Here is a 229,927-nt window from a genome sequence, read left to right as displayed (position 1 = left end):
GTCAAGCTCCTGAAGTTTGCAGATGACACCACACTCATCAGCCTCATTCAGGATGGTGTCGAGTCTGCTTACAGACAGGAGGTTAAAGAGCTGGCTGTCTGGTGCACTCTCAACAACCTGGAGCTTAACACAGTCAAAACAGTGGAGATGATCGTGGACTTCAGGAGAAACCCCCCTGCTCCATCATGAACAGCACTGTGACTGCAGTGGAGTCATTCAGGTCCCTGGGCACCACTATCTCTGAGGACCTGAAGTGGGACATTCACATTGACTCCATTGTGAAAAAGGCCCAGCAGAGGTTGTACTTCCTTCGCCAGCTGATGAAGTTTAACCTGAACAGCAGCTGCTGAAACAGTTCTACTCCACCATCAACTTCAGTAACTGTCTGGTTCAGCTCAGCTTCTAAATCTGACCTCAGAAGACGACAGAGGGTAGTCCGGACTGCTGAGCGAATCATCGGTACAACCCTCCCTTCTATTCAAGAACTGTACTTATCCAGAGTGAGCAAAAGGGCTGGCAAAATCACTCTGGACCCCTCACATCCAGCACACTCCCTCTTTGAACTGTTGCCATCTGGTCGACGCTACAGAGCACTGAGCGCCAGAACGACCAGACACAGGAACAGTTTCTTCCCTCAGGCAATCCATCTTATGAACAGCTGATAAAAACTGTGGAACACACTTCACTATTTATATTTATATACACATACACTTATTTATCTAACACACATACTTAGCGTACACTTAAATTCTTTCTTTTAAATTCTTTTTTGTTCTGTCGCTGTTATATTGCACTGCGGAGCTTCTGTCACGAAAACTGATTCCTCATATGTGTGAACATACCTGGCAATAAAGCTCATTCTGATTCCCCAAGAACACATGATATGTAAAAATTGATTGCCTGAATGCACTGTAAGTCGCTTTGGATAAAAGCGTCTGCTAAATGCATGAATTTAATTTAATTCAAATTTAATAAATTTAACTAAAAAAACTAAAATGACCTGAATCTGCAAAAGAGATCACGTTCCAAGTACAGGAAGTACAGTGAAGAGGAAGTACAGAATGAGAGAGAAAAATAAAAAAGACAGAATGAGTCAATGGAAACGGACATCAACACAAATGTGTCCAGATAATTTTTATTGTAATATCATGATCTGGGGACTGGGAAGAATTTGAGCAGTGTATAAGCTTTATTATGTATTTATGACAAAGGTTGTAAAGACTTACAGTTGGAATCAAATCAGAGATTTGTTTATTTATTTTTAAATATTGTTATAGAATTTGTTGACCTGGTTTTGTACTTGGCTCTTATAAGTGCAGCAACAGTTCCAACCAAACTGATGTGTCAGAAATCTGAATGAATCCTTATCCTAAATGACAAGTAAAAGTTTATAGGTAAAGACTTTTATTTTAATGAAGTTGATCTCAAATGTGTGATTCCTGCCAGTAAGTGTGATTACAAATACACAAATGAGATTTGAGGGCTAGGACTAACTTACATGCTTTAGAAACAAAAAAGTGACTGAAAATAAATTCCAGTAGACAAGAATGAAAAGGAAGTTAAGAGTTAAAATCATACTGAATTTTATAAGTGTATTATAACAATAATTCATGTATAATACATAGCAAACCATGTATTTACAAGAAAAATAGTCACTGAAGTAAATGTAGAAAGATTCTATCGCACATAGATTGAATCCTGTTAGAAAATTCCTTCCACCTCCTCGAATGGAACTGCTGTTGGCCTTTAGTGTCGCAGACTAACATAATATCCCCATGGTGGCAAGGAAATCTGTGCAAAATGGAAAAGACACCTCATATCATCCACCAAAGCACACACACAATCTTCCTGGACTTGAACTCCTGACCCAAAAACTAAATCTCACTATGACCTTTGTTTTAAAAGTCCACCAAAACATCAGTTTGTTTTCTAACTTAAAAGGGTTAGTTCATCCAAAAATAAAAATTATGTAATTAATAACTCACCCTCATGTCGTTCCAAACCCGTGGGACCTCTGTTTATCTTTGGAACACAGTTTAAGATATTTTATATTTAGTCCGAGAGCTCTCAGTCCCTCCATTGAAGCTGTGTGTACGGTATACTGTCCATGTCCAGAAAGGTAAGAAAAACATCATCAAAGTAGTCCATGTGACATCAGAGGGTCAGTTTTTGAAGTTTTTTGAAGCATCGAAAATACATTTTGGTCCAAAAAAAAAAAAAATCACGACTTTATTCAGCATTGTCTTCTCTTCCGGGTCTGTTGTGAGCGCGACTGCTGTGACAGTTGACGTATGACGCTGTTGACGTGTTTTCTGGTGGACCAAATAACAGAGATAACACGTCAGCAGCGTCACTGCAGTGTTGTGAACGCACTCACAACATGAGTTGAACGGAGGTCTTATGGGTTTGGAACAACATGAGCGTGAGTCATTAATGACATACTTTTAATATTTGGGTGAACTAACCCTTTAAAGAGAGGAAAAGAAAGATAGACTCACAAAATGACCGCATTATTTAAAGGGATTGTTCACAGCGGAGCACAAAAGATGTTTAGCAGAATGCTCTGGAATCTTTTACCAATATAGAAAAATATACCAAGTGAAAGGAGACGGGGCTAGTAAGCTAAAAAAAAACCATAGAAGCAACACCAGACAGAAAGATACTGTAGACAGACAGACAGACAGACATACAGATACTGTAGACAGACAGACAGATACTGTAGACAGACAGACAGATACTGTAGACAGACAGAGAGACATACAGATACTGTAGACAGACAGACAGATACTATAGACAGACAGAGAGACATACAGATACTGTAGACAGACAGACAGACAGATACTGTAGACAGACAGATACTGTAGACAGACAGATACTGTAGACAGACAGAGAGACAGACAGATACTGTAGACAGACAGACAGATACTGTAGACAGACAGACAGACAGATACTGTAGACAGACAGATACTGTAGACAGACAGAGAGACAGACAGATACTGTAGACAGACAGACAGATACTGTAGACAGACAGACAGACAGATACTGTAGACAGACAGACAGACAGACAGACAGACAGACAGACATACAGACAGACAGACAGACATACAGACAGACAGACAGATACTGTAGACAGACAGACAGATACTGTAGACAGACAGACAGATACTGTAGACAGACAGAGAGACAGACAGATACTGTAGACAGACAGACAGATACTGTAGACAGACAGACAGATACTGTAGACAGACAGACAGACTGATACTGTAGACAGACAGACAGATACTACAAATAGACAGATACTGTAGACAGACAGACAGATACTGTAGACAGACAGACAGACAGACAGACAGACATACAGACAGATACTGTAGACAGACAGACAGACAGACAGACAGACATACAGACACTGTAGACAGACAGACAGACAGACAGACAGATACTGTAGACAGACAGACAGACAGACAGACAGACAGACAGATACTGTAGACAGACAGACAGATACTACAAATAGACATATACTGTAGACAGACAGAAACTGTAGACAGACAGACAGACAGACAGACAGACAGAAAGAGATACTACAGATATTGTAGACAGACAGACAGACAGATACTACAGAGACAGATACTGTAGACAGACAGACAGAAAGAGATACTACAGATATTGTAGACAGGCAGATACTGTAGACAGACGGACAGACAGACAGATACTACAGACAGACAGATACTGTAGACAGACAGACAGATACTGTAGACAGACAGACAGACAGATACTGAAGACAGAAAGACAGATACTACATATAGACAGATACTGTAGGCAGACTCATAAGAGAGCTATATATTTGTGTTTGTGTGTACACATCTGCCTTTGAATTGTGCTGGATGAAAACATAGATGAAGCACATCTCTGCTCAGATGCTGAACTGACCACAGTATGACCTGGGAAGAACTGCATCTGCAGACCTTAGTGAAGATCATTAAGAAGGGAGAACGGAGGGAGGAGAGAGAGATGGAAAAAGAGCCTTATAGTGGGGTGTAAGGATAATCTGGTATAAAAGTACTGACAGCAGGAAAATTGTCCATAAAGGTGGGAGGGGAGGGAAAGAACCAGAACATTATGAAAGTTATGAAACACAGCGAGACAGAGGAGGGGGACTTCAGCCAGAAGGCTCCCAAGATTCAGATGGGGAGCAGGTTGAAAGAATGCCTCACCACACATAATCTACAGCATTCAACTAGCACAATTTTATTAAATATGCACGACACATTATAAAAAGCTTGATATTTTACATTTTCTGAAAGAAAAAAATGTTTAATCTGTGACACATGGAGGAAAACTGATCGAGGTAGTGCAGTGTGTAAAGAAAATACAGCTAACCATGAGTATGAACAAAGCTTTCATCATCTTAATCACAGAAACACTAGTGTGCCTCTCTGACTCACAGCAATAAAATGTTGACAAAGAGGTTTATCACAAACCACAGAGCATGTGATGAAGTTTTTTTTTTTTTTACATTTTATTTATACAATTTATTTATAAGCTCTATTGCTACATAATCACATTTTGGCCAAATTATGCAACCCTACATAATAATTAGTAGTTAAAAGTAGTAACTTTTAAAAATTATTTTTACTGACATACAGGTGCTTCCCAATAAATTAGAATGTCGAGGAAAAGTTTATTTATTTCAGTAATTCATCTCAAATTGTGAAACTCATGTATTAAATTCAATGCACACAGACTAAAGTAGTCTAAGTCTTTGGTTCTTTTAATTGTGATGATTTTTGCTCACATTTAACAAAAAACCCACCAATTCACTATCTCAAAAAATTAGAATACGGTGACATGCCAATCAGCTAATCAACTGAAAACACCTGCCAAGGTTTCCTGAGCCTTCAAAATGGTCTCTGACAATCATTGACACCCTTCATAAGGAGCGTAAGTCACAAAAATCCATTGCCAATAAGCTGGCTGTTCACAGAGTGCTGTTAACGGAAAGTTGAGTGGAAGGAAAAAAAGTGTGGAAGAAAAAGATGCACAACCAATCGAGAGAACCGCAGCATTATGAGGATTGTCGAGCAAAAGCAATTCAAGAATTTGAGTGAACTTCACAAGGAATTGACTGAGGCTGGGGTCAAGGCATCAAGAGCCACCACACACAGACCTGTCAAGGAATTTGGCTACAGTTGTCGTATTCCTCTAGTTAAACCACTCCTGTACCACAGACAATCTCAGAGGCATCTTATCTGGGCTGAGGAGAAGAAGAACTGGACTGTTGCCCAGTGGTCCTAAGTCCTTTTTTCAGATGAGAACAAGTTTTGTATTTCATTTGGAAACCAAGGTCCTAGAGTCTGGAGGAAGGGTGGAGAAGCTCATAGCCCAAGTGGCTTGAAGTCCAGTGTTAAGTTTCCACAGTCTGTGATGATTTAGGGTGCAATGTCATCTGCTGGTGTTGGTCCATTGTGTTTTTTGAAAACCAAAGTAACTTCACCCGTTTACCAAGGAATCTTGGAGCACTTCATGCTTCTTTCTGCTGACCAGCTTTTTGTAGATGCTGATTTCATTTTCCAGCAGGATTTGGCACCTGCCCACACTGCCAAAAGCACCAAAAGTTGGTTAAATGACCATGGTGTTGGTGTGCTTGACTGACCAGCAAACTCACCAGACCTGAACCCCAGAGAGAATCTATGGAGTATTGTCAAGAGGAAAATGAGAAACAAGAGACCGAACAATGCAGATGAGCTGAAGACCACTGTCAAAGAAACCTGGGCTTCCAGACCACCTCAGCAGTGCCACAAACTGATCCCCTCCATGCCACGCTGAATTAAGGCAGTAATTTAAGCAAAAGGAGCTTCTACCAAGTATTGATACATGTACAGTAAATTAACATACTTTCCAGAAGGCCAACAATACATAAAAAATGTTTTTTAATTTTTTTATTGTTTTTATGAAGTAGTCTAATTTGTTGAGATTGGTGGGTTTTTGTTAAATGTGAGCCAAAATCATCACAATTAAAAGAACCAAAGACTTAAACTAATTCAGTCTGTGTGCATTGAATTTATTTAATACATTAGTTTCACAATTTTAATTGAATTATTGAAATAAATGAACTTTTTCTTGACATTCTAATTTATTGAGAAGCACCAGTATGTTTTACAGAAAAAGGGTTTCACTTTATTTTGATGGCCTCTTTAACAGACCCTGTTATAAGTAACATTGCACCTACATATCTACTAACTCTCATTAGAATGTTAGTAGAGTATAAGTAGACTGGTAGGGTTAGGGTTAGAATAAGTTGACATGGACTTGCAACGTTACTGATTCATAATCAGAATTTTCAGAAAGGATCATCAAAATAAAGTGTTACAGAAAACACTATTTCAGTTTTTCTACTTTAAATGTAAATTTTAAATCAGTGTGTTCATTGAAACTACTAGCAATTCCTCTACCATTTTTTCCCCCAGTGTAAAACCAGCACAGCAAACCTGGATTATTCTTATTTTTTTAATACAATTGCAATTTCTATCAGAAAAATTGCAATTCGATTTTCAAACTGTGGAGCCCTTATGTGAACCAATGTCAAATCTGGCATCATGCTTTGTAAAATGCATTTTTTTAGTGTTTAGTGTTTGTTGTATGAAAAAGAGCAGCCAGGACATTCTGCTGTTCTCTGTTCTAAGCATGTGTCTCCAAGCACAAACTCCTTGGCCACCATTTGTGTCCTTCATCCAGACAGCATGTCATCTGGCATAAGAACTTACTGCAGAGAGCTCCAAGCCAGATTCAAATCAGTAAAGAGACCTACAAGCCAGAACAGCAAGAAATTACAATGTTAAGTCAAGTCACCTTTATGTTTTCAGTACTGTTGAGGATAAATGTAAAACAATTATTTATTGAATCTTGCCGTGAGTTTGTTTTTGTCCTTACCTCTTGGGATGTTATCCTCCCTTATTCTTTGGTACTAACAAAGCAGGCCAGATTTCTGTCCTCTTGAATAAGAAATTTCTGGAAGAATCGCTGGCCCATTTCTACATTGAGCCCTAAAAGAGCAGACTGGATCTGTTACCCTGACTCAGGGACAGAGGGACAGCGTCAGATCCACTGTAAGGATGCCAAAACAGCAGGTTTACATTTGATGTTCTGATCCTTCAGCCAGGGAATTTCAGGCCAAGCTCCTCAGAGAAGCTGTGTGTAGCTGATTATATGCTGGAAAAACCACAAGATTTCATCACAAGAATGCCAAAACAGTCCTAAAAAAATTCAAATTAATTCATGGATAAAGGAGAAAAGGACTTCAAAACAGTGTATTTTAAAAGTCAATATTTAATGTGTTCCAAAGTATTAAAGTCATTTAAAAGGTTCATTTATTAACATTAATGAATGAAATATAATGAACAATCTACATCAATGGTCATTTTATTTAAAATATACTATAATTCAATGTCAATTCATGTTTATGTATAATGCATTAAGAGATTAGTTCACCCAAAAAATGAAAATGTACTCACAACATGCTCTTACATCACTTGTTCACCAATGGATCCTCTGCAGTGAATGGGTGCCGTCAGAATGAGAGTCCAAGCAGCTGATAAAACATCACAATAATCCACAAGTAACCAACACCACTCCAGTCCATCAATTAATCTCCTGTGACATGAATTGCTGTGTGTTTGTAAGAAACAAATCCATCATAAAGCTGTTTTTAATTTCAAGCTGTTGCCGAGTCCTCTATCCATCATATTACTTTCTCCAGTGGAAAAGGTCAGAATCAGGAGAGAAATATGCAAAGATTAAGCAATGTTTACAAGCGAAAAACAGAACAAAATAGTTCTAAACAAATGGATATTAATGTGAGAGGACAACTGGGTAATAAGATGCAATTTAAATTTTTCCTTTCTCTTTGGAGTGTTAAAAGCTCTTGGTGCATAAAGAAGATCTGTAAAGTTACAAAAACCAAAGTCTCAAATCCAAAGAGATATTTTTTTTATCAAAGTTAAGACTCTGCCACACTCCCCTAAAATGGCTCATTCTAACACACCCCCACATCTCTATGACACTATGTGGGAAGATTTGCATAAAGCCACCCAAATGTTCACGCAAAGACAGAAAGTGGTAACTTTTATTTTCTCTGTTGCCACCGCTGCCATGTTGGGGAGTGGCTGTGAAACTACTTGTTTGGCCTTCCAAAAGAGGATACGACTAGAAATCAGTGGTTAAGTTGTGTTTCAACACTGTTCCAGAACAGTCCAACCCAAATATTCAGACGTGTGCTGCACATTTTATGGAGGATGAGGACTGTTTCCTAAACCAGTAGCCTGCAATGCATCTGTGGCACAACAGCCATTTCTATAAAGTTGGGCAGTTCAAACTTTGCGAGGACAGTCTGGTGCTTCTGACTCACAAACAGTTGTGCTGCACAATATTTTTGTGGAAACTGTGATGCATATAGCTCCATATACAAGTCAGAAACTAAGCTTTTTTGCACAGACCTATCTAAAGGGTTAACAATGTAATACTTTTATTCAGAAAGGCTGCATTAAAATGCTAATTAAAATAAAAATGAAATTGTTATATGGCTTAATGTGATTATCAAATCGTAAAGGCTGCAATAAGCATTAAAATGCTCAAAAATGACATTTACAATGTTACAAAAGATTTCTAATTCGAATAAATGCTGTTCTTTTGAACTTTCTATTCATCTGTGAATCCTGAAAATAAAATGCATCTATCTAAAGGATTAATGGTCCCACCTAGTGATCAACTGTAAAAATATCACATTTTACCTCTTCCCAACAGGGAAAACCACCAACCATCAAGATTTGCAATCAAAAAATTTAATTATAATGGAAGTCAATGGGGCCAAAACAGCCACGAACAATAGATGAGGGATAAAAAATTAAAATCTAATGCTGCACAAAAACTAAAAATGCATCAAAGCCAATGTTGTTACTAATGTTTGACCTCTACGTCACGTAACAGCAACAAAAACATGAAAACACACTGAACGATTGTCTTTTTATTAACTAACATTAGCACAGATTAATAAATGTATTGTTCCATGTTCATTTGGGTACCACAGGCAAGGTTTATGTGCTTATCCATGTCTTCTCCGTTTTTAGTGCATCTCTGTGGCAGAATTACTGCGCCACTTGCTGGTCTGGCATGTATACTACATCGTTTAGTGTTTTCGTGTGGACAGGGATATTTCTTGAGACGAGAAAAAAAAAGGAGATCGGATTGGGGTAAGCTCCAGCTTCGTGTGGACGTAGCCTGAGTCTCGTGCTGCTGGCCTGGGAGACGGCATCGTATGTTAAGGGGCATAACATTTCCGTCACAGACTAGAGGCATTCAGCCAATCACAACACACTGGATAGCTGACCAATCAGGGCACACCTCGCTTTTCAGACCTATGAGCCTTGTAAAAATCGATGCATTTCAGAAGGCAAGGCATAGAGGAGAAAAGATAATGTGCATTATATGGAAAAAAATGTGTTTATTGAACCTTAAACTGCATAAACACATTGTATTACACCAAATAATGTTCTTTTTAGCAACATCATATGACCCCTTTAATGAAATGGAGTCATGTGGATTATTGTGATGTTTTTATCAGCTGTATGGACTCTCATTCTAAAGGCACCCATTCACTGCAGAGGATCCATCTGGTGAGCAAGTGATTTTATGCTACATTTTTTCAAATAGGTTCTGATGAAGAAAAAAGCTCACTTACATTGTACATGGTCTGAGGGGGGAGTACATTTTCAGTAGCTTTTTATTTGAGATGAACTATGCCTTTAAAGGGTTAGTTCATCCAAAAATGAAAATTATGTCAGTAATTAATGAGCGTATTCACAACACTGCAGTGACGCTGCTGATGTGTTATCTTTGTTATTGGGCGCACCAGAAAACACGTCAGCAGCGTCGTGAACGCGCTCACAACAGACCCAGAAGAGAAGACAATGCTGAATAAAGTCGTAATTTTTGTTATTTTTGGACCAAAATGTATTTTTGATGCTTCAACAAATTGTCCAAACATGGACTACTTTGAAGATGTTTTCCTTACCTTTCTGGACATGGACAGTAGACCGTACACACAGCTTCAATGGAGGGACAGAGAGCTCTCGGACTAAATCTAAAATATCTTAAACTGTGTTCCGAAGATGAACGGAGGTCTCACGGGTTTGGAACGACATGAGGGTGAGTTATTAATGACATAATTTTCATTTTTGGATGAGCTAACCCTTTTAAGTTAGAAAACAAACTGATGTTTTGGTGGACTTTTAAAACAAAGGTCATAGTGAGATTTAGTTTTTGGGTCAGGAGTTCAAGTCTAGGAAGATTGTGTGTGTGCTTTGGTGGATGATACTTGTTTAATACAATGTTTAAACTTTATTTTATATATAAAACTCTATATTATATAACTGTTATATGTAGAGATTACTCCAAGCTGTGTTCACTGTTAAATAATATTGGCAAAAAAACAAAAACATTCTTTATACACAGGTCCAGAGGAATTTTATGTGGTTTTCAGTGAAGAATCTGTTGAATTCTGTGGAATGGACAATTGATCAAATCAGAGAATATGGAAGGTGAATGTATCGCTCAATTAATTAAAAATAATAAACAAGTAGATGCACAGAAACTGCAGAATAATGGTATTTCCATCAAATCTGTGGAAATCTGTGTTCTACAACACACTGTGTGCAGGACAGCATATGCTAGTCAGATTGCATCAGCTGTTACAGTAGACTGACCTCTGATGGCCATTCCACACTATTAAAATTCTAGAACGATCACTATGATGACCAGTTTAAAATAATTGGTTAAAAAAAAAAATTATTTGCACATGCAAATAATTACAATATGACAAATATTTTTTAAGTTGCATTTATTTATTACTCTTCATACGATACATCACTGTACCACCGCATATATTCTGAAATATATTTTCATTATAAAATAGGGATTCTACAATCAAGTTTCAGATATAATAAAATGCTCTGAAGGATCAAACAGACAATAACGGTGCATCATTCAATGAAGTGCAGGATATTTGTAATTTGATTCAGGGCAACTCAATAAACCAAATTTGACACATGGGTTAGTATTTTCTCCAGAAATACATTTCAGCATTTGTGGGCCAGACAGATGAAGTATCGTGGAATGCTCACTGGGAAAATCAAAACAGAAAGATCCTAACATATAAGGATGGCAAGATCTTTCGTTAAAAGACCTCGAGCTTCAAACCAGCTTCAAACCCACAAATGCTCCTTTTGGTCCAAACAAATATTGTTACATTGTGCCATAGTAGAGTGAATCGTTTTTGACATATTGTAACTGCAAAAATCCATTCACAAAAGCACAGCAAATACCAAAGGCCACAAATCCGTCTGATTTGCTTTGACGTCAAACCATTAAGATTGTTAAAAACATTCTCCAGCGAAGGTTCTGTTGCATTTCAGCGTGTAAGACTACAGTTTTCACAAACATGGGCTATAGAAATATATACTGTAGAAGTCGATATTTTGCAGTGCTGCATTAGTGTACATACATATACATACAGTACATTCCCAAGCTAGGTAGATTACTGCAAGAGACACCACACCATTTTGTGCTACGACATGGGATCATGGCTGTCCTCAATAAAACGTCTGCCCAGAAGAGATTTGCCTGAAGCCTGAGGTATGCATAATATGCCCCGGTAACAATCATACTGTTACAATCATTTGTTATATATATTTATATATATATATACACACACACACACACACTTTAATAGTCATCTCACATACAGACCACCCTCTCCTTTAAAAACAAAACAGCAAAACAACCACTTAGCAACTAATTGTGCACAAATATACACAAAAAGGTGCCAAACCAGGCTAATATCATGGTCAGGGTTATGGATGATTGCTCGATTTGTAAGTATGATTGTTCATAAGCAACTAGTAAACATAACAGAAACACACTTTTGAGAAGTAACTGCACACAACAGCTTAAATTATCCTAAAACAGAAGGAAATAAATGTGTGCTTTCCACCTTGTCTCAGGTAATCTGACACTGAAATCAGCTGACATACTACTATGCAACATCAAAATTCACTCTTTCTTAGTGTTAACGTTGCTTTCAGCAGGTCAATGTGGATCACAAAACACTGGGTATGAAACTTTACATTAATGCTTGCCGTGGAGTTAACAACAGCACTGAACTGCACTGAATTCACTCAGATATATAGATGGACTATGAAAGTGTTGAACCTGCATATCCAAACTAAACACAAACCAGCCAAACTAGTAAATAACCCATGAAAAGGTGATTTGCTTTTGTATTGAAACATTCATTTTCCATCATGCTTTGCTCTTACTCAAGTTTATAAAATACTACTCTGCTTTATATAAAATTAAATTGGCTAAAGTGACAGGACTTCTAATATACATCCACTGAGTATTTATATTAATGTGTCGTTTAGGAAAAATAAAAACTACAAAAGAATAAAATAAGAGGGTAAAATTAAACCTGAAACATACAGAACACACTGTACTCATATTGTACAACAACACTTTGGACTAGGTAACTTAGACGAACATATGCAACCATACGAAGTTAGATTAACAAGCTTTTTCAACAAGGAATTAAAACAACAATTTCCTGGATGCTACATCTCTAGCGCTACCTGACATGCTAACAAGACGAGAGTGCAGAATAGGGTTGCCAAGGGAGAGAAAAGACTTTTCCCATCAAGTTTTTTTCCCCAAATGTACAGTAGGTCACCGTCAATTTAAATGACTGTTGCAACTAGGGTTGCAAAAAGGTGGGAAATGTCCAGGAAATTTCGGAAACATTTCAGAAATTTTGGAAACTTTCCTGGGTTTTTTGGAATATTCCAGGGACTTTTTGAAAGTTTATGAAAATTTTTCCACCCCTTTGCAACCCTCATCTTTATTGGCCCTGGACTAGGGAGAACAAGACGCAAATGACAAAAATACATCAAACTCTCAAAAATTTTCTGCACTGACATGATTTGTCTTGACAGCAAACAAAATATTCTAGGCTAAATCAACAAGTCTCACTGTTAACTTGACTACACTATAAACTGGTCTCACATTTCTATTTGAATGTTATTTGAAAGTTAACAAGAGTGACTTCTTGCCATTTAAGTTTTTAACGTGTCTTGTGCAACTCTGAAGGAAACATTTGTTAGGTTATATATGCCTTAATGTTTAAATGACCTGCAGCTTCCTGGCTAATGTTTTATTTAAGCCATGTCTTGTAGACACAGTTATCCCTAATATGTTTACACACTTTCATTGCTAAAAGTGCTTCTGGGAGCTTTAACAATCTAATCACTTTTCAACAGATTAAAATGCACCATCTATTCTCTCAGGACAAGCTAGTAGACATCTTAAGAATGTGATGTCTTAACAAGTAACCAATAACAATTTTTTAGGACTATTTCTGGCATACCAGGATTCTGAACATAAATCGGGGGCTCGTCCGGGATACCAGGGACCGGTTGCATAAAAGACTTACACTAGTCTTACAAGTTAGTCTTCAATTTTTTTCTTTAAGACTGGTCATATGCATTTAATTCTGTTACATAAAAACTTAGATTTGTCTATGTTGAATCCAAAAAATAAGACAGCTCGGCTAACTGCTAGTTGGTCAGACTAGTCCTTAAGACACCGTCTTAGCAAAGAGGCTAAGTTTATGCAACTGGCCCCCAGAAATGATCCAGCATATTTTTTACATCATCCTCATTCTCGTCCACAACATGTCAACATGTTCACAGTCATGTTATGACCACTTAAAACTGGAATCTACTTGCTATCATTAAAGGAAACATGTAGGATTTGCTTCATGCAGACAATCATAACTACACCTCCAAATATAACATTAAAATTTTGATTACTGCCCTAATTTAAGCTCGAGCAGTTAAATAAATTTAGCTGATAATTCAGTTAATAGCAAAGAGTCTACAAGTGTCAACATTAGACTTGTAACTGAACTGCAAAATAGATATTCAAACATCAATACATTTTTGTCTACTGGTCACTAAAATGCACTTTCCCATTAAAAATATGCCTAGACTTTACAACCTCAGGCTCTTGTTGAAGAGTTCCTGGCAACAGAAACATGTCAAACAGTCTCTGAATCATATTGTGACATTTATCTCTCTAAAAACGTTGGCCTATTGAGGCTAGTTCCATCCAAAGTTTTGATACCTCATTCCATTCCAGAGTAAAGAGCCAACATCAATATAAACTCTGCCAACTTTCTTGAACATGGCCTCCATCACAGTGAACATGTTCGAATGACCACGAGGATCACAAGGCTTTCAATAGACTAGAGTCCATCAAATACATGTCTAAACAGTCAGGCCATCACACACAGGAAGTCACTCTCACTCAATACCACATTAGTGGGTAAGGTGCTGGCTGGCTTCTGCAGCCATCTCCTCTCCAACTGCACACCCTTGAGGCCTGTAAACTGCGTCTCTTTCTTCTTGACAAGTTCAAAACAACTGCTGCCACTGAGGCAGTTAATTTTGAGATTCTCCTTTTCAACTTGGCAACTAAATTTAGTCTTTTTCATAGAAGAGCCAATAGGTACTCTAACAGAAAAAATATAGTTTTATATTTTTAGCAACTACAGTTACAACAGACTTGTCTCTGAGTGTACTTAAGCATGAAAGGACAGAAAAGAAACAAAGAAACAGAGAGAACAACAAACTTAGAGCACAAGAGATAGCTGAGACTGTACAAATCGAATCCCTCTCGGCCTCTCAGATGAGTCTTGCTTCGCCCTCCATCTCAGGTGGCAGCTCACACACTCCGGTGAAGTTCATCTCTTTGTTCTCCTTCCCGCCCTGACTCCCTGCTCGAGACCCAGTGTCACCAGGTGAAGGGTTGCTATGCGATAGTGAGTCAGGTGATGTTCGGTGTCCTGTCCCAACACGTCTCTCCTTCAGGTAACCTTCGAGACGTTTGAGAATCTGCTTGGGGTTCTTCTTAGCGAAGAGCTCAACTTCTGTGCATCACAGAGCAGAAAGAGACAAGGACAGGCTTTTTCATTTATACACTCTAATGTTAAACACAAAGCTTTTAATCCAGTTCATCTACACCAGGGCTGCCCAATCCTGTTCCTGGAGATCTACCTACCAGCAGACTTCAGTTCCAGTCCTGCTCCAAAAACAGCTGTCTGCATTTATCAAGATCTACTGAAGAGATTAATTAGCTGGTTCAAGTGTGGGTTGGAGCTGAACTTTGCAGGATGGTAGATCTCTTAAGGAAAAGATTGGACAACCCGGACCTATACAATTTATGGTATTGAAAAACAAGGCAAGGTGACATCACCATCATGAGGACATTCGCACATGATCACTCACTTTTGCATTTCACCTAAGGGTGCAACAATTAATTTAATTTCTTGATGCACTGATTACAAAATTTGCCAATGCATTGAACTAAAAAAATGGATTTGCTGTATCAGTTAATAATCATTTTAAAATGCAAAAAAGTAATTAACTGCAATTAAGTACCTTTCAATATCTTAAAATATATAAACAATAAATAAGTAACATGCATTAATTAATGGAGACATAGTGAGTCATTAGTTTAATTCATAGAGTGAAGACTAAAGAGTTTAATTTTACAATTGATTATTTAATTTCTGTAGTATTTTTTATACTTGAATAATACTGTTAGAATCTCAACATCTGATACAGTTGCTAAAATGTAATTAAAGAAACAGTTCTTAAAGAAACAGTTTCTTGTTTCATTTTAGGGGTAATTGAGAGCTTGAAATACTTTTTGCTGCAAACCTTTACTAGCATTAATTAAATGGTATTTAAGGGTAAAAAATTTAAGTAAATCATGGCACTTTCAAATGATTTTGACCAAATGAAAGTGTCAATTCAAATCAATGCTGAAAGTCACAAAAAAAAAATACAAAACACTGTAAATTTGTAGCTGAAATGTCACCTTTGAGTACATGGCCGGAGTCAGAGATGGTTTTCTGCTGGCTCTTCCACACCTGATAGAGGTACAGGAACGTTGCAACATAAAAGTCGTTCAGCACTGCCACGACCTGCTGCCTTCGGTTACACTCCCTATATGACATCACAAAGCAGCAAAATGGTTATGAAAGGTTACAGCTGATACCTCAGACTGAGGGCAAATACACCCAAATAATTTCAAAGCTTGACAGTATGTAATCAACACTGTACAAAATAAATGCCTGATAAAGGGGTCATATGATGATGCAAAAAACAAACAAAAAACAAACATTTGGTGTAATGATACGTGTTTATGTGGTTTAAAGTAATAAAAAAAAAAAAAAAAAAAACATGATTTTCCACATACTGTACAATAGTTTTTTCTCCTCTATGCCCCACCTCCTGAAACGCGTAGATTTAAACGCATAAAACCGATGAGACATAAACATAAAACCTATTATAAAAGTGATATAAACATGATTTCTAGTCGTGTCCACTTTTGGAAGGACAAACAAAGTAGTTTTGCTTTCTCAATGAAACAGCGTCACACACCGCGGCCTGGAGTTAGTGAAGTGAGTGGAGGACAGCTTGAGTGAGCAGAGGCGGACGGGTGGGTTTGAGAAACACACAGCGTCTATACGACATGGGGACAGCAGCAGCAACAACACACAACAGGAATAAAAGGTACGGCTTCTTTCTTCACTTGAACATTTGTTCTGTTTTAGGAGGGTGTGGACGAGTCTTAACTTCTATAAAGAATATCTCTTTGGATTTGAGACTTTGCAACTTTACAGATCTTCTTTATGCATCAAAAGCTTGTAACACTCAGAGAAAGGAAAAATTTGTAATTTCATATGATTGTGAAATTACTTACTTGGACAGCACTTCCTCCCTGAGAGCATGCAGGGCAATTCGCGTCATGTTGATTGACATCACACAGAAGGGAAAATTCTGCATGTGTTAAAAATGAAAACAAATGTTATGGTAAATGTTAACAATTTTTTATAAAATGTAGCAAGTATATATCTGACTGTTTTGCATCACCTGGACTGGATGCTGAGAGAGTTTGTAGATTTCTCTAGCAAGTGGTAGAATCTCTGGGTCCATGACGAAGTAGAGCGTGTGCATCAGGCCCAGAAAACCAGTTCCCCTCAGATCTGTAGCAGGGTCTGCACCTGGAAGTATAAAAGACACGCAAAAACAAATATTACAAACGGCTGACTTATATTTCATGGGATCATGAAAATAATCAATTACTGATTATTTTGTTTTGATCTTTAAACTTATTTGAGGTACCTTGAAAGCCCACGTTCTCCCAGTGTGGTCCATAGCGAGGGCAATCAGCTCGAGTGCAGGTCAATTTCCTGTAGATGGTCTGGAGTACACGCATGTGGACTGACTGGCCATTATCCAGAGAACCTACAGAATCACAAAACACAGACATCACACACAAGACATTTAGGCAGTTACTCTGGTAGCCGTCTGAACAACTTAAAGGGGTCCTGAAATTGAAAATCAAGGATGCAAGGACAGCACGATCAAGCAGGTTTGCATTGCAAAACATCAGAGGGATCAAGCCCTTCCTAACGGAACATGCTGCACAACTTCTTGTCCAGGACCTTGTCATTTCTTGACAAAGGGTAACCTCCAGGAATACAATATAAAGATCTAAAAACACATTTTATGCCCTTTTAACTGATTCATCAACACTGAAAAGATATCCATTAGAAGTCTTACTAAAGAGATGAATGTAGCCATTGAAACAAAGCATGTAGCTACTTGACTTGTCAATTCATATGTTTTACTCACACTGTGCGATGGCAAAGACTAAGTCTCTCTCCTCTACAAGGTCTTTGTGTAGCCGTGGAGGACCGAACAGGAAATGGGTGATGGCGGCCAATCCAGTCCTGGGAATGGTGGGCTGAATGTTCTTCTAATAGTGAAGAGAAAGTATCAAGAAAAAAGAAAGTGAGTCAGCCATATTATTCTGCTGTGTGAATGTAGTCATAGTGTAGTTACTTATAATAACTCACAAGCAAGTCTCCAAGATCAGAGGTCTGAAAATGCTGCAAAGCCTCATTGAAGGAGATCAGCGGTGATGGAGTGAGATCCTCTGCAAAAACTACAAGAAAAACAGTTTACTGACAAATTACCAAACAATGCATATTTGCTGAACATGGTTCAGTCTGGAAAATCAGAATACAGCGTTGGTTATTTCAAAATGAAGCTTTTTTGTGTGTGTACTGAAGGCTTGTGAAACTTAACATAATTTCTGACTAGTTGTGTGGAACTGATCCTCTGCTAAGCCCCATTTTCATATTTGCATGTTGCTTACCTGCCTCTGTCAAACACGGAGCAAGACGAGTAAATTACGAGTGCGTAAATTATCTTAAGAAATGTCTGGATTAACCATGTGTTTGCAGTAATTATAAGTCGATGTCAAAAAGGTTTTGAACACCAAAATACTGAAAAGATATAGATAAAACGGTATTTTTGTATTTAAAAAAATATTTGATGGAGTAGATTGCTTCCATCAACACCCCCAATGCTTGCACAGTCCTATAGCGCTTCATGGATTGCCATTTCAATCGGTAACTTTAGGCAGTTTTGATTTAAATGCTGTTTAATGTTTGATGATCGCTTTATTTTGCATATGCATCTGCTTACATATGCAATCGCTTGTTTCTGCTGCTTTTTCACTGTGTTTTGATCCAGACATTCAGTACTCTTTCAGAAGATGTGTAATAGCGCTTCCTGCTGTATAACAGTGAAAACACGGAAAGCCGTGAAAACAGGGAAACAGTTCAAGAAATGTGACCTGCTTCATGCCTGACAAGCTGACTGTTAGCTTTGCAGCATGCTAACTTCAAAATCTATTAGAATCAATTTATAATATCTGGTGTCTGAATAATTTTTGGTTTGATTGTATAAGTCTGAAAGTTCCTGCCAAACATTTTATGTAAAATAGTTTTAGTTTTCCTTCCTTTAAATTAGAGTTTAATTTAGAGATGCACAGATAATACATTTTTTTAGCCAATTATTCAGAATGACATAATGCATCTATCTTAGCCAAAGAGGTGATGCCATCTCTCCAGGGTAGGGGCGTATGCTTAGTCACGGTGACGTAATGTGCTCAGTATCCATGCTGACAGGATGTTGTTTCCATGGTGACAAGGTAATTGGTCTCACCTGGTTGGATGCTCTCCAGGGCATCCCACTCCTCTTGTGCTCGCTCCACCTCCAAGCTCACCTCTAGACAGACAAGAAGACACATACATTGTTGAACTGTTGAACTACTGACATCTTTCTGTGCAACAATGTGTCAGAGTGATGAAGTCTTTACCTTCTGTTTTAGTCTGATTGCCTCCTGCTGCCAGAGACTGTAAAAGTCCATTCTGTTTCAGCGCTGAGATCTACACAACCAAAAATTCACACCATTACCATCGCTATTCAAACCAGGAACACAGAACATCACGTGACTGTTAGTGAAACACCCACTGGGACAGTTTTGAGATAAGGGTTGCCATTCAAGCTGCCATTGTCTTTGATGCCATTAGCTGGAGTCAGTCCATTTAGGATCTATATAAAAAATATGAAAGACATCAACAGGAAGCAACCGTAATGCATGCAGATATTCACAACACCTGGTTTCACTGAATATATGTTAGCAGTGTGTTCTCACAGTTGTGCATTTGAGGTGCCCCTTGGTGAGATCCTCTGTCAGTTTACGTTCTTGTGGATAACCATTCAATCCCTAAAAATAAGAAATCAAAAATACATATATAATACTGTTTCTGCTACATTCATTCTGCCGTGGCGGCGCGCCACACAAAAAAATCATCACCGCCACCATTTCAGCTTCTCAGTAACATCATAGTGACGCCACTCACCATCATTCACAGTCGAGGAATTAGCGGAGGAGACCGAGCAGGGCTTAAATTTAGGCACAGGTATTGCGCATAATTCTGCGTTTATAACGTAAATGACGGACAACATAATGAGCAATGACAACAAATAAGCTTTTAAGTCTTGCACATTTAAACATTCAAGTGACTTTTAGCTAGTGATGGGAGAAACAAACCTTTTTGAACCTTTTGAATGTACTGCATCACATTTGTTCTTATTTTATTATTTACTGTTTACTGTCTTTTTTTAGTTAAAATAAATTCAATTCTGAATTTATTCACATGATTCTCGGGTGGGGAGGTTTAACCACCAAAGGGAGGATGTGAAAAAATCCAAGAGGAAACACTGTAAAATAAATAAATATATATCTCAAAATATTTTTGTTGCTAATATCATTCCTTACCTTATGTTTTTGAAAAGCTACCACAAATGTTTAGAATTAAACTGCATTTGAAACGTAAGACTTAATCTTAAACTAATTCTATTGAAGCACATCCAATTTAAACTGCAAACTGAATTCACAATTAGAGCTGAAACAACGAATCGATTTAATCGATTAAAATCGATTATTAAAATAGTTGTCAACTAATTTAGTCATCGATTCGTTGCTAAATAACTTTTATTTGCCGTAAGCGGCTCATTTCGTGCATATTTCAAATCTGCGGTGACCAAAGTGTGGCAGTAATGAGCCACCGGAGGTTTTACTCAGCCAGTACAACAGGAGAAGTAGCGAATAGCCAATAGCTGGCCTTGTTTTATGTCACGTGCTTCCCGAACAGCGTCTCTGCAGCCATAGACATCATATGATGTCTATGTCTGCAGCATTCAGCGTGATGTGGGAGTACTTTACATTGAGCCTTTAAAAAAAGAAGAGTAACCTGTAAACTCTGCACTACTGCACTGTTTAAGGGGACGTTCACATATCGCGTCTTTTGCGCGCTCAAGTTCGTTATTTCCAACACCGCACCGCATCGAGTTAAAAACATTTCAACTTTTCAGAATGCAGCAACCGCACCGCGGGTCATGTGACAAGAACTAACCAATCAGCTTCATCCTTTCCCGTAACAACGTTAAAAGCTCAGTCAAGATGAAAGGAACAGCTGATCATAGTTGTATATGGATTTCCATTTTGAAATAAGTTTAGTAGCAGAGCTACTGCAAGCGATTTTTTGAGCTGCAAATACATTTATCCTTTGCTGAAATTTCCGCGTCTTCAAGGAGAGAGCAAGGAGGTTGCTTAGCAAAGGCAGACGCCTCAGGGGCGCTTCTGCGCGAGCGCTTTGGAAAGGAGGAGAAAGCGGTGCGCCTAGCGTTTTCCACGCGTTTTTAGGCGCGATTTGTGAATGGCCCCTAAGACTTTCATTTGTGCAGATTCTCCAGTACAATGTTGTTTGCAAATGTTTAGTCGTAAAAGCTGATAACATTGCTTTAACAGTTAACATTTAAAGCTTTACAAACATGTTCTGTGATCAGTTTGTCGTTTACCAGTTCAAAATTCAGTCGTGCAGCCTAATTATGACTGAATGAGAGAGGTAAATGTAGATATTTGAAATGCACTTTTTTTTCTAAGTATTATTCACTGCTCTTTTTCACACAGCAGGTTTTTTGTGTGTGTCCTATTTTTTTTTCTGGACAACCTTCTGATGGATTTTACTTTAAAATGTGAGTTCCATTCTGGTTTCATGCCATTGGCACTTTTTTTGAAGGATTGTTTACAATTTCACAGCAAAAGCTATAAAGCTTTTTCCCAGTATATAATAAAATACAATGCACTGCAATTTTATTCTGTTTTATCCTTATTCTTCGTGAAAATATGTTCTGAAAGATTCCTTAATAAGCTTTGTTCGGGATGTTAAACTACTTTAGGAGCCCTAAGGATTGACATGGTGAAAACATTATTTGAAATCTCCTTGTGAAATTTGCTAGAGTATGGGTCAGTGTTCTGATTGCAGAAGAGTTCGACAAAGGATTACTAACACAATAAAACAACTCCAGGTATATTTTTGATGAGGATATGACAGTGCAAAATGGTTAAAATCTCTTAAATCTATGCTGAATGATAAAGACCATTTATTAATAATTTACTTGGGGAAAAAATTGGAAAAACTAAAATATAAGTACATAAACCGATTAATCGTAAAAATAATCGACAGATTAATCGATTATCAAAATAATCGTTAGTTGCAGCCCTATTCACAATTGTGCACATTTCTTTTAGTGCACACAATTCAAATTTGTGTAAGTGCCGTGTACTTTCATGTATAACAAGGCACCACATCTGCCAAGTTTCAGACAGAAACACTTCAATACTGCACTAACAAACAGGCTAAATTATTTGCAGTGTACAGTGCTTATAATTTAGACTAGATTTCCCTTGTCAGTGTAGTTGCCATGTTGTGAAATTCCCTCTGTGCTCTTTGCTCCCAGGGTAAAACAAAGAGAGGAGGTGTAAAGGATGGTATAGCAGCTGTGTCACACCTGTTAGGTTTAGAACAACTTTTTTGTACAAGTTCAAGTTGAACTGTAATATCGCAATATATCGCAGAATATCGCAATATATTTAAAAATCGCAGTAATATTGTTTCCTGACACAAGTATCGTGATTAGAGGTCAGCCGATATTGGATTTTGCCGATACCGATAACTAGGATGGACCACACTGGCCGATAAAGATTAATTAACCTATAGTTTTTCAAATGGATACAGAACAAAAACTAAAATAGTGCTTTATTTAACTTTTAATTATTGTCTATGATAATATCGTAATTGTTGTTTTAACAATGTGTAAGCTGACTTTTTAAGTATCTCACTCAGTTTGCAAAAAAAAACAAAAAACAAAAGCATTCACTGTGATGAAACTTATTGGAATGCAGTTAGAATGCCTCAATTCAAGGTATTGTAGCGGATGAGCAGTTCAGTGATTCATTGGTTCTGAACTAATGAATCACGGTTCGTTGAATCTAAAACAATGAAAACCCAAAGCTTGTAGATTTTGAACTCAGGCATATAAACCCAACTCTCTCTAAACTAAATGCCTGGCGCCAGCCTGGCTGGATTTAAATTATTTACGACACTCTGGATGATAAATTCCAGTCACGTGAGCAGCCTCAAAGGAGAAACGAACCGACCACACATTCCACAGCGCATTACACACACACACATACAGCACATACACACAAACCTTCCTTAACGTTCTTTACCTTCGTCATCGTATTACTAAGATGTACTGAGTATTGCTTTTTTTGGTGCATTAGATGTTTTCCATAATCACAAATTGGAGTATCTACAATTTTATCGTGTGTTAATCAAACTTTAAATGTGTGTAATTCTGCATATGAATGTAATGTCGTGTTTCTATCAGTTATATATGTTATTTTTGGTATCTGTTTAATCGTCATGCTTTGACGGACTCACTTATATAATATAAAGGAAATTAATGAAAAATGTATTAATCTGGAATTACGAACTTGCTAGAATATCACTGCTGAAATCCGATAAGCCATAACCTATTAGGAGTGGGTGTTTCCCCAGAGACAAAGGAACGTTTTTCCCGCTTCTGATCATGGACGTTCATTGGTTGTTCGCGCAAACAGAGGCGTGAACCAGTCACTCCATAAGTAGAACTGACCCAGGAAGTTCCGTCCTCTCTGGTTCTTGTCGCGCTCTTGGTCCCCACTCTTCTATCGTCTCAGCCGTTCTCATGGCTCCTTTGGGAGCTTTCATCTCCGTTGTTTTTGTTTCTTTTACTTACTAAGTTTATTCACCTATTCCCTATTCGCCTCTCCCCATGAGGGAGACGAACTCTGGATCATTGCGTTTGTTGGACCTTTCAAATATTGCGCGAGTCCGCAGCAGCCCCGGAAGATACGAGAGAACACGCCCAATCACAAAGAGACCACATGCAAGTATCCTCCTCTATGGAGATTTAAATGCTGCTTAAAGTTTGTCTATTACCTTTTCAAGGTCATTTGATTCGTTGCTGTCTTTCAAGGGTTACTGTCTGTGAGTTTGCATAACTGAGCGCGTAATTCTGTGATCGCGCCTATTCACTTACCTCTCTCTCTCATCCTCTCTCTCTCTCTCTCCCTCATTTGGATTCCGTTATGTCTTGTACAAAGTTTACTGTCTGTATTGTCGTATGCGTATTTACTCTGTTTGATTTGTAGTTTGATGTATTATTAGTTCAATTATTAAAAAACAATATATATTCATGATTGCTTCTGTCTAAAACGCTCACATCACGAGTCAATGAAATGTCTGATCTTTAGCTCATCTTTTATTTTTCAGTAACTGAAATTTCATAATGATAGGAGAATGTTTTCATGGCCAGAGAATATTTTTCCTTGAATTATAAGAAGTGATAACTTTATTGAAAGTTGATAAGTTAATCTTACGGCTGCTGGACAAACCACTGTTTGATTTGCGGTAATTCACAGTAAGAGATATCACTATAATTGATATGAAGAATGGAATATTGGCATATTAATGAGTAAATTACAGTGCCTTGTAATGAGTTATTGATATATACAATTGACCTACTTTTCATCTTCAATAATTGTAATGTAACTATCATATGAGATATATATATTAATCATATTCCTGATTAATCATTAAAATTCCCTATATATCATTTGATTTAATTAAAATGTACAACCCAGTGCGGCTACAGTATGAAAGCAAAAATATCCCTGTATGGGTTTCAATATTTATGAGATTCTATAAGAATCTTATAGGCTTCTATAAGAAACAAAAAAAGGTGCCAAATAATTTTTTAGTGCCACAGAATAAACGTGTTTTCTTTTTCTTTTTTCTTTTTTCAAATACCTTAACATTTCAGTCATACAGTCATGCCTTAATGTCTTCCCTCCTTTTACAGCATTTTAATTCATCTTGAAGATGTCCTGGGAACTAAGGTTCACTTAAAGACATTCACTAAATGCCTTTTCCAAATTGAGAACTATTTACAGTCACAAATGATTGTTTATTACACAGAATCTAGACTATTTCAGCATCACTTGGCCCTTGAGTGTAGTTTGGGCTCCTCCTCAATGCATTCTATAAATGCTGGCATTGGTCCTCTACACATCCATCATAAAATTATATAGGAGGTGTTGAATTTTATCTTTAGCTCCATGCATTCTTTCTTATCATTTAGAAAACAGGTTAAGCAAAACTATGAATATGCAATATAGCACATATATTAAGCTAAATGCTCTTCTTGATAGTTATTTTTACTAGCTGAATAATGAGCTTATGGACACCGAATGGTTATTCTGAGGTAAATAAATAAAAGTTTATTGTTGCCAGTTATGTGGTTTACAAGCTTTACACATTTTCCGCAGTTTGAAACACTGAATGAGTGATTACATGAGATATTTCAGTAAGTTGGACAATCTTCTCATATACCTTTTGATGTCCATTCATGTTTATTTTGTCCTATAGTAGTAAAGAGAAAGATATGATGGGTTCACATGCCGCTTGAACTGAGGCGCTAAAACTATTGCTCATGCCACATTTTAAAGCTGATTGCTTTGTTTTTTAAAAGGTAACAGAGCACAAAGCTTATTGCGATTATTGGACAGCAAGTGTGCTCCAAATTAGAGATCGACCGATATGGGATTTCTATAGCCGATGCCGATGTTTAGAGGTCAGGGTCAGCCGATGGCCGATATGTGCTGCCGATTTTTAGGGCCAATATCTTGAAGTTTTCCCCTTCTTTTGCATGCTAAAATGTCACACTAATAATAAGTGGATGCACAACATTTCTAAACTTATCATCATTTATTGAGCACTGACTTGAGCCAAAATGCGCGGGGCGTTCAAGCTCCTCCGTTCCTCCGCTCGCCATGACCACTGAGTGTGGACTGAACATGCGCAACTTTTTTTTTTGTCATAAATCAATCAGATATTGATCAGAACGGATCACGGATCAATGATGATCCGTTGCACCACTACTATAGTTTCATTTGAAAACATTGCAGTTGCGTTTTAAAATACAACAACGAGCACCACGAAACCATTTAAAGAGGCGCATTCAGCGGTCTCCTTGACGGGAAACAGTCAACATAGTAAAATGATCTCAAACGTATTTTTATCTTTAGCTCCTTGCATTCTTTCTTATCATTTAGAAAACAGGTTAAGCAAAACTATGAATATGCAATATAGCACATATATTAAGCTAAATGCTCTTCTTGATAGTTATTTTTACAAGCTGAATAATGAGCTTATGGACACCGAATGGTTATTCTGAGGTAAATAAATAAAAGTTTATTGTTGCCAGTTATGTGGTTTACAAGTTTCTTTAGCTTTAAATGGTTTCGTGGTGCTCATTGTTGTATTTTAAAATGCAACTGCAATGTTTTCAAATGAAACTATAGTAGTGGTGCAACGGATCATCATTGATCCGTTCTGATCAATATCTGATTGATTTATGAAAAAAAAAAAAAAAGTTGCGCATGTTCAGTCCACACTCAGTGGTCATGGCGAGCGGAGGAACGGTTGTTAAAATACAACAACGAGCACCACGAAACCATTTAAAGAGGCGCATTCAGTGGTCTCCTTGACGGGAAACAGTCAACATAGTAAAATGATCTCAAACGTATGGCGCGCTCTTCATTTTATCAAATGATCATAATGACATCTATTAATTTTACAGTCCTGCTACTAGCATTTTATTCAGACTAAAACCCCTTTAATTCGAGTGAGAAAGCTTTTTTCCAAGTGGCTTTTGCACATAATAATACCGCTGCAGATGCATTTTGCAGCATTAAGGTTATTAATTGATCGTTAATTTAAACGACGATCGATCAATATATTGGTCGACCTCTACTACAAATAATATGAACCTCACACATTAACAGTTCACAGCATGTAGACCAGGGGTCGGCAACCTTTTCGGCATGATGTGCCATTTTTTATTTTTCTGGTTAACCACTGTGCAACACACACACACCACTCGCACACAGAGATCTGAGACAAAGTCATTTTAGGCAAGTCATGCCACTCGGCCGACATCTTGGCAATGCCTCCGGGCAGCTATTTCAGACTAACAAGACCAGGCTCCTATCTAAATGAATGGGCATAGAGTCAGAACTGCCCTTTCACTGGTCACCGGGACATAAAAACTGCATGTATAAAAACAGCAGTAAAATATTATAAAAATCGCTGTAAAATTTTGATGCCATTGCCTCAAAATAAGGTTTAAAACGACTTTTTACCCACAGGTTATACTTTTACTACGCATGTGCAAGGGTTCCTCAACTGTGCGCATACGTCAGTGGAACCAGACGATAGGCTTAAATGTTTCCAGGCTTGACTGTTAAAAGCAGATGATTGGCTTTCCAGCGGGAGGGGCGGGACGTGTGCATATAACCGCCATCTTTGCCGTTACGGGTTTTCCTTATATAGTTGTATTGAGGATTGAGGAAGTGGCATGTCTCTTATAAATTGTCTCTGTCTGAGATCTCGCTGTGCGAAAAAGTAACATTCAGAAGCTCATAAACTTGTCAGTGGTGCATTTTATTAGTCGATACTAAATCTCTACATAATATTTCTCAACAACAAGGGGGCAGAATCGCTTCATTATTTGTAGAGAGAGACAGACGCAGACAATTTACACATCTCTCTCTCTCTCAAAATGGCCATATTTGAGAAATTTTTTCATCACTGGATATAGCTGTAGGTCATTTAACATTTCTATTGTAAAATGTATTATTAAAAGTTGACTAATATTAAATGATTTGCAGCTTCATCTTACCTCGCTCTCTTTAACATTAAACTGTAACAGTAAACTCCGCCTACTTTGATTTGATTGGCCATCTCAGTCATTTTGACATTGATGAGCTATGAGTTAGACCGCTGAGGCTTTGATCTGAAGCGCCTAGTATGTGCAGCGTTTGTGCGTTCATCTGTAAACTAGCACAAATTCCCACACTTTAATAGTATTTATAGCTCCTAACAGGCTGTGTGACTATGAGAAGTTATTACCTCTAAATGTAGGGTAGTATGCAGTTTTTCCTATTTCTCGCGTGCCAGTGATTATCTCTCTGCTTGCCACTGTTGGCACATATGCTGTAGGTTGCCGACCCCTGATGGACTAAGAAGCCATATCAGTATCAATTATAAACGAGAATTGTTAACAATAATTTTAATGTCCACAAAGCTGACAGCTTGTATTTTGTTCCAGTTGTACACGAAGTAGCCACTGCTTGTCTGCACTTTTACTTCACATTTCTCTCTTATGCTGCACAACTGGAGCTGCGTTTAGCAGGTGTGAAATCAGTACTGGTGTTTGTTTCATTAAAACTTCGATGTGCATTTTCTCAGTTTATTACATCAACATAACAACAGATGCAATCGCATGCGAAAGGCATTTTACATTTTTACAATTTTAACACGATCATGATTTTTCATGGCCGATTCCAATACCGATTTTTTAAAAAATGATCTTTAAGCAACAAACAAGAAAGAAGGAAAGTGTGCATAAACAAGATGTTTATTTGGTATTTAATAGGCCAAACTGGATTTTGGCAATTGAAAACAATAACCGTAACCATCTGAAATTAACAGCAGTAACTGCACAGTAAGTAGCCTACATTCAATACAAACATAGATGGTACAGACATCAGCATTTAGCTTTTGTTTTTGAATTGGGTTGAAACTACAGAGAACTGGCCTTAAATTAAAAGATTAACTGTAACCATGTGAAATTAAAGGCAACAACTGCATAGTTCTACAATCCAAACAACACACATTCAATAAGATGTTTCTTAATCAGCATTCAGTATTTTAGTTTTTACATTTGCTTTTAAATTAAAAAAAAGGTCTTTAAAAGTATGCTATATAAATAATTGATTCCAAAATGTTAAAATCAAATAATGTTGGTGCGAATAAAACAAAGATGCAAAAAGTATTTCATTTCATTCATTCATCAAAATTAGGGTGATGATTCACATCTATATTTTTTTACTTGAGCCAATGAAAACTAAATAATTTATTGTCTCAAGTAAAAAAATATAGATGTGAATCATTACCCTAAAAATATTTAATTGGATGAATGAAACACTTTTTTGAGTGTGCTACAGCAGGTGATATTTAAATCAAATTAAGTCTATGTAATATCAAGGTAAAATAAAAATAATCATCCTAATGCAGAACTGACGTTTACTTCTGGCTTTTCAAATGTGTATGCAAGTTCTACTTTACAAAAAAAAAAAAAAAAAAAAAAATTTCAGTTTTGTCAGTTTAGTCCGTTTCGTTTCTCATCCAACACGTGAGAAGTTGATCTGAACATCTCTTCACGGTCTACTCGTGTTCAGGGCGCGAACAGGAACAGTATACGCTCACGCAGCTTCAGTGCGCGCAGAAAAGGGACTCTTATTTGTGCGCCAGTACACCAACAGCTGTTCGCTTCCTGCTATCTGTGCCTCAGACATGAAGCTCTGCATTTCCAGTGCTGATCGGCTGCCCGTGTCCTGCGCACAGATTTCGAAATACTTCCACACAAATGTCATAGCGAACCATTACAATGTAGTCTGTGCACGCGAGCGCACTTCCGGAAAAATCGGCCGAAAAAAGACTGGAAAAACCGGCCGGTTCTGATTTATGGCCGGTCAACCGGTGCATCCCTATAAATTTATATAGTCACCAGTAAGGGTGGCACGGTTCGCAGAAAAAAACCCGGAACCGTTCGGTTCACCACACACGGTTCAGCACGGGCTGGGACCACGGTTCAACTTAAATCTGACAAACATCTGTAATATGGTTTGCTATAAATAACACGTAAAACAAACTGGGTTCAGTTAATATATGTTTCTGTTTATGCATGCGCATTCTGGCTTCCCAAACATTATAAAAGCAGTGATGAAAAAAAAAAAAAAACCCTGGAAAAAACAAAAAACTGAACGTAGGCCACTGTGTGCATTCTCTTAAAGTGACAGTCTTTATATTAATCGAACAGCAACAACGAAGAAATCACTCACTGCTCTTGATTCAAAAGCTTTTGTAACTTTAAAGGATCTTCTTTAATTTATACAGTCCAACATGCAATGCTGTTTTACATTTGATTACTTTATTCAATTTCTGTACCTAAACATTTATTCTAGACCTACCTAAAAAAAAACAAAAAAAAAAGTCTTTACTCTATTGTATTTATTTGTGGTGTTGCTTGTAGTTGGATAGAATATTCTTCTTTTTTTAATTTGTTTTATTAGAAAGTATAGTTTTTCCATAAACATAGCACATACCGAACTGTACCAAAACTGTGACTCTAAAACCGTGAAACAAACCGAACCGTGAAAAAGTTGAACAGTGCCACACCTAGTCACCAGTGACGATCTCAGCAAAAATATCACTCGCAAATTCAGAGACGATCCCAGACTTCTGGGAGCCCTCAGCAATGTGGGAAGGAGGGAAAGGGGGAGGGGGGAATTGTTAATAAAAACTATTTGAAAACTTACCAAGACAGACATTTTGACATATACAAAGCGCAAAGTAGCCAATATTTGTCCATTCAATATTTGTCTCGAATTTCACACACGGAAAGCACTTTGGGAAATTGTCTCTTTTGCGGCTCAGTGCGAATTTAACTCATTTTATAGTAGCGAGAAAGAACGGCAAGAGACGGTATATGACAGTCATGTTACATGTTTTGACTGATTTGGATGTTACATAGAAATTGCAACAGTGCAGCGCATTAAGAAAAGGAACATTCGTGTTTTCATAAACGCTGGCCAAAACCAAAACCGAAACTAATATTAAATTAGGGCTGCACGATAAAAGTTAAACTGATAACCCCGATTATTTTGATTAAAATTATAATCACGATTACTAATAATGATTAGTCTATACTGCATAAAAAGAACTGCTAAAACCAGCCTAAATTTAGCTGGTTGTTCCAGCTGGTCTCCCAGCCTGACCAGCAAAGGAAGTGGTCAAAACCCCGCTAAAACCAGCCTTCTGACAAGCAAAGACCGGGCTGGATGAACAACTAAATCAGTCAACCAGCTTAGGCTGGTTTTAGAGGGTTTTTTCATTCAGCAGGGAAATGCAATAACATTTCATGTGTCCATTAACTCAGCGGTCCCCAACCCCCGTGCGTCATTTGGTACCGGGCCGCACAAGAAAGAATAAATAACTTACATTAAAGCTGCAGTCGGTAACTTTTGGCGCTTGCGTCTGGCGGAAGAACATTGTAGCCAGAGCTACTTCTCTCTGTTTACATCTATGGCGAGTCCCGCAGGTACTGTGCTACTCTGCAGCGTTGCCAACCCCAACCAGACTAAAATAGTCAGAATATAAACACTTATTATAAGGGTACTGTAGTGATTAATGAAAAGACAAAAACACGGTTTGGAAAATGGATTCATGATGTACTCGCTCATTATATATATTTTTTACATTTTCGACACAAAACAACACTGTGGCACAGCCCTGCACTGATTGGACCAGTAGAGCCGGGAGCGGTGGATTTTTGCAGTATCTTATATTTTTTAAGGCATGTTTAAATGTCACCATAGCGACCAGAGTCAGTGAGCGTTAGGGGCAGAGAGGATGTTATTCATGTTATGTTGTTGGTGTGATGTTATGAGGACGCTGCTAATAAAGTTGCATACAAATACACAGTGGATTCATGTTTATTATTATATTGACAATATACCACAGTTTTTATGCCAGTCGTATAATTTTATTTTGTTGTATTTTTCCGTCACACCTTAAAGGCCGGTCCGTAAAAATACATTAAACCGGTCCTTGGCGCTAAAAAGGTTGGGGACCGCTGCTTTAACCAACCTCCAATGGTTCAAAATATATGCGTTTTTGGATGTGAGGGAAAGTTTACTGTGTTCAGCTTCCCAAAGAACCTAGCGTTACATGAACAGTGGATGCAGTTTGTTTTTCTGGGGCAGCAACTGGAGTGTATCAAGTGCGTTTGTGTGTTCTGGTCATTTGAGTGATGAATGTTTTATAAACGAGGCCCAAGTCGATGCTGGATTTGCACATCTTTTGCTATTAAAACATCCGAGCCATCCCTGTGATAAAAGACCCCATTCATGTAAGTACAATTACATCCGTATTTTTGCATTGCATTGTATTTTTTTGGAAATCAGCACATAATTGAATATATGTTAATGGAAACAACACGAAACATCAGTATTATAGCTCCGCCCACGGCATGCCTCCAGGAGCTCAGCTTTTTCCGGAAAGAATCGAAAAGCTGTATTTTTCTTTTACAAATATGATAAAACTTAAGACTTTTTGGATATATGAATGTGGGGGTGGTGTTGGCGCAGTGGATAAGACACACGTCTTTGGTGTGAGAGACCCGGGTTCGAATCCACTGTGAGACACCAATGTGTCCCTGAGCAAGACACTTAACCCCTAGCTGCTCCAGAGGCGTGCGACCTCTGACATACATAGCAATTGTAAGTCGCTTTGGATAAAAGCGTCTGCTAAATGAATAAATGTAAATGTAATGTAAATGAAGAATGCAGTACTACTCTTTAGGTACTCAAGATTAACATGAGATTAGGTGAAACTGTCTATGTTATGTAGCTTTTAAATAATCGTTGAGAGCAAGGGCACCCCCTCTAGTTTAAGGGGCCCTACAAAACATGTATACTTTGCGTATAGGGAGGATCAGCTCTGCGCAAATTAATATTTTTGATTGAACTAATCATTTGAATGAATGATTCAATTAATCACTCATTGACAACTCTTGTTGTCTAGTTGAACGGCTGGGATATTGAGCAGATCTAATTTGTGATTTTTTTTTAACCTGTGGGAGTGTAATGCAGTATAAAAGTACTCTAGGTAGGGATGTCATACATACCTCTGAATGTACTGCGACTGCAACAACCCCTTCCATGACATGGGTCCACCGTCTCGCTGTCCCTACTGTCCACCCATCCTGTGGACTAGACCAATTGTAAACAATGCCCACTGGACACTCATGGTTCTTGGCACTTGGAACGCTTTCAGAAGCACCTGCTCTTGGTCCTACAATGGATGGTGGATCAAGACTAAAACAGCAGAAGAGCTTTCAGTAGTGCATTGTTTAACTGTGCCGCTTCTGGAGATTCAGAGAGGGGCTGGTAGAAACAGAGTTGGGGCCAAGGAGCAGAAGCATAATTTGAATAGTAACAGACCTGAGGTTAGTTTCTAGTGGGATCGTGCAGCAAGTTGTGAATCGTGACGGCCTTGTTGGAGATGGATTTCTCAAGTCCGTCGAGTACTAACTGTACAGGGCCTGTGCCAGCTGTAAGTCCACTTATGTGAGACTGGAGCGTTGCAAATGGAGTAGAAATCACAAACAGATTGGGTACAGCAGTGATGAAGCTGTCAGTGCTCTGTTTTGAAGACGAAATCTCTGATGAAATCTCAATGAAAGCAGAACGAAATTCAGACTTGGGAGGACGGGATGGTTATTACAAGGGTCTGTCATTAAAAAGGGAGTCTACTGATGGCTTGGAGGGATAGTAAGCGTCTTTTCATAAACTCTCCGTGGCTTTCCACCGACAACATCTGAATGAGTCTCTGTAGGATAGAAAATCGTAAGTATTAGAGTTATGCAAATGAAATAATAATCTAATTGCAATTACTACTTTAAAATGCATATGCAATACAAACATCAACGAGTGCACAATTTAAAGGCAGGCATGCACTCTCCAGATTTCATTATGGAGCAATGCAACGGAGTGCTGCACAGAAAATCGGCAAGCATCCGAGAAGCATGACGTCACCTGATCAAGACCGCATCCCTTTGAAATCGAAATAAATGGAGACCTGAAATACGATCATCAATCACCACAGATGACATCTCAAACGCTCCCTTTCGTTTTTAATGCCTTTAATGTGCAGCCAGTCTTTATACGACGGATAACTGAATCTAATGCATGCATAAGCAGAGAAAGGCTGGGAGGTGACGTCATCTACATCCTGACTCACGAAACCTGAACTAACTAAACATAATAATAATGATAAACATAAAAGACAGACGATTTAAAAGCCAAAGTATTAATCGATAATTAACGCTGAACTGGATATCAGATATGAAACCTCAGCTCCAGATGCAACACAGTATGAATGTATTATGACAGCATCCAGTGAACTGTCAAACAGCTTTACAAAAGATACATTAAACACTTTATGGAGACACGACAGCGTTCATTTAACGTTACACGTGTTTTACTTAAGCAACCGCGAATCCAGTTGCATGTATTGAACAAAGGAGATTTACCTGACGGCTAATAATGATACAGACCAACAGAAACTGACAAACTTAACGTTACTCACATAATTACAGTTATTTCTGCCGCAAATAAAGGTGTGTTTCAGCCCTCCTCCTCATTCCCTTCAAGTTCAACGAGTGAGTCGAAGAGCTCGCGTTTACCTCTGCACTCAAGACCTGCTGTTACTGTAGTGATTTCTGCTCGAAATATGGTTACTTACTGTCACAGAGCAGTCAGTAAGTGCTGAAGCGTCTGTGCAGCTAAACTGCCTCAATCTTTATATACTCTCGCTTCTAGCTTAGCTAACTTGCCTGTATTGAGTCTTTTACGACACAGAACCCACCAAAACGTGCTATCAGTGTAGCGTTGCTTTCTTAACCGCTAATTACGCAAATGTGTCGCTGCTAGAATGATACGTATTAAAAATGAGTTGTAATTTTTACCTCAGTTTCTCTCCCTCCAATCTCAGTTTCCCTTCCCCCCTTCCACAGTAACTGAAAACCCCGGCGCCTTCTGGGAATTGTGGTTCTTCTACTGTAAATAGACTTCCGGTACTATAGGAGCCCTTCAGTCACTATCCAAAGTTTTTTTTTTAAAATGTATTTATTATATTTGAAAATACAATTTCAGTGACAGCAGTATTTAATTTTAACAACTTTTAATTATTCTATAATTATTACATTTCATGACATTTTTAAGATTGTACATGGAATATATTCCTATTTTAACAACAAACAAACAAACAGAGCTGGGTAGATTACTTGAAAATTGCAGTCTGTTACTGATTCCAAATCACATGACAAAAAATTTTGTTAGTAACGTAATAAATTACATTACAAATTTTAGGTAATATAATCAGACTATTTTCGGATTTGATAACTTTTGACCAAACTCATTCATCACATTGATTTAAATAGCATAATATTTTACCATATATATATATATATATATATATATATATATATATATATATATATATATATATATATATATATATATATAGAGAGAGAGAGAGAGAGAGAGAGAGAGAGATAGAGAGAGAAAATATATTCCATTTTGTTATCATTAACAACATGAAGTGCCCATAAATTGAGAGATACATCAAGGCTTCCGGAACTGGGGCTCGTAGAGGAACTGCAGGATGTATGAGAGTTTACAGGTTTTATTGACATGCCTGCATCATGTAAATAAGAAATAACATGAGTTTGTGCATTTTAATGTGTTTGAAAGACAAAAGCCTCCCAAATGACATGGACATGCACTTTGCAGAAAGCATTTTGGCATCGTTTCTACTGCTTATCTTTTAAGGTTTAACTTCTAAAACCTATTTGCATAGACATTTTCTTACACGCAAGAAGGACCAAGCAGGATAAAATGGAATTGACTAGCAATGAATAAATTGAGCTTGTATAATGGCTGTCTATAGATATAAGGGTGTTAGTGGAGGCCTCTATCAGTGTTCTGATCCAGTCTTGTTAATTAACAAGCTTCAACTGGACCATCGTCTGTGATTTAACAATATCAAACATGTGTCTTTCAGAAATGTCCCAAAACTGTGGACACAGAGGGGTCATGTGCATAACTTCTGCTTTGAAATGTATTTAAAATAATCAGAAATTGCCCACTGCGTCGGAAAATATGAAAAACATCAGAGAGGAGATTGCGGCCAGCCTTTGGCCAGGACATTGGTGTTTACCTCATTTTCTGCTTTGTGCAATGTTGGCTCAGTCAGACCTTCGAGGAGCTGAGAAGTTCCCAAAACACATAATAACCAAACACCTCCTTGCTTTAGCAAACCCGGGCTAATCCACTCCAGACGACAAGACATTTTTATGGACTGAGTTTCTGGCTGTAATACGAGTTACATTCCCTTTCCGGGGGCAGTTTGCTTGAACATCATGAGACATTAATGGGCATAACTGACTCAAAATGTTGTTTATATAACCGGCTGAGTGGCCTGCCAAAGTATGCAGATGAAGCTATTTCCTGTATTTCCTTACTTAATCTGCAGATTGAGGCTTTTGGTAATAATTTGTGCTCCTTCTTGTTTTACCCATGTAGGAAAAAGAACCCAGTGATTGAACAACAAAACAGACTGATACTGTATTTTGTCATTTTAATAGTTTTAATGAATATTTATTTGGCAGACATCTTTTTCCAGAGTGATGCAATAATAATATTAACTTAAAATAAATGCCTCCGTTTTTTTTGTTTTTTTTTCTACAAACATTGTTAAAATAGGAACTAAAAAGCCCAATAATAATAGTCAGTGGTGTTCTGCAGAAGTATACGAGTTAATAAAAGGAAGTTCAAGCCACAAAATCGGGGTGACAGAGGAAGCGGACTGAATTTATCATTAGGTTGAAATCGAAACTTACTAAATCTCTACTGCAATAAATTAGTAACTTCGAGCATCCATTTTTAGTTATTATAGTTTGTGCATGTAAAAAACATTTTAAGTTACGTGGCTTGAACATTGAGCAGCATATTGCTTTGATGGACAATGTAACTTCTATCTGTGGGACATGTTTACAAGTGTAGGCTGAAATGGGTGTGACCGTTTTGGGTGGGATGAGCTTGGCCCTGAAAAAAGTCACCCTTGTAATGTCATCTGTGTTTTAAGGGTATAAATGTGGACATCAGCAGGCAACGGCTGCTTCCAAACCACCATTTGATGCCATTCTTTGCCTGAGATGGTTTGCAAAATCCACCTGGGTTTGCGAAAGTACTCGGTTGATCACAGTTTTTGGGATCCAACCCTGGAGATTATAGAACAGGGATAAACCAGATTAGTATGCTTATTCGGAAGAACAGTGTGATACTGAAGTCTTTACTTATGTAGATCTTCTTCATAATATCATTAAAGCATTATATATTATTTTTCAATCAACATGGGAAAGATATTATGACCAGAAACTGTTTGACTACCCATATTCTTCAAAATATCTTTGTTATGAAACTTAAACAGGTTTGGAACAACATGAGAGTGAGTAAATGATGACAGAATTTCTAATATTTGGGTGAAATATACCTTTAGAGGCAAAGTGTGGATTTTTTAAAGACAAGAATTAACACCCACATACAGGACAATTCACGTACCTTAAGGTCTAAACTGAGCAACCAGGTAAATTTGGTCTTATTGGGATCTTCTCCACTCGGTCGCATCACAATACAGGTGGGTCCATTCTCAGCCCTTAGAAAGAAAGAAATTGTAAATATACATGTATACATTTCAGTCATAAGAAACCTCAGAATGGTTTTAACGTTAATCGATAAGACAGTGCTATTGTATTTGGCCTTGGCTGCTGCTACATGAATAAGCACCATAACAGATCTAGACAGGTGGAGCTGGGGGAGGTGGAGGGTTTCAGAGGAACTCTGATATACAGGAAAGTGTTTCATATTTTCACTTACCTTACAAATCCTTTCTGCTCAGGCATTCCAGGGTGCTGAGTGGACATCCCTGCCAGGAAGCACGTAGATCCCCTCCGCTTGGCACAACGGACACTTACAAAGTCTCGTGGGCCCACCACATTCCCAGCTGTTTCAGCTGAAACCTCATGTGTGATCATAGTATCCTCACCGATCTTCTGAAGAACCTGAAAGGGACCAAAAATGTAGTGAATACTAAAAATCTCTACAGTAGCTGTATGTTACATCATGTATCACGTAAGATGTGAGGAGACAGGAAGTCCTTTAAATGTGTAGACACTATAAATGCACACAGAAGGAAGGAAAGGAAGCTGTCAGTCAACAGATCAGTTGTTTCTACCCACTTTGACTTGTTTGACATTGGGGTTCCACTCCCCCATTTGTTCCATGTTATCCACCAGCTCCTCATATAGATAATCTGTCTTCTGTTCCAGCATCACTTCCAACTTAAATACTTTCCCAATGCCTGGTAGAACTTTACTCATCACCTTATCACCATTGGCCTGAGAGAGAAAAACCCATGCATTTGTAAATAATTATACAGTATATATGAGCAAAAAAGCCCTCTAAAGGCCTGGGATACCAACGTGCTGTATAAAACCATATAATAAAATATGCACAAATACAAGGCATCTATACATGGTCTCATCAGAATGAATGATTAAATCTTATTATTGATGACTCTTACACTCTCGATCTCAGTTTGCCAGCCATCCTGGTCACTGAGGATGCTGATGGACTTCTGCAGAGCTTCCTGTCCCTGCTGCACATAGCACTGCTCGGCTTCACTGTACATCTCCTCTGCAATCCGACTGCCTGTACAAAGAAACATATGAATAAACACAACCCTTTGCATAAACAAATACAAACAAGATTTCAGAAGAAAATTAAGATTTCTGTGAAAATGCTGATTTTTTTGTTTGTTTACCCTTTCTGCAAGTTGCATTGTTACACCAGTAGGTGGCGACATGAGTGAGCCACTGAATCATTCATTCAACCAATTCGTTTAAAAACACTGAATCATTCAGGAACTATACAAGTGAATAACTTCGAGTTACTGGCTAGTAAAGTGTCCATCAGATGCTCACTTTGTAATCTTGGAAAAAGTGGCTTTTAGCTTACTGATTTAAGAATCTGGACATGCCACAGTACAAATGTCATGTATCGCCTGCCATTTAGTATGGAAGTAGGCATATTTGTCGTTATGAGTGAGTCGTTGAATCACCACTGATGAAAAACCACTGATTCATTCAAAAATGAGGGTATATGAGGAAATTCAGGGTCTCACCAGCAATCCTGAAAACTTTCTATTCTGGGGCTATAGAAAGTGTATTGACTCAGTGCATCTCAGTGTGGTATGGGAACAGCTCCAGTCAAGACTGCAAAGCCCTGCAGAGAGTTGTGCGCTTAGCTGAGCGCATCTCAGGGTCTGCTCTCCCCTCTCTACAGGACATCTACCTCAAACGCTGCAGAAGTAGAGCTACTAAAATCATCAAGGACTCCATCCACCCTAGTAACCATATTTTCACTTTGCTGCCATCTGGTAAGCGCTACCGTTGCCTGATGGCAAAAACCGAGAGACTCAGGAGGAGTTTCTTCCCCCAGGCCATCAGGCTCCTAAACTCTTAACCAGCCCCTTAACATCCTTAACATCCTCATGCCTCCACTTAATGTTCACTTTATCTTTTTCACTTTATTCATTCACTACCTCACATAGACACACTGACAGTGTCACAGTATTTGCACATTTGCTTCTTGTACATTCCTGTGTATCTTAATATTTAAGACCACAGTAAAATGCATATATGCACATTGTACATCCCTGTACATCTTAATATTTAAGACTACAGTTTACGTTCATGCACATTATTTTGCGTTCTATATTTAATTCTACAATATACATATTTTTTATATTTTATTCTTATATTTTTATTGTTTACTTTTATTTCATTCTTACATAGCTACATTTATGTATATTTTCATTTGTGTTGTTTTCTTTAATAATTGCACTGTCCATGGAGCGGACCTGACTCACATTTCACTGCTGGTTATGTATGCTATATATAATTTTGTATGTGACGAATAAAAATCTTGAATCTTGAATATGAGTGTGTAACTGAAACATTCACACAACCAATTCGTTCAGGAATGAAAGACGCACAATCTGCTGCGGCTTTGTTATTAACTATTTTAAAAGGTGAGTTAAAAAATAAACATATCAATGCTGTGCCTACTCAACATTAACTTACTCTTCATAAATCTGTTGTAGATAAGCAATATCACATTCTCTAATATTTAAAATAACAACACTTGCTCCAGTAATACAGCATAAATTATATACTGTATATGTAACAGTTAAACCAACTCACAATAAATAGCTATTATGGAGTTGAAGTGGTGTAAAAGGTCTCTTACTGAGTAGGGAGCTCCTTCTCCGGATGTGGTTGATCCAGACACTAGGTCCAGGTCCGGAAAGCTTGTTCAGCTCATGATGGATTGCAATCATTGCATTCTTTCTCAGACCTGATTATAATAATAAAACAAGAGAAATATATACACATAAACCTTAATAAATAGTGGCATACATACAGAAAACTGGATTTCTGAAACAGCACATTACCTGTCATGTTTCTCGTGTGCCTGTAGGAAATGCCAGCACACAGTTTGAACGTTGCAGGCAACATTTTAAAACTTTTCTTAACAGATGAATGAGTGGCTACACGTGAAATGTGGAATCTGAAGAAGAGCTGGCTGCTTCTGCCCCTTTATAGCCCCATCAAGACAAGGCCACATTCTCATCACCTCACAGATAAAACACCACCATCACTCAACGGATGGGGCGACCCTGTATGTCAAGGATGTGCAGCGAACACGACAGTCTATCTGTTAAACACGTTGTTACAGATAACAGCCAGTGCCTGAAGACTACCCACACAGAACACTGCTTAGTACACTTATGTTGCCTACATTTCTCAAAACAAACAGTACAGAGCAGCTAAACTTATCTACAGATTTACTTTAGGATATGACAAGCCAGAAACTCTCAGTATGTCACATATGTCATTCTCTCCAGGTTCCATTACAGCTTTAGGTCAGGAGTTCAAGTTTACAAAGTGACAAATCACCAGCTAAAAATGTCCAGTGTCATCATCATCATCATAACTCCAAGAGGTCAAATTTAAATGACATCATTACTCGGTGACATCTTAAAAAGAGGTAATTAGTGGCTTCTCCAAAAATAAACCACTTGTGTGGAGTTTTATTGGACAAATTGTAGCGTTCAACCTTAAGTTAGTTGACTGAGATGTAAGCTAGGCTGCATTCTGCAAATCCATGTCTCATCTTGGTGCAAGCTGTGCCACACAAATCATATCAAAGCTGCAACAAATCAATTCTCCATCAGCGACAACAATAACAGCCTTGGACTTGGCGCCAATGGAAACTTTTCTAGTCGTATGAAAATATTGGTTTAATGACTAGCTTGACATTAAATCAACTTGTTCAAGAACATTTAAGCTGTAGAAAGTGGCTTTATTAGTAAAAGTACCTTAACCCACAACCCCATGCCCCTCACTTTTTATTAAAAGTTTTATGTTTATTTATCTTTCATGATAATCACGTACGCTATCATAATACAAACACGTTCACGTTTCTAAAAGAACTACACAGTTGAGTACAGGCCAGCACAGGTTTTATTCAGAGGGACTCTTTCAGGTTTGGCTTCACATGCAATCAGCGTAGTACAACACTCTTTAAAACATGTGTGCGTGTGTTTGTGCGTGTACATGTTTACATCACGTGAATTACGGAAGTGACACAAAGTGCAAACCGTATCATGGCCACTAACCTGGACTAGACTACTAAAAAGGAGGCACTTCATTGTTTTTGTTTTTTTCCAGAATGTAATTAAAACTTGCTTCAAGACTTATACAAAAAATATAATAATAATAATAATAATAAAATAATAATATGAATCCAACAGGAGCCATGTCCTCAAAACCTGATGTTCTCCAGTGAGAGATTTCAGTTTTTACTTTCCAAATAAATACCACTTCAGTTTCCTTTTAGTTTGGTCGTTGTATTAAAGGCAAGTTCCCTTTTACACAGCAATTACATAAGTGTCAACACAAGTTCATAATATGACACGTTGTATGGAGGACATAAAGGAAATATACATAAGCAAAGCATTAACTCTCAGACTGAGGAAAGGCTCATCCTTTTTCTAAACTTCACAGATTTTTAATTACTTCAGAGGGACAATGGAGATATATAAACCTGTAAGTTTAACATTTCATACCATCAGGCTCTCAACTTTTGAGTTTGAAAAACACTAATAATGCTAGCTCACTGACTCAAATGTCCTGTCCACTTATGAGTGTTGAAAAGAAACAAAAAGCGCGGTGATTTATGATTCATTAGATCAAATCAACACTTACTTGCCAATATAACATAGTATCAGTTTACATCAGTCCTTCTTCGTGAAAAACTTGTATTATTAATAATGCATTATTATATAAATCTGTGCATACATGGGGAAACGTCTGCTTCAAATTCCCAAAATCAGTAACATGAGACTCAGTTGTCAGAGTTAATCATGTTTTTACTAGCAACTAAGCCACTGTTGTAAGAAGCTTCCTCAATTTGGATACAGAACGGTGTTGCAGAATTACTCTGTAATGGTAAATAAAAAGTACTTCCGAACAAGCTGTTAAAATTGGCTACAATTTTTTTTAAATATGAGAAATGCATTAACACGAATCAGTTCTGAATTTCACCTGAAATTGACCATGAATCATCAGCGAACAACAGCATGGCGCTAGCATACACAGAGATCACCCCCTAAAACCGACACACTGGTCCCGCTCAATGAACAGCTGATTGACTATGCAGTGTGCAGTGCAATTTATGTAACATGTCATGATACAGTGCAGTAATAACCAGTTATTACACTCTTTAAATGAGAAGAAATGGGAAATGTATACACGTGAACCTTCGGAGGACATTTCTAGCAGGGAAAATGAATGGCATAACTGATGCATCGTTTGGTAAACACACATCAGTTTAATGATTGGAAATGACATGGTACTTAGCATACGTACTCGTGAAATAGCTTCAAGTCACTGTTTTAATATACTTGATTTGTCTTGAGATGCGCTAATGAATGCGGAGGCGTATAAAAACCTTGGAATGGTATTGTAAATGCAAGATTATGAGGTTGAGATTCGTTTTCTGTTCCTTCTTGAATCGCACCGTTTGGTTACTGAAAAACTATCCATTCATTAAGAAACACTACAAAACCATCACGTATTCTCTATGGACGGGATGTATGTTTTGGATTCCTGTGATGTCTATACAACTGAAATCCTGCACACTTTTTAAATGAGTAGCTCTACATGCACAGCTGGGAAAGATGGATGAAATGTCTTCCTACCAGCTGGCATCTGATTGGAAACTGTATAAATAAGAGAAAACAGCTGCTGAGGTATGGAAGTGAATGAGTTTGGTGTATTATGGTGCGCGTGTGTAAATGCTGAAGTGAAGTTTTGCCAGTTTCAGTCTAGTAGTGGTTGACATCGGATGAAATGAAGGCATATTTACACACCAAATCTGGAAGAAAAGCGGTTTTGCTGTCCTAAAATGTATAAATGCTCAAATGTGGCGATCCTTCAGTGATTATGATGATTAGGTGGTTCATACCATCTCCTCTTGGAGCTTGCAACAATATAAATTTAACACATTTTAAACTGTTTTACACATCAGCAAAAATCTAAGTAGCTTATGTTTAAGAGTCAATTAATGTCCTCGAATTAACGCCAATTTGCCTATGAAAACTTGAGTAATAAACCGTTTCAGTCCTTCATTTTCTGTAAATTTGTTTAATGATCCACTTATGTATAATGTGATGAGATGAGAAGGACTCCCTGACTGACTTCTTGTGCTGTGATTGGCTATGTATCTGCTGGTAGACAGCCTACCTACCCAAAGGCCACGCCCACTCATATAGCTCCGCCTTTCACCATAGCCCAACAGCCTTTAAGCACAAAGGAAGTGACCATACAGAGATGCTTTTAGCTCATGTTTGTAGACCAAGTTGTGCCTGCCACACAGAGCAGATGAGATTTAAGAAAACAGACTTAGGTCAATCCACCTAAAAATGACCTTTTCTTGTCATCATTTGCATGTCGTTCCAGATCCTGTATCGCTTTCCTTCTCCTAGTGAACATAAAAGAAGATATTTTGAAGAATGTTGGTAACTTAGTTTCGGTTCCCATTAACTGGACAAAAGAAACAATGGAAGTCAATGGGAACCGAAACTGTTTGGTTACCAACATTCTTCAAAATATCTTCTTTTATGTTCACCAGAAAAAGGAAAGTCATACAGGTTCAGACAGAGATGAGGATGTAAACATGACAAAATGTTCATTTTTGGGTGAACTATCCCTTTCGGTGGACTGGAAGAGGCTGAAACTGCCAGAGTGAGTTTGTTTTTCAGTGCTATTACATAATTTGGAAATTAAATAGGGAGGGAACAATGTACAGCTTCACCGAGCTCCTATTTCCTTGTGCTTTTAGGCCTTTCGTCACTCTCTGAAGCGAATTATGGCAACAGCTACTCAAATACGTGTCTTCTTGTTAAAAAGCCCCATCTTTGGCCTGAGAGTATGCAAGGCAATGCACATTTTAGGTTGAGGTTGGAGATGTTATGTGTAGATGGAAAGAAAAGAAAAAATGGGTAGGTAAGTAGGCCTATTATAAGAGGGATGGAGGAGGAAATGAGAGACAGAGTGAGTGTGTGTGTTTGTGAGTGCGTGTGTAGTCTCTTAAGTTCACTATATTAGCTTTCCTTTGCAAAAGAACATTTAAAAAGCCCCCTTCCCGTTCCCTGTGGAGGCCTTTCTTTGTCGATAAAATCCCCTGAATAATATGAGTTAATATTGTGTCATTTGTCAGTGGCTCTTTACTGTTCCAGCAATCCTGAGGGAGCGTGAGGTGAAGGAATAAATGTTCTCCTTTCTGTCACAAAAACGGGAGCTTGTTTCGTCTCCTGTCCTCTCAGCGGGCAGTGGATGGATAATGTGGGCCAAGGCAAGGAAAACACTCTTCCACGTTCTGTCCGGTCTTTAAAGGGCAGGAGGAGTTCCTCACTCTCATTCTTTCCTCTGTTTATCACTCACTTTCTTTTGTTTCCTGTGGTCCCGCAGCAGTCTGTCCACTAGGGGGCAGAGTTTGTCATGGAGTCAACAGAGTTGACACTGGAAGACGAGACCCGGCTTTGAGCGATGGTCACCTCTGGATGCTGAAGGGTGATAGACAACGACAGACAGAAATAGATCATGTTAGTGAAGATGTATAAATGCTCTCTCACATATAAACATGTACAATCAGGGGCCAAACATAACACTTGCCAGACGTGTTGGGGGAAACGTTACATGATCAGATATATCATATCATGATCCGTAAATCTGATCACTGACACGTGGACTCTTGTAGAGACAGATAAAATATTATTAAAAAAAAAAAGCAAAATACAAGCAAATTGTCTTCTGAAAAAAAAAGACTTCTGAACCCCCTTTAGACTTGTGGCTAAGAGTTATTTTTGGCCCCTGTGTAGAAAGCTTCAGCCTGATCGCTGCTGTTCTGCTCTACATGTGTGAGCGTGTGTGTCCTGATGGGGTGTTTGACCTGGTCTGTAGTTAACTATTGTGTTCTCTGGGGTGTTCTTCTGTGGTGGAGGTGGAGGGGATCCTCACATGTCTCCTAAAGATCCTGTCCAGCAGGCTACGCCGAGGAGGCTCGGGAGGCTGGTTCCAATCCAGGTCAGGGGGCCGCGTTCCCTGAGGCCCGAATACATTAAGGTCACTGAAGCACTCCGTCTCGATCATCTGCAGCAGAGAAGAATAAAAAAGGAAGGAAAGAAAAAACAGACACAAAAGAGCAAGAGACATACAGACAGACACAGATAAACAGAGAGAGAGAAAGAGAGATGATGATGAGAAGGTCAACTGATCCTTATTTTTGAACATCTTTAAAGAACGGATTATTATGGTTCTGGATGCTGATTGGTCAAAGGAGCCTTCCAGTCATTCTAATATACACTATTAACACACCTGTGCACCTAGAGGTCAGCAAACATTTTACATTTACTTTTTTTTTTTTTTACCACATGGGATGTTAACAACGATACTGGGTTATATGATCCAGTATGTTAGTATCTGAAAAAAATATATAAATTGGCATATCTCATAACACTGGCAACAGCTGAGTTTCTAGCACAGCTTCATACCTCAGTTTGCCATGGGATAGAGACACTGCCAGTGGCAAACTTGGAGTAGAAATCATTGTCTGTTTGGTCCAGGTTGACACCCTTAACGGTGGAGAACTGCTCAATGTCCAGAACATCTTTACAGTAGACCGCCCTGGGCTATGAAGTAGGCAAAGAGGGGAAACAAAAATGAAAAACAGTAATAATTGAATCTTACAGAAGTTTATTTTTCACCACGGAATAAAACGATACACATAACTGCAAGTAAACTTTTTCTCGCAATTCTGAATTTATATCCTGCAATTCTGAGATGAAAAGTCTTACTGAAAGTTTATAACTTTCTTTTTTATTCCATGAGCTTCCACAGAACTTAACCCTATATAGTCTACTGTCTAATATTTGATACGCACATTGAAACATGATTGAAAAATGTTGAAGCCTGTTGTATAAAGCACATCATCTGGTCACAGGGGTTCCTCAGGGATCAGTTCTTGGACCCCTCCTCTTCTCCATATACTACAACTAGCAAGATTTTGAATAAACCTTTTAGCTTTCATTCAGTAGAATAATGTCACCGGTTTCAGATTTGTGAATGAATGAGTACAAAACAGCATTTCCAAAAACATATATTACTGTTGACTCTGGGCATATGAACATGATCTTAGTTCGTCTGTAAACATGAACATAGTTTGTTACACTTAGATGGAGATTTGTGCTGCATGATATAAATAAAGTAATATAATTCACTGCTGTATAACAGCATATTGCAGTTATAATTCAAGATTTTAGCAATTCAGTTGAAGTAACTTTAGGTTGCATTGAAGTACTATTTCAGGAACAGAAAATATGTATGGCATTTAGTTGAATAAAAATGCAGCACTTTATGGAACAGTTCAGAGAATAAAGTTGAATCGTTATATAAAGTTATAAACATGTTTATTAAAAACAAGTTTTGTAATAATTATTTCTGACCTTTTGACATTGATGAGAATCCAGATTTGGACCTTTAAATATAAACTTTGAGAACCCCTCCTCTACAGCATCATTTCAACATCCAGCTAGGTTCATTATCAATTACCCCATCAAGTTCAGTCAGAAATCTTGGCGTTATCTTTGATGACCAGCTGACTTTCAAAGACCACATTGCGAAAACCGCTCGGTCATGCAGGTTTGCATTGCACAACATCAGAGAGATCAAGCCCTTCCTAATGGAGCATGCTACTCAACTTCTTGTCCAGGCCCTTGTCGTTTCTAGTCTGGACTACTGCAATGCTCTCCTGGCTGGACTTCCATCAAGCACAATTAAACCTCTACAAATGATTAAGAACGCAGCTTCATCAGGCTTCTAAAGAACATTTACTGTATATGTTCATCTCTCAATCATCATTGTATGGCGTTGCATTATATGTTTTGACGCACAATAAAAAGTACAAAGCTTTGATCATAAAACTTTGGAGTATTTATGATATTTAAATGCATTTTATGTAAGTAGACTTACTATAATAGACTACACTGTTATAAAGAGCTCACAGATACACAATATCAGAAAGTCATCTCTCATATCATCAAGTTTCATATGTTTCTTTTCTTATGATATCTGATATAGTATGAACCCCATATTCTCAATGCATCATGTTATATGAGTCATAAAAGCCTGATGTATCAAATATGATACAAAAAAAAAACACATATGCAAACTTTATAGAATTAAAAAAAATATTTGGTCTAAAGCTTCAATAGATTGTTCCATTAAAAAAAATTTAAAAAAAGTTTTTTTCTGACTTATTTCAGGCACACAAGAAGAGGAACTCACATCAGGCACAAAGGAAGGTTCCAGAATGCCGGCTTCTAGCCTCTTGAAGTTGATGTTCTTGAAGAAGGGGTGGGCTTTGACTCCAGCACCCCCGTCCGCCTGGCAGCCAAGCCTCTGCTTGGGATCTTTGGCTAGCAGCTGCGGGACAGAGAGCAGAGACGTTAGGAACACAGGTCTGTACATTCTTTAAGAGTGGAATGTAACCTATTACAGCACAGCCGAAGCTGCTCGATGACAAACACTAGGAAAAAGAGCGTGTGCCTAATGAAGACATTTAAATGGGGCAAACATCCTAAAACTAGGGGCAGCAATCACAAACCAGACATTACAAAAGCACTCACAGGAACGAGTTACATTATATATAAATAATAACTACAATTATTTACTTTAATAATGAATTGCTTCCAAAATTAAATGACAGGCTTTTATATTACCCAAGTACAAAATCTAATGGTTACAATATTAACTGGAACAGATTTACTTTTTATTACGTTGACACTAAGAGTAACACTTTTCCCCTTAAAATACCACATGTACATTTTTACATATTATACCTAATATGCATATTTATTTAACATCTTAAGAGCACACATTATCTTTAAAAGTCCTAAAAACACATTTTGTGAAATATTTCTCTCAACTGATCTTGACAGTGTCTGTCTCTGTTCACGTATACTGTAAAATAAAGTCATATGGGTTTGGAGCAACGTGAGGCTAGAGTCGCATGACACATCCCTAATAAAAGACAACAGAGGTCCTTTACAATAGATTTAGATTATTAAACAATACTGAACTGAGCTGGTCTCAGAGAACTCATTATCAGCTTCTTTCCCAGCAGAAAACATGCACTACCAGCCAGGGAAATGAGCCAAACATTCAGAATGGACTCAACTTTAGCAGCTTTGTGCGTTCAATCAATGGGCTCTAAATCAGCTTCTATGGCGCGTTTGACTGAAGAGATACAAGCTCTTAGTTGTACTCTGCTGCGTCATCTTGGATGTTGGCCAGTGTGTGTGTCTGTGTGTGTGTGTGTGTGTGTGTGTGTGTGTGTGGCCTCACCATCCTGCAGATGCCTTTGGTGTCTTCTGTAAACTTGTCGCTGTACTCCTCCTCTTCCTCCTGCACCCTCTTCTCCACCTCTTCTCTCTTCACTCGTTCTTTGCGAGCGCGGAAAGGCGATCGGCCGGCGGTCATCTCATAGATCAGACAACCCAATCCCCACCAGTCCGGACTCATGCCATAGCGCTCGTTATTGATCACCTCTGGAGCTGTCCATCAATACAGTTTGAGTTCATCAATCAATATACAACGTTTGAATGTTTCATATTGCTATGAATAGATATCTAGCAGGACTGCTCGATGCAGCTAAAAAGTCTTTTTAATTCTTTCAGTAGATGCAATTAACATTTAAAAGATTGGAGTGGTAATACTTTCTATATATATATATATATAAGTATATTATGCTGAACAAGGCAACATTTATTTGATGAAAAATACAGTTAAAGCAGTAATATTGTAATATTATTAAAATTTTAAAATAACTATTAAAAATGTAATTTAGTCGTGTTATTAAAGCTGAAATACTCCAGTCTTCAGTGTCACAGGATCCGTTCATAATTCATTTTAATGTGCTGATTTGCTACTCAAGAAACATTTGTGATTACTATTAATGTGAAAACAGTAGTGCTGCTTCATATTTTTGTGTAAACCATGATACAGTTTTTTTTAAAGAGTTCTCTAATGCACAAGTTATTTTGAAATAGAAATCTTTTGAAACAATTTAAGAGTGTTTGTCACTTTTTATAATAATGCATTCAATAATGCATTCTTTACTGCATGTGTCATTTCTTAAAAAAAAAAACAACAACAACTTTTCAATGGTACTGTAAATCAACAATTAATATTGGTTAATATAATTCCAAAATATACATTAAAAGAAAAATGCTGAATTATTAAAAAATGAGACCATTTCACTTAAATGTTACATTACCAACAGAATCACTGTGAATATACTGTGAATATTCAACTATTCATGTCCCAGCTCCAATATTATACACATGTATAAATCAGTGCAGTTAAAGATCTTTACCCATGTAGCCCACGGTCCCCACTCGGCCACGAATCGGTTCTCCATCAGGCACTTTAATGGCCAGACCCAGGTCTGAGATCCGGATATGTCCTGTAGGGATAAATGCATAATGCAAAATGCATTTATTGTTGCAGTTATTGTTAAAATGTAACTCACTAAACATAAAGGGATAGAAGAAGTATGATCAGTACAAAGCAATCATTTGAAGGACAATTTGATTTGACTTACCATTATCATCTAATAGTATATTCTCTGGTTTTAGATCCCTAGAATGATAGAAAGCAACAAAAATGATCATATAATTCCACTATCAATTTATGATGCTGGATGCATTTGAGGATGTAGAGCCGCACACCTGTAGACGATAGACTCTCTGTGCAGGTGCTCGAGACCGCAGCAGATCTCAGCGGAGTAGAACTGCACACGCTCCTTCTCGAAGCCTGGGGTTCCCATGTTATAGATGTGAAACTTCAGATCACCACCGTTCATTATGGTCAGCACCAGACACAGGGCATCTTTGGTCTCATACGTGTACGCTAAACTAACCTGAGAGCCAGAGAGACGAGTGAAATCAGATGAAAAGCAAATCTCCATTTTGAAATACAAAAGCTATATAGCAATAGAGACAGGAATGCATTGAGGAATATGCATTGTTGACAAACTATTTTACTGTTTAACACTGTAAAGCTGTTTGGACACAATCAGTATCGTATAATGTGCTATATAAATAAAGGTGACTTGATTTGACATTTGAGCCTGTCCTGACTGGCCACTTGTGACTGAATCGCAAAAGATGGATGGATGTTTATACCCGGTGTAAACAGGACCAGAGTAAAGGGAGGAAAACTGATGAAAGATAACAGATAAATGAATGAATCCACTTACCACAAACCTGCTGTTGACCTTCTCCAGAATCTGTTTCTCATTTAGAGCCATGGCCTCCCCCTTCCTCTTCTTTATCCTTTTCTTCTCCAGCTTTTTACAAGCATACATTTTTCCCGTGGCTCTCACCTGGCACGCACACACCTGGGCACAGATGGACAGAATATATTATATCACACACACACACACACACACACACACACACACACACACACACACACACACTGATATAAAGGAACGATACCATCGGGATCACTTTCCAAATGATTTTTTTCCAGGTAAAAATAAAAATAAAAAGCACAGACAGCCAATCAAAAGGTAAAAAGGGTATCCAGCACTAGTTTCGACAACACTGTCTTGCCTTCTTTTAAAGTTACAGTGAAGAGACTTTGTAGTTGTTATTCCACTTCATTGACTATAACCACGTTTACATGGACACTTTTTGTTTCAATTGGAATGAAATCGGAATTCTGATTAATGAATCAGAACATAGATAAATGAAGTGATAGTGTTGATGTGTGCATTTACATGTCACAAGCTTCAAACAGGATTTGAAATTTCAATCGTTTTGGGCATTTTTTATTTCGACTGAGGTGTTTATGAGGAGCATTTTCATTCAGATTGGACGTTTAAACTGATTGTAATCGGAATACAGTGCTCCATGTAAAGGCACCTAATGCTAGCTAAATTCACTGTAATGTATCAGGGTTTCCATGAGACTATGAAGCAGCACGACTGTTTTCATTACTGTAATTGATAAGAAATGTTTCTGGAGCAATAAAACAGCATATTAGAATGATTTCTGAAGTGATTTCTGAATGATTTTGCTTGTCTTTAAGTTTCACTTGTGTTCATGTCGGTCATGCAATTTCGTCACGTTGACCAACAGAAGGCTGTTTGGTTCGAAAATGTGACTTCTGTGAAAGCTGTGCTTCATACATCCCTATACTGTTGACACTTTGGTGAAATTTAACTAATGTGATCACACCTTCCCACACAGCGACTTTGCATGTCACACAAATAACGCTCTTTATTTGACAGGAAACTTGACTCAAAACTGTTTCCAGCGGAGTTTGGTGTTAGCATATTTCTAAGCTAAAAGCGATCAACAATTCTGGTGAATGAGTGAAATACAAGGACATAAAGGCTGTATGATGTCACTGCTTATATTTCAAGCACACTTATGATGTTTAAAAATACAATCTAGGTAGGCAGCTTACTGGGATTTGATAAAGAGCAAATGAGGAAATACTCCGTACACACATATAATTGTTCACAATATCCTCACCTCTCCAAAGCCTCCTTTCCCCAGAACTCTATACTGCCGAAACGTGTCTTTTGTGACGGATTGTCTAGAATGAAACCACAAAATCTGATATCAAACCAGCACAGACAGGAAACTGACATTTTAACATTCAGATCCATTAACAAAACTAGGTGGGGCACAAGTTACCCTTCACAAGAAACACATTTTCCACCTCATTTGTGAAACAAAGGCTTTTTAGAATTGTGTTCACAGGCAAAGTTTTCCATATATAAATGTTAAAGTTTAAATCAGTTTATATCTAGCATAGAAGCTGCAGAGTAACTCCAATGTTTCATGACCAAAACATGGCTGTTTGCTTTCATGTGTTGAGCTGTTAACAATTACACTAACAAATAATTTAAATGGATTAGCGTCCGAACTGCTGTAACAGCTGGATATAATTGATCCAGGACGTCTGTTTTAAGCCGGGCGAGGAACAGCAAACCAAAGAATGAAAGAGTGCACAAATGGTAGAGTAAGTAGATAAAGTAACAAAGTAAAGTTAGATAAATTGTGCAACCAACCTTTCTAGCATTTTCCATTGGAGGAAGCGGTCGAAGTACATGCTGTTCTGATAGTCAGCAAAAGGAGCACCACTTAAGTAGTCATGAAGAGCTCTGTGAGAACAGCATGGAGACCGTTATGCTTAAGATGTGTTTGTTTTTCTTTCTACAGGTTATCTTAAGGGTTCTTCCATGGTTTTAATATAGTTTTAGTATAAAACCTCGCATATTTTTACTTTTTTATTTAAAGAAGAAACCAATACAGTTTATATTTGACATTTGAGGCTTCATACTATAGAAAGTTTTTCAGTTAAGTGTTTTCAGTGTTTATTTTCCATCTAAAAAATTACAAATTGCATGCTGTTGCTTCCAACAATGGTAAACATCATTCCACGTAAATTGTGATAACCGTAGTTAATAATCGCAATTACAATTTCAAGGGGAATAATCGACAACTACGATATTTGTCAGAATTGTAGACTCCTAATACGGTCTTTACATAAAACTGGGTGGGCAAAGTGAAGGGAATAAACACTGCATGTCAAGTTGCCAACAGAAAATACAACACACAGGTTCAATACAAAATACTTCTAAAGCATTGATTAACATTCATTTTAATTTCAACATTTGTATTTTTAAAATTATAGTTCTGTTAACATTAGTACTAACAAAGATAACAACAAAAAGTTGTATTTTTATTACCCAACGAAAAACGAATATAATAAATATTGTATTGAATGTATTGCTCATTGTTAATGCTAGTTCATGCATTAACTAATGTCAACTAAATAAAGTTAATTGTAAAGCATTAGCTTTGCAGATAATTTTATAATTAAGTGTCTTTGTCAGTTCGCGCACATCGACTTGACGACTGCAGAAATGTGCGCAGCTGCAAATTATGCAGTTTGTTGTGGTGAACAGGATCGAGCACGCACAATGTTTACGTTTATTTCCTCAAAGGACGCATCTATTTCGTAAATCAAACACTGTACCGATGCTAATATGATGCTTGAACCACGTTCGGCTCTGAAGTTTCTGATTTATATAAATCCATCAACGCAATTTGTTCGACTGTTCGGATTCAGGGCTAAGACTTCGTTTCAATTGCGATATTCAGTATATACTTTTTAAAAAATTGATCTGATTGATGTTTGTGTCTCTATTTTCAAATTCAACTCCACAAACACTCGTATTTTACCATCATGTCCTTACGTCACAAACATGACATTGTGGGTGGGACTAACAGAAAGACGAATCATAGTTTTGACAAGCGTAAGGTATTCTCATAGGAAGAGGCAAAATAACTCAAATTAACTGACTGTATTGACTGTCTAAATATATAATGTTATAGTGAAATAAGACATTTATTGTTATTATAATTTAATAAATTACATACATTTGGAAAATTATCAACTTCTAATTGGGTGGGCCACAGCTGAAAGTGCCCACCTGTACCCTGGCCACTGCTACATAGTATGCAGTATTAGGATGACAGTGTGCAAATTATTACATGTTGAAAAATAGTATATAAAAGGTGTGAAAAATATTTCTGGTGGATTTTGGGTTATTTTTGCACAAAATTATTGTTGTAGTCTGTCGAAATTTGCACAATGCTTGCTAAATATTACATACACTACCAATCAAATGTTTGGGAACAGTATGTTTATTTATTTATTTTTTAATTTTTTTGTCTTTTTGTGAAAGACATTCATTATTTTATTCAACAAAAACGCATTAAAATTTATCAAAATGAATTGTTACAAAACATTTATTTTTTTAATGCTGTTCTTTTGATCAAAGAATCCTGGAAAAAAATGTATTAGGGTTTCCACAAACATTTGAACTGTTTTCAACATTGATAATTAAAAATGCTTTGGAGCACAAAATCAGCATTAATTATCAGAAAGATTTCTGAAGGATCATGTGACACTGAAGACTGGAGTAATGATGCTGAAAATACAGCTTTGAATCAAGGGAATAAATTACACTTTACTATACATTAAAATGGAAAACAGCCATTTTTAATTGTAATAATATTTCATAATATTTCTGTAGTTTTGATCAAATAAATGCAGCCTTGGTGAGCAAAAGAAACATTCAAAGGCTAGTGTTCTTCCCATCACTAGTGCACTACATATCTTTAGCACAAAGTGTTAGCATGCAAACTCACAATAAACCATCCTAAAAGTATTTGTAATATTTAAATTTTTTAAATTATAAATAGCATTTTAATACAAATCTAAAACACACCATAAGTTATCGACAGTTATAACAAGAAGAGTAGTGGCTAGGGTTAAGGTATCTGAATTAGCTTCGTTTAAGAGCATCAGAGGTCCAGGTGTTTACACGTGTGTTTGCATGTTTCTTACTTGCGACAGTCACTGAAGATCTCCTTGCAGGGGCTCAGTTCTAGATTTTCTCTGCAACTTTCAGCAAGACCTTCAGCTACATCTACACACTCAGAGGACTGTAGGAGAAACAACATGCTCTCTGATTACTGATGCACACTGAGACATTCAAGATCCAAAATGAACACACACACAACAGGAAAGTTAAACCAAGTCACACCTGCTTGGTGAGAAACTTCTTGATGATCTCATCTCCTCGACTCTTCCTCTTCTCATCGGGTGTCACCTCGTAGTCCTCCTAAATGATCCAATACAAACAAATTACTCACAGCTAATTATAAATGAACTTTGAGATGAACAAGCCATAACATAATCCACAATATAAATGATACCTTGTGACATAATGAATCTAATTTAGACGTTAATGAAACAGTAGCCAGCCAGGGAGCAAGACGGATTCATACTGCATTTAAAAATGGCAGAGAGGGAGAGAGGGAGCACGGGTTTTAATCAGTTCATTGAGAATCAAAATTGTGTCTACCAGTTTATAGCCTTTCCCAAGACTTTAAGGTTCATAGCATTGAGATTAAACTGATTTGAACTGAATTATCCACACTTCACTCTCATGGGTATTTCAGATTCATGTGCCCATCATGAAAAAACAAAAAAAACAAAAAACAAAACAAACCTCCATATTATAGATCAGTAAAAAAAGAAAAACTCAGATATTTAGAAAAATGTCTTTCACAACTTTTTTTGTCTATGCAATGAAAGTCAAAGCAGTTCGATGTTTTTGACCCCAGCAACTTTCACAATATGGACAACAACAACTGAAACATTTATTAAAATATCTTCTTTTGTGCTTCAAAAATAGGTACCGTAAGTGTCATGAATTATGACAATTTGAATTATTTGGATGAACTATCCATTTAATTTAGCAATAATATATGAATGCGTGTGGCAATCAGTGTTGTTATTGTTAACGAAAATTTTAACTATTTTAACTATTGTTACATGTTAATTGAATTAAAAGAAATATAATAAGTATAAAATAACTAAAACTAAAATAAACAAATTAAAGCTAAATAGAACAAGTGCCCCTCTATTATGCCATTTTGAATCCTGCCGTTCATGCAGTGTGTAATGTAGCTGTATGTGAATGCAAGTGATCTACAAGGTTGTAAAGCCGAAAGTGCACGATAAATAAAGTTATTGTCTCCCGAAAGAAAGAATCAAGTCTGATCAGCCTAAACGAGTCATCAGTAATTCAAATCCTGCTTCTGTGATGGCTACACATTACTGGGTAATTTGTTCTACGTTAGAACAGCTTGACCCGCCTTCAAACACTGTAGCTTGTTTGTGTGGTAAATTTCAGGTCAAGACGACACTGCGAAAGTAAATCTATTTTATTTTCACTTTTGAAAGATGAGGCTGCAAAGAATCAGTGGTTAAAATATATAATATGGTTTAGTTCACAGTTTATTTGGACCAGCTGGCTCCCCTGAATCACAACCTGTAAGAATCATAAATAACAGATGTTTATATTTTCTGTCAATCGTTCAAAATACGGAACTATGGCAATAGGCATATTGTTTCCGACCCGTGCTGTATGCGGAAGACCAATCATAACAGACTGGGCCATCTGACCAATCAGAGCAGAGTAGGCTCACGGATTTAGAAAGACTGGATCCAAGAGCTGCTTTGAGCGAATCGTTTGAGAATCATTGGAAAATGAGGTGATATTAAATTTATATTTTGAGAAAACGTTTTTTTTTTTGGACCTTGCATGCATGCAAACCAAATGTAGGAGACTCCCAAAACAATATTAGGAACCTTGAAAATGGCATAATAGGGACAAAAACAAAGAACATTACAAAACTACTAAAACTAAAAAAATAAATAAAAGTAAGTTGTATAATAAGTTATATAATCAATAATATTAAAATTAAGTTGGCAATCTAAGCTAAACAAGCTTTATGAGGGTGTAACAACCCAGCTTTTAGGGGGTATGCAGAAATAATAAACCCTGTGCCATTATTTATTTATTTTAAATAAATAGTCTATTATTACAGCATAACCTATTTCAAACCCCACAACATGTAATAACAAAACAACTATTGTTATTCACTTTATAAGCGTTTCTTAAAGCCCAAAATAAGCTGCAACATGGACCAGACTTGTGATAGTCAAAGAACTAGTCATGTGAGGCTAATATGCACTGGAAGTCGCTTTGGATAAAAGCATCTGCTAAATGCATGAATGTAAGTATAATATTGACCAGACCTTGTGCCGATACTCCAAAACCTTGAGACTAATGAAACTGAGACCGAAAGAGAGTATTATGTAAACTCAAATCACTTGTTCAACACAGGAAAACAGAAACTACATCCACTGACTTCATTTCAGTCAGTATCTATTTCTATAAGCTGAATGAGGCAGAAGCATCATGTAATTGAGTCCGTGAGTGATTACACAATGAATGAGCTCCACAGTCTGGCACGTCCTTTCCCTAAGGGCCATAAATGTGCCTGTGTGTGTGTGTTAGGGGGGTAATGCTTGATGACACCCTCATCAACACCCCACCCCCCCCGGACCCTCGCGCTCTGTGGATCCCATTACGCAAGACTCTCCATGACCACCTGCCCCCACTCGGATCCATCCCGAAAGATGTAAACACACACAAGCTCACGCGCCTGCACCAAAGCATATGTACCCACAAATAGGTTTTCGCACAAACCATGTGTCCGCACACGCGTCACACATATGCTTCATGAGCACACACACACGCTTCATGAAGCCCACCATGTGTGTGACTTCAGGTTGCTGGGTAACCAGCCAGTCAACACGGCAGGATTCCATAAGGTCCTGGAGTGCCACAGCACGGCCCAGCAGCGTCACCAAATACACTGAACGTCATTACATAGTGGGGGACTGTGTGCCCGCGCGGGTACAGCGTCTCGACACATACAGCAGCATGATTTCCATTCCTCTTAACACATTTAGCAACTCCTCCAATGGAAGATTTCAAATGAGTGACGAAGGAAGAAAATGTTACAAGGAATGTTCAGAGTTCAATAGAAGACGGTTCTATGGAATTAATTGCAGCTAGTGCCTTATTTAAAGGGAAAGTTCCATTTAACAAAGTTTAAAAGTTCCCATCAATTACTCACCGGGGAAGCTCAAATGTGTGATGTGAAAGAACAAACCTCACTGGTTCTCTCGCATTAATCAAGCACTTTTAAGCCTCACTTACCATATTCGATGTGCTCTACGTATGTGTATTTATATCTTAATAAAAGTCTTAATTGACCCTTCGCTGGAGTTTGATTGACAGGAGAGTAGATTAACGTCGGCGGACATGAACTTGAAAAATGTGTGAGTATTGACGTCTCTCCACTGGTGAAACAAGATACCTTGTGATGTTCATTTATGTTTGTTTTGTGCTATAGTTCATAAAGAAGAGGTGATGTCCGTTTATAGATTTCCTACTGACACAAATTTTTTTTGCTGGATATAAATGTTATTCTAAATTCATGCAGAAATTAATCTCAGTGACATTGAGAAAGGACACGGGGCTTAAATACTGCTCTCTGGAATGGGAAATGATGGAATTTGCAAGGGAATTAGCTTTGCCTGCATGTTAAAGGTCACTCTATGGAAAAAAGCAGAAAATACAAACACACATACACACAGAGAGAGAGAGCTCCAATCATAATAGTGGTTTGAGAACAGACTTACGTCAGAGGCTCTGAATGGTACAGTAGAGCCACCAGGCCAAAACAAATGGCGGGCTGCCTCTGACACAGAGGAACTGGGCCAATCTGATGTGTGCGATAACGTCGGACTACTCCGCCTCCACCGAGATGGAAAAACAAAACCCGGACCAAAAAGGTCAGCGGCATGCACATTTCAATTGTCTTTGTGTACACATAAACCCAAAAAAACGTGTGAAGAGGTCTCTCGCATGAAGTTATCGCGTTTCTTTCCTTGTTTCACACACACACACACACACAGATCTCACACAGAGCAGACACAGACAGCGCTGTCTGACTCGCCACAACAATTGAGATCCTGCTACTCTCTGACGTCAGAGCAGGCCTTAAAAAATCCCCCTGGGCTCTTTCCTTATGGTGACTCGCACAAACATGCATATACGCTCACTGCCTGCACAACATACATACATCAAACATTCTCAATACATCTCTGTGTCATGAAGAGTGCATCTAAATTGGGTGAAATCTCACAAAGTCTGTCAAGAGCATCTCAGGGCCATATTTCATCCCAAAAATCATAAGAAATTGCAAAATCGAGTTTGTTTGTAGAATATCATTATTTGACAAGATCTCACTATAATGCAGTAATGGAAACCATTCTGTTTGCAACCATAAAAATCATAACAGGAGGTTAACAAATACTATTATGAAATATTATTTTAAAAATTTAGATGATACGCACTGTTTGGGGTCGGTAAGATTTTTGTTTTCTGAAAGAAATTAATACTTCAGCATGGATGCATTACATTATATATATATACATATACATATACATAGACACACATATATAAAGAGTCAGCAACTACTGTATGTACAAAACTATATTCCAAATAAATTATTTCTGATTGATCATGTGACTCTGAAGACTGGAGTAATGATGCTGAAAATTCAGCTTTGCATCACAGAAATAAACTACAAATATATACATACAAATATATTAAAATAGAAACCAAAACAAATAAAAGCAGCCTTGGTTAGTATAATACTTTGGAATGATAGTGTATATTATTCTATTACAGATTAATTTTTTTGGCACTACAGTAATAATAATTTTGGGTTCCTATTTTCCAGTGGCTCTTAAATAAGTTTTTTGTTTTTACTTAAAATATAATTTCATTTTCTTGTCTTTTGATTTATGTGTGAAATATGACTTGACAGTCTCTGTTAGATTCTCTCAAAAGTAAATTCTCCAAACAAGGAGCTATAATTATGATTAATTTAGTGGTCCCATGCACCTTTATTGACAGCTGTTCTTCCTAAAATAACACCTAATAAAATCCCAATTAAAAATATCCCATCCTGGCATTTTCCCTTCATTATTTAAAAATCATCTGCTCTTCCTTCATTAGCTGTAACATTGTAACCCAATTTGGTTTTATTTTATTTGACTTTCAGATGACATTTACGTACGTCTCTGAAACACATCAATAAAGCTTCCCTATCCACTTACACAAAGGGTTTTTGTTAAAATGAGAAGGAGAACGTTCCAATACACCATAAACAAGACGAACACCTTTTCCAAGTCCTAAAAAACACAAACACGCAGCCCCATGTTTTATGATGGCGACTTCCTGTCATGGGTTCAGGTTCCCGGGGTTCAGACTGTTTGGGGTCTGTGGGGGTGTTGGAGAGACCAGACAATGGTCTCATTCAGTGACCACATGCCAGTCCTGATATTTTGGGCTTTACTCCATGATAGCCCAGGCTAGTTATGTGGGAGGCATGTTGTCCGGGCCAGTGGAACTCAGACAGAGGGTTACGAGAAACCGGAGAAACTTTGAGTAGGCAAGAGATTTTCAAAGATGAGGAGCTGCTTAAAAGGACCAGCTATAGTGTTTGGACCATCCTAAATAAATTCTGTTTTCATTAGAACATAAATCAGGTGCACTGAGTGCTGCAGACGTGTGTGTATGTGTGCGCAGACGTACCATGGCGTCCAGGAGCTGGATGCATCGCTGCAGCTCTGGTCGCGTCTCACAGTAGAGGCGGAACAGAAGTCCCCCGATGGGCTGCTTGTCACACAGGCTGACATAGTCCCGCTCTGAGACACAATACAAAAGGAAAACTTTACAAAAAATGACTGTGGTGATACAGTGATACTTTATTAAGTACATTTTGCTAGTAGCAAGTTTGACCCCATTTTGCATTCGCATCTGCCTTAATTCTTCATGGCATGGATTCAACAAGGTGTTGATTAGATATTGTGGTCTATACTGACATGATAGCATTACACAGTTGCTGCAGATTTGTGGGCTGATCATCCATGATAACAATCTCCCGTTCCACCACATCCCAAAGCTGCTCTACTGGATTGAGATCTGGTGACTGTGGAGGCCATTTGAGTAAAGTGAACTCATTGTCATGTTCAAGAAACCAGTCGGAGATGATTTGATCTTTGTGACATGACACTTTTCCCTACGAGAAGAAGCCATCAGAAGATACTGACTAAGATACAATTCTCAGGTAGGCTGTGATGTTTACACGATTATCAGTTGGTAATAAAGTGTGCCAAGAAAATATCCCCCACACAGTTACACCACCAGCAGCAGCCTGAACTGTTGAGACAAGGGAGGATGAATGGATCCATGCTTTCATGTCGTTTATGCCAAATTCTGACCATACCACAAATGTAACAGCAGAAATCAGACTCATCAGACCAGGCAACCCTTTCTCTGATCTTCTATTTGGTTGAGAGTTTCCTGAGGCTACAATTCACACGGGTTCTTGGTTGTAACAAGTGATTATTTGAGTTACTGTTGGCCTTCTATCAGCTTGATCTGGCCGTTCTCCTCTGACCTCTGGCATCAACAAGGCACTTTCACCCACAGAAATGCCGCTCGCAAGATGGGTGCATTCTTTTAAAGGAAGAAAACTGAAAAGAAAATGTAAATGTCCATTATTTACTCAACCTCAAGTCTTTACAAAACCTGTATTACTGTATCCTATGGAATAAAAAAAGAAGACACTTTGCCCATACAATGAAAACCTGTTTTGAACACCACTGACTTTTATTATAGGGACGCAGGTGAAAGTGAGTCAAACAGGTTTGGCGTGCTATGAAGGAGAGTAATACACAACTGTTTTAAATATTGATAAGAAGAAGAAATGTTTCTTGAGCATCAAATCAGAAAGATTTCTGAAGGATCATATGACAAAGCTGAAAAATGGAATAAATACGGTTCCAAAAAAAAAAGGGGAAATTACTTTTTACTGTATTTTTGTTTAACTGAATGTTTGGTGAGAATAAGAGACTTCTTTCAGAGATATTAAAAATCCTGTGAACTCTTGGACAGTATATTGGTGCATATTCTATACATTTTAAAATGTAGAAATTGAAGTCTTAGGAAAGTCTTGAATTGGCTGTTATTTTTCAACAGTTGAGAAATGTGAATAACAGTCACTCCTCTTCTGTTGCTCAAGGGATTGTGTGCAATATTAGACCAAACAGCATGCAAGGATGCATACTTTGCAAATCCACTGGGACAAGTATGGCATCCAGGAACCTTTGACACACTACTTTCAACTTACTGTAATTTGGGACGCACTCTTGCATACTATTTCTCAGACTCTAAGCAAATTGGAATTAAGCCGATGGCAATGTAAACTCAGAGACAGCTAAACAATGGCGAACAGCAAAGTTACATCACACTTGGACAGAAGAAAACCACAGCTATCAAGGAGCATGAAAAAGACAGGAAGTGTATAAACAAGACACACTAAGTGTTGATACATTACCGATGGTTTTGCTCAACTCTGTGCACTGACTGATATGAGGGAAACGAAGGATCTCCCTCCATTTTTTACTTCTTCCTTTCCGTTTTCCTCCTCCGCCTAGACAGAGAAAAGACAAAAGTAGCCATTTCAAACTTTTTCTAGACAATATCAACATTTGCATTCTTAATAACAGTGCACGGGAAAAGAAAAATCATTTTAATAATTACAGGACATTGCACTTTCCACAAATCCCAATGGATAAAATACATATTTACAATACAATCCAATGCTGATCTTCCTCAGAAACACATATTATAGAAGTCTAATGCATTGCCAATCGCCAGGATGCTTTATAGGAACCCTAATTAGCTTTGAACCTCATGAAATCTCCTCGTGACTTTGAACATGGGCAGTGTAATAAACCATGTCAGCATCTGGTCTCTCAGCCTGAGAGTAAGCAAGCTGTGGTTAAAACGAGAGTGTCATTTCTGACGTCAGCACAGGTCAAAAATATGCATTCCCTCCCAAAAGAAAGCCGAGCTTTAACAACAAACCGTGTCACGCTCTGCAATAACGGTTTGTCTTATGAAGCATTCAAACTTATGCGGGCCAATAAAACAGAGCTGCTTCTGCTGCACATTTATTAGTTACAAAGGTGCTCTTTATCACTTCTTTCACACCGCTTCTTCTGAATTTGAATTCGAGAAGAATAGAGTCCATGGCGTTCCCACTCTGGAACGGGAACATGGAGCATTTAGCCATTGACCATTCCAGCGTTGTGAATAAAGCTGAATGTCTCCAAACACAAACAATCAGGGTAGTTAAATCCCAAGATTGATTCTTCAAGACATTCATCTCACGTACATGACAGGCCTCGCTAATTAGGAGTCGCCACAAATCAAATCCTTTCCCACCAAACGGCAGGATTGTTAAAGCACTAAACAGATTCAGACGACTTAAATAAATATGAGAGGAATGTTACAGTAAATCGCTCAGACCTGGCACGGGGATTTCTGTGTGTTTGTGTGCATCTAGATTAACAATTTTCAAAAGCACAGAACTATAACATCAAATGCACTACTGGAACATTTCTCCAGTTACTTATTCAACCATTAACTCGTAAAATTTTCCAGTTTACATTCCCTTCAAATATTATTTTTATGCAGGAAATGTTAGTATATGCTTCTGCAAGTCACTGGCCATAAATACCAATCAACTGTGGGATTCTGGGACAGGGCTCTTATTTATCTAGGACACTTTTGGCCCAGGGGACTTCTAGAAAATAATTGTGCATTAAAATACTTTTAACACTGTACAAGACCATTCTGTAATTTTTCTGAAGCACCATATTTCGAAACTATTTCGGTCACATTTGAATTTATTATTATTATTTCAAATAAAATGGGCAAATTTGTCTTGCATATTCTAATTTCATAGCTAGTTCCTTATGCACTCAAAATAAAATAAAATACTTCACATTTTTACGTCATTTGACAGAATAATGGCTCGCTTTGAAATGACAGAAAAAACTTTAAATCGCAGCTGATATTTACATTCAATTTTATTTGTTTTCTTTGTACATAACATGTCTCAAAATTCATTGCAAACTGCTGTCTCCTTAGTAAACCAGCAGATTGAATTAGTGAAATTTCAGCAATTTCGAACAAATAAATTCCATTGTTTATTGTCGACAGTGTAGTGATGTATGAAGCACAGCTCACACAAGTCACTTTCAAACTAAGCAGCTTTCTGTTGGTCAACAGGGCGAATCTGTGTGAACAGCTTGCACCCGATGAAATGTTTCACCCTTAAGAAAAAATTCCAATTGCGTTGGTTCCCATTGAAATGACTAGATTTCACCCACAAAAATCCACTGAGCAATGATAAATGCAACCACACTTAGGCCTGTCACAAAAACAAGTTTTTGTTGTGCGATATGTTGACCCAGAAATAATTGCGATAATTGATATTATTGTCATTTTAAAGAGCATTTTATGCCAAAATCATAATGTAACATCATAAAATGCAATAAGGCCTACAGTCTTCCAAATGACAACAAACTTTACATTTTTGAGAATATTTAGATTGTGGAAATTAAGTATCCAAATATTAGATACCTTAAAAACCTTAAAAAATAGTAAATAAATAATCTTTTTTTTTTTTAAAGTGCCTAGTAATGAGTAGAAACGAGAACTTGTCTGGAGATTTTTCCATCTACAGATTTTCCCGGACCATCTTTTCTCTGTAAATAAAGGGTGCACACTAATGTTGAAAAACAAAAACACTACTCAGCAGTCAGATGTCTGTATGCACAAAGGGACAGAACTCTAAACAAGGCCAAATCTGCAGATGAAACTTTTTTTGTAGAAGTATGTTTTAAATTTGCACAAACTCCTCACGACTACACCACCTTATGTACGAGAAGCTGCAAAAGTGGAACGTACAAAACATGATGAAATACATTTTTAAGTAAATATATTGGGCATTATATTGCGTCACCAAAAATTATTGAGGTCATGTACATATATTGCACGAGAAGTCGATATATTGATTATTGCGACAGGCCTAACCACATGTTACGTTTGTAATTAGCATATAAATGACTGTATGTTGATTTCACAAAGTGTTTGCATGCATCATCATCGTTTTAAAAACATGATTTTTTTATGATGGTTTTTACATATCTAAAAATTGAAAGTCAGAATTTGGGGCTGGGACAAAAGACAATAAAAACTACATAAAAACAAAGACGTGAAAAGTAGCTAAACTAAATGCAGGCAAGGCAAGAAGTTTCCAAGCCAGTTTTAATATGACAATCCCATAACACACATACAAAAAAGTTGGTTAAATTTAATAGAAACCAACCCATGGGCAATAAAAGTGCCAAGAAACTACAATGTTTTTCAGTTTACAAACCTTCAGACTGCAACAGAAACCCAATAAGCTGTGTTGAGGTCTATAGTAGAAAAGGACAGTAAAGATCGCAGGCCATACGCAACAAACACAATTATCTGATCTTGTGAAATGCCAAAACCACTTGCCAAAAACCTGCTGCTTACATAATCCTCGATGCGTGTCGGTTACAGATTTAGGGGAATGTGACTGCAGGAGTAATTGTGACCATATTGCCACAGAAAAAAAAACACCAATCAAAGCAGAGAGGAAAGTTTTCTTTACATCATCCTCCCAGAGGTCTGTTCAAGTCAGAGCATGCATTACAGGCCGACTCGAGTCAATGCATCAAACAACCTAAAACACCTGGAAGAAAGTGGGTCAGAAAATGGAGATCTAATTAACCTCCTTCCTTTCGGTCCACCTCAGAGCCAACTAGAAGAGTCAGATCGACTGTGAAGATCAGAAGGCTCGCCGCTCACTCAACCGAGCAATACAAACAAGAATCAAACTTTCTGAGAATGACATTTAGAAAGCTTGATGGAGCTCTTGCCGATTATTACAGCTGGAAAAGTGAAGATCATGCACCGCCCTTATGACTGCAGCGGGATAGGGATCCGGTCTCATTATTTGGAGAGGTTTAGGTGGATGTGAGGCGTAAGCAGCTTTATGTAAATGTACTGTACATATGCACTCGCTAAAAACAACTCCACCTGAACCTAAAGCCAATAAAAGAGACATCAGACCAGAGCAACTCGAGCACTACTGTGGAAGCTATTGAAGAGAATGTGCAAAATCTGCAGTGTTTCATCCGCTCGCATTCATCAACAACAGAGACTGAGGACACAGATTTCATCATTTACGCTCACTCTACTATAAAGATCAGAAGAAAAAACGACCCTGATTACCTGGTTTTATAAAGGCGATGTTAGGACATTTAAAAAAAAAGACACTTTTCAAGACCAAGTAAAGAAAATTTAAGAAATAAATTGAAATGAAACAATACGTTCTCTAAGTGTAAATGAGTTATATTAGCAACATTTCAAAGTTTGAAAATACAACTTCCAACCAATTTCCATGACCTTTAAATTCATTTTACAAAGTAATAATAATAAAAAAACACGTTATAGCTCTGCTCCCAGCCACGTTTACTGCACATTCTGATCACACTACAAAAAAAGTGATTTCTTCCTCAGTATTTTTTATATTTTCCAGTGCAAATGTCTAAAGATACTTGTAGCAAAATGACATAAGAAGTCTGGTTCTCTTTGAAACTGATCAAGATGAAGTGAGTTATGGTTGAAACGAGAACAAAGATCTGCCAGTGGGCTCAGAAAAATACATTTTATTCAAATGGAGTTTTTTTTTTTTTTTTGCAGTGCATGCAACATTTAATACCATGACTTTGAATTGAAGACTTTCTGCTCTTATAAAAAAAAAATAGTGAAAGGGTGAATCAATATTTTAAGACTTGCAGAAACCCTGAATAACAAACCCAGCAGTTAGTTGAATATTTCATCCTTATCATTAGTGATGAATACAGAACTACTCCTCAAAAGTCAACAGGTCACACACACACACACACACACACACACACACACATATATGAAGGAATCCAGCATTTGGCATTTACGAGTGCTTGGCAAACTCACTGTGTGTCGACACATTTAGTTGTTATCAGTATCAAATCGAGTGAGGATTCAGTCCAGGAATTCATGGCATGAAATACTGTGGACCACAGCACGGTCAGGTGGACACGTGTGTGTGTGTGTGTGTGTGTGTGTGCTCTTGTTTTTGTGACATAGGACACAACTCTGTATAATGACATGGGTATGACACAGGTATTACAAGGAGAGGGTGACTTATGAGGACAAACCCATGTCCCCATTTGTCAAAACCTTCATAAACCATACAGAATGAGTTTTTTTTAGAAAGTAAAAATGCACAAAGTTTCCTGTGAGGGTTAGGGTTAGGTGTAGGGTTGGTGTAGGGCCATAGAATATACAGTTTGTACAGTATAAAAACCATTACGCCTATGGGATGTCCTCACTTTACACAAAAACAAACGTGTGTTTGTGTGTTTGGATGTATGTATGTATCGTCATTTAGGAATGGCAAGCACCCTTTCATATTGTGACTGACATGCCTTTTTCAGTTTCTTAAAACCAAAAGGAAATCAAATATTGTGTGTCTTTGTGTCCTTACACACACACGACTGTGTTACATGTCAGAGACGGGCTTATTATAAAAGAGGCCGAAGAATTAGTAAGCCTGCTTAATTTGTTCCACAAGACTCTGACTACACCCTTTTGTTTCATGTCCGTTTTATGGATGTGACCTAATGTGTACGATATAAAAATCCTCTTGACGGACTGTCGCGCATCTGTCAGTGACCCGGCAGACACACTCCCCGCGTGACGGCAACATCTCGTCATTCACTGCAATGCTCTTTCACTGCTGATGAATGTTTTACTTGGTGATTCAGAGGTTTAAGTCTTTAGAGAGAACATTAACTACAGTTAAAAGCGCTTTATATAACAATTCGAATAATGGGAAGCAGAGTTGTTATAGGAACGACAACTGTAAAATAAAACAATATAATAAATTGAAGAAACGGTGTAAGTAATTACGCTCACTCGTCTGTGACCGTCACATTAAGGATATGTTTATTGACCCCAGTCCACAAACTGAAGCACAACCCATTTTACAACATAATTTTACACCACCTCAGGATGTAAAATCCAGGCTGCTGAAATTTCAGTGTACTTTCAACTTCAAAACATTCACAGACTCTACAGCAGCATTTATAACTGAATAACTCGGTATATTTTAGATAAGGCCAAACAGTCTCGAATGACTCCTCTACTGAGTGATTCTATGGGGTTTCTGCACTTGCCGCACTTCAGCTTCACACATTTTCTTGATCTTGTGGATTCAGTGTCTATCTTCTCTTTATTTAGTGAGAGTGCTGGTGTTTAGTTGGTGGTCTGCTGAGACTATAGCAGGTATTGACTTGACAGACGTGGTGTCATGGAAAAAACGAGTCGCCCAAGTGATTGCATGCGACACCTAGTCGACTTGACAAACAATCCATGTTCAACATCAGTTGAGGGTCTAAAATTAGCAATGACCTGACAATTATAATGAAACCATCTTCATGGCTTGAAATCCTAGCAAAATCCATTCTGAAATAATTCAGCCAAAAATGAAAAAAATGTAAATAAAATAAAGATCTGTAACCATTTACTCGTTCTAATGCTGTTATAAACCCAGGGGGTTTAAATTCACAGTATATTATGTTTGAAAAAATGCTTTGTTTGTGGTTGATCGTATAATTAATATGAATTTGAATTAATAAATAAATAAATAAGACTAGAATCTAGTATTTCTAAGTATTATTTTGCAAAATCTTGTTAGTTACTCAAGATTCCACTAATAATTTTAAAAACATTAGCTAAAAAATGATTAGATAAAAAAATATGTATATATTATATATATTATGCTAACCCTAACCCTTATATAAAAATATATAATATTATAAATATAATACAAATATAATAAAATAAAAATATATAAATTGCAAAATTAAAATACTTTTAATTAAAATACAACACAATTTAATAAAAAAATATAATATAATATATATATATATATATATATATATATATATATATATATATATATATATATATATATATATATATATATATATATATATATATAGAGAGAGTGAAAAAAAATTAATAAACAGCACATGATATTAACAAATGCAATAAATGTTTTTAGAGGATGAAAAATTTTGAGAATTTTTTTTACAATAAAACAATCCTATCATTTTGGATATTATAGAAAAATAAAATGTTTTTTTTATGTAATTATGTGTAAAATGTACTAAAATTAATGTGAAATATTGGCTAGAAATATACAACAAGACAAATTTCAGCAAAAACAAATACCAATATGAAATTGCACAGCATATGTACATCCATTTATATCACAAACACTAAAAGGCTCATGAATGCTTGCAAAACTCACACAAAGTGAATTCAACAACACCTGGCTTTTTTTTTTTAAAGCGTACAAAGCACTTAAAGCGTGTGAATACCAGAGCACACCTTCATCAGGACAGGGTCGGTTAGAAGAGCTGTGATGTCTGATAAGAGAGGAAAAGAAAGAGACCGGCCACAACCCAGTTTCACTTTCTGTGTACATGTGTGTACTATACAGTACCTGTGGCTAAATATACATGTGCAACTGTGTGAACGAAGGAGGAACAAGAGCATGCTTTGATTGACGAGAAATCTGCAGCACTGCTTTTTCCTTGTATGGTTATAGAGTGGATCTGTGGTGAAAGGTTTTTCAATGATGTTTCCTCACGAGTGATTGCTACAGCGGGTATGGTGAGACCAGACAGAAAAATGAATAAGGCGGTGTTCACCCACTAAATAAAAATGTAGTTCTATGATATCTTATTTACTCATATGTATGATATTTCTAAATACAATTATTTTCCTAATTTGTAGGAAATATTTCTATTTTTCCTTTACATATTTAGAAAAATAATTAATCTAAAATAACATTTAATATAATTATACTATAATATTTATATAGCTGCATAATTTTGCACATGCAGTTCAGGATGCACGTGTCTTTATCTCCGACATTTTTTTTTTTTTTTGAGCTGCAGAGCGCGCTTTTGCTGACTGCATTCTCTCACTTAATTGTTCATCCACACACTGACTGTTCACCAGTAAACCACATCCTGAGGAAGGGAACAAATTACATGAAAAAAATAGGGTAGGCCTGTATCAACCAGACAGAGAAAAACAACTGTATGTTCACTGTATTGTTGTAGCAGGTATATTTCTACATCAGGGGCTTTTTCTCTTAGAAGGCAATAGACATCAAATTGATGTAGATGAGAAAATACATGACAGTACAAAAGAGCCATAGGAGATCAATTAGTTGTAAAACATCTTTTTCTATCAAAAGCATCTCTTTTGCTCTACTTTGAAGTCATTGTGTTCTCAGTGAGAACGTGAAGAGAGAAAAACAGGTGCTGTGATTGTTTGCAAATGATCTGCAATCGGCCTGAAGGGTCAAACTGATGGAATAGGGATGGAAAGGCCAGTTTAATGAACTCAATGAACCATGTCCAAAACGATTAACCAGTTAATTTACATCATGCAACTATGAAATGGGAAGTGAGTGAGGTTGTTTGGTGAACGTTCAGCTCTGTTAAAATAAAGCTGACTTCAAAAACAAGCATTTAAAGAGCATCTGATCAATCATAATCAAATGTGTATTTCTTGTTAATAACAGTAAAACAATATTAATAGGGATAGTTCGATTGAAAATTGAATGTGTCATCATTTACTCACCCTCATGTTGATCTAAACCTGTATGTCTGCTGAACACAAAAGAAGATATTTTGAAGGATGTTGGTATTCAAACCATTTCCGGTCCCCATTTTTTTTATTTGTATTTTTTTTTTTTACATACTATGGAAGTCAGTGGGGACCAGCAACTGTAAGTCAACTATCCCTTTAAGAGTGATAAATAAGGGTTTTTATTTTTAAGAATTAAAAAAAAAGCCTTTAAGAAGTATCTTAAAACACTGTACTATCTAGCATCTCCTGTGCTTGCCTGCAAGTCAAACAGGAAACATGCAACTTTCAGACCACAATAATGAATACTCTATATCAGATCAACATAAAAAAAGACGCATATGCAAAACATTGCATGATTCATTTGCATGTACACTGACAGAAAGACAAACACTTGCTCATTAACAAAATGAAAGGTGATATGTACCACCAATTACCAAACGCAGCAGCGAAAGAAAAGAAAAACGACTGCTCTCATGACGAAAACGTCAATTTCTGGAAAGCTATTTGCATTTACGCCACACAGTCAAATGTGCAACATGCAAACATCAGTTGCATGTAATCATGCAAAAGATTAGGGTTTTAATTTGAAGAGCTTGTTTGGATGGCATTCTTTAATTTGCCTCAACCACAACTCAGCTTAAAAACTCAAAGCACCCAAATGCAGACAACATGTTTTTAAGCAAGATAAACCATGATAATGCGGCTTAACAGACATTTCAAGACTTTTTCATTGTCACATGTTGGTTGGATGTGACATAAAGAGCACGTCTTTGCAGTGTGATTTTCATGACTTCTGTTATACAGTAATGTTATCTTTAATTAAATGTGTTTTATAAAAACCCACAGACCAAAATTTTAAGTGCTTTTGAGATATATATATATACACACACACAAAAGCATTTGAATAAGTAGCATATAATAAATAAAGTTAAAATCAAATAGTATGAATAAATATGTGCCCATTTTTAAAGAAGGACCCATATATGTGTATCAAAGGTAATGACAGTGTAGAGATGCTCCATTCAGCCATGTGTGCGGATTCACTTTCACCTTTTAACAACGACACAATACAGTCTTTGAGTTCACAGCTAGCAGACTTGGTTTGCAAAGCATTCACACTCTTGTTCAAGATTAAAAACAGACAAGAGTGCACGCATTAAACCAGCTTTCTATCAATAGAGAGGATCTTCCCAGAAGAAAGTCTTTTTATAGTGGTTTATACTCAAGATAATAGCATGCACAACAAAAAGAGATCGCTGTTTTACTTGGCTGTGGGTGTTTAACTATGCGTGTAGAACTTTTACATTCTAAAAGCCATTACGGTTAGAGGTAAAACATAACATCACTGTATACCACAGTGCTATTTTATAAAAAAAAAAAAAATTGTTTCTAGGTTAGACACTTTTTTGGCAGCAAGGGGTGGTTTGTGAAATGGGTAAGAAACTAACCCTGCATCGGGGCAAATAAGCCCCAGATATATGACATGCGGTGATGAAAATACCCTCGTAGTGAATTTCTTGATTTTACAAAAACCTGATTTACCAAAAAGACAAATACTGCTTTATAGTCACTTTTTAATTCACCTTTTAATTCACAACATTTGAATGTCTAATCAATTTAATTTAGTGTCTTTATGCCATCACATGCTGGTTTGAAGCATCTGGAACAAGTTGAAACAAATAAACTTCATGCAACGTTGAGCAACGTGGCCAATCACAGACATATCTGTTGATTTCTTGAGCACAATGGCCAATCTGAGGTGTTTAAGTTTAAGTGTCCCTTCATCTCTCAAAACACTGGATTTTTGCTCAGTGCTGAGTTAGGCAAGCTCTCCAGTTATCTCATTATAACAAATAAACTGTAGATACTAAGTAAATAATTGAAAAGGAGTAGGAGGATGCTTAGGTAGCTAGCTTGAAGCCAATGGGGCTGTCAATAAGAACAGGTCCAGTCTAGTCACTCTGATGTTAAGGTCTTTATTTTCCTTCCAAATCAGGCATTAGGTATGGGTGTGTATGCAGGGGTGTATGTGTGTGAGCGTGTGGTCTATGGTCAAATACACACACGCAAGAAATAAACAAAGGAAAAAGAACTCAGTCCTCTGCACAGTGCGTCCATGTGCACCAGAATGAAGGTGCTGTGGGCACAGGTTGAGATCAGGGGGGTGGAGCTAGAAGTTTATCGTAAATTAACAAGCCAAGAGGGGTGTGGCACATGCTTGGCACCTTGAAGCTTAAGGACACATAGCTTTTCAACAGCCGCCCCCAAATTTGTCGAGCAAATTTGATCAATCAGGGGAGATCAGGCAGGGCCGGAAAAGGGATGAGGCGGGCAACGGGCCTTGTATATGTCTTGTCCTTGACTTGAACATCAGCAACCCTACAACGGCCATTTTTGCTGGGATGAAGGGAGATGACCTTACCCACTGGCCATTGGGATCTGGGAAGTTGAGGATCTAGTATTAGAACAACAGTGTTAGGTTGTAGGTTAGGATGATCTGTGCGCCACTTCTGTCTGGACTGGAGAAAGGGAAGATAATTTCTAAGGAAATGGGCCCAAAAATGATCAGAAAGGATCTGGCTGTGACGCCATTGACGGCGACTGTGCAGCTCAGACTCTGGATATGTAACCAGAGGAAGGGAAGCATCATGCCGCCCCATCAGCAGCAAGTTAGGGGTTACCGGGTCAGGGTCAGCAATGTCAGAAGACACATAGCCTATGGGTTTAGAATTTAAGATGCCTTCAATTTCAATCATTACTGTGCGTAATACCTCCTCACTGACAATTTGAGCACCTAGGGTAGTCTCCAGAGCGATTTTGATGGAGCGTATTTCACGCTCCCAGGTTCCACCAAAGTGAGGTGCGTATGTAGGATTGAATTTGAAAGAAATCCTCTGCTTAGCTAGAGCTTCCTGAAGGTCAAGGGTCAGGGATTGATAGGCATCTATTAACTCTTTCTTACCGCCAATGAAGTTGGTACCTCTGTCAGAGAGTAGTTCAAAGGGTTTACCTCTGCGAGCAATAAAGCGCCTTAGCGCCATCAGGAAGGAATCTGTATTTATGTGACTGAGTAAATCAAGATGCACGCACCTAGTTGTCAGACATTTGAAAATTATTCCCCACCTTTTTTCAGCTCGTCTGCCAATCTTTACTGTATAGGGCCCAAAACAATCCATCCCAGTGGAATAGAATGGAGGTGTGTTAAGGCGAAGGCGAGCGGGAGGGAGATCTGCCATTTGGGGAACAATAGGCTGTGCACGGAACTGTTGGCATTTTGGGTATATTTTTTTACTGCCTCACTACCCCTTAGGATCCAGTACCGCCTCCTTAACTCAGCGAATAGCCTCTCTCGCCCAGGATGTTGTAAGTGGTCATCACAATCCTTAATTATAAGCGTTGTGATTGGATGGGCAGGGTCCAGGACTACTGGATGAATGGTATCAGGGGGTAGATCACTACATCGCCGTAACCTTCCGCCAACTCGAATGAGCCCTGATGTTGGGTCTAACTCTGGGGCAAGGGAGAGTAAACGGCTTGAAGGAAGAAGGGGCTTTTGGGTTTGAAGGCAGGCCAAATCATCCCGGAAGGAATCCACCTGGGCTTGTCTTAGGATGGCTGTCTCTGAGTCACGGTAGTTTTCTGCTGATGGAGGCTTTGCTGCTCCATGAAGGGATGCAGCCATGCAGTCAAGGAGATCTTGGATGGTGGCAAATTGGCTGGGGTCAGGGATGGAGGGGTATGGACTGAGAGATACAGCACCACAGAAGCTGGGCTTACGGCACTCTTCAGCGTCATCAGATTTATCTATAACAGGGCTGGTGGGCCACAGTTCGGGGGATTGGAACATGAAGGCAGGTCCTTGGTTCCACCTGCAGGGCCTACTAAGTTCAACAAGTAGCTTTCCTCTAGTTAGGTCGTCCGCTGGGTTGTTCTTAGAATCCACATAACACCACTCAAGGCCTTTAGTGAGCTCCTGAATCTCAGCTACCCTTGTTCCAACGAAAACTTTGTAACGGCAAGAATCAGAGGTGAGCCAGTGGAGTACAGTGGTAGAGTCAGTCCACAGAATAGTCTTTCTGATACGGAGGGTGAGCTCTGTTTGGAGGAGACTGAATAGCTGAGCTCCCATGAGGGCAGCACATAATTCAAGTCGTGGAATGGATAGTTGTTTTTTGGGAGCAACGCGGGACCTCGCCATGAGGAAGGACACATTCCCTTGCTGCTGACCATCTTCTGTGCGCATGTAGGCTACTGCACCATAGGATTTCTCTGATGCATCACAGAAGATGTGGAGGTCTTGAGTGACTAAGAAGGTGTCTACTGAATGAGGTATAAGGCAGCGAGGCAAAGTGATGGTGGAGAGGTTAGGGAGTTCATTCTCCCATGAAAGCCAAGCTCCCTCTTCATGAGGGAGATTAGGGTCATCCCATTCTCGTGCCTTTCCCCATAAGTGCTGGACAATGATTTTGGCCCTTGTGGTGTAAGGAAGGATATAGCCAAGAGGATCATACTGGCTAGCAAGAACTCTGTAAATATGACGCATAGTTGGAGTGGTAGATTCAATGGCTCTGTGCCTGTATCTGAGGCTATCTGTATGGCAGTTCCAGAGGAGGCCTAGAGTCGACTCCAAGGGATCAAGAGAAGGATGGTGTTATAACCAGAGCTCTGTTTGTTCTGACCTGGCTTCAGGAGGAAGGTGACAGATGACCTGAGGATCATTACTGGCCCATTGTCTGATTTCGAAGCTACCAGAGGAGAGGGTAGTGCGCAGACTATGAAGGAGATCTCTGGCTTCCTCTGGGGTAGGGAAACTCTGTAGACAGTTATCCACATAGAAGTTACTGTGTATGGAATGGTGAATGCACTCATCTGCCTGAGCATCTTTGATGATCCTCTGGAGGATGTAAATGGCACAGCAAGGGCTTGAGGTTGTGCCAAAGGGGAGGACTTGCCATTCACACACAGTTGGGGGAGCTTTACAGTCCAGGTCACGCCAAAGGAATCGCAGGAGAGGTTTATCCTGGGGCAATAGGTGCACCTGGTGAAACATTGATTTAATGTCCCCACTGATTGCAATCTTGTGCTGCCTAAAACGGAGCTAAACTCCAAGAAGGGAAGGCCCGAGGATTGGTCCAGGAAGTAACTGTGAATTCAAACACTGATTTTGGTAGGAGAAGGAACAATCAAACACAATGCGATCTTTAACATTGTGATGCACATTGTGGTGTGGAATTAACCAGGACTGAGGAGGATCTTCTAGATTAGAGGATGACAACTTCTTTACATACCCAGCATTAACTAATTTCTGAATCTCGTCAGTATAGTTCTCTGCCTGTTGTGGATTTTGAAGGAGTCGCCTTTCACAGCTGCGGAGACGGGACATTACTGCCTCCTTGGGGGCCTTCAGAGGGGGCCAGGGGTCTACACAGAGGAGGGGTGCTGCATATCGTAGGACACCGTCAACAGGTGTTCTGATAGTTTGGGTCTCAAGCTGGTGTATTGCCTCTTGATCCTGTTTGGACCGAAACACTGCTTTCATGCTTCTCTGTGGTAACGCATCAATCTGCCATAGTTTCTGAACATTATGGTGGATGTCATCAGGTGGGCATTTAAAGGAGATATAATGAGAACAAGTAGAAGGTAAGCTAGAAAGATCTCTTGCAGGACCTTGCAGTGTCTAGCCAAGCCGGGTCTTGATTGCTACAGGGGTTCCAGGAGGGCCTAATTTGACAGGTTGTGTTGGGATGATAAGGTGTGTATGATCAGCCCCTACAAGGAGAAGTGGCCTTACTTTATTAAGCTATTTGAGAGGGAGCTGACGGAGGTGTGAGTAGCGCCGCTGGAGGAATTTCACCGGGTGAGAATGTTCTGACAAGGATAGCTGTTCAGCAGTGAAGGCTTGACTGATGACATAGGACTTACTAGGATGCACTTTAGGAATAAGGGTGAAGGATACAGAAGCTCCATTAAGAGTCTGAACATCCTGTCTCACAGTTCTCAGCTGTAGACTCTCAGATTTACCTTTTAGCTGAAGTGTTTGGGCAGCAGGGTGAAGGAGGATTGTTCTTTCGGACCCATCATCCAGTATGGCATAAGTGTCTAAGGATCGGTCTCCATTGCGCAGGGTCACTTCAACTACCTTCAGTAGTACTTTATTGCAGTCACTAGGGTGGTCAAGATATAGATTTTGCACTTGCCTCTGGTTTACGTTGCATAGGATGTGTAGGTGTTTCCCATTACACTGGCTGTAGCGTCCCTTCAGGTCACATTGGGTTGTAAAGTGATCTCGTAAACATCGCCAACAACGTCTCTGTTCTTTGATCCAGTTAGTTATCTGGGTTTTGGTGAGCTGGATGAAATCACCACACTTACTGACATGATGTTCGGTAGAATTGCAGTAAGCGCACACTGGATAGGATTCAGCCAAGTTGTTAGGAGGCTGATTAACTTTCGGTGAGGGAATTTGGGCTTTAGAGGAGGTCATGTGAGAGGAGGTTTTAATACCATGAAGTATGGTTGTACCTCTTAATGGGTGAGGAGGTGGAGGCCTCTGCCGGATAGGCTGAAATGTCCTTTCTCTCCTAGGCTGGCAGCGGGCTTCTTGTTGTAGCCAGTTGGAAAAATCTATGAGGTTATAAGAAAGGGAACCTGGTCTACTCAAACATATCCATCTCTTAAACTGGCAGAACTGCTCATGGGGAAGCTTCTCTAAAAGTCGCTCAACATTTGAGCCACAGGTAAGCTCAGATAGACCTTCAGGGCCCATGGACTGAAGGAGGCCCACTAATGCCTGCACTCGAAGCGAAAATTGGTCTAAGCCTCTACCATCACCTGTACGAATAACAGGCATCTCCATGATGGTCCGGAGCTCCTTCAAAGCAAGCTGTCTTGGTTGACCATAACGCTCATCTAGGGCTCGTATAGCTTGAGTATAAGGATCTGGGGCATAAACATAAGCCAAAGCAAGTCTCCTCGCCTGGTCTACCTTTAGATGATCCAACAGGATGTGGTATTTATATCGCTCTGATTCTCTTGGATCTAACAAGTTGGATAGGGCCATCTTTAACATCATGTACTGACATTCATCTTCCCTCGTGAGATCAGGAACTAGTTGGTTTAAAGGGGCAGCCGATGTCAGGTGGTGGGGCTGCACATTGAGAGACTGATATGCCGGCTGAACAGAATAGGACAAAACACCAGGCAAAGGTTGGTTTGGCAGTGTATAGGCTGGGTACATGGGGTTATAGGAGGCTGGTGTTTGACAAGTGGCAGGAAACTGACCACAGCCAAGAGGATGCGTACTCTGCAATGACTGTGGCATAGGTTGGGTAGGAGGGGCACGACTTACAGGAGGCAAAGGAGATGGAAGCTGTGGCTGAAGTAGGAGAGAAGGGGGCCTATGGTCCTCCGTATGGGCTTGTGGAGATGCTGCTGATTGAAGGTTAAGATTATCAGGGCAAGGGGATGGCAAGCGAGACCGTGAGGAGTGAGTGCTGCTTCCAAGCATACACTGCTGGATTAGTCTACCCTGATTTCTTAATTCTTCTTCTAATTGTTGTAGGAGTGCAGTTTGAGCATCAGGAATGGGAGCTATTGGAGAGGTATGTGGGTGCTCAACATCAGGGGTTTGCACTTTCTCAGATCTGACAGGCGAGTGAGGTTGTGGAATGTCCTCCTGAATGTCTCCCTCCGTGGGCAATTCCAACTCCTCTGGCTCTTCCTCAGACTCATCCTCTTTCCAGGGTTGATAATGAGGACCAGTACCAGGAATATCTGCAGGATGGAACGGTTGTGGTTCTGGTGCTTCTGCTGTAGGTTGCGACCGCTGATGATGTTGTAGGATGAAATCATCATAACGTGCGGGGAGCTGAGCCTGGCGACGTGGGCGCTCATGCTGAGACAATGAGGGCAGGGAGTGACTAGACATATCCACTGATCATCAATGAACTCCGGCTCGAAGGACCATGAAAAGGAGTAGGAGGATGCTTAGGTAGCTAGCTTGAAGCCAATGGGGCTTTCAATAAGAACAGGTCCAGTCTAGTCACTCTGATGTTAAGGTCTTTATTTTCCTTCCAAATCAGGCATTAGGTATGGGTGTGTATGCAGGGGTGTATGTGTGTGAGCAAGTGGTCTATGGTCAAATACACACACGCAAGAAATAAACAAAGGAAAAAGAACTCAGTCCTCTGCACAGTGCGTCCATGTGCACCAGAATGAAGGTGCTGTGGGCACAGGTGCAATTTATAGTGTCCTAATTGGCTTGAGATCAGGGGGGTGGAGCTAGAAGTTTATCGTAAATTAACAAGCCAAGAGGGGTGTGGCACATGCTTGGCACCTTGAAGCTTAAGGACACATAGCTTTTCAACAATAATAGATTCATTGATTATAATGGAACCTTGAAGGGATCTTGTAGTCATGTTGTGCATTTGATGTAGCCTAAATGGAGAGTGGCTAATAACTAGGGATGGGTACCGAAACCTGGTATTAAACTGCCCGCGGGGCTAAATTATGAAAGACCGTAGCATCAGTAAGATCTCATCTGGTATCTGCGGTCTTGGGTTACGGGATGGGGGGCTTATGATATTAGACTGCGTAGCCTATAATAAAAGATAATGCATTTCAAACCTTAACTAAACACATTTTTATTCAAAGTCATCAACAGTCTGTCATTAGTCTTTAGTCTGCCACAAAAAACAACAACATTAAAATCATGAACTCAAATGTCAATGTAAAAAGAAAAAAGAAAAACAATGACTGTTGTAACAGTGCGTAAATCAGACCTTTCTGTAACGCTAACGCTAATGAGCTTAAACTTATTTTTCTGTACACAGTGCCGCGAACTGTCAATCACTCCTGTACGCGTGCATCACTGTCCTCGCAGATGCAGCAACTTGCGCTCTCTTCATCAAGCTTTAAAACAAAAAGGGGACAAAAAGGTCGTATTGTCTTTGAGCATATAGATTAATTAGATAAATGAATATCTAAATTCGAGCTCAACTCAACCTCCGCAGTTTTTAATGTTTATCAGACAATAACTACTCAAGATTTTGCTTAAGTATTATTTTCGGGACAATTAGGGCCAGATTCGGGATTCGGGACAAGAGTTTAGATTTCGGGACTGTCCCGAATTTTTCTGGACGTCTGGTCACCCTAACTAGAGCTCGTTGCCAAAAGTGCAACACAATTTTTGCTTGTAAGGGTGTAAACACAAGCAATCTGTCAAAGCATCTTTCAAAAGTGCATTATGTGCAGACAGAAAAATGCAAAGTTTTCGACTAAAATCATGTTGAATCAACGTTGTTCACATCATTTAATCTCCTTGGTTTGCTAACCTTACGTAGAAATTCTGTTGATTTCTTTTGGGAGAAATGAGAGAACGAAATCAACATATTTTCTACTTGTTTTTAAAATTCCAAATAAAGAAAAATCAGTATGTTTCTTTCTTCAAAAAAGAGTCCTTTTGCAGCCTACTGTATCTACATGCCCCACCCGTGTTGCTTTGTACCACTGTATCTTCTTTGCAGAAAAATATAGTTTATTTCATTTGTTTTATGTTCATTTGTTTTTTGTATAATAGCTATTTGTTCAAACATGGCTGTTTCTTGCACTACAAATAATTGTTTTATTAATTTTACATAAAAAATAAAGAAATGTTAATTCTGTTCTCAACTCATTCTTAAAAAAAAAAAACACACACAACACAAAGTACCGATAAGAATACCGTTAAAGTACCGGACCGTTAAGCAGTATCAGTACGAGTAGTAATACCGTTAAAACCTTAACGATACCCATCCCTACTAATAACATGCATAAGTATGTGAGCTCAACATATGTGGAGTATGTGAATAATGATGGTAAAAATAATCATACTTCTTAGCGAATATGTAAACCGGAATGAAGAGGTTTGCTTGTGTCATATAAACATCTTACTGTTATAAGGCCTTACTCTGAATATTGGAAATCATCACATTATTGGTGCTCATGTACTGTAAATGGTCTTTTACATGCAGCACTGAAGACTGGAGTAATAGTGCTGAAAATTCAGTTCTGCATCACAGGAATAAATAACATTTTAACACATTAAAACAGAAAATATTTAATGTTTTAAATTGTAAAAATATTTCACAATAGTATCGTTTTTGATCAAATAAATGCAGCCTTAGGAGAGACTTTTTCAAAAACAAAAATCGGTGGCTAGGAAATAATGTCCTTGAAAAACACTTTCACAGCCATATACTGTCTTTCAATAATAATACAAATGCATTCCATAATCTGGTTGTGACCATATGTGGAATGATATTACACTAGCATATTTTCAAATGTGATACAACAAACAGCATGAAATTATGTTAAGCCATGGCTTTATTAGGTTTCATATCAGTCCAAGTCAGCATAAGTGAGAACACACAACTGGTTTCCAAAAGATGTCCAATGTGTTAGAAACTAACAAACAAAACCTCAGCACAGCTGGTATTTATATAACTCGGCTTTGCCACAGCCCGGACTACTAAAAGCAGCCAACACAGTCTGGCTACAGAAAATAAAAGTCCCCCGACTACCTGTGTTAAGTGAAAACAAACCTGCTCTACACATAGTTGGTCCTCTAGTCCATGTGCTTATGTGTTTAAGGGCTTCTCCAAGGTGTGGCTCCTCAAACTACAACAGAAGCCTTTGTGCCACAGGATGTAAAAATGTGCCGCCTTTTCAAAAGGTGAAGGCCAGGACTATTGGAGGAAGAGGCCTTTTGTTGAAATGTTCCAAAACGCGATGCAGTCATTTGTCTTTTTATTATCGCTTTTAAGGGCACTGGCTTCAAAAAGCTTTTCAAAGAACTCAAGGAGTCATGATCAAGAGAAACTTAGCAATCAGGCCATGCTCACTTTGGCTCGACTCAACAGTGCTGACTTTGTAAGAGACTCATTAAGTCTGGGCAGTTTAAAGGGACAGATCAGCCCAACATAAAAATGCTGTCAAATTTGCTTAATCTCATGTCATTGCAAATCTGTAAGAATTTCTTCACAAAAGATGATTTTTGGTAGAATATTTGTGTGTGTGTGTGACCGCTGGTACCCACATCAGTACTTTTGACGACACTATTCATATTACTTATGAATGGGAGAAAGTGCAATGTGCAATATGGCGGAATAGCCCCGCCTTCTGAATAAAAGAGCCAATCACTTATTGGTAGTCACTGCATCACTGCAGCTGCCTTTAGAAGTGCCGGTTGCTATAGAAACAGTCAGTTAAGACTGCGCATTGGTTGGTCTAGCCTGAAAAATAAGCTTTTTTTGATGCTATATCAGCATAAGAAAGAAAAAAACATTTATGAGGATGTTGTCAGATTTCATTGGCGATTTCCAATATGAAATTTAATCAGTAGATTGGTGAACCGCTGTGGAGAATTTGATGGTTCCTCATTCAATAAGATAGAAGCTCCGTTTGCATGACTGAAATAGCTGGGTTTCAAAGATGGTCGCCATGTGAATTGACTTGCTTTAAAGAGACTTTGGTATAATAGCTGTATATGAGAAAATAAAGACCTTAAAAGGGAAATTACCTAGTTTTATGACTGTGTTATGACTGGGTCTGTCGCATCCTTTTTGTATGTCAAGTTTCAAAAGTGGCCAGGATATTCTTTAAAAATGATCTTTTGTGTTTCACAGATGACAAAATTCATGTGTTTGAAACATAATGAAGATGTTTCAATTTTCATTTTTAAGTCAATGACAGTCATGCATGTAACAGGATGTTTGTGGTAATATGATAAAAGACTACATTTCTAACAAAGTTACAAAGATATCAAATATTTGCCAGTACCAATCTTTGATATCGACAGCATCAGATTACAGAACAACAGGAAGACCGTTATCCACACACTATCAAATACTGTTTTTATTGAAAGTTCAAGAACGTACAGCATAAATAACTAAATAGCTAGGTCACAGAAATTCAACAACGCTCTCTTGTGCACTGCTTAATCAACCATAACTATAACTACTGCTTATTGTACTTGCATTAAATAAGGGACCTCAGCCATATCTAGGGATCAAAATACCATCTCTGCATCTGAATATGTCTGCTTCCCTTCTGTACAGTTCAGTATGTCAAAACCAGTACATCAAGTGAATAGCATGACCAAATGCCCAGCATTTACACACACACACACACACACACACACACACACACACACACACACACATATATATATGTAAGCAACCGATGGACAATTTCAAAAGTAACACCTTAGCAGTCACAACGCCCAGAAATCTTAGCAACGCCCTGACAAAAGCCAGTAACAACTTGAATTGTGGTGGGTTTGTGCTGCTGCAAGTGGGGAGACAATACTCAAATATTCTCCTAAACATGAAAAAATACATTTAAAATGTAAAAAAATGAGCTGCTGTTGTTTTTGCAAACCAGAATGCAAACTATGAATGCAAACATAATGCTAATTTCTTATGTTTACATATTACATAACTTTATCAAATGGTTTTCTTTTGGGTTTTTTTTATCTCACACATTGAAGATGCAGATTCAACCAGTATTTCTATGAAGAAACTGGGGTCAAATGAAATGACCTGACTGATGATACTACATCATTGTTTTTTTTGTTTGTTTTTTTCTCAGCAATAATCAGAATTTTAAACAAACACCAGAGAAGAACAGCTTGTGGCAAACAGCTGATATAATGTACGTTCAATTAATTCTCCTGAAGTCATGCATGCTTAATGTGACATTTGATAATTACCAGGATTAAAAATAGCTTTTGAGCTTGGGGGCAAAATCTGTTGGTACACACATACCCACACAGTCAAACACACACACACAGGTCAGATGGGGTCAGATGCAAGTACATCGACCGGGAACACAGTTGTGCTAGTGTTTGACCTTAGAGCAACTCAGCAGTGATTGTGAAACATCCCATGAATTATCTCATGAATTACATCAGGTTCAAACTCCTGCCAACCCAGTGAGATATGTAGTTCAGACGGTACTTCACAAAATCAATAAAAAAGGTCTATCTATATATCGATCTATCTAGAAAAACCCATTATATAAAGGTTTAAATGGATTTGCATTTCAGTGAGTGAAATAAATATTCGATCCCCTACCAACCAGCAAGAATTCTGGCTCCCACAGACTGGTTATGTGCTCATGTGGAACACAGATTAGTCTTGCCACTCTAAGAATTGACTTCTAATGTCAGCTCAGTAGGTGTGTAAGACATGTCCACACAATCTGTATCTTCCATTCCATCCTCTCCCACCACCATGGGCAAGAGCAAAGAGCTGTCCAAGGATGTCACAGACAAGACTGTAGATCTGCACAAGGCTGGAATGGGCTACAAGACCATCAGCAAGAAGCTTGGTGAGAAGGAGACAACAGTTTATTCTGAAAAGGGATATATACAGAACAACCTTTAATTAGGGCTGGGCAATATATCTAACGATATGATCATGCGCATCTAGTCAGTAAATCTGGTTCCGTGATTACCGCTAAATCACCATCACCTGCTTTCAAATCGAGCAGCATTTAATAGACAGAACCGCACTGACAAGCTTTGCAATATCGCGTTCATTATTGCCTTTGATGAATACGCAATTTGAACGCGATATTGCGTTGCTTGTCAGTGATCTACGGTTCTGTCAATTAAATGCTGCTCGATTTGAAAGCAGGTGATGGCGATTTAGATGCGCATGATCATAACATTAGATATATCGCCCAGTCCTACCATCAATCAGCCTTGGTCTTGATCTCATGAGGTAAGGATGATCATGAGAAAGGTGAGGGCTTAGCCCTGAACTACATGGGAGGAGCTTGTTGATGTTCTTAAGTGAAAGTGAAAGTGAAGTGACATTCAGCCAAGTATGGTGACCCATACTCAGAATTTGTGCTCTGCATTTAACCCATCCGAAATGCACACACACAGAGCAGTGAACACACACACACACTGTGAGCACACACCCGGAGCAGTGGGCAGCCATTTATGCTGCGGCGCCCGGGGAGCAGTTGGGGGTTCGATGCCTTGCTCAAGGGCACCTAAGTCGTGGTATTGAAGGTGGAGAGAGAACTGTACATGCACTCCCCCCACCCACAATTCCTGCCAGCCCGGGACTCGAACTCACAACCTTTCGATTGGGAGTCCGACTCTCTAACCATTAGGCCACGACTCCCCTTAAGGCAGTTGGGACCACAGTCACCAAGCAAAACATTAGTAACACACTATGCTGCAATGGATTGAAATCCTGTTTTTCTATATATATATATATATATATATATATATATATTTCTGTGATGGCAAAAATTATTAATATCTTTAGAAGAAAAAAAATCCTTACTGACCTCAAACATCTTAAAAGTACCTATATGTAAAATACTGTAATAAATATAAAATGATAACTAAAACAAATAATACTATAATACAAATTCCTAAATATGCTTTTTCTTGTGGTGCAATGTGTGGGTCGCGATGGTTTACTGGCCAACAAGTTCCTGCATTGAGATCCTGCATTGATCTCCATTTATAGTGCTCATCTAGTTGAAAACGCCAAGCTAGTCAAGCTCGCATAACAGTAATTATGTTGTAATTAATGTTCAGTTTCTTGCACAGACAAATCATTTAGCTTCATAAGACCTCAATATATCGCCAGGAACCACAGGTATTAATTGTGTTGCCTGTATATGATTTAGGACTTTCAAAAGCCGTTAGATGCTGATTTGCATTTTGCAAACCATCAAGGACCACACAGTTTCGGCAAAAAATCTTCTGAAATCTGAAGAAGAAAAAACACCTATATCTTGGATAGCCTGGGGGTGAGTAAATTAACAGCGCACTTTCATTTTTGGGGTGAACCAGGTTAATATAAAGGTTAGTTTAAAAAAAATCCAACTGGAAATCAATTCCAGAGTGCAAATATTGCCCCTTCATGGAAAAGTTAATCAACTAGGCCAAAACTCTCCCATCACCCTTAGTGTTGAGCCAGATTTGTGTTTTTGTCTACATTTCACTCACGTGTGCGAGGGAGAAACCACAAAACACATTAACTTGTGGTGTGCATGTGTGTGTGAGCATGTAAATCTGTCTGTGTTTAATCCGTGTAGGACCAGTACCACAGCACAGGGATCATTAATCACTTCCTGAGACTTAAACCAGGTGTCATATCTCTCCTTGGCGCTATAAATAGCTCCGGTGTGGAATGTTAGAAAGCATGCCATTCTGACTGCCACCATGGATGCTTTGTGCTACAATTACATAACACACAACATCACATTGAATGAGCACTTAAAGTACGCCACACAATAACATCACCCAGGTATCTCATAAAGTCCATGGGAAAAGAATAGACAGTGAAAGAGAAAAAGAGGAGGAGGAGGGGCCGGTTACCTCCCGATACCTGTCCCGACACGAAAGATCAGGGAGAGGCAGATGGCGTTTGATTACATCACCTACACCCCATTCTTTCTCTGACATACAGATCATTCAGGAAAACATAAAGGCCTGTTGTAATCGAGGATGCTGGTTAAATGGCTGTATGGGATGCCATGAAGGAACCTGACTGATGGTTTCGTCATCAAACTTCAAAGCGGCGAAGCAGAAACACACTCGCAGCAGTTGTTTCGTGCAGGGGGTCAAAGCGGTTTCGGTACTCTTTGCAGAGCCTCTGACTTCCTCGCCAGCTGTTCTTGATTTCCTCTACACCACTGCCGCTCCCTCTGCCTCTTCCCTCTCGAGCTCCTCATATAAACATCCCATGGACGCCACCTGACTCTTCTGACGTGTTCAGGGGTTTCTGGCACGTCACTGCTGAACATTCGGCCAAGAAACAGAGTTTAGTGCAGCTTTCATTAAGATATGAGCATAAATGCAATTAGTGTTGTGCTGCTGGCACTTTTTTCAATTGAAACCAAAACAAAATATAGCTGCAAGCAGCGATGGCGGGCTCAAGCCATCAGTGCAACACCAGGTAAACTGTGCCCAGCGGGCACATGCATTCACAATATCCCTCTGGCAGTCAGGTTTTAAAGGATACGGCAGTTAAAGGGTTAATCTGAATCATCTAGACTTTGAAATCACATTCACAGAACAATATATATAACTTTAGTAACACATTTTTCAGTCTGAGTTAAACCTCTTTTTTTTGGCTCATTTTATCAGTAAATGAAAAAATGCCTAATAATTCTTCACACCTGAATATAAGTTTTGTTTTTCTCTTCCAGCCTTCATGGTCAACTACATATCACACTCGTTGCCTTTTTTAGTGCAGCTCAACCAATTCTCATCCCATTCGTCCATATTTGTGATATCACAAATCCTGGACAATATTTGTTGTAGTCCAAAATATTTGTTCATTATAGTTTTAAAGTGTTTTTTGTTAAATAAAATATCTCCTTTTGAATTGGACTTTCAGCTTTGTAAATTTGCAGAACTTTTTTATGCTGAAACAGCAACATTACAGTATAACTAAAGTTGAAAAAGTGAAAAATAATAATAGCCCTCCTTTAATAGGCATTATTAAGCAGTTCATAAATACAGCTATAAATGTTTTGTTCTTGAGCTATAAAGTTCAATCATTGTACTTTAAGTATAATTACGTTATTTTCAAACCAGTTATTTAGGAGTTGTCAGTGGTTCATGAGATCATTAAGAAAGTGAAATTAAATGATTAATAAACTATTTTAGTGTAAATATATAAGTCTTATTATTTAGACACATGATAATAGTTGGTCAGTGTGTTAATAACTGCTTTATTAACATATATTCCTGCTGTAATTCATGATAAAGTCAGGTTTTTATAAAATATTTAGTAGTTTCCAGCTATCTATTTTTGTGAGCTCATCTAAAGTGAGGACTATTTATGCATTTAAAGCATTCACAAAGGAGATTTAAAGGAACATTCATCTACCAAACTAAAAAGTTAAACAACACAGAGGGATACAAAACACCAAAATATTTTTTTCAAGATGAAGAAAATGAAATTGTACAGATGTAGACTTGATAAAAATCTATATATATATATATATATATATATACAGGGTGCGATTTGCCGGGGGGATGCGTGGGATTTCCCCCTTTCTGGTCAATGTATCTGATTGGTTACACCTCATGAGTAATAGCCTATCAACACTTGATAGACGGTTGAAGCCGGTCCGCTGGGCAGTGGAGTTGCCAACATAAAAGTGTGTACACCAGATAAGTTGGACGATAAACAAATTGCTAACAATAGTATAATAGAGCATGTTTTAGGTTTTCAGGTGTTTAGATGCAGAAATGGACAAATAAACTGACACTGCATGTGCTCATCGGAGCAGTGATTTCAGATAGGCAGCCGCAAATATTTCATTTTCACACAAACAGTTCAAAAACATCCGAATTTAGCTCTTGGTGTGTTCTAATTGGTGAATGGTGTGATATCACTGTAATATTTTCTTTTTAAAAGCTATAAAACAATCGTGAATTCAAACCCTCGTGCACACATCGGTGATTCATCTCTCGTCTTTCTCACGTATGACTGACCAGACATCAATTATTAATGAGCCCTGACCCAGTAATAATCAGATATGTTGGTTTAGCTTGTCAGAGTGAATTAAATCTAAGTATTTATTTGTATTTTTAACTGATTTAAAAGTGAAACTAAGAGAAAGTCCTCCCTTTCAGTCAGGGAATTGCACATGTAGGGGCGCAATTTCTCTCAGACAATGGGAGTCTCAGCACATATACTCAAACAGAGGGACAGAGTGAGATGAGATGTCTGACAGTTTTTTAATTTTCTGTTATCCATACAGTGTTGTAAAGTCGTGAAACTATGCATATTTCCTCAGAATGACTTTTTCATCTGTATGAAAAAATGCTTTGATGTGTTTGGAAGCTGCAATTTAAAAATACAATACAATTAATGATTCCCTTTTTACTGTTATTTAAAAAATTCACCACGGCAAAACCGTTCAAGCTATCCAAAATCCATTCACAATTTAAGTTCCTCAATGTTTTGGCATCATGTAGACAATGTTTGGTGTGTATAGTGTACTTCCCTGTGAGGAGTATCTATTAATTCACAACAGAATTTTCCCAAAAATACATATTCAAATCAAATAGCTTACTTCCTGTTGGTCGTAGCTTATGACTGTGAATTAGAAAGTTGTCCGTCTTGATAAGAACAATTTATGTACCAAGTTTGGTGTCTGTAACTAAAACTAACCCCCCCACTTTTGACAAAAAGTGGCGCTATAGAGTGCCTCCATGACCTTTTAAAAGCTTTTGCCATTGTTTAGCTATCAGTAATACTGATATGTGTTCTGAGTTTCATGTAAATCTGTTGTCTGCCTCAAAATCACCATAACGGAATATTCAAGTTTGACACGTTGCCATGGCAACACTATATTAGATATAAATATACCCACAACAGATTTACATCAGCTGTGTTTTAGCATTATTCTGATGAAGTTTGAAGCAAATCGAGCAAAAATAAGATGCTGAATTCAAAGCATTTTGAAAATGACTCCTCACTTCCTGCTGCCAGTTGGTGGCGCTATAAGGTTGACTCTTAATAGTCACATATATACGATCGGCATCATACAATGAACAAACCGATGAAGTTTGATCAAACTCGGGTAATGTATGTGGATGTTATTAGGCATATCCTGTTTCTCATTTCTCGCCCATAATTTCAACGCCTCGCCACGACCAAACCATTTGAAATATCAAAAATATCTTCGCAATTTAGCATCCCCGATGTCTTGAGATCATGTTCACCAAGTTTGGTGGCGAACGGATGGAGTACCTCAGAGGAGTATATCAAATTCCAGAGCATGCTCTTTTTACATAGCCCTAAATAGCCAACTTCCTGTTGGGTGGAGCTTATGACATGCAGTGTGAAAGTTGATTGGTTTGATGAGATCTATATGTGTACCGAGTTTAATATGTATACGTGCACATATGCATGATATATGGCCCTCAGTACTGCAGGGGGCGCTGTAGAGCCCCTGTGCCACGCCCGTGTATCAGTCTCTGCCCGGCCCTAATGGCCGCAGGTTCCAATGTGTGCGCCAATTTTTTAAGCATGTTATGGGCCCCAAAAGCGGGACCCGACGGGTTTGTTATGCGGGCTCGGGCTTGCACTCCGGTTTGCGAGGTAAACGAGCGGTCATGTGATGTTTCGATTAGCGCGATTAAGATGCACCAGCAACTAAAGCATAGTCTTAAGTGTGGAAAAGTTTTGACCATGTTTATAATGAGAATAATGAGTGAATAATGACGCACCATCATTGAGCGCAAGAACGCGCTGAAGCCATCTACAGTGGATTCAATCATTTCCCTCCACATAATGTAGGCTTAGCCTAATCTCTGTGAGTAAAGGTTTTTCAAAAGATAACTAAATATTCATTGAGTCTTAAATGCATAATGTGGACAGAGTATTTACGCTAATGTTGGCATTATTCTTTAATTAAATATCATCTGCTTGTGCGAAGCAAATCAGGCGGAGCCTTTATCTTAATTTCGTTATTGCCAAATACCCATTTTAATTTAAAATGTATCGTAATTTAATTTGTTAAAAATGACTCGTTTTTATTGGTGCGTTGGTCTATTTATAGGTTAAATGAGCCTATGTCTAGAATGCTGAGATGTTACGATGTTACAGAGGACTTATTTTATTTCTTTATTCCAACTTCCAAGAGGTCTAGTCTACGTTAGTTATGTTAAAACATGTATAAATGACTCATTCTTGACAAAAGGCTAAAGAGCTGTGTGTGTGCGCACATTTGAATAATGTCGGGCTGTAAACGGGTTCGGGCTTTTAAAAAGCTGTCAATCAAAATGTACTTGTCGGGCTCGGGGCGAAACCTGTCGGGCTCGGGTCCTTTTACAGCTCTAGTCTGCAGCATTCAGCGAGATGGTGGAGACAGACGGCTGTTGAGTAAGCTTGAGAAAGAAAAAGGAAAAAAAAGGATAAAAGAGGAAGATAAAACTAATCGAACGAAGTCATCCAAAGTGTGGGAGTACTTTACTTTGAGCCTTCAAAAAAGAAGAGTAACCTGTAAACTCTGCACTACTTAACTGTTTAATGGTTTAAGACTTTTATTTGTGCAGATTCTCCAGTACAATGTTGTTTGCAAATGTAAAGTCGTAAAAGCTAATAACATTGCTTTTTAACAGTTAACATTTAAAGATTTACAAACATGTTCTGTGATCAGTTTGTCGTTTACTAGTTCATAATTAAGTCTTGCAGCCTAATTATGAATGAGAGAGGTAAATGTATTTGAAATGCACTTTTTTTCTAAGTATTCACTGCTCTTTTTCACACAGGAGGTTTTTTGTGTGTGTCAATTTTGTTTTTGTTTTTCTGGACAACCTTCTGATGGATTTTACTTTAAAATGTGAGTTCCATTCAGGTTTCATGACACCGGCACTTTATTCGAAGGATTGTTTACAATTCCAAAGCATAAGCTATAAAGCTGTTTCCCAGGTATAAGTTGTGTGTTTACAGGAAAAAAATTATAAAATGCAATGTACTGCAAATTTATTCGGTTTTATTCTTATTCTTTGTGAAAATATTTTCTGAAAGATTCCTTAATAAGCTTTGTTCGGGATGTTAAACTACATTAGGAGCCCTAAGGATTGACATGGTGAAAAGATTATTTGAAATCTCCTTGTGAAATTTGCTAGAGTACATATGGGTCAGTGTTCTGATTGCAGAAGAGTTTGACAAAGGATTACTAACACATAATAAAACAAAACTCCAGGTATATTTTTGATGAGGATATGACTATGCAAAATGGTTAAAATCTCTAAAAAGTCTATATTGAATGAAAAAATGGGCAAAACTAAAATATAAGTACATAAAGATTAATCGATTAATCGTAAAAATAATCGACAGATTAATCGATTATCAAAATAACCGTTAGTTGCAGCCCTAAAAATATTTAGACGAATTTGCTTTGTGCTCTTAAGTATCAATAAAAAAAGTCCAATTTTGTGATCCACTCTACAAAAATTCTTAGGATTGTTTCCCAAAAATCAGCATTACAAAATGTCATATGGGACTCCTTGGCTCAGTTTACCCCATGGCATCTGGCACACTGTACCTCACAGTTTTGAGCATTAATGCATGTTCATTTTTCTCATGCGCAGCATTCAGTCTCATGCAAATCTATATGACCAGCCTGTTCTAAATATATACACCAGGAAATATTCACAGTGCGCCATGGGAGAACTTCCTCTATATACTTTAAAATTTGATGTTATTCAAATCATTCATCAATAGGACACTTGTTGTATTGGTTCGCACAATACAATATGCAAAGCATGGCATGCACTCATGGCTTGCACCATGCAAAGCAGAATTTCAGACAAATAATGATATATTCCACCAGTCCTCTGGCCTAAAATGAAATTGAAGGTTGACTGCATGGTTCAGGAGTAATGGAGTAAATCATAACATTCCTACTTTTACCTCCATATATCAAATGAAAAAAAAAATGCTGCTGCTGATGAACACACAGGGTGATGCATGGTATTTTTACAGCCAGTCCAAACTGAGACTAAATATTTCACAGTCGGCTCTTCTCTCACACTCACATAAACACAAGCAGGCTCATGGAGAGTGAGTGGGCTGAAGGCGAGGTTCAGACTTCATGATGATGGACCTTCTCTTCCATTAGAGTCTCTCCACTCAGAAAACTTTACTGCATTACGTCACATGAAAAAAATAGAGACTGCATTTGAGGACAGGCAATAAAGCCTGTAAAACATTTAAAGGAAAATGTTGCAGTTAAAACTGAAAGAAAACCCCCTTGCACTTTAGCTGGACAGAATGTGGTTAAGAGTTCAGCTGCTCCGACGCAAGCTTCATATCAATGCCCTCAGTGATAATGCAACCGCTGAGCTGCTCTTCATGGTGGAACGTCAACTACAAGCACCCATAACCTGCTGTGACATGCTTTGGTTTATCAAGCGTTGCTCATTCTGGACCGTTGTGGTAAAAAGGCAACATTCAATTCTGTTTTGATACCACCTAAATGGGTTACTGAAAAAAAAGCCCAAAACTCTTCAGTGTAATACTTACTTTTACAGGAAACATTATTTAGCTATTCTCTACAAAAAAAAATAAAATAAAAAAATAATTCTCAAATATGACCGGTTATATTTTAAATCAAATAAAAATGCATACATAATGCATATTCATTTACATTATAGACCATAGATTGCGATCAGAAAGATTATTTTCTCTTTAAGATGGCACTTATCTAATCATCCAGCCCTGTATTCTATGAGTACCAGGACAGCTGAAGGTCATCACTATATTGGAACTCTGTTCTAGCACCTCTTCCCCACTCTTGAAGGAACTGTTAATGCAAGAATATTCTAGATTTGTTTACTCACATTGACTAGGCTTTTCTACACAATGACAGTTTGTAGCAACCATGCCAATCAATATCCAAAATGCACCATGAACAGTAGTCCATGAGACAAAAAAGTACTATATTATTACTCTTTTCAAGCCATATGATAGCTTTGGTGGTGGTGGTGGGGGGGGGGTGGCAATTAAGTTACATATGGCATAAAAACAGTATGTGAAATCAGGTCACCTTACGTCAAAAAATGCTATGTTTCTTGTCTTGTCACATAACATTCAGTAATGAATAACATGAATTCCTTTAAAAGATGGACTATATTTCTGATTCGAAATGGCATATTTCAAAAATGGCAAAATATGTTGGCCAGTATGTCTCACTGGAAATTACTGTCATTTAACATGAACTTAAATGTTACACCATAAAGAAATATTCAGCTGCTTGCATCATGCTGGAATTCATGCTTGGTTTCTGTGAACAGTAATGCCAGACGTCAAACATTTTTGACACTGTTGTCAGACTGCTGATGTAGACAATCCCAAAAATTTACTTTTTGTCATCCTAACAACATACAAGATGGTACATAATTTATCATTTGTTCCCGATTTTAAGATGCATATACATTTTCCAAATGCCATCTTCTCTTAATACATCCCAATTTGACTGAAAAGCATTAAAGTCTGGCTTCAAACATAACTCCGACACAAATTTCCCTTGACCTAAATGTAACCAACGCCACAAGTCAGTCAACAAGTTAGTGTGGATATTGACCGTGTGGAATTAGATCAGACAGAAATGACATCAGCTAAAGCAACAGACATCCACTCGCAAAGCCAACCAGCCATTTACAACCAGTCAAATTCAATATTCACGCCTATCAGTCTCAGCCCAACACAAGCTTCAGCTACATATTTGTGTTGCTAGTGGCACAGCACATCCATCCAATGTGGCAGTGCTAGATAAACAAGAGTTTATCAAAATGTCATTTGAGAAATACGTATGCCCGGCCTACTCAAAATAGGAGCATAATAACAGTTGTGCTGGCGATGTCAACCTTTTTAAGGCTTTTAAAGTCAACAAAATAAATTCCATCAATATTGTTATGTTCATACAACATTGCTATGAACCATTTATAGACTGTTGTCTTAATATTTGCAAATCCTTTACTTAATTTAGTGTACCCAGTCAAAAATGACCTGCTTTTAAATATCTCATTATGCTATATTATCACCAAATCTTAGATTTATTGTTTTTTTTCTTCCCCGACTTGTTTTCTTTTTTAGCACAGGATTTCTATTTCTTTTGCAACTGATTGCTTGTAGGCCTCACTGGTCTGAGCCAGTGTTTTGAGTGAAAACAGCATTTGTGAATAACTTTAGCTATGCTTACACAAAAATTTAGTCACATGAGCTCAAAATCAGATCAATTACAAAGCATAGCGAGAAAGGCCAGTCATTTTTAATTGGGAAAACCACGTGTAACATGGTCATAAAAAAAAACAAAAAGCTAAATCAGTAAGTTTTAGTCCCATGTAAATAACATCAATCAGCAATCAAGGGAAAAAAAAAAAACTCTCCCGGTCAAAATGATCTGAACAAGTTACCAGCCATTGTTTGACCAAGTAGTAACAGTATATAACAAATATAGCAGAAATCCAGTTTTGTCTTAAATAATAATTGTACAGTTATTTCAGGTTTTCATTAAAGGAACCCTGCAAGAAATTGTTTATAATTTTCATTTATGGTATATGCACCAATATATCAATAGAGTACTTGGCCTGTTTTTTTCTGTACCATAAAAAAATTGACACAATGAGATTCTGTGAACGTCTTGAGTGATGCTGCAAATTAAATGTTTGAATCAGACTTTTGAACCGATTCAAAGTAATAACAGATTAAAAGAAGGAACCGAACTTCCCAACTCTTAATGTTGGTTATGAAGTTTAAATAAGATATTTTTTGTTTTGTTTACGATCACATTTGACAGACTTATTTATCTAAAGCAATGAACATGGCATTCAAGGCATTCCTTGAGAATCGAACCCATGACATGGCGAGGCCAATGCTCTACTGCTTCAGGAATATCTTTAAGTATATTTTCATTTATATCTATTATAAATACTGTTCTATCATCTGTTCTAACATTAGGGCACTTGAACAATGTTAAGAAAATACCCAATAAAAGCAAAACCATTCAAATGAACCATTGCAATATTCACGGTGTTGTTTAATTGTATAGTCAGCATAATTATAGCAAGTTTTTCATAAATATCTGTAATATCATACAGCCCCAACTAATAGAGATGCTTGTTTTAGCAAATGACACCAATGATACAACAACTACATCTCTGTAGGACACTGCTGTGACAACAAGCGGTGTATTAACAGAAGAATGTAGTACTTCAACACAGCGATGTCACGTTTTAAGAATCTGGCTAACGCTGACTGATACATTATTTCTTTTTCTCGCAGTTCTTTCTCCCTGTTTTCATTGCTTTGCATTCACTATCTCTCTTCTTTGGCCTCCACATTTGCCTCCGTCTTCATTTAGATGGGTCTGGATGACGTTTATTCTTCAGGATTTCACACGGCACTTTCCAGCGAAGCGGAGCAGTCTGCCAGCTCCAGACTTTTTGAATGGGAAGGAGAGCCCCTCATCCGCCGTCGTCATGGGATACGACGTGCACTCCACATCGCCTCAGTTGTCAGAGGAGGCCAAAGTCGGATTACAGCCTTGCTTAGGAATTCACCCCCCACCATTTCTCAGACATAGCCAGTCACTCACTCATTCTTTGAAAAGGCACCAACACAATTGCTACTTCCACGAGATGTTGTCAATGGAAAAAAAAATGTCCTAAATTCCTGATTGACAGGCCTTTTCCCAGTTATTGTTCCAAGGTACATCTGATGCTGTCCACTTAATTATGTTACAATCTATGAAGTCAGGGAGATTGAATAGTTATCCACCAATCAACTAGCCATTTAGTGACGTCTACTACCTCTGTAGATATTTTTCAAAAATGTTAATCTTCATAATCCATAAAGTTCTAATAATTGTGCTATGAATATTTAGACCACTGTTTTTTCCCCTTCTGTTGCACACTTTAGGTTATAGCTATTCTTAAATGTAACGGCACAAACTAAATGAACACAAGATAAAGAAAATGCATGTGATTGATGCTGAAAAATAACAATACTTAACTAAACAATTATAATTATATATAGTAGAGTGAGTTATTACAGTGAGTTATTGATGATGAAATGAGTGAGTTATTACAAATGACTTCCTTAGGACTGACTAGTAGTCCAGAAAATGCACTGACAATAGCTTCTCCAAGTCAACTATGAAAACATGTAGATCCCAGTAAAAGGTTTGTTTGTTGTTTTATCACCCAGCAAAAAAAAAAATTATATATATATATATATATATATATATATATATATATAGTTTTTTTTTTCTGGGTGAAAAAACAACAAACAAACCTTTTACTGGGATTTGATACACCTCCAAACTGGAAATAATCCAAGTGAAACAGGATGTTCATTAGGAAAATGTAGGAAATTTACTGGATGGTGAAAAGTGGGTAATCCATAACAGAATGAAGCCAAATCTAATGAAAGTTTGCAAAAAATAATGCCTAAATCAGATTCCTCCTAAGTAACAATAGTAAAGTGAAATACAACCAAGTATGGAGACCCATACTCAGAATTCGTGCTCTGCATTTAACCCATCCAAAGTGCACAATACACAGCAGTGAACACACACACACACACACACACATTGTGAACACACACGCGGATCACACAGCCAGAGACTCGAACTCACAACCCTAGGGTTAGGAGTCTAACTCTCTAACCACTAGGCCACGACTTTTTTGAAAAGGAAAGTTGAAAGGGAAAGTTGTTTTCTGAGGAAGTTAATATATTTACATGAAAAATTATAAACAAATGTATTTATTTGGAACAATATCCACCGATGAACCATTCACCGTGCGTTAAGAAACCTAACTGAGCTGGATTTAATTTCAAATTGACTTTACATTCTCTGACCCTGGACTGAAGACAATGATCCTATTTTTTTAATCTCCTATCTGCTTGTATTGTCTGTCTGTGTTAATGAAACCAGATATCTGAGCTCCTGAACTCAACTGAACTCAACTTTATATTTCTCCTCCACTTCCCTCATAAATCTAAACAATTCTCACGGCCCATGCTTGTGGAAATTTACTAGGTTTGAAGAACTGAATAATGTCTGTGCATTGGGACTTACTGTAACATTGGATCACTTCACTTGATGCAGCAGTTTACGATACAATTCAATGTAGTACAGTAGCATACAATTCAATGCATCAAAGAGCAAGCATGCGCCGCAATCTCAGCACTGCCATAAGGGGTGCTATAGTACTGAAACCCGTTGTGTGTCTTTACGTCTCACATTTGCGACTTTACATTGCAGTTCAAATTCCTCACCGTAACAAAGCTGCATTTGCAAAAAACTCAATTTTTATTTAAATCTCATAATTACGTCTTAATTGCAATTTTTTTTTTTTTTACTTTCTCAAAATTACTCATTTAATTTTTTTACTCTTAGGTGGAAACAGGCTCCTATATTACAGTGTGCATTAGTGTAATCAGATCTTTAGATCTCAATTTTCTTTTTGTACACTTTCTCAATGTCCAATTTTGTAATTCAACCTCAGGTAGAAATGAGATTCCATATTATAGTGTATTTTAAGCAGTAATATAAAACTAAAGCTGGTTTTGCAAAAAAAGTAGCTCTTTTTATCTCATAACTGTGACTTTGTATTTTAGCTGCAACTTTTTTTTTTTTTTTTATTCTCACAAATACCTATTATTATATCTTTTATCCACTCCAAGGTGGAAACTGGCTTCTAAACTATAGTGTGAACTAATGTAGCATGTCTTTTAAGCTCAAGTTAGTTGTTGCTAGGTAGGTTTATAGCAGGAAACATGAATAAATAAATGAAATGAGACATACAAATTCAATACGCATTAAGACAACACTCAAGGTACACTCCCTACCTTCTCAATGCCAACATGATGCCTGTGCCTGAATATGTTCAGTCTCCAAAAAGAATATCATAGCAGACGTAGATGGGTTTTCTGTTTAGTTTGGGGCTGCCTGGCTCTAGCCGGACTCTCTAATGATTTCGGAAACGTGGCTTCAGCCATGTAAACAGACTGTGTGGCCTGTAAACTCTGCTTTTCCTGTTATATTCTGCTAGTCGAACATTTAGACAAGAGTTTCATTGCGCCTCATTTTCAGTTTCAAGCACAGTGAGATAACAAATGGGGGGGACAGTCACACACACACGGATGAAGAACAAACGAAGCAGAACTTGAATGCTGAACAAGTGCTCTCTCACACACATGCACACAGAGGCCTGCACTCATCAAGAAACACAAGACCACTTTAAAAAGACAGATTTCCTGACGTTCACTTTATGTGCAAAAGGGTTTTAACTTGAAGAGCAGCAGCATGACAAGAAACATGTTTGTAGTAGTAGTACTAGTATAGTTTTTGAATGAAATGTCAAAAGCTGAAGCTATTTTCATGGCAAGAACGGAATTCAGTAAAATAAAAAATCCGCAGTTAGGATTACGTAAGATGTTTTACATTTACACATGATGAAAATTCTAAAATGTTTTTCTGGAAAAATCTTATAAACAAGTCCATAAGTGAACTTAATGAATTAAAAAAAAACTTTACTTAAATAATTTACTTGTATTAAAAGCAGGACAGTCCAAACAAATGTTGAAACATGCATGTAAAAAGGCTTTTTTCAATATTTGTTCAAATATTCAATAGCTATGTACACTTGTACCCACTGTCCTATGAGAGAAACTCTACTGGAAGTGTGGAAAATAAAAATAAACCAAACTTCTTAAATGAATACTCATTTTAAAAATTCTCTACATTATTCAGTTACATCAGCGACCAGGAAGGCAGCTAATGTTACTGGCCTAGCCTAGCGCCTTCTGTTCAACAGCATAGTGAGTTAAACTGTAAATCTTACACTTAAAAACCTGGTCATTTATGGTAAACTACAGTCTAAGGCCAGCAAAGAGCACAGGAACTGGATATATGAGCTTGTGCCTCCAGGCTAGGGCTGGACGATTATGGCCTAAAATCAAAACCTTGATTAATTGAACATTTTACCTCGATTACGATTAATGAACGATTATTTTGTTTCTGCTTTGTTTTTTTGCCCTCATAGTTCACTGACAAGGTTTGTACTGTAAGCAGGGCCGTAGCTGGGGTCAGCGGGGCCCCGGTGCAGGTTGTACCAGTGGGCCCTGTTTGAAAGTGTTTAAATTGTATGTTCGTTCTGTTTATTTGTTACACAGTGTTTAAGTTTTTTTCAAGTTTGTAAGTTTCCAGGTACAGAAACCGAATAATAGCACTGTAAAAATTAAACATACAGTCAAACCAAAATTTATTCAGACACCTTCAACATTTCTCAAATTATCAGTTTATTTGCTATAGTTTAGAAAGTGGTGATAAAATATGACAAGAACTCAAGAGTTAAACTGTCAGAACAAATTCATCTTGATAATATCAGATAACTTTGATAGAAAGATATGTAATGGATTACAATCAAACAAAACTTCAGACAACAGTCAATAATTTGTTGGTCAATTACCAAGCAATGATTAATTGTGTTCAGTCTGTGGTGTGAAAAGGTTGCATTAGCAATTCCTGAAGGAGAGCTCGGTTCAGTGTTACTGTCTGTGAGACGCGGCTCTCTCTCTGCTTGCGCACCGAGCACAGCGTGTGTAACCAGCTGCTTAGTTCAGCTTTTCCGCTTCTTGTGTTTGAATGCTTTAAAGTTTTTTTAATGGTTAAATTGGCAAGTGGCAAGGCTTAATAACACGTGAAAATGATACGCTTTCATGACGACACGCAGCAGTGTTTTGTCAACTGTCCTGAGCGTCTTTTTAGACTGGCCTCAGCCAGACGGTTGAGATCGACTATTAAAGGTGGGATATTTTTTCCAATTGAAAGCGTGATCTGACATCATAGCTCACTATCAGCAGTTATTTTATCTATGTTCGTAACATTTCTTATGGATTATTGCTCAGTGTAAGAGATAAATAAAGATAAATTAGCACAGCACCAGTAAGAGTGATTGCGTGTGTGAATTAGTCATACTGTCTCTAACGTTATATTATTGTGAAGCTGTGGGTTGTAAATAGCATAGTTACTTCAAAAGTAGAAAAATATGCTATAATACGTTTTGAGATTCTAAGCTACTTTAGTAATAAAATCACAGGACTGCCCTGACAACTAGTTTCTGCGTTCCTCTGTGTGCGCGATCTTCACAGCTACTGTTTATATGAGTGTTCGCGAACATGGGAGCTCGAAATAATAATACACATCCGTTCCTCTAATCGCTGGAATGTCCAAACCATAAAACAAATACAACTGACAAAGTTTAGTGAAGATGCAAGGCTCACCGCTCGCGCGCCATCACTATGTGTTGAACCGGCGTTCAGCTACGTGTTTTGCTTTTATGCCACTGACTGGACGAAGCAGAGTCATGTGGCTACACATGCGCTAGTATGCTTTTAAGGGGGAAGTATTGACAGGATTTAAAAAACTAAATAACCGACATGGGAAAATTACGTCGGTTAGAGGTTCTGAATTTCGGTTTCAATTACTTTTCGATTAATCATCCAGCCCTACTCCAGGCCACAAAACAATTTGGGCAATTTACGGACACAACGGTGCAAAAAATGTGTGGACGCTAAGGCTAACAAGGTTTAGCAGCTCCATATTTTGCAATCTTTGAACAATGTCATGACTGAACTCTGAAGTATCTCGACAGATGACAAGAAACAAACTGAATGACACACTGAGAACTAAACGTGATTAAGATCACAACAGAATGCAAGAAGTAAAATCTGAATGACTCTTAATTGTAACTGATAAGTGATTCACTTCCAAGCAAAAAGTGAAGTGTACATTTTTAACAGAATCTTATGTATTGTGTTCCTTTTGAAACTGACTGACAGAAACTGACATGCTACAATTCACCTACATTGTGGTTCTGGTTTACATTTGGCTCAGTCTGAACTGAAATCAATCAAGTTTCAGACATCACTTCAGGAAAGCGGAATAGTGATCATCTGACGAGGCCTTATGTATCAAAACATCAGGAAAGGAAAGGAAGTAGTGGTTTTTGTGGTGTTGGTGATAACGAAGACAAGCGTTGTTCACATCGCCTTATAGACCGTTTGACCTGGTTCAGAGGACCTACTGCATTTATATTAACTAGTAGTGCACGTCTGTGTGGAACAATGTTAAAAAGGTGGCAGATGCAACATATCTACCATTTCCTCACATTAGATAGCAACCTCAGTGATAACGGAATATAGCATGCTAAGTCTGTAGTCACCCTACACACAATACAGTGTTTGTAAAAACTACGATTCAATTTTGGAGCGTTAAATAGATGTAGGAGACTGATTCTTTCCCATAACGCATACCGACTGTCAAAAGATACAATGGCTGCATCCGAAACTCGCTGCCGTATGTGGCAATGACTTTGAAGGCAGCGTTTTCGCACGAAGGCACCTCATGAAAGTGCTTTCGGACAGACTTCTGAGGCAGACAAAATAGAACAGGTTTTGGTCAGAACTAAACGAATATATATGTAGTTACTGTACTGTGCTTTACTACACTGATTTCTCGCTAGAAATAACATCTAAAGTGCTAAAAGTTAGTCAGAAATACACATTTACACACAAACTGACCACAAAACGCAATCTTTATTTTTTAACTCAACCATCACGGAATGAACCGCATAGGATTGTGGGATATCTAAGGCAGTGAAGGATACATCTCATAGACCGTAAAAGAAATGGACACAGCGACCCCATTGGATTCAACAGAGTAAAATGAAGTCAGTTAGAAGCACGCACTTCGAACACACAGACTCAAACTGAGCTTGATGACATAGAGGTCACGTGAGCAACCTGTCTGACAATTGTAAGTCTTCTAATCGCTGTGCCAAGAGAAATCAGAATCACCCACAGAATCTTGCAGAGAAGGCGAGCTTGAACAGGAGCAAATTTTGTTAAGTATTCTGATTATCTCCCTTGACTTTATGCCTCCACGTCCCCCCGATAGCCTCATAGACAGTAAAAGATTGCCTGCGAGCTTCTCCTTCTGTCCATACGGTAATTTCTCTACTGTGCGACAGGGAGTCGCAGGTTATTACGCAATCGTTAGCCTATTTTTACAAAAACTGCTTCTACGGGACCATAAAGTAAAATACAAGGTAATGGGGCCTTTTATACATTTTCATGTTTCTTTAGAAATAATTAATGGAAAAATTGAGTCTTTAAAAGCCTCAGAGGTAAAGTTATTCGCTGTCAAAGTGACTCCAAAATGAATGGGAGTCAATGGAATGCTAACAGCAGGTGGGGGTCCGCTAGCCAATGGCGGCGCCCAGGGGTGCTTCAATAAAATATGAAACCCTGCCCCCTGATACATCTATGCTGCCTTCAAAATTTGATCAGAAGGTGCCTCCAGAGACAGGAAATGTAGCAGAATTCGGATGTGTCTTGACGCCTTCTGCCTTTGAAGGCGTTTTTGGACCCAGCCAGTGTTACAGCATTATGACACTGGTGTTCTAACATCAGTTACCGATGAAAGGACTGCCAGCGGTTTTCGAAACAATACTGGCTGCACCCGAAAGCCGAGGCAGCTGACTTGCTGCCTTATAAGCCAATGATTTTGAAAGGCAGAATTTTTGCACCAAGTGAAACTGATTTTGGACAGGTGTCCGAGGATGCATAACGGTGTACTGATCTACAGCGAGTTTTGGTGATAACTAAATTAATATTTATTTACTATAATACTGAAATATCACTAGAAATAATTTCAAAAGTTCAAAAAGTTAGTCAGAAATATACATTTACACACAAACTGACCACCAAACGCAACTTTCAGAAGCCATGTTTATTTTTTAGCTAAAGCGTCACGGAATGGAATATGGAGTGTGGGATATCAAAGGCAGCGAAGGATACATCTATGCTGCCTTCAAAATTCGATTAGAATGTTCCTCCGGAGACAGGAAGTGAAGCAGAATTCGGATTCGGACGTGCCTTGACGCCTTCCTGCCTTGGAATGCTGCCTCCGAAGGCAGAATTTTAGAGCTTTCGGACGCAGCCAGTGTCAGCTCGTGCTGGACAAACTCACACAGCATCTGTTTGAGATTACATCATCAAGATAGATGCACGAGCAGCAGTTTCGCGGCTGTAAATTCAAGTACATGCGATTAAAACATGATAGATCGCATTTTCGCGTTAGTTTTCAGTACTCACCCTCTCGTGCCTTCAGGAGTACCGTGTTTGCAACAATATTCTCCAGCTCCATCAAAAAAAAACCTGGAAGCCGAAGAGTAGATAGAGCTGCTCCTTATTGCTCCTCCCAGCCCAATATGCTATTTTCCGTTCGTATAAAAGTATTTAAATCAAAACCTAGGCATTTTAAACTATCAACACACGTGTAGATAAGTAAAACGACGAATCGCTGACACACGCGTGAGGCTGTTGTAGTTTGCGTAAGGAAGGCATTGCCTGTTCAAACACAGCGTTGTCGAGCCGCTGGCGACGAGTCCCGTTAAACCGAACATGCCCGAGACAGCAGGCCGATCTCTACATCCTCCGAGGCTGCACGGCAGACAACGGAGCAAGTATCGCACGGTTGATCACAGATGAGTTTAGCTGTTGAAGCACCGCTGTCACTATCAGCGTGCTCCCTCTCTCGGTGCGTAATCGAAGCAGGGCTGGGTTTCTCCTCTCGGTGGTAATTTTTGGCTGCGTCCCAAGCGGCTTTCCCCGTGGCTCCGTTCAGATTTAAAGCGGTGGAGCGGCATTCAAATGACGCGGCGGCGTGAACGCGCGCGGTTATAACAGTATATGAGATTCGTCTTCAGCGCTTGTCATGTTTCCTTGTCATTCCTATTCAACAAGCGCTTGGAAGGGGCGTGTTCTAATGCAGATGTGACGCACGGGACCGAGAACAAGCATGCATGACTGTCAAAGGATATCTGATAGCAGCACATTCTAGCCGCTCCCGCTCATTCAGACGGCGATGGGCGCAATAATAAAAACTGGGATAGCCCAGGATTGAAAGTCAAGGCCAATAAATAGCAAAGAAGAAAAATGACACCCTTTTTTATTTAAACGGTGGCTATTTCTTCTCATCATTACATTTATGGCGCTTATAATTGCACTCTATCTGCCATGTACCTTGCGCTGCTTTATTTAACTTTATTTTTTATTTATTTTTTACATGCCTTTATTTTATAGTTGTATTTTATATTTGATCTAGATTTTTAGGCTCTACTGTTACTGTTATCTGTATGCACCATGGGTCTGAGAGTAATGCAATTTCAATCATCTGTATGTATGTACTGTACATGTGGAAGAACTGACAATAATGCAGACTTGACCTGACTTACGGCGCTTATAAGTTTTGTGCACGGCTAATGGGGCAACCGAGACAGGATAAGAAGTTAAAAATGAAACAATATGCAATCTCATATAATATCCAGACGCAAGAAAATGCTATTTTCAGCCTTTCTACAATGCCCTACATTCCTTTATAATACAAGCAATTTCTAAGCAAAAAAAAAATCGATACACATACCAAATTTTGTCAGTGTAAGCAAAATTATTATCACCCCCTAGCTACCGATTAATGCAAGGACATGTTTCACATGAAAACCCTAACTGGGAAATAAGGCCACTGTACAAGCACAAACTAAACCTATATGGAAGATTTAAAAAATGATAATTATTATATATTTTATAATAATATTGTGTTCTATTAAAACATCTAGTGTAAATGCACTCTAATGTTTTAAAACCATGTTGTTTGGTTTCTAAAAACACTTCTGGAGATTAATTATCAAAAATCATTTTGACCAAAATGTTTTTTTTGGAAGCAAGCAGAGTGAAACAATTAAAAGTAGACTGTCATCGGTATAAAATAGGTTTAATAGAACAAAAATATTTTCAGTGTCGTTTCATGTGTTTTACATATTATACCAACTTAATAACCATAGCGTCATATCCATAACATAGTGAACACTGAAATAAACTTATTTTCTTGTATACCATTATTGTTGTTTATCAAGTTTAAACTAAAAGCCAACATGCCAAGTGCTTCAGTTGGGTGCTCCATTCTTCATTTCACTATGGCATCTGCCATTAAAGAAACAAAGACGGTGGGAAATTCCCCCAAAACTAGTGAAATCTTGAAGTCACAATCTCGTGAGACTCACTCCTCTATTATCAGACAGAATGATTTCAAAGTCAAGACAGAATGTAGTCTCAAACCAAAGAAAACCAACCGGTAAAACAGAAATAAAATCATCCAAAAATAACTAAAGATGCTTCAGAAATCATCTAGCGTGTCAGCTTTAGGGATGGATAAGCCTCGCTCTTTGACCGCCTGTAGCTTCAGTCTCTCTGACTCTTGCTTGGCTTGCTGTTCTGTCCGCTGTTCCTCCAGGATCTCCTCAATGGAAACTCTCTGGAGGATCTGATCACACTCTTTATCCAGATCCTGGAAGAAAAAAAAAGCACAAGGTTAAACTTCAGTGAGTAGTTGCAAGATTTATGATATGTTACCCTTCATCGCACACCACAGGCCTTACAATTAATACATGGTGTCATAAAATCCTTCCAAGGGCAGAATGAACACATGTACTTACTACTTCTCCAAGCAAGACCACATTTTCTCCTCTGACGACAAATATCCCACGAGGTATGTCACCAAATTTTTTACCAACGTGGATACGTTCAACCGTTTGATGCAAAACTAAATTAGCTGTGGGAAAAAAAACGCAAGTTCACGGTTCAAACATGATTTTTACATATATTTTACAATACTGAATAATGTCAATTTCCTTTTCATATTATTACTGGACAAAAAAGGCTTAATTCACCAAAAATGGCATTTGTTGTTATCATTTAGTCTCCCCTCAGGTTGTTACAGATGTGTATGACTTTATTTTTGAGGAACACAAATTACACTTTTAAGAACACACACATATAGACACACACACATATATGCTTGCAAATTAACAACGTCAGGCTTCTATACATACCAAACTGATCTATGCTTCTGAGGATCCCAATCAATGTTCTTCCATCGCGAAGCAGAACCAGGTGTTTCTCTAACAAGGGGAGAATCAAAGCATCGTCAGGCACAGCAATACTGTTCAATATAATCCCATCATTTAATTATATATGATCACACGAACACCTGCATTGAGGCAGTTGCCATTCGTGTGAGCTAGTTCAGCTTGCGGAACAATAGCCAACAGGACAGGATTTCTAATTTGAGCGTAACATGCAGCTCTACCACCAGCGTGACTTTAATAAGAGCTCAGATGCTAGAAGAACATCATTACACAGCGCTGTCTCAGCGGGGAATCACTCAAATACTGTCACTTAACTTACTATCAATGTCCTCGATGAGGCTCGCAGTGCCTGGCATGTAATTCATTTTGCTAACATTTGGCAGGTTTATTTTAAACGTAAAGTATCAAGCCATTGACCATTTCAAATGTGTATCCTTATTCCGCAGGATGTAACGCTGCGAAAGAGCTTCCGGTTCAATTTAACCCTTTAAACACTCGCTTACTTGTTCTAAATATACCAGGTTTAACTTAAAAATATTTTTAAATCTATAATGACGCCTAAGCGGCGCCATTTATCTGTGTTTTTATTTAGATTGACTGATGATAATGTTAGATTACATATTGCGAACGCAAATGAATCGTTCATCTGAGTCGGTTCTTTTCAAAGAACCGGTTGAACTGGTTCACAAAATCGCCCTCTTCCATCTTTTTCAGGAAAGAGATGTAATGGATTTTACCCCACTGTCTATGGATTTTACGCTTTAAGAAAAGACTGCAAAATATGGCATAATGTTGATTTTTCACAGGTGTTTTACCCTTATTTTTAATTACGCATGTGTTTTAGGGGCTTGAAATTTGTACTGACAATTTTCTAATATTATAGTAACTAAAATTATATTAACATTATAATTTTTTATATACAAAAATGCAACCAATTCGGTGTCAAATCAAAACTCTTATTAACTCAATGATCAATTCTTAAACTAATTACGTACCACATGGCCATTATGTTTTAATGTAAAAGAATAACTGAAACGGACGTTTTTATTCTTGTTTGCTGAAAATTTTCACTCATAATTATTTTTTTAATTCCTCCACAATTTGTTTTTTAAAGAGGAATTTGTAATATATTTAGAGACATTATGAAGGATAAAAGCAAGGTTTTTTTAGATTTTATTAGAGGATTTTGGTTTTATAATATAAAAGCCTCCTACTCCCCTACTTTTTATTTGTATTTTTGATGAATTTATGTAATTGTTTTATATCTTAAATGTTGTACAGAGTGTTATATGAAAATGTCTTGATATGTAAATATTTCAGGTATGAATGCCTTTCTGTGTTGTTTTTCAAAGCATTTGAATTAAAAAAAAAAAAAACGAATCTTGAACAGAACCGATTCGCAGAATGGACTTCCCATTTTCAGAACCGTTTAGAAACTAGAGCCGCCCATTACTAGAAACTTGAGTGTGGCGTCACAGCAGTGCTCATCTCCCATTGGCAAGCTGAACTGTCAGTCAAGTGGCGTCAGTTGGCGAGTTGAACTGAATGACAGCGCTGTGTCTCAGCAGTGTATGTACCAGACAAAATGGGAAATATATCCAGTTGACGCACTATAGCTCCAGCACTTATTGAAACGCAGCGGGAGATCATTAGAGACCGGTTTTGAGGAGGCATCTTTCATTCTAAACAAAGCTGTGGCTGACGGAAGTGAACTTAAGACCGAAAGAGTTAGTGGTTTAGTCACGAATGTCTTTCGACTCCGTTGGCGAGCCCGTCGGAGCTGAGGCTGCGTGGATCATGCACCAGCAGATGCAGTCCGATCCCAAATCATCCTGGCCTTCCAGCTACAACTCACACAACAATAACTGGAACAACGGCATGGTGAGTCTTTTATCATATGATACTGATAGAGGCTGCCAGGACGTTGTTACGGCATTAATAACGCTTTCTCACACGGGAAACACCGAGCTGCACGAGCCTGACTCACAGCATGGCCCGCGGGGTCTGAAGTACATCATCAGGAGGAACCACATGCTTTCTGTTTCTTGTTTACTAGCGCAATTACACTGGATATAGAAAAGAATCAACCCCCTGTAAAATAACCACATTCCGTTTCTTTGTACCCTGAAATGAAGACGGACACAGTTTTTGTTTTATCCAGCTGTATTTACACCGTGCAACTTCTAACATCCAAGTGGAAGATATAACACCAACATGTCAGGAAAAAAATACATTAAAAAATTATAAACCGAATCACTGAGTTGGAAAAAGAATCACCCCCTCCTTAAAAATGACTTGTAAACTCCATCAGGTGTAGCTAATCACACTTTCCCTGCGTCCCAATGCTCATACTATCCATCTTAAGCAGTATGTGAGATTAGAATAAGTGTGTCCCAAAGCATAGTATATTGATAAGAGTATGTCAAAAGTCCCCGGATGGTATACTACAGGGGTGCCAAACCTTCCTGGAGGGCCGGGGCCCTGCAGAGTTTTGTTCAAACTCTGATCCAACACACACATCATGTAGTTTTCAAACAAGCCTGAAGGACTTGATTAGTTGGATCAGGTGTGTTTAATTAGGGTTGAATATAAAGTCTGCAGGGCTCCGGCCCTCCAGGAGTTGAGTTTGACACCCCCGGTCTACTATTTTGCTTTGATTTTTGAAGTGTGGATCCATGCACACTTTATTGGCTAATATTACCTACAATCCATTGCGCTTTGACTGAGTCAGTTGAGAACTACAAACATGAATGAAAAGCATTTAAAAACTACAAACATGGTGAATGCGCCCGACTGACGCGAAAGCTTGCCTACTCGTCTACTACACACTTAAAAATGTGTACATGTTCTTCGCCAAAAGAGTACATACTTTAAGGCTGTAGTATAAGTAGGCACATTGGGACACAGCAAAAGCCATTTAACTTTCAACTGTGATCAGCTGTGCTCATTCTGATTAGCAGGAACATTTCCAGGAGCATTTCAGTCCATGTTAGTGCAACTGAAGCATACAATCAAATGTGGTTGGACAGGCACAAGTCAGGAGATGCATAGAATCTTTTTTCTGTCAATGCCTAGAAGCACAGTGAAGTCTGTTATTTAGAAGTGGAAGGTATTTGGTACAACACAGTCCTTCTCTGGATCAGGACGTCACTCCAAACTGGATGAAAGAGTCTTGAGGAAACTGGTCAGGGAGGCGACCAAGAGACCTACAGAAGTTACAGGAATGACAAAGAGTGTTCTTTGTGTGCACGTTACAACAATATTACAAATTCTCCACAAATGTGGCTTGTATGGGAGGGTTGCAAGAAAAAAATCCACAGATGCAGGTGAGACTAAAACCGAATTATCTGTTCTCAACACAAACGTTATGTCTGGAGGAAAATCAATACAGCTCACCGTCCAAATAACAGCATTCCTGCAGTAAAGCATGGAGGTGGTGAGATCCTGTTCTGGGGGTGTTTCTCTGCAGCAGGGACTGGAGCACTTGTGGAATGACTTGAAGACTGCAGTCCACAAACACTCACAATCACATTTACTGAACTTGAGCAGTTCTGCAAAGAAGAGAGGGTAAATATTGCAGAGTCTCTCGATTTGAAAAGTTAGTAGAGACAACATATCCCGACAGACCAAAGGCTGCAATTAAAGCAAAAGGTGGTTCAACAAAATACTGAAACAAGGGGCTGATCCTTTTTCCAATTCCGTGATTGTTTTTTCATCGATGGAGTTACACATGCATGTTATTTCCAGCTTGTGTAGTCCCACCTGAAGTAACCTGGGTTTAAATGCCTTAAAAAGGACACAGGGTTGATAATCCTCGAGTAAGTCTTTATTCCCTGGATAACTTCAGCTTGAGCCTGAGAATGAACAGTTTGCACTCACTCATTCAGAGTACGGACAAAATGTGTGTGTTTATGTCACTCAGTATGGCTCCACAAGGACTATTTTTTTATTCTACCTATTTCTTCTTTGTATCTTTGCTGTAGTTTGTATTTTTGATTGTGCTTACTGGTGATTATAATAATTGCCATTAACCATTTATTAATCTTTATGTGAGTCTAATATACATTTATATCAATATACAATATTGCATTATGATTTGCGAGCAGATGGGAAATGAATGACCATGTTCATATAATTTTATTGTAAAATATTTTTTATCCCTTAAAGCTTTCACACCATCAAACCAGAGCCAATACCTCTAAACATGTTTAATAGATTAATGCAAAAAAAAAAATCTGATCCTTAGTTTGTAACGTGTATATACTCTAACCATTTTTATTCCAGGATTCTCAGTATCCCGGCTACTCTAATTATTGGTATCCCCAGTCGCACACAGCGGCACCTTATGGCAGCACGTACCCCCCTGGAACAGAGGCCAATGGACAGGCCTCATACAGTGCACAGGTACTGCAGACATTTCAGGCTTATGTAACACCCTCTGTCAGTCAAAGACACAGCAGATTTATCCCGCTCTGCTGTGCCCTTTTTAGGCAATGTCAGGCTATTCCAATGGGGTGTACAATCCAGGACAGTACTCCGCGAGTATGCTCCATCCCTCCAACCCCTTCTACTGCAGTGACCAGGTTCCTTCAAGACCGCCTCAGTATCACAGCCAGACCTGCCCTGAACAAAATGCGGGGGGTTCAGCTCCTCCACCCTACCCTGTACCTCACTGCCAAGGGGTAAATTCAGTTACATGTAAACTTAATAAAACAATGTTAATTTTGTTTTGTACCAAGCTAATTTTTGCGTCAATTGAAAATAAGTAAATCCATAAAATCAATTATAAAGAAAGTTAATAATCATTTAAGAATCGACTTTAATTATTTTTTGTTTAATTAACTGTCCTGTGGTGTAACAAGTGAAAATAAAATTTTTTTCCTAAATCTTGAATCAATGTGTGTAACCGCATCAAAATACAAATAAATTAAAGCTAAACAGAAATATTTACAAACTAATACAAATGACAAAAGCACATAACAAAATTACTAAAATTGAAAATATAAAAATAAAAGTTTAAAATATGAATGAATACCATAATAGTAAATGCCTTTTACTAAAATAGCACTGGAGTATACATGATTTTATTAGTATTATTTATTAATTTAGTTCAATTTTATTTTTAAACATCATGAAAGTTTTGGGGTAAGTCACACCACATGACATTTTATTCTGATATTTTAAGAGACTTATTGTCTTCTGGATTTGTATTTATTTTTTTAATCACTTCCTGTTTTTTTTCCCCTGCATTTTGCTTGTACCACATTAAAAAGTAATTATTTTTTTCCCATTAGGCTCCTGGCTACCCAGCAGGATCTTACCCTCACTATGGAGAAGGGTGCATTTCGAATGCTCCCTACCCCAACCAGCAGCCCATGCTCTCTAGACCCCAGCATGAGGCCTGGTCCCACTCTGGAGGGTACGGGCCCACACCACTCCAGCAGCAGTGGCAGTCCAATGCTCAGACACCCCTTGGTCACTATAACCATGTACGACCGCCTTACCCTCCACCGTGGCAAGGACCCGCACCACCTCCATATGAGCACAAGGTATTTGTGATGTTTTACAAACTTTTTCTTTAAGTTGAACTGAAGCAGAAAATACAAATAAGTAAAAAATGGTGCTCTCTGACCCGGAAGTACAGACGCCACCCAGTGGCGGTGATTTGTATTAAATATGTAAATAATATTTGACCTTCGATTGTCTCAGTCTGTAAAGATGGGCTCTTGTCCTTCAAGGCAGCTTGAAGTAAGCTTGTGTTACTGAATGACAATAATAACCCGCAACAAACTGTTGCACACTGTAACATGAAAAACTTGTATCGATGTTATTGGTTACTTCAGTAACACAAGCTTACTTCAAGCTGCCTTGAAGGACAAATGGAGGAGGAAGATGATGAGGAAGATCTTTACTGAGACGATCGAAGGTCAGATATTATTTATATATTTAGTAATACAAGGCACGACATATTGCATACAAATCAACGCGAGAGCTTTTTTTTTCTATTAATGTAGAGAACAAAACATACAAAGTTATAAACATACATCACATAATATCAACCACAAAAAAAATAAAAATAGAAAGGGGGCCAAAATCTAAACAAAATTACACAAGATCAAAGGCAGAGCAAATCTAACAGTCCTTATAGCTCTCTTATTAGACACTGAGATTACATTCAAATAGTTTTCCATTTCTTTTAGGAAAACAGAGAAGACAGGTTCACAGTTGGAGAATTTGCATTTGTGAATGTGAAATTTGTTTAGGAAATTTTTTTTATTTAATAACAAAACTTATTTTCGTTTGTGGGGTCAAAGTCATAATACCCAAATATAATGTTTTTCATATGTACTGAGAAGCCTGGCAAAATCTTACACTTGACAAACACACCAATATCATCCCAAAGTTTCAGAGTGTAGTGACATGACCGAAATAAGTGTACAGTTTCTTCAGAACTCAAACAAAAAGAGCATGTAAGATCAACGTCAGATTTAAGTCTTTGTATAAACGTTTTTACAGGGTAGAACCTCTGTATTAGCTTAAGATAAATGTCTTATCACTTTGTCTGTGAAAAAGATTTTTTTTGCTGTAGAGAACAGATTTAATCACCGCGAGAGCTTTCCAATATGCGCGCCACTGGGTGGCGTCTGTACTTCCCGGTCAGAGAGCACCTGTCCATCAAAAGCTCACTATCCAATCAGAGAAGATCACTGTTAAGCCCGCCCCCACGAGAGGTTTGTGTCAAAACACCAAATGAAAAACAGCGAAACGTAAGCGAAATCTGTGGCAATGAATTCAGAATCCACGATTAGCGGAAACGAATCTTTGAAAAACTTAAACAAAGAATGAAGCATATTTGAAGAGCCTGTTAAATTTTTGCGACTGAGTGCATTTTTTTTTTCATTTTCATTGGGTTTTTCTTCTTTTGTAATGGCATATTTTTTTATACTTTTTCAGAAACTTACGTTCAGTTTTATAAAGTTTCGTTCATTATTGAAACAAATGTAATTCCATAAGAAACAGCGCATCCTTGTGGCGCGGATGACACAGAAGAGCATACACTGTATACGGTGATAATGAGAGACAGAGGAGACCGCTGACGAAGGAATTATTGAATAAAAACATTTTTTATTTTCTACGCTTACAAAAAGTGTTCCCGTCGCTTCATATAACCCAGATTGCACGTCTGATGGCAGATGGTGTATTCTGACGATGGCTTTAATGCCTTTTGTGGACCTTGACACTGTTATTTACTTGGCAGTCTATGGGACAGTCTCAAACCTCTGTTTTCATCCAAAATATCTTAAATTGTGTTTCGGAATAAACAGAGCTTTTACGGATTTGGAACGACATGGGGGTAAGTGATTAATGACTACATTTTCAATTTGGGATGGAGTATCCCTTTAAGAGACTCCCACTGCAAGCTTGCAAATACATGATGGCTTGTGAAAATAAACATTTGTCCTTTTGGTTTCGCATACTTTTAATGAAGTGATAAAGACCTGGAGAAAGCCTGTCGTACTTTAAATTGGCATATTAAAGAGAATTTTAACATTGGCAAAGAATATGTCCTATTATTTTCACAAATACGTGGTAAATAAAACATGGTAAATAAAAACCTATAAAATTATATGAAAATGTTGTCTATATGAAATGTTTAATAAAAACAAAGAAAAGTGAGTTTTCATCTATATGTTCTAGTTTACATGACACTGCATTTGAATATTGAAGGATTAATAAACGTTGTGTGTCACCCCTGTATTTCAGAGCAAGCGTATGACACTGAGGCCAAAATAAATCTTGATTTGTTACTTCAATTTTAGAGTAAAATGTTTACATGACATTTTATAAAGACAAATGAATGCATCAGATATCGAACTTCTAAAGTGTATGTAAACGTACTGACTGGCACTCTGGCAAACACGTAGTGGGAAGGCTTATTTAACAGTTAAGAGTGCTGGGCTCACCTCATGTTAACCACTCCTTCCCTCCAAAAGCTGATTACATAAGAACATCGGAACATGTTCCTGTACATCACAATCTCAGATTTCCTGTTTTCAACTCGCAAACATGGACACTTGCATATATAGTACTGTGGTTGTACAGTCTCATTTTAAAGTCATTGTCAGGTTCTCACAATGAATCAAGGTTAAAAATCATCAGAATCTTAATTTCAGGCTTTCAGTTGTTCAAAAAACAAATGAATTTTCTTACTATAAAACCCAGCATATACTTCAGTTTTGTCAGCCAAACGCATAGCCTTTCAAATTATACTTTAGTTGATAGCATGCACAAACACAGGCACTCTAGAAAGTTTTGTCCGTACTGTTTCTCTCCAGAAGTTATGAGCAATAAAATGTCTTTCTATATCTAAATCTTCATTTAATTAGGATTCACTTCTTCATACACCGCTAGATGCCATTGATCCTGAGGTTAACAAATGCATTAAAATTAAAAATTTTTCCAGCGAGTGTGCTTGAGACGAACTGAAATGAATGGACTTTAATGCTGGGCTTAATGCTAGTCTTTGTAAGTCTGGTATTCAACAGCTCTGACTCCAACTTTCCTCCACACACACCTGCCTGGAAGTTTCTAGTGTGCCTAGTAAGAGCTTGATTTGCTGGTTCAGGTGTGTCTAATGGGTTGGAGCTGAACTCTGGAGTACAGTAGCCCTCCAGAAGCAGAACTGGATGCCCCTGAATTGAACAAAACAAAAACAGCAGATGGGCTGTTTTTGTTTCGCTCCGATCCGTATCCGTAATTGTATCCTGATTTGTTTAACATCTCTTGAATTGTCACATATTTGAGCAATTTCCAACTGGGTCGGGGGGCATTCTACTTACATCCCTAGTTTTAAACGAATCTTGGGTCTGTTTTATAGGTTAATTTTCTATTAATTTAATAAATATAATTAATTTAATTTAATTAATTTAATAAGTTTACTGTGTTGAGACGTGCTGCGTTTGGTCTCGTACTCTATCGCATACGTTGTCATTGTTGAGCACTTGCTTAGACCTTTGTTGTGATAAACAGTAAAAGTGTGTTCAAGCGCCAGCCAAGAGAGTGTAAAGAAATACCCTTTGTGAGAAGCAGTTAAATCAGCGGGAGTTAAAAGCAGATCGTAAGTGTATTTATTTCTTGTCTCATTAGTGTTTAGCGCAGTTGTCGTTACTAGGAAACACTTGTTTGTTTACTGTGTTGAGATGTGCTGCGTTTGGTCTCGTACTCTATCGCATACGTTGTCAGTGTTGTGCGCTTGCTTAGACCTTTGTTGTGATAAACAGTAAAGTACGTTCAGCTGAATTCAATTTCCATTTTGTCGGGTTTAAAAAAGATTAGTATACCGCGGTCGCGGCAGCCCTCCAGTTAAGCCCTCCTCGTGCTAAGACCGGAGAGTGTAAAGGCCATCGACTCTACCGTGCGACTCCACCGGGCAGGGACATTGGCAGGGAATATAAGTATTGTTTCGATTAATCTTTTTCCTTCTTGTTTCATTTCTGTTTCATTTGTTTTGTTTTGTTTATAAACAAATCTTAATGTGTTTCCAGATCCCTACTATCACTACCACTCGCAAACCACACATCACACAATGTAGACAGCGCAATCTTAACAACCTGCACACTTTGCCTATATCTGCTAATACACTACTTTCGTTTTCTATTGGTCTCTGGAATTGCCAGTCTGCTGTAAACAAAGCCTATTTCATTACTTCTATTATTAGTCATTCAAAGCTTAATCTCATGGCCCTAACAGAGACCTGGATCAAATCAAAGGACACTGCTACACCTGCAGCACTTTCCAATAATTTCTCATTTTCCCACTCCCCCCGTTTGACTGGAAGAGGTGGAGGTACTGGTCTGCTCATCTCTAATGATTGGAAATTTAATCCATTACCATCTTTGGGTATCAACAGCTCCTTTAAATCTCATTCAGTTACTGTTACATACCCTTTTAAAATACATTTTGTACTTGTCTATCGACCCCCAAGACCACTGGGTAACTTTTTGGATGAATTAGATGTTGCTCTCAACCTTTTCTGAGGATGGTACTCCCCTAGTTATGCTTGGAGATTTCAACATCCATCTAGATAAACCTCTGTATGCTGATTTCCAAACTCTGCTTGCCTCTTTTGATCTCAACCGAGTGTCAACTACTGCTACTCACAAATCAGGCAACCAACTGGACCTTATTTATACACGACCCTGCTCTACTGATCATGTTCTGGTTACTCCACTGCACGCGTCGGATCGCTTCCTCCTCACTCTTAACCTCAACATGGTCCCTGACACTTCAATTACCCCTCCACATGTCATCTTTCGATGTAACCTACGCACACTTTCACCCTCCCGGCTTTCTGCAATGGTTTCATCTTCACTTCCTTCCCCTAAACTGTTTGCATCTTTGGATGCTAACAGTGCTACTGATACTTTCTGCTCCACTCTTACACCTTGTTTAGACACTGTTTGCTCCTTATCTTCCAGGCCAGCCCGTAACACCCCTTCTGCCCCTTGGTTATCTGATGTTCTACACGAACACCGTTCTAAGCTTAGAGCTGCTGAAAGGGTGTGGCGCAAATCCAGAAATACTACTTACCTTAATATGTATCAGTCACCCCTATCTTCTTTCTCTGCTAATGTCTCCACTGCTAAAATGACATACTACCATAACAAAATTAACAATTCGTCTAACTCTCGCATGCTTTTTAAAACATTTTCCTCACTTCTTTGTCCTCCTCCTCCCCCTCCTGCTTCATTTCTAATAGCTGACGACTTTGCAACGTTTTTCATTAATAAAATTAAAAACATTAGTGCACAATTTTTCATATCACCAGCAAACTTACACTCATTTACATCCTTCTCTTCACTCTCTGAGGCAGAAGTCTCAAAACTCATCCTTTCTAATCACCCTACAACTTGCCTGCTTGATCCTATTCCATCTCATCTCCTTCAAGCCATTTCTCCTGCAGTTGTACCTGCACTCACTCACATCATCAACACATCCCTCCACACTGGTGTTTTTCCCTCATCATTTAGACAGGCACGTATAACTTCACTACTTGAAAAACCCAACCTCAATCCTTCTTTTTTAGAGAACTATAGACCAGTTTCCCTCCTTCCTTTCATTGCAAAAACACTTGAACGAGCTGTGTTCAACCAAGTCTCTACATTTCTCACACACAACAACCTCCTTGACAGCAACCAATCTGGCTTCAGAAGTGGACATTCAACTGAGACTGCCTTGCTCTCAGTTGTTGAAGCTCTAAGACTGGCAAGAGTGGAATCAAAATCTTCAGTACTTAACCTGCTTGATCTGTCCGCTGCTTTTGACACTGTTAACCACCAGATCCTCCTATCAACCCTACTGGCAAAAGGCATCTCAGGAACCACACTTCAATGGTTTGAGTCTTACCTATCAGATAGGTCCTTCAAAGTATCTTGGTGAGGTGTCCAAGTCACAACATCTAACTTCTGGGGTGCCTCAGGGCTCAGTTCTTGGACCACTTCTCTTCTCTGTCTATATGGCATCATTAGGTTCTGTCATTCAGAAACATGGCTTTTCATACCACTGCTATGCTGATGACACTCAACTCTACCTCTCATTCCATCCCGTCCGACGGTAGCTATTCGCATCTCAGCTTGTCTAACAGACATTTCTTTCTGGATGGTGGACCATAACCTTCAACTCAACCTTGCCAAGGCAGAACTGCTTGTGATTCCAGCAAACCCATCGTTTCATCACAATTTCACCATCAAGTTAGGCACATCAACCATAACTCCTTCAAAAACAGCTAGAAGCCTTGGAGTTATGATTGATGATCAGCTGACTTTCTCAGACCACATTGCTAAAACTATCCGATCCTGCAGATTTGCTTTATTCAACATCAAGAAGATCAAGACCTTTCTTTAGGAACATGCTGCACAACTCCTTGTTCAAGCTCTTGTTCTGTCCAGGCTGGACTATTGCAATGCCCTCTTGGCAGGTCTTCCAGCCAATTCTATCAAACCTTTACAATTAATTCAGAACACGGCAGCAAGATTAATTTTTAATGAGCCAAAAAGAATACATGTCACACCTCTGTTTATCAATTTGCACTGGCTTCCAATAGCTGCTCGTATAAAATTCAAGGCATTGATGTTTGCCTACAAAACTACCACTGGCTCTGCACCCATTTACCTAAATTTGTTACTTCAGACTTATGTGCCCTCTAGGAGCTTGCGTTCTGCAAGTGAACGTCGCTTGATTGTGCCATCCCAAAGAAGCACAAAGTCACTTTTACGGACTTTTAAATTAAATGTTCCCTCCTGGTGGAATGACCTCCCCAACTCAATCCGGACAGCTGAGTCCTTAGCCATCTTCAAGAATCTGCTTAAAACACATCTCTTCCACTTATATATCATTGCTCTTTTTGTTGTTTTTGATTGCTTCCACTGTCCTCATCTGTAAGTCGCTTTGGATAAAAGCGTCTGCTAAATGAATAAATGTAAATGTAAATTGTATTACTCGTGCATGTATAATATGTAAAGGAAAATAATTCTTAATTGCTTCTAAAGGACTACAAATGAATAAAACACCAATTTTACATAACCTATATATTTAACTTTATTTTATTTAAGACTGTCAATGTTAATGCATAAATGCATGTGATTTAATTCAAAAATCCTTAATGCATTAAAATAATTGAATGCAAAATTGCTTAAGCAAATTTTCTATTTTAAACCTTTTAGCTGTTTTCAGTCCAGGTATGCGAAAAACGCTCCAAAACAGTGCTAATGTAAAGAACACCAGGCTTGATTACATCAGAGATTGCAGAGACAATACTCATGTTGCGTTTTCAGCTAATTATTAATCAAAAATGTCTCCAAGTGTACTTTTTTGAAAAGACATCTAAATTTATCTTAAGCAAAAAATAAATAAATAACAGAAAATACAGTTTTGTAAGAATCACCCTTCAATCTTTTGATTTAATTTGCTGGAAATGGTAAATAAAGACAAAATGAATGTGTTAAACAAGATAAATGGTGTATGCTTTATTTCATAAGTGTCTGATTAATCGCAGTTAGTCATACAAAAAAGGTGTGATTTAATCAGATAAAAAAAATTGTATCTACTGACAGCCCTAATTTTATTAATTGTAGATTACCTTCAATAGATTACATTTTGAATTGGTTTGTAAAAACTGTAAAATATTTTTTGTTGCATTCACACTGTTTGGACCAGCAGGTGCTGTGTTTCCAGTCCTTTGAAAAAGTAAATTTGATCAAGGCTATGTTCACACGTTGTGCCTTTTTTGAAGCTGCTGTCTTACATTATAATCGTATGGAGTAAACAGCATTTCCAAAAAAGTCCTGAACACTTTTTTTTTTTTTTTAAACCCCATCACTGGCATCTTTTTCTGCAGCTCACAGCATCTTTTCAAGTTGAAAAAAGGTGACCTTTTCTGAAGAAAAAAAAAAAACGCCCTACATCAGCTGACCAATGACAGGTGAAGAGCGATACCAGTCATTCCCATAACAACAAGAAAAAATGGAGAAGGTGCCAATAGATAGACTTATCGTACTAGTTTAGAGTTTTGTTTGGTCTTAAATAAGCCGGAAACTGTGCTGTATTCAACCGGAGCTCCTTGACTAAATTTTTGTAAACACCATACTGTTTCCTTCCCTGTATAATGTTGTGCACCCCTCAAATGTCATTGTGAACCAACGTTCTCCTCCGTTAGCTTCATAAGTCATCTTGCAAGAGCCATCTTTCTCGACATTTCTGCACCACACAGCACTAGGCTACTGTTGCAGCTGTTTTTATAGCAACAAAAGATGCTCAGCTGCTATTTGTAAACAAAACACTGTCAGCTTTTTTTTTTTTTTAACCAAAAAACGCTTGTCAACTTTTTCTTATCAAAAAAGACGCCAAGTGTGAACACGCTCTTAGTTTGGTTTATTCTGAGCTTTCAAAAGCTTTCTCCCATCACTATGCACGATTGAAAAAAAAAAATGGGTTTACACCTGTACAGTTTGCGCATACTATGCTGTTGATAAAAATGTCACACGCACTATACACATACTCTAGCACACGTGTGAAAAGTATACTTTGTGTTTAACACATGCAAAATGCACATTGCAGTTTTGGAATTGTTTTGTGTAATATGGAGCACTTTTTTAATATTCAAATGAATATCTCTCTCTTAGGATCCATACCACAGTCAGCCACATATCCACCCTCGAAACCAGCCTCCAGACCCCAAACCACGAGCCAGCACTCCAAACCCAACTCCACCTCCGCCCAAAGCCGCCAAGTTCAGCGCTCCACCTCAAATCTACAACAAGGCTCCCTCAGGATGTGCAGGACCTGAGCCAAAACCAGCCCAGAATGAACAACCTCCAACGTCTTTCCACCAAGGGTCGTCCACTCCAGCCCCATTAAGTGACAATCCCAGCCTGGCTCGAGTTCAGCAGGTTCTGGCCAAAGTTCAGTACCTCCAAGAGGAAGTGGATGAGTTTGTGGGGAAAAAGACAGACAAGAGCTACCGGTGCCTGGAGGAACTTTTAACAAAAGAGCTGCTGGAATTGGACTCGGTGGAGACCAACGGACAGGACAGTGTTCGACAGGCTCGCAAAGAGGCCGTCCAGAAGATCCAGGCCATCTTGGACCACCTTGAGAAAAAGGCTTTCTAATAACTTGAAGATGATAATGGTTCTGGTTGTTTTTTTTTTAATGATATCTCCTCATAATAACCGATTAGGATTTTCACAGTTTGTCAGTTAGTTTGGCAGCATTAACTTCGTGGTGTTTTTGGGTTGTGTACCTTATTGATGGTTATGTATTAGATGAAATGCAGGTGCAAAATGTCCTAATCATTGCAGTGCCATACTCAAACCAGCCTTCTGCCATCCAGCAAAAAGCAGCGGCAGTCTGACATCTGCATAAAATTAAACATAAGTTTCATTGCATAACACCATCTTAAGAGTTTTTTGTCTTTATTTTTATTTTTTAGTCTAGGCAGACTGAAAGGATAAAACAGAGCTAATTCAACCACATTTTAATACTTCCAGTGGTTTTTTGTAGCACAACTTTTCAAGAGCTTTTTGCACTGGGAATGTTGTTTAGCACTGCTATTATCCCAATACATTCCTGATTATATTGTAAAATGTCTTGATCTATAAATAAAAGGTCAGTTTTTTTTGTAACTCGCTCCATTTAATTTCACCCATTTTTCTGTTGGATTTTGGATTCGTTTCATCAACTCAACTCATTCTTCATGGAAATATATTAATTAAGGTTCAAACACATTAGCCAAGTCAAGTTTCACCATCAAAAAGGTTTCCTGCTGTTGATAGTGCAGCAATGCACAAAACACAGCTCACACAAATGTCACTTTCAAACAAAGCAGCTTTATTGATTAATGCAACAATTTACTATTAGGTGAAATACCCAACCTTGGAGATTCCTATTAAAGTTACTGGATTTCACTTTCAAAATTTTGCAACCGTAAATGTAACTGCACCTTAACTAATTACAAATGCCAGTTTTTGATTTAAAGCATGGTTCAATCTTGTCCAAACTGAATGTTACAAACCCACAGTCTTTGACGGATCTCAGACCAGCTGCCATTGCATCCATAGTTCCGGTCCCGCTTTTTCTTTTTTTTTCTTTTTTCCAGGCCACATCTGGATTTTCAAACCATTTCACATGGTCTTTAAAGTTCAGTGAAGCTTACACATCATCTGCTGTGGTCACTTCCTTTGATTGTGCACCGGCATCTCTGTTCACCTTTTAGTAGAGGCCTTTGTTTACATCCTGCAGTTCGGAGAACTTTTAGCTATTGTTCATTTTCTTTCCTTTGTTTGTGAGACTGCAGATCTGTAGCTGATTCAATGCATCTGCGTCAGTGTTCAGGTGGCGGTAGCCATCTGCGGATCTTTATACAGTCAAACAGGAGGCCTTTAAAAAAAAAAAAAAAGGAATACTGTACAGTTTATATCTGAAGGACTGGAGTGGGGATGTGGATTACGGACAGACCATCAGCAGTACTCCATGGAATAAAAGCTCCCTTTAACTTCAATACATTTAATTCTTTGCACCAAAGTCACTGATATCGTGGACCGTTCAACGGGTCTTCCTCCTACCACAAGGACTTTATGTCTGTTTCTTAACCAGAAAAAAAAACGTGCCATAATATCAGCAGGTGCTTTTTCATAGTATATCAAATACAAAAAACTACAAATCAACTGAGCTCTGCATGAAGTCTCAGATTCTGTGTTTATCTTTGTTGTATGTTTTTCTTTCTCTCTCTCTGTAAATGATTTCTTATGTACCTGAAACTGTTTATTGGATTCATCTTTACAGAAAAAAAATAGTATATTTGTATAACAAATATATTGAAAACAAATCTCAAGAAAGGACCAAAAACCTGCCTGCTGAAGTCCCCATGTAATGCATGTTTTCAAACACAAGCGAGGACTATTTCTTTATAATGTTGTAGCGCTGAATAAAGGTCAACTAACTGTAGGGTCTCTCAGATTAAACACAAAGACCTTCAAATGATTGTGTCTTCAGCTCACGGCATAATATTCATGTAGAAAATATTTATTTACATTCAGAAATAGCTTCACTGCAGTAGCCCATTTGAAAACATATTAACTCAGTCCTTTCCAATAAAGAACAGAAAAAAGATGAACTTATTGCCTAAATTTAGCATAACGAATAAAACTACGTTGTGGAAATTGCAGTAATTTGCAAGAGACAACTTCTCACTTTGGGCACATGAATGCGTGTGCTGTTTATTTTTAAGGCAAAAACAACCAACAGAAAATATAGCGCTGACCAGCGTTCCACGTCATCACGCATTCCGAACATTTAAAGAGGCCGCGATCCCTGAACAGTTATGCAGAATCACAGTGTATAGAACTACACTAAATAACAAAGGTGAATTATGTCTGTCATAATCACTACACACGTCCCCCCAGAATTCACCATAACAGAAAAACCCAACAGTCAACGGGGAGGTGGATGTCCAAATGAGCCGGTTTAAGGTGGTCAGTGGAGAGTCATTTCGATTTGCCACCCCTGTCCACTACAAAGTGTTTGTCCCATGTCTCCAGAACCCAGAATGGGCCCTCGTGGGGCGGGTGTAGCGGTCCCCTGTGGGCATCGTGGCGAATGAAAGGCCGTGACAGGAAGTAGGGACAGGTGCAAAAAGTCTCGCATTATCCAGTAGAGTAGACCGCTGGAGAGTAACAGACCAGGGAACCGGTGCTAGGGAAAACAATCCCCTGGCACTCCCTGTGGCTGTCCGTAAACAAGTTCCACGGATGAGGACTGAAGGTCCTCCTTTGGTGCAGTCCTGATACCCAGCATCACCCACGAGAGCTTGTCGACCCAGTTGCTGTCCTTAAGGCTGGCACGCTGGGCAGCCTTCATGTTCACAGAGTCCGTTAGCCTGCGGGTGATATGCATTTGTGCGGTGTGCGTCCCAAAGCTAGGAAGTGAACTGCGCGCCTCGGTCAGAGGAAATGTCTTAAGGGGTTCTGAAACGGGCAATCCAGGTGCCAATAAATGCCCGTGTCATCTCGACAGATGACACCGATGTCAGTGGCACAGCCTCAGGCCAGCGGGTGGTCCTGTCAACCATGGTTAACAGATATGTGAAACTTTGAGAGGAGGTCAGCGGACCAACCAGGTCCACGTTTACGTGGTCAAAACGCCCTTTCAGGAACTGGGAACAATTCTAATAGGGCTTTAGTGTGGCATTGTACTTTGGCCCGTTGGCACTCAACACAGGTGTTAGCTCAGTCTCTTACGTCCTTCTTGAGGCCGTGCCACACAAACTTTGCGGAAACAAGCCTCTGGGAAGATTTCGCACCTTGGTCGGAGAGACCATGGATGGCATCAAAAACTTGTCGCCTAAACCCAGAGGGAACGATAGGCCGAGGACTACCTGTGGAGATGTCACACAGGAGCGTTGTGCCTGCATTGCCAAAAACCATGTCCTCAATCTGCAGCCCTGTAGTCGAGTTTCTCAGATGTGGCATGTCTGGGTCCGTGGTCTGAGTCGCGGCCATGCTGTTGTAATCCAAACCAAGATGGACTGCCCCTGCCACAGCCCATGATAGTCAGTCCGCCACATGGTTGCGCTTACCGGCAATGTGCTGCAAGTCCATGGTGAACTCTGAAATGTAAGACAGATGCCGTTGCTGGTGGGCGGACCACGGTTCAGCAACCTTGGCCATGGCAAAAGTCAGCGGCTTGTGGTCTACAAAAGCAATGAAGTGTCGGCCTTCCAGCAGGGAATGAAAGTGTCTAATGGCGAGGTAGAGACCCAGAAGCTTCCAGTCGAAAGTGCTGTACTTCCGCTCACAAGGGCGCAGCTGACGGCTAAAGAAAACCAGCGGCTGCCAGGCCCCGCCTACCCACTGCTCGTAAACAGCACCGACAGCGTAATCCGAGGCTTCCAAGGTGATGGCAATGGGGGCTGTAGGAGAAGGATGCGCCAGCATGGCGGCGTTCGCTAATGCTGCTTTAGTGGCATCAGAAGCCTTGACTCTGGTCTCAGTCCAGTCTATAGCGTGTTTGGGTTTACCTTTCAAGGCCTCGTGCAAGGGCCCCATGAGCTGAGCGGCTCGAGGGATGAAGCAGTGATAAAAATTCACCATGCCAAGGAACTCCTGCAGGGATTTGACTTCAATCAAGACGAGCCAAGATGGATCCGCCGAATCGACGATCTCAGGTAACCAGTTTTATTTTTGATGTTAAATATGTCAAATGTATCGTCTTGATTGAACTTCAGTGAACTTATTCAACGTGTTCCATGTGCAGTTAAATATCAACCAATAAGATTCCATGTACGATGTCGCGTTTTCATCGGTCAGTCGTTAAAGCCTATTTCTGTTCCGAACGCACGGGACGCAGTCTAAGCACGTACACGCTTACTTTAAGCGAAGAGGAGAGATTCGCGATTGCACTGAACATGTTTTAAGTGCAGGCATACTCTCTGAGCGAGCCCAGAGAACATTCTTACAAGAGCAACGTACATTATATTCCGCGCGCGATCAGAGAGATTCGCGCTCCGCACATTATATTCCGTGCGCGAGCAGAGAGATTCACGTTCGCGCATTATATTAATGTAGCTACTTACGCACTACAATTATGCGCTCTCGACATTTGACGGAAATAACGCCATAGTCCCGCAAAACTGAGTCCATGAGGCGCTGGTAAGATTGGTGCTGTTTTTAAGACTAAATGGTATTCACAGGAACTTGAACAGACCAAATGGCGTGATCACTGCCGTTTTGGGAATGTCCAATGGGTGTACCGGCACCTGATGATATCCCCGGACGAGGTCCACCTTTGAAAAAATCATCTTGCCAGCCAAAAAATCCTGAAAAATCCTGTATGTTCGGGACTAGGTATCGGTCAGGTGCCATTGCCTCATTAAGCCACCGGTAGTCGCCACATGGGAGCCAGCCGCCACCAGGTTTGGGGACGATGTGGAGGGTTGATGCCCACGGGCTGTCGAATCGGCATATTATGCCCAGGCGTTCCATGTTTGCAAACTCAGCCTTTGCAACAGCAAGCTTGGTCGGGTAGAGGCACTGAGCGCGGGCATAGACAGGTGGACCAGCAGTGTTGAGATGGTGCTCCACACCATGCTTCACAGTAGATGCAGAGAAAGTGGGCTGAGTGAGGGCTGGGAAACTGGCCAGTAGACGCTAGAAATCATTTGAAGCTGAGAGCATGCTAGACAGTCGTATTGAGTCTGCCTCGCTGAGCGTGCACGTATAAAAACAAAACGTGACAGCATCAATCAGGCAGCGGTTCTTTACATCCACCAGCAGTCAATGTGCACACAAAAAATCAGCGCCGAGGAGGTGAACGGCAACCTTTGCAGTAACAAAGTCCCAACCGAAGTGCTGTCCTCCAAAACACAATCCGACATACCTCGTTTCATATGTGCGGATGGGACTACCGTTGGCAGCTTCCATAGGGCATCGAGCAGATCATAGTATTATCACTGCATGTGTAATCGATCTGCTGTGAACGCGCAGGCCTAGAGACTAAAAATAACCCCTGCACTGGCATCCAAAACACCGCTTTTATTCATGCAGACTCTGAATTGGCAGTCTAAATGACAAATGAGATTGTGTCGTGCACTTAAATCAATCGAAACAAGTTCCTGCGGTTAGTATTAACAAAAAGCAGTGGACACTAAATGCCCATTTACAAGATGTCTTACAGGTCTAAATATTCTTATGGTACCTCTCGTTCATCTCAACCGGTGGTTGACTTCACTTCTCCCGGTTTAGCGGTGATGGAGGCTGAACGTCTTCTAGTGTCTGGGAGAGTCAACACTAACGCGGATCAAGTCTGGCCCAGTCTCTACATCGGCAACATGTAAGCACACTGCAGCTTCCGTATTCATTCTTATTTATAGCTTACATATGGGTTACAATGACACCTTTGTCGTACAAACCGATTTTTAATGCTTATTAGTAAATTTACGTAGTTATCTGCGCGAAGTGCTGCTGTTCCTAATGTAGTACATGTTGTCGAACACACGAGGGAGTTACTCTGTTACTCTAAAAATCACTAAACTAATAAGTCTTTTTCCAATCAAGTACCAAACACTTAAAAAAAACATGCTATTTAAAATAGCAAAGCTATTAACCCCTTATCTGTCAACCCCATTTTTTTTTACATAGACGTAAAAAGTGCACTATATAAACTTAAATTGTTATGAGTAATGAACGCTTTTGAATACAGACCTAAGGTTTGTCTTTAAAAAAAAAAAGATAATCAGCAGATCATTGCAGAATAATAATAAAAGTAAAAATAAAAACGATATAAAATTTATAGAATTTTAAATTTACTAATGAACTATACACTTTTATTTTACTTTATATAAAATAAATATTTTACAATTTTTTTTACAAAACTTATTTTTTACAAAAATCATTTTAATCCAAAATTGCTGTAAAATTAAAGCCATATGTCTAAATAAGATGTTTTCCAAATTTTAAGTTGATGATTGAGACGGGATGAATTTTGAGGTTTTAAGCTTTCAAGTGATAATTTATGATGATTACTAAAACATGTGATACTAAAAAAGGCAATGAAAAATACTTTTTGTGACAAAGGTCAGAACTCCTGTTATGATTTTTGAGGTGCAATATTGTCATAAATTTATCTATTACTGTTCCTGCATAATTTGTAAAATAAAAATAAAAAGAACTGTGGTAAAATATCTATTTTAGGAGTCTTTATCACTTTGCCAATGATATATAGTTTGTCATGATCAGATTAGGGTTTAATGTTAATATAGACAAGTAAACTTTTACAGTTTAGGGGTTTTAATCAGGTTCTGTTAATAGGAACAGAGCATCTACTAAGCAACTGAAATGCCTGCAAAACAAGTGTTCTGCCGACATTTTATAACCCGTATGTTCAATAATAATGCTGTGTGATGCATCTTTGTTTAGGGATATAGCTGAAAACTGTGCAGAGATGAGAAGGCGTCGCTTCACTCATGTCCTGAACTGTGCCCACAGCTCCAGACGTGGCTGTGAGATCTATGATGGCATGGGCATCAAATACATGGGCATAGATGCACACGACTCATGCACTTATGACATGAGTGCCAACTTTAACAAAGCTGCTGAATTCATACATACAGCGCTGAAAGGGGGAGGTAAGTGTGCGTCCCATTAAACCAGGCACTTGCAGCTGAGAGTCACTAAACTCTATCTTCTTATCGAAGGTAAAATCCTTGTTCACTGTCATGTTGGAGTGAGTCGATCAGCAACTATAGTTTTGGCATATCTGATGCTGAAACAGAACATGACGCTGGTGGAGGCGATCCAGAAGGTGAAAGAGGGAAGAGGCGTCTTTCCTAACAGAGGCTTCCTCAGACAGCTCATTGACCTTCATATTAAATTATATGGCTACTGATACTAGACACACAACAGCCATGACAATGAAAATTGAGCGGACATGAGAATATATGGATCAATGTGGATTAAAAATTTTTGAGCAGCAACTTGTGCAGCTTGTTGATTTGTAATGTATTTGATCCTTTGCATTGTATCAAATTTATTTCATTTAAATAAAATGTAAATGAACATATTAAAATGAACATACCTGATCATATGATCTCTTCTTTTAAAAAATTGAATAAACATTAACATACATGCCCTTTTATCCAAATGCAAATATTCAACATTATACAATTATGTATATATAAATAAACTGGGGGGGGGGGGGGGGGTTATTATTAATTATAAGGGTACAATCAGGTAAAAAAAAATATCATATAAATACTTAGTAGAGCTTACAAACGTTTAAAGCCTTCGTAGATTTTTATATCACTTTTATAGCTATTTTAAATAGCTTTTAGAATTATTTTTAATAATCTCCAATACTGGCTATATACAGCCTTACTTCAGTCAACAAAAACATAAAAGTTTTTTTTTTTTAGTAAATTTGCATTTATGAATGAGAAATTTGGTCATTTCATCTTTCATCCACTTTAGAGTGTTTGGTGAAGCCAAAAAGTGCTCTTTTCCCATAAAAGTAAGAGGGGTCTTGAACACTCAATATTTTCATTGATTATTTTCTGTATTATCTACGGAAGTTCTAAGCGGCTATGCATTATTATTATTATTATTATTTCCTTCTTGTTTTCTCGTTATAACAACTTAATTTTCTCGTGATCACGACGTAATTACATTTTTTTTTTACAATGGTTGTTTGATCTTATGTTGCTATAGTAATGAACTCAACTTTCACACGCATCAGATGGACAACCATGCGCTCTTACTGTATAGCCTCTTACTGTATAGCCTATAGCAAATGTTGCTTCGCCTAGTAATAACATCTACAATACAATAAAGGCTGATCAATCACTGTTGATGTTTCCAAAGACACACTAAACTTTTTGTTTTTGTAATTAACATGTTTAAATGGTCAACGCAACACCGCAAACACAGACGGAGCACCTTCAGAAGGATGATGCAGAACTATTCTAAGATCTTTTAGAGTTGCTTGGATTAAACTCACTTTTAATCTGCGTTATAAACTTCTGTTTGAAAAGAGCGTTCACGTGTAGTGTATGTGTGTGGTGTGTGTGTGTGTGTGTGTGTGTGTGCAGAAAACCAGAGATTACAACATTATAGAACAACACTGAATTAAATTAGCTTATACTCATCACATTTCTTATCAATATAATTAACCATAAAGATTAATATTAAGGAAAAGAGGCACATCACAGCCTACATCGTTGAAGCCCGTCCTACTGTAGATAAACAGAACATCCCCGCTTTTAACTAACAATCATGTGCCTCAAAGAAGCACAAATAAAGATAGAGGTGCAAACAGAATACAGTGACATCAGTCTTGGATTTGATAAGCAGTTATTTTATGACAGAGAACGCGTTGGTGAAACTCATGCATCTAGCAAGAACTTAATACATAAAATAATCATATTAATTCAAGCATTTAACATTTATGAAGTAAATGTCAGCAATGAACAATACTGCACAAGTTATAGCGACCACGAGGACGGTCTAGTGAATTTAACCTGTTGGCGCAGTTTTGTAACTTCTTAAAGAACAACTGTTGTTATGTAGAGATCACGAGAAAATGAAGTCGTTACAACGAGAAAACAAGAAGGAAAGAATTATAATGCATGGCCGCTTATAACTTTCGTAAATGATCTCTCTTGCCGTTGAAGGAGTTTACGTCACTGCCTGCGAACTGCGTTGCGTTAGTTCCGTAGTTACCATAGCAAGAATACTTATTTACATTTAGAATGTAAAATGTTGAAGGTGTTGAACCTAACGAAGAACATGGCAAGCCCGCGAACATCCGAGCAGCCCCCGCCCCAGGCACCGGTGGCTTTCGGTAACTGGGCTCTTCCGAAGCTGATGCTGGAGCTGCAGGACGCGGATCTGTTCACCCGGCAGAGGGCGCTCGCTGCACGGCCGTGAGCGGGCTTGTGAAGCTACATCTACATCCTTGTGTAGGCCTATAGCAATGACTGTAATTTCTGTTCCTCATAGGGTGTATGGAAAGACTTAAAATGTTGTTGCAAGATAAAGATGACTTAGTCAGGGTCAAAACTACTGAAGTGCTTTATGTGCTTGCTGACGGCCGACCAGAATCAAGAAATCTGAGGGCTGACAGTTTTCTAGAGAGTTTTAGTTTGTGTAAGCTTTTGGCATATGAATGTGATTTGCCCCATATAGGATACGTGTTATGTGATGTCAGTTTATTTCATACTGTTATAGTGTAAGTGAAACCTTAAATGGGCTCAACATTAGTGACATATTTATTTATTCATCTATTTAAAAAAATATATATATATATATAGTTATAATGTAATTAACTTTTGAATAAAGATTGTATTTACAGTAGCAAGGATGCATCAAGTTGATAAAAAAAGTCACTGCAAATACATTTATAATGTTGCAAAAAATTATATAGCAAATTTTAGTGCAGTTTAATTTGTAGTTAATAAATCCTAAATCTTTCTATGCAACAATATTGCAGTTTCAACATAAATATTAAGCTCACAACAGTTTTCAACATTGATAATAATAATAAATGTTTCTTGAGCAGAATGATTTCGGAAGGATCATGTGACAATGAAGACTGGAGAAATGATGCTGAAAATACAGCTTTGACAACTCAGGAATAACCACACCGATCCTGATTTTTCATGGCACATATTTTACAGAGAAACAGGCTGACTCCAATACTGACTGCCAATATTTTTCTTTTTCTTTCTTTTTTCAGTGCTAGAGACAAGAAAGAATGACAATATGAATACATGAATGCTGTTTAAATGAAGATGCTGGCTCTAATTTGGCCGTTTGTCCGGTGCATCATATATGAATGGCATTTAAAGACAGTTATTGTACGCTGTAATAATATTTTGATTTTGAATTTTTTTTTTTTTTTTTTATCAAATAAATGCAGCCTCTGATAAACAGAAGAGAATATTTTGGAGCATTTTAGAGTGGCCAACACTTTGAAAATTGAGTATTTCGTTTTACAATGATGGATCTGATATTTTGAAACAATTGAAATACTTGCAACACAAGTCATTTGTGCCCTTTTGTCCAAATATAAGTATTCAGTATTGATATATGTGTTCGTCCAGAGCTGCCTTAATGAAATTTGACATTGTGAGTCCCCTCGCAAATCGATCAAGGACCCTGAAAATGCCAGGCACTCAACAGGATCGCTGAATTTTCCTCAGGTGACTATTGTTTCTTATGCTTCTGATACAGTATTTGTATTTCAGAAGCTTTTCTTTTGACGAGTCCTCTGTCTACAGGAGCAGTGTTTATGGTGTCTAGGGGGCTAGTGCCCAAACTGGTGCTGAAGGTCTCAGATGAAGAAGAGAAGATTTGGCTTTAATTCTCTCCACATTAAGCTGCTGTGTGAGGGTGAATGCCCTGCCTGTGCTGGAGACTGATGTGGTTCCTGTCCTGAGAGATCAGCTCTGTCACCCCCTCCACCGGGCAGCCACATCTGTGTTAGTGGGAGTCAGGTAGGCAACATGGTACACAACAATCTAGTTCGGTTTACGTTCACTGGGGTTGAGAAATCAGAGACTCTTTTAAAATAAAAAGCATGCATTTCTCTCCTGTTTCCTCTTAGTGCTCTGCAGATTGGAAGATGTGTGAGGAGAGTCTTCTGCCTATATTAGTCAAGCTGTTGTCGGATGATGACCAAGGAGTTGTCGCTAATGCTGCAGGGACCATTATGAACACAGCTGTTATCACCCAGGGTCAGCACAAAATCAAAAAGTATAAAAGTAAAATTGTAATTTATGAGCCAATAAAAGAAACATGGCAAAAAGCATGTGTTGATGAAGCTAGAAACATTACAACATCTTTTATAGTGCTGTATTTAAATGTTAAAGGCATCATTCACCCAAAAATGAAAGTTCAAATGACGTTTTTTAATTTGTTTATCATGAATGGAGATGTTATGGTGACCAACATTCTTCAAACATTTTATTTTCTGTTCTGAATGAGAAAGTCAGACTGAATCATGATGTGGGAGATTAAATGATGACAGAATTTTCATTTTTGTGTGAAGTACCCTTTTAAAACCTCAAGAAGGGGCTGATTATGTTTTATTAATATTTTGAATTTGTTTTAGTTTTATATTTTTTGTTTTTGTAAAGTTTTATTTTTTTTTTATTTTTTATTTTTTTTTATTTTTTAAATATTTTTTATTCTTTTATTTCAGTTTTAGTTAAAATGAAAATAATGTTGCCTTGGCAACTAGCTGACATAAAATAACTATAGCATTTTTAATATTTAATTTTATTTTAGTTAAAGTTTAGGTTAAAGTTCATTTTTAAAACTATAACATCCCTGGTCTACAAACATAAACTTGACACACACACACACACACACACACACACATATATATATATATATATAAATCTTCAACAGGCGTGTGATTATAATAATGTAAGTGGGTTCCAAATGAAAAAACAAAAACAATTTCTAATTCTATATTATTCTATTACTTTGATTAGGTCCTGTAGAAAACGTTTATCTAGAAAGATATCACACAGATGTTGTTTAAAATGTTGTGCTACAGGGTTACTTATAATATAAATATTATAAATGAGTAAAACATTACCTGAGAACATTACAGTTACATCTTTTTTTTCACTCACCATTAACATACTTTTAGATGAAAAAACATGAAGAGATTAAATAATTTTTATAATTTCTGATCAATAAGAATATCAGAATCAGATATTTTTTAATTAAAAAAAAAATATTTTTTTTTTCACAATATTTTCTCTGAACTTTCCCGCTCACCCCTTAGCACTCCCTTGTGGCCCTCTGGGGGTCCTCGACCCCAGTTTGAAAACCCCTGGATTAGATTAGACTCTCATTGTCTTCCTGTTTCCAGGTAAGACCGAATCACTGAATGCAGGTGTCATCACCCCTCTGCTACAGCTGGAGGGGAGTGAGAATACAGCGGTGTGTGCCAATGCCCCCTGTGCCCTTACAGTCCTGCCAGAGGCTCCTAGGGCCCAGGCACAGCTGCTGGAGCATGTGCTTCTGCTGAAGAGCAGACTCACACACCCTAACTCCATCATCCAGAGAGCTGCATCCACTGCCATTGAAGTCATCTACTGGAGAGAGACCATGAGGGAAACGAGTTCTAGACCTGCTGGTGTGATATATAAAAAAGACTTAGCCTCATAAAACACACTAATTTTGTAATAATAAAAAAGTTAAAAGAACAGAATACTATTAAGAATTCTGAAGGATATGACGTTGTTTTTTAGAACGCAAAATCTGTTAAACCGCGTAGAAACTATTACAACTTGCGTAGGCTACGTGACTGAAATACGTTATAATAAATGTTAATTCATATAGTATAAACATGATAGACGTGTATTGTTTTGGTGTTGTTTAATCCCCGTGCAGTGTCATGTTTTCGTTAAACCCCTCGGTGCGCGAATGGATTGAACCAGCGGTTAACGGAGCGCGCGCGTTCTCGCTATCTGTCACACGACATGCGGAGGCACGACAGATAAATGTTTGTGTCTGGTAGTTGGCAAACAGTTCGAGCGAATACAGCACACACTCAGTTTGGTTTGCCCGCTGCATTCTTCAAAGGCATATTTTTTTTGTGGAATTAATCGAGAGGATTATATCGCAGGTGCGCGTGGAGGCTGTGTATTTTGGGATAGTATTTGCTGGATAGGTAAGTTTATAATTCACATACAGTATCTGTTTGAATAAATTCAAGTGCTATTTGCAAAGTTGCATTTTAGCAGCCAGCGCAAGAAATGCTCCAGAATTCCTGGTTTGTAGTTGGTGCCTGGTTTGTTACTTTAAACAAATCTATAAAATATCGTACAGGTTAATTATTCAAGTCTGACTGTGATGTTAAAGTATCGGAGCAAGTGCAGCTGATGGCGTAAGGTGTTGTGGCTGGCTCTTTGTCAAACTACAATCACAAATCGCCACATGATTGATGTAGTCAGATGATTATGGCAGTGGAAGATGCGATGCTTTTACATAACACGAGGCGACCGAGCCGGAGAGCAGGTGCCTATGGCAAGCCATTTCAACACTTAATAGTAGCCTATCTGTTTCATATTTTACTAGCACTTTCATGTTATTAATAATTTGCTGCTATTCATCATCCAAGTAACTATTCCATTGTAACCGGTAACAAATTGCACATTTACAATTTGGCAAACATGTGTTTTAGTTGATGCTGTTGCCTATTCCAGTTCTATGCATTAGATGCTAAGTATCCCAATAGTTGCTATAGTGTCTATTAGGGCTGCACAATTAATCGAATTTCTAATCGCGATTGCAATTATGGATGCCACAATTACGTAATTGTTCAAAGTGGCAATTAGTCCACGTGCAGAGTCCACTTATGTTATTCTTTGTGCTTAAGATGTTTTTTTTTCCTTCTCCATGTTATCTTAAGGGGTTTTTCCATTGTTTTAATTTTAGTTTTAGTATAACACTATAATACCATTTTTATTTTTTATAATTTAAAGAAGAAACCAATGCGATGTATATTTGACATTTGAGGCTTAAAACTATAGAAAAGCGCAAACTGTTTTTCAGTTAGAGTGTTTTCAGCTTCTTTATTTTCATATAAAAATACGGCATGCAGTTGCATCAAACAATAGTATAAACACCATTCGATGTAAATCATGATAATCGTAATTAATAAATGCAAATTACAATTTCAAGGGAATAATCAACAAATGTGATTTTTGTCATAATCGTGCAGCCCTAGTGTCTATTCTAGCTTTAATTGTACTAGCACTAGTACAGTACTTCCCCATTCTATTTATTTCATACTAGTCTCCCTTGCCTTGTCATAGTTTGGAATTGCAATGGGATTAAGATGTATAGGTCAGATGCCCAGATATTGAATATGTATCCAATTTAATTACATTTGGAAGTGGATAAGGAGGATGCCAAAAAAAAATCGATCGCGTGCTGATTTTTGTGTTTACACATGTGCAACAATATTTGATCTGTATCACTTGATTAAAAAATGGGATTTTATTTTGTGCAATCATAAACGCAGCCTATGAGACTATCTATCCCAATTATTTTCAGTGACAATTTATATAATTAATAGTTTAGTGCTTTTAAAAACATGCTTTAAGTCATTTTACAATTTAATGTTGCCATAGACATTGCCCTAGTCCACTTACTATATGGCATTAATTTTTCTTAAAGGTCTTTAAAAGTTTGACACCCTGTTTCTGTATTTGACATATATTAGATTAAAAAAATATTATTTGTAACAATAGAAAAACACAGTACTGTCTAATAAATATGTACTAATGCCTATTTATTTACTTATAGAAAAAAGATAGTAACTAATATAATAGTTGCAACTAAAGTACTTAGTAGCAAAACTAGTACCAGTAAACACTACAAACAAATATTTGAAAGTGAATAATTTGTGTATTCTCAACCATTTTACACCCTGCTCTTTGTAAACAGTGAATATGTTTGTATACAGTATGTAGTTGTGTCACACTGTATAACACCAACAGCTTTAAGGCATCATACAGGCTATATCATTTATTCTAAGTAGCTTTGTTTTAAACGTTTTGCCTAAAATCTCAAAGGAATGTACAGGATGTTAATTACTGAGACCATCAATCCCCTGACCATGAGAGATCTTAATTATCAGTAGCTGACGTGCAATAAACTATCTCCGTAGGATAGGTTTTGAATCCAATTAACCAGTGGCTGTTAACCACTTGAGCTGTTATTTTGATTTTTTAAGAATTAGGCATATGCAATATTGGACCCACCGGTGGGTCCCCAGAGTTGATGTGGTTAATATCAACAACAATACTCAAAGTGTGCCTGAGCTCTTGAACAAACGTCTGCTTGATCAATTCAACCAAAATATCGGTTTAAATATCTCTGTATACATCAAACACTCACGTTTCATGCTGCCTCTAGATTATGTAATACACCTAACATTCATATACAATACCTTTGAGAGGATGAAGATATGTGTCCGTCCGATATTACTGAGATCTGTGGATCAATTGACTACATGCAGCATGCCATCTGCTTGCTCTAAAGCAGCCATCTGCTGTGATGACTCATCAGCCAGAGTCTTACTGCTCATTAAAGACGTCTCTGAAACCCACTACCAATCACAGACAATAAGCACTTAATGCACTATGAGGCTGATTTGGTAGGTGTTGAAAAACCGGCTGTTTTTATATTAAAAATACATATTCTTGTGTCAACGACTGGAGTGCATATACAAATGTGCATTTTATATTAAGCAGCACAATTATACTCTCCAAGGACACGTTTTTGTCATTTCTCATTAAAAAAGGACCACTGGTGCTTGGCAACAGGTTGTCATTATAGTAGGACCAACTTTATACTCTTCAACAAACATTATTCTTATGCATAAACATGACCTCTATAGTCTGGGGCTGGGATGTTGTGTAAATGTTTGTTTAGAGCGTGAGTCTGCTTTACAAGTGCATTCACGGGATGCATTTGATTACAGCCTTAGGACAGAATAAAGCAAAGACACAAGTCCATTGTGCTCGTGCTTTAAGCTTTTTAACCAGGGAGGGATTACATAGGACCCTTCTATATTATTTTAATTAAAATTTTACCAACTCCTTTACAATCTGATAGACCCATGCAGGGATAACTGGAGAAATGGAGAGGGGAACGAGGGTATGTTGAAGGATATAGAAATGCAAAAAATTACAGAGTTGATTTTTCCATGTATGTTAGTTTTTAGTGTACAGTTACTTTATTTACTGATGATGAGCATTTCAAGAATTGATTTGAGCTTGTATTGACTGGATCATTGGCTGCCTGATTCACCTTTGATTGAGCATTTATAAGGAGTGTCAAACTTTCGCCTTGTGTAAAGGGCTGAGATGAATCTCTGAAGAAGTGGAAGATAGTTCCTGCTTGTTGAAAGTAGAGGACTGATGGCAAACGCCTGAGTTTAGGAACAGCAGATGGGATGGGTGTGGAGGCTAAAGAAAGAAAACCCAGAGCACAGGGAAAGACTGTGCCTAGAAAACTAAGAAAGAAAAACCAGACCAAAGCAAAAGAGAGTTTCAGGTCAAGTTAGTTTATTCCTTCATCACTTAAAAAACCTGTTGTAATGAATTAACCTTAATATTAATCCGGAAGAAGGAGGCAGGAACCGGCGGACAATCAAACAACATTTTAATAAAACAAATTAAACACAAAACAGCGCACCAGCCCCTCACGGACGACTGGTGCGCTCAAATAAAACCAAAACACAACTAAAAGCCCAGGCCTGGTCCTCTCTCGTCCTTCACTGTCGTCGCTCCAGTTTTATATCCTTCCATCTCCATCTCCATCTCAGTTTTCATCTCAGTTTTATATCGGCCCTCCAATAGCTGGGCGATCTCCTCCGCGGTGCCTGGCGGTGGCACTGGACGGCCCTCGGCGGACGGCACGACACCCCTCCGCCGCCCGGTGGACGGCGACGGCTCCTCCGGTTTTGGGCAGCCGGCAGGAGTCCCCCGTTCCCTGCTCTTCCGGATACCTTCACGGAGGCAGCAGGCTCCGGCCCCCTGGTGAACGGCGCCAACTCCTCCGCTCCCTCACGGACGGCAGCCGCCCCTCCATATCGTGGACGGTTGGCAGCGAGCTCACCCGTCCCCGGCAACTCACTCCAGCCCACCGCCTCGAGCGTCCATGGCGGCATCCTCCTCGCCAGCTCGATGGCACCACGGATTCACCACAGCTGCGAGGGATCTTCAGCAGCGCGTCCTTCCTTCTCCCGGCTTCTCCGCCCCTCATGGACGACTGGTGCGCTCAAATAAAACCAAAACACAACTAAAAGCCCAGGCCTGGTCCTCTCTCGTCCTTCACTGTCGTCGCTCCAGTTTTATATCCTTCCATCTCCTACGTGGGACTCGAGAATGGCAGTGGGTCGCAGGTGTCACTGATTTCCCAATCATTGCCGGCCTCCCTCCTTGTTCCCACGTCCCTCGGCCCCGTCCCACTCGCCACACCTGTATAACTTTCTTTTGTGGAACTATACAATAAAATACTTTGAAGAATGTCTTTTAGTCAGTGCAATGAAATTAAGTGGGGTCTGATGTTTTAGTTTTGGTCCCCACTGACTGTCACTGTATGATCAATTAACATAATTGATTATTAATTAAAATATGACATAATTGATGTTTTTCAAGTTCACCTAAACATGAAGATTCCATCATTATTTACTTACTCTAATGCCATTACTCAACCTGTAGAATACAAAAAGAAGATACTTTAAGTCAGTGGGGTCTAAACAATACTGGACCCCACTGACTTTCATTGTATTGACAAAAACAAAGGACACTCCTCAGAAAGCCTTCTGTTCCGCAGAAGAAAGTAAGTCATTTTGGCATGTACTTAAAAGCTCCCCAATGAAAATGTGATTAATTATGATATATTTTTCTCTTTTTTATGTATATTGAGGGAGCAACAATATACACTCACTGTAAAAAAAAAACAAAAAAAAACGGCAGCTGTGCCAGAACTGTAACACACATGACAATGAAATAATCCAAGAAACATTACTGTTACATAAAACCCTAAGTAAAACCATCAAATGTGAGTTGTCAGGAGGCATTTTAAGAATGTCAATTTATGTCTTTTCCACTGTAAATTATTAAATAACCTGTTCTTTATTATTTTATTAGATCTATTACAGTTTTTTTCTGTGTATAGTAAGGGAACATACTGTTTACTAACAGGTTTTTACCATAGCATTTTTTCAGTCTTCTACTATTAAAATATTTTTACAGTGAAGTTTGTAAATGATTAACCCGGCTATAAGTTGTATACCCCCTATAGTATTTCAACTTTAGTGATGTATTATTGATACGGATCTAATAGATTTTGGTCTAGATAATTTTTTAGTAACATTTCTTCTTCAACATTTTTTCTTAAACAGTTTGTTATTTGCTGTTTTGTAATCATTCGTGAAATATATTAGCAGTGAGTGAAGATTGTTTCAAAGTAAATCCTACAACAAATTTGTTTCAGTGTAAATTGCACATCTTTGACTCTACTCTATCCAGTGATTTGAGCATCCACTGTAAGCCAGGGTTCGTACGAGGTGCATAAAATGTGCTTGAATTTGACTTTTTGAAATTTAAGTCCTGGAAAACTGACATATTTTTGAGAAGGTACTTGAAAAGTACTTGAATTTTTAAAGGGCAGTATATATGAAATATGTGTTATTCCTTTTCCTTGAATAAACAATATTGTTTTACACAAAATTAACGATGCAGCATGTCTGATATAAATACAGAACCGTTTTGCCTGCCTTTCAGCAGTGCACGAGATCTCACGAAAAGCGGTCCCGTGATATTAGTAAGTTGCGATATTAGTAAGTTGGTAAAGTTGTGTTTGTGGTGAAACCTTTGATATTGCTTGCATTATATTGTTCAGTCTTTTATTGCATGTGCTGTTAGTTGGGTTTCATTTGGCAATGCATATAAATTCTGACTCGTTTTGTGTTGCACGGTTATCATTTACAAGCATGGAGCGCATCTCCATCTCAGTCCACATTCTTCTGGGAAAACAGTACCTGTTATTTCACTAGATTCGTTACGTAAATCATGTATAAACCTATGCCAACGCAGGAGAATTCCTCAACATATTTCTAAGTATGCGATTTACATATTGTACATTTGTTGTGCGAACCCTCGTTCTGAGTTTGCAGGTGGCCCAATATTAAAATTACATGGCTTTAACATCCTTGAATCAACAAAACAATGTAATTGCTTTTTTTATATATACTTTATTTGTACCAATAATTATTGCCTCATAATAATATAGTGTATATATAAATATTCATACTAAAGCCTGTTTTCCACTTAGGTCAAAAAAAATATCAGATTACTCAATTGTCAAAATAATCAGTAGATTACTTGATTACCAAACTAACTATTAGTTACAGCCCTAGATTAGTTAAAGGTCCCGTTTTGCGCGCTTTTTTGAAGCTTTGATTGTGTTTACAGTGTGCAATATAACGTGTTCATGTTTCGCGTGTAAAAAAACACAGTATTTTTCACACAATTCACCTATCTGTATACCGCTGTTTTCACTGTCATAAAAATGGGCTGATGACTTCCTTGTTCTATAAAGTCCCTCCTTCAGAAATACGTAACGAGTTCTGATTGGGCCAGCGGTTCCTGTGTCATGATTCGACAGCAGCTTAGCTCACGCTACCCTCCTGAAAACGTGATTGGGCTAGTTTTGAGAAGCAAGTGGACAGGAGCATGTGCTGGAGATGTACTTATAATCACAGGAGTGTTTTTACTGACGAGATGCACATGAAAATCGCATTCGTTTTTTTGCACAGCCCTACCATCTAGTTAACAAAGCTAAACAGTATTGCCCTTTGTGTAATAAGTTACAGAAACTGTTAAATGCACCAACTTAAATAATAAAATACACTTACCGGTTGTGTTCCATAAACAACGCCTTCTCCAGACAAAGAATAATCTTTGTGCGAATCCGGCATTAAACTGATTGAGATTGAGGAAGCTGTCCTCAGCAAAATGTGCTGCACATAGTTTTACATGTGGATTATAATTTTCGGGAACCGAGTTAAACATAAATTGTAACCATTAATCTCCAAGTACAGTGTCCCTGGGAAGCCCAAAGAAAGGTGATTGGACTCCGAGATGAAAATAACAGCGTTTCGACGACATGGCGACAAACACAAATGCAGCTCTTCCTCTTCTCCATCGCAGCGCAACAAGGCCATGCCCCCTTTTTGTGAATTCCTGTGGGCGGAGGTTAGTCAAAAAACGGTTTTAGTGACGTCATTACTGCAGGAACTAGAGGGATGTAGTCCAAACTGGTCGTTCGTTGTAGGCAAATTCTGTTAAATAAAATATCTCGCTTGGAATTGAACTTTGAGCTTTAGAAATGTACAGATATTATTTATACTCTAACAACAACATTACACACTAACTAAAGTTTGAAACATGGGATCACGAAGAAGGGGACCTTTAAAGTAAATCAAAATACAACTGCATTGTTTTGGTTTGTATGATTAAAAGACATATTTTGTCATAAAAAAAGTCTTAAAAATATAATTGAAATATTGCCTCATTCTAGTGATCCAAGTATCTGTATATCTTGAGCTAAGTGTATTGTCACACACACCCTAGTGTTGATAAGTGGTGATAAAGCTCATAATTTCCCAAGTAGTCTACGATACAGATTTCATTCTTCAGGTCAATCATATTCAGGAAAAAGAAAATCAGTTTGAATAAGGAAAGTGAAAATTTTGCCATAATATCCTTTAAAACATCACTAAACATCAACTGCTCTGTTTAGTGTTCAGAGGATCTGTTTTGGAGGATGGACTATGACAGACATTATGAAACCTCATGTGAAAGCAGGATTTATTGTATAACTTCCAGAAAGTTATCATATACAGTACAGCTCACTCAAATAGTGTAGTTGGCCTGATTTTGGTCTTTAAAGATTCTTTAGCATTTGTTTGGATTATGCTAATTCCTGTGGTTGTAGAAAGTAGAAATTGTTGGGGAACAGACTGAAATCCACAGATCAGATGGATAAATAAATAATACTGTTATTTAGTTATTTTTATTTTATTTATGTAACTTAAATTTTATAGTTCGCTGGTTGCAGACTATTGGGTATTTTCGATGAGTCGGAAAGGCAGTTACTGTATTTATGAATGAGTCATTGAATTATTCACTCAACCAATTTATTCAAAAGTTGATTTAGGAACAACACAACACTTTTGTGTTTGGCAGCGTTTTGCTATGACTTTGTTTGAAATTATTTAAAATGTTAGTTACTCAACATTTTGCATTAAACTCTGCTGTGTCCTATTGTTTTTCTCTATAAATAACTTGAAGCGCAAAACTCAAGTTAAAAGAAGTTCATCTTTTTTAATTGCACCACCTTACAAGCTTGTATTCTACAAAAGTACAAAAGGGGCTGTTCACACAGAATGTGCTGTGTTTCAATGCGCTGTTTTTCCAATGCTTTTTCTAAACATGCGCTAGTCAGGTATTTTTTGACACTTTTCCTCGTCTTTTGTGCATGACACCTGTTAAAATGCAGTTCTCAAGTTAAAGCTGTTCAACTTTTAAAAAATGCTTTTCTGCATTTTTTTTCATTCCACTATGTCTAACATTTTTCAACACATTCTATGGAAATAGCCATAAGGAAAGTAGATGCACATGCAGGACTGTATACAGTATATAAAGCATCTTAACCACAGATATTCTCTTAAATAAGGCTCTTTCTTTCTATACGGTATTCTTGGTATCCCGTGGTGCTGTTGGCCGGAGGTCTGTAATGTGTTTCAGTGTTTTATGCCCCGTCCTGCTGCCAGTACAGCGTTCCAACACAATAAAGCCAAAATGGATGCTTCCATAAACATCCATCCGTTGAGCCATTAGCTTTCAAATCTGCACTCATGTTTCAGTTTTGTCTCATAAAAAATTTGACAGAAAAAAAACGCCCACATATCAACATTGCTGACAACACACTTAAAGCAGCTGTACTTGAATTAAATATAATAGCTAAATAGTTTTTGACACGTATATACACACAAAAGAACAACACGCTCATGAACACATGGACTCAAACACCAAGGCATCATCTAATAAATCTATGCAGAGTGTCGCCCATGGGCAACAGCACAATGGCTGGGCTCGAAATACTTAATCCTTCACATTATGTGTGTGTGTGTGTGTGTTTGTGTGTGAAAGAGAGAGATGGCTTTCACTTCACAAAACCAGGCCCACACACATGCACCAGCCTGCTGTCTGCAATAACATTAATTGTTATGAAGGCATTCAAAGCCTGGTCATCTAGTCCCTGAACAAGAGCATTGTTTATTGTTGTATCCATCAATCTAAATAAATGCATGCTTTACGAGTCTCTACAGACATTATATAACAACAAACCATAATAATTAGCGTGTTTGTGAAGGGATGCATGAATCCCTGTTCTATACCTATAATGATTCTTAGTTATTTAATGGCCAATAAAGGATAAATGGTCGATATAAAAATTATAAATTTTGCCTAACGGACAGTCACCACTCATCTTTTCTTTAGGAAATGTGAAAATCTACTCTTTATGAATCTAGTTCCATCTGCTGCTAACAGAGCAATAGGCTTCAAAGATTCTCTGTGACAGTTATTATTGTGACAGATTATCAGTGATGATATCCTATTAATGACTGATTTTGAGCTATGCCAGTAAAAATGTCAACTCCATCTCTGTGCACAGACCACTGCCTTTGCATGAGTGTATTTGTGCATCCATGTGCACATACAGTATATGTGTCTGATTTCCCTTGAGACATGTCAGGACCCTACTCCAACCATTCTTATCTTCCATCTCACATATGACAAAAATGATGTCTCATGTATGTGCTGACGATTAAATATAAAGGTTCCCTATGCTTGTGTTTAGTGTAGTATGCGACCACAAGCCTTGTCATAAAGACTGTAGTCTTAAATATTAACCTAAATTCTTGTCCACTGAGGTCTAATATTCCTAAAAAGAGCGATCTGTTAACATTCATATTCGTCTTTTTTATTATTATTATTAATGGACAGAGTGGGACCTATTAATCACTGAATTCAGGTGTTTGAGTCAGAATCATTGCCACAGGTGGATAAAATCAAGCACCTAGCCTTGCAGTCTGCATTTACAAACATTTGTGAAGAAAATGTGATATTCTGAAGAGCTCAGGGAATTCAAGTGTGGTTGTTGGATGCCACCTTTACTACAGCAAGTCAATTCATTAAATGTTATCCCCGTTATATATTCCACGGTCAATTGTTGGTGGTATTATTAGAAAGTGGAAGCGTATAGGAACAACAACAACTCAGCCAGGAAGCATAAGACCATGTAAAGTCACAGAGTGGGATCACCGAGTGCTAAGGCACATGATGCTTGAGAGTCACCAACACCATGCTGATTCCATAGTTGAAGACTTCCAAACTTCAACTGACATTGATATCAGCACAAAAACTGTGTGATGGGAGCTTCATGAATGGGTTTCAATGTTTCCGGCAGGATTTTGTGAGACTGCGATGGATGGTCCTCGATCCCTCTAGTTTAGGGGCATGTCCCCCCTGTGAGAAAACTTTGTACATTTTAAAGTTAAATAAATAAATCTGGTGCACTTTGAGAGTTCAAAATTAAGAGCTCCAGCACAGGTTCAGTGTGCAAACTAAAATAAATAAGCTGGTGAATGTACTTGTTTTTTAATTTTAAAGGGGACTCATCCCTCTTTTTAGTTGTCATATAGTGTCTCAATCTCACTGGTGAATTTGGAATCTGAACAAATTAGAATAAAATCATAATAATATTATATTATTATTCCTATGACAGTAATAGCCATATTTTGTAAAACAATTGCACTGTGAAATACATAAATAATTTTTTCAGGTATATTATTTTACCTTACTCTAATTTAGGAAATTGCAGTGCATTTGTCTTAATTTCTATACTTGCAAGGCAGGCCTAAAACTAACTTTCACATCTGCCAGTGGCTGGTGACTTGAGAAAATTTACCAGCCATAAATATTTTTCCTTGCCATGAAACAGTTTTTGCAAAAGAACAGGCAGTGGCAACTACTAAAACAACTTAACATGTTTGATAATAATAATAATTTTAAAAAAGCCATTTGAAATTACGAATGTGATTACGAAATCACGATACAAACAAAGATAAAAAGATAAAACATACATGAAACAAAAACAGACAGGCTGAATGAATGCAACTTCACTCTCTGACAGCAGGTGGCACTTATAGATCAGCAATTATAAGAGGGGAAAAAATACCATCAAAACTTTTGTGAAGTCAGTTCCCTTCAGAAATACATTAATATAAACCCCAACTCTAATATTTATACTTTTCTTCCAAACAGTGAACTTGCTGTTCCTAACAGTATTTTCTCTGTGCGTGTCTGTTAATTTGAGGTCATGGTTGCAAGAGATAAACCCTTGAGCTTTTATTTTGGCAGAAAACTCCAGCTTCTGTGAAAACAGGTTTTCAAACATTACTAATTAAATGAAATACTGTAAACATTTGCCCATTAAAATGTTGAGAATTATGCAAATGTAAAAATGAAGCATAACTGGTGGCCGTTGCGTTCCCAAATGCGCTCTAAACTCAAAGCACATTCATTAATGGAGTTCACTGCAGTCACTGTGAACTGAGCCGCTCTGAGATGCGGAAAACACTGGATCACAAATGCCGATCACATGTGCAGTGTGCCACAGTGGCCCGCCACAGTCTAGTCAATGAATGGAATCACTGGGTTTTCATGACCAAGCAACTGCATGCAAGCCTAATTTTACCAAGCACAAGGCTATGCGTTGGATAGAGTGGTGTAAAGCTAGGCCCAAGACATGATTGGATGAGTTTGGTGTGGAGGAACTTGACTGTCCTACACAGATCCCTACCCTCAACCCCATCTATCATCTTTGGAATTAACTGGAATGGAGATTGTGAAGCAGGCCTTCTCGTCTAACATCAGTGCTTGACCTCACAAACTGGATGAATGGGCAAAAATTCCCAAAGAAACACTCCAAAATCTTGTGGAAAGCCTTCCTAGAAGAGTGGAAACTGCTGTAGCTGTGAAGTAGGGACCAACTCCATATTAATGTCTGTATTTAGAATGCAATGTCATTAAAGTCCCAGTTGGTGTAATGGTCAGGTGTCCCAATACTTTCTCTCATACAGTGTGCTTTCTGTCAGGATTGAACCTGTTGTCATGTGTGTCAGTTCCTGTTTTTCTTTATTTGGTCTGTTTCCTTTCCTTGTTTAGTTGGATCAGTAATTGCTTCCCCTCACCTGTCAGTCCCTTATTATCCTGCCTTTAAAATCCAAATCGTTTCAGTTCAATTTTGTTGGGTTTACCAGTCAAGTACATGTGTCTTTCTCCTGTTCTCAATGGCTACGTTTACACGCACCCAAATAATCCATTTGTAATCGGATTGACGGCTCAATCGGCTTGAAAAACGTTCATATAAACACTTTAATCGATCCGATTGAGCTTGATCCAAATGAAATTTTGATCGAATTGAAGGGGGTGATTTATTCCTCTTCTGATATGATTGAGTGTGCAGGAAAACACTCGATCGGATTGAACCATGAAACTGAAAGGACATATAAACCAGCACATCAAACGGATCACTTTATTAAGCGACTTACAGTGCATTTAGGCTATCAATTTTTACCTATCATGTGTTCCAGGGGAATCGAACCCCCAACCTTGCGCTTAATAGCGCAGTGCTCTACCAATTGAGCTACAGGAACACATATTAGCACATTAACACATTATGTTCATGTAAACACTACAATCAGATTCATCAATCGTAATGAATTCAGTCCGATTGAATCAAAAAGTGTGCATGTAAACATAGTCAATGTTGGTTTTACCCCTGTGTTGGATTAATAAAGACTCTTTTCAATTATCCTCGGCTCTGTGTTCCTTCTGGCAGCATAGTGTGACTCTTTCATGCAGTACCATTTTTTATTTTACCTTTAAATAACATTACTACCTTGTTAATTCAAATTGTCTATTCTATACCAAGATCAAAGCAGCTTACAAGCCAACCAGCTCTCACCCCCGGCTGACTGCACAAAACCTTCAATGCTCATGACATCCACATTACTGTCTGCTCCTCTGTTATTGCTGCAAGATTGCCGTTTAAGACAGCATGAAATGTTAAATTGAATTTTACATGGGAAATAATTTGGGGTGGGACTTGATTTCGACCATCAGTATTTGATTGAATTTTGAAAAGTGGTCTGTGATATTATTGCCAATTTTTCCCCACATGTTTGGCCTGGGTTACATGAGCAGAAAATTCATTTCTGAGGTGGAGACAGTTACACGAAAGCAAAGCAAACATCCATTTGCCACTCTTTTCCTCATTTATTTCTTGTCCTCTCTCCACTCTCCGCTCACAATATAAAGTAGAAAAAGGCCAATAAAAGCATGCGTCTCTGTGTAGAGCGTGACTAGATTGATCTTGTTCAGATGTGCGGACTGAGAAGTCTCGTTTTCCATAGCAACCGATCTGATGTTACATAATGCAGTAGGAATAAGAAGAGGGTGAGAGATCTTGCTGGTTTAATGTGGGAGATGCAGCAGGATATTTTTAGGATTCTCGTGTTTTTTCTCCTCTCTTGCAGTGTAAGTGATGCGCGGAGGACACAGATGAGGATGGGTACAGGACACACACTGAGCTGCGTGTGTTTGTACAGGATTCATCTGTTTTTTGGTGACTGTTGAATTGTGCTTGCTGTCGTAAACATGTCACCATGTGAACATAAAAAATAAGCACATCTTACCTATGATTCATCTGTCCAATGAACTCCAGTGACTCCACATTGCCTCATATTAGTACAGTGAAACACGAGTCACATTTTAGTATGATTACATTATAATTACACAGGGAAGCATGTTATATTAGTACCATATCAGTTATTAGATGATACTAGAGTTTTTGTAATTTATCAGTATTAGTTTATACTGTGTATTTAAAGGGATAGTTCACCCAAAAATGAAGATTGCCCCATGATTTACTCACTCTCCTCTGAGTTTTTTCTTCTTCTTTTTTCAGACAAATACAATCAGAGTTATATAAAAAAATGTCCTGGCTCTTCCAAGCTTTGTAATGTCAGTGAATGGGGGGTCGAGATTTTAAAGCACAATAAAGTGCATCCATCCATCATAAAAAGTACTCCACACAACCCCAGGCAGTTAATAAAGGCCTCCTGAAGTGAGTTGATGCACTTGTGTAAGAAAAATATCAAAATTTATAACTTTAGCATATTCTCTCCAAAGCTTACTCTACACCCGCGTCCTACGCATCACTTTGCTTCAGGAGGCCTTAATTAACCCCCCCGGTCTCGTCCCCAACTCACTGCCATTATAAAGCTTGGAAGAGCCAGGAGATTTTTTTTTATATAATTCTGTATTTGTCTGAATTATATATAAGTAGAAAGTCATACACACCTAGGATGCCTTGAGGAGTGAGTAAATAATTTGGTAATCTCATTTTTGGGTGAACTATCCATTTAATTGTGATACTAATTTTTTTCTTAACATTTAGATTACCATCGGCTTACATTTATTTGAGCTATAATCTGTAATAACACTAAGTATAACAATGTTAAATGTATCTTTAGCAAATTAATATTTTTCATATTTAACTATAATATGATGGTGTTAAAAACAACTGATTTTATTCTTTAACTTATTTATTTTGTAATTTGTTTAGAATATTGAAATATATTTACATTTATCTGTAATTACAGTGTTATTTTAGTATTATTTATATAGTATATATTATATATAGTAATGCTATATATTATGAATTAGCTTTTTTATTTAATTTACATATGTGTGTGAGTGTATGTATATGTATATATATATATATATATATATATATATATATATATATATATATATATATAATTTATTGTTTTATGTTTGTCATCTATGGTGTTTAGTAATATTTTAGTAATATTATTTTGCTTAATTTCAATAACTGAAAATACTTTTCATTTGTAACCAGCAATGGTTATCGGCCTTAATATGGAAATAATATTAGCCTGAAATGTATCTATGTATTTATGCATCTCTAACATTACTTTAAAATTATCTTAAAAGCTGAAAGTCTGAAAGATGGATTAGAAACAGACAAGAAAGATAGATCCACTCGCATTTTCTTCTGAAAATGTAAAAATCTACTTTTATTTTTTTAAAACTCAAATAACAGCTAATAATGAAAAGCTCTGTAGGCTATATAATCTGATCTGCAGATCTGTAGGTTTGTAAAACTTTTTTCTCCATGAGTCAAGTGGACATGCTGAACTGGCATTGGTCTTTGAAAGCATCTCTCATCTTTCTTAGAGCTTGTCTGCTGTTTTCTCTCCAGAGACAAGACTTGATTTTCCACTAGATAGGATACACAGGGAAAATCTAGCTATAAATAATCTGGGAGAATAGTAGCTCTAGAACAAAAGCTGTGATAGGTGTGTTCATCCGTCTGTTCTGGAGGACACAGAGGTTTTAGAGATGTGAGATGTCAGACTGTGTTAGCTAAAATACAGAAGCACCACATTAGGTTTCTTACGTAAGTCTTCTTTAGAGGTGAGTGTGATGTCTAAGATGTTCCCTGATAGAACTGCAGCATCACTGAGATTGTGTTGCGTTTGCTTTGTGCTGTAATGAAAAACTCCCCTCCCCTCCCCTCTTCTAACTGGTTCATGCTATTGAAAACTGAATTAAATATGAATGAATCAATCTGATACACCAGTCATTTTCGAGGGTCAGCCAAAGTAGAAATAGTTCTTTAAAGGGATAATTTACCAAATAATGTAAGTTAGGGCTTACTGTACATTATTTCTTGGTTATTTTTGCTCACTATTGATTGTGATTTCTCGTTCCCTTTGGAAACATTAACTTTTCTTTTAAACTGAATTTAAATGAAAAATAAATAGAAACTGTAAAATGTAAAAACTGCCATAAAACAAGTAGTCTAGAGCTAAATATTTTTCTTTTTGAGAGATGCACGTTCTAGTGCAAGGCCAAAGTTCACGTGGCATGAATAACTGAGTGATTTTGAGCTGAGCCTGTGGATCAATAACTATAACTGTCTGAAGAGAAAGCACTTTAGAGAGCACCGTCATTCGCCTTCACATTTATTGTCTGTCAAAGAATATCATGTTTGCTTCGCCTCTTATATATGGAGTACTAAAATAAGCAGCTTTACTATGCTGAATATATGTTTCAACTACATTTTCAAAAAATGTCAATTTACTCACCATCAGGCCATCTGAGATGTAGATGAGTTTGTATCTTCATCAGAACAGATTTGGAGAAATGTAGCATCACATCACTTGCTCACCAACGTATCCTCTGCAGTGAATGGGTGCCGTCAGAACAAGAGTCCAAACAGCTGATAAAAACATCACAATAATCCACAGGTAACCCACACCTCTCTTGTCCATCAATTAATGTCTTTGTGAAGTGAAGAGCTGCATGTTTGTAATAAATCAAAATCCGTCATTAAGATGGTTTTAACTCCAAACCATTGATTCCAGCTAAAATACGAGTCCTCTATCCATAATATCACTTTCTCCTCTGGAAAACTCATCTTTTCTAATTTAGGAGAGAAATATGCACAGATTAAGCACCATTTACAAACTGTCCAAAACATTTCTAAACAAACATGTCAGTGGATTTTGATGTGAGAAGACAACAGGGGTGGACTTTTTAACTGAAGGAAGCGTTATTATGGATGATGGACTCGTATTTTGGCAAGACACAAATCCCTTGATGGATTTAATTCTTACAAACACACAGCTGTTTACCTCACTTCTTGCCTGGATTACTCGTGGATTATTGTGATGTTTTTATCAGCTGTTTGGACTCTTGTTCTGACGGCACCCATTCACTGCAGAGGATCCACTGGTGAGCAAGCGATGCAACGCTACGTTTCTCCAAGTCTGATGATGAAACAATCTCATCTACATCTTGGATGGCCAGAGGCTAAGTAGATTTTCAGCAAATTGTGATTTCTGAGTGAACTATGCCTTCAACACTGAATTCAGTTCACCGGACAGATTTTGCTTGATGTTGGACTATCATGTTGTGATGAGTAATGAAATCCTGTATTTGGGTGTTTCAGGAATGGTGTTGGGACGAGGAGGCCCTGTAGATGTGTGTCATGAAGCTTCTCAATGCCTGTGGTAAGAGTTTAGTCTTTTTCTCATCTTTCATCTTTTCTTTCACGGTGAGTCTGTGTCTCCTTCTCTTTACACTCCCTTCCCAAAGTAAACATGGTTTGCTCTTTTATAGGAGACTTCAAGGATCCTCTAAAAGAGGTGAAAGGTGAAATAAAAATAAAAACAAGTGAGACAATATTAACATAGATATGTTGAAATAGTGATGATAAATGTTTAAAGCAGTTTTCTCAATCAGTATTTTTGTTTTCAAATGAAGATAGCTAAGCAGCTTTGAAACATACATTAACTGACGAAAGAAATTAGATATGAATACTTTTCAGCATTGCTAAAGAAATAAAAATATATATTTTGTTATATTAATTTATTTTATATGCATGATGACATTTTTTTTTAACACCGCAAAAAACATATATCTTTTAAAGAAATTAAAAAATGCTTTTTAGGCAAATAGTTACAAATAAATGAAAAATCAGTCCAAAACATTGAGTCTATAGAGGATCACATAAGATGCATAAGAGATATAATTTGTGATATTTCTTTCCTATGAGTTTCTTTGACTTTATATTGATTTTTAAAATATTTTTCTTCGTCAAATCCTGAACAAGCCTAACCTGAAACTACCATACAACTGAGATCAGTCTTGCTTGTATCGGTGCTAAGTATAAACTATATTACTGTCCAGCTCCAACTGTCTAAATGCAACTTGACATGAAGATATTATAAACATAAACATCATGATTTTCTGTAAAGCTGCTTTGAAAAAAAATGTGTTATGTGAAAAGCCCCATACAAATAAAACTGACTTGACTTAAATTGACACATCTTTCTGCACAGTCTTTTGTCAGAAGGCATCTGACATCCATTTAAAGCCTCGTACTCACCTACTGTTACTTCTTTTCCACAGTGACCTCATAAAGGGAGTGCTTTCTTATCGAAAATGATGATGCATAAGGTAATTAAAAGAAATTGTTTTTATATCAATTATGCTATATTTATATATATATATATATATATATATATATATATATATATAAAGATAATACATAATCATAAAACAAATACAATTGTTCATGTGATGTGTGACCTTTGACCTGTGTGTGTGTGTGTGTGTGTGTGTGTGTGTGTGTGTGTGTGTGTGTGTGTGTGTGTGTGTGTGTGTGTGTGTGTGTGTGTGTGTGTGTGTGTGTGTGTGTGTGTGTGAACAGCAGTCGTCCTGTACCTCGCCGGGCAGCGTTTGTTCTCTTCGTGGAAGAGGTGTTCCTGGATCCCCATCGGTCACTGTAGTGGTGTGTATAGCAGCAATGCATGCTGGGATATGATTAGTGCATCACATTACACATGGCCCATGACTAACTGTAATAATAATTGTGTCTCAAAATTGAAACACTTTGCAAGAAAACAAATGTCTTGCTTTCTGAGCAATACATGTACTTCTTCATAGCATGTTTCTGAGATTGCAATTTCTTCCATATTTTGGATTAATACAGGCCAAAATGGACAATCAAGTGATTGGGTATAAGGATCTAGCAGCTATACCTAAAGACAAGGCCATTCTGGACATAGAGAGGCCTGACCTGATGATTTATGAGCCCCACTTCAGCTATTCACCGATGGAGGTAATACACTGTATATTCAGTAAATATACTGTTCAAAAGTTTGGGGTCAGTAAGAAATATTTAGAAGAAATTATTACTTTTGTTCAGCAAGGATGCATTAAATTGGTTCAAATAAATGTTGTTCTTTTGAACTTTCTATTAATCAAATAATCCTCAAAAGATAACATGGTTTCCACAAAATATTTAGCAACACCATTGTTTTCAACATTAATAATAATGAACAGCAAATTGTGATAATATTTCACAATATACATTTTTGATCAAATAAATGCAGCCTTGGTGAGTATATAGACTTCTTTCAAAATTATTCGAACATCTTACCAAGCCAAACTTTTGAATGGTAGTGTTGTGCTGTTATTTGGTGGTTCAGTTCAATTCAGTTCAAGTTTATTTGTATAGCGCTTTTCACAATACGGATCGTTGCAAAGCAGCTTTACAGAAAATGTAGTTTTCTACAATATATTTATTATTTAGTAGTAGCTTACTGTCAGTTAATGTGCATATTGTGGGAATGTACAGTAAAAATCAATTTAATCATAATCAAACAGACGACGAACATTATTAACAGCAATTGTTATGTGTTGCAATCAAACTTATAGCACAATTTGTTAGTTCTGTATGTGATGGTGATAAGATCTGTTTTGGACATTGTCTCAAAGACTCAAATAACTCAATAACTCTGTAACACACTCTGTCTGTCAGCGTGTGTGATGTGTTCACTGGTTAGTTTCCTGCTGGGTGTGATGTCTCACCATCAGAGCGTCTGGCTTGAAATCAGCACACACACACACACACACACACATGCCATGTTAGCTCGGCTCTCCCACTGTAATTTCCTTTTTTGTTTAGCTGTAATGGAAGCTTTACGATTCATTAAATCTGTTAAACCTGTCTGTGGAAATGTCTGGGTATCTCACTCACTGCCAACAGCTGACCTCTCTCTCTCTCTCTCTCTCTCTCTCTCTCTCTCTCTCTCTCTCTCTCTCTCTCTCTCTCTCTCTCTCTCTCACTCTCTCTCTCTCCCACTCTCTCTCTAGAGGTCATTATCTCCTCGTTCAATCTCCCCTCTTCTATCTCCAGAGGTAAGATGCATAGTACATGTCCATGAAAATCAGTAAAACTGTAATTTTTTAATTATTTCAAAATCAAAATGTTCTATTTTAATATATTTTAAACCATAGTTTATTTCTGTGATGCGAAGCTGAATTTTCAGCATCATTACTCCAGTCTTCAGTGTCACATGTCCCTTCAGAAATCACTCTAATATGATTTGCTGCTCAAGAAACATTTCTGATCATTATCAATGTTGAAAACAGTTGTGCTGCTTAATATTTTTTGAAGAAGCCATAATATGTTTTTTCCAGGATTCTTTGATGAACAAAGAGTAAAAAGAGCAACATTTATTTGAAATAGAAATATTTTGCAACATTAGTTTCAAGACAAAAAGTCTTGACTTTTGGTAAATGTATTATGTCCTTGCTGAATAAAGAGTCTGATTTAAATTTTAAAAAACTCTCTGATCCCAAATGTTTGAATGGATGTATAAAATGTAAAACATAAATAGTTGATAGAAATAGTCTTATAATATTTTTGCAACAAATTATTTTACATATTTATAGTATTCATGTACAGTATGTCCACTAATTCAAGAATTTGAAAATGTTTGTTTAAAATAGCTTTAAAAAGTCAACTGCTGCCACCACTTAACATGTTACTTCCCAAGATTTAATAAAAGTTACAGTTTTAAATACTGTATATTTTATTTCCAGTTTGACTTAATTATGGTTAAGGTTTTCCTAAAAACATATAGCCCAGATAAATAAATATAGAAACAAAAAATATGAAGGAAAGTCTGGAATTCGCTCTCTCAAAGTTTTTGAATGAAAACACTTGTTAACATCAGATCTGAATTCTAAAATCCCAGTGTTGAAGTCAAATACACCAGCTATTTTACCATGTTGAAGGACCAAACTATCTATTTTAGAGTCTCTCTGCGTGATTCTTAATCACACAGACCTTCTAAATGTAATTCCAGAGCAGTCTATCAAAGGATGTCTATGAGAGGGATTGGTCAGAGCTGAGTAAAAGCATCACCATCAGCACTAAAGTCCCACACCAGCAACAGCACTTCCACAGGCCAGGTTAGGAACTACACCACCTCACAAACACAGCCAACAAACATCAGTCAACACCAAACTCTAAAACTAATCAAATCAACCTCACTGTTCCTCCCAGACAATGGAACCAATATATACAAGAAGCCACCAATATATAAACAAGGTATGAAACATCAACGCTGTTCTTGTGTAATGGTGTAATTCTGGGGCATTCTGAGCATGTGTCTGTGTGTTTGAATGAATGTAGATGTCTCAGCAGCCGTTCCACACAGTAAACACATGATGGATTTAATCATCGAGTCATCCAAGTTTCCCGCCGCAGAACCTCCAGACCCCAACCAGCCCGCTAAGATAGAGATGGACTACTGGCCCTGCCCTCCCTCGCTAGCTGTTATAGGTTATCCACATCATCACAACCTCACTATATCATACGCCATAAAGGCCTGATGTATCAAATAAGAAACAAAAATTCCCTCTGGGCTGTAATTCATTTAGCTAGATGCTAACAGCACATGCAAATGTAAGCAGTGTTTAGTATCAAGGCACAGTTTAATGATGTGGTAGTCTGGACACTGTTGTTCATCGACTTCTTCAACACTCTTCATCTCACACTCATGTGTTTGTACCACAGAGAAAGAGCGAAGGAAGAATGTGGCATCCAAGATGGCTGAGGGAGAGGAGGGTGAGGAGGATGACACGTATGATGACAGCGATCTGTCTAAAGACATGTGGAGACTTCGGCAGATGCAGAAACAGGAGCTCAACAAGGTGTTTATCTGTCAACTGAGATATGTCAAGCAGTTTTACAGCTGAGCCTTCCCGTGGGCTCACCGCCTACAGGAGGGACCGTAAGGGGCCGGTGCTTAGACAATCGGGCGGCAGTCGAAGGCGGGGGCCTCGACAGCCCGATCCCTGGACACGGAAACTAGCTCTAGGGACGTGGAACGTCACCTCACTGGCGGGGAAGGAGCCCGAGATTGTGCGTGAGGTTGAGAGGTTCCGACTAGCGATAGTCGGGCTCACCTCTACGCACAGCTTGGGCTCTGGAACCACACTCCTCGAGAGAGGATGGACTCTTCACCACTCTGGAGTTGCCCATGGTGAGAGGCGGCGGGCTGGTGTGGGTTTGCTTATAGCCCCCCAGCTCAGCTGCCATGTGTTGGAGTTTACCCCGGTGAACGAGAGGGTCGCTTCCCTGCGCCTTCGGGTCGGGGATAGGTCTCTCACTGTCGTTTGTGCCTACGGGCCGAACGGCAGTGCAGAGTACCCGGCCTTCTTGGAGTCTCTGGGAGGAGTGCTGGAAAGTGCTCCGACTGGGGACTCCGTCGTTTTACTGGGGGACTTCAACGCCCACGTGGGCAACGACAGTGACACCTGGAGGGGCGTCATTGGGAGGAACGGCCCCCCTGATCTGAACCCGAGCGGTGTTCAGTTATTGGACTTCTGTGCTAGTTACAGCTTGTCCATAACGAACACCATGTTCAAGCATAAGGGTGTCCATCAGTACACGTGGCACCAGGACACCCTAGGCCGTAGGTCGATGATCGACTTTGTGGTCGTTTCATCCGACCTCCGGCCGTATGTCTTGGACACTCGGGTGAAGAGAGGGGCAGAGCTGTCAACCGATCACCACCTGGTGGTGAGTTGGATCCGATGGCGGGGGAGGAAGTTGGACAGACTCGGCAGACCCAAATGTACTGTGAGGGTCTGCTGGGAACGTTTGGCCGAGTCTCCTGTCAGAGAGATCTTCAACTCCCACCTCCGGCAGAGCTTCGACCGGATCCCGAGGGAGGCTGGAGATATTGAGTCCGAGTGGACCATGTTCTCCACCTCCATTGTCGAAGCGGCCGCTCGGAGCTGTGGCCGTAAGGTTTCCGGTGCCTGTCGAGGTGGCAATCCCCGAACCCGGTGGTGGACACCGGAAGTAAGGGATGCCGTCAAGCTGAAGAAGGAGTCCTATCGGGCCTGGTTGGCTTGTGGGACTCCTGAGGCAGCTGACAGGTACCGGCAGGCCAAGCGGACTACAGCCCGGGTGGTTGTGGAGGCAAAAACTCGGGCCTGGGAGGAGTTCGGTGAGGCCATGGAGAAGGACTATCGGTCAGCCTCGAAGAGATTCTGGCAAACCGTCCGGCGCCTCAGGAGAGGGAAGCAGTGCCCTACCAACGCTGTTTACAGTAAAGGTGGGGAGCTGTTGACCTCAACTGGGGATGTCGTTGGACGGTGGAAGGAATACTTCGAGGATCTCCTCAATCCCGCTGTCACGTCTTCCATTGAGGAAGCAGAGGCTGAGGGCTCAGATGTGGACTCGTCCATCACCAAAGCTGAAGTCACCGAGGTAGTCAAGAAACTCCTCGGTGGCAAGGCACCGGGGGTGGATGAGATCCGCCCTGAGTACTTCAAGTCTCTGGATGTTGTGGGGCTGTCTTGGCTGACACGCCTCTGCAGCATCGCGTGGCAGTCGGGGACGGTGCCTCTGGAATGGCAGACCGGGGTGGTGGTCCCTCTTTTTAAGAAGGGGGACCGGAGGGTGTGTTCCAACTACAGGGGGATCACACTTCTCAGCCTCCCTGGGAAAGTCTATGCCAGGGTACTGGAGAGGAGAATCCGGCCGATAGTAGAACCTCGGATTCAGGAGGAACAGTGTGGTTTTCGTCCAGGCCGTGGAACACTGGACCAGCTCTATACCCTCTACAGGGTGCTGGAGGGTTCATGGGAGTTTGCCCAACCAGTCCACATGTGCTTTGTGGATTTGGAGAAGGCATTCGACTGTGTCCCTCGCGGCGACCTGTGGAGGGTGCAGTAAGCAGTAAGTCAGACTTGTTCCCGGTGCGTGTTGGACTCCGGCAGGGCTGCCCTTTGTCGCCGGTTCTGTTCATGATTTTTATGGACAGAATTTCTAGGCGCAGCCAGGGGCCGGAGGGGGTCAGGTTTGGTGACGACACGATTTCGTCTCTGCTCTTTGCGGATGATGTTGTCGTGTTGGCCTCATCAAGCCAGGACCTTCAGCATGCACTGGGACGGTTTGCAGCCGAGTGTGAAGCGGCTGGGATGAGAATCAGCACCTCCAAATCCGAGGCCATGGTCCTCAGTCGGAAAAGGGTGGCTTGCCCACTCCAGGTTGGTGGAGAGTTCCTGCCTCAAGTGGAGGAGTTTAAGTATCTTGGGGTCTTGTTCACGAGTGAGGGAAGGATGGAACGGGAGATTCTGCAGTAATGCGGTCGATGTACCGGTCTGTCATGGTGAAGAAAGAGCTGAGCCGCAAGGCGAAGCTCTCGATTACCGGTCAATCTACGTTCCTACTCTCACCTATGGTCATGAGCTTTGGGTCATGACCGAAAGGACAAGATCCCGGATACAGGCGGCCGAAATGAGCTTTCTCCGCAGGGTGGCTGGGCGATCCCTTAGAGATAGGGTGAGAAGCTCAGTCACCCGGGAGGAGCTCAGAGTAGAGCCGCTGCTCCTCCACATCGAGAGGGGTCAGCTGAGGTGGCTCGGGCATCTGTTCCGGATGCCTCCTGGACGCCTTCCCGGGAAGGTGTTCCGGGCGCGTCCCACTGGGAGGAGACCCCGGGGAAGACCTAGGACACGCTGGAGAGACTATGTCTCCCGGCTGGCCTGCGAACGCCTCGGTGTCCCCCCAGAAGAGCTGGAGGAAGTGTCTAGGGAGAGGGAAGTCTGGGGTTCTCTGCTTAGACTGCTGCCCCCGCGACCCGGCCCCGGATAAGCAGAAGAAGATGGATGGATGGATGGATAGTTTTAGTGATTTTAAAATGTATCAAAATAGAAATCAGTTATTTTAAACTATTTGTACTGTATTTTGGTCAAAGAAATGCAGCATCTTTCAGAAACATTAAAGACTCTTACTGACCCCAGATGTTTAAACAGTAGTATACATACAATTTTATGTCCAGCTATTAATAACTTGTAAATCTAGAATTTACATCTTCACCAAAAACTCAAAAAATTGGGAGCTCTTTAAAGAAATAGTGACCAGTCAGACCACCTAAAATACACATTTTGCCTTATACACTTTTCTCTTACACTGTATATTCTATATTAACATTTCCATTTCTAACTGCTGCTCTTAAAACCTTATTTTCTTCAGAAACCGAAGTTTGTTGGGTTTGCTCTTATTTGTGAGATCTTTTGTCTCACTCGACCTTCAAGTGAAGGCCACAGTTGGTTTCAAATAAAGGACAAATCTTCAGGGATTCTTGCATTTCATGTCGAAACAGGGAGCCAGGCTGATCAATTCAGTCTCTCAGCCTGGGTGTAATGTTTCAGTGTTGTTCACTGTTGTTCGGAGTTGTTCTCAAACTCCCTCTTCACCTCTCATTCTCTCTCTTCATCACAGATTCAGTCCAATCTAGGAAAACTGATACTGAAGGAGGAGATTGAGAGATCGGCCCCTGTCCGAAGGAAAACACGGTCTCTGCCCGACAGGACACACATGCATCTGGGTACATTTCAGTGTTTTTGTGTGTATGCATGTGCTTGTGTGTCGTCACTGTGTTGTTGCGATTTTCACAAAACTGTCTGATTAGGAAAAACAAAACAGGAAGATACACAGAGACATCTGAGTCAGTGCTTCCACCTGCAGTCAGAGTTTATGCATGGCAGACGAATCATCTGAATGAGACTAGTGTTTATCGGTCTCTAGGGTAAAGTTCAGAGTCTCAATTTGAACCATTTTGATTATTGCGTTATACTCTTTATTCTTTTATACTGAAAATGGATGTGATTCCAATTAAAAACAAAAGCCAGTTGACCTTGTACTTATAGTGGCCCCTTCTGGTTGAAGATACGTATGTGCTGCATCTATATGATACACATCCCTAATAGACAACATGTTGGCTTCAGCATCATTACTCTTAAATGCTATTGGTGTCAGTGCATTAACATGTTTCTTCATTTCTTTTACACAGCCTCCAAATCCCCCTCATTTCCTTCCTACACTAAGATTGGCCTGACTAGGGTGAGAAACTGAAATCTGTTTTGATGTGTCAGCTTTGTGAGATCCATCCATAATTAGACTGATTTAATTAGTCTGGTGTTCGTCTGTTACAGCTCCAGTCTGCAGAGTTCTCCTCTTCAAACAGTGATAAAGGGAGTCAAAGTAAGTGTGGGGATTATTACATTTCTATTCTATTCTATTTATACTACAAAGAGGTCCAGTATTAAAAGTCATGATTCTATTCTATTCTAATAGTAACTTTTGACATGTTTATTTTTTACTGCAATCAGAGTTCCAATATTAAGAGCCATTATTCTATTCTATTCTATTCTATTCTATTCTATTCTATTCTATTCCAAATAGTAATTTAGAGTGCCAGTATAGTTTTTTGTTTAAGATGTTTAACAGTCAATCAGAGTATGTTCATGTATTGAGAGCACAGATCTCTATTCTATTCTATTGTATTCTATTCTAATAATAATTTTTATCACGTTTATTTATACTACAGTCAAATGTCCAGTATTAAAAGCCACAATTCTGTTCTATTCTATTCTACTCTAATAGTAATTTTTGCCATGTTTATTCATACTACAATCAAAGTTACAGTATTCTGTTCTATTCTACTCTAAATAGTAATTTAGAGTTCCAGTATTGTCTTGCTGTTCATTTCAGATCATTTTTATTTAACATGTTTATTTATAACATTTAATCAGAGTACTGTTCAAATATCGAAAGCACATATCTCTATTCTATACTATTCTAATAGTAATTTTTTGTCATGTTTATGTATACTACAACCATAGTTCCAGTATTAAGAGCCATAATTCTGTTCTGCTCTATTCTATTTTATTATATTCAAGAGCAAAGTCATTGTTTTTATTGTATTGTTTGGTTGTAATCTGTTCTCATCTTTTTAAATGAATATAAATTGAATTGAATTAAATAGGACAGATCTTTGCCATGTTTTATACCTCCTGCTCATTGTATTGTTATTTGTTTCTCTCTCTTTTTACAGATTTCCAGGTATGTAATAGTTAACATTAAAATAAATATATGCTTACCAGATGAACAAAATAAATGAATTCATTTTGTAGACACTTTTATTCAAACAAACCTACAAGTGAGGAATACTATGACACAAACCATTCATTATATGTTCCTAATAACTGCTCAAATCACAGTAGTGGTCTGTGGTCTTACAGTGGTCTCCTCTCTCTTATAGAATGGAGATGCCCAAAGCAGAAGGATCGACAGAGGGAATTCACTCCCTAGTATGCTGGAACAAAAGGTTACTAGTAAGATTATTTTTGTTCATCCAAGTTTCATTCAAGCTTTATTCATATTACATGTGTTTGTACCATCTATGTGTTCATTTGGGCAGATTTACCCGTATGAGATGCTCATTGTGACTCACAGAGGCAGAAACAAACTCCCTCCTGGTGTAGACAGGACAAGACTGGAGGTACACATTGCTTCTCTCATCACTTTAGCCTGTTGCACTGTTCTGTTGGCCTGTATTCACCACATGACCTCTCTCTCCAGAGGAACCTGTCACCTGAGGAATTCCAGAATGTCTTTGGAATGTCCACTGAGGAATTCGACCGACTCTCCCTTTGGAAGAGGAACGACCTGAAAAAGAAAGTCTCTCTCTTCTAGTAGTCGGAGAAATACGTTCTGTACAGTACAGGCGATGCAAGTTAAGGAAAGATGAGGAATGTGATTTTAGAGCCAGCAAAAAAAAAAAAAACAGTTATCCCTATCGTTTGATAAGCCCCATATCTTATTGCAGCTAACAATCATATTTTCTGTTTGCAGCTACTATATCAGGACTTCACTGAGGTTACCGAGTCCTTCTGTGTTGTGTGCTTAGTAAAGCTATAATGATATACACAGATATGAATGCTGTGAATACACATGAGTTATTTCAGCAGGCAAAATCCTGACGTCCAGATAGACCAACACGAGCCTGTGAGTTAAAGTCAATGCCACAGTTTCCACTATGTGCTGAGCATGAATGAACAAACCTTTAGAACATGGGCCAATGACATTTTTTGTCCAGATTTATTAATTAGTTAAAAATAGATTAATAATTCAGTTTATGCATACAAAGACTTGAATACACTTCTTCTATGATGAGCATGATTTTCATTTCTGAATTAAAATACACAATTAAATTCATGAAAATCCAAACAAATGTCAGGGTAACAAACTGTCCTGATAAAAAAAATAAAAAAAATAATGAAATATAAAAATGTCATGTAGTTTAACCATAAAAAAACTTAATAATAAATGGAAATTATAATGGAATAATAGAAGTTAAGAAAATATCAAATAATTAAAACAAATTTTATGATGCCATAGTTGGTGCGACTGCAAAATGTTCATTACAATTATGATTTATAATTCATGAAATGTCTTTCATGAATCATATTTGTACAAATAAAAATGTATATATATATATATATATATATATATATATATATATATATATATATATATATATATATATATATATATAGTATAGATGTTTTTAAAGCCATATAATGCCAACATACATCAATACAGATAATACAAACTTGCCATGTGTTTTAAACTAGATTTTTTCTTTTTTTCGTTCTTTATGCTGGACAGTGTTATTTGTCATTGACTCATATTTGTAAAAGCAGCTCAATGTATTTTAATTCAGTAAATCACCTATTGCTGATCATTTAGAAATGAGTACAATTTATAGTAGAGACTCAAGACGCACATGTTGCACACCTCTTTGCTTACACCTTAAGACCACTGATACAAATACCAGCGGTACAACATACAGGCATTACAATAATTCCCATGTCAACAGCTGATGATTCCGAGTGAGAGTTACTCTACATTAGTGAGAATTTACTCAATATGTGATATGAGACGTATGAATCCTGCATGGCAAATGTGTCCTGCTCTTCTTCAGTGATGATGGATTGTTAACTGTGCATGTGATCAATATTTCTCCTCTTCCTCAGGATGTATTGATCAAACATTGCACTCGCTCACTCTTTCCTATCGTCTTTTTCTTCCCCTCCTCCACATTTTGCTGCTATTGCCTTTTAAAGCACCGTTACTGTTTTGGTTCTTTCCTCTTTTGTTCTTAACGGATGGAAATGTTTTTTTTTTTTTTTATAATGTTCCTGTTTTATATGATAAGGAAAGGTTAGGATATAAAGGGATTTCAGATGTTAGCACCTGATGGTTGCTGTGAGCCTGATGGATGGATTTTGCAGCCCTGGTTTTTGCTTTCTATATATTTACAGAGACAGGGTTGAGCAGAATTCAGAGTTTAACAACTGACTTCTTTTGAATTCATGAATGTGATTTTTTTAAATTTCATTGGTCATGACCCACAGGATATTATTTAACACATTTTGTTTACACACACACACACACACACACACACACACACACACACACACACACACACACACACACACACATACATATATATATATATATATATATATATATATATATATATACATATACACACACACACATTATATATTAATTCTGTGTTTCAAAATAAAAAAAATCCCAAGTGTAATTTAAAAGGTATCCCCAAGTGTGTTCTGAGTGACTGATATTCCTCTTGCCCACATCAGTATTAAATATTCACTTCTGTGCTTTTATTACTTTAATGACCAAATGAAGTGCTTGGATCGAGTGCATGCTTTATATCCAGAGTCTGTACCTCACAAAACACAACAGGAATTCATGTAATCAGAACAAAACAACCGCTAAAAAGCAACATGTATATCATCTGGAGAATGTACAGTAGAAGTACAGCAATAGACATTCTAAATTCATTTTTGTAGAAGTACTGCTCAAAATGAAATATGCGACTCTGCTGGCGAGAGAAATGCATATTAAAATGTTTTATTGTGTGATGGAAGGCGCACAAACTCACAATGATCAAATGATCATCACAATAATCATGAATTTATGCTACTTATCAGTCATGACTTTTTACAGTGGCAGCTTAAGGTTGTGTTTTTCTGCTCTGAAAATATGTGTGGCTTCAGAAGTCAGGCTTTCTTTATGAAATGCATTTTGTTAGGAATTTTTTTTTTCTGCGTTACTAAATCCTAAAGCACTTGATTTACTCTTCCACACCTTCGAATGATGAATGTTTTCACAATAAGAAAATATGCTCTTTTAACTCACATGTACATGCATCTGACCATTTTCATGTGACAAATGTTCCAAATATGAACATTTACTCATTTTTCTCTACTTCATGAATAGTGGTTTTCTTCTTTACTTTTTTTATTTGAAAGTTTGATGAATGGGAAAAAAATTAAAATAAAATGGATTTATTAAAGGGAGTGTATTGTTATGATTTTATTATTAATAATTGCAGTGGTAGCGTTGTTGCATTATTTTGATTTGTTAGTGGTTCACTAATGTTTTTAACAAATAATTTGAATGAATATTCAGTTCAATAAAGTTTATGATTTTAACAGCATTTTGTGTCTGCTTTTTACTGATTGAAAATGTGATTAATCCTACATTGAAGAAACTACTGAATATGCCCTGCAAATATTTTTTGGTCAGCTTAGAATTAATGTAATGTAAGCATTTCATGTATGTAAAGTATTAAATTATTTATTAGCCCCTGAAGATGCAAAAGTAGAAAATGTTAAATTATTTGCAAATGAACCGTTGCAATTTCTTTCCCGAATGAACTTGGGATATAAAAATTCTAAATCAAAATTGAAAAAAGTGAAGGGGTCTGAAAACTTTTTAAATACCCTGTACAGTATTACTTTGAATTTTGCGTTACTTCCAAAAAGTAACTCATTTCATTACTTAGTAACTTTTTATGGAAAGTAATGCATTTATGTTACTTTTGTGTTACTTTTTGTCACCTGAGCTGGGCTTGCTTATTTATTTTTAATAACAAACAAAAAAAAGACAGTAAAATTTTTGGCAACTGTAAATACCCTTTCACATCAAAAGTGAAATTAATAATCACTCCCAATTTCTCTCAACACAGGGACAGGAGAGGTGTCAGTGAATAAATGGGAAAACAAAGTAACTCATATTATATATATATATATATATATATATATATATATATATATATATATATATATATATATATAATTTTTATTTTTTTAATTAAAAGCATTACTTTATTAGTTTCTTGGAAAATAATCTTATTACAAAACTCGAGTTACTTGTAATGTGTTACTCCCAACACTGCTGAAATGTAAATGTTCCTCCAACTTATATTTTTCCATCTCTATGTCACCTATGTATTCTTACTGCAATCTAAATATTTTCTCATGTTTTCATTCATAAAATGAAATATTCTTAAATTGACCTTTATAAATGAATTGAACATTTACTGTCTCACGCAGATGAATTGTCCGCGTGGTGGCGCTGTGGAGCTGCTGTACAGGCGGCCTGCAGACGCGCATCTGGAGGCGGAGAGTCCAGTGATACAGAGAGATGCCGCTTACTTGGACAGTTTCGCTGTTATTTGTCTGTCGCCTGACCCGCAACTCTCGCTTAATTCACTTCGAACTGAACAGAAAGCCACTTTAAATTCGTTTTCACATCCAGGGACAGACTCCGCGATGAGCTCTGGAAGCGGACGAGAACAGTTCACTTGGACGCTTTGAGCACTTCCAGCGATGGACAAGCAGAAAGGTATTTCACTGTTTTCACATCAGCGTGTAATCTGTAAGAGAGTCTGAGTACACTGCACTAGCCACAGCTTCATATGGGCCACATTAGATGGTCTTCATATCATCTACACACACACTTGGATAAAACCAGCAGTTAGTAACCCAATCACTAACTTGGCTAGTAATCAGAGGTGGGTAGAGTACCCAAAAACTGTACTCAAGTAAAAGTAAAAGTACTTCTAGAAATATTTACTCAAGTAAAAGTAAAAGTACTAGTCTTGAATAGTTACTTGAGTAAGAGTAAAAGAGTATCGGATAAAAAAATCTACTCAAGTAGTTAGTTACTAGTTACTTTGGGTCATATATACTGAGCCTATTTTTATTTAGATATATAGATAAAATGTATGTAATGTATGTGTGCGTGTATAAATGTATATATTTCATCAGCCTTTACTCCAATTTATGTAATTTATTACAAAACCCTGTCTGTTTACTTAAGTAACAGATTTAGGTGTCATGCCATAACATATTTTTAATACGACTGACTTTATATTAAATTTGAATTTAACATTGAAAGTTAATGTGATATAAATATTGCTACTAATCTTTCATTGTTCAGAAAGAGAGCAAATAACATTTACATTATTAAAGATCATTTTCACTGACAGTCTACATTTCAATCACTCTCAGAAACTCCCATTAAAATCACTGAAACTGTTAACACTGTGAAATCAATATCTTAATTATAGATTCGTACACACGTCTGCACTTTGTTGTTTCTGATGAGATAATTCGCCAGAAAGAGGTATTCCGTCAGTGAGCGAGTGAAGGAAGCACCGGCATTTTAGCGATGACTCATCGGAACACCTCTGATTGGCCAATGCTTTAATAAGCTCAAAAGAATCATGTGTGATTGGTTATAATGCGCAACGCTGTAAAAACGCATCTATCTCTGGCTGAGCGCCAGCAATCACAGATCTGAATTTAGCAGCTGGACTTGCTGATCGTACTCGCAGCGGTGTGACTGTATTACAATTAATAAAATCTTAATCGGCTATTTTTTGTATTTTGGAAGCTACATTCAACTTGACTCCCCTCTGTTATAAGCCACACACATACAACAAACTAATGTCACAGTGGTATCGTGTAATGTAATCGAATGTAGCCCAAGTTATTACCTTTTGAACAGTAGACAGCACACGCGGTGTTCATCTAATAAGGATCTCCATCGCTATCAAATAATAGCCTTTGCAGATTTGCTTTCAATTCAGTGCAGTTCCAGCCACATTTTCAACGCTCTTTCTGTTCTTAAACGTTACAACTCCGAGTGAACCACTTCAGACACTCAGCGCGCGCGGCAGGGAACTGAACGACTCATTCAAACTGATTAATGAACCAATTCACTCGTTTGCCAATTGGTTTGATCAAGCCTTTGAACAGAATTGACTCAAAAGAATGAATCATTCGCGAATGGGCATCGTTCATTGCCCAGAGAAAAGTAGACGGCGCGTTTGGAATAAACTGAAGCATTTATAACATTTATTGCATTAAGATAAAGTAACGAGGGGAGCCTCGCCCACAGTAACGAAGTAAAAGTACAGATATTTCCCCCAATATTTACTCAAGTAAGAGTATTAAGTACCCATCTTTAAATGTACTCCGAAAAGTATTAGTTACCCCAAAAAATTACTCAAGTAAATGTAACGAAGTAAATGTAACTCGTTACTACCCACCTCTGCTAGTAATCATATTGACAGTATATAGTTTTAAGTTGTAAAACTTTTGTCTCATTTAAGTTTTGTCTCATTTAAGTCTCATATAAGTCTCCAGTTTCATTAACATATATGAATGCAGTTAATGAGTCTTTTATTCAAAGTGACGTACATTACCTGAATGTCTTAAATCAGTCCCACAGGGATTCGAACCTACAACCTTCTGCTGACCTACATCACCCCTGTAAAGATCATTGGTTTCTAAAAACACCTTAGCAAATCGTTCATAACTCCAGAAGACAGAAAGGTGTTGAATATTTCAGTGCTGAATTTTTGTCATTACAGTTATTGTTGTTGTAGCCGTGTAGTTTTGATCATTGTTCTGGGATGTCAGTAATACAGTAGTCCTCCAGTTTTCTCCATCAGCTGCATCGCCACAAACCAGCTCTCAGGAGAAGTGTGAGTTTCTCGGTTTGTTTAGGTAAAGCTCAGAGAGCAGTGCTAATTTCACAAGCAGCGGTGTAAAGGAGTAAATGAGCTCCTCCCAACTCCTTTCTGTTTCTGAAAACAAAAACCATGTTGAGAAACAAAACTGACATCATTGATAATATTACTATTGAGCTTCTATGTACTTATTTCTTGACATTTTCCATAATCACAATCAGAGTTGGAAGATATATGCAAAATTTGCTAAATATATTGTGTTTGCTGATATAATACAAAACAACACGGTTTGAATTTGAATCATTTCAGTTAATCAGTTTTTTTTATATTGTTCAGTTAATAATTTGAAAGAAAAAAACGTTGACAGTTGGATGTTTGCATGTCTGGTAATAGATGGCTAGGGTGAGAGATATGACAGTCGGGAAGAAAGGGCGAATCTGTTGCAAGCAGATTCAAACCTGCGTTATCCACTTGAGCACCAAGGCTTAGAAAGTCAGAGTATTTCTGAAGACTCTCTGTTGTCCTTCAACTAAGAATCAGAAGAAAACCAGACTGAGAACAATTATATTGAGATATAATCATTCAGCCCGTTCATGCATTTTTTTTCCAACAAACTTTTTTTCCTCTTCCCTGTTCTGTCACTATTGGTCAAAATAAGAATGTGCTCTCACACACACACACACACACACACACACACACACACACACACACACACACACACACACACACACACACACTATCTCTCTTTCTCTTTCCTCCATTTTATACTGTAAATTGCATAACATCCACCCCAGAATGGATTAATTTGTCATATTCATTCACACATTGTCTCATGTGGTTTGTTAGGATCTGTGCCTAGACCATTCAATCCAATATGTCCCTGCTCAAAACATAGCTTAAGTGAGTTCTTGTTACATTCAGTGTCTTTCAGTTTCCTTATTTGGTCTTTTTCCTGTTCTTGTTTTGTTCATTGATTAATCCCCACCTGTCTCCATTTCCCTGATTACCTCCTGTGTGCTTAAATACCCTGTCTGTTTAGTTCTTCCTGGTCTGTGATTAATGTAGTGATGTTGTATCTTGATGTTAAGATTATGTATTATGTTGGATGTGGCCTTATTCTCCTGCGATCAGTAAAAGAACCCCTTTGTATATCATCTTCCTCGTGCGCAGGATATGGTGATAATGTGCTTCTAAATCAAACTCTCAGCATCTCTGGGTTATTCATTTAGACTCAGCAGTACCCTTCAATTTCTTTGGTCGATTCAAGTACAGATTTTGTATTTCCAGTATAATGCATCATATTCAGAGGTGATTGGGATTGAATATGCGAAACAAGCTACTGCAAAAGGTCACAAACTTTTTGTTCAGATCTGTGTAAACATTTATGACCCACAATGTGAAAAACTCTTACAGATCAGTTTTGAATTGTGTGTATATATATATATGTATTGTTTTGTATTACAAACCAGTACTTAACACTTTTTTAAATGGATTGCTAGGGTGGGAATAGGAGGAATCTGTTGCAAGCAGATTCAAACCTGTGTTTTCCACTTGAGTACCAAGGCTCAGAAAGTCGGAGTATATCTGAAGACAGAGAATCAGAAGACAACGCCTCAGGTTACGAATGTAACCATGGTTCTCTGAGTAGGGAACGAGACACTGCGTCCTCTAGGGGTCGCTATGGGGAACACCTCGTCGTGACCTGTGTCTGAAGCATACATTGAAAAAACACCAATGAGTTGGCCGGCGACAGTCTCTGACGTCACTACCGGCGTGATTATAAACAGGCACCGGGAGAACTTGCATCTGGAGCATGGCAGGGAGCTAGAGGACGCAGTGTCTCATTCCCTACTCAGGGAACCATGGTTACATTCATAACCTGAGACATTCCCTTTCAAGGGAACTTCGAACTGTGTCCTCTAAGGGTCGCTATGGAGAACAGTATACCCACGCCACCATGCTGAGGGGAGTGCAGGCCAAAATCATGGCAAACACTAAGTACCAAGTCTACCATTTCCATGGGAGTTGCCCCTGGGACATTTAAACGGCTGTCTGGGACAGTACCCCTTACGGCCAAAGGCCTAAGCTACATACCCAACTTAATTGTTAGGGCCTCGGCCCGGGGTAGAGCTGAAGGCTTGGAATCAGGAAATATTCCTTTAAAGGGATATGGCTAAGAACCTAGCATTTTATACCAAGTCTTGCCTCTCACACAGGGGCTACCGCTTGCTTTCACATAAGCTTGCTGAAGGAGCTGTCTCAACAGATCCCTAGTAGCAACACCCAGTTTAGATAGGTATCCGAGGACACATAGGTGGAGTGGTGCCCAAGATGAATGGGGCTTTTACCAACTCAAGAAAGGGCACAAAGCAACCGCGCGAAGCCCTCACCATATAGGATATTAGAAAGAACGCAGAATACTAGCGTGCGAACTTACCACAGTGTGGATTTCAGAAAGTGTGCAAAGACTTCACGTGCACACTTACCATAGCATGGATTTTCAAATACTGTTCCAAGGAGGGGCTCTCGTGGCACTCTGATAGAGCAGCTCATAGATGGAATGGTGCATCTCAAAACAGTATGTTTCATGTATCAATTCAACAATTCATGTTGAGGGAAGCGATGCTTGAAGTATATAAACAAATACACACTGGTCGAATGGAGCCCAAGGAACCAAGATCTAATCATCTCAAGAAAGGGAACGAGGCAGAGCGCGTAACCCTTACCGTACAGGATTACAGAAAGTGTGCAAAGTGTTCACGTGCACACTGACCACCATGTGGTTTCCAATAAGTACACAGAGCTTAACGTGTATACTTGGGGTGGTGTTGGCGCAGTGGATAAGACAAACGTCTTTGGCGTGAGAGACCTGGGTTCGAATCCACTGTGAGACACCAATGTGTCCCTGAGCAAGACACTCAACCCCTAGTTGCTCCAGAGGCGTGCGACCTCTGACATATGTGGCAATTGTAAGTCGCTTTGGATAAAAGCGTCTGCTAAATGAATAAATGTAAATGTAATGTAAATACTTAAATGTTCCTAAGCAAGAGGCAAGCTCTAATTTTACAAACCTCTGGCGAGGGGACCATCACTTGAGGCAGCATATACAAGAAGACTTCTGTAACTGCCACCTCCACTTCCACTTGAACATAGAACCAGCCAAAACATTATAGGTCCAGCATAGGAGACTGTTATGTGAGAGGTTTCCACCTAACTTCGATCAGGTGGAGAGCTGGTGGTTACAGGGGAATTAGGAAGGGGAGTATAGAAGCAGAAGTTAAAAATCCCTAAAGGGAACAAGTAAATACCTCTGTATCGCTCTGATTCAGACGAGAACGCTGCTTCGTCAGGATCACATCCCTTAGGTTCTGCTTACCTCCTTGTGACCCACGATTCCTCTTACCCCTGCCCGCAGGTGGGGGAGGAGCGCGAGTCATGACACTAGCCTTCTGTGCCGGTCTTTGATCCTCAGATCGAGAGAGGCCAGGACCCCTATGTTGTTCGGGCTCAGACCTGGACCTTCATGGAATGAAGAATCTGAAAGCAGCGGAGCGCACCTCCGTCTCCCTGAACTTCTCAATCACCGTCTCAACGGAAATACCAAAAAGTTCAGAAGGCGAAACCTAAACATAGAGAAGAAAGCCTTTTTTTTCTTCCCGATGTCTGCCAGGTTCATCCACAGATGTCTCTCCACTACCACTATGGCCGTCATAGTCCTTCCCATGGCGGAGGCGGCTTGCTTGGTAGCCTGGAGAGAGATCTGTGGTGCGGCGCAGCTTGGCTACCTGATCAGGAAAAAGGCCCTTGCCTCTATCCAGGTATCTTAGCAGTTCAGTCTGATATGCTTGATATATGATTATATGATATACACCACCATTGTGTGTAATAAAGCCATAGCCTGACCTGCTGCTGCGTATGCCTTGTCATTTAGAGCGAGATGTATTTCTTGAAGGGGCTTAGATGGCAAGGAGGGAGATTAAGAGAGGATGTCTCCCCCTCAGAAAGAAAGCTCTTTCTACAGGCCTCAGTGTTAGCGCACTTTCATGGCAAGTCTATCTTTGCCATGGCGCAATCCATAACCTCCAACAGCTCTACACACGCAGGGCAGGAGAATTGTGAAGGCTCAGCCTCAGCTTCTTCACCATCCTCAAATATCTCCTGCTTTTCCTGGGTGAAAACCCAGCAGAGCACTAACCTCAGGATCAGAAATTGTTAAATATATAACATCATCCTCCCGGGGCTCTCTCTCATTCAGACAGATCCACCTGTATTCTCATGAGCTCATTCCCCTCCGTGCATCAGCAGTGGCAGGTTCTGAACCGCGGGAAGCAGATGGCTGCCTTTTTTTTCTTTTTTTCCTCGGAAAGAGAAAAGAATGACAGCGGAGCTTTTTCATTGAAAAAACGCCCACAATGCACGCAGATTGCCCCCTCAAAGACATTGTTTGCGTGCTCTTCACCCAAACAAATGACGCAAAGATTGTGTGTGATTGGGTGTCAAATAACACTGACACGGATGCACACATTGTCTAAACGCTTGCTAGTAGTCGTCATGATAGACAGAGAAAGATCACTCTTACCAGTTCTTTCAGATGCACGCTTCAAACAGAACATTCAGTAAAGACGAAGAAGAGAATGACGTGTTCTCCCGCTGCCTGTTTATAGTCGCGCCGGTAGTGACGTCAGAGGCTGTCGCTGGCCAGAGGTGGGTAGAGTACCCAAAAACTGTACTCAAGTAAAAGTAAAAGTACTTCTAGAAATATTTACTCAAGTAAAAGTACTAGTCTTGAATAGTTACTTGAGTAAGAGTAAAAGAGTATCGGATAAAAAATCTACTCAAGTAGTTAGTTACTAGTTACTTTGGGTCATATATACTGAGCCTATTTTTATTTAGATATATAGATAAAATGTATTTAATGTATATGTGTTTGTATAAATGTATATATTTCATCAGCCTTTACTCCAATTTATGTAATTTATTATAAAACCCTGTCTGTTTACTGAAGTAACAGATATAGGTGTCATGCCATAACATGCCATGCCATTTTTAATACGACTGACTTTATATTAAATGTCAATTTAACATTGAAAGTTAATGTGATATAAATATTGCTACTAATCTTTCATTTTTCAGAAAGAGAGCAAATAACATTTACATTATTAAAGATCATTTTCACTGACAGTCTAGATTTCAATCACTCTCAGAAACTCCCATTAAAATCACTGAAACTGTTAACACTGTGAAATCAATATCTTAATTATAGATTCGTACACACATCTGCACTTTGTTGTTTCTGATGAGATAATTCGCCAGAAAGAGGTATTCCGTCAGTGAGCGAGTGAAGGAAGCACCGGCATTTTAGCGATGACTCAGCGGGACACCTCTGATTGGCCAATGCTTTAATAAGCTCAAAAGAATCATGTCTGATTGGTTATAATGCGCAGTGCTGTAAAAACGCATCTATCTCTGGCTCAGCGCCAGCAAGCAATCACAGATCTGAATTTAGCAGCTGATGATATGACTCACTGAACGTACTCGCACCGGTGTGATTGTATTAAAATTAATAAAATTTTAATCGGCTATTTTATGTCTTTTGGAAGCTGCATTCAACTTGACTCCCCTCTGTTATAAGCCACACACGTACAACAAACTAATGTAATCGAATGTAGCCCAAGTTATTACCTGTTAAACAGTAGACAGCACACGCGGTGTTCATCTAATAAGGATCTCCATCGCAAGCAAATAATAGCCTTTGCAGATTTGCTTTCAATTCAGTACAGTTCCATATCCACGTTTTCAACGCTGCTGATGTTAAATGTTACAACTCTGAGTGAACCGCTTCAGACGCTCAGCGCGTGTGGCAGGGAACTGAACGAATCATTCAAACTGATTCATGAACCAATTCACTCGTTTGCCAAATGGTTTGATCAAGCCTTTGAACAGAATTGACTCAAAAGAATGAATCATTCGCCAATGGGCATCGCTCATTGCCCAGAGAAAAGTAGACGGCGTGTTTGGAATAAACTGAAGCATTTATAACATTTATTGCATTAAGATAAAGTAACGAGAGGAGCGTCGCCCACAGTAACGAAGTAAAAGTACAGATTTTTCCCCAAAAATGTACTCAAGTAAGAGTATAAAGTACCCATCTTTAAATATACTCCGAAAAGTATTAGTTACCCCAAAAAATTACTCAAGTAAATGTAACGAAGTAAATGTAACTCATTACTACCCACCTCTGTCGCCGGCCAACACGTTGGTGTTTTTTTAATGTATGCTTCAGACACGGGTCACAACGAGGTGTTCCCCATAGCGACCCCTAGAGGACGCAGTTCGAAGTTCCCTTGAAAGGGAACCTGACTGAGAATGTATCATAATGTATTTGGCTGCAGTGGTCTTCCTCAAGACGCATGCCATTTTGTATCTAAACTGCAAGAGAGCAAAAAGTTAAATTAAGTTTTAATTAATATTTGCGTAACATTAGAAAGTAACAAACAGCAATGTCTCCATTGATTCAGACAGTCTAGTGTGTCTTTGTTGTGGTTGCTTTTGATCGTGCTGAGAACTAGTGTGTTACCATGCACCTCTCTTTGAGAGCTCATTCATTTTTCTTTTCGGACAGACTTTCTATTGTGTCAGACAAAAGGGTCAGCTGTCAACAAGGGGTCAAATCAGTTGACCAGAGGTTATATACTGTTTTGAAGCATTTTGGTCAGTAATGCAAAATGCCTCTCTGTGTCCCCACCAACACAAACACACAGAGTGGGTGTTCAAGGCATTTCCGAAATGTTGAGGACGCCCATGTGCCTCAGGGCATTAGTTTTGCTAATGAATCAAATGCAGAGGGTAGTCTCGCCCCCTCACAGAACATGGCATCTCTACAATGAGCCTGAAGTGCTAGTCATGTTTGCATGAATATGAATGGAGCTACTGTTGTGTGAGAACATAAGATGAAGGGCTGATATTTTACACCGATTAGTAAAAAAAGCGAATCATTTGTAGTTCATGCATGCAAAACATTTTTGTTAATATAAAGATGCAGAAGATCCAAACCTGAAATTATGAGATTTACAAGCAAACACTCTCAAAGAATGAAACCATTTTTCTGTACGGTTCAGTCATGGAGAGGGAAGGTTAAATAACGAGATTGAAATTACACAGTACAACTAATTTTCCTTGTCAAACAGTTTATGGATGGTTTGTGTGAAATGGGTTCACAGGGGATTTATCTCCACACTCACCAAAACTGTCCAATGAGTCTAGCCTGTACTCTCTTACACACGGCAGTGGTCAACTGTTTGATGGCAAACAAAAGAGCATGGCTTCAAGCAAGAAGGATTTTTAACTGACATATAATCAGCTGCACTTGAAGCTTTCGTAAACTGTATGCTGATAAGGAGGTAACGGCGGATGGCAATATTCTAAAAGCAACTCATGTAAACACCTTAATCATAATATTCTCTTATTCAGAATAAGGAAAATAATTAGATTCATGTTGTCCATGTAAACATACTCAGTGATTGGTAACTAATCAGATGGATCTGTAGAATATACAGTATATTCCACATAATTAGGACCGTTTATTATCCAGTAGTGTGTGAGATGTCAGTGCTGTACCAGTAATTAGAAACATACAGCGAGATGTACCATCAAGTCAAGGTTTTCCTCTTTAGGTTTTCCACAGTAATAGCAAGGTACAGTAGTTTACTCCTAAGAAAATAAGGGTAAACTTTTAAAAATAGGTCCCACAAGGGGGGCTGTGCTGTGATGCCATAGAAGAACCACTTTTGGTTAATTGATGCCAATAAAGAACCTTTATTTGTAAGAGTGTAGAAGAAAAGACTTCAGAAACAAAGGATCAGTAGAACCTCGAAGTGATAAAGGATTCGGGTCTGTGTGTGTTTGATTTCAACAGAAGCCAGTAGCTAGATTCTTTGACCTTTGAAACAATGTTATAACAATGCACAATATTTATCCTCCACACATTTTACAGTTCCTGCACCAAGAGAGAAAGGGTGGGGTGACTTCTTAGCGGACAGTTGTTATTGACTCAAATCTATGAGAAACAGTGAAATGTCAAAGGAATCAAATGTGAAAATATCACAATTACACATTTTATATTTTTATATATATATATATATATATATATATATATATATAGATAGATAGATAGATAGATAGATAGATAGATAGATAGATAGATAGATTTTATTCTCACAAACACAAAAGCAAATGAAGACTTTAAAAATGGAAAATGGTCTAAAGTTGCCAATACAGTGTGGCAGTTTTGGAGAAGAAAAGAGGGTAGTGTGAAGACTGAGACCTTGAGAATGAGAAGGGCAGAGAGCCTCAGTCACAGTCAGTCATTGACATCTGTCTGGAGCTCTGTTTGCTTAATGACTTTACTGTTAGCACTCATTACCAGCTGTGTCATGTCTGAAGGTCAGTGTGTTCGATGAATGAAAACAGAAATTTCTTTTTTACAGGAAGCTTTCTGGAACAGGTGCTACTGTGTCTGATCTTTGCCATGTCCTTTACAGACCCAGTTTCCTGACGAAAAACTGCTTTTTAATATTTTCAGTATGGTGTTTAACTGAGCTGTACCTTCACACAGTTTTTATTTGCATTCATTAGTTTTTTATGTTTATTTGTGTTTGCAAAATCCAAAGTTACTGTATAATATACATTCTGTTGTTTTGTAAATTCATTAGTAGGGCTGCCAAAGTTAACATGATGGCAATGCTTGATGGCAAGATGGTCTTTTTTGTATTTATTTTGTATTTATTAATTTATTCAAATAAATAAATATATGTAAAAATGTATATAAATCAAATAAAATACATAAAAATTTAATAAACACAGAAAATGATGTTATACATAATATATAAATTATTATACCTCTTGTAAATCAATTTCTAAATTAAAGTAATATATTTTTTTATTTATTTTTATTTTATTTATTTTGATGGCACAAAAACCTCATTCAAAGATTTATTTGAAATGTTTTTAAATTTACAATATCTGTAAGAAATATTTTTAAACTGCTTAACAATGTCAAAACTTTTTTTATACACCAACACAGTCAAAAAAGTCTCTTACAATATGTACAATATGGTGTGACTACCATTATTAATTAATTCTGAATTCATAATTCAGGATATTTTAAAAGACCTTTACATTTCAAATCTTTTAAAATAAATATAAATGTAAATATAAATATAAATGTAAAATATAAATAAAACGTCATTATTTTTAACTTGATGGTTATACCAAATGACATTTCAAGGCAAGTCTTGTCAAGACAAAACATTTTTTTACTTTATCTTACAAATTTGTCTTTGACCAATTAATAAAATAGAAATGACAAATCATGTATAAAGTTTTCCCTCAAATTCTACACAATAACAGCAAAAAGTCAGCAGATTCCATGAGGGCCTGCATATCTGTTAAAGATATTATAAATACCTCTATTTTCTTGATGTGAGAAAGTTACACGAGTTGTGTTGGGATTTACTGCATTCTCATGGCTCTTTTTACAGTTCTTGAAATGTCTGTTAGAGCAGTGCTGCTGAGGCATTGTTAGATGTCTACTAGTACTAACCCATGACCCTGTATAAACCCATGGGAATTAAGATGTTTACTCCCAAGAGATGAAGCCACAGCTGGAGCCCTAAACCACCACTGCACCCTGCAGACATGGGACTGAGTTCAGAATAGACACAATTGAGATGCTCAGCTCTGGGACCCTATTTGGGAAAACAGACAGTGTGAACCGAGAGCAGTGGTTTGCACAGACTAGAAGCTCAGTTTCTGGTCAAGCTCAGAAGTTTATAAAAGTATCGCCGTGCATTTGTGTTTTATTTGACCAACCTTGTTCTGGATGATAACAATAAGCATCATTCACTAGGTGCAAATGTCATCTGTGCATGCAAATAATTATAAGTGAGTGTGACCCTCAGTGGTACTTATTTAAACTTTAAATTTTTTTCTAGTCAAAGCTACTTATTTTCTATTGACTGGAGGTTTCAGTGAGATTTGATTCTAAAGAAAAGTCACTGAGACACTTGCATTGAAACTGCATTGCTAAAGATTCATTTGGACAACTTTAAAGACGATTTTATCAATTTTTCGATTTTTTTGCACCCTCAGATTCCAGATTTTCAAATAGTTGTATCTCAGACAAATATTGTTCGATCCTAATAAACCATACATCAATGGAAAGCTTATTTATTCAGCTTACATGTGATGTATAAATCTCAGTTTTGAAAAATTGACACTTCAGACTGGTTTTGTGGTCCAGGGTCACATATTTTAAATACATTTAATTAAACACCTGCCTGTCTCTGAGTTTGAGCAATAATAATAGTGATGTTCGTCTGAGCAAACAGCATGGACTTCGAGAAGCAGGCTGGGAGAAAGTGTCAAATGATGTGAGAGAGAGTGAGAGAGGACTGAGAGCAGCACAAAGGCCCACTGATGTGTGTGTCTGCGTAATATACACAGTGTGTGGAGTCTCTGAGTGTTTACTGTGGTAAGGGCTCGAACAGTGGCCTGGTTGTCTGTAGCCAACGTAATAAGGGCCAGACAGAGAGCAGGCCTTGATTTAAACCATTATAAAACCGGCCTCTTTTCCTCCTCAAGTCACCAAATATCACAGCAGGATTGAAAATCTGTAGGCACTGTTTACAATTCCAGCCATTCCAGATGTTAGAAATGCATTTGATTCAATATTAAAATGACTCTTGAAGCCTCAGCGTGTGTGGATACAAGTCTAATGTGATGAATGGCTTCCGCTGCAGGAATGCACTCTAACCTTGTTATAAAGTCACTTTAGTATAAATAATGCAAAGCAGCATGGAGCAGCACACGTATATAGCTGAGAGAGTAAATAAATCAGCAGTTTAGGAGTCCTCCGCTTCGGTCATAATATCTGCGTCTTGAAGAAATGATTGAAAATCTCACCTAATTCAATCAGCATGGCTGTTTATTTTAGTGGGTTAATAAATTGAACACAGATCGCTCCTGTAAACAGAGCTGTAGCTATTACAGGTTAGTCAGGCTGCATTCATAGTTTCTGACTCCATTCATGTTCGTTCATTTTGGATATAGATATATTCATAACTTCATAACATAGCTATTTCCCCTTCATGTGCATTTGGTCATATTTGGATGTTTCTTCAACTACAGCACTTTTAGGGCAGATTTCAACTCCTGCTTTTTGTTAAATAAATTGAAATCGGTTTTGGAAACTTGTCATCATGCCTTCGTCTAATTAAATTTCAAATGTTGCAGGCAAAGACATTGAAAATTTTAATCCATCCAATTTAAATAAATATTAACACTATCAGTCTGAGAGAAAATATGGGATGTGCAAAGAAAAGAAAGAAAAATCAAGGGGTAAGTGTGAAAATGATTTGTTTATTGATACATAATGAATTATTTCTGTGATTTTGCAGTGCTGGCGCGGCTGGTTTCAGACCTGCAGGCGTTCTTGCTGCTTCTGGACTGTGAGAATCTCAGTTATATCGCTCAGGCACAGAAAAAATCCATCTCAGAGCTGCTAAATAAACTACAGGACAATAAGGACGCACCAGGTAACTACTTGATTATATGAAGTCAATTTGTATTGGTGAGAATATTTTATGTTTTTGAAATTTGCTCACTATGTATTAGATCAAAAATCCAGTAAAAACTGTTATATTGTGAAATATTATTACAATTTAAAATAACTGTTTTATATTTTAATATATTATAACATTGTATTTATTATTGTGATGCAAAGCTACATTTTCAGCATCATTACTCCAGTCTTCATTGTCACACGATCCTTCAGAAATCATTCTGATGTGATGATTTGATGCTCAAGAAACATTTCTGTTTATCATCAGTGTTGAAAACAGTGGTTCTGCTTAATATTTTTGTGGAAACTGAGTAATATTTTTCAGGATTCTTTGATGAATAAAAAGTTTAAAAGGACAGCATTTATTTGAAACAGGAATCTTCTTCAATGTCTATATATGACCCTTAACCACAAAACCAGTCATAAGGGTCAATATTTCGAAAATGAGATTTAAACATCTTCTGAAAGCGGAAAATAAATAAGATTTCCATTGATGTATAGTTTGTTAGGATCGGACAGTATTTGGCCGAGATGCAACTATTGCTGGAAATGTGGAATCTGAGGGTGCAAAAAAATCAAAATATTGAGAAAATCATCTTTAAAGTTGTCCAAATCAAGTTCTTAGCAATGCATATTACTAATCAAAAATTATTTTTTGATATATTCACAGTAGGTGATTTACAAAATATCTTCATGGAACATGATCTTTACTTAATGTCCTAATGAATTTTGGCATAAAAGAATTTTGAATTTTTCTACAAATGTACTCCATCGAGTTTTGTCACACACACACACACACACACACACACACACACACACACACACACACACACACACACACACATGCACACACACACACACAAACACACACACACACACACACACACACACACACACACACACACACACACATATATATATATATATATATAGCTTATATATGTAATGTTGAAATTAAAATTAAAATGTTGATTATAATGATTAATTGTTGCTGCACATGTTTTTTTAGTTAATGCTTATTTAGTCCTTTTTTTAACAGTAGAGTTTTTAGCCAACTTTTTTTCATTTCTAGGTGATTTTTTAACAGTATACTTGTTGATCTTTAATGGTAATTAAATTCCGCCATACAAAGAGTGCACTTTTGTTAAACATCCCACCTGTGAACTACCGCTGCAGCACAGCTCCGACAAAGCCATCGTGTTTTATATGATTTTTGATACTGTCTGAGATCCACCTGCAGCTGTAGAGACTGAGCTGAACTGAAAGCAATTACAGGATAAACAGAGTCAGTGCAGGTTTACAGAGAGGCTGAGAGGGACAGATGTTCATTTCAAAGACCGCTGCTCTCATGTAACCCTTACATATAAAAAAGGTCATCTTTACCATCTTTACTGCTACATCTTTAAGACTTTTACATGTAAATGACCTCTGTTATGAAAGGCTAAATTCTTCATTCTGCAGTTTATAGCTTATTTTGAGTTCATTTCTGTGTAAATAAATTAGAGCCCGACCGATATGGATTTTTGGGGGCCGATGCCGATATTAACTCGAAAAGAGCCGATTTATAAGCCGATATTTTGATTTTAAAAATAATCTGGATATTAGACCCATTTCCTATAAACTGCATTTACACAACATTCAATAGCAAAATATCTGCCTGTTCTATGTATGTGGGCTGAAAAAAACCATTTTCCAGAATGGACTATGTTAAAAAAAAAGCCTTAGATTACAGTCTCAATGACTAAACAATTGCACATCAAAAGTATATATTTTTTAATGATCAAAAAACAGTCTGGTTTTAAACATTTAACACTTTTACTTTCTTCCAGTTGAAGCTGGTTTTAACAGTCTGTGTGTGTACTGTAAATAAATTATAATACTAAAGTTAAAGTATTTGCAGAAGTAGTCCCACACTTTGCTGCTACAGCATTCACCTTTTTAGCCATCTGTAGGCAGAAAGAGAGACAGAGAAAGAATAAGCATGTGTATTAATAATATCACCATGTATCATTACTCATGTCATCATTAGAATTATAATAATAATAAACTGGGATCTCCTACATAGGCAAAAATGAGAAATATATATATTTTTTTTTATTTGTCAAGCAATAGGTATTACCTACTTATATTTAACAATATTATTTCAACATTTTCCTGTTATGTCTGTAAAGCTGCTTTGAAACAATATGTAAAAAAAAAAAAAAAAAAGCGCTTGTTCAGCTCACATTTATTTACATGTCCCCTCTGGTTTAATCATTTCTGACGCACCTACTGTAGTTACTGTAACTACACTATATTTGCTCTCACAGACACATTCACAACAGACCCGTATATCTTCTCCTCTTCTCTTTGTGCAGTCTGAATCAAAACATCGTCTTGCCTACTATTACCGGAAGATTACGGAATCAATTCGAAGTTGAATGGTTAACGTTAGTGTCATGAACACACCGCTGTCAATTTTGAGAAGAACCACCTTCAAACAAGTTAATAGCAAGCATTTAAGGGGCCTGCTAAAAAGGAAGCTATTAGCGTTAGAGTAACGTAACCAGCCTGAATTCACCAAATTGTTCTCTGGACCTGAGGGTAGCCTCTTCTTCCTTGCTTCTCTCTTAATTCTCATCAGCAGGACTAGCGCTATCGCTCGCTTCTTACAACGGGACAGATACATGTTTGCTGCTGACCGAAAGGAGGAGGAACAGACTATGAAAGAGCTCCCGCTAAACGTTTTTAAAACTCCGCCTATGCCATAGCGCAGCGAAAATCGCGTTGTATCTGAAGGGCAACGCTGAGCCCAGCGGCAAGCGCCGTGCATACCGCGTACTGTGTGAAAGGCCCAATTACGCGGTCATTATGTGGGAAACACACCGCAATAGAATAAGAATAAGTTAAACGCTAACGTTATAGTTTGACCTCCTATTAACGTTCGCGCTCTTCCACTGATAAACATGGTATTAGCTTTGTGGCTAATCTAATATAGCAATGCATTAGCGGCTGTAAGTGATGTTACAGAATATTTTGAATTAATAATGATAGGACCGTTAGCTAGAACTACCACACAGTTTTTATATACAGGGTATGAACTAAATCTACAATCATTTCACATGACGAACGACAGACTCACCGTCAAAACAGTTGATCGCTTTCTTCTGTAGTGGACTTCTGGCGCTGTTGTTAACTCTGGAGCTGCAGAGCTCCCTCTGGTGGGCACACTATGCAACACTCATAACATGAGTGAAGCATGAAACTCTGTTTCTCATGTTTCATCGGCCGTTATAAATGCCGATGCCGATTTAAATGCAATTAGCTTATATCGGCCGATAATATCGGCCGGCCGATATATCGGTCGGGCTCTAAAATAAATGATGATTGTATGTGTTTTATGTTTAGCAGAGGATGCGGAGTACATGATTATGAACTGTCCCTCTGGAGGCCCCAGTGATCTCAGGGAAAGCACCACAGCTGAGGCTCATTCGACAGAGGAAACTCTTTCAGTCAGCTCTACTGACCTCCGGCAGCCCGGGGTGAGTCCCGATATTATAACATGATATTATAACACTTAATGAAACATTTATTGACATGGTATGAGCTCTAAATATAATCTTACAGCTTTTTTTGGCTTGTCAAAGAAAAGAGGTTTTTTATTTGGTATGAAAGCCCATTTTACATGCAAAGCAAATATTGAGTTGGTGTGGACCCTGTTTACATAATACACATTCCTAGTCTTATCATGCAGCATTCCTCTGTTCATAGTCAGTTTTCCAAAGAAAAAAAAGTTTGTCTTTCTAATCTTCCATCAGAATGTAATCACTGCTGCAGTCACATGATGTCACCAGCCCCTCCAGCCACGTCACACAGCCCACCTATTTTACTAATTGAATATTTCGTTTTACTCAATGTTACATTCATGTGGTGGGCTTGGAATTATGTTTTATATTTATATTTATAAATACAGTATGATATATTATGACATTTCCTGTTATGTTTGTGTAATGGGCTTGGACTGTTATTTTTTTGTTTCATTTTTTTACTTTCAGTGTTATTTTAATATTATTTATATACTATTACAGTATTTATTAATATTTGAATTAGTTTTTACTTTTACATTTCCAGTTTTCATTTTGGCTCAAAGGTTAGTAATTTTTGTGCTTTTGTCATTTTTATTAGTTTTTTTATTTATTTCTATTTCTATTTTAATTTTTATTTCAGTCTTATTAATTCTATTATATCGACTATTAAATTTTTAGTTTTAGCAATTTTGTGCTTTTGTCATTTTTATTTGTTTTTTTATATTTTCTAATTAGCTTCCTTTTTTCAGTTTAATGTAGTAACTCTGAAGTCTTGTTTGCAGGCAGGCCAGACCAGACTAGAGGCCTTGATAAATGAAAGTGTTATCGTTCGACTGCAGAAGTGGTATTTCTAGTACAAATCTTATGCTTTTGTTTTTACCAGCCTTTATTACAGTTAACAAATACTTTTCTCCTATACAGCTTTGCAAAACAACATTGTGGCGTATGCCAACATTGTGTGAATGAACACCTGCTACCATTCTCAGGCATTAAAGGCTGTTTTATGTGCTTGTGGGTGTTTGAATCACGGTGGAGAAATCCAGAAATGCATTATAATTTTATTCAGCCCGGTAATAGTGCAAACAACACTGTGTAAAGGTCCTAAAGCGGTCATATGATGTTGCTAAAAATAACATTATTTTGTGTAATTGGTGTACTGCAATGTGTTTATGTGGTTTAAGGTTAAAAAAACACATTATTTTGCATATAATGTACATTACTGTTGCTCCTCTATGCCCTGCCTTTCTGAAACATATTGTTTTTTACAAAGCTCATCATTCTGAAAAGTGAGGTGTGCTCTGATTGGCCAGCTATCCAGATCACTGTGATTGACTGAATACCTCAAGCGTGTGACGGAAGTCTTACATCCCTTAACATACTGTGATACCGTGTGTCCCGGCGCAACAAGAGAACCAATAAAACCCATTACAAATGAGACATTTGTAGCATCCAACGACGGACATAATTACTGAGTATAATGACTTATGCTGTCTTTTTACACGTTGTGTTGCATATCGCGCTGCATAAACATAAAACCATGTCTGCATTTATGATCAGAGGAATGACAAACAACAAGTGCTACTCTACACTGCTCAAAACTCACTTTTGAATCAATTGGCAAATTATTTAGATATGACATTGTAGGCCACTCTCCCAGGAAACAGTCCTTGTCCTTTGCAAAATGCGCTGCACACATCTGAATGTTTGGGTTGGACTGTTCTGGAACAGTGTTGTAAATACAACTTAACCATTGATTTCTAGTCATGTCCTTTTTTGCGAGGCCAAACAAAGTAGCTTCACTTCCACAACGAAATTCAAAGATGAATGTCATATTGGCTAAAGCAACAAATCTATGTGCCTCTATGTATTTGACAGTTGTTTGGAATATCGATGCATAATATAATGAGTACCTTAAAAGCATCATGTGCCGTGATGTGTACTTTAGAGTACACTAGTGTTTGATGGTGTTGTAATGTCTTCTCCGAGCCACACTACAGCATGTACTTGCGCTCTGATGTGTATTTTAAGAGACACTAGCTCTATGGCCATAATAACAGGGCAGAAGGGCAGGCTGCACACTAGTGGTTACGAGGCCCAGGGCACCGGGTTGGAGCAGGGCTTGTGTTGTGGCCACCTGATGAGTATCTCCCAGCTTCAGCGCAGCCTCTCTGTGGTCTTGAACCCTCATCTCACCCAAGGGTTGAGCAGGGCATGGGGTCAGAGGTCAAATCCTGCCTCGTAACCAAGGTTTTTCAAGTGGGCAACCACATATGAACAACAGAGACAGGAAGAACTGAAAGGGAAGAGCAGTGCTGGACGAAGAAACACTATGAAAACACACTCATAAGAAGGAGACACAGAGCAGTTTGTATGACCACATAAGTGAAATTCGTGAAATTCTGTGCTCAAAAAAAGTATTTTGTCAATGGAGTAGTGATGTATAAAGCAATGGAGTAGTGATGTATAAAGCACCACTCGCACAAAGTCACTTTCAAACTAAGCAGTTCTCTTTTGGGTCAGCAGCTTAATTGCATGACTATACTTGAACCTCTTGCGATGTCTGTGTGGGGGATATCTTTCGCTTTCACGCAAAATTCCCAATCGAGTTAATTCCTGTTTAAACTGAATTTGGATTTCCGCCTGTGATGTGCCAAACAATGGTAAATGTGACTTTAGATTTATCTTTGTTAAACTGTGGTTATTTGAGTTGTGCTGCACTAGTTTCTGTGAAGAACAGCGAGAATATTTGGGAGTATATTAACTCTGGCTTTTGTTTGTTTGTGTAATGTACTCTGTAATCTGTAAGATGATGTCCTTCCACTAAATCTTTAAAATAAAAAACATTGTTTCCTCTTTCTGGCAGAATAGGTTTAAATAAACAAATTAAATCACATTCGCTGACTCATAATGAACAGATAAAGGAGGCAAGTGTTTAATCCTGTTTTCCAAGGGGAAATTCCAAGGATTTCTTAAAGGAATAGTTCACCCCAAAAAACAAATACAAATAAAAAAATCTGAAGGCAGTTGCTATTAGATGCTATTTACAAGTGTCTTTGCACTGTGTAAATAGTGTTATCAAGTATTTTTACCAGTGTTATTTTAGTTATTTACTTATTTTTTTGTTTTTGTTCACATTTAAAATTTGATTTGATTTTTATATTTTCTGTTTTCACTTTAATTTTAAAGTTTAATGATTCAGATGTATTTTTGTCATTTTGTGAAGTTTTAGTTATTAGTTTGAGTTATTTTAGAACTTCAGTTTAAAGTAAATAAAAATGAGCTGAAATAAAATAGATTTAATTTTTATATATACAGTATTTAAAATTTTTCTATATGTATATCTAAAGTGCCCCTATTATGCCTTTTTGACTATTACCGTTCATGCAGTGTGTCATGTAGCTGTATGTGAACATAAACTATCTGCAAAGTTGTGAAGCCCACAGTGCACGATAGATAAAATTATTGTCAGTCAATAAAAAGTCGACTCACAATCACCGAAACGAGTCGTCAAGAATTTGAATCTTATTCTGTTACGGCTCTATGTTACAAAGTAAAACATTAGCATATTGTCCCCCGCGTTTTAGGTCGCCAACTTGCCTGTCCACAAACAGTAAAATTTCTGTGTGGTTAACATTATTTAGAGAAAGTGCTGTATCCTACGCTGTGAAAGTAAATTTGATTGATCACATCTCATAATTACCACTATCTTGTCAACACTTGACACTTACCACTGAGAAATGTCCTGCTACCATCGTGCTTGAGAAACAGTATCATGTCAATCAGCCAGTTCAGCCATTTCATCATCAGACTCCGGTTCGAGTTGGTAAGCTACAATCCATAACATCTTTTCTATCTATTGAGAAGTCTCCAGGGGTCTCATTTATAAACGTTGCATACGCACAAAATGGGGATAATATATGGGTACGCAATTTTCCACACATATCGTGATTTATTAAAAATAAACTTGCCGTAAATAAGGATGCACTGTACGGATAAAGCATGCGTATGAACTCTTTTTCATGGAGTGAGAAAATTAATGAAGTAATGAAGTTTTAATGACAGCGAGGAGTGCTATAGGTGCACAATAATTAATCTTTAAACTAAACTACAAATCACATGTTATGAGAAATATTTTGGCGAGAACAATGATCGATGATGCGCATTTGATGCGATATTATGGTGGATTACTGTACAACCACAGCTGCACGGAGGTGTTAAAGGGGTGGTTCGGGATTTTTGACATCGGACCTCATTTTTAAGTCAGCCTGGTTGTTATTCATCAGTGGAAACATTTAAAAAAAAAAATTATCCAGTCTTTATATTTGGATATATAGCCGATGCTAGGCTAGCACGAGTCAATGGGTATATGTTAGCCAGCCATTAAAAACCGTTTTACCCGCTCCACAGTGCACCAAACGCAAATCAATTATAACACTAGACTATCGATGCAAATGTCCGTTGATAGAATAATGTTAGAAATCAAACTTACCTTTCATCACATTGCATTAGTTATAATTTGTTCCCTGTAATCATAAGCCTTGTCGACAGCAGCAGCGGAGTGATATTGATTACCTAGGCAACCGAGTGAGCCGGTCCACACATGACGCAAGTGTATTTACCTGACGCTGGCACACTGATTATCACTAACATCACATAGCAGCGGCTGAGAAACTAGTTCCTTTAGGATCATTGAGATGAAAGGTAAGTTTGCTTTCTAACATTATTCTCTCAACGGACATTTGCATCGATAGTCTAGTGTTATAATGGATTTACGTTTGGTGCACTGTGGAGTGGGTAAAACGGTTTTTAATGGCTGGCTAACATATACCCATTGACACGCGCTAGCCTAGCATCGGCCAACTATCCAAATATAAGGACTGGATAATTTTAAAAAAAAAATGTCTCCACTGATGAATAACAACCAGGCTGACCTAAAAATGAGGTCCGATGTCAAAAATCCCGAACCACCCCTTTAATGTCATGTAAATCTCTACAACATTATGAAAAATTTCACTATATTTAAAGGACATAACTAGGAGAAAACGGTAAGATTTACATGTTTCCTTTTTACAATACTTTGTCAGTGATGTGCCGAATCAGACAATACACCGCAATAAACATGAGCTTATCTGTTCTACTAAAAGAGACATTTGGAATCCATTTGCAGTATTTTATTAAGAGAATGGCCAGACAGGCAGTAATTAAGTATGTCAAGGAATATCCAGAATCAGTATCAGTACTAAGCAGAGTTCGGGGCAGGCGGCAGAGAATCACAGGCAGAAACACAATCCAAAATCAAACACGGAAAGAACAAACACTAGGGAAATGCTCGGAAATGCTAGACAGGGCTAAACAAGACTTCGCAATCATTGAGAGTCCAAACACAGTATCTACAGGGGAGTGGTAATGAGGAACACCTGGTGGTGATTAGCCCTATGCATGGGATTCTGGGAAATGGAGTTGGAAATGGGAATGGACAAAATGCCAGAGTCCTGAGTGGAGTGCCCTCTACTGGAGTTCAAGGGCACTCCAGCTGACGATCGTGACATAGCCCCACAGCTGAGCAGTTGAGACAGAACTCTCAACTGGGGTTTCAACGCTGTCCTCTGTCTCTACCACAGTGAAAAGAGAGTCACATAACATCAGTGCATAGTCCATGAGGTCCCTTAAACTGCCATTAAACTCACCTCTAGGTAACCATGACTTAATTGGGTCATTAAGTCAGAAACGAAACAAGTCCTTAAACAAAATTTCGTCATAGAGTGGTACTTGATAAGATAACTCACAGAACTGTTGAACATACTCTTCAGTAGATAGACCTCCTTGACGAAGGTGCAATAGCTGATCTACTGGGTCAATGATAGAGCTGGATAGTTGACACGCTGAAGTGAACCTAGAAGTGGGAACAGACCTAGAAATCAGTTACGAGAGGATACCGGGCTACTGGATCATGGTATGTCAAAGTCTTCTGTAATGTGGAGTCCGAGACGTTCGGATCCATTTGCAGTATTTTATTAAGAGAATGGTCAGACAGGCAGTAATCAGAGCACAGTGTCAAGTATGTCAAGGAATATCCAGAATCAGTATCAGTACCAGGCAGAGGTCGGGGCAGGCGGCAGAGAATCACAGGCGGTAACACAATCCAAAATCAAACACGGAAAGAACAAACACTAGGAAAACGCTCGGAAATGATAGATGGAGCTAAACAAGACTTCGCAATCACTGAGAGTCCAAACTAAGTTTATATAGGGGAGTGGTAATGGGGAACACCTGGTGATGATTAGCCCTAAGCATGGGATTCTGGGAAATGGAGTTGGAAATGGGAATGGACACAAAATACCAGAGTCCTGAGTGGAGTGCCCTCTACTAGAGTTCATGGTCACTCCAGCTGACGATCGTGACAGCACAAATCGTTTATTAATCATTTAGAAATGAGGTAAAATTAAATCTATTTGTTTTTTGACCTTGCATGCATGTAAACATGTTTTAGGAGACTCATAAAACAATATTAGCGACTTTAAAAATGACATAATGTGGCAGTTTAATTTTTACTTTAGTTTATTTTATAAAACATTTAAGAGGGCACTATTACTATTATTATTATTTTTTTAAATTTTAATAAACTCTGAAACTGTTAAAGTTCTGTTGAATTCAGTTGATTATTAAAATGTAATTAGAAAATTAAAATATAATCTAGAAAAATTTAAATGGAAAATGTGGAATTTGGGTGGAAATAAAAAACTTACAGAAAGTCATTGTGTGATTTCAGAAAACTTGAGATCTAAAACACAAGTTCCCTGTCAAGGGAACTTCAAACTGCGTCCTCTAGGGGTCGCTTTGGGGAACACCTCGTCGTGACCCGTGTCTGAAGCATACTTTGAAAAACGCCAACATGTTGGCCGACGACAGCCTCTGACGTCACTACAGGCGCGACTATAAATACGCGCCAGTAGGACCCGTCACTTATCTTCTTCGTCTTCATTGACTGTTTTGTTTGAAGTGTGCATCTGAGAAACAGGCCAAAACAGTAAGAACGATCTATCATTGTTATCATGGCATCCACTAGCAAGGCGTTTAAACAGTATGTGCATCCGTGTCAGCGTTATCTGACACCTGATGACACACACAGTCTTTGCGTCTCATGTTTGGGCGAAGAGCACACGCGCAATGTCCTTGAGGGGGCAATCTGCGTGCACTGCGAGCGTTTTTCTGTGAAAAAGCTCCGCTCTCGTTTGTCTCTCTTTTCGAGGAAAGAGGGACAGCCATCTGGTTCCCGCGGCTCAGGATCCGCCGTTGCCGAGGCACGGAAGAGAATGAGCTCGTGGGGATCACAGGTGGATCTCGCTGAGGAGTGTAGAGTGGGACTTTTCCTTTCACACTCTTTGGCGGCAAACGAGAGTGAACTTCAGGAGGAAGATGCGTTGTCATTAACCCATTCTGATACTGAAGTTAGTGCTCTGCTGGGTTCTACCCAGAAAGAGCAGGAGATGTCTGAGAGTGGCGAAGAAGCTGAGGCTGAACCTTCTCAATCCTCCTGCCCTGCGTATGGGGAGCTGTTAGAGGTTATGGATCGCGCCACAGCAAAATTAGACTTGTCATGGAAGCGTGCCAGAAAAGTGATGTTGCGAGGTCGCCTCGATGAGCGTTATTTGTCTGACCATAGCTTTCCAGCCCAGGTGAGCCTTCCATTCTTGCCTGACTTACATGCAGAAGTCTAAAAGGAATGGAAGAGGCGGTTTTCCTCTCGCATCCATCGGTTTCAGCATACGAGTTATGCTAATATCGAGGGCATGCATGAAATCGGCTATGAGAGGATGCCTCCTGTAGAAGAGACACTGGCTAGATATCTCTCTGTGGGGGAAACATCCTCTCTTAAATCTCCCTCTTTGCCATCTAAGCCCCTCCAGGATACATCCCGCTTAAATGGTAAATCATACGCAGCAGCAGGTCAGGCTGTGGCTTTGTTGCACAAGATGGCAGTGCTTCAGGCTTACCAGGCTGACCTGCTGAAGGACCTGGATACAGACGAGGGCCTTTCAGCTGACCAGGTAGCCGAGCTGTGCCATGGGTAGGTCTATGGCGGCCATGGTGGTAACGGAGAGACATATGTGGGTGAACCTGGCAGACATCGGGAGGGAAGAAAGGGGGTTTCTTCTCGATGCTCTGGTCTTTTCGGTACCTCCGTCTAAAAGTTCAGGGAGGCAAGGGCGCGCTCAGCTGCCTTTAAATCCTTCATTCCACGAAGGTCCAGGTCTGAGCCCGAACAACAAAGGGGTCCTGGCCCATCTCGATCTGAGGATCGAAGACGGGCACAGAAGGCTAGTGTCACGGCTCGCGCTCCTCCCCCGCCTAAGGGCAGGGGCAAGAGGAATCGCGGGTCACGAAGAGGTAAGCAGGGTCTGAGGGATGGGATTCAGACGAGGCAGCGTTCTCGTCCGGATCGGAGCGATACCTAGTAGTTACTCACTTCCTTTGGATGTTTTTAATTTCTGCTTTTATCCTCCCCTGCCTAATTCCCCTGTAACCACCGGCTCTCCACCTTATTTTTCGAGGTTAGGTGGAAAATTTCTCTCATAACAGTCTCCTATGCTGGACCTATGATGTTTTTGGTTGGTCCTATATTCATAGTAACCACCTTACTGATGGTCCGGACCAAAAGGGGGTGCCCCGTGAGCGGGACTCCAGTACAGGAGGGTGGGTGAGTATGTAACCCTTTCTTTATCTTCTTATGGGTGTTATATTGCTGATGGTTATATGTCTACTAACAAACTCTGTGAGTTTCCTTTACAGTGCTCAGTTCCGGCCTCGTGCTCTGGTATTAGGTGGCCAAGATCACAGGCTTTCGGCAGGAGCCTGGCTGATCACCAGAACTGGCACAGCTCTGCAGGGAATTTCATGGATGTCCGGCCAGGTCACCCTAATGGGCCTCCTGGCCGCTTGGCGCATTTGGCGGGATGTCCGGCCAGGTCACCCTGAGGGGCCTCCTGGCCGCTTAGCGATGTCCAATGGGAAGGTGGAGGTGGTAGTTACGGAAGTCTTTCTGTATGTACTGCCTCAGGTGATGCTCCCCTTGCTTGAGGTTTGGAAAATTGGAGCTGGCCTCTCCCGTGCGATCCAGCGCAATGCCTAGGAACCTTTCAGTACACACGCTAAGCCTGTGTACTTTCTCAAAACCACATGGTGGTAAGTGTTCACGCAAGACTCTGCGCACTTTCTGAAATCCACTTAAGTGGTAAGTGTGCACGCAAGACTCTGCGCACTTTCTGAAATCCTGTACAGTAGGGGTTACGCGCTCCGCTTCGTTCCCTTTCTTAAGATGATTAGCCCTGGGTTCCTTGGGCTTCATTCAGCCAGTGTGTATTTGTTATACACCTCAAACATCGCTTCCCACAACATGAGGAGCTGTTTGGGCAATTCTCGTGGTAGTTTAGCAGCGCTCCCCTTTTTCCAAAAAAAAAAAAAAAAAAAAAAAGGGTCGCCTATGAGCGTGCTACTCTGAGCTCGGAGTCCTCTTCTCATATGAGACTGAATGCTCGTTTTTTTCACCAGAGCGCTCCAGTACTACATACTGTTTTTGAGATGCACGGTGAGAGCAGACATCCTGTTGAGGCAGGGGCTTAGGCTCGGGGAATGGCGCCTTCGCACCAAGGTGATGAAGCAGAGTTGGAGAGGTTGGCCAGACTTGGGTGGATCTGTGTGCGCTCTCGAGAGAGCATCGCACTATCCCCTCTGTTTTCCTCTGACTCATCCAGCTCCACTGGGGCTGGACGCCATGGTACAGGTGTGGCCGAAGCTTCATCTGTACATTTCTTCCTCCAATTGCTCTGCTCCCGGGCCATTCCATCTATGAGCTGCTCTATCAGAGTGCCACAAGAGCCCCTCCTTAGAACAGTATTTGTAAATCCATGCTATGGTAAGTGTGCACGTGAAGTCTTTGCACACTTTCTGAAATCCACACTGTGGTAAGTTCGCACGCTAGTACTCTGCGTTCTTTCTAAAATCCTATATTTTACGAGACACTGCGTCCTCTAGCTCCCTGCCATGCTTCGGACGCAAGCTTCACGAAGAAGATAAGTGACGTGTCCTACTGGCGCGTATTTATAGTCGCGCTAGTAGTGACGTCAGAGGCTGTCGCCAGCCAACACATTGGCATTTTTCAAAGTATGCTTCAGACACGGGTCACGACAAGGTGTTCCCCAAAGCGACCCCTAGAGGACGCAGTGTCTCGTTCCCTCTCAGGGAACCATGGTTACATTCGTAACCTGAGACGTTATTTATAGTATAGTTGTGTTTTGAATTTTTTTTTTATTTATTTCTTGACAACCATTGCCCCGTTTCCACTTCAGGAACTTTACCCAGGAACTAGGGACTTTGGCCTGGTACTCGGTGTGTTTCCACCGCAAGAACCAGGAACTAAATAAAGTTCCGGGTAAAAAAATGCCCCTCAGAAAGTCCCTGCTGGCGAGGTTTTTCAAAGTTCCAGGACTTTCGGGGGCGGGGCTTGGGTGCTAAACATCCTGATTGGTTGAGTTCACGCAGCATTGGTTGGGTTCAACTACCATTTATTGTGTCATGAAATGTAATTTTTAAAGTATTTCAGGCGAGTATGTCGTTGTTTAAAACTCAAATCTGTGGTTTATTTATAAAGACAGCGCCTATTTAAAAATGTGTTTTGCCGATCTCGGAGAAGTGAGCTCCACACGATCAGTGAGAGATCCGTGATCATGTATCCGCCGAGAGCAGCCTCACCTCTGCTAGACCTGCTGATATGTGCCGCTGGCTTTGATGTCTCTTTAGCGGTTAAACATAAAATATAATTTGTTTTGGGTAAACCTAACAGGTTATCTTTGGTCTGTATTCAATTTATCTATATGTTAAAATGAAAATAAAAAGGCAAATGTATATAATATTTCGTTTCATTGTAATGGCTGTATATATACACATATCCCTGAACTAAGTACATTTCTGCAGCTGTTATTATGTTTAAATGAAAACGAAAGGAGGCAGTGGTATTTGATATCCTATTTTGTTTTATTGTAAATATACAGAGAGGAAAGTTGCCATAGCCATGGTTAGCTGCTGTTTGCAGATTTACCGGATTTGCGTCGTCGCGGACATTACACTCCCGAGTCGAATGCACAAAGTCTGAACTATCGAGGATGCACGTCCAAAATCAGCATACTTCGTATTGAGAAACGCGCGCAGACCTACGTCACCAGACTATTTGCCTAATCTTTGCCTAATCATTTATTTATTTACTTATTTTACCGTATTTTCTTAATACATATTCCTGGTCTTCCTAGATATGCAACATGTATATATATGTTATGATATCTATAGTATAATAGTATAAAAGTAATATACACTACCATTCAAACATTTGGGGTCTAAGAAATTTAAAGGGGTATTAAGAAATTAGTACTTTATTCAGCAAGGATACATTGATCCAATGTGACAAGTAGAGACATTTATAAAGTTACAAATAGTTCTTAATAGTCTATTTCAGATAAATTATATTCTTTTGCACAAAGTCTGAACTATCGTCCAAAATCAGCATACTTCGTATTGAGAAACGCGCGCAGACCTACGTCACCAGACTATTTGCCTAATCTTCCCGGTACTTTACACCGCGTTGAAAACGCAGAAAGCAACAGGTCTGGGGGGAAAAAAGTTCCTGGGAAAAAAAGTTCCTGGTACAAATGTTCCGGGTTATTTCGGTGAAACGCGGCACATGATGACTATGACATGAAATGTGCTGCAAAATGTCTTCAGAATTTTTGATTTCACTAAATAAATAAGGGCAGAATTGTGATTCAGGTGAAATGTTCCTCTAATGACATCACTGTATTTCCTCTGCTCTGTTTTCTTCTAACCACCCAGCATGGACATTTCTAGATCACAGCAATTAAGTGCAATAGGAAGTTCACCTAATTTCAGAACCCTGAGCAAAATCAAAAGCCTTTTTGAAAAGATTTAGGGGAAGGAAGTGAGGGGGACGGGCCCTATCTTTAACAGGAAATGCCATGTTTAAGCGAGAGGCCTGTTTTGGTGACCCAACGCTGCCTTGTAATTGGCTGGAAGGGAAGCAGAGTGGAGGAAGAGGACTTTAGGAGGATAATTATTGCTGTCTGCATGAGACAGGAGAGTGATGGAGAGATAGAGAGATGAACAGATAGAACAACCGCACAGAGGGAAGGAAGTCAGATGGTGCAAAGGAGGATCTCCTGGGAGTTGTGGGAGGGATGAGGTCACCCGCCAAGTGTGCGCCAAAATACTGGGGTTTCCATGCCAACCAGACAATCGCAGTCCCATGAGCATGTGCACTCTGAGCCCGTAGATTGGGCATGTATGCATGTTTTGAATGTTACGGGTGTTTGGTGTGCGTGAGAGTATAGAGTATACACTGCTCTGATAATGAGCGGGGGAAAAACCATTTACATAGTAGCTCTTGAAGTTATCATAAAATCTGCTGTTGACCCCATTTATTTATTTACTTATTTTACCGTATTTTCTTAATACATATTCCTGGTCTTCCTAGATATGCAACATGTATATATATGTTATGATATCTATAGTATAATAGTATAAAAGTAATATACACTACCATTCAAACATTTGGGGTCTAAGAAATTTAAAGGGGTATTAAGAAATTAGTACTTTATTCAGCAAGGATACATTGATCCAACGTGACAAGTAGAGACATTTATAAAGTTACAAATAGTTCTTAATAGTCTATTTCAGATAAATTATATTCTTTTGAACTTTCTATTAATCAGAATTCATTTGAACTACTCATTTTATATATATATATATATATATATATATATATATATATATATATATATATATATTTGACATACACATACATTCTAAGAATATGACTAATAGTGGTAATTAAACAGCTTATAAGGTAAGGCTATTAAATAGCAGTCCCAAACTAGTTTTCATTAAAACAATTATAGGGTTAGTTCACTTAAAAATAAAAATGTGCCAATGAATTACTCACCCACAAGGCATCCTAGGTGTATATGATTTTCTTCTTTCGGACGAATCCAGTCAGAGTTATATTAAAAATGGTCTTTGATCTGCCAATTTGTTTAACGGCATTCAGTGGATGTTGCATTCCATTCCATTCATCATAAAAAGTGCCTCATACAGCTTCGGGGGTGAACAAAGGCCCATGAGGATAAACAGCAAAAGGAGAGGTGTGCTTACATTTTCCCTAGCATGCCTGGCTTTAGATTAAGTTTTGTTAAAGATTACATTTTAACAGTGTTATTGAATTATTTCAGTGTTACTAAAGATTAACTTTAAGTTAGCTACTTAGATGGGTAATCTAAATTCAAAAGTGGAGAAAAAGAGCACAACTACATGTCAGATTGATAACACTATATTCAAAATCTCTAATATATAATAAACACACATAAATGTTGTTTTCTCAAAACTACAAACTTGTACAAACATGCCACTTACATATTATTTTAGCCCAGTTTGTGCTGAATACAGACTTTAGCCATTAATGTGTTTATAAGCAACTGAAATAAACACAAATCTGAGGGCATATCAAACTTCCCCAAACCCCCTCAGACCCCACAGGGTTAACCAATATGGGACTGATATTTTTTGCATCCCCAATGAAATTTTGCTGTGCACACCTGTAGCTGAGATATGGGTCCTGTGTAATGCATTCTTCCAGTAGTCTTTATGTAAGGTGGGTTTGTGTGTGTGGTTCAGTAAGAGGTGGGGGTTTTACACGCTTAGATTGGTTCCTCCTGTGCTTCATGAGGTAATGTAACAAGCTCAGTTTGACACGGTTAAAATGACCTGCATGTTTTAGGATGTGTGTGTTTGCCTGTGCGATGACAGCAATGAAACTCTCTTCATTCAGTTTTATAATGGTTAATGAGAGACAGAGATGTGGAATGTGCAGTGAATGTTTTAAGGGGCTTAGTGCGCATTCAAGACCCCTCTTGTGTCCACTACCCATTATAGAAGTTCCACAAACCTTTTTACTTTCTCTTTTGTCACAATTTTTACTTCTCCTCCTTCTCTTTGGCACATAATCTGCAATGATGCATTTTCCAGGAATGGTGGTTTGCTCCCTCTTTAAAGTCCAAATGGGCTGCATACTGCAATTCACATCTTCTCCTTTCATAGTTTTTCTTTTCTAGTTTCGTACATTTTTTGGTTCTTATCATTTTGATTCTTTTAGCTTTTGGCGTCCCTTACAAATGTGTTCCATTCTTGCATCTATATTTTTTTCTTGGTCTCTATCCCTCGATCCATCACATACTCGTGAACACACAAAAACCCCTTTCATCTTTCATTCACAGATATGTGTCTGATCCCCAGAGCTGTACAGGCTGTGCTCCCAAACCCAACCACGCCTCCCCCAACAGCCCGAGAGGGGAATCAGAAAGAACCAAAATGCAGGAGATAAAAGAGAAGAAACACTAAGAAAAGATTTAATTAACATTCTGAAATTCTTCAGTCAAACACCCACCTTCCAACAAACAGACACTGAACTGAACATGGGATATAAAGGCATCATTTACACACGTCAAGTTAGTCCGTTTCAGTCTGTTGTTGATAATAATGGTTAAGTGTGTAATTTTGATGCTAAAATGCTTTTTACGATCCTAGATAGAAGTACACCAATTATTGGCTAATTTTATATAGATAGATATACTATTATAGTACTTATTTATATTTTGAATTAGCCTTTATTTTTATATTTTCAGTTAACAGTGTAGTTGTAATAATTTTGTTATGTGCTTTTGTTATTTTATTCGTTTTTTTAAATGTTTTATTTTTTTGTTTTAGTGTTTGTAGTTTTAGTACTTCAACAACAAGGCAACATTTCTAATTTCTAAGTTTTTATTAGCTTAGGTTTTTCATTTAATATTTATATTTTATTTGAACTTTATGTCAGTCAATGAAAACAATTTTTAATAGTTTTAGTTAACACCTAATGAGAGTTGTGGCTAATTAAATTTAAATTCACATTTAATTTATTTGGTTTGGGAAACCTGTTTGCAAACTGTCATTATTCTTGCAGTTCTGGTTTATGGTGAAGATATTGTTTCATCCGAGAGACTCAAATATTCTGAATCAGTTCACTAAAAAGCTTGAATTAACCATTTTTTAATTACATTCAATTGTGCTTCAGTAAAAACTTTTTTTTATTATTATTGTTTTCTTGAATTGATGCCAATGCATTTCCCAAGAAAATTATTTCTATTGACTCTTAAAGAGATAAGAAAAGGTAAAGTTAGGACCCATGGGAATTGAAGAGTACAGGACTTCTGAAAAATTCTGCTTTTGCCTTTTTTTTTCAACTCTCGATTGATCAGGGTGCAGATTTTGGTTGTGTAGTCTTCACTGTCGCTTAATAAGCTAGAACTTTGCCCGGGCAGCATATAGCTCTTTATATCAGGGCTGTTCTTATCATGAGGATGTTCATAACTTTATATTGTCAAAATTGACTAAACAAAATGAACATCCTATCATCATGTAGTCAAGATGTTTCAAACCTGTATGAATTTCTTTCTTTTGTTGAACACAAAAGAAGACATTTTAAAGAACGTTGTTATCCAAACAGTTGCTGATAGCCATTGACTTCCATAGTATGGAAAATATGATGGAAGTCAATGAGGCCCAGCACTTGTTTGTTTAAGAACATTCCACAAAAACTTTTCGGGTTAATTATCCCTATATATATATATATATATACACACACACACACACACACACACACACAATCACTGGCCACTTTATTAGGTAGTACTTTGCTAGTACTGGGTTGGACCCCCTTTTGCCTTCAGAGCTGCCTTAATTCTTCATGGCATAGATTCAACAAGGTGTTGGAAACATTCCTCAGAGATTTTGGTCCATATTTACATGATAGTATCAGAGTTGCTGCAGATTTGTGGGCAGCACATCCATGATGGGAATCTCCCGTTCCTCCACATCCCAAATCTGCTCTACTGGATTGAGATCTGGTGACTGTGGAGGCCATTTGTGTAAAGTGAACTCTTTGTCATGTTCAAGAAACCAGTCTGAGATGATTTGAGCTTTGTGACATGGTGCATTATCCTGCTGGAAGTAGCCATCAGAAGATGTGTACACTGTAGTCATAAAGGAATGGACATGGTCAGTAACAGTCCTCAGGTAGACTGTGGTGTTTAAATGATGCTCAATTGGTACTAAGGGGCCCAAAGTCTGCCAAGAAAACATCCCCCAAACCATTACACCAGCACCAGCCTGAACTGTTGAGACAAGGGAGGATGGATCCATGCTTTCATGTTTTTTACGGCAAATTTTGACACTATCATCTGAATGTCACAGCAGAGATCTAGACTCATCACACCAGGCAACATTTTTCCAATCTTCTATTGCCCAGTTTTGGTGAGCCGGTGTGAATTGTAGCCTCTGTTTTCTGTTCTTAGCTGACAGGAGTGGCACCAGGTGTGGTCTTCTGCTGCTGTAGCCCATCAGTTTCGGGGTTCAACATGTTGTGCATTCAGAGATGGTATTCTGCATACCTGTAACAAGTGGTTATTTGAGTTACTGTTGTCTTTCTATCATCTCTAAACAATCTGCCCATTCTCCTCTGACAGCAATGAGGCATTTTTGTCCACACAACTGCCGCTCACTGGATATTTTCTCTTTTTCAGACCATTCTCTTTAAAACCTAGAGATGGTTGTGCATGAAAATCCCAGTACATCAGCAGTTTTTGAAATACTCAGAGCAGCCTGTCTGGCACCAGCAACCATTCCACGTTCAAAGTCACTTAAATTCCCTTTCTTCCCTATTCTGATGCTCGGATTAAATTTCAGCAAGTCGTCTTCATCTAGATAACGAGTTGCTGCCATGTGTGTGTGTGTGTGTGTGTGTGTGTGTTTGTGTGTGTATCTATATATATATATATATATATATATATATATATATATATATATATATATATATATAGGTCAGTAATTTTATTTTTGAAAGAAACAATAATTTTATTGATCAAGGAAGCATTACATTTATCCATAAATCACAGTAAAAATATTTATAATATTTCAAAAGATTTATGTTTCAAATAAATGCTGTTCTATTTAACCTTTATTCATCTAAGATGAATCCAGATAAAATAAAATTTAAAATGTATTTAAATAGAAAACAGTCATTTAAAATAAAATTTCACAATATAGCTGATTTTACTGTATTTCTTTCAAAATTGTCAATGGTGTTCTTTGAAAATACAGTTAACGGTTTTCTTTGTGTGTGTGTGTGTGTGTTCTCAGTCTATGAGTCCTGCTGTTCCCCCACATGCCCCATGTTTAGAGGACGAGGACTGTTACGAGGTAGCAGAACCGTTTGTTCTGGCCAGTCAGTCTACAGGTCAGTGTGACTACTATAAGACATAACAGCTCATTTTTTAAAGGGATAGTTCACCCAAAAATGAAATTCTGTCATTTGCTCACCTCATATCATTCCAAACCTCCCTACTTAATTTCTTATATAGGACGCGAGACAATTCAGCAGTTTAATGAAACAACTGACATCCACATGTAATGCTAAATACCTGTCTTTGCCTCAGATAAGGTGGATTCAGACAGCAGTCACTACGAGTCGTATGGTGAGGAGGATGATGAAGAGTTTGTGAAGGACAGAGCTCACTACATCCAGTGGAGCTCCTCTCAGCCGTGTTTAAGACCCGTGCCAGAGTCACGCATCTGCGGCTACCTCTGGAAGAAGAAGTGGCTGGGTCAGTGGACGCGCCAGCTCTTCATTATTAAGCAAAACTCACTACTGGTAAGAGGTTTCATATGACTCTTTTCCAAACGGCTTTGCATTTTTGTCTACACATTCATGTGCTCTTAGGTAGTACGTTATACATCCAGTTAAAATCATGCTACAAAGTATGCATGACACAAATTGAGTATTTGAAGGTTTTAATACACCGACGTGTCACATCTGTCTTTCAGAGCAATATCAAATCTTTAAAAAATGTTTTGAAGTGACAGTATAACAGGAAAAGTCAGAAACCAGCTTTTTTTCTGTTTTTGTATTTGGTGTAATTTGATGATATTGATGATAATTAAAAGTGTGTTGTTGTTGTTTTTTTTAAACTGTACTTGCAGATAATATGATTTCAAATTAAAGAAAAGGCCACCTTAATGTACTGAAATTATTTTGATGTTGACTAACATACTTCAGCACATGTAAAGTATTTGATTATATTTTTAACTGTAGTGTTATTAAAGTTAACATAAATCAATGCAACTTGATCCTTACCAGTGTATAATTACAAATATATTTAAATGCATGGCATACAAATTTCGATAGAAATGACACTGAAGTATATTACAATAAATGCTTATTAGTACATTCAGCAGTACACTTTAACCATATTTCAACAGACAATAAAACTAATTATAAAATTACTTAAGTAATTAAGTTCAATTTAAGTGGGTAAAAAAGCACTAATGAAAATAACATTTTAATTATGAAGTATTATCATTTAATTGTAACTAAAATGCAGTTAAATGTCTGAAAACATTACTTTGACTTCACAATTAAGTATTATTTTTGAAAGTATATTCATCCCTAATAAATACTCTTTTAAGTAACTGTACAGTATATTATATATATTTTCCCCTGGTAGTGTTTTAAGTGTGCTAAAGACCTGCAGCCACTGCTGGAGCTAAACCTCACGGGTTGCTACGTGGTCTACAAGTCCAATCACAGTAAGAAGATGCAGCACCAGCTGAAGGTGGTGGCCGGTGCTGAAACCATTATCTTGGGCTTCCATAGCAGCACGCAGGCCGAAGAGTGGAGGAAGGTCTGACCAATCTAAACACACTTACAATTATCTTAAACTGAAAGGGATAGTTCACCCCGAAATGCAATATTTGTCATCATTTACTCATCCTAAAGTTGTTCCAAACCTGTATGGCTTGCTTTCCTCTGCTGAACACAAAAGAAGATACATGTATTTTGAAGAATGATAGTAACCAAACAGTTGACGGTAGCCATTGACTTCAATAGTATGGAAAAAATACAATGGAGAAAGTTATAAAGAAAATTCATACAGGTTTGGAACAACTTGAGTAAATTATGACAAAATTTTCATTTTTGGGTAAACTATACCTTTAAACTTGTGATTAAATGGAAGTAGCGACAGAACTTTTCTTCCTTGTTGTTTTGTACATTACTGTAATGATTAATGTACGGTGAGACTTGTCTCTATGCATTGTTTGTAATGTGGCTTTACACTCAAAAACAAATTTACGTGAGCTCAAAACATTTTTTTAAATCAAACAAATGCACAGATATGTTATTGTTTACAATAAGATCTATAACATGCATTTAAAAAATAGACAATGTGTATTTTTATTTCATTATTACTTTAACCTGTAAATAACCTGATGTGCTTTTTTTTCTTTTTCTTTTCTTTTTTTTTTTGTATGTCTTATTTGTAGATAATAGAAGAAGTGAGCGGCTCCTCTTATTATGAGCCTGAATCCCAAAGCTCTTCATCCATCCTGAGGAGCGAGAGGCTGGACTCTTGCAGGGTAAATCATGCCAGCTTCTGCTTTCTATGTTAACAACATTATCAATTGCAATGGACACAGCAAGAGAGTAACAGCATAACTTCATTTCTCTGAATGAGATGTTACAGATGTCACATCCATTCCACAGAGTATCTTTCATGAATTTCCTGATGACCTGAGCCATGTACTAAATTTATTAACACAAAGTCTTGTGTTCCATCCTAAGCTAATTTGTAGATAAAGGACTGATTACCTGTCCTGGAGAACATTTTAGGCTTTCTAATGTCTTTTAGTGAGTTCTTACAATATCTCTTTCTTGCTTTAGTCAAGTACTGTCCTCCATACGGACTCGGATGAAGAGAAAATCTCAAGTCTTCCATCTGCAGTTAGGATTGTGGAAATCAAAGACAAAGACCTAGGTGAGCAGGCATACTTGCATTTGCAACTAAGGAGGTTGTAAGAAAAAAGGGCCTAGTGGTTAGGCATTCAGCTGTGGTGCACATGCAGGACATGTGGGTTTGAGTCTTGCTTGCAACATTTCTCAATGAAAGCTCAAAAATGAAAGTTGAAGTAAGTGCATGGCATGAATTTGATTTCTTTAGGGAGTAATTGGATGATGAAAAAACTTCATAAACATCGACAAAAAATTCTGCAGCAGAGCACATTTCAAGTTCCCTACTGGTTACTGTGTTTACTTCCCTTTTGTTCATGTTTTAAACTCTTTATTTATGTTTAAAAATTCCATAAAAGGATTACTTTTTTGCACTTTCAAGTTGCCATCTCAAGTATAAATCTGTTTGTTTATTTTATTTTTTTACTGATTTTTAATGTTACTTTTTTTTTAATTGAAAAATGTTTACTTCTAATTAGTTTTGTAAATATTTTGTTAAACAAATATACACTGAACATAATTATAAATGCAACACTTTTGTTTTTGCCCCCATTTTTCATAAGCTGAAATCAAAGATCTAAGACTTTTTCTATGTACACAAAAGGCCTATCTCTCTGAAATATTGTTCACAAATCTGTCTAAATCTGTGTTAGTGAGCACTTCTCCTTTGCTGAGATACTCCATCCATCTCGCAGGTGTGGCATATCAAGATGCTGATTAGACAGCATGATTATTGCACAGGTGTGCCTTAGGCTGGCCAAAATAAAAGGCCACTCTAAAATGTGCAATTTTACTGTATTGGGTGGTCCGGGGGAGGGGGGGGTGCTTTGCAAAAACCAGTCAGTATCTGGTGTGACCTCCATCTGCCTCACGTAGTGCAACACATCTCCTTCACATAGAGTTGATCAGGTTGTTGATTGTGGCCTGTGGCCTGTTGGTTCACTCCTCTTCAATGGCTGTGCGAGGTTGCTGGATATTGGCAGGAACTGGAACACGCTGTCGTATATACCGATCCAGAGCATCCCAAACATGCTCAATGGGTGATATGTCCAGTGAGTATGCTGGCCATGCTAGAACTGGGATGTTTTCAGCTTCCAGGAATTGTGTACAGATCCTTGCAACATTACCATTTTGCGGGGAAGTCGTGGCCTAATGGTTAGAGAGTCGGACTCCCAATCGAAAGGTTGTGAGTTCGAGTCCCGGGCCGGCAGGAATTGTAGGTGGGGGGAGTGCATGTACAGTGCTCTCTCCACCTTCAATACCACGACTTAGGTGCCCTTGAGCAAGGCATCGAACCCCCAACTGCTCCCCGGGCGCCGCAGCATAAATGGCTGCCCACTGCTCCGGGTGTGTGCTCACAGTGTGTGTGTGTGTTCACTGCTCTGTGTGTGTGCATTTCGGATGGGTTAAATGCAGAGCACAAATTCTGAGTATGGGTCACCATACTTGGCTGAATGTCACTTTACTTCAACATGAGGTGATGGTTGTGGATGAATGTCACAACATTGGGCCTCAGGATCTCGTCACAATATCTCTGTGCATTCAAAATTCCATCAATAAAATGCACCTGTGTTTGTTGTCCATAACATACGCCTGCCCATTCCATAACCTCACCGCCACCATTGGTCACTCGATCCACAACATTGACATCAGCAAACCGATAACCCACACAATGCCATACACGCTGTCTGCCATCTGCCCTTTACAGTGAAAATTCGGGATTCATGCGTGAAGAGAACACCTCGCCAATGTGCCAGATTCCATCAAATGTGCACATTTGCCCACTCAAGTTGGTTACAGCAACGAACTACTGTCAAGTCGAGACCCCGATGAGGACGACAGGCATGAAGATGAGCTTCCCTGAGACGGTTTCTGACAGTTTGTGCAGAAATTCTTTGGTTACACAAACTGATAGTTGCAGCAGCTGTCTGGGTGGCTGGTCCCAGGAGATGGCTTTTAACATTCAATTCACAGGCAACAACTCTGGTGGATATTCCTGCAGTCAGCATACCAATTGCACGCTCCCTCAAAACAACATCTGTGGCATCTGTGGCATAAAACTGCACATTTTAGAGTGGCCTTTTATTGTGACCAGCCTAAGGCACACCTGTGCAATAATCATGCTGTCTAATCAGCATCTTGATATGCCAGACCTGTGAGATGGATGGATTATCTCGGCAAAGGAGAAGTGCTCACTAACACAGATTTAGACAGATTTGTGAAGAATATTTGAGAGAAATAGGCCTTTTGTGTACATAGAAAAAGTCTTAGATCTTTGAGTTCAGCTCATGAAAAATGGGGCAAAATCAAAAGTATTGCGTTTATAAATTTGTTCAGTGTAAATATAATATGCTTGTGTTATGTAATATAATTAAATTATATAAAACATTTGAATTCAAGATGATATTAAAAATTTGACTTTATATTGGCCATCAAAAAATCCATATCAGTTGACCACAAGTTTGGAAGTCAGTTCACTCTTCAGCCATACGGTATTTGCTAGTCCAGAAATCAAAAGCCAACTTCTATCTGAAGTTGGCTGATCTAAAATGGTGATATACCAGAAATGTTCCTTTCTGTCGTGGGTCCACTCTCAAATTCAAATTCATATTCCAGGAGGGTCTCCCTCTGTCAAAATCTTGTTCTGGCAAGATCACTTTAATCTGCAGACTTCAAAAGAAAACAGTGTAAAAGTATTTAAAAGTAGCTTCTGATGGCAGCTACAGTGATATAAATGCTGATTGGTTCTTTTATGTATAGGGCGGGACCTATTCTGCCATATTGCACGTTGTAGTTTCTCACCTTCATAATAACACATGTAGACCATCTTGGTATAAATACAGTATTTGGCTTTGTGATGTCAGCCATAAAGGAAAGTTGTTTCAGAGGAGAAATTAGGTTATTTCAATTGTGCATCCAAACCACTTCCTTTACATCACGACTTTAAACACACAAGCCAACCAAGTTATGATTCATTGCATTTTGATAAAGAATTATGAAGGCAATATTTTTGCGGTTATGAATCATTCACCATTAAACCAGAAAAAATGTAAAAAATGTAAATAGCGTCAGGTTTGATTTTATTGAGTGTTTAATGGATACATTTCCCACAGTTCTTTGTTGTCATTCCATAACCTAATGCTGTTTCTAATTAAAGACGTGTACCAACAGCATATGCTTTATGCTCCATATGTGGAGAAGGTCTGCATATGTTACATCTGTGCAAGTGCTGCTTTTAGCACACTGTGGCATTGTTCACTCGCTAGTGTTTTGGTGTTATTCATTAGGGGCTAAATTCACTGCATGCCGCACAGGACACAGGCTGGGTGTTTTCCACACTGTGCCATTGTCTGTGGACAGATTCCTGTGAGATTTGATTGTCACCTTTGACACCAGGGTGACAACCACAGCAATGACCTCAGAAGTTTGGTTTTATAAATATATGGGTGAACTTTTTGATAGCTGCTCAGCATTTATGGAAGAAGAGCGTGTATTTGTTTATAAAGCAGGAAAGCTATTTCTTTTTTGAATGAAGTAGGTGGATGAGATTTTGGAGGAGATCAAAAGTTTAGTTGAAACTTAGAAGTGGCTACATCTTACCAATGGCTGAGAAATGTTTTATGTTTTGTTATTGAAAACGGGTGCTTGCTGATTAGAGACATGTGTAGATGTCTACTTTATGTGTATCAACAAACAACATGAAAGGGAAACCTTCAAACAAGTTTATTTGTTTATTTATGGGTTTGCACGAGTGTCCTTTGATTGCAGACTCACCAAACTTTGTTTTAAGCTGAAACGTGGAATTTCTGTAGCACTATCATCACTGAACTGAATTACAAAAGTAGATTGTTTAAAATGTTTTGGCTAGATAGTTTAAGTAGCTAGTTTAAAAGGTTTGAAAACAATTGTCAGTAAGCAGATAGCACCACCCTAAACAAGTCATGGTAAAGCCAATGTGTTGTGCGAGTCAAACAAGTGCTCAAGCAAGTGTTTTGTTAGCGCCGCCGAAACAAAAACAGCATCCCAAATGACACACTATGCACTTAACTATGTTTTTATGCACTATGTACTCAATCAAAGTGTATGAATTATATAAGGTTATTTTGTCATTCAGCATCGGAGTCTGATAGCCCCTCCCCCTTCACTACGTAATTAAAGCTGGGACAGTTGAGTGCACGAAGTAACCAACATTCCACACTTAATTTTTTCCGGATATTTAAGTGCATTATCCGTGTATTTAAAGTGCACTATTTCTTTTTGGAATTTTCAGTTTGAACACACTACTCACACTGTTTATATTACAAAACGTCACAGAATAGTGCAGAAATACACAATTTGGGATGCACCTAAAGTCTTTATATTAATATTTATACATTAAATATACAATTTACTGTATTTCAAGTACACTACAGACTTTTACACTACAGTTTACACTACCAATGGATTTATGCTTATGATTTATATATTACTAGCTCCATTTGCTGTTCGACTTGGTGTTTAAATTGTATTGATTCTGGTAATGGCTTATAAGAGAAGCAAGTATGAATTTACAATTCTCTGACACCTTGGAATAATTATCAATAAAACCAGTCGGTTGTTTATCTGTTTCTGTGTGGGTTAAGTGCAATGTGTACAAAAAAAGATGTAATATTTACACTAAGGTATTTCACCCAAAATCTGACTATAAACTTGAACCTGTTTGTAAGATTTAAAACATAGGCCTAATTACTACATCAAAGAAGCCAATGAAAAGTATTTAATAGATTTGAATACTAAATTACAATTGTACTTAGTATCTCAATCAAATGATTACAAAAAAGTATTGGCCAAATTAACTTTTCTGTAGTGTATGCAAAGTATAGGAAAGTGTAATATTGTTAAGTGTATCTCCGATTTATAAAAAAAAAAATGGACTGAATGTATACTTGTATTTCAGCTGCAATTGTACAAAATATTCATACATTGTAATTATTAAACACTTCAACTTTAAGCACACCACCAGGTTGCAATTTAAAATGTAATAAGCTACGCGAAAATATAACCGAGCACACAGATGATTGTGAGGCATATGGACACTTGTGTGTCTGTCTGTCCCTAGCGGGCTTCCTGAACGTACTGATGAACTGTCAGTGGCAGAGTCTGTGGTGTCGGGTGGAGGACGGGGTCCTGAAGATGTATCGGGACGAGGCATCAGAAGAGACCCCTCAATACACTGTTCAGCTCAGAGGGAGTGAGGTGCGACCCGGCCCGGATACAGCACATGCTTACCGCATCACCATCACACAGCACGGGGACCAGATGGCTGTACTAGAGGTACGGTAATGATTCGAGACCCGCTTACCGCTCATGGAGCTCTGTGAAGCTACACAGTTAAAAATGATAACCTGAAACTGTAACCTTAAAGAGGTTTTTCTAAAATTTGTTTTGTTGTTAAATTAATGTATTTGTTCAGTGATGTTCAGTGAAATAATATTTTTTACTATTACTATTTTACTATTTTTAGGTTTCCTTTTTTGGTATGCAGGAGGAAGTTTTATTTTAATATTATTTGTATACTCGTGCAGTATACGTTTCAAGTTTTAATATTTAGTTTTGAGGGGTTTTTATTTTTATTTATTTATAAAAATTTTTAGTAATTTTTGTACTTCAGCTTAAACTTATTTTCAGTTAGTTGACAAAGCATCATTTCCCATTTTAAATTAAATTTAAAAACTATTTTTAATAGTTTTAACTTTCGTTAACAATCAAAATGCTGTGTAGTAGATGTTGGGTATCCATCAGCATGAATGAAATCGATCAGATTGATGGGCTGAAACGTTATTATTTCTAAAAATTCATTTTACTGCCCACACATCATTTTATAGGCAAACATCTTCTTTATCAGCATGCAGTATTTTCTTTACTGTGCACATGGTATCTCAGTAGTGCCATGTTTTTCTACACACACCATGGTATTACCATGATTTTTTTGAATTGTGATATTGTGGTAATACAATGTTTTTTAGACATCACATTTTAAACAATACCAAAAAGTACAATAGTGCTTTCATAAAAAAATGTTTGTCATGGTACCATATTGGTACCCAGCATTCTTTTTGTATCTTTAAGAATGTATTGATAATATTGTTTTATATTATTTTTTCATATTATATTTAGTTAAAATTTTAGTAATTTTGTTTTTGTTGTGTGTTTTAGTGGTTATTGGTTTTTCAATATATAGTTTATGGTTTATTTGATTGTTTTTTTTCTGCAACTAGCTATAATAAAGTAAGTATAATTTTTTTAAATTTGATTTCAGTTAATGTTTATTTTATTTCAAGTAACGTTTTTAATCATTAGTGTTTTTTCCTGTACTTTTGCGCATGTACCTCATCATATATAAAATTGAAGCAGTATCACAATACAGTACAGCAACAGTTATGACGTGGTCTATTTTAATTTCTTGTTGTGGTGAGCTGTTGTCACTATAGTTTGAAGGACTGTCGATGTTATTCTTTGTGTGTGAATGTGCAGGCGAGTTGTGCAGATGATAAAGAGCAGTGGGTTCAGCTCCTGCAGGATGGGAGTTCAACTGCAGCTGGATCTTCATATCAACACACCAGCCATGAGTCACTGAGGTACACACACACACACTCACACACATGCTGTCTGTCTACTGCCAGTGTTCCATATGAACCGAGCATAACTCACTGAACTACACACACTCACAGAAATACTCACATTCTTTCCGCATCCTCTTTCCATTCTTCTGTTTCCTCTGTTCCTCAGTGGTCTGAAAAGCCGCAGGTTTCCCACCTCAAACATGTACATGGATGACCCCTTTCAGCAGCTGTGTGGTCCATCAGTCCAGCCGCAGCCCATCTATTCAAACTCCTCCATACTAGAGCACATGGTACGGTCCAGCAGAGAGAAGTGTATTCTGTTTAGTTTTGTTTACAGCTTAGTTAAGTTACATATAACCAGTTAATATTTAATTGTCAGGCCATTTTAAATCAACACAAGAAATGTAGCTGTGCACTGCCATTCAATGGTTTGGGGTCAGAACGATTTTATTTGAAAGAAAATAATGCTTTTTTTACAACAGTGATATTTTGATCAAAAGTGACAGTAAAGACATTTATAATGTTACAAAAGGTTTCAGTTTCAGATAACTGCTGTTCTTTTGAACTGTATCTTTCTATTCATTCATATCAGTTTCCACATACAAAAAAACTGTAGCAGCTTATCTGTTTTCAGCATCAAATCTGCATATTATTATTATTATTATTATTTCTGAAGGATCACTGGAGACTAGAGTAATGATGCTGAAAATTCAGCTTTGCATCACAGGAATAAATTACATTCTTCACTGTATTTTTTCATCCGACAAATAAAGAATTGGCTAAGAGATATAAAAAATTTTTACTGGACCCAAACTTTGGAAATATAGTGTATGTGGGAGACACAATTCGTGCCATGTTGGTGATCAGAAAATTACTTTTTTTTTTATTTATATTCAATATTTTCAATAGTTTCAACTTTTGTTACTGTTATTTATTTCAACTAAATAGTATAGATATTGAATGAATGCAATATTGAATGAATGCAAGACAATATTTGAGGCTGCAGGTGTGGGGATGAAAAATAAAAGTTTAGTGACATCAGCCTAAAATGAGAAAGGTTTCAGAACAACTTTTGGATGAAAGTTGTATATATATTTTTTTTTAAATGCATGATGTACACTATGATAGCACTGTAAATAAAGTCATTTTGATTTGATGTTGTTTTGAATTCATGGACAGTCACTAGCAAACTAGCGTATCTGTTCCATCCATTTTTTCAGTTTGAGAAAGCCTACACTGGTGCAAACGGAGAATCGGTGTCATCCAAGGATTCTGCCAGCTACAGCAATAATGAAATCTTCAGCAACCACAGTGAGTCAGTCATATTACCCCAGCCGCTGATCCCGAGTTGCACTTTTATAAGAAATGAAGTGCATTAAGTTCTCTCTCGTTTCATCCGACTTTCTGCCCTTTATTGTCCCTCTCACTCTGTCACCAACTTGGTTGTAAAAGTCATTTTAAAACTGCTGTTACTTTCATGCTTTAGGCAGATCAGCATCCTCATATCTTTCCAGCTCATTATTCTCTAATAAAATCTTTGGGAATACGGTAATGCATTTGTTCAATAAAACAACAGATGCAAATAGCCGTTGAAAGTTGTAATCTACATTGACATGTATATGACAGACCACTCCTGTGAGCAAACATAAATTTCACACTTGAGCTCAAAACATGTGATTAAAAAATACATACGGCTGCCCTCACCTCACTCCCTTATCCACAGCAAATACTTGACAATTCAGGGACATCTGCTTTTAATTTCAACAGTGCTAAATAATTATATAGTGCCTAGTGCCGGAGCTCAAAGCACAACTTTCCATGCTCTTGCATAACATCGCAGAGCATCATTTTGTGCCGACATGCCTTTTCACTTGTTTTATTTGCTTAATAAGGCCAGTGTGACCTAAATAACAACCTATGATATTACACTCTTAGGCCATGTTTAGATGCGCTGATGTTTTCATACACAAACTGACACAATGTGGTGTTTTTATTGCCTTTGATGTATTTGATCATGATTATGGATCTGCTTTCGGTGTTGTTTTTCTCATCAGGTTTGTAAAACACAATTTAGCAGGAAATCCCATCTGTGCCAAGTGTGTGTGGTGATGGTCAGTGGAGATATTTGGTCGTATTTATCATGGAAACATTTACCACAAAGTGCCATGCAAAATTATATTTATGCTAGGAATGATTAAGAAGTGGCCTAGTACTGTCAGTAGGGCATTTAGAGATATGGATTTTAATTGTGGAAATACGTTTAGGAGGGAAATCTGATGTAGTCGACATATACTGCTATTTAAAAATCTGGGGTTGGTTTTAATAAGGAACGAATGCTTACCAAGGCTACATTTAATTGGTCAAAATGCATTAAAGCAGTAATAAAGTGAAATATTACTTTAATATAATTAGAGTTTAAAACAAATAAAATATAATTTATGCTGTGATCAAAGCTTCAGTGTCATTACTCCAGTCTTCAGTGCCACATGATCCTTCAGAAATCAGTATAATATGATGATTTGCGATTTTTTTTTTTAATGCGATTTTGCTTTTTATTAATATTATCAATGTTGAATACAGTTGTGCTGCTTATATTTTTGTGGAAACTGTGATTTAAAAAAATGCACTATTGTTTGATGAATAGAAAGTTTAAAAGAACATCTTTTATTTGAAATAGAAACGTTATAAATGTCTTTGCTGTTGATTTAGTGCATCCTTGCTGTGTTAAAAAAACACTTATTTTTTTATTGACCCTTGAACTTTTGAATGCTAGTTTATGAGCTGTGTTTAGAGCATGTGAGCATGTGTTTTATAGTCTCGTGTACTCTAGGGCATGTGAGGTGAGGTCTCTGGACTGTCTCAGCAGAGGAGGGCAACACTCTCCTGCTCCCATTTTGGTAGGGATCAGCGGTGGCTGGTGCTTTTTTCTCCATTGTGGTTTTGGAAGCGGTGCAGGGATGTAGCCTTGTGGTGTACACACACACACACACACACATCCTCAGAATATCATGTTTTCTTTTTGAACCCAACTTTCCAGAACATGCTCTACTCAGAGAGGCGATTAAGAGAGATTGAAAAGTAGAAAAGTGAATCAACGTCCACAACGCTCTTAAAACACTTTCCATGCTCAAATTATTTTAATATGCCTATTAACAATGTCCAACAGCGGGCACACATGCATTAGAGGGAAATTCTGTATTTGTATTTTTTTTTCTGGAAGTCATGAAGATTTCCACACATTGTCATCTCAACTGATGTGCAGTGATTACAGCTAAATTGGAAAGTACACACAAACAACTCAGCTCATAAGTTAATATCAAAGTGGTTGGCTTTTATACAAAAACAATTGCATACAATACAGTTCCCAAATTTAGATTTTTGTTACTGTTTGATGAATTAAAATGATCAAAAGTGACGGTAAAGACTTTTATAATGTAAAAAAAATATTTAAAGACTTTTATAATGTTAAAATGTCAAATAATTTAACTTTCTGTCCATTAAACAATTCTTAAAAAAGCATCACGATAATAATAAGACAGAAGGAATGTTTCTTAAGCAGCAAATCAGCATATTCAAATGAAATCGGAGGATCGTGTGACTCTGAAGACGGGAATAAATTACATTATTAAAATATATTCAAATAGAAAAGGTATTTAAAGTTAAATGCAATAATATTTCACAATATTCGGTTCTGTTTTTGCTGTATTTTGTTTAAATAAATGCAGCCTTGGTGCATTATGAGACTTGGTGATTGGTAGTGTATATTACATGTGTTTTTGTGTTTTTAGATACAAAACTGTTTGAGATTGAGAGGGGTGTGCAGAAGCTTGACCTGACAGGAAAGAGACGGGTGCAGTTGCGAGCGGGGTCAGAGGTCAACCTCGTGAGCATGGGGACGAAACCAGCTAAACGCAATTCCTTCAGACGCTCCCTCGCCTTCTGCACTGAGCGAGCACAGGTAACTTCCCTCCGACTCATCCTTCCCTTACAATAAAAGCACTGTGACACTACCATGGTACAGTTAATATCGCTATTACACTGTCCCATACTATGAGTTTGTGCTCTGCATTTAACCCATCAAGTGCACACACACACACACACACACACACACACACACACACACACACACAGAGCACTGTACTAACATTTGTTTTATTTCAAGTCACACATTTTTTATTGCTTTAGTTTTATTTTTAACGATATTCCCACGATAACCTCCGTACATGGCAAAAAACATGGTAATACCATAGGATTTTGTAAGGGCTGATAAGAGCAGGAGATGACTCAACCGCTGAAGTTTTATTACACTGCCACCTGGTGTTTGTATCGTGTAACTGCAACCCTTTTCAACAAGCAGATGTTGATTTGTAAGATCAGTTAATTACACGAGACAATGAAGAGATTATTTAGTTTTGGGTCATTTTTTTATTATTATTCTTTAAGTATTTTTAAATATATTAAGTATTTTGTTCCAAATTAAAAGATTTTTGGCTACTTGTCCTGTTTGGTGCTTTGTTTGTTGGTTGTTGCTGGCGTTGAGAGTTCAGTAATTACAGTGGGTTGGATTGAGAGCCACTTCCTCCCAGAGGAGCAGAGAATAAAGCTCAGATAAGAGCTGTTTAGCCCACCATTACACCCTGCTTCATCAAGTGGAGGAGTCTGATGACTTTTGAAATGTTGTGACTCTTGTCTGAGTCATTTAGGATATTTCACCATTTTAATCCTTTATAAGGAAATGTGCATAACATATACTCACTCTTGAACACTCACTTCTGGTTTTGTCTCTTAAAGGGGGGCTTTCTGAACCCACTCTTGAGAAGAACTGCCTCGGCAAAAAGCACCCTGAAGAAAGCTCCATCTGCCTTGTTTATGGATCATGGCAGGGTCTTCCAGAGGAGGAGGGTAAGATTCCTTCAGCATGAGCACAATGCACAGTCTACCTCACAAATTTATGGTTAACACTTTAGAATAATGTCCATTGGTTAATGTTAGTTAATTCATTAATTAACATGAACAAACAATGAACAATACATTTATTACTGTATTTATTAATCTTTATTAATGTTAGTTAATAAAAATACAGTTATTCACTGTTAGTTCATGCCAATTCACAGTGCATTAACTAATGTTAACAAGCACAACTTTTGATTGGAATAATGCATTAGTAAATGTTGAAGTTAACATCAATTTAGATTAATAAATGCTGTAGAAGGATTGTTCTTGCTTAGATTATGTTAACTAATGCAGTTAACTAACATTAACTAATGGACCATTATTCTAAAGTGTTACCAATTTATGATTGTATTGGATTTCCGGATGACTCAGTAGATGAACTGAAGGTACCACCAAAACCAGCCTGACTGAAAAGTCACCAGTATGACTTTTTTGACTTTATTAAATGGACAAACAGTTGACCACTTCCAGATGTAGTCGAAAAAGCATCATTATTAATTTTTTTGACATATTTTTAAATCACTAAAGTTAAAATTACAACTGATTTGTAGTGTATATAATAGTAAACTAACTTCTTTGTGATTGTGTTTGTAGGAGTGGGAAGCCAAAGCTTCAGGGTGACAGCGAGAGAAGACTCTCCCACATTCCCCTTATATTGTCAATATAATATTGCACTGAAAATAATATTCTTTCCAAGCATGTGGATCATGCAGTGGTTTGGATTTGTAAAGTTTTTGGTTCTTTTTTGGGGGCACTTGGTACGTTTAAGAAAATAACCGAACACACAGACTCTTTATCTGCATATTCTGTCCGTAAGCATTTCATCTTCACTCACAGGGTTGCAAGATTGTTAGGGAGCAACTGTAAAATATTTTACTTTTATAAATGTCTGTTGAGATGATGCTGATGTACATTTCTTTAGAAATTAATGATAACTTAAGCGCCAACATTTCAGGTATTAAATAACTCTATGGCTAGAGAGTGGCACATTTAAATAAAGTGGAGTTTTATGTTTATCATCATGGCACAGTATTTATCCTTATGTATATCACTTTGCACTGCTTTGAACCCGACCTAAACTGTGTTTGCAGTTTTCAGGAAGGCATCGTCATGGTCAAAATCAGGAATCGTCAGTGTGAAGATCAGACAGGATGTGTGTATCACTTACTGATCATTGATTAATGAAGAATAATTACCTCCTTGTTTTATTTTTTTTTTCACTAGACTCACAAATCTGTGGTAATTTATCAGTTAGTACTTTTTTTTTTTTATTCCAATGCACATACAGTATATTATGTGTTGAGCTTTTCTAATGATGTGCCTTAACCATGTTTTTTATCCATGTTTTTATGAAGCATTGCTGGTATTGATCCCACTCATTTCAAAAAGGTTTTTCTGTATAGTTTGGTAGCTTTAAGACAATAATAGCCTAATATTGCTGTACAAAATATAACTGTGGAGAACAAAAACACCACTGATGAACATATTTGTACAATAAATAAAGTAATGCTGGATAAACCATGATTTCTGTGTCTATGAATCTTGTTCTTTTTTCTAGAATCATTCTGATGATGTCAAACGATCCCGTTATCATCCTGTATTTAGTGCAAAACGACAAGAGTTTGCATTTTAATTTTCTGTGATGTAAAATGGTATCACATTGCATTATTTATGGTTGCCACAATGTGGCCACAAGAAACAACACAAAATGATTTCATTCAACAGGAACATTGGGGATCTCTGCTGTTAAAGGAACATAGATTGACAAGTTAAACTCTGCTGAAGATGTACTCTTTAACATATATGCTACTTTCAAAAAGAGTACCTATATTATATTATAATAATATTTAATATACTTCATTAAAAAAATGAAAGTGTATTCTAAAAGTAGGCTACAAATATATGTTACTAACCTTTTTTTTTTTTTTTTTGAAGTATGCTACAAATGTACACTCAGCACAATTAAGTACACTTTTTTTTCCACCAAATTAACCATGCAGCCCAAATGTTATATTCCTTATGAAATTCCCTTGAAACTCTCATGAAATATAGATTAAGGTACTTTATTGTGTTTATCAAGTCTGTTTAAAAACATTTTCTGCGGTGCACTTATGATACGGATATAGAGATAACTGGATATGGATTGAAAACAGTGTTTAATTTGTGTGTTATTCCCAGTCCACTCAGTAGTGTGCGCTGTTATGTCAGACTCAGTACTCAGTAGTGTGTTGACTATCTTCTGCAGGCAGCAGATCCAATCGCTCAAGCTCAGCAGCCACATAAACAATGTTTACAAACTACACCAGCGCTATGTGATGGATATAAAGATGTCCCAGACTTCACATACAATTTTATAAGCTCAGCCATGGACATGTTTAATAAAGTGACGGCTTTTCTGCAGCAGGCCTTGGAAACAGTGAGTAAACACTTACTTGTTTACTTGAATGTCTTCAAACTAGCCTGTTAGCTTAGCCTAGCCAATGTAGAACAACTCCAGACTCTAACCTGTTGCATGATACAGTAAAACTTTATAGAAGTGCTTCAGACGTGACTGTATATGATACCATGTACCAGATATGCGATTAAAATGAATGCCAGCATGTTGTCATGTAAGTTAGTTCAGTGCGTTATATGAAGATATATAACGTTACCTCGTCTTAAATGTAGCTTTTGTGCTACAGTTGTTGAATACATAGTGCACTAAACACTAGATCGCGGGGATTTACTGTCTTTTATTGTTTAATCAGTCCATAGATGTGATTTTTATAAATAGTGAAGGATATATGTGATTTTTTTTTTATTGATCACACTGTTGGGTTTGTCAGTTGAGAATTTGTTCACGTGGAAGTTGCAGAAATGCGCAGGTCTGGACAAGTTTCTGACAGGAAGAGGAAAGAAAAAAAACAACCACCCAAGAAAAATAAAATAAATATTTATATATATATATATATATAAATACCGGTATATAAAATATCCTTTAATGTACATAAAATATTTGAAGACCTATACAACACAAAATGCCTTGACATTATAACAATGTAAACTCAAGTAGCATAAAAAGTATTTGTTAACACAATTGCATTATATATATATATTTTTTTTTTTCTATGAATTCATTCTTGTTTTCTGCTTATTACTCAGGACTACCTTTGTGTTTTACAGTGAAGAATTATGCATTTATAGGACCTCCTTTTTAATATTAATGATCATATTGAATTAATAATGTTAGTGAAAGTGTAATTGCAGTAAAATACTGTTGATTCTTACAGAGGGAGCCTTCGATAAACCTGCTGGACTCTTTTGTGGATCACTGGAAAGCAATAGCAAACTATTACATCGAAACTACAGGTAAAACTACGAGTGTAGATTCACATTAAGCAGTATTTACCTTTGTGTTTGCGTTTTTAAAAGACAAAAAGTGTACTTATGCCATACCTTAAAGAAAAAAAGTTTAAATTGTGTATGTTTGTCTCGTGCAAAGATGAGTCTCGCCAGGTGAAGCAGACAGACATCCCATGGTGCCTCAGACAGATGCTGGACATCCTGGTGTATGAGGAGAAACAGAAGGGAGAGGAAACGGGTCCCTGCATGGAGTACCTGCTCCAGCACAAATTACTAGAGACTCTTTGCACACTGGGAAAAGCACAGGTATGAAAACACAAATTCAAGACAGAGATTAAAGATATTTAAAGCTGCAAATAAACTGAAATATTGCTTCTTTGTGTAGTATCCTCCTGGCATGAGTCAACAAGTGATGTTGTTCTTCTCTAAAGTCCTGAGCCAGATTCAAAAACCTGTGCTGCATTTAATCAACGTCTATCGGCCCGTACAGGTATGACATTATCAGTAGGAACCGTTACTGTATGGAAAAGAGCTGTGTGAAAATGTTTAGAACATCGTGCTTTTGTGTCAAAATTAAAAGTTATATTTTTAAAAGATGTCTCTTTTGCTCACCAAAGCTGCATTTATTTGATTGGAAATACAGTAAAACAGTAATATTGTGTAATATTATTACAATTTAAATGATCTGTTTTAATGTATTTTAAAATGTAATTGATCCTTGTGTGCAAAGCCGAATTTTCAACATCATTACTATTATTATTATCGAAGAAGAAAGCTGTGGTGCATAATACTTTAATTGTGCTGCATGATGTGGAAATTGTGATGCATTAAAAAAAATAATAATAGAAAGTTCAAATAAACATTAAATATATTTTTTTCCTGACACTTTTGATCAATTTAATGCATCATTGCTGAATAAAATGTTGTTTAAAAAAATCTTTCCATCCCATAACCTTTGAACATAAGTGTAAGTGATAGATTTTTTTATGTAAATGATTCCACTTCTAACAGTGAAATTTTATTATTATTATTATTAATTTAACATCTTATTTTGTATTTTGTTCAGTTTAATTCTGTACACTTTCTATCACCAAGATCTTTATTATTATTTGAGTGTAGAATTTTAACATTTTGAAAGCATATATTAGAATTGAAAAATTAGGTTACATTAATGTGAAGGAATCTAATTTTCTTTTTTTGTCACTCTCTGTTATAGAAGCTGATCGATTTATGTGGACTCCCTGATTCAAAGACTGAAACAGAGGAGTCTCAGTTTTTATTTGCTGTTTGCACTCGCGTCAAAAAAGACCCTTATGTCTTAAACTATATCCTTGAGGTACTTTCTTCATCATGTCCTCTTTCACCACTGTGTTGACTGTCATTTAAACTCTTTTAGAATGTGAAGCTGTGATAAATGAATGTCGAACACATCTACATCTCCGTCTCAAAGATTAGCAAAGACTCTCAGAAGAGGTGCAGCTCTACCTCAGACGAGGCTGTGGAGGAGGGCTGCAGTCCTGAGAGGACTCCCTCGTCCCGCAGCGGAGCTCATGCCTCCAGCTCACCTCAGACAGCCACAGGCATTATCCCTGTACTCATGCACCTGGGGAAGAGTCAGGTGGGTCATCGTGAAGAGATCTACAACAGAGTGGTTGTGCAGCTTAAACAGAAGATTCCCAGGGCTTATTTACACCAAGTTCAGTTTTTAACCAGGTTAATTTAAAATGGCACAGTGCATCTCAAATGAGCACACAGATGACTGCATCTGAAGATTTTTACTGAAAAAAAAAAATAAATAAAAAAATAATATATATATATATACATATAAATATATACTTTCAGCACATGCTGTTTAACACTTGTATATATGTAGATTAAAAAAAAATCCTAAATGTATGTACACCGCTGTGAAGGAAAGATATTTTAGTTATAAATATTTTTCACAAAACTTTATGCACATTTGGTGTTTAATTATAACTAACACAAAAACTAGGACTGGCACAAAAGTCAAATAATTTCACTATTATAATATTAAATGATAATTAAGTATTAAATTAAAATGATTCCATTCAACTAAATAATATAATATAAAGAAAGAAAGAATGAAAGAAAGAAATGCTTCCTAAAGAATAATGTATTTAATTTATTTTAAATGATTAATATACCTTTTGTTTGTTAAATTTAATTACTTGATTAGTAATCATTCATCTTGTCTGGTGATGGCCACAACCTCATTGTTTTTAAAGAAGTAAAGTAATAAGAAATTAAAGAAAAGTAATTGATCTTATTTATTTTCCTACTTTTCGAATCTGGAGCAGTTTATTTTTGTACACTTTTAAGCACCATTTTTACCTTTTCGACAACATAGTCACCAAATTTTGACATGAAATGAAGCACTCAACGTTTCTATTAAAAATTAGGTTGCAGTACACTCTGAGAAGTGGATTCTCAGAAATGATGCCTAATTTACACCCTCTTGTCACTTTCTGTTAGATAAAACCTTAAATAAAATACAATTGTTTGCAACATATTTGTAAAAATAGACTTTATAGTTTAGTGATATGTTGTACATTAAAGCCGATGAATTTCACTTTCATTATCAAATATAAAATGGCAAAAGGGCAACTTTGTGTGGACAGTTTTTGTGTAAAATCTAATTTATAAACTTCTGCACCATTTAGCTTGTGTGAACACATCTTTAGAGTTGGCCAGACAGCTGTACACAGAGCACTGGAGCTCATAATCACTCTCTCTCTCTCGTTCTTAGAAAAGTCGTGTTGTGCTCCGATCCATGGAGAGTCTGTTGCTGCTGGTCAGTTCACCTCAGGAGGACACTGGTCATCTTCTGGCTGAGGGAACGCCACTGTGTCACCTCCTCGCTCAGAGACTGACTGAACTTTACTGCCTCATACCCTCATCACTCAACCCTGCAGACATTCACAGCTACGCCGGCGCACAGTGGAGGTGTGTGTTTGTTATGAAGTGATGAAGTGTTTACACGTACTTTATTTGTGGACATGTTTCTTATCTGCTTATTGTAAACATGCATCCTGAAGATGTGTTGTTGGTTTTGCAGGGATCATTTCACACAGGACAGTCCAGAGGAGAGAGAGTCGTTTCCTAGCAGTGAGAACGTCCAGGAGTTCTTCTGTTTTTTGGACTACTGCAATGAGCTCACCAAGGAAGCACCAAGGGTTTGACAAAATCATTATTTTTGTGCTGATCGTGTATGTGTGTTTGCTTTAGTTCGAAAAAATGTCCTGAATAAATTTGATTGCTGTGTGTAAGATACTTTTTCCTGTTTCCAAAAATAGCTATTAGTACACTAGCTTGAAACAACATCAGAATAACAGTTATTAAGCACTACAAGTGATTGAAATTTATTCAGATTTATTATCAAAACCTTGACGATACTTCCAAATAGACAGACTTACCACATAAAGACTGGTACACATTGCAGCTAATTCTGAATATATATATATATAAATTTAATTTATGCATTTAGCAAACGCTTTTATCCAAAGCAACTTACAGTGCATTCAGGCTATCAATTTTTACCTATCATGTGTTCCCTGGGAATCAAACCCACAACCTTGCGCTTCATACCACTTGAGCTACAGGAACATTATACTGTATATATATATTTCATTTTTTTTTTTTTTTTTTAAAGTGCCCCAATTTTTTTTTTTAAAGGTTTCTAATATTGTTTTAGGAGTTTCCTACAAATAGTTTACATGCATGCAAGGTAAAAAAAAAAAAAAAAGATTTGTTTTCTCAAATTATGCATTTAATATCACCTTATTTTCCAATGATTTGTTCAAAGCAGTTTTACGATTCAGTCTCTCTAAACCCTTTCTCTCCGTGAGCCTGATTGGTCAGATGGCCTAGTGTTTTGTGATTGGTCTACTGCGTACAGCATGTTTCAGAAACATAATGCCCATTGCCATAGTTCCGTATTTTGAATGCTCCATATAAAATGTAAGCATTTATAATTTATCATTTTTACAGGCTGTGATTCAGTGGAGCCAGCTTGTCCAGCTTGGTATTATGCAAATGTGTTACCCTGTGATGTGAAATGAAGCCATCACAGAAATGGGATTTGAATGAATGGTTCATTTAGGCGGTTCAGACTCCATTCTTTCTTTTGAGAGACAATAACTGATGTCATATCGTTTACATTCACATATTACACACTGCTTAAAAGGCAACATTCAAAATGGCATAATAGGGGCACTTAAGTTGTATTTAAAGTTTTTAAGTTGTGTTTTAATTTGTTTAATTCTAAGTTGTTTTTGTTATGTTTGTTGTTTTGTTTGTTATATTTCATTTTTGCTTTGTTTTGTTTATTTGATGTTTGGATGTTGTTTTTTTAAGAGGTGTTTGTTTGTTTTTCTAAATCTACTTTTTAATAATTAAGATTTATGGTATAAAAATTGTCATACTACACATTATAAACATATTGCACATAATTATGCAAATTTGTATGTGTGTTTTCCTGTAGGTACTTGGTGTTAGAATGGCCAGAGCAATTCACCTTCAGTGGCTTAAAGGAGTCATTCAGCCTCAACTGCTTCAGATGTGAGTAGAAACATTAATCAGAATTGTGAGCTTGCAGCACGACGGGAAGAGTGATGTTAATTTTTAAACTCTGGCTGTCCAGGTCAGAGGCTGGGATCCTGGTACACACTGCTTTGCTGTCCTGTTCTGTACGTCACATACATTCTCCTGCACTCCTGGAAGAACTGGTTCAGTTTCTGCTGGGCAGCGACACACATTGTGAAAAGCAACAGGACACACACACACACATTCTACGTTACCGCCTTATTGAACACTGCAACCACATCTCAGACGAGGTAACTGAGCCAGAAGATTAAAGGGATAGTTCATCCAAAAATGATTTACTAATTCTCAAGCCATTCTAGATATGTGTGACTTTCTTCTTTCAGACAAATACTGTCTTGAGTTATATTAAGAAATGGCCTGACTCGTCCAGGCAGTGGATGGCGGTTGAGATTCATTAGTCCAATAGAAGTCCAATAAAGTGCATCCATCCGTCATAAAAAAGTGGTCCACATGGCTCCAGGGGGTTAATACAGGCCTTCTGAAGTGAAGCAATATGTTTGTGTAAGAAAAATATCCATATTTAAAACTTAGCTTCAGCTAACTCTCGTGTGCGCGTTCATTCATGAGAGAGTGACATCCAGCGGATGATGTAGGCGTAGCTTAAGCTCCGGCTTATCTCGTAAGAACCAAGATTTGTTTACAAGAGCAAAAGACGCAAAGTCTCCTTTAATAAAGGAAAACCAGCCTCCTCTTTGCTAAAATCGAAATCCTCCAATATTTTTCTTTACAAAATGTTTGTACTTCCAATTCATGACCGGTGTTTTGTTTTTCTCTGTCCTCTATGCTTCTACATTTGTCACCTATCACCGTTGTGTACGCTACGTCCAGGGCTCAAATTAAGTGGGATGGCAAAAAAGACAAAAAGCATCCCCTCTGTAAAACCACCAACCCCCTTAACCATTTAACATTATTAATGTTCTGTATTATGTAAAACTTATCACACAAATGAAATGTTACAATTCTCTGATTGGCCGATCTGACCTCAGTAATGTAACAAGCTGTGCACAAGCTGAAGAAGGTTTTTGTCATTTTTCAAGCAAAATGGTTCAAGTGCAACTTTTGAAGTTCTTTAAAAAAAAAGACAACAGAAGGTATGATTTTTTTCCTTGATTAGCATTTAAAGACATTCCTCTGACATAATTTTATTGTGCTGTATGTATGACTGTGAGGGACTTGAGAGATGATAGAAGAGCTGGCATTGAGTATGTCACCAACTTTGCAAAAAACAAACAAACACGTCTTGAAAGTCCAAAAGCATTCACTGCATGATGAAGCCTATTAGTATGCAGTTAGAAAAAATGTCATTCAAAAAATGAAAGAAGAAACACCCATGTATGAGTTTTATGTTTTTATATTCATTGCACAAGCAATGTACTTTCCTGAATATCACCAAGGCTTCAGGAGGCCTTTATTAATCACCCGGTGTCTTGTGGAGGAATTTTTTATGATGGATGGTTGCGCTTTATTGGAGTTCTATTGGACTATTGAATCAGTAGCCATTCACTGCCATTTTAAAGCTAGGAAGAGCCAGGACATTTTTGTATATATCTCTGATTGTTTTCATCTGAAAGAAGAAAGTCATACACATCTAGGATTTCTTGAAGTTGTGCAAATCAACGGGTAATTTTCATTTTTGGGTGAACTTTCCCTTAGATTTATGGTTTGGAGCATCACCGTGTGTTACAATGCTTCTTTTGCGCTTTGTCAGATCAGCATCACAACCTTGCGTCTCTTTGAGGAGCTTCTACAGAAGCCCAGCAAGAGCATCTTGACCAATCTGCTGCTGCGTAATCTTGAGAAGCGCAGCTACAGGCTGCCCGGGTCAGGGGTCACCGACGAGAGACATGGAGTCGAGAGTGATGTTCTGGAAGAGTCTGAGTGAGCAGAGAGACTGAACACAGATTCTCGTATTTCTCATAGTGACTTGTCGTTGATCTCTCACTGTCTTTCTTCTTCAGGGAGCTGGAAGAGGATCCCTTCTTCACAGACATGTATGAAGACAGTGGGTTTGGCAGCCAGGAGCCTCTTCTGTCTCTGCCCAGTGTCAGAGAGAGACATAATCCCAGAGCGCACACACAAGTTGCAGACGTCGTCAACAGGTAACATTAGAAGAAGTTCAGCAGATCTTCAACCAAAGCCTATACATTTTTAATAATACATACTTTAATACTTTTACTAAGCAAGGATGTTTTGAATTGATCAAAAGACATTTATAATGTTACTAAAGACTTCTGTTTTAAACAAATGCTTAAACAAGTTTATATATGTAATATATATATACAATTATTAAACTATATAATATATAAAATATGTATGCAATTCATTGGCAACTGAGATATGTTTGATGTTGGTCTATTACTAGTCTATAGATTGATTCTAATTTGTTTAAAATTTTATTAGCTTCTTGTGTTTAGTGCCCCAAGAGGCAAAAACATCACATCTGGTGCAGGGAGCAGGATATGACACCTACGTTCATGATGCACACAAACTGGTGAGTTGACACACTGAAAACTAAATAAAAGCTGGGCCATTTTACTTAATGCAGTCATTCAAACCAAATGTACAGCAACTATCAACTGTGCATTTTCAAGTTTGGTTTTCAAATATTCTGCAACTGTCCTCTCTCTCTCTCTCTCTCTCTCTCTCTCTCTCTCTCTCTCTCTCTCTCTCTCTCTCTCTCTCTCTCTTCAGTTAAAAGAATGTATTGCTCTTTCACGGGACTGGAACTGGCCAGATTCTGTCAAAACCACTGAACCCAACCCAGCTACAGACTTCTATGAAGGGCACTTCTTACAAATCCTGTTCGACAGGATTGCACGCATACTAGAGCAGGTACAATAGTAGACTACAACATTTTCACTTTATCTTGACTTGATTTTACTTTCAGCTTCGCATGCAGGTCCATGTACTTTTCTGTCCATTTATTTTCCCCTTTTTAATCACAAAGAAAAAAAAATAAAAAAGAATGGTTGTTGTGTTTTTAAATGCTATGCTAATCACATAAAATTCTGCCCGAAAAATTAAAATATTGACCCTTTTTTTTACCCTTTAATAAACATTGTCAACATGCACTAATTAATATAGAAAAATTTAGATTTTAGATTTATTTTTTCTTTAGCCAAATAAGAAGTAATGCTTCTCCCACACGCTCAATTGAGAACTAGAGAAGTCTCACGTTTAGAAACCTAATACATTACTTTAAAATGTTATTTTTAAATAGACGTAGCAAAATCCTGGGAAATTTGTGTTCATTAAATTATATATTGGGGAACAATTTAGTGTGCTGTCTGGGTCATGGTATAGTAGAGGACCGTGTATGGTTACTCAAAGCACGTTCAGTATAATGTTAGAGTGCTACATACAAGGTTTTAATATATGGGGTAAAATATATAATATAGATATATATGAATTTATAATTTCTCCTATTATTCCAGATACAGGCAGGCCAATTTCCAGACTCAAATCACTGAGGATGCTTCTGAAATTAGCCAGGGTGCTCTAGCCTTAATCTACATTGATTTTGACATTTTTTGCCCTGTCCATTGTTATTGTTATCACTATCATTGCAATGAGACATCTTCATATATGCTTAATGCCACATTCATATGCAGATGAACTCCCCAAACTCTGCAGCATATACTGTAAGTAGTCAGTGGGCCTCTCAGCATCGTGAAAAACAAAATGTAATAAAACTTTCAATTGCACTATAGCCAAGAAAGCATGCAAAGAGCGCTTCCCTTATAGTGCGTCACTCAGTTATAGTCAGTGAATCTATTTGTTTTCTTCATTATACTTCGTTTGTTATAATGAGAGACTCCTGAGCATACAGCCCTGGAAAAAACTGGCATTTTGAGCAGTGAGTAGATTCTAACTGAAATGCTTGGCCGTTGCATTCAAGGAATCAACAGAAAATTCAGTGATTGATCAATGCTAGCTCTCCAGAGTAAAAAACAAACAAACAAACAAAAAACACTGGAGCATTTGGAAAATATGTTTTGCCAGTTTCCTAATTCTACAGCTTCATCTGACGTGCTCTTGCTTTCGTTTCGTTCCCTCTAGCACTAGAACCAGGCCTGGATACAATTAATTGCAAAGAAATGTGTAATTTCATATTTCATACATGATTTTAGGTGTGATATAAAATGATAAAATCATTAAAATATTAAACCAAATGTTTTCATAAAGCAATAGGCCAAGGTCTGTAAAGACGCTAAACATTTAGTGTTTACACACATTAAAAAACAAGCTTTATATACATTTTATTTTTATTTTTAATGAATACAAATATTGAATAATGAAATTTAGTTTGTGTCTGCTTATTCTGTGTGTGTGTGTGTGTGTGTGTGTGTGTGTGTGTGTGTGTGTGTGTGTGTGTGTGTGTGTATGTATGTATGTGTATGCGCGTGCATACACTTGGATGGTTTAAATCCAGAGCACAAATTCTGAGCATGGGACACCATATTTGGCTATACGCTGCATTCTTCTGTTCATCAGTGTTTGAACCATTAAAGAAGAACCGCATTTTCCCTATTTCATTTCTGCGTTCAAAATCAAAAATGAATGGACGTAAAAGTACACAAACCCATGCAGCCTGGAAAACTTGTACAAAATTATGACTTTTTTACCAGGATAGATGGCTGAAATGCGTAATAAAAAAAACTATAATAAAAATAAATATTTCAGATCAGTTTAAACTATTATTTTCTGTATGTTTACTCTTTTTTTTTCTGCATTTGTTTCCCTCTGCCAGCCATATGAGCTGAATCTGCAGGTGACGTCAGTTCTGTCCAGATTGGCTGTGTTTCCTCACCCTCACCTGCACGAATACCTGCTGGACCCGTACATCAGCCTGAGCCCTGGGGCGCGATCACTCTTCTCCACATTAGTCAGGGTGAGAACCGTACGAAAGGTGCCTGTGTGTGAGCCAAACGCTTATGTTGTTGTGAATGAAAGTTGCCTTATGTATCAGCTACGGACTTTTGGACCAGCAAAACATGAGCATTGTGGTTTCCTGTAGGTGATCGGGGAGCTAATGCAGAGGATCCAACAGATCCACAATGTGACAGACAGACTGATGATGATCAGGAGACAGCTGATGGGACTGGAGGAGGAGACTATGTAAGACTTTCACAACAAACTCGTGCAGAAACATGCCTCTTGTTGACAAATGTAAACAATGTTTTACAAATTCCAGACTGTAAATTGGGGAAAAATCTGTATTCCAGCCTTAAATACTACAACATAGTAATAACAATTTTTGGGTGAACTATCCCTTTAAGAAGTTTCATAATGTGGAAATGTCAGGCTTTTTTTTTTTTTTTTAAATACAATATATTTATATATGGGTCTGTTTTCTCTGCCAGGTTGGATCATGTGACCCTGCTGAAGGGGGTGATAGTTCTGGAGGAGTTCTGCAAAGAACTGGCTGCCATTGCATTTGTCAAACTCCCCATAGAAGAGCAGTGAACCCATGATGCTGAAACCAAAGACAATACAAAGGATCAGCACCCAACATTAGTTGAATGGCTCCATCACTGGGAGAAAATAGATTTGCACAGAGCTGAGTTAAGTGGCAATATTTATAGATATACAGGTCACTTTTGTCGAATGTTGTCAGGGAGGAGTCAACCTGTCCAATGTCAGGTTTGCCCAAGAAAGAAAACCTTTTTTTTTTAAAAACAATTCAAACTGGTGCAACAGGATTTCACAATGACTGTGTGATGTATGAAGTCGTTTATTCTTCACAGCTTCACATCTTGCTAAATGATTACATTTCACTTTAGATGGAAGCAATAGAAAAAAATGTCTTTTGCACAATATTCAAGTTTTTATTTACTATATATACTATATTTTATAGAGGTTTTAGGATCAGTCAGTCATTTCTCTTTGACTATTATGGTCAGTTACATCTGTTAATGCTTTTTCATTCAGATATACAAATCAAAACCTAATCTCAGATCAGAATTCGTACACTATGGATTTTAAGCCATTGCACATCCCCTTTCAACTTTTCATTTTGAAATATGGACTTGTTTAAGTATATCATTATGGTGTGTAAAGTAATTTTATTTATCTTTAATCTACTTTTGTAAAGCCTGTGAATAATCAAGTGTTGTTTTATTTTTCTGTATGTTATATGGCTGAATCAAAACGCCAGATAGGTACACAGATGTGTTTGGTTTGTGTGGTTGTGAATTGCCATTGGAAAGTACTCACAACAGAACTTTATTTTCTGTAGAGTTCTGACGACTGCACGCAACACATGCTTATTTCTGTTCACAGCAATAAACTCCTAAAATATTCTTGCAGATTTCATTACATCCGTTGTCTCTTTCGTATTAACTGCAGTTGTGACACAAAAAACTAAATGTAGCTTTATGAAAAGTTTTGCTGCACAAGTTAGTTTTTAAGTTGTACAACAAAAAATAACTTAAGATAATATGAATGTAGCAACTTAGCAACTGTGTGACAATTAGATACTTACTTAGTTCCTAACCTTCGGAGGGAAAACAGTCATGGCAGCCATATTGAAGGGTTGTTCCAAACTAAAGTGCTCAAAACAGGCCACTTCAAAGGGCCATTCGGAATGAAGGATTTCAAAGGGTACAACTGATGGACACTTCGGCCTCCCATAATCCCTTTGTGCACATTCTTTGCATGATGATGGCACCTCCGTGTGGGCATGGAATGATGACACATAAGGGCACTTTAAGAAACAGTCGTTTGGTCCCCTACACCCTTCAACCATTTGAAGCACTCACTCTGAGGGTAAACCCTTTGAAAGGATTAGGGCATAGGGATAAGCTCTATCAAATGGAATGCAGGGTTATATTAATAGGCAAGTTGTGAAATGTTTACATGTCTAACCTATTTTCTCAGCCAGAAAAGCAAAGTGGATCCAGCTTGGCACTTTTTCTTGAATCTGCAGCAATGTGATTGGCTTACAGTCTATTCCCACCTCCTCTATCATCTCTCTCCTTAGGGCTTCTTTAATACATTCACCATCATATATGCATACGACCTGCAAGACACTGGCGAGCGTGATTTCACCAAGTACAACATGTTCCTGGATCAACATCCTTGTTGATCCTGCAACAACATTCCAATCAACCAATCAAAATTTAGATATAACTTAATCTGTTTTAGGCTTAAAACCAGAGTTAAGTGCTTCTACACCCTTGTTAATCAGATATCATTTCCCACTGATTTTAGGAATAAATTATGGGTAGGATTAGGTTTAGGGGTAGGGACAATAATGTTGATACAGGATCATCAGATGTTGATCCAGGAACATGTCTTAACCCTCTCAAGGCAGGCGTTGCTGATTTGCAACAGTTAAAAACTAAAAACCTTATTACTCCAGATACATATTTTATGTATCTGGAGTACTAAAAACTTTACTAAAGGTTACTAAAGTTACTAAGTTACTAAAACTTAATTTGAGCCTGAGAGGGTTAATGGGCAAAATCACAGAGACTGTAAAATACCATAATCCACGTCACACTGCCTTTGCCTCCAGTGTTCATGTCGATTCAATGAAGTCAAAGTCTTTTGGAAAATCTATTTGTGATGGGCAGTTTTGATATTGGTGGCCACAAATAAATCAATGTATGGGAAACCCTGGGATTGTGAGTGAACCTGCAAAAAGCGTTCAGCTGCCATATCAGCAAACAACATTCTTGGGGGTGCACACAATGTGTGCACGTCTGTCTCTTGAATGTATGCAGTCATTACGGGCTTGTCTGAGGCAGTTCAGGACTGAACGTCTAGTCTGCATAGGTTTATGCTTCAGACTGTTGGGCCTGATGGCGGCAGCGTCCCCTGTAGTTCAGTTGGGACTGCTCCACTTATTATTATTAAAATATCTAACCTCTTTGTAATCTGCTCTGCAGGATGACACAC

General features: G+C 38.0%; 9 protein-coding genes and 1 pseudogene across 12 annotated transcripts; 6 read left to right on the top strand and 4 right to left on the bottom strand.

Annotated features, from left to right (window-relative positions):
• Window positions 1-14,402: 14,402 nt before the first annotated feature.
• LOC132115434 (ELMO domain-containing protein 3-like) lies at window positions 14,403-34,676 on the bottom strand. 4 transcript variants are annotated; one of them, XM_059523911.1, is made up of 14 exons: window positions 34,190-34,532; window positions 33,043-33,430; window positions 32,727-32,916; window positions 19,678-19,749; window positions 19,494-19,574; window positions 19,339-19,408; window positions 19,185-19,247; window positions 18,029-18,117; window positions 17,805-17,928; window positions 17,292-17,414; window positions 17,040-17,170; window positions 16,870-16,946; window positions 15,982-16,109; window positions 14,403-15,028 (listed from the first exon to the last, which is right to left on the bottom strand). In XM_059523911.1, exons 3-14 carry the CDS (start codon window positions 32,760-32,762, stop codon window positions 14,784-14,786), a joined length of 1,239 nt encoding a protein of 412 aa, XP_059379894.1. In that variant the 5' UTR covers window positions 32,763-32,916; window positions 33,043-33,430; window positions 34,190-34,532; the 3' UTR covers window positions 14,403-14,783. The 4 variants fall into 4 exon arrangements, with proteins under 4 accessions (XP_059379894.1, XP_059379892.1, XP_059379891.1 ...); XM_059523909.1 differs by lacking the exon at window positions 34,190-34,532 and adding an exon at window positions 34,569-34,676 and having other exon boundaries at window positions 32,727-33,430; XM_059523908.1 differs by having other exon boundaries at window positions 32,727-33,430.
• Window positions 34,677-36,217: 1,541 nt separating this feature from the next.
• On the bottom strand, window positions 36,218-41,119 carry star (steroidogenic acute regulatory protein). The gene is made up of 7 exons (XM_059523907.1): window positions 40,178-41,119; window positions 39,973-40,080; window positions 38,246-38,373; window positions 37,902-38,060; window positions 37,540-37,724; window positions 37,225-37,318; window positions 36,218-36,884 (listed from the first exon to the last, which is right to left on the bottom strand). The coding sequence occupies exons 1-7, from the start codon at window positions 40,239-40,241 to the stop codon at window positions 36,765-36,767; spliced, it is 858 nt and encodes a 285-aa protein (XP_059379890.1). The 5' UTR covers window positions 40,242-41,119; the 3' UTR covers window positions 36,218-36,764.
• Window positions 41,120-42,598: 1,479 nt separating this feature from the next.
• On the bottom strand, window positions 42,599-103,996 carry LOC132115432 (G protein-coupled receptor kinase 5-like). Its single transcript, XM_059523906.1, has 16 exons — window positions 103,233-103,996; window positions 62,270-62,365; window positions 60,463-60,575; window positions 54,982-55,059; window positions 54,783-54,880; window positions 52,435-52,527; window positions 51,893-51,956; window positions 50,608-50,748; window positions 50,078-50,268; window positions 49,951-49,988; window positions 49,723-49,812; window positions 48,693-48,901; window positions 47,634-47,771; window positions 45,842-45,979; window positions 45,309-45,440; window positions 42,599-44,854 (listed from the first exon to the last, which is right to left on the bottom strand). The coding sequence occupies exons 1-16, from the start codon at window positions 103,282-103,284 to the stop codon at window positions 44,771-44,773; spliced, it is 1,755 nt and encodes a 584-aa protein (XP_059379889.1). The 5' UTR covers window positions 103,285-103,996; the 3' UTR covers window positions 42,599-44,770.
• Window positions 103,997-105,173: 1,177 nt separating this feature from the next.
• lsm1 (LSM1, U6 small nuclear RNA associated) lies at window positions 105,174-106,541 on the bottom strand. Its single transcript, XM_059523514.1, has 4 exons — window positions 106,383-106,541; window positions 106,028-106,096; window positions 105,632-105,747; window positions 105,174-105,483 (listed from the first exon to the last, which is right to left on the bottom strand). The coding sequence occupies exons 1-4, from the start codon at window positions 106,426-106,428 to the stop codon at window positions 105,313-105,315; spliced, it is 402 nt and encodes a 133-aa protein (XP_059379497.1). The 5' UTR covers window positions 106,429-106,541; the 3' UTR covers window positions 105,174-105,312.
• A 1,025-nt stretch (window positions 106,542-107,566) lies between these two features.
• On the top strand, window positions 107,567-121,242 carry LOC132115431 (BAG family molecular chaperone regulator 4-like). Its single transcript, XM_059523904.1, has 5 exons — window positions 107,567-107,944; window positions 110,348-110,467; window positions 110,554-110,745; window positions 111,358-111,612; window positions 120,244-121,242. The coding sequence occupies exons 1-5, from the start codon at window positions 107,810-107,812 to the stop codon at window positions 120,727-120,729; spliced, it is 1,188 nt and encodes a 395-aa protein (XP_059379887.1). The 5' UTR covers window positions 107,567-107,809; the 3' UTR covers window positions 120,730-121,242.
• A 4,876-nt stretch (window positions 121,243-126,118) lies between these two features.
• LOC132115113 (dual specificity protein phosphatase 26-like) lies at window positions 126,119-128,192 on the top strand. The gene is made up of 3 exons (XM_059523513.1): window positions 126,119-126,445; window positions 127,531-127,739; window positions 127,809-128,192. Exons 1-3 carry the CDS (start codon window positions 126,264-126,266, stop codon window positions 127,997-127,999), a joined length of 582 nt encoding a protein of 193 aa, XP_059379496.1. The 5' UTR covers window positions 126,119-126,263; the 3' UTR covers window positions 128,000-128,192.
• A 1,702-nt stretch (window positions 128,193-129,894) lies between these two features.
• LOC132114819 (radial spoke head 14 homolog) lies at window positions 129,895-133,290 on the top strand (annotated as a pseudogene).
• Window positions 133,291-133,531: 241 nt separating this feature from the next.
• Window positions 133,532-161,239, top strand: LOC132114816 (dematin-like). The gene is made up of 17 exons (XM_059523153.1): window positions 133,532-133,795; window positions 150,820-150,880; window positions 151,782-151,829; window positions 152,083-152,163; window positions 152,365-152,493; window positions 153,531-153,575; window positions 154,529-154,634; window positions 154,729-154,773; window positions 154,858-155,007; window positions 155,242-155,378; window positions 158,965-159,070; window positions 159,536-159,585; window positions 159,678-159,779; window positions 160,516-160,587; window positions 160,787-160,852; window positions 160,946-161,026; window positions 161,107-161,239. Exons 3-17 carry the CDS (start codon window positions 151,815-151,817, stop codon window positions 161,218-161,220), a joined length of 1,299 nt encoding a protein of 432 aa, XP_059379136.1. The 5' UTR covers window positions 133,532-133,795; window positions 150,820-150,880; window positions 151,782-151,814; the 3' UTR covers window positions 161,221-161,239.
• Window positions 161,240-165,043: 3,804 nt separating this feature from the next.
• LOC132115111 (actin filament-associated protein 1-like 2) lies at window positions 165,044-215,574 on the top strand. The gene is made up of 15 exons (XM_059523512.1): window positions 165,044-165,249; window positions 178,840-178,977; window positions 182,391-182,524; window positions 199,862-199,958; window positions 200,158-200,372; window positions 201,226-201,402; window positions 202,043-202,135; window positions 202,440-202,533; window positions 207,604-207,818; window positions 209,019-209,122; window positions 209,274-209,397; window positions 210,328-210,418; window positions 212,896-213,065; window positions 213,899-214,009; window positions 214,655-215,574. The coding sequence occupies exons 1-15, from the start codon at window positions 165,234-165,236 to the stop codon at window positions 214,679-214,681; spliced, it is 1,806 nt and encodes a 601-aa protein (XP_059379495.1). The 5' UTR covers window positions 165,044-165,233; the 3' UTR covers window positions 214,682-215,574.
• A 714-nt stretch (window positions 215,575-216,288) lies between these two features.
• LOC132115430 (FHF complex subunit HOOK-interacting protein 2B-like) lies at window positions 216,289-227,672 on the top strand. Its single transcript, XM_059523903.1, has 17 exons — window positions 216,289-216,476; window positions 217,330-217,408; window positions 217,542-217,708; window positions 217,788-217,892; window positions 218,619-218,738; window positions 218,853-219,020; window positions 220,170-220,366; window positions 220,479-220,596; window positions 221,904-221,980; window positions 222,063-222,255; window positions 223,734-223,903; window positions 223,984-224,124; window positions 224,426-224,516; window positions 224,717-224,857; window positions 226,776-226,916; window positions 227,043-227,143; window positions 227,389-227,672. Exons 1-17 carry the CDS (start codon window positions 216,426-216,428, stop codon window positions 227,489-227,491), a joined length of 2,163 nt encoding a protein of 720 aa, XP_059379886.1. The 5' UTR covers window positions 216,289-216,425; the 3' UTR covers window positions 227,492-227,672.
• The last annotated feature ends 2,255 nt before the right edge of the window (window positions 227,673-229,927 follow it).

The sequence above is a fragment of the Carassius carassius genome, chromosome 34 (genome assembly GCF_963082965.1).
Source record: "Carassius carassius chromosome 34, fCarCar2.1, whole genome shotgun sequence".
Lineage (NCBI taxonomy): Eukaryota > Metazoa > Chordata > Actinopteri > Cypriniformes > Cyprinidae > Carassius > Carassius carassius.
This window is presented reverse-complemented; position numbering and strand designations above follow the sequence as displayed.

Excerpts from the sequence above, each read along its gene's own strand:
- LOC132115431 (XM_059523904.1), top strand. The coding sequence starts at position 107,810 with ATGTCTTTCGACTCCGTTGGCGAGCCCGTCGGAGCTGAGGCTGCGTGG. Across the intron at positions 110,468-110,553 it reads AGGCCTCATACAGTGCACAG|GCAATGTCAGGCTATTCCAA; the intron begins GTACTGCAGACA and ends TGCCCTTTTTAG. Across the intron at positions 111,613-120,243 it reads CACCTCCATATGAGCACAAG|GATCCATACCACAGTCAGCC; the intron begins GTATTTGTGATG and ends TCTCTCTCTTAG.
- LOC132114816 (XM_059523153.1), top strand. Across the intron at positions 152,494-153,530 it reads TCAGCTATTCACCGATGGAG|AGGTCATTATCTCCTCGTTC; the intron begins GTAATACACTGT and ends CTCTCTCTCTAG. Across the intron at positions 159,780-160,515 it reads TCTATTTATACTACAAAGAG|ATCTTTGCCATGTTTTATAC; the intron begins GTCCAGTATTAA and ends TAAATAGGACAG.
- LOC132115113 (XM_059523513.1), top strand. The coding sequence starts at position 126,264 with ATGCCCATTTACAAGATGTCTTACAGGTCTAAATATTCTTATGGTACC. Across the intron at positions 126,446-127,530 it reads AGTCTCTACATCGGCAACAT|GGATATAGCTGAAAACTGTG; the intron begins GTAAGCACACTG and ends ATCTTTGTTTAG. Across the intron at positions 127,740-127,808 it reads TACAGCGCTGAAAGGGGGAG|GTAAAATCCTTGTTCACTGT; the intron begins GTAAGTGTGCGT and ends TTCTTATCGAAG.
- LOC132115434 (XM_059523909.1), bottom strand. The coding sequence starts at position 32,762 with ATGGAAGGGGTTGTTGCAGTCGCAGTACATTCAGAG. Across the intron at positions 19,575-19,677 it reads GGCACCTCAAATGCACAACT|ATCCTAAATGGACTGACTCC; the intron begins GTGAGAACACAC and ends TTTTTTATATAG. Across the intron at positions 16,110-16,869 it reads AGGGAGGAAGTGCTGTCCAA|GGAGTGTAACCGAAGGCAGC; the intron begins GTAAGTAATTTC and ends GATGTCATATAG.
- LOC132115111 (XM_059523512.1), top strand. Across the intron at positions 200,373-201,225 it reads TTAAGCAAAACTCACTACTG|TGTTTTAAGTGTGCTAAAGA; the intron begins GTAAGAGGTTTC and ends TTCCCCTGGTAG. Across the intron at positions 214,010-214,654 it reads GGGTCTTCCAGAGGAGGAGG|GAGTGGGAAGCCAAAGCTTC; the intron begins GTAAGATTCCTT and ends TTGTGTTTGTAG.
- LOC132115430 (XM_059523903.1), top strand. The coding sequence starts at position 216,426 with ATGGACATGTTTAATAAAGTGACGGCTTTTCTGCAGCAGGCCTTGGAA. Across the intron at positions 222,256-223,733 it reads GCAACCACATCTCAGACGAG|ATCAGCATCACAACCTTGCG; the intron begins GTAACTGAGCCA and ends GCGCTTTGTCAG. Across the intron at positions 226,917-227,042 it reads TCTTCTCCACATTAGTCAGG|GTGATCGGGGAGCTAATGCA; the intron begins GTGAGAACCGTA and ends GGTTTCCTGTAG.
- LOC132115432 (XM_059523906.1), bottom strand. The coding sequence starts at position 103,284 with ATGGAGCTGGAGAATATTGTTGCAAACACGGTACTCCTGAAGGCACGA. Across the intron at positions 54,881-54,981 it reads AGAAGTTTCTCACCAAGCAG|TCCTCTGAGTGTGTAGATGT; the intron begins GTGTGACTTGGT and ends TTTCTCCTACAG. Across the intron at positions 47,772-48,692 it reads CCAAAGGCATCTGCAGGATG|CTGCTAGCCAAAGATCCCAA; the intron begins GTGAGGCCACAC and ends TCTGTCCCGCAG.
- lsm1 (XM_059523514.1), bottom strand. The coding sequence starts at position 106,428 with ATGAATTACATGCCAGGCACTGCGAGCCTCATCGAGGACATTGATA. Across the intron at positions 106,097-106,382 it reads CCTCATCGAGGACATTGATA|AGAAACACCTGGTTCTGCTT; the intron begins GTAAGTTAAGTG and ends TCCCCTTGTTAG. Across the intron at positions 105,484-105,631 it reads TGGTCTTGCTTGGAGAAGTA|GATCTGGATAAAGAGTGTGA; the intron begins GTAAGTACATGT and ends TTTTTCTTCCAG.
- star (XM_059523907.1), bottom strand. The coding sequence starts at position 40,241 with ATGTTGCCTGCAACGTTCAAACTGTGTGCTGGCATTTCCTACAGGCAC. Across the intron at positions 38,061-38,245 it reads GGCAAACTGAGATCGAGAGT|GCCAATGGTGATAAGGTGAT; the intron begins GTAAGAGTCATC and ends TTTCTCTCTCAG. Across the intron at positions 37,319-37,539 it reads GAGCAGAAAGGATTTGTAAG|GGCTGAGAATGGACCCACCT; the intron begins GTAAGTGAAAAT and ends TTTCTTTCTAAG.